Genomic DNA, 288,358 nt, shown 5'->3' with positions numbered 1-288,358 from the left:
GGATATGGGAAATGCAGGTATGTGATTAGTACTACTTATGCCCGTGCATTATGCAGGATTAGCAGCATCAAAGGGAGGGGATATGGGAAATGCAGGTATGTGATTAGTACTACGTATGCCCGTGCATTATGCAGGATTAGCAGCATCAAAGGGAGGGGATATGGGAAATGCAGGTATGTGATTAGTACTACTTATGCCCGTGCATTATGCAGGATTAGCAGCATCAAAGGGAGGGGATATGGGAAATGCAGGTATGTGATTAGTACTACGTATGCCCGTGCATTATGCAGGATTAGCAGCATCAAAGGGAGGGGATATGGGAAATGCAGGTATGTGATTAGTACTACGTATGCCCGTGCATTATGCAGGATTAGCAGCATCAAAGGGAGGGGATATGGAAAATGCAGGTATGTGATTAGTACTACGTATGCCCGTGCATTATGCAGGATTAGCAGCATCAAAGGGAGGGGATATGGAAATGCAGGTATGTGATTAGTACTACGTATGCCCGTGCATTATGCAGGATTAGCAGCATCAAAGGGAGGGGATATGGGAAATGCAGGTATGTGATTAGTACTACGTATGCCCGTGCATTATGCAGGATTAGCAGCATCAAAGGGAGGGGATATGGAAAATGCAGGTATGTGATTAGTACTACGTATGCCCGTGCATTATGCAGGATTAGCAGCATCAAAGGGAGGGGATATGGAAATGCAGGTATGTGATTAGTACTACGTATGCCCGTGCATTATGCAGGATTAGCAGCATCAAAGGGAGGGGATATGGGAAATGCAGGTATGTGATTAGTACTACGTATGCCCGTGCATTATGCAGGATTAGCAGCATCAAAGGGAGGGGATATGGAAAATGCAGGTATGTGATTAGTACTACGTATGCCCGTGCATTATGCAGGATTAGCAGCATCAAAGGGAGGGGATATGGAAATGCAGGTATGTGATTAGTACTACGTATGCCCGTGCATTATGCAGGATTAGCAGCATCAAAGGGAGGGGATATGGGAAATGCAGGTATGTGATTAGTACTACGTATGCCCGTGCATTATGCAGGATTAGCAGCATCAAAGGGAGGGGATATGGAAATGCAGGTATGTGATTAGTACTACGTATGCCCGTGCATTATGCAGGATTAGCAGCATCAAAGGGAGGGGATATGGAAATGCAGGTATGTGATTAGTACTACGTATGCCCGTGCATTATGCAGGATTAGCAGCATCAAAGGGAGGGGATATGGGAAATGCAGGTATGTGATTAGTACTACGTATGCCCGTGCATTATGCAGGATTAGCAGCATCAAAGGGAGGGGATATGGGAAATGCAGGTATGTGATTAGTACTACGTATGCCCGTGCATTATGCAGGATTAGCAGCATCAAAGGGAGGGGATATGGGAAATGCAGGTATGTGATTAGTACTACGTATGCCCGTGCATTATGCAGGATTAGCAGCATCAAAGGGAGGGGATATGGGAAATGCAGGTATGTGATTAGTACTACGTATGCCCGTGCATTATGCAGGATTAGCAGCATCAAAGGGAGGGGATATGGGAAATGCAGGTATGTGATTAGTACTACGTATGCCCGTGCATTATGCAGGATTAGCAGCATCAAAGGGAGGGGATATGGGAAATGCAGGTATGTGATTAGTACTACGTATGCCCGTGCATTATGCAGGATTAGCAGCATCAAAGGGAGGGGATATGGGAAATGCAGGTATGTGATTAGTACTACGTATGCCCGTGCATTATGCAGGATTAGCAGCATCAAAGGGAGGGGATATGGGAAATGCAGGTATGTGATTAGTACTACGTATGCCCGTGCATTATGCAGGATTAGCAGCATCAAAGGGAGGGGATATGGGAAATGCAGGTATGTGATTAGTACTACGTATGCCCGTGCATTATGCAGGATTAGCAGCATCAAAGGGAGGGGATATGGGAAATGCAGGTATGTGATTAGTACTACGTATGCCCGTGCATTATGCAGGATTAGCAGCATCAAAGGGAGGGGATATGGGAAATGCAGGTATGTGATTAGTACTACGTATGCCCGTGCATTATGCAGGATTAGCAGCATCAAAGGGAGGGGATATGGGAAATGCAGGTATGTGATTAGTACTACGTATGCCCGTGCATTATGCAGGATTAGCAGCATCAAAGGGAGGGGATATGGGAAATGCAGGTATGTGATTAGTACTACGTATGCCCGTGCATTATGCAGGATTAGCAGCATCAAAGGGAGGGGATATGGGAAATGCAGGTATGTGATTAGTACTACGTATGCCCGTGCATTATGCAGGATTAGCAGCATCAAAGGGAGGGGATATGGGAAATGCAGGTATGTGATTAGTACTACGTATGCCCGTGCATTATGCAGGATTAGCAGCATCAAAGGGAGGGGATATGGGAAATGCAGGTATGTGATTAGTACTACGTATGCCCGTGCATTATGCAGGATTAGCAGCATCAAAGGGAGGGGATATGGGAAATGCAGGTATGTGATTAGTACTACGTATGCCCGTGCATTATGCAGGATTAGCAGCATCAAAGGGAGGGGATATGGGAAATGCAGGTATGTGATTAGTACTACGTATGCCCGTGCATTATGCAGGATTAGCAGCATCAAAGGGAGGGGATATGGGAAATGCAGGTATGTGATTAGTACTACGTATGCCCGTGCATTATGCAGGATTAGCAGCATCAAAGGGAGGGGATATGGGAAATGCAGGTATGTGATTAGTACTACGTATGCCCGTGCATTATGCAGGATTAGCAGCATCAAAGGGAGGGGATATGGGAAATGCAGGTATGTGATTAGTACTACGTATGCCCGTGCATTATGCAGGATTAGCAGCATCAAAGGGAGGGGATATGGGAAATGCAGGTATGTGATTAGTACTACGTATGCCCGTGCATTATGCAGGATTAGCAGCATCAAAGGGAGGGGATATGGGAAATGCAGGTATGTGATTAGTACTACGTATGCCCGTGCATTATGCAGGATTAGCAGCATCAAAGGGAGGGGATATGGGAAATGCAGGTATGTGATTAGTACTACGTATGCCCGTGCATTATGCAGGATTAGCAGCATCAAAGGGAGGGGATATGGGAAATGCAGGTATGTGATTAGTACTACGTATGCCCGTGCATTATGCAGGATTAGCAGCATCAAAGGGAGGGGATATGGGAAATGCAGGTATGTGATTAGTACTACGTATGCCCGTGCATTATGCAGGATTAGCAGCATCAAAGGGAGGGGATATGGGAAATGCAGGTATGTGATTAGTACTACGTATGCCCGTGCATTATGCAGGATTAGCAGCATCAAAGGGAGGGGATATGGGAAATGCAGGTATGTGATTAGTACTACGTATGCCCGTGCATTATGCAGGATTAGCAGCATCAAAGGGAGGGGATATGGGAAATGCAGGTATGTGATTAGTACTACGTATGCCCGTGCATTATGCAGGATTAGCAGCATCAAAGGGAGGGGATATGGGAAATGCAGGTATGTGATTAGTACTACGTATGCCCGTGCATTATGCAGGATTAGCAGCATCAAAGGGAGGGGATATGGGAAATGCAGGTATGTGATTAGTACTACGTATGCCCGTGCATTATGCAGGATTAGCAGCATCAAAGGGAGGGGATATGGGAAATGCAGGTATGTGATTAGTACTACGTATGCCCGTGCATTATGCAGGATTAGCAGCATCAAAGGGAGGGGATATGGGAAATGCAGGTATGTGATTAGTACTACGTATGCCCGTGCATTATGCAGGATTAGCAGCATCAAAGGGAGGGGATATGGGAAATGCAGGTATGTGATTAGTACTACGTATGCCCGTGCATTATGCAGGATTAGCAGCATCAAAGGGAGGGGATCACTTTTGTTAAACTTTCCCATGACAGCATCAAGTAAATGTAGACTCAAATATAGATTTATTTAGATTTCCTGAACTATATTTTGTTCATGATATTGCCCTCAGTTTGTTTCTGCCATAAGCCTCACCAGACTTTTTTTTGAACCTATGCTGTCATTGCTTCTCCCTTGAAAAGAATTCAAATGTGTTTTTTTGTAGCTCTTACCGAATGAGATAAAGATTTGATGATATTGATTCATGAATAAATGAAATAAAATACAATGGTAATACAAATTCGAATGTTTTCAGACGCAAATTACTTTTGTGAACAAAGTTAGCCTTCATTTGAGCTCACATTTCAGAAGTCCAACATTCATTTTGTAATCATGAAATGTATGTTACGTGGTTTCTTACAATATAAAAATATTCAAAACATTTTTGTCTGGAGCAGTTATTGGAGCAACATCAAACACACTAATTCTAGATTTGAAGCTTTCGTGACTGCAAGGATTCATATTCTTAGGTTTTTTAGGTAAAGTCACGTAGGTAAAAATTTTAAATTAATAAAAATAAAATTAAAATAAAATAAAAATCACGACGTTTCGGAGGCAACACAAGCTTCCGTCTTCAGGTGGAACCGTCACAGCATGCTTGCTGTAAGTACGTGACTTTACCGAAAAAACCCAAGAACATGTAACATATATAACATATAACGACTCAGCGCTCAATTCACAAATACAAAGGGGCATCACCACGGTGACACACTCGCCTACTCATGCCACAATTATCTGGTTCAATCACCCTAGTGTATAACATTATATTTGTTGCTCTGAGTCAACATCAGCCATACGAAGAAGAGGTGTTTTAGTCATGCGGTAGCGTTGACGAAGCACTGGCCAATCCAGCATGGGTGGTACGGTCATCAACCATCTTCATGAGCCGGTGGTGAGAATTCCACATTCCTATGGTGAGATCCAGCGTGTCCATAGGATAACCACTGCCAAATCCCTGCAATGTTGTCCACATTTTATTCGCATTACAGGCATTACGGGCTGATTCAGTCCCCATCTGGGATAATTTCGATTCCCAAAACTAAATTTATCTCGGCATTATCGCTACAATTTTAATTTTAAGTTCCTGTGAAAAACCTTGGCAGTTAATTGAAATGTATGTCAAAATTAACATTCCCCACCCTTCAACTGAAAACGTATTCATTCGGAATTGTAGTACATCACACCGAAATCAAAGCGGTGATTTCTAGTGGAGAGGGAAGGGGTGTTCTTTGAAGGAAGATCACATTACGATTACTTATGAAAGGTATAACGTGCAAAAAAATGTGAGAAAAATAAAAACGTGCTTACATTGCAATGGAGGTTTGGAAATTCGATGAAAATGTTGTCGGGAATTTTTCAACCCGAAGAGCCGTACAATTTAATGAATCTCCCGCTCACAATGGAGAGTCGTGAATGTAATGTCACCCTTGAATTGGGAGGGTGGTGCTTCTTAAATCATTACAACGCACTTTAAGACATTTTGGAAAGAATATAATATTTTTATCGGCTCAAAGAGTGGTATATTAAACGATTGTAAATGTCTTAAAATATATAGTGAGTAACTGGGAAACCTAAAATTGCAATAATTAAAATGAAAACCTTACAGAAATGAAAGCGATTGTTATCACTCGGCGTTGTCAAAACATAATTTTTTTTGCATACGGAAAGAGAAACACACGGATCAGAAAACAAATAAATATAAAGATGTGTTATTAAGTAAGTGTGCTGTGGAAGGACACATCGTTAGAAGGGGTGATGACCTCGGGCTGAGACAGGTGATGGAATGGCCATCGTGGAGATGGCGCTATGAGATTCGCTCTTGTGCAAGAGTCGGATGGATTGTGGCCTCACATGACCACAGCGGATGGGCACAGCATATGGAGGCCTTGAGCCGGCACTGGACAGAGACAATGATTGCTTATAAACTATACATTTCTATATCAAACTATTACTTTTTATTTTACCAGGTAATGCCCACTGAGATATATAACTCATTTTCAGAAGCGACCTGGCCACAAATGATGGCTCAACGAAATGGCGTATCGCGTGAAAATTTATCGCAGCCAATACTCTAAACGCATGTTTCTAAATGTGGAGGGGAAACCGGAGGACCCGGAGAAAAATCCACGTGACCATGAGAAGTGAGAACATGCAAACTCCAAATATACAGGTGTCAGGGTCGGGATCGAACCCACGACCTCTTGTATATCAAGCGAGGTCGTTAACATTGAACCACCATGCCCCCCCACCCCCTGATCAGAATCAGAATCTTTATTTATCTTGGAGGAATCCGGTGAGTTATGCAGATCTTGTGTTTTTTACAGATGTTCAGTAGAGGCGGGTCAAGCAAGTCACAACAACAAACAATACAACAGCGATAGGAGTGCAAAGTAGGGAACAATGAGTTACACAAAGTCACAGCAACCTCATGTTACAAGCAACACCCATCTCATGCTGTGATGGTACAATGAAATGTGAACGTTCTGCAGAGCGATATTATACGAGGAGCATCCGTTTGAGAGATTGGCGATGATGTGATCTGCTCATGGTGCAGTGAGTGTTTGTGGGAGACAGGCATTGTCTTATCTGCGTGAATTAATGGCAACCGTTGTCAGTCAACAGCATGTAGAAATGACATCGCATCCTGAATTAAGGGAAAAAAATCATAATTATTATGCTTTTATTTTCGATATTGTTTAACATTGAGATTCCATGCATTAGGGGTCGGGGGGGGGGGTATAGTGGTAAGTGCACTGTCCTATGAACCTGGTCACCTGAGTTTGATTCTCAGCCACAGCTAACGTCAGTGGTGAGTGTTACCTTGTAAGCATGATACACAATTGTTATTTATCGCCACATGAACATTTCGATTTAAAGCTTTCGTGACTGCAGGGATTCATCTTCTTGGTTCTTTCGGTAAAGTCACGTAGAATGGAAATAATAAAATAATAAAAATAAAACATTATAAAATAATGTGAGAATTATTTTACAATGTTTTATTTTTATTATTTTATTATTTCCATTCTACGCCACATAAACAGTTGTACAAACACGAGCAGTCGCTGCATATTATTGACGCAATGGTGAATAGAAAGACAGTCTAAAGCACCTGTAGGATTCGTAGGATGTAATATTGGAGCAACAGCACTTACAGCACAAACTAGAAGTCAACTGTCAAACTTTCTCCTTGCCTTAACGAGTGTTGGGAGGCATTTGTGCTTTAGGAGGTTCTGTGGCAGTTCTTGAAAAAGCCACATTTTTCTCGCAGGGGGTGTCTTGCTAGAGTGACAACTCCTGTTGGCTTTCCAAAATAGCGGCACCCATTTTCTACCCCAGAGGTGAGAGTGTCTGAAAAGACGATAAACTGGGATTTATACTCACGTATGTACGCATGTTGAACTTATTTCACACCGTGCCTAGCTAACCGTGCTAATCGGAGGTTAGCACTCTGCCACAGTGCCACCTGGCATGTAAATGTCTACGTGGGATATCTGTCAATGGTGTCTCTTCATTCAAGTCATCCACGTGTAAAGATAGTACACGTGTGGTTTTAACGTGCTTTTCTTCCTTGACTGTAAGCCCACATAATTTACTTGGCGGAATTAGGGACTGATTGGCCAGCTCGCACCTGTAGGTAATTGGACGCTTCGAATGTCACTTGGAAAGGGCAGCCACAATCTTGGCTTAAGGCCCAATTTCAGTGTCGCAGTAAGGTGCTGGTTTAGATTTGATAATACATTTTTTTGATAACTCTTGTGTAAAAAAAAAAATTGAACACTCAACTGAAAATACTCAACTGGTTCTTAAGAACATTTTTTTAGAAGATTCCATCTTGGAATGTTTTATCAGTCTATTTACCAGAGTAACCGATCAACCAGAGTCGTTAATAAAAAAAAAACATCGTAATACCTGCTGGAGATTGACCGCAAACTCAATGCACAGGTGGACAACTTAAATGCTGTTCACTTTTAACATTCACCACTGGATATAGTAACTATGCAGTACACATGTGATGTACATAACAATAATAATAAATCCCACCCCTTGTCAATCTGCTGCTGGATGAAGGCCTCTCCAAGCCTGTCAGTCATGTTTTTCACCACACTGAGCAGCGTGGGTTGGTGAAAAAGGATGCTCAAGACCAGATCCGAAATCTCCAGCCAACCAGTACGTCACTGCTTCATATATACAGGGTGTTTCAAACAAATGGACCCGATTTGAAATCGCTATATCTCTGCAACCATGAACCGCCCATGAATGAAACTCTTACCACTTGAAAGGGCGGGGCATAGAGAGGGCGGGGCATAGAGAGGGCGGGGCATAGAGAGGGCGGGGCATAGAGAGGGCGGGGCTTAGAGAGAGTTTCAAATAATTACCGCGAGATGCCTCTCCCAGCGCACAAACAGCCCCTAGCCTCAGTCATTCGCAAGTCACACTGCCTCAACGTTGGATAGGTCACACGGGACCCCAAGACTTGGCGCTACACTCTTGGCCCCCAAGATTCCCAGACATCACACCCTGCGAGTTTTTCTTGTGGGGATACGTCAAAGACCGTGTTTTTGTGCCACCATTAGCGACTAATCTGGATGACCTCAAAAACAGAATCATGGCAGCGGTGACTTCAGTGGAAGAAGACACTTTGAGAGGCGTTTGGGACGAATTCAACTATCGTCTCGATGTTGTCCGTACAGCAGGTGGAGGGCACATAGAGTATTTATAAAATGGTTGGTAAAACTTGATAGCTCATTAAACCGTTTGTAACTTTTTGTGTCATTGTAACATGTTGCCATCGTGAAATATACTGCTTTGAAATTGGGTCCATCTGTTTGAAACACTGTATATAAACCACCTCTTAAAATACTGTGTAATGAAATGACGATTTTTATGTTTTTAATTATATCTGCCCCAAGAGTAACATCCACAATGTGGATGTTATGCAGATGTCTATCGGGCACAATAATTTTACTTTTCTCTTCGCAGAACCTCAAACTATAAACGTCATGTATCATTACATTAAAAACAACAACATAACCTGGATCTTAGTGAAGGTAGAGCAAAACAAAACCATCATCTTTCCTGGTTTCTTCTCTTTACGTTCTGATAAATGTTTGACGGAGTGCATTTGTAAATGTGAGGATGGTGGCGCAGTTGTTTTGGCACATCGTGGGCGAACGATACCTGAATCTGTCCTGGGCTCTCCCTCGTTAGCATCTCGTCTTGACCCGTGTGGTGAAGTTTGGTAAGAACAACTCCAATGGTTAACGCACCATGGGATGGGTCTATATTCAGTAGCTGATTGACAAATAGCTATTGTATCTATTATTACATATATGAGCACCTAAAATAATATGGCAACTATGCACGTACAGATATGCTATCAGATGGATAATAGGCAGCAGATCAGACCTCTCATCTTTCTTGAATAGTATGTCAAGTGCTATGGGATATATGATAGTGGGAAAAAAAATTCAAAAGCAGAATTTGACTATGCATTTTTCTATGGAATTGCCACTTTCTAGGCAGTTGTATTTTTTAAAATCATAGTATATAAGATATCAGTCTGTTACTACTTCATTCATGGCAAGTAATATGTAGGGATTGATTGGTTAATATTGAGCTTCCTCTGAAAAGTTATCAGTTGAATACATTTACAATATTACTTTAAAAAAAGGAATACATTTAAAAGCCAAGCCTGTGGGCCCATGAATTTTCTTCTTCCAAAATTCAAATATGATTTATAAAATCTAATTTAAGTCCTAATATGCCTGCCAGAAAGATATTTTTTTCACGTAAAATTAATATGATACAAGATCCTTGGCTCGTGTTAATCAATTTTAAAACTCTAATTGCTTCTCGAAGATCAAAGAAAATAATATATCCTTTTGAAATCCGTAATTGCGTTATTTATGATATGTAGGACGTATAATAATATAAAATAACTCATTGAAATTATGTTTGCACATTTTATTTATACGAAGTATGCTGAAAACATGCTTGCGATTGAATTCCTAAAATACATTGTTCATATTCAAGTCTGTCATCTTTACACTTACCATATAATACAATTTAAATGAGCCATTGATATCCCTTTGGTCCAATGACAAGTTGCACCAGCTCACTTAACTCACAATCGGGAGGTTATGGGTTCAAATCTCGGTCAGGGGCTCAGTTGGCCCATCTTTCATCTGAGCTCAATAAAACAAATACCATTCAGCGGGTAAGGTTGCCACCTATACACAATTAGTACGGATGGTATGCATTTCATATGGATCTCCTTAGCACTATTTGGACCTTTTTTGACCCCTGTAAAATGCAGTTGCGATTTGACACCATTGCCTCAAACAAACATTTCCATGGGTATACTACTTTGAAATACAACACTTACGCGTGACCTTTCGCCACTTTTTTTCCGAAATTCAAAAGTGCACTTCATTTTGTCCATACGTTAATAAAAGTATATATATATGCAATCTAGTTTATTGGCAAGTCACAAGTGGTTGTCGTTCAGAGACACCAGAAGAACGTGGATTCTTCAGCAATGGAGTTGTTACTGTGCAGGCTGGGAGATCGTTGATCTATATTCAGTCGCCGAGTTGGTGATGGTATTAGTCGAGTTTTACTCACTTAACAGGGTAGGCCACGTGGACGTTCCCATCTTCCACTTCTCTGCAGCAACGGGCTCACAGCCACTGCATGCTCACAAGAGCAATCATGCGTGTGTGTCCATACGTATTTACTTAGCACATTAGCTGTGACGGCTAAGGCTCGTTTGCATATTGGCAACACGTCCTGTTGTTCTCGTGTTTGTCTCCAGATTTTGGGTTACCCCTTAATGAATTTCACCGGTTTTTAAGATGATAAGTCACCAATGGTAACATAACCTTATACCTTACACTCAATTTTCTTTCAAACTGGATCGTCTTCATGAGAGTTATCATGCCCCCTGTTACAGACATACATATGAACAGCGAACACAACCTTAATTTGGCAAGTGTTAAACATGTACAGTAAATAGAGAATATTTGTGGTTGTTCTCAGCAACTCTAGAACTCTGCACGAATACATTTGACTTGACATGTGTTGACGTGGGCTCATATATGCAAAATACACATCAACAGTTACGGAATAGCAAATACCTAGAGTAGATTGAATTTTTTACATGAAATTAATAGAAAAAAAACACATGACAAGAAAACATAACACCTTTGGGGTTTCATTTTCCAGTCACTGCCTTTGAAATAAGCTTCCAGACCAAGAAATATGGTTGATTTCAATCATACATAATTAGCCCCCAAGTGGCATTTCATATCTGGACAAAAGACAAATGAAATCTTTGATGTGGATTTGATCGTGCAAGCGCATTTTAAAATCCGTATTCATTATAATGAGTACGCCTGTTGAATACCAAGCATATGAGACTTTACCAGTTGAAATCATATGCGGGCTATGTTTTCTTTTTTAAACACAGAGCGAGCAAAGCGAGAGTGCTGTTGTGTGCTGGAAAAGCAACGCGCACGCACGCTCATTTCATTGATGCTTGTGTACGTGCCAATGTTTTTTTTTGTAGATATTGAACTGCTTTCTTAAAGAACTGTTTGATAATAGGAGCAATGCATTCACTTTGATTCAAAGCGTGGTCTCGAGTCCACACACGAAATCCTAGAGGTCCTTAATCTCAAAAGAAGGCCACGAGGCCATGCGAGGGCATGTCTATGGAAGATATGTCGTCTTTGTGTGGACTAGAAAGAGATTTGATGAACGTCTAACGTTCGCTGGAGAGCTATCCTGCAGCGTGGCGCCAACATTGCAGATGTGTCCCAGGGAGACCCCTGCACGGCAAAAAGAAAACAACAAAAAAAACTCTCATCTCATTCGACGGGTCACAGGGAAGTCAGCTTGAAACACAATTCCGGCGTTCCGTCCGTGGATATCCCACAAAGCACGTTCGCTAACAGCCGCACGCTCTTTAAATATGCAGGAACCAGAAATGGTTGACTGCAGCAATTTGTCATTCATCTATATTATCTGCAGATGCCTTTGCATTTGCAGCATATCACTGCGACCCACGGAGGGCTTGCTGATGGGCTCTGGCATCTCAGATTCTTGCTTAGAACCCGGCAAAGGGACGGGGGACAATAAAGGCGCATTCATGTCGGGTTGAAATTAGTGCAAGCTTCGTGTGGAGACAAGCTTCGTACAGCTGCTTTTGATTTCTACAATCCTAAATCAGCAGGCGAATATTCCTCGAGCTGTCCACGTGCTCCATTTCATGTCGTGTTTTTAAAACAAAATAACAGTCCAAGTCAAGTGAAACATTTTCCGTGAACAAATGAGCAAAGGGCTGTGCTAAATTATTTCCGCGCTTCTGAGTCACTTGCGAAAATGTCGACATTACTATGGCAGAGGCCAGTCTACCCATAAGATCTTCACTGTAGACTACCTACCAAGTGATGTTTCGAGTTAACCCCCAACAAAGGGTTGAACTTGCAACCTCCCATATATCACGTGAGCCCGCTGTCAGTGGCACCTGTCCAGATACATGCATTATGATCAATCATCAGCAGCCATGTTCTATCCACTGGATAGACGATGGCATCCTCTGATCAATGTGGTCCTCTTATGCATCTCAGTTTAATTATGAGCATGTATCTCTCCATGATTGATTGTGTAGTTTTAAATGATGTCATTGTCCACATTTCTGATACATATGCCAAGGAATATATACACACATTGGACATGCTCCTCTGTAAGCACGTGGTATGTTGCATTTCATTATTAAATTACGTTTTGTAAATGCACTCTCTTCCCTCTTCATTTCATTATTGAGATCTCGGTCTGCCTTCAATAATTGCTCTAGGAAATACAGATCTGAAATGTTTTCCAGTTGCTTCCCTCTGACAATTATTTCCTTTCTTCAGCAAACTTCTTGTGTTTGTCGTACATCTCTCGTAATATATGTGCATCGAAGTAGAAATAATAATACTCCGTGAAAATACAATTACATTTTATAATAAAATCCAAGCTATTCGAGCTCACACCTCTCATTTAAATCAACAGTATGTACACGGGAATGTTGTCTGTGTAATAATTTAGTTGCTGATGGCTTGTTGTGAATAATTTATTAGGAAAATCCTCCACCACCATAATTAGGACACCTTATTTAAAATTTGTGAAGGCTTCATCGAACTGAAATGAGTAAATACCGCATAACAAGCACATTGCGGGCTAGTGCTGTTCATTCTACTTTGATTAGTAAATTATACGTCAAAAACGACGAATATTTTATGTCACAAGATTGCTTGTAAATATTTTAATACGGTACATGCCAAAATCCGCGGGAGGTTCGTGGAATCGTTTTTGATGTTCGATGGCGCATTCTTGTTGAAAACAAAACAGCGACCATTTTTTTGCAAAGTGTTGATTAATGATTCGTTTATTTTGGATTATTTATTGTAACCCACCGTCACATGGCATAGCCAATCAAATCGAGTTGTCAGGTGGATCGCATGGAGGTTCAGGTGCTAAAACGTCGGGGAGTTACCATATTTAGTTTTAAATAGTAAATGCACACCCTGCCACAATGAGCCGACATGGGGCTACGTGAAGGTGAACTCAACGTAGTTATACTCCAAAGATAACATTACACTCTAAAATACAAACCATCACCATACTAATATCTGGAAAAGGTAGGCAGATATGCCGATTGATTTGGTTTTTCAGCAAACCGGAATGTTGAAGGGCTATGGTGAAGAGCTTCACATCCCTAAATATGCCTGCAGTGTATAAACAAGGAGTCGATTTTCAACGATTTGTCCAGTCACACTTTCACAGGAATGGTTCACCCAACGCATAGCACCAACACCGCTACAGGCAGATGGCATCTCTCTTTCAATAGCGCATTTATCCTCCCCAACCCAACTTGCTAGAGGAATTGTACAGGATATGGATACTCGAACGTGATACAACTCGAAGCAATCTACAAATTGTTTTCATGGACTCGCTCAAATGTATGTTCAGGGGACCAATACTATCACCGATGAAAAAAACGAGCACAGGGTTTAAACCGCAATGGCAGAGATTCACACTTTATATATCTAAACTGAGGGCAGTATCTTCTTGGTTCTTTCGGTAAAGTCACGTAGAAGGGAAATAATAAAATAATAAAAATAAAACATAATAAAATAATTATCACGACGTTGCGGCCACAACGCAAGCAGCCGTCCTCTGCTTGCGTTGTGGCCGAAACGTCGTGAGAATTATTTTATTATGTTTTATTTTTATTATTTTATTATTTCCCTTCTACGTGACTTTACCGAAAGAACCAAGAAGATGAATCCCTGCAGTCACGAAAGCTCTAAACTGAGGGCAATATTTTAGCTTTAGCATCACAGTAACTCAATATCTTGCATTGGCTCCGAATGAATGCACATTATGATTGCAGTTGAGCGCCACTTCGCGACTGGCTTGTTGTCTTAAACCCGTTTGTGACAATCATTGCTCTTTTAAAACGAAGTTTAAAATTACCAGCAGCATAATTTAAACACATGTAATGCCTCTGTGCAGATTGCAGTATTTATTTTGTGTGTTTTTTTGCCACTCCTAACCACTTCATGAAGTCTCACGTTTCTAATATCTGTACCGACAGCCTTTTTGCCAGGGCCAAAGGTGGCGATAAATCTTGTAGCCAATGTTGATCTGCGGACTGGATTGCCAGAGGTCTGTTATTCAAGCTGTCCCGTAAAGAGCAGAGTATGATTTGTAAAAATACCATAAATGACATGTTAGCCGCACTAAAAAAATATAAATAAATGTTTAAGTTATTTCTTCTTTGGGGACTGAATGTTTCTTGAATGCAGAACATGTTTTAATAAGTGGTTTCTGCTGAAGCACAATAATTACTTCAATTTGTCTGTTTTGTTAGTACATGAAGTGTTGTCCCTTGGAGACTGCACGACTTACTACATACAGCATTCAGACTGTCAGATATGTTTCCTTAGACATCTATTGTAGGAAAAAAAAACTAGTTCAGACACTCTATTAGCTTCTGGCGGAATACATCACACAAACTAATAATTAAGGATTTATAAATGCCGATAAGAGATTCACATATATTTGCAGGGGGGGGGGGGTGGTATAGTGGAATTTGATCAAATGAGATAATGTTATTGCCAGTGAGTATATTTGTTTTGATCAATCAATATGGCATGAGATAATTTTTATATTGTTGGGAAAAATGATTTTGTGATGTAAAATTAATCTCCCTTAGACTGCCATGCTGTGTCGCAATACTGGCACAGCATATTGATATTTAGAGTGGGAAGACAATACAGAGAGCTTTAAGGTTTTCAAAGTGACACATATCACAGCTGAAGGAATTATGGCGATTGTTTGGGAATACGATTAAGGTACCAGGAAGGCGGGGCACCGTGAACCTGAAAGGTCAAAGTGTCATTGTGCTCCGGCACACAACGGGGGAGGGGGGGAGAGGGGGGCAGGGCCCTGAACCAGTACAAATTCCTGACTCCTATGGCAAGGCCCAGCACATTCATCAGGCACCCACTTCCGACTTCTGAAAATGTGGTACGCATTTTAATAAAACTGAAAGGGGATGATCGTAAGTACTGTCCAGTACTCGAGCCGTGCTGAATTTGAATGATAAATTATTATACCAGAAGTTGAATTGTTATTTCAGCACATCCATCATTTATTCTGTAACAAGAAATTATTTGGGAACTTACCATACTGTTCAGTAAAAATTATAATGTTCTTCTTGTTGGTGAAAAATGCAGTTGTGAGGGTTTAGGAAGAGGAATGAAGCTTGTGTGTACAAAGTTTGTCTTACTTTCAAACACTTGTTGACTCAAAGATCATGGATAATCTATGTATTCTATGATAAAGACATTGAGAGGAGAGGCGGTGCAGTGGTTAGCACACCGTGCCACGAACCTGGTGACCTGAGTTTGATTTCCAGCCAATGCTAACATCAGTGGTGAGTGATATTCTAATTGGTCTTGGGCCAACCTTTACCAAACTGCACTGACGAGTGTGGTGGAGCCTTTTTTATTTATGTCATGAAATATTTTTACTTGGCTAATCCCTTGAGATAGAACACCTCATTTGCAAGGATATTCAAAGTTTGGTCACAATACCCCCATGACTGACACGGTATGTCTCCACGCTGTATAACTTTATCCAGCTGTGGTCCATCATGTATTGATCAGGATGTTGAGGGAGAGTATTTCGTATGTTTCTTTTGATTCGGTATGGATTTCACCTCCGATTAACACAGTTTGGCTGCGTAGGGTACGAAAGAAGTTCAACACAGCACATTATACCCAGGTTTGGAAAGAAGGTACATCAATCAATGCCTACATGTGCGGAATGACAATTTTTAGAATAAGCCAGGAAGAGTGCAACACTCTCTATCAATTCATAGTGGAAACTTTTTATATATATACACAAGTAGAGCAAATTACATCGTGGATACAGTTAGACGCACGTGTCTCGTGTAGTAGAATAAGTATGTGACATGTCACCGTTCAGTCTTCCCAAGGCTCCATCAGCACCATGGCCCCTTCCCCTTCAAGCCTGCTAGGCCACTGCCAAAACGAACACTCCACGTTTATTTTAGCGTCGTAATTATGTAACCCCTTTCCCCATGACGTGAACTTCATGCCTCGCTTGTATCAGCCGTTTAATATAGCTCAGTTGCATATTTCACCCCGATGGTGACAAATGCTATTGTTTTTTCTTATTATAACATCCACTGACAGAATTGTGGAATTGTAACATCAGCATTGGTGGCAGTTCCAAAACGCACACGTGCTCATTTCAGCCATTCATAGAGCTGAGAGAACATTTTTAACAGGCCTACGGAGAAACTTCATATTATACAAAATATATACACGGTGCATTATTCGACAGCTTCCAGCGAGGCTGCTGCTTCCACAAGCACAACTCTTGTGGCCACTAACAGGAGTGACATTCATCACGAAATTGGCACATTGTTCCATTCTTTTCTGAAAATGCTGCTAAAATAGTGAGCTGTTATCAGTCATGCAAGTGGCAGTATATGATCGTTGTCGTCTCAGTGTTTGGCAGTAAAAGCGGCTTCGCAGTCTGTTATTTAAAATAACACATTGTACACTGATTGCTGTTGTGAAGGGGAGTAGTAGACAACATTATTTTAAAATGTGAGTAGATTAATGTGATGTTTAACTTGGAAACCAGAAGCTGCACAGTAGTAGGCTGTGCCTATTTTAAAAGCTCTACAAATTGTTTCACATATGAGAGTTGCAATACGTGGTGTCATCTGCTTGCTCCGGCTAATTTTGACACCCTAATAGCATTGTTATATTGGGAAAGAATATCACGCGAGTGCGAATTTTAAATTGCCTGCATTTATAAATCCAAGCATGCTAGGCCAGAACGATGAAACTAACTTTTATTCCTGGAAATTACTTGCTGACATTCACATCATATTCTCTTCACCTCTTGACCAAATTTAAAGGTAAATATTCTCAACGGCATGAAAAAAAAAACACTAACGAAGACACGATACCACGTAAATATTTGCAACCGTTAAAAGTGAAGTTGAATACTCATGAATAAATAAAGCAGCCGACTCTGCTGTTAATTCCGTTGTTCAGGTTTTTTTTCCAAACAATTATTTATCACCGTTTCAAAACTATATTGGAAAATAACATTGAACATTACACTAGAGGACAACTAATTAAAATTTCCCTCTGATTAAGATGACCATATTGTGTTACTTGGTCCCAGTGTGTTTATTATGGCCTTATATGCAATTAAATAAAGCACACACCAATTAATTGTATTAATGGTATAATATTTCTTTCCCAAAAAAACATTTAAAAATGCTCCCTGATTAATACCCCCACAGTAAATGACATTATAGTTCTTCACACATTACACAAATGATATATCACCGTTTTAAATGACCTTATCAAGTATTAACTAGACTTAAAGCTTTTGTGACTGCAAGAATTCATACTCTTTGGGTCTTTCGGCAAAGTCACGTATGTAGAAAATTAGTAAAAAATCACGACGTTTCGATCGCAACACAAGCAATCATCTTCAGGTGAAAAATACTCCAAGGACAGTGCATACATTATCAGAGTTATGTTTTTTGTTTGCATTATGACTGCAGGTATTGTGGTCTATGCAAACATGACTCCTCGTAAAAAAGGTGTCAGTTTAGTTGCCAGATTAAAGGGTAAAAAAACAATTATCATATTTTTTTTACTGGCAAATGAGGCACCAATGGTGTAAATTAAATATAACCATGTAATTCAATATAATTTGCATTTATCAACAAAACCATTGTTACTGGGTTTAACATTATTTAATGGATGGAAATGCACTACGGCTTTCCACGGTGCTGAACTTGGGGCTCTCTACTTTGCTAATGATATGCAAATATATTGAAGCTCCATCCTTATTTGTGAGCCCTCTGTTTAAACACCTCCCAGCCAATCAGAAGCGAGGGCAGTGCCTACAAAAATCCTGGCCGTGGCTTCTGACATTGCTACATTCGCAGACAATACGCGCCGCCTCGTGCAGTGTGTAAACGTCTCGTACTGTGGAGACAAAGGTGGCTGGGCGTGGTGCTACCCACCTTGTGTGCCGTACCACCCCATCCTTAACTGGTGTTTGCTTATAGCATTCGCTACAATAGTCTTTTAAAAGCTACATGGGGGATCTTTGTCGATTGTGTGTGTACGTGTATGTCATGCTTTTCTCCATGCTTTGGCCACTTTCATATTCCCTTTGTGAGCGTTCGTCTGTCCACTGCATTCACCACAGCAGGTAATACACACGTTAAAAACCTTCTTCTTTAGGCACATTGGGAAGTTACTTTTCATTATCGAGTTAAGTTATACCCCCTTCAAAAAATGTTTCCAATTACAGCCACTCGTTTATTCGCGACTTACAACACCACTTCAAACGAGCGATGATCAAACGGCTGTTAATGCATGGTGTGGTTCACGCTATTATTCCGTAATTCACTCGAATGCTGCATAGTGATAATTTCAAATGTATGCCATGAAAAAAGACAGCAAATCGGATCAACTATTGAGCGGCGCCGTGCATAAATAATGACAGTCGACAGAGCCCTCAGTGTCTGTTGACCAGACCGTCGCTGCACCGTCTCGTGGTGCACTTCAATCTGCTGAGCGAGAGGCGCTGATTTACGCAAATGCATTATGCACGCAGGGGGCAAATAAAAATGCCATTAGTTTGGAACCTTCCTGCACCGCTAGGCCCGAAAACACAACAACTTCCCAGAGGGGGACACAATGCACATTTAATTACTGCGAAAGCATTTGGCCCACGTCCACTCTGGCCATGTATTATCCGGTTATTGGCCATCATGTCCATATTACGTTTCATTACAAGGGAAGTTCTGTCCATCAGACGGACGTATTTTCATCAAGTAGGAATTAATTCGTCTGAGACGACGATTTAACAGATGTGGTTTGGCAGTTTAATTTATTTGTTTAATGTCTGTTATGTCTGCACCGATTTGATGAATTAAACATCTGATTTGGCAAGCAGAAGGCATTTAATACATTTAAAATCATGGTATATTTTGATAGGTACTTCATTGTTTAATGATCAAAAAGAGGATTTATCCTTTCTGGCATAGATGCAGGTGTTAAGATGTTCAAACACAAAATAGACACACATCGCAAGGTATTGGGTCTGCATCACCACACATTCTTATGGTAACGAATGCCCACAAATATGCTTTGGTAATGTATGCACTGTCCTTGACACTGATTGGCCTTGTCTCACCAGTTCTCGACCGAAGGCCACCAAAAGACGAGCAGTCGAAGGGCAATGCACAATGCTAACAGCAAAGCATTACTATCACGGGTTAAGCGGTTATATATATATATGCGAACCGTGTGCCAGTATCAATATATTAAATATATTTGCATTACACTTGTACTGTTCAGCCTTTGTTCGAGCACTGGAGAGACAAAGTCATGAATGAGGCTGTCTCTGGTTTAGGCCAATCAGTGTCAAAGACAAGGCATACATTATAATAGTATATGTGTTCGCATTCTTTGCCACAAGTTTGTGTGGTTAATGCAAACTTGATGCCTTGTAATAGGTGACTATTTGGTATTTGAACATCTTAACACCTCCTGTATGTATGCCAGAAAAAAGGATAACGTCCTTATTCAATACGCTGATACTCGCAAAAGGATCTCCAGGGTACTTTACTATTTTCTATGAACTAAAAACAATGAACTTAAAAAAATACTTTATTGTGGTTTTGTTGGTACATTTTGTATTTGAATCTCAAGGAAGAAATGTTTTCTCAATATGCATGTGTTGATGTAGTTTTGTATTGGCAACATGTGCTTTGTATTGTGTTGCTAGGAGCTTTTATTCGATGATCTTATTTTCCATTGCTTTTTTTAGTCAAAAGTCATTGTGCAACAGACACCACTTGTACAACATTCCACAAAAATGCGTGTTTAAAAAAAAAAGTCAAAGTAGTCCCCTTGCTTTCAGGTGCTTCAATTCGATCCGATTTCAATAGTCAGCCCCTGAGCCGCTGCTGGAAATGCCACATTCCTGTGGCAATACTTCGCCTCTCAATCGCAAGACCATTGGTTGACCTCCAGCTCACACTGAACACCAGACTGTGAGCGCCAAAGTGCAGCTGTGCATTTACATCACGTTAGTGTTTCCGTTTTTCTTTTTTTTATCATCAACAGCTGTACACGTGACGAAAGTTTAGTTTTTTAAGTGACGAAAGTGTTAGTTTTGTAGCATCCCGTCATTTCTGTCGTAATCCGTCGAAATGAACCTGTGCTGGAAATTCCACATTCCATTAGTTGACTTCCAGCTCACACTGAATACCAGAACGCGTACCATCAATGGGCAGCTGTGCATTTACATCACGTTAGTGCTTCCCTTGTTTTTAATCATCAACAGCTGTACATGTGACGAAAGTGTGAGTGTTGTAGCTTCTCGTCATTGCTATCGTAATTTTGATTTGAAGCTTTCGTGACTGCAGGAAGTCATACTCTTTGGTTCTTTCGGTAAAGTCACATAGACAGAAAAAAATATCATTTTAAACAAATAAATATTATTTTAAAATCAATAAATATTTTTTCCTATCTACGTGACTTTACCGAAAGAACCAAAGAGTAATTATATCGTAATCTATCGAAATCCGCCACCCCCCCACCCTCACCAATGTTTTGGCTGCAACAAAGCCCCCCCCCCCAACCCCCTTCTGCACACCCATGAGATGATGGCAGGACAACACATTCCCTCGAACCGCAATGAGACGAAGATGACGAAGCTCGGTGCGGGTCCGCTGAGGTTTCCAGCTTCGGCGATGCGCGGGGGGAGTTTAGGCGCTGATGCATAGTCGTGATTCGTCACGTGCGACCGAGCCAATCTCATCAACACAAGATAGGCCACGGGCAAAGCCTCGTGAAGCCCCCCTCACGCCTATCCGCAACGCCAACCTTTTAAAGAGACATAAACTGTGCAGGGTAGCCTCGGCCATTATTCGGCTCGGTGGTAATAGCAGCCATTGTCAGAGGTGATGATCCAGAGAACTCGGCTAAATTGCTGCACAACCAGATGCACAACATTTAACCCTCGATTTAAAGCTTTCGTGACTGCAGGGATTCATCTTCTTGGTTCTATCGGTAAAGTCACGTCGTGAGAATTATTTTATTATGTTTTATTTTTCATTTTATTACTTCCCTTCTACGTGACTTTACCGAAAGAACCAAGAAGATGAACATTTAACCCGTTCACTGGCGAAGAATGAAGCTCTCTACGCCTCCGTGCCAGAAACGTTAAGTGGCGACTCGCAATCGGAACATCCCAAGAGGAGAGTGCACTTCAACGCCTTTCAATGACAGCTGAAATGGCGCGCCACTCACTCCGGACGTGTAGCGAGGCTCACTACAACGGGATAAACTCGTCTCCCCTTGCCAGCGTGTCTTCTCGTGCAGACAGCTCGATGGGTAAAATGCTTCAATTTACTCTGATGGGGGCGGGGGCGGGCGGGGGAAATGGTAAATAAATAATTATTCTGTGCGTGCCCTTTAACGACAAGCTATACAACTTTGATCTTGACTTAAAGCTTTCGTGACTGCAGGAATTCATATTCTTTGAGTCTTTCGGTAAAGTCACGTAGATTGGTTCAAAGAAAATAACAAGCGATCGTTATTCATCCTGATGACGATCGCTTGCGTTGTGATCGAAACGTCGTAGTTTTTTCGTTATTTTCTTTGAACCATCTACGTGATTTACCGAAAGACCCAAAGAATATAAAACTTTGCTCAACAAATAGACGGGTATTTAACATCGAACGCGTGGGGGAGGAGCAGTGGTGCAGTGGTTAGTGCACCATGCTGTGAATCTGGCAACTTGAGTTGGATTCCATAGCCGTGGCATACATCTGTGGTGAGTGATATCTCAACTTGCCCTGAGCTCACCTCCCCTGGCACATTTTACCAGCCCGCACTGATCATCATCCAGCAGTAGATTGACGTAGGGCTGTACGTTATTTTATATGATCATCTACATTTTGGCCATGTGATAACTCTGCTACAGAATTCGACTAACAATTGAGAGGTTTCAAACTCTACATTACATTCACCCTCTGGGGTCAATACAAAGAAGGCCACTTTGTAGGGCGTTAACAAGGTTAATGGAGTGTTTACCACCGCAGATGATTCCACACTACTCATTGCTTATATGAACGATAAGAGATTTTCTGTAATATTAGTTATTTTAATAACTATAATTCAATCCTTGGTGGGGTAAAGTGTGGGTACTCCCATCTCTTCGAAGATGTCCGACCAGCATCCTAGAGTGGGTCTACATGATTGAGGCATCATTTCACTATTGTGACATTTTATTTCTGCTAAATCGTTTTTTGAGAATAAGTCTGCTAATTCTATCCCAACATTCAATCTGGCTTCTTCATGGAGATGGCTGAGATCCACTTTATGCCTGGATGAATAAAAGTAGGGCATGCTTGTGCTGGAGTGTCGCCCTCCGTTCATTCAACATGGCCCAACACGTGTTGCCGCCCTTTAAATGCACGCATATCAATTGCTCAGGCAGATCACTGGGAATAAAGTAGCAAAAGACATTGAAGCAAATCAATCAACCACGTTAGCAAGCAGGATTTAGGAACGGCTTCTCTACCATCGATCTAATGGTCAATGACAACTCCCAAAGTGTTGCAGACATTTTCGGTCAATGAGATGTTAAAGTTTAGGAGGTGCATGTTACATCCTCCGATGGGGCTACGTACGGTGCGAAAGAAGTTCAACATAGTGCATTCGCGAGTATAAATCTCAGTTGATCGTCTTTTCAGACGCTCTCGCCTCTGGGGTACAAAATGAGTGCCGCTATTTTGGAAAGCCAACAGGAGTTGTCACCCTAGCAAGACTCCCCCTGCGAGAAAAATGTGGAATTATCAAGAACTGCCACAGAACCTCCTTAAACACGTGTGCCTCCCAACACTTGTTAAGGTAAGGAGAAAGTTTGACATTTGACTTCGGGTTCGTGCTGTAAGTGCTGTTGCTCCAATAATACACCCTACGAGTACTAAAGGTGCTTTAGACTGCCTTTTTATTTCGATTTAAAGTTTTCGTGACTGCAGGGATTCATCTTCTTGGTTCTTTCGGTAAAGTCACGTAGAATGGAAATAATACAATAATAAATATTAAACATAATAACATAATTCTCACGTTTCGGCCACAACGCAAGCAGCCGAAGGACAGGTCTGTCGAGAAGACAGAGTCAGACTCTGTCTTTTTGACAGACCTGTTATTCACCTGAGGACGGCTGCTTGCGTTGTGGCCGAAACATCGTGAGAATGATTTTATTATGTTTTATTTTTATTATTTTATTATTTACATTCTACGTGACTTTACCGAAATAACCAAGAAGATGTCTTTTTATTCATAAATACGTACAGATCGTCCACACTGGAACCTTCACAGGGTGTCCACTCTTTAGCTATGAGGCGTAGTTTCAGTTTTGGCAACGTTTAGCTGGAGGAAGCTACATTTACCCATTGAACATGAGACCACGTCAAAGGCTGGGTGTGAAAATGGACAACGAGGTTGGGTTGCATTGAGTCGGTGGTGATAGAGAGCTGCGAGCCCCCCCCCCCCCCCCCCCAGCTAACACTTTCTCGAAGATTCTTCAAATGTTGTTTATCTCTTTGTACTTGATGACCACGCTATTATCTTGGTAACCTCCTTACAAAGGGAAAGCAACGCCGAGTGTCCTTGTTCATATTTGTATGACAGGTCAAAGAAAGGGCAGGAGTACGTTCACGCTTGTCCCGTGATTTCCAAGTACACGATACCCCGAGCATGCAAAACAAAGCGTCAATGTGAGATAAACACTGACTTTTATGTGAGGAGTCTGCTTCGGATGTTTGGGCAGATTTCTAAGCAAGTGTTTTCCTTACAAAATATTTCCATGATACTTTACATTTTAATTTGCCGTTAATTTTAGTATTGTATTGTAGTGCACTAACCTCTACACTACCACTCCCAACACTGCATAAATGCTCATGCAAATAAAATGATCCACCACAGAGCCTGTAACACTGTTATGGCAAATGCTGTTAGCGAGTAGCACCTATGAAGGCCGGCACAGCACACAAGGGGGTGGGTGGCCAGCAACCACACCCAGCCGCCTTTGTCTCCCCAGTGGCGATGTTTAGACACCGCACCAGGTACTCATTTGAGGCTAAGTAGACCTAAGGGAGGCCCAGGAACGGTTCAAATAATCGTCACCGGTGTTGGCCGTGAGCGGGAATCGAATTTAAGTCACCGGGTTCGTAGCGCAGCGTAGCGCTAACCGCTACACCACCGCTCCCCACACCACATCCACATGCATAAACACGCACACGCTGTACATGTATATAACAACAATACACTAATTGGTGATATGCAGGGCCAATACATATGCACATCTTTGTACGAACCATTTTTTCTCTCATTGCACCCTCAGCCAGTTCCCCAGGAGGCCATACCACGCAGCAAAACTGTGCCCCTTGCGTGTGTGTTATGCAAATGATATCGTAAGTTTATGTAAATGTAGTTTCTAAAGAGATGAATTCAGTGAAGGACAATGTGTATATGATCGTGAACGTCACAAACCAATGAAACGACCCCATTGTGTGCGGAGAATGGTGAACAATGAGAGGGAGAATCGCGAAGTGATGATGGTTTTTGTTCTTTCAGCGATGCGTTCATCGCTTCGCGTTGTTCAGCCATTTGATTGTGCAGATGATGATCTTAAATATTTGAAGGAAATTAAAAATATGCTCTCTAATTAGCAGCCGTTGCCACGGCAGCAATATGAATATATGTAAATGCATGCAGAATGTGTGTGTGTGTGTCTTCGCTTGCATGCAGCTGTGTGATGCTTTTTAAATCCTTTATATTAAGTTCGCTTGCTTGCGTGCTTGCTTGCTTGCTTAGGACCGTGCAAATCTTTCGGTCGTTTTTTAACCCACTTCCCGTGATCCAATCGAGCTGACATTTTGCACACAGACTCGTTGTGCGAGACAATTAATGTTCGTGAAAAATGTTTTCCTAAATTTTACACTGTTTAGGGAAAACAAATTAAATATTTAATTACCAATTGCTTAATACTGGCAGACAATCATCTGACCCATAGGTGGCAGCCATCTCAAGCCAGAGAACGAGAGGACTCTAGCCGCCACGCATATAAAGGATTTATAGTGAAAAACGTTGTTTTTACGGGTTATACTTATTTTTGTATTTGCTCTGGTTTGATAAAACATAACATTACATTTTATAAAAAAAAAACCTATAAATATAAAATATCATGCAGTAGGGATGTATTTTGTTGACAGTGTTGCTCTAACTCTGTTTAATAATCAATGAAACACCCTCCTCGACATCGATGTGCAAGCACCTCAGTGCTCAATAGCACCAATTATGTATTGTTGTTCATACGTGCAGCTGAAACAGACACCGTTGAATAATGCATTCGCCTAGGTAGTTGGGTATGTTGGGAATTTGATTACATTTTCATTCAGTGGCCCGCGGATTCTTGTGCATATTTGGACAGTCAGCAGTTGTCCGGCAACTGTTGATGAGTTTTTTTTCCGTAAATTTTCTCAAATCTCAATTGGTGGCATTGCACCAAGGCATCGGACACTTTGTGGTGTATACATTTCTACAAAAACAAATTTAATTGGTTTCTATGCTTGTGTTTTTGTTTGACCAATCAAACCCGACATCCATTTTACTCACTGACAAACTCCATAAAAAGTAACGTGGGAATAATTGCAATAAATATTGGCAAGTACCTTGGATGAGCAGCAACGGCACCAGTCAAGGCTGGCATGGCACACGAGGTGGTGGTTTCGGACTTCACCACACCTGGTTGACGTTTGTCTTCCCAGTGCCGATGGTTTAAACATCGTGAAGGTCCAGGACAAACACCGGTAATTGAATTCTAGATTTGAAGCTTTCGTGACTGCAAGGATTCATACTCTTAGTTCTTTCGGTAAAGTCACGTAGGTAAAAATTGACCACTTCACAACTCCTCCTCCCCCGCTGCCCTTCCTGGCTCCTCCCCCCCCTTAGCCACTATATAAGGTACAGATATTTTGCTGTGACGGTTTCACCTGAAGACGGAAGCTTGTGTTGATTTTTATTGTTTTATTTTTATTAATTTTAATGTCATTTTTTACCTACGTGACTTTACCGGTAATTTAACCAAATAAATCATACACAAGCCCCTTTGAAATGAACAAAAAGCAGACATAATACAGACATATCCCCTACGTATATGTAGGATGGACACACATGTAGGATGGACAACAACAGGAACATTAAAAGTGTTGTTGTTGTTCGGATAAATGGAAGGAACCGGAAGAGAATGGCTTGACGACGATGACGTCACAAGAGATTGGTGCCGGAAGAATGACGTCACTAGTCGAGCATTTTGGCACAAGGCAGAGACGAAACGTGCAGTGGACACATCCGGGCTATCTGCCCATGGATCGTGGTGACGATGATGATGATAATAGCCTAGGAGACATGGGGCAAAGATTAAGGTCACTACGCCACATGAGAGGGTGGGTGTAGGTAGCACCACACCTGGCTGCCTTGCACTTGGCGGTGCTTATGTTCGCACATTTTAAAGCTGGGTTGACCTAGGGGAAGCCCAGCACTGGCTCAGATATCACCTGCCACTGATATGTTAACTGTAGCCAAACATAAAACTCGGCAGTTGTGCAGCACAGTGCGCTAACAATTCTGCCACTTCGTCCCACAAACAAACATTCCTCAATTAACCTTAGCAAGCGCCTATGAAGACCAACATGGCACACGAGGGGGTGGTGTTGGCAGCATCATACCCAGCCACCTTTTTCTCTGCAGTAGCCATGTTTGCACACCGCACCAGGTACTAATTTAAGGCTGCGACGACCTAAGGAAGGCCAGGACCGATTTAGGAAATCGTCGCTGAAGTTGGCCGTGACCAGGAATCGAACTTAGGGCACCGGGTTTTGTAGCACAGCGTTCTGACCGCTGTGCTACCACTCCCCGCAAACGAACGCAGACGCACACTCAAATAATTTAATGGCATTTTGCTAAAGCTAGCCACATATTTTCAGCTAACTTCTATTATTGAAGGGAATTCTGTTCTGAAAATTAATTTGCGGAGATTTTTGTGGGCTTTTAGAGATGTACGTTTAAATAAGCAGTACGTGTGTCATCACCGAGCTTAAAAGGAAATACATTTCCACCATTATAGTGTAAAATGACACGCGGCTCTGCCTATAGAAATATTTCCAGCATCTCTATTGAGAGTGTAATGTATGAAAATGTAAGCTCTGGGCGCTGAATACTTAAGTAAACTGTATAATATAAAACAGTGCTATCTGATAAGTGGATTATCATTTCGTCTCTGGTATCCAAACAGTCTGGGTTTTTAATGCTGCTCTTATAATCTTTACAGGTACAACACGGTACGATATTAAGTTCCCTACATTAATTTTTAGCTATTCAACCACACACCAGCCACACTATTTTCATTGCCCCCTTAGAATTTTTCATAGCTTTAATTTTACCTCTTTCTCTCTCACTCTCTGAGGTCTCCTTCGCCATTATCCTCATTCTTGGTCCTTCCACTCCAGAAAACCTGCCTCATTCAGCTTCCAATCAATCGCGATACAATGGGAGATCACTGCCATGCTCTCAGTTATTTCGCTGCTATAAATTTCCACGTGATAGGCCACTTCGCTGAGCTATCATTTGTGATAGTCAGGTCGCTTCTGAAAAAGAGCTATTTAGTAGCTCAGTTGGCCTTATCTGGGAGTATAAAAAAAAATTTCATAATTCATGATGACGATGACGTCAGTACATTTGTGGATGAAGGCCTGCCCATTCGGTGTTGGTCACTGAGGTTTTTTTGCCCACAATCCAGTTCACTCTTTTAAAGCAAAACTGATCCCAGTGTCTGCTGTTCTCACCTGCTCAACCAAAACAAAGCATTGTTATTTACCGCCTTGGTTAGTGGAGGCTGGTGAATGGGAGAAACCCAGGATTAGCTCAAATATGACTGGATAACACCAGTGATTATTGATTGTAGAAATCATTTACAGATTTAAAAAGGAAAGTCTTGAACCTGGACTTGACAGGGACAGCCAGTCGACATTACACGGGAAGAGAATTTCAAACTATGGTAGCAGTAGAGGAGAATGAGTCATCACCTACTTGACTGGTGGCCCTGATAAAAGCCTTGCTTGCTGGAGTGGAGTCGAGTGAGGTGAGAGGGAAGAGGCGGGAGAGTGTGTGGATGGAAATAGAGTTCGATGGGAGGGGAGCGGTAGAAAAGTGTAGATGGGAGTAGAGTGCTATGAGAGGGGATAGGTAGGAGAGTGGGTGGATGGGAGTATAGTGAGATGGAAGGGGAGCGGTAGGAAAGTGTAGATGGGAGTAGAGTGCCATGAGAGGGGATAGGTAGGAGAGTGTGTGGATGGGAGTAGGGTGAGATGGGAGGGGAGAGGTAGGAGAGTGCGTGGATGGGATGAGAGTGTGTTGAGAGGGGAGAGGTGGGAGAGTGTGTTAAGGGGAGTCGAGTGAGACGAGCGGAGCATAGTTAGTGATAGCCAGTTCATTGGGACCTTGAATGCAGTGAGTGTGATCTTGCACATGATCTAGGATTGAAATCGGAGCCAGTGGGGGTGGGGGGGATTGGAGTATTGGACTGATGTGGTCTCATTTATGTTGACAAAGACAAAGTTGAACTGTGCCAGCTGCTCATGGATTTTAAGCAAGGCGCCCGCTGAAGCTGTTACTGCATTTTATAGATGAGGTGTAACCCGTAGGTTTTCTTTTTAAAAAATGATGCAGGTGACACTGTGATGGAGTGCTCATATTTAGCAGGTCATGAGTTCACTTGCTAGTGAGTTCTCAGCGTGGTCCACTTGTGTTTTTTTTTAAGTTGGAAGCGTTTCTTTGGATGGCCTGGCATCGTGATACAGGGTTGTGCAGCACTGGCTCAAGGCTGCCCACGGACGATAGCTTTACTTCATGCTCAGAGTCACTTTAACTTAAAAATAGAAAATGTTTTTAGTTACATGAGATTGGTGCAAGTTATCGATCAAGGAAAACTTTATCTTGCAAACACCCATACGCACAGCAACTCAGCCAAATGCGACCCTGTAAATGGTGACTGATTTTGATTGTCTTTTCTTGTCTCGGTTGTCTGCAGAAGACACTCTTCAACTATCGTCGTCCATAATTGTTTAACTGCAACGCAGGCCTTGCGCTGCCATTACGAAGGTAGTCACTTAAACTGCCACGGCTGATTTCAGATTGTTTTGTTCTCCAAACTTGCTGCAAATTGGAAACCTCTCTCCCCAAGGAAGCAAAGTCAATGTGTGTGTTCTCCCATTCGAGGCCCGAACACAAGATCCCAGCAGTTCGGGCTCAGTGGCTTTGACGTGGGCATTGTCCCCTTCGCATCCTTGCGGCACCCAAGCAACTCATTGGTCTGGTGAGACTTTGTAATTGCTTATTTGGGAGAGGCTTGCCAAATGTATGGCTCAACAACAGCAATAAATAAAGAAATATTCCAAGAACACCGACCGAGCGACAAGAAATCACACTCATAATGTCTCGAACAAAAGTGCCTCTTTCATTCGTGGCACTTTAACACGCCGAGGAAGGGCAATGAACTTTTGACTTGGCTGAAGGTTTTTGTTTGTTTTACTTTACGGTAATTACACGGATATTAGGATTACCGCGAAGAGCGTTTTGTGCCACCCTGAGTGGGGGGTGTGGGGGGGTATATTTCTAGTTTGGGCGGGGGGATCAAGGTAATGCCACAGATCCTACACAGTGGGCCTGGGCTCTGTGGTCTCCCACGAGTTGGCGTTGCAGGTCCCTGGCGGATGCTTCGGACTCTTTTTTGCCAACGACTTGTGCTGTAAAGCTTTTTTGTTTGTTAGAAAAGCAGAGAGTGCCTCGATCAATCACTCCTCACTAGGGGCCATGGTTACAGTAAGATCTTTACCATTCATCTTCTTGGTTCTTTCGGTAAAGTCACGTAGGAGGGAAGTAATAAAATAATAAAAATAAAACATAATAAAACAATTCTCACGACGTTTCGGCCACAACGCAAGCAGCCGTCCTCAGGTGAAAACCAGGTCCGTCGAGGCGACAGAGTCTGAATGAAACAGCACACGAGCTTGGAGCATATATATAAGCTGGGCGCATTGACAAAGGAATTTGCATATCAAAAGGAATTTAGCATATTTATGGGAAATGCCATTCCCGAGCAAAAGTAATACAGCTTGCGGAGCATTTTTATTTTCAAAATTGGTCTGACAAATGCACTGTTTCTACTATCCCTGCCAAATGGAGTGTAAAGTGAAACAGTCGAATGTCTCCTTGCAATTTACAAATCAGAATCTTTATTTATACTGGAGGAATCCGATGAGCGATCAAGCTCTTATTTTTTTACAGATGTCGAGTGGGTGGTCGTCTCTTCTGTAAGCAACCCTGAGCGAATTCCACATTCCCTTGATGGGGACTGGTGTATTCATAAGAGAACCACTGTTAACTTCACATAAAGCGGTCCTCTAATTGAATGGCTTACCTTCTGATTGTGAATTTGAGCACTGTAATCACAGGGCCTCTTGACCTTTCCTTGAGTCTACAATTGTATATTACCATAATAGAATGTAAAACAGATCATAATAATCAGATCTGACCTATCCACTTCTGATGAAGGCCTCCCCAAGTCATCACCATGTCTCACAGTCTCACGATATAACAATCCTTATAGCTCCTTTTTTTAACTCTTAGGATTTTTCGATAAAGTCACGTAGGTAAAAAATAAAATAAAAAATAAAAAAAGTAATAATAGAAATAAAACAAAATAATAAATCACGACGTTTCGGAGGCAACACAAGTCTCCGTCATCAGGTGGGACCGTCACAGCTAAAATTACTGCATCAAGTGAGGAAAGATTCTAAAAGACCAGCCCTTAAATACAAGTTAAGGGGGGAGGGGCTTAACTGAATGTGGTAACCAGGGAATGGAACGTGGGGGTGGTGGGCGGGGCTACAAGAGAAATTGGTCAACGTCGTCAAGTGCAAGAAAACAATCGGTGTACCTCGACCTAAACCGATGTTGGTTGAGAATCCAAAATACAAAAAAGCAGTACTGTTAAACGCTGGGAATGTCAACACTCGGTAAAGTAGAAAAGTACCTGTCAAATAAGATGGTACAATAACTCCTGCACGTGAGCTGATCTAATCACTCCGTCTCTGCAGTGAACATCCTGTCAGCTCCTTTGGCTGTAATACTAATCTTAGTCTTGACCACCAGCCATCACCACTTCAAGCGACATATCCTGGCCAAGCTCACTTAATTTCACAACTTGGTTTAATTATATTTTCTGTTCTCAGAACCATGTGTCCCTCTTTCTCTCTCGCACAGTGGCATTGCAATGCAATAAAACTCCCCACGATTCGTTGTGCGTCTTTCAGCTTCTGTTCCGATTTCTCTACCACTGTCCATATTTCTCATCCATATCTCTTCGTAGGTAACTTTCTTCTCTACAAATAGGGCAAACTACGTGTCTTTTTTGCAAGTGAACGCGTTATTGTGGTTGCTCTGGTGGATTCTCACGACCTGTAATTGTATGGCCAGCTGGTTCGGTGGAAGTGATCTTGAATGTTGATGAACTCCACTAGAAGTTCCTGTGCTGACCGGGTGGTCCTTAACACCGACACCAGACACTGGCCTCATCAGCAGGACGAGATGGCATTCACAGAGTCCGAAGGAATGCAATACGAATAATTATCATTGCTTGTCGCTGTGATGATTTGTGGCATAATAATTTATTTGCATCAGATTGGTAATTGTCTCATTACAGTGGATATAATAACAACGATAACATTATTTAAAACATTTACGCTTCATTGTTAGTTATATTCATAACTACGGTGCAGTGTCCATTACTTGCTTCGCTATGGACATTGTTTTACAAGTGACTGCCATCTAGCACCATGGAAGCAAGGTTGATGGACTGTGCAGATTTTATGCACCAGATGCGTGAGGCACCGAACGATGGCTTTGCGAGCCATCTGTGCGGATTTAGTTGTTGTTGTTGTTTTGAGGACGAGCCCCTTCACATAGCCATGGGTTTCTTCTGGCTACTCTTATTTTCTCTCACATGGCAAACACTCCGAAAAATAATAATCGGCCAAACATTCCAAAAAGGTCCCTCGATAAAAAAATAACATATCGGAACACAGTGAGACCTTCATGAATAAGTAAATATGACGTATCATTCATACTCTTTTGAAGAAGATAAATACGTACATATTTAAAAATGTACATTTATAAAACGTGAATTCTTCCAAGCGCTTTATGAAGCTATTTTCACCACTTCTAGCAACATTTAAATGAAAAACATTAAATATTCTTTCACAATAAGAAGGTTTCAGCAGATAACTCGTTCCATCGTAAGTTATTTTAATGAGCAAATTTATATCAGTGATACAGCTTTGATATGTACATTTTACCAGCTGGATGTGCATCAGAGGTCAGCCTGCCACATTCAGAAGCATTTTCTCAATAGATATTGGTTGACATTCTTGCATTCATGATTAGTCAACATGGAGACACAAACATACCCATATCCTAAGCGGTTAAATATCTAAAATGACAAAACAATAAGCGAAGCGGTATTGGTTACAATGCAGCGTTCAATGTTAATGCACTGCGAAAGCTTGTATTACTGCGGGTGGCAGAGAGCTCTGGACAGTTGTGTGTATGTGTGTGTGCCATGGACATGTGCAGCTGGGTGGTGTTCGGTTTCTGATGTCTGGAATTTATTTGCATTTTTTGCACTTTCGTGCAGACACTGCGGTTGAGGAAGACCATCTGACTTTTGGTGTTAAAAAATTAACCCGTAAAAACAAAGTTTTTCACTATAAATCCTTTATATGCGTGGCGGCTAGAGTCCTCTCGTCCTCTGGCTTGAGATGGCTGCCACCTATGGGTCAGATGATTGCCTGCCACCATTAAGCAATTGGTAATTAAATAAAATAAAAAAATTGCTTAAAAGTGGAAAATTTTGGAAAAAAAATTTCACGAAAAGAAATTGTCACGCACAACGAGTCTGTGTGCAAAATGTCAGCTCGATTGGATCACGGGAAGTGGGTTAATAAACGACCGAAAGATTTGCACGGTCGTAAGCGCGCAAGCAAGCAAGTGTAGTGACAGAACGGTCACTACTGTGTTGGCCCGTACGAGGGCTGGGGGCCCCAAGGGGGTGCCTGGGGGGTCACGTGCTGGAGGGATCCGGACCTTCCCAGAGGTGGGGGGAAGTGAGGCGTGGCCTGGGAAGTGAGGCGTGGCCTGGGAAGGGAGGCGTGGCCTGGGCGGAGCCGGCCACGCCAGAGAGACGAGATATAAGGGTGGTGTGAAGGCAGAGCAGGGCTGTTCCTGAGAAGAATGAAGACACCTCGTGAAGATGCCAGAAGGGAAGACCTAGAGTGAGCGGACTGCCAGCAGCCACCTGGCTGGGTCACGCTGGAGCGGCTAAAAATACAATTGTGTGTTAGCTAGTGTAGGTCGGTGGTCACCACCCTATGTGTAGAGTAAGAGTAACTGTTGAGTAAACGTTGTGTTAATTAATAAATGAGTGTTGCCTCCCAAGAAGTGTGTGCGCCTAAATTGAACCCATTACATTTGGTGTCAGAAGTTGTGGAAAAATAAATATTGCTAGGTGTTATCCTAGGGAAGTAAAATGGGCACACGAAAAACAAATACAAAACTCATCTGGACGTCTTCGTACGACGGGGATGGTGTGACGACCGTCCTTCGGACAGCCCCGGGGATTGCAGCCCCGGTGACAGAGAGAGAGAGAGATGGCGCTGCACGCGGAGCGGCGGGACTTGCATCGCACTGCTGCTTCGCCGCCATCGGGAACGGAGCGACGGAGCCGCGGCGAGAGGACACCATCGTCGCTGCGGTGGCTGGCGGGGGAGGCCCGGGCATGCGGGCCACGCGGTGGGCCCGCCATTTCGGCGGCTGGTCGGGGCGCGGTTCCCGCCAAAACGCCGTTCCCGCCATTTCGGCGGCTGGTCGGGGCGCTGTTCCCGCCAAAACACCGCTCCTGCTGCCGAAATGCCGCTCCCGCCGACATCAACGCCTGCAGAGGGGGAGTTCCAGCCTTCTGCTCGAGCGCGAGAGGTGGATGGGTTCGCAAGAGCAGGCCGTGTTCACCATCAAAGATTCTTCGGGCCGTTCCAGTGCTCCACCTTGCCGCCCTCTGCTATTCACAGTTTGCCAGGCGAGTTGTGACTTGACAAGCACCCGGCCCCAATAAAAATAATAATAATAACTTCACCCATCTTGCGTGTGCCGGGTTGCGATCGCGAGTTTTTTTTTTACTCGCTGGGTTGCGGAACGTGTTCGTCCGGTTGTGTGCGTGAGAAATTGACGCGGCAACCAGTGTTTGTTGTTAATTACGGCGTCGAGATCGGTATCTTCTGGGGGTAGTTAATGATTAATTCGTTGTTGGTGTCCCGAGCTCCGTTGATATCCTGTATGTTGCCGTGTTAATGACTCGTGTTGTTACATCGTTGTGTTGCGAAATCGCCATTGTTATTGTGTATACTGTATGGAGTTTCGCTCGTGATTGTCACTTGTAACTGTCAGAAACTTTGATCGTCATTGTTGCCAATGTACAGACCGTATGGAGCTTTGCTTGAAATTGTTAACAGAGTATTGAATGTTGGGTACTTGCTTGTGATTATTTACTATGTACGGATTGTCTGGAGTATTGATTGTGTGTGTTGCCATGTGGGGACTGGATGGTGCATTGTGCCAAATGATTGACTGTACGAACTTCGTATACTGCATATACTGTATTAATCAATTCGGCGATTCTTGGGGTTTGTGTACAGTTTTTTTCTCTCAAAATTCGAATGCCCTGAGTCCCATGGTTAATGTTGAAGGGGATTTTGAAGTGACAGGTTCGGTCTGTTTCAAACTCACTGGTTGGTTCCTGTCCGTTGTTGCACAGATGATGTCTTTTGTGCGGGAATGCTCCTTGTGTTCTACATGGATCGGGGGTGCGTTTCCGTTAATTGCCGTCAAATTGCATTGCTCTCTCCACTCGGTTGGTACAGCTGCATTGCTGCAATGCGAGTCTCGGAGATGATGTGTACGGATACGGGATGTGAGGTGTATTGTTGTGACCATTGAATATTCGGGATCGTCAAAAAAAAAAAATTGTGCGTACCTGTTCGGCATTGGATTAGTTCTGTGGGGGATCATAATTCAAATTGTATGTGTTGTGATGGTGTTAAATTGCGATGGTGACATGCTGCCAGGGATTTGGAATTGTGCTGCTGGCTGTCACTATCTTGGGGCGCAGGTCCTGACCAGGATGGCCCAGTGAGTGTTGCGTGTCTAACATGAACGTTGTGGTCCCGTCATGCTATGGCTGACGGCTTGACCTGACAGCCCGGAGATTGAAACACTCCGTGGTATGTCTAGCCTAGTGGGCCGTGCGCTCACATGGCTCGGAGAGTGTGGTCCCGTCATGCTATGGCTGACGGCTTGACCTGACAGCCCGGAGCTTGAAACACTCCGTGGTATGTCTAGCCTAGTGGGCTGTGCGCTCACATGGCTCGGAGAGTGTGGTCCCGTCATGCTATGGCTGACGGCTTGACCTGACAGCCCGGAGCTTGAAACACTCCGTGGTATGTCTAGCCTAGTGGGCTGTGCGCTCACATGGCTCGGAGAGTGTGGTCCCGTCATGCTGTGCCTGACGGCTTGACCTGACAGCCCGGAGATTGAAACACTCCGTGGCATGTCTAGCCTAGTGGGCTGTGTGCTCACATGGCTCGGAGTGTGTGGTCCCGTCATGCAATGGCTGACGGCTTGACCTGACAGCCCGGAGAGCGAGACACTCTGTGGCTTGTCTAGCCTTGTGGGCTGTGCGCTCACATGGCTCAGGGAGGGTGGTCCCGTCATGCTATGGCTGACAGCTTGACCTGACGGCTCGGAGGTTGAGACCCTCTGAGGCGCGTTGAAACAGTGGGCTGGAGATTCGTAAGGTTCGGGTGGAGTTGGCCTGTTACGTTGAGACTGTTTCCCTCAGTTGTTAGGGTGCATGTTGTGCAGTGAGTGAACGATGGGTCGTCTCAGCTCGGTCGGTACAGCTATATGCTGCGATGCGAGTCTGGGAGAGAGACTGGGTCATCTCAGCTCGGTCGGTACAGCTATATGCTGCGATGCGAGTCTTGGAGAGAGACTGGGTTAAAATCCCACCGATATGGCCGACGTGTGCTACTGGTTGTGACGCCGCGTCGGAAAGGCGGTGGGGGGGTAACATGGAAATCCCCCCCCCCGATATGGCCGACGCGTGCTACTGGTTGTGACGCCACGTCGGAAAGGCGGTGGGGTGGTAACATGGAAATTCCCCCCCCGATATGGCCGACGCGTGCTACTGGTTGTGACGCCACGTCGGAAAGGCGGGGGGGGTGCTAACGGGTGACTGTCATTGCATGCGTGATTCTAACGGTGGGGGGGCTGTGCTGTAGCGTAAGTGGGTTAGCCAGTTTTCATATATATTTGTTGTTAATTCCCCGTTTTCTATGCGGTTCCCTTTTACCCTCGTCGATTCTGTATATATTACGTGATTGTATTTCTTATCGGTCGCCGGTCATTTATTGATGTTGCTGGTTCGGAGGCACACCTTTTCGATGTTCACAGTTGTGTTACAGCCGGGGACGGCTGTGTGTTTATACAGGAGGGGGTGATGTAGTGACAGAACGGTCACTACTGTGTTGGCCCGTACGAGGGCTGGGGGCCCCAAGGGGGTGCCTGGGGGGTCACGTGCTGGAGGGATCCGGACCTTCCCAGAGGTGGGGGGAAGTGAGGCGTGGCCTGGGAAGTGAGGCGTGGCCTGGGAAGGGAGGCGTGGCCTGGGCGGAGCCGGCCACGCCAGAGAGACGAGATATAAGGGTGGTGTGAAGGCAGAGCAGGGCTGTTCCTGAGAAGAATGAAGACACCTCGTGAAGATGCCAGAAGGGAAGACCTAGAGTGAGCGGACTGCCAGCAGCCACCTGGCTGGGTCACGCTGGAGCGGCTAAAAATACAATTGTGTGTTAGCTAGTGTAGGTCGGTGGTCACCACCCTATGTGTAGAGTAAGAGTAACTGTTGAGTAAACGTTGTGTTAATTAATAAATGAGTGTTGCCTCCCAAGAAGTGTGTGCGCCTAAATTGAACCCATTACACAAGCAAGTGAACTTAATATAAAGGATTTAAAAACAAAAAAAAGTTCACTAAGTTGATGTGATGGAGAAATCTTGTTGATTAATGAAACCAACGAAGGTCCATCTCGTACAACAGTTGAGTCGATGACCAGCAGGTTGGCGCGTGGTGGGGAGAAGGTGTGGGCACTTCGACCTCTTCCAAGCCAGGTAACCAGCGTGGAAGAGTAGGCCAATGTACTCCCCCCCCCTCCGCCCCACACACACAGGGGTTCTGTAGAGCTTTCTCTCGTGGAGAACTTTCCACCAGCAAGCGTGTGAGCAAGCAATGTTAAGTGCTGCACCTTTACTATTCAATATCTTCACGTAATTTTTCAAAAAATTCTATTGGAATATTGGCATTCCAAATGTTTATTAAATAGTATTAATTGTTTAAGACCAGAAACGTTGTCGTGGCTGCAACCTTCTGGCAGTAATACGGCTGGTTTACCAGGTAAAATTGCTAATAGCACACCGTTACGTAACCAACCGATTATCAGGGTTGGCTACGTAGAGTGCGAAAGAAGTTCAACATACATCCCCCAATGGGCATTGCACGGAAGTTAATCGGATTTTATTGGCAAATAAGTTTGTTGTTCGTGTTCACGTGGGTGTGATTCTTTGGAAGGATTGATGTGCTTAAATCTCGTGCCTCATTCGTCGCAGTCACTCTCCGCAGTTTGCGTGTGCTTGACAAGCATTTCCACTACTTCTCTACTCCTGACGCAAATGTCTGGCTCGACCACCAACAAAAATGTACAATTTTAGTTCTAGATTTGAAGCTTTTGTGACTGCAAGGATTCATACTCTTAGTTTTTTTCGGTAAAGTCACGTAGGTAAAAATAAATAATAATAATAAAAATGATAGAAATAAAATTAGAAATCACGACATTTCGGAGGCAACACAAGTCATCAGGTGGGACCGTCACAGCTAAATTTACTGTATCAAGTGAGGCAAATTTCCAAGAGACAAGCTCTTAAATACAAGTTAAGGGGGAGGGGGGGGCTTGTCTCTTGGAATGTTGCCTCACTTGATACAGTAAATTTAGCTGTGAAGGTCCCACCTGATGACGGAGACTTGTGTTGCCTCCGAAACGTCGTGATTTATAAAAAAATTTCTATTATTATTTCTATCATTTTTATTTTTATTATTTCTTTTTACCTACGTGGCTTTACCGAAAAAACCTAAGAGTAACAATGTTAGTTGTTGCTCTGCAATCGACATCGGCCATGTGGTATTGTCCGTGTGCTACACAAGAACACAACGAAGCAAACACCTCGCGTGTCAAGACTGACTGCGGAAGCAATTTAAAAGTTATCGAAAGAGTAAAAAAATAATCTGAAATGTACTGAATCTTAACAAAAGTGTGTTGGGGTTTTTGTTAGTAACTACAGCATTGGATTTTATGAGGAAATTAGTTTCACATTTTTCTTGGCCTATAATAATGGCAAGCTTTTTTCAAATACTGTGGCTTCGAATAAAAACCTTGACAACAGCTGAACGGTGTGTGAGAAAACGGTGGAGATTTGCGTGCTCAGTATTACGCCGAGAGACTGAAACAAAGAGAGCAGAAACGTTGATGTCACGTTCAAGAACATACTCTTTGTCTACTTGTTTCATCACCAAAGAAAAATGTGTGTGCGTGGGCTCGTTGCCTGGTCACTCCAAGTGCCTCTTAAGAACACAATAAGGTGCATTGAAAAGCTGGCAACTGCTTATCTACTATGATGACACGGAAACAAGAATGTTGTTTACCTAGTAACGAGTCATTTCCTGCAACTTAACTCTGTTATGTTGCTGGATCTGCTCTTGGGCCAATGATGCAAATTCCACATTCCCGTGACACGGATTAATAGAATCCTTCTGTAAAGAATGCACTGCTGACTTCCAACGCAGCGGTACTCACTTTTACTAACCCAACATTTAAGGTGCGCTAATCTGACCCTTTACTGGATTTTCACTTTGAAAACTTTCAAGAGCGAGTTGCCCAATGCGAAGTACACATATGGTAGAGTGATTGTTTTCTTAGACGTCATGCAGTTTTTGAAACTATTTGGTGGCATGGTGGTTCGAGCGAGTGACCACAAATCCATCAGAAGGTTGATATTCAGGTCAGAGCATCATGCACTTCTTCATCCGTCTGTGGACAACAGAATGAGTGGCATGCTTTTTTTTGGAAATCAACAGTGATTGCCTTGTGGAATGACTGGCCCCACCATAAGAATATGGAATTTCCAACTGGCTAGGCTGAAAATATACATGGGCACTGCCTAGTGCAACAGTTTGTTGAAAACACTTTTCAAATATTTTTTACATTGTTTAAATCTGACAATTTGAAAAAAAAACCTACTGATATATCCGTAACATCTGCTATGCGGTTTAGAAATTATAAGAGTGTCAATTCTATTACTTCTCTTTGAAGTCCCAAATCGTGTTGATGTGGAGGACCGTTGCATTCGTTGCTCATTGACGGATTTAAGCGGCCACCACTCTCTCAGTGGGAGACACGCAAGGTGCCAAATTTGCCCGCAGATCGACTGCCACTCGGCCTTCATCCAAGTCCTTCGCGACGGCGGTGGCTGAGTTGAACAGCTGCTACTTGTTCATCACCCAGAGCACGTTGCCTGACAGCGTACGGGCCACGCAGCAGAGGCTGGCGCTGATGCAGAAAGAGCTCCATGAGCAGGCCATCTTGTGTCGTTACACATAAATCTTGCAGTCTGGTGGACAGGTGCTTTGTTTTTTGTTCTACTGCTCAGGGATAGGATTTCATATGCATTGCATGACATTATCAAAATAGAATACCGATTACTCCTTTATATATTGGAAAGCCCCTTGCAATATGTTGTTATTATTAATGATTTATATATATATTCATGCCAGTGCAGTATGCTTCTTGGATTTTGTTACGTGATGACATCTCTAGCAATAATGTCTCATCTCAGATTCTGAGTTGCAGGCATTTGCTAAATTTGGTTTAGACCTGCAATCCAGTTACTTGAAAACATGGTTCTCAGCTCATGCAGACACGGAGCCATCATGTACAGAGTGAAAAGGTCCTGTCTGTAAGAGACACAACAAAAAGTAGGTTCCTGACTTTCGCAGAGTTTGAGCATTTTGCAATGTGCGTGTTTTTTTCTCCACGCATTCAAGATATGAATGTGCAGCGTTCCATGCAGGACACTCCTGCTCATGAGCATTGAGGTTTTTTTCGTCGATTAATATCATCGTTGTTATTGCCCAGAGGTGGTGACAATGGCCAAGCGTTTTTTGCGAGTTACAGAGGCTCTCGGTTCGAGCCCAGCAGCCGCCCTGGCTAATGCTGCCGGGTATTAACCATAACTGCGTGCCGTCTGTCTCGCAGTGGATGTTTAAGATCCTGTGACATGATTCGAAAAAGAGTAAAGCAAGTGTACTGGAAGTAAAACCAAGTGTACTGGAAGTAAACATTACTCACAAATTAGTTAACTGGATTAAACGGCATCGCATACTTGTCCCCGACTGGCAGGCTATACTCGTCTGGTAAACATAGCGCCTCTGTGACAGCCTTGCACTATCAGAATGGCACGAATAGCAAGCGTAATAAATTGTTGTTATTAATTAACATGACCTAGTCACGTCACATGCTTGTTCAGTGACGCGTTTGTCCCTGAAGGGCCCACTATATTTACTTGCACAGTTCCCAGAATGCCAGCCACGCTCACTAGATACCAACTGTGTGTTGCCAATTGTAGAATTTGCAGGACGTCTACTATGCATTCGTCAGGACAACGATATTAAATTATAACATTTATGCACTACGTATCTATCGCTATTATTACTATGACAATGTTTCTGCGTGCATTTGTGTGAGCGAATCGGTTGGCCAGTCGATTAGACAGATGGCTTGAACGCAGTGGGTTTTCTTTTTCTCTCTCTAATGAACCTAAATTAGATTTGCTTTTGGAATCAGAAGTCAGTGAGACCAAGCTGGTAGCATAAAGTTGTTATTATTCATAATCAACGTTTTTGGGTTTAGATCGCGTTATTTATAAATGTGTCGTAACCCTCCACCACCCGACACGGCCAATCAGTAAAAAAGTGTCACGTTGACAAAAGACAAATAGTTCACTGCTTTAGCCCACCGGTGTGTTGAAGCGTGAAACCACAACATTTACAATTTTTGAGTACGACGTTTCGCTGGTAATTGCATCCAGCATCATCGGGCAATTCGCCAGAACGCGATCTAAACCCAAAAACGTTGATTATGAATAATATTGGTCGCGAAAGCCTACGTGTCATAAAGTTGTTATTGTAAACACACAACTTAATTGAAAGATAGAGAACAGGGTAGATTGTCTCAATAATAATAATAATTTACATTATTTTAAACAAGTGTGACCCCCCCCCCCTCTACTAAATAATTGAATTTCTGTGACACTAATTATCTTTGTAATAATCACAAAAAAAGATGCTTCAGGTGCAGCCCTGCATTTTTTTTTATGACACTGCTGGCAGAAGGCCCTAACCCAAAACACACTCGAGGGACCTCTCGAGATTTCAACGTCTCTAAAGTGTGAGCCTACTCACACCTACTCGCACCTACTCGCACCTACTCGCACCTACTCGCACCTACTCGCACCTACTCGCACCTACTCGCACCTACTCACACCTACTCACACCTACTCACACTTTACCCCACCACTAACGACCCGGAGACCAACCAACCTTGGTGTGCCCATTTATACTGCTGGGTGAAAAGAGACGGGGCGGGAGGACTTTTAAATCGACCTCGGAATAATTATGGGCTCAATGTGCCTTAGCATTTTACCGCCGCAGTATACTCAATGATGTCATTCAGAAATGTGTAGAAGGCTAGAGGTCACGATAGTCATAAGTGTGCCGACATTGTTATACTTTGAGTATTATAAGTTACTTTCAATATCTTGCTCTCACAGTGTATTTAGGTTGACGCTTCTTTTATGAATTGGGTCATGCATGCAGCATAGAAGTGACCCAAACGTTGTTTGAAATGTAACTGGTGTTTTCATTTGCTGAAGCTGTAAGATTCACCTCCTTTGACTTTCATCCAAAATAAATTATGAGCTCAGGTAATAATACCCCCCAAAACACATACTAAACGCTTTTACACATTTTTATTACACATAAAAGCTTGCCAGTGTCAAATCATGAATCATATATAATTAGGGTTAGCAATCCAGCAAAGTATAGCATAATTAAAATTCATACCAAGAGTAATTCAAGTTCTCACATGCAAGTTCACTTTTTTTCCTTTAAAACATTGAAAGCCAGTCGCATAGGTTTTGAAACATGACCGCTGTAACGCATGACATCAACGTTTCTTTTAAAGTCGCTTTAAGCAGTGTTCAAACACGGAAGGCATTTATTTACTGCAGAACTTACAGGAAGACACTTTGACACTCGAGGTGTCTGTCTTAATTCACTTAAAATGCACAATTTGTGTGATGCCATGCAGGCGTTTATGCAGTATTTTTTTCCGGAGCGTAGTCAAACGCATTTCAGCAATGCTCGGGACACCTTCATTCTCATCAACCATCGTCAATCCACTGCCGGATATGAAGGTCGCCCAAGGCTGTCTCACGTTTGCTCTTACGATGCAACAATCTAACGAGCACCTCATCATCATCATCATCAGTTACGACACCTCGCCATCGTCTCTGCTAGCAGTCTATTACGACGTTTTCAGCTTGCGCATGATATCAAATCCACGTGTCCCCCTGTAATTACTGACGGGTACTTCTGAACGCTTCTTTGTGTACCTTACAGCTTTCTCTTGTACATATCCACGTTTCTGCTAGAAACTGTGCTCAATGATACTACATTACAGCTTCCGAACTAGGCCTAACTTTGGAAGTCAGGAAAAATGCAAGAGAATAGTCGCATGTGCACAAGTCAACAACAACTCAAGGATGTCCCAGGCATGCGTCGTGTCGTTGTCATACTTATCTTCTTGCCTGGCCTTGCTCCTGAGGCCTGTTGGCACGTGTCGCCCCTTCCCTGTGCAGGCCCTCACATGTGACACAGGACCTCACATGTGACACATGCTGAGGCTCCACTGTCCAGGTATACATTTCGGCAGGTGGACATCTGTGAAAAAATACTGCACATTTGTGAAAAAAATAGCTTTATAGCTCATAAAATTCCTCCAGTCTAAATAAACATTATGATTCTGATAATAGCCACTGCCATAGCCAGGGGTACGGTGAATGCGATGTTCCGTGTGCGGAGATATTTTCCAAGTTGCTGCCCAAACAGATCTGTCTGATTTCGGGCCTGGGCACAATGCAACAAATCGTATTCAACCCCATTCGCACGTAGCATGCAGACGTTAGCGCAGTCAGACCCAGAGGGTCAGCCGTTTGTTTCTCTGGCACTAACAATGCAATCATTTCTCTGGCATTGACAATCATATCTCTGGCATTGACAACTAATTATCTGGCATTGACAATAATTTCTATCTTTGCCAAGTCAAAAGTTGGTGGCCACGTAAGGAAACTATGAACTCGCGCTCACCCACAGACGCGTGTGAAATTTCCACCACTGTGCAACACTGGCAACGGAGATGAGTGCTAACCGGTGCCACTTTGAGTAGGAAGCTTACTTGACCCAGTTGGTGTTCTTCTTGGTTCTTTCGGTAAAGTCACGTAGAATGGAAAAAAAACGTAATAAAATCATTCTCACGACGTTTCGGCCACAACGCAAGCAGCCGTCCTCATTATTACGTTTTTTTTTCCATTCTACGTGACTTTACCGAAAGAACCAAGAAGAATCCCTGCAATCACGAAAGCTTTAAATCAAAATCCAGTCGGTGTTCCTCTTGCTCTGGTGGATTTACTCACTGGTAGCGACCCCCCCCCCCCCTGACACTCTGCTTCTAACTTATACAAGAGATGTCAGAGCTTTTTTATTCAAGCCTGGACATGTGCCGACTCATAATTTGATTTAGCCCGGACACTGCCCCCTGTGCCCCCCCCCCCTCTACAATTCAGAAATTCCCTTAACAAATTAACTGCAGTAACTAATGCACTTTCATTGACCAACCAGAACATAGACTTTGGAGTCTTATTATCGTCAGTGTGAGGAATGTGACCTGCAGTGGAAATACCTCCACCACTTCTTACACGTCTTCTTCTTTCGTACGGCTGCTGATGTACACGCAGAGCACAACCAACGATTCATTCACACTCAGGTCGTCAAGCCAGACTACCGCATCTGGTGCAGATAAGTGTATCGCCGTGATGTCTCCTTCGTATTTTGTGGATCGGGCATTGCGTCGTGATTGGTTGTACGCTCTGTTCTAGATGAACACAGTAACGCTGGAGATTTTCTTTTCAATTTGTGCATCATGGTTTGTGCAGTGGATGCGGTTAAGGGTGGACCGTGAGTTTTGTGGAAGATGAAACCCAGGGATATTCTGCGTTGGGTCACCACCACTTGGAAAACAGAACTACGGGGGCCTGCATCACGAACCCTGTGGCGTGCGGTGAATGTGTAACTCTGGAATGAGGCTGTCTGTGGCGTGACAAGACCGTGATTGGCAGAACAAACCCCTGGTCCCTGCTATCACTCTGCACTTACCCAACCTCAAGCATTTGTTGTTGTTGTTGTTGTTGCTGCTACCACCTCTGATTGATTGATACCCATGTATTCTCACCACTTTATACGTTTCCTGTATTTGTCTGGAGTTGTTAGATTGTTTAAGCGATGCGGTATATTAATCCTAGCTGTAATCGGTTTAGTACATTTATTTTTACAAAAATAATAATTAGTATGCATCCAAATAGAATCCAAGTTTTTATGCACCTCTAATTAGCACGGTTGTCTTTGTACGGTGCGAAAGAAGTTCAACATACATACACACATACAAAATTATAAAGTTTCAGCCCTGCAGTTGCTTGCTGTTGCCACTGTTAACGAAAGGGCTTCAAGTGAGTAAACTCTAGCGCAGTGGTTCTCAGCCTGGGGTGCACGCTGCACCCCCTGAGGGTGCGAGATGCCCTTTCTGCAGGTGCCAGACACGGCCAGATTTTTTTTTGAAGGTAAATCCTCGAAACACAAATTCAGCACGGGAACTTACGTACAACGACTTTGTTTCATCAAACATTCTACAATTTTTTTTTTAACGATTGAGAATCAAATGGGGTGCAAGGCTGCAGCACAGGTTAGGAACCACTGCTCTAGAGATAATTGTGTGTGCCCTTCCACGTTGAGCATAAGTGTTGAAATGGGCAATGGAACCCACGCTTTACCCCACCACACACAACCTGCTGAGACAGATACACTGACTGTGGTGTCCCCATTTATACTGCTGGGTGTAGAAGCAGGAGGATTCTTGAAACTTGCCCCATTCTTTCAGCTGCGATCCCAGGAGATCAAAACCAGCAATCCCGTTGTGCTAACCATCATGCCATGGCAGCTCCCATTCCGATTTGTAGGGGTCAGTTTCTCAACAGGAAACGACACTGTTGATTTTCCCCAATGCACACTCTATTTATTAGTTTATTAGAGATGGTGGGCTGCGTCTAATAGCATAGCATCCTAGCATATCCACAGGGACAGAACAAAAAACAACATAGCTACGTATTGCATCGAGAATGGCCACTACTGGAATTTGGTGTTTAAAAGAAAGCCCAATACTTTCCTTTGCACTCTCCGTGCGGGCAGGTGACGTTCGCCCCGACCGCGGTGCCACGTGGGCAGCAGGCATCGCGTGCAGAGGTGCAATTAGAGAGTGCACAGCGGAATTACGGCACGGCGCTAATGAAGCGTGGTAACTCATTCATGTCCAGGCTCAGCCACCTCGCACATCCTCCGTTCCCATGGCCGAGTCACGCGGATTAAGACCGCGTCGTTCTCTTCCTGTCCAGGCTTAAGTCGACAGGAGCCCGCAACTCAGATAAGGTGCCAGTGTCGTTTCATTCAATGCGTGTATATTATTACGGTGGCCCCGCGGTGGTTGCGGCCGCCATCGCACGGCACGACGAGCCGCGCGAGCCGAGTTCGATCGCTGGCCTCGGCTAACATCGGTGACAAGTGGAAATGTGATAACAGACATGCCCCCCCACCCCCCCCCCCCCACCGTTGACCAAGCAGCACTGGTCAGCGCAACTGAAGTCAGGCCAAACAATTCCCATGGCTGGAACATCGTGTGGGGGTCTTCATGTAGCAATGTATTGGTTAAGGGCTGTAAATTATGACCTGTTTATTTTAACAAATATATTGATAAAATGGTCTTGAAGATAATCTCATTATAAAGCCATATCGTCTGCAACATTTTACTTTTTATATAGATATAAAAGTAACATGTGTTAATCTTCTTGGTTCTTTCGGTAAAGTCACGTAGAAGGGAAATAATAAAATAATTAAAATAAAACATAATAAAATTATTATCACGACGTTTCGGCCACAACGCAAGCAGCCGTCCTCAGGTGAAGAACAGGTCTGTCGGAAAGACAGCGTCTGACAGACCTGTTCTTCACCTGAGGACGGCTGCTTGCGTTGTGGCCGAAACGTCGTGAGAATTATTTTATTATGTTTTATTTTTATTATTTTATTATTTCCCTTCTACGTGACTTTACCGAAGGAACCAAGAAGATGAATCCCTGCAGTCACGAAAGCTTTAAATCGAAATTTAACATGTGTTAAGTTGTCTAGTACAACGTGGGGAGCCACCACCAAAACTGGACGCACATCCGCCCTCACTCTCTTTGTGTTCCCCGGTGCCGACTGCTGCACGGCAGTCTCGGCATCAGGTACCCACACGGAGAAATCGGACACCCGGATCAACGTCGTCCTTCAGACAATAACGGGCGAACTGAAAAGCACCTCCACTGAGTGGCTACCCATTCTGTCAAACGCCATACCAATCAAACCTCATGCGGTATGCCAGGCCATCAAACCACCTGGACAAAATCCAAGGAAGGACAAAGGCCCCCGCACCTCCGTTATCAAGGATAGCTACGTACGTTGCGAAAAAAGTTCACCATATATACAAAAGCTGCTCGACCCTCTACGAACTCGTCTGCGTTTCTGAAAACCAATCTGGGATCGCCGCGTGAGACAATCGGATGAAGCGAGGCCAACTGAAGACCGCTGGCAAACGTTATCTTGGAGTTCTGCCCAAGGTTCCTAATAACCTGACCACAATACCTTGCTGATCTTGTCAAGGAGCATAAACTATCAGTGAACTCCAGTCATCCTCGCAGTGGCTTTTGGCTGGCCATCGAACAAAGGCGGTCACTGCATCGCACGCTTTCCGACGCGCTTCTGTGGCCGTCTGGAACGCTTCTTCCTTCAGATATTAGGAAGCCACTGGAGCTATCCACTTTGAAATCTAGATTGAAAACTCATTCCTGTAGAAGTGCTTTTCGTGGCTACATACAGTGCGAAAGAAGTTCAACATACACACCAGGTAGAGTAACACTTTTTTCCTCATAATCTGCTTTCCTAAAGTCGGCCAGCCATTACTGTTAACCCTGGCGTCGAGCTCAGACTTGGTGTTCATAGTGATGCTTATCGGCCATGGAAAGTTGTGAGTGTTCTGCATTGGTCACAGTTGCATAACACACATATTTCCAGTCCTTTCATTTTCCACATTAAAGATGAGATGAGTTTGAAGCCATGGAATTTTAACTGCAGAGACCAACGTTTTTTTTTCTTAAGCCCTATTTTAAAATCAGAATTGCATACATATATGCCGTATAGATTACTGATAAACTGGAAGTTAGATTTCATCAATGATTCGATTTCTAGCCCATCCCAGCTTAATGCAGACTGCTGTTTCCAATAATATACCCTTTCGACCACAGATCTCAAGGGGCGATAATGCTTCCTATTTTCGCAGACTCTTCAGTCTGCCGAACCAACTTTACGTCACCCTCTTGCATGCCACAGTCGTCAATGACAGCTGCATATATTTCCGTACCCTTTGGTGCGGGCACATCCGACCAAACTCTAGCAGCTCAGTTTGCCATGACCACAGGATTTTTCCCCATATTATTACCTACCCCAAAGAGTGCCTATTTAAGGCACAAAAGAGGATTAGCAGGCAGCTGTAGAGAGATAATGTGCAAGAGGTAATGGACTTTAGGTGATGTCTCATACCCACACATGTCACAGTGGCATTTTGGAACATTTTGTAGGCTTGCCATATCAATTCAAGGATGTTCCTAATTGCACAGCAGCGTTGGATTTAACAGTCTCCCTCTTGCAAGCTATTGTGGGAAATGGTTGGCTATCAGCGTTGGCCTTCGCTCATTCATGCCCGCGTGTCGCTGTGTTTCCTCCATTGCGCGTGGTGAGGAATTACATTTTCTGCCATGTTCCAGCTTCTGACTTGTTAAAACATTACTTCGATTGTATTAGTGTATCTTGGCGCCAGTTGTTAGGAGTTTCGTGCTCTCGTAAAATGTTGTCGTCTCACCTGTGTTGTAGAAATCCGCAATGCCGATGTTTGAATATTGGTCCTCTGGTTTCCCTACAAAAGGGCCAGACATCTGTAGGTTTTGTATAAAATAAATCTTGAGAGTCATTGACACAATTAATTGAAACTATGACTTTTTGGTTTATCTGAAAATTGGCAAAATATCGAACTCAGACAGATTTATTTATGTCAATGGGTTAAAAAAGAGCACTTTTTTAAGGTGTAAAAATAAAATAATAAAATTGACTAAGAATTTCGTTTTAATGTTATAATTGCGATCTATTAAGATTTAAAATCATAGTATGGTACCATCAATACGAAGCGCAATGTCCCAATTAAATCCTGTATCGAGCATATTCCTTTAAAGCTTTCTGTGGCATCATTCATATTCCACCATGAGATTAGAATGCTTTCAAGCTGCGATTCCCAATGTCAAGCCGAGGGAGCAACTGCAGTGTCACCCGATCAATACATGTATGCGATGTTCTTGTATTTCAGCTATTTATATGTGAATTGAGAATATTGGATGACATGAAGAAGCTCAATTATGCTGGGCCCAAAGGCTTGTTATTTGGGTGCATCGAAAAATGCGGCTTTGTATTGGCCTCATTATCTAAGCTCGAGTGTGACATTGCATACAGCGCATGGCCATGTTTGTAAGGTTCAAGCGGACTCCTGTATTTAACTAAACAAAGCATTGCGAATAAATACAGAGGATTCTAGGTTTTGAACTCCACGTTTGGACGTGCGTGTGTGTGGTGTTATGAGTAGTTTCATGAACAGCAAACACTACTTAACAATTCTCTTACCATAAAAATGATGTCCTCTCTCATATCGTACGTCACAAAACACACTTCTGGAACGCTTTTCGTTCCGATCTGGAATGCTCTTCCTTCCGATATTTGGGAAGCCACTGGAGCGATGCACTTTGAACCTAGATTGAAAACTCATTTCTTTAGAACTGCACATTGTGTCTAGTTTGTTGTTCTTCCTCCCACACCTCCGATTAGCACGGTTGGCTACGTACGAAATAAGTTAACATGCATTCCCCTTTGCATCCCCCTCCTCTCAAACGTATTCCTCTTTCTTGGTGTTCACGGTGGAGCTGCTACGGTAAATACTCTACAAGGTGGACTGGAGTTAACTGGAATAACGGGAAGGCTCCAAAAAAAGGAATGAACACAATGAACACATAATTAAATAACATGCACCGGGCACACGGTTCACTCGCTAGTTTATCTGCACGCTGCAGGAGATAGAGTGCATGTGTGCAATAGCAATTCTAAAGGTATACACACACACACGCGCGCATTTCACTTGTCTGTTGTATGGAATGTGAGGCTGTGTTCCCTCGAATGCCACGTGCTCGAATATCTGTACGACCTTTTTCTCACTGCCATTTCCAATTGCTATGTATTTCACTGGAGCATTCATGGTATCACTCTAACCATCGCCCGTTTAAAGGTATGTTGACAGGGCTGTGACATCGGACCATATTTTCCAATGTAACTTTTTTGCAGAATCATTTACCTTGCCTAGAATCACATCATGCCTCCTACAATGCATTAGGTGGCCTCAATGCAGCAACACTATGTCTTGTCAGTCAGTGGACGTTCCTTTAAATATTTAATGTAAATATTGTATGAATAATCAAGTTCACGTAAGAGACTTTCAAATTGGAGCCAGTACTTTAGGCATATCGTGGCAGTCATATTCTGTATTTCTGGTACAACGTCACCATTATCTGCAATGATCAATCCATTGCAGGGTGAAGCCTTCCCCAAGCGGATACCATCTCTCGTGATCCTGCAAAATAACAATCTCCCTACCACCTACACACACGCTGATTTCACCACTGCATCTCGTTGATGGGCATCCTCTCAGATGCGTTCCACCAACCGGCTGCTTCATTATTCTTGACAATGACCATCGTCCCTTCGAGCATTTATTGTGAAAATTCCGTCACAGTTCCTATGATCACTGTTTCATTGGTTTCATGGCTTTATTTTGGTGATTTCGAAAAGTGTATTGGTTAGCCATGTTTGTTTGTTGTAGTACAGAGTTAGACTGATGGCCTTAATCTAAGTTGTCTTGTGGTTGTTGTTGGTTGTTTGACTTGCATCCCACTGGGATTTTTGCACACTGCGTTGGTGTACGGTGTTTTTTTCTGCAATATTTTGCTGTCTTTTCTTGGATTTTCTGTTTGCACTCAGTCACATAGTCACTTTAAGATGTTTTTTGTTCATATTTTTTTTTTGTTTGTTGCGGTTGCACCCGATTCAAGAGCCGAATGGCTCACAGGGCTATACCTAATAAATGAACTTGAACTTGAACATGTCCTGCCCAAGGCCGCTTAGTTTAAACAGTTACAGTGGTGTCGTTGGATGTGTTCATCTTTACATCTCGCAGTGCAATTCCAAGTGCACATCTTCTCCACGCTGCTTTGTGCGCTTTTCAGTTTTAGTTACATTTTCTGATCAATTCGTCACTGCAAGTATGTGCGTGTGATGAACTTATTTGCACCATACGTAGCCAACCGTGCTAATTGCAAGTGGGAAGCATCCGCTAGACACGTTTGTCTTGAGCAATATTGGTACATTGTTATTTTATTAGCAAGTGCAGCTGCTCAAACGCAACTCCAAGCCGCCCGCACCCACCTCTTAATTTCATCATTTCGAAGCCGGCGTGAGTAGGTTAAACGTTGAGTTTTATAAGGGCACCACGGGGTACCCAGCCCCTCCACACCCAACCCCACCCCTCCCACCCTTACCCAGCCCTTCCCCACCCTCCCCACCCTCCCCACCAGCCCCTCCCCACCCTCCCAACCCAGCCCCTCCCCACCAAGCCCCTCCCTGCACGACGGACGGACACAATAATCCCATGTGGGCTGGTGGAACCAGTGGGTTCCTACCAATAAAACAGTAAGTACATCATCACAAGCATGCAACTCTACTATATATTATTCCATTATTACAACATTCTATGTAAAATGGCAGCACGACTGTCTGCCATTTTTGTGAAATGGAGGTGACTTGCAGGGTACTAAGTTGTTGGTGCATGTGGGTGACCCAAATTCATCCTAATTAAATACGACAGGAATTCAATGACAGTCATATGCCCCCTTTTTTCTCTCTTTAAATTCTGACGGCGGTGCCTACTCTATGGTATGGTGTAATATTCAAGGTAATCCAATTAATTTCTTCAGATAAAATGTGCATAGTTTATATAATGAAGATCATAGCAGAGATTATAGCTGTAAAATTAAAAATTGTTATTAACCGTGACAGCACTCTTGAAAAAAAAAATAATGGAAATTTAATTTACATTTTAATAAAATCTGATAATTAAACATTAGGTTCCATAAACCCTTAAGGACACGTGATGAAGTTGTGTGTGAGATATAAATGGAAGATTTTCTCTTGGCCGTATCATTAGTGTAAAAAAAAACCCCTGAATCTTTTACCCACTGACATGATATAAAAAGAGCCCACAATGTAGACGTGACACTGTCATCAGAACTACTTGTTATTTTTGAAATCCCCCACGATAACACAGATTTGGGTCAGGTCGCGATGCAGCGTCACTACATTTGGGAAATGAAAGACAACTGGTGTATCTTCTTGGTTCTTTCGGTAAAGTCACGTAGAAGGGAAGTAATAAAATAATAAAAAATAAAACACAATAAAATAATTCTCATGACGTTTCGGCCACAACGCAAGCAGCCGTCCTCAGGTGAAAACCAGGTCTGTCGAGGCGACAGCGTCTGAATGAAACAGCACACGAGCTTGGAGCATATATATAAGCTGGGCGCCTTGACAATGGAATTTGCATATCAATACCACTGATGTACATTCCATCATATTTTTTTTTTGGGGCTAGATCGCGTGAATATAAATGTGTCGTTAAACCCGCCACCACCCGACACAGCCGTTTAGTAAGGTTTGTCACGTGAACAAAACATTAAGTGACAAACCTTACTAATTGGCTGTGTCGGGTTGTGGTGGCTTTAATGACACATTTATATTTATGTGATCTAACCCCCCAAAATATATATTATAAATACATGTTAAACTGATGTACATGTTCAACTGGTGTACACTTTGCAATTCCACACGAGACCCAACACAAAAGTACAGATCGGGAACTCGATTGTAAATTACAGCACTTTTTCTTTATTTGCATTATTAAGTAATCATTTTATGGCCATTGCTGGCTTCGTTGTGGAAGAGTAGGCCAAAGATAGCCTCCAAAAGGGGACTCTTGCTCTTTCTGGCGAAGGCCCATTCATTAGTAGTAGCATGAGCATATAATTACAGGGCTACACCTTAACCTTTACCTACATAATTACAATTAGGCTTTCTTCTACTGACACTATGCACAATAGTGTCCTGATTGTAACTGTCATACATGTATTCCATCATGTGTAGCTTGTTTCGACTTAAAAGGTATTTACTGCGTCCTAAGCACATTTAGTCACCAGCATCTTACACTTTACTGTTTTTTGAGTTGGAACAAGAACATAATTTGAAAGGATGTGTAAAAATTAGATGTGAATAAAAACCATGGATTTGAACAAACCCGTCAACTCGAAACCGAGTACGTTTATCAGCCAATCCGCCCTGGCGACATTGCTTTAGATTGCAATCTTTTAAAAAAAAAATTATTGCAACTCAACACGAGTTGGCACAATACGCCGATCGCAAAACGAGGGGGGGGGGGTGGGGGTGAGAAACTCCGTGAAGATCAACCCGATGTCGGTGCGACAGGACCCTACGAATAGATTGGAGAGTCTTTGAGTTTAAATCACAGTTGTGGGATTGACTCAGGTCATCAACTTTTAGGGAGCAATAAAATGAGCGTCACTTGTTTGGAAAGTCAGCAGCGATTTGTTCCACGAAGATACTCACCTCTGCCAGAGGGAAAATGAAATAATTTCCATCACTGGTTGAGTGCTGCCTAGGGAGCTGAGAATTATCCAATTCTGAAGCACGGATATACTTCACCTCTAACTTAACATATTCACTCAGCTTACCGAGCTCAGCATTACATCTCTACATGGAGTTGACAGACCGCAACTGATGTAAAATGTACACGCCAGCGACGTGGTATTATTGGTTAACATTTTTGTTTTGTTAAATTGGTAATTTAGAGTGACTCAAATCTGTCACGACCCTTTACGTAACTTTGTACATTCTTACACATGATTCATTTGTGCAACTTATGTACTGTTATTTTTTTGTACAAGGATATGAGGTTTTAAATGCACAGCACTATACAACATATTGTTGTAGTGTTAAACTGCTATTGTGTTGCAATCAGTTCCTTCTAGATTTGAAGCTTTCGTGACTGCAAGGATTCATACTGTTAGTTCTTTCGGTAAAGTCACGTAGGTAAAAAATGAAATTAAAATTAATAAAAAATAAAATAATAAAAATTACGACGTTTCGGAGGCAACACAAGTCTCCGTCATCAGGTGGGACCGTCACAGCCAGATTTGCTGCATCAAGTGAGTCAGTTCCGGCGAGTGTAATTTTGCGTACATGTAATTGAGCAATGGGAATTGTACTGGATTGCCACAGATGAGGCTAGCTAAGTTTGGGAATGCATGTAAGGTTATTTTTTTGGGTGTACGCATAATCTTCACTCACACATAGCAGCTACCGCAGCTGCCACAGGGCCTGTGCCCATCGGGGTAGACTGGCTGCAGTGGACACAAGGCCTGTTCATCCAGCCCTTTGGAGGGGAATTGGCTGTGAGTCACACAGATTTGTGAAACTCCCAAACCTACCGGGCTGTGAGATGACCAAGATATAACAGTGCAGCAAATATATTTCTTGATTCCTTTTGCGCTCTGAGTTGTATCATCTCATGTGCGTGCGTTTTCCCTCGGCTACTTCAGTTTTGTCCCACATGCCAAAAGGAATTGGCCAATTATCCAAATGCAAGACCCTCTTTTGCGAAGAGTCTTGAGGCTCGGTGAGGCTTTTCTGGGTAAAGAGTATTCTCACATTGAGTGGCACAAGCTTGTGAGCCGGAAGGTATGGTAAAGACGCAGGTGATATAAGTCCGCAAGTAGGAGTGACTGGAAGATATAACTGAGCTCCCATCTCGGTCACACACACACACACACACGTGCAAACACACGCAAAACTACACACGCTCATATACAATACCCTGCTTGATTTTCACTCAACGGAATTAAAATAATTCCACGTGTTACATAGTGTCACGATTATTCTCACATTCATTTTCCATTTTTTAAAGGTTTTTTTTCTTCCCCTTCTGTGTTCAACTCTTTAAATTGCACAGCCTACTCGCATTGAGCATGCAACGACATTCCAGTCGCGACACCTATTCACACAAAGCTGACTGGACAGGTATTTGTAATCGCTGCTTAAAACAGCCGACCGTCATTACCATCACGCCTATAAAAAGGATATACAAGCCCCTGGGCCTTCGCAATAGACCGTCACAAAGAAGGTGACCTCCTCCACTCTCGGAAGATATTTTTTTAAAAGGCCGTGGGTTCGCGAGGTAAGAACAAATATGCCTTTCGGCCAGGGGGGAAATAAAACTCAATTGTCTGTTGCGAGGCCACGGCTAATAATGTCCACACTAACAGTCCACGCTAAACCCAGTCTCGCCCGAGGATTGTTTTTGCGTGTCCTTCTTAGACATGTTTTAATCTTAGATATATTTGGCATTCATATTCTTAGGTTTTTTCGGTAAAGTTACGTGACTTTACCGACAAAACCTAAGAACATGAATCCTTGCAGTCACGAAAGCTTCAATTCTGGAATTAATATTTGGCATTGCTTCAAAGATAAATCGCAAATTAAAAGCCTTGAAATAGTCTACTGTCTTCGTTATTTACGCGTATAATGTTTCAAATCCAGAGTGTATAATGTTGCTGGGTGGGCCACATGGGATAGGATGAGGATGGAGATGGGTGGGGGGGGGTGTGTGAAGATGGAAAAGCATTGGTGACGATACAGTGCTGATGATTCCTAATAATTCTGACACTGGGTTGTATCATTAAGGCCTGTCGGTGGTGACCCCGACAAGAATCAAAATTTATATTTCGACCGGAGAAATCCGATGAGCTATGAAGCTCTTTATTTACAGATGTCCAGTATGGGAACTACTGTTTCATTCAGACGCTGTCGCCTCGACAGACCTGGTTTCACCTGAGGACGGTTGCTTGCGTTGTGGCCGAAACGTCGTGAGAATTATTTTATTATGTTTTATTTTTATTATTTTATTACTTCCCTTCTACGTGACTTTACCGAAAGAACCAAGAAGATGCTGAAGGTTGTTTATTTGTTTTGCATAATGCCGAACGGCTGAGTGGTTTTTTTTTTAACGCAGTTTTCTGTGTTGATTGAAACTTGAGGCGAGACGTGAGAAAGAAGGAGAGATGGGAGCCCTCTTTGCATATTGAGGCTGGGCACCATTAGGCCTTGATGTGAGGTTGGGCCCCAGGGCATGAGAACCCAGGAAGGATGAGGGCATCATACAACGTGGATTTGTAATGAAAATTATACATGTTACGACAGACGATCATGTGGTTACACAGGTAGTGAGTCACATAAGATGTGACTCTTGACCAATCATTGGGTAATATTGAACGATGCTTGAAGCAAACAATATAGTTTAAGTGGAAGAGAACGTTACTGTGGTGGTAAGGAAACGTGTACACATGTTATGCAAGGTAAACCGATATTGGGGGGGGGGGGGAGGCTGGACATAAATTACGTTTAAAATTGTGTACTACTTTTTGTCAGTCATGAATGGTCGTGTAAAGAGTGAACATGCACACGGAAGGACCACATAGCAGGCAAATCATCACACTTGGTGGCGAAATACTCGTACTCTTGACGCTGAATTTTATCTTACCAGATAGAATGCAACATAAAGCGCTCTGCCTGATTGATGATTCAGGCTTCAGTGGTTCGCTAAAACAACTCTGTCATCATTGATCTGCCCCATCGTTGTCTATTCCACTGCTCCTTTCACAGTCGTTGCGCTCAGGAATTGCATGCCTTGATTCCACGTCTGGTTTCCTGGACGCAGTCAGCATGCTTGGCCGACCCCTCTCAACCATTCGTCCTCAAGCAGCCTGACTGCATCGCGGGACATTCGCCCTTCCCTCTTGGCTCACTCAGCTCAGTGCTGCAAACTCCCTCGGTGAGTGATGCAGTGGAGCATTCTGGGCAATAAACTCTCTCTCTCTCGATATTTGTATTTTTTCATTTTTTTAAATTCCCACTCTGTGAAAGGTGCGTCTCCGCAAATTGTTCACTCACGCCGCCGCTGCTGGCGGAAGGACCTCCATTCGAGAGAGACTTGTCGAGGGGGTATTTGGCCTACTCTTCCATCCTGGCCATGCGTCTTGGAAGAGGTGAGAGTAACCCCCACTTTACAGCCACCACGTGTAACCTCCAAATGGACGAACTGTGCTGTACCCTATCGATTTAAAGCTTTCGTGACTGCAGGGATTCATCTTCTTGGTTCTTTCGGTAAAGTCACGTAGAAGGGAAGTAATAAAATAATAAAAATAAAACATCATAAAATAACAGCTGTCTCCCCGACAGACCTGGTCTTCACCTGAGGACGACTGCTTGCGCTGTGGCCGAAACGTCGTGAGAATGATTTTATTATGTTTTGTTTTTATTATTTTATTACTTCCCTTCTACGTGACTTTACCGAAAGAACCAAGAAGATGTGCTGTACCCGTTTATACTGCTGGATGGGTAGAGGCGGTTGGATTTAAGTGACTAGTCCATCATTTAACTGCCACACCCGGGACGTGGAATGGAGGCAGTGACCTCTTGGATTGCAAGTTTCAGTGTGCTACCCATCACACCGTGGCAGCATCCCCATCCTCAAATAACCTGACTCGATATAAGAATTGTGTGTGACACTCTCAATAAGCTACGCTCCTTACTTTAGCCCTCCGTTGCAGGATACTTTATCGCATATAGTGCGTGGCTTCTGCTTAGAGACTGTGAACGAAAATATAAAATATATAACTGAAAACATTGACCTTTTGGTGTTTCTGTTCCATTATTATTTTGCCTATGTGGCCAATGAAGTTAGACCTTTTTACAGGTCTCTTTGGTCCTGGAAGTTATCGGTCATGCTTTTATATTTGAACCAACAAATGTTTTAGTACGCCCAATCATATCAACGGATTAATGGAGCATGAAATCAGGAGCACTTTCAACATTTTCCCCCCCACTATCGATCCATGCAATGGCAAACTCATAAACGGCATGAGTATCTCGTGCCGTTGCTGCATGCGATACTGGTCTGGATCTCTTGCCTCCAAACCAATAATGTTGCCCTATGCCATTATTGTGCTCTTTAATGGAAACTGTAGTGTGAACAAATGTGCTGCATTTTGCCCCCCCCCCCCTATCGATTCAATTGGATCAATACTCGCCCATACGGAGCTGCAATGGCGATTTATGTTGCATTTGGCAGCTAATACAGACCTTGCTTACTGCCTCAGGAAGTTTATAACGTGACAATACAGCAAAATAACAAAATAAAGTCCTACAAAAGAACTCACGGAATTGATGTTTAATCATGCGACATACAAAAAAAATGGGCACACCCAATTGCTTTCAATTGTTGTGCTTGTGTGGTGTTTAATTAACTGCCTCCGTTTCTTTGTGTCACGTGTGTGCAACAAAAGCGTGGGGTGTTTTTTGTCATCATCATCGCGACACCATCAGTGGGATAATGTTGATCAGCAGGGTGCATTGCTAAAGATGCAATTGAGAAGGATGAATACGGATATCGGTGCTTTACGATGCCATGACAATCGATGCATGGGAGAGATTGCATTTACATTATTTAGTAGTTGTTTGTGTTGGGATGTATGTTCTGAGCTAGTAAAGGTTTTTTGGAACGCTCGGCTGGAAGCGACGATAAGGTTCCTCATCAACATCCGTTCTAAAAATACATGTTCACAGGTGCATACAAATGCAGTACATACATATACATGCTATATATATATACTAGCTGTACTACCCGGCTTCGCCCGGGACTTGGATTCACCACGGCCGGCCGCCTTTGTCTCCCCAGTGGCGACGTTCAGACACCACAACAGTTACTCGTTTGAGGCTGAGTCGACCTAGGGGAGGCCCAGGACCAGTTGAAATAATCGTCACCGGTGGTGGCCGTGAGCGGGAATCGAACTCGGGTCGCCGGGTTCGTAGCGCAGCGCGCTAACCACGATACTACAATGTGTTACGCTTCCACGTGCGCGGGTCACGTGACAGATGGACGTCACAGCTCACTTGCCGTGCAAAAAATGTATTCATTATTGAGCTCCCCCCCCCCCCCCCACCAAAAAAAACCAGGGTATTTTCATAATTTTTGCATGGTATCCAGTCTGGAAAGTACCCACATGGCAAATTTCAAGTTTGTTGCATGTCGGGAAGTACGCTAAACATTTTGAACAGACACACATATTCACAACTTTGCCTTTAATATATGTGGAGATATACCATCGGCGTATGGGTTGATGCATTCCACTTTGAGTTTGATTGCCACGCACGGTTAATTAACATCAATAGCGAATCGTATCTGAAAATGCCCTGGCCCCGCTTTACCAATCTATACTGCCCAGTGTGGTGAAGACTTTGTCAACAAACCTCTTCTTTGACCACCATGGCATGTGCGGCATTGTGATAATCCAGTAGCGGATGAACACAGGGATGCACATTATTATTATTGTAAGGTTACATCCAACCAGGTGGCCTACTGTAGCAAACCACTCAACTAATACCGGAAGGTCGAGAGTTCAAATCTCTTTTCGAGGCTGAATTTTCCCATCATTCCTTCCAGAGTCAATAAAATGAGTGGCTATCTTGTTGGAAGTCAACAGTGGTTATAAGATGAATAGTTTGCATCACGGTTCCTTTATTGTTTGAACAAAAAAATCACTTGCTGTCCACAATGGACATGGCCTACATTGTATATCACCGTGTCTCAGAATTTAGGACAGCGTTTTGGTTGTTTAAAAGACACCAGCTCCGTTGAATGGGACAGCCATGTTCTGGTGTCATAAATCGATGTCATAAATATATGCGGCGATGTAATAGCTGCAGTGTACACATGTCATCCTGTCCCGGAGCACACACAGCTCCGTGCTGCTCACTTTTGTTTGCTGTATTCTCTTCATTAAAAAACACAATTGTGTTCTCCGTACTTGAAAGCAGAAGTGTGGCGGTGCATTTTGTAGACCGCTGTATGTGTGTATGTGTGAATGACCAGATTTGTACGATCTGGCGGTAGTGCAGCGGTTAGCGTGCCGTGCTATGAATCTGGCGACCCGAGTTCGATTCTCACTTCATCGACCAAAGCCAGTGACGATTATCTCACCCAGTCATGGGCCTCTCCGAGGTCGACTCAGCCTTAAAGGAGTACCTGGTGTGATGTGTAAACATCGCCACTGGGGAGACAAAGGCGATCTGGCGTGGTGTTGGCCACCCACCCCCTCACCTTCATAGGTGCTTGCTAACAGCACTTGCCCCAACAGTCAGTTAAAGGCTATACGGGGGGCTTTTTTTAACGACCTTATTTGTATAACTTTATTATCAAAATGATTAGATCTTATATATCGCCTTTTGTACGATCTCAAGGCGCTTTATCATTGTCACTCGGTACATGTTTGGGGTGTGCCTTGCACTCCAGAGCATCTTCACATCTGGAGAATGTGGTACTGGCCTTTATCTATCATATATAAACAAATGATAAACATGTTTTACCAAACTGGCAACATAACAGTAAAGCACGCGGCACATTAACACAAGCGACGCAACAAAGCCTTAAACTGAGCTGCTCTTTCACCAGAAACAACGGGGTCTATCTCGACGCCACACTTGAGGCAGAACTCGATATGCTTAAGAGTTTCAGCACACTCTTCATAAATCACAATGCGGATGTGATCAATAGTTATTGACATTCCAAATTGGTCCTTTTAAAACATGTTACGGATGCACGACTCAATTATTCGTGCACGCACAAGATTAAAACTGAAAACTACGCCAGCCTTTGATCTAATTTCCATTGCCTCGGAGGTTACCCCAGCGAGATGTGCACCTTATGCCCTCAACAAAATCTAATTTTGGAGCATTTGTGATTTTCGAAGTTTCTTGTTATTATCGTTGTTTCGTTTACATTATAAACTCTTATCGACCACAACTGCAACAGTGCTGTTTGTGGCCTGCCGCTTGACATTGTAGGTCGTCGGGCCTTTGCTCAGCAAACGTAATTTCTAATTTTTAAAAATATCATTTTATTTCTGTAGCATTGGAGTATTGTGGCATTTGAGGAATCCAGCTATTCCGTCTCGTAGATTTAGAGGAATGGCCACACATGATGGGCTGCTTGAGAGCACAGAATTGTTCCATTTGCTATGGATGTGATTGAGAAAGTAAATCGTGGGATGTAACCTACAAAACGTTAACCACTCCTCCTTCGCTGGGGATGCGTTTAATAGCATTTGAAGCCAGCACTGCTAGTACTGGAATGTGGTGCGTAATTATATAATTTCAAGTGATTTAATCAATTGGTTTTTTACCCTTCAATCTGGCAACAAAACTGACACCTTTTTACAAGGAGTCATGTTTGCATAGACCGCAATACCTGCAGTCATAATACAAACAAAAGACATAACTCTGATAATGTGCACTGTCCTTGAAGTTGATTGGTCCACACCCGAGACAGCTTTCCTTAGAGCCTAGTCATCTGGTCCAACCCATGTGAAACTAGGCTCTAAGGAAAGCTGTCTCGGGTGTGGACCAATCAACTTCAAGGACAGTGCACATTATCAGAGTTATGTCTTTTGTTTGTATTATGACTGCAGGTATTGCGGTCTATGCAAACATGACTCCTTGTAAAAAGGTGTCAGTTTTGTTGCCAGATAGAAGGGTAAAAAACCAATTATCATATTTTTACTGGCAAATGAGGTTCCCATAGTGATTTAATCAAGTTTAGGTGGTTTAAAAGTTGGCCTGGAGACAGGCAAATGGGCAAAGTTGGTGTGTGGTAGAGGTGAGATGTATAAACGTGTTATTGCAACCTCGTAACAAATGCCATGCAAACCGAAATATCCTACGAACTCACACACGTCCCCTCTCAGAGTTATTGATTTCTCTTCCACGATGCCACCCAGTCATGTGACACTGTGAAAGAATGCTCGACTCAAATGGAAAGTAATTTGTTGAAATCCTGGCCAGGAATTGAATCAGCCCATCGTCCTCTGGTATCATTAAACAGAGTAATAATGTATGGAAGATCAGCAGCAGCAGCACTCTTATGGAGAGAACAGCCCAATTAAATTGCGATTTAAAGCTTTCGTGACTGCAGGGATTCATTTTCTTGGTTCTGTCGGTAAAGTCACGTAGAATTGAAATAATAAAATAATAAAAATAAAACATAAGAAAATAATTCTCACGACGTTTCGGCCACAACGCAAGTAGCCGTCCTCAGGTGGAGAACAGGTCTGTCGAGGAGACAGAATCAGACTCTGTCTCCTCGACAGACCTGTTCTCCACCTGAGGACGGCTACTTGCGTTGTGGCCGAAACGTCGTGAGAATTATTTTATTATGTTTTATTTTTATTATTTTATTATTTCAATTCTACGTGACTTTACCGAAAGAACCAAGAAGAAAAAACAGCCCAATTGTGGAGTTTCCACCCTGAGCTTTGGATGTCCAAAGCTCGGGGTGATACCCGACCACGGCTAACATCAGTGGCAATTGATATCTGAACCAGCAGTGGCATAACTACATAATCAGCTCAGAGGGTGCGGCAGGAGGTCAGGTGGGGCCCCAATATTTGATTTGTCTCGCACGGTCGCAACTAGGCTATTATATATCTTTCCTAATCACATCATTACGATGTAGGGGCACTCCGTCTTCGCAAAATACAACTACTACAGCTTCGTAGTACCCCTTTGCAATATAATTGATGCATATCGAATGGAATTAATTTCCCAAAACGGAGTAGTATGTGGAAGCATTTTCGTAAAAAAAGTATTTGAAATAAGTTGGTGTTATTTTACACTGTTGTTGAAAACGCATCGCATGGTGGTGGTCAAGGTGGGCCCAGCTCGTAGCTTTGGCCACCAGGGGAACGTGGGGGGGGGGGGGGGTCACCCCCTGCCTGCCCCATGCTCGTGCCACGACTGTGAACCAGCCCTGGTTCCAACCTGCGTGGTGAACTGTGGCCAAACAACTCTCATGACAAACAGAGCATGCGGGGAGGTCTTTATTTGGCAGTGAATTGACAGCTGGTTATCCATTTTTTTCATTTTTTTTTTATTAATGAAGAATAGCTGTTGCCCATCTCATTTGAGTATGACGTCATATTCAATATATGTATAAAAGATGCGACGGCTATGACTGCAATTTAAGTCATGGGTGTTTCCACTCTCAATCGAGCACTCCGCAGTGTTCGTCTCTGTGGGCAGATTAAGGCGACTGGAATACATTCCACATTACTGTCACTCCACAGGACAGACCACCGTTATCGCTTCACGTATTATTGACGCTGAAAGGGACGGTGGGCTCAGTCAAGTCCCTGACTGCGATGGGAACGTGACACATTTTTTGAGTGTTCCGTCAATGCACCCTCCTGGTCACGCCATGGCCGTTGCTCGGAGGGGGTCCACGGTTGAACTCGGTGACGCTCAGCTTAAGCGTGTTAATGTCGAATTCGCAAACCACGATGGCACTTACTCGATCCAGGCACAAGGGTTTATATAGAACTCAATAATTATTGGCAACCGACACAAGAGAGCATGCGGTACAAACTAAAATTGCCCCACGCATATGTGAACCATCCTAAACTTTTATGATCAATGAGTGTCCCTGTCCCTCACTTGCCGAGTTGTCCCCGGCTCACAGCTGATGGGCGGTATTCGGATTCGCACGCGCGCAAAAATGGAAAACAATTGTGGCTCATCCTTCGGTGGGGCAAAATACCTGAGCAAGATGCTGAATAAAACATAAGAATTACCATCGGTGCATTTAGCATGCTGTTCCTGTGCGACGGGAGGCAGGTTATGGCTCTAATGAGCGGATCGACCGATGGGTGTCAAAGAGTATCTAGAAGGCACACATTTTCAAAATAATGACCCACTGCTTCTCTTTGCCTTATTTGAAGGAACAGCTGTGTCTGGCCCATTAGGTAGTCATTATCAGCCTCTCTCAGTAGAAAAATGCGGACGAAAAATCAATAGTCCAACGTTGGGAAAGGGAGACCATCCCTGTCACTTGTAGATGGGGAAATGAACTCCTTCGCAGAGAGACTTGCAGCCAAATAACGTTGTTGACAAGGCCTTGCATACGTGTGCCTAAATAACACCTTATACATCTTAGTGATTTAACCTCTGACGTATTTGTGTGCACGTTAGACAACGTAAATCGTTCCACCATCCCGCAAGGGTCAGTGCAATGATGGCCACTCTTTCAGAGGCCAGCAGTGGTTGTATTGAGGAGAGATTTTCCCCCTGCCTATTGCAACGTGGAATTCTCCACCACTGCGTTTTGGCTACAAGCAAAGACGCTTCGGCTTTTGACACAACAGACCACGTTTTGTACGCTTCCACTTTCATATTTCTTTAGGCAATATATTGCGTGTGGAAACTTCGATTTGTCACATAATGTCTTCAGGTACGCATGGGCATTCAACTGCTGGTCGACATAAAATCTTCTAACTTGTTCAGAAAATATAGATATTTTTTATAAAGCGAAAATACGATTTTAATTACAGGTTATCACGCTTGTCCATATTGTGGTGCGTGCACTGCACGATGAACCTGGGAACATGAGCTTGATTCTCAAGCCACGACCAACATCAGTGGTGAGTGATAGCTGAACTGGTCCTGACCGTACCTTTACCCCTACCTCTGCTAACCTGCATTGACCAGTGTGGTGAAGAATGGTCAAACCACCCATGCACAGAACACAGCATTGGCTGCCCTTCATCAAGGGAATGTACATTTTAACAGTATTATTATTTGAGACTTAAGATTGGGAGTAAGTCTTTTGAAGACAATAATTTATCTACGTATCATTGGTGATGTTATTTCTCGACGTATGAGTAAATTACATTTTGGCATCTGCGTGACCCTGACTTCTGGGCAGAAAAGCTATTAAAAATTAGCATATGTACATTTGATAAGTCTAGGGCTGTCGCGCATTCTGAGATCGGCCCCTGGTTTCATTCGCAAGCATAGAAATAGGAGTTTGGCTATTCTCAGAGCTAGAAAACAACCTCCACCAATTTCCTTTCCATAGTCAGAGGCAAGAGACTTCTCGCCTTGAAATGAAAGCCGTTCACAATTTAATTGGCAACAGAGTCGATATCTCAAATAATATTTGGATTTTACTCGCTCGCACGCATTTTGGAGAAATGTGAAAGTTACTCACGGGAAATTGGATAACGCAGTTATTGTTAATAACGTTTTCCCAGGCAGTGTTTCATAGCAAATGTGGCAGAAGGTCATATCCAATTATGGAAATTGGCATAATTTTAAAGATTATTTTTTTCTCACAGCAGTGACCCCTTGGCTCATGAGCAGTGAGGTCACCTTGTGTTCTGCCGAATGCCCATGTCATGGGTTAGCAGTGCACACAGTTGAGATTTCAGCTCATATATATTACATAATGCATGATAATGAAATACATTACAGTGCATGAAATGGCCTTCAAATGCTATGCGAGCAAAATAAGTACAAAAAAATGTTTCGAGCATGCATACCTGGCAAGAAAGAATTTTACAATAAAAAGTGATTCACTTAGCATTGTAATATCCTGCTTTAAAATATGTCATTGTGTTTATTTTTTTAGATCAACTTAGAACATTTCCTGGGTGGAATTCTATGGCCAATTGAAGTTTAATATTTCCACGTTACCGTTTTTTCAAGGATATATGAACATTAGAACTGTGTGCAGTATAAATTATTGAAAACGTAACACTGTTGAGGAGCTGCTGTCGACTTTTCTGGAAGAAAAATGTTTTGGGTCAAGATGGCCCAGCTTCGGCTATAATGTTTAAGATAAAGATACAGGAAAAAAATATATTTTTTAACAGAGAGAAACGTGAAATTCAAAGACTAGTGATCAACTTGTCATCACACTTCTTGAGGACATGAAAGGATATGTAGGAGTGTGATTAATTAAATCAAATATCCATTATAAGACGTGGTGCACTTCAATTAATGCATCATGCAATGTCCCAATTAACATTTACCAGGAAATTTACGCCAATTATCGCCCTATCTTACTCACTCCATCCGAGTTAAAATGTAAGTTTGTACGCTCATAACTATTTTTATTTATTTAATGTTATTCTCATGAGGCATGTGTCTCTACTCCACCAAAGGGTTTGTTCATATGAGAGACATTCTTTTTTTTGCGAGCGACATTAATGCCATGAAATACACATGCAATTCAATCTCCCTGCGATTTCATTTGTCACAGCGGCTGGGCCCGAAAGAAGTATGCTTTCAGACCAGACACCATCCGATTGGTGGAATCAAAGTCAAGGTCATGAGGTCATCATCATGGCCAATTCTGTTCATACCAACTACACCTCACCATTGCTGCCTTGCTTCTATGAAATCCTACAGCTGTTGCATGACAATCATTCGAGGTGCAAATCACATCTTTTTGCAGGATCTCTGGCTAATCTGATATATATATAATATTGTCATACATACATTGATTTCCCCAAAGACAAATTCCTTTCTATTCACTTCTGTGAATTTGAGATATGAATAGGAAGGAAATGCCTCGGAGAAATCGGTTCCAGCCAGTCAGGGTCGGTGGCTTAGCCAGGATTGTATCCTCGTATCAGCATCTCCCCTTGCTAAGAGTCATCAAGGTGTTGCCCACATTATGCAGCGGTGCCGGGCATGTGCCCATTGAGGCATTATCAAGATGTCAACATCCGAGTCCTGTGAATGCATAAATAATAATAATAATAAGGATTATATTATTGCAATGTTTGTAAGAAAAAAAAAGCCTCACCGAGTCTCAATACTCGTGTTGGGAGATTCCATTAACGCTTGTTAAGACATATAATTGACTAAACGTATGATTAAGATTAGGAGCACGTGTTGTTGTGGCCATGTTCTCATTTGCTGCTTGTCTCCTGCTGTCTCTGCGTATCTTTGTCTGCCTTCTGTCCATGTGCGTATCTGCTTTGGTTGCGTTGTCTGCATACAGCCTCTGTCTCTCTCCATTGCCCCCTTCTCTCTTGCTCTCTTTTCTTTCACAAATGAGTTGCAAATTCACAAATCTGACGTTGAATAACGAGTCACACCTTGCTATGGAAGGCATCATTTTCGGTGTCGGAAACGAAATGCATTCGTCACAGCACACAACGCCATTGCAGTCCCTTATGGAGGAACAATGCTGTTGTTGGAAAGCCTTACCTTAATCAACGTATTCAAAATGTAAAAGTGGGCAATTGTTATTGGTGTAACTCGAGTTGCTTGCGCTGTTTCTCATTGCAAACTCAGTGGCAAAAAGAAAGTAACACGGAGGGAGTCAGCAAATCTAGAAGTAATGAGACAAACCTAGAAGCACGTGGAGATAGAGACAGAAAAAGGACAGAAGACACAGAGGCAGACCATGGAGAGAGAGACGAGGACGCAGACACATAAAAGACGAGGAGAGAGAAAGTGAGACAGGCAGGCAGACATCGAGAGAGAGACATGGTGATAGAGCCGGAGGCATGGAGCGATGCAGGGAAAGCCACAAAGAGACAGACGTAGAGTGACACATAAAATGACGGAGCGATGCGGTGTGCCACAGAAAGAGTGAGAGAGAGAGACCAAGGTTTATTGCACCATTATAATTTCATTATTTGCGTGGTGCACGTGGTACACATGTAAAATAATTGGCAAGGCACACCTATCCCTACTTAATCCTAGATTTTGTTGTTATATTTTCTATCGGTGTTTCTTTATTTAGTTATTTGCCCACTTATTCGTGTTATCTTATATTTAAATTGTGCAATCAGCATCATGTTACAGTGGTACACTGACAGTGAGCAGTGCATCACGTTATGTTCGAGAATGACTCGGCTAGGAAGATGTAATTATACATATATATGTAAAATTGACGAATAAAATCGCATAAATAGAGCTCTTTGCAGAGACAAAGAACCCCTTCCCCGTATATCCTAACAGACTTTTGGAGCAAGTGCTGTTAGCGAGCACCTATGAAGGCCTGCAACTTCACATGAGGGGGTTGGGTGGTCAGCACCATGCCCAACCGCCTTTGTCTTCCCAGTAGCAATGTTTATACACCGCACCAGGTACTCATTTGAGGCTGAGTCGACCGGTTCGGATATTCGACACTGGTGTTGACCGTGAGCGGGAATTGAACTCAGGTCACCGGGTTCGTAGTGCAGCGCACTACCCACTACACTACACTACCGCTCCCCATTACGACGCACGAACTGACACTCGCCTCTGCAAAATAACATTCTTCACATGTCAGTCAAGCCAACAATTTTAATTCTCAAATCTGGCTCGAGCTGAATTAATCGACAAACAAAATTGAACACAGTGGATCTTTTGTCCGGTCATCAGCGACCAAGCTACGACTTGCTGCTACACTTGAGATCCCAGTTTAATCACCGGTGGCTATTTGGATTCCGACCAAGGATATGTGCATTGTCAGCACCACGCCATTACGTGGTATTAGTCCCTGCGCCACCTTGGTCAACTCAAGTTGTTTCATGGGTCGAAAAAACCCGATTTTTCCAGCGCCAGGCATCGCGTTTTTTCTTTAATACAATTAAACCCGATTTTGGGGAATTCAAACCTGGTTTAATGAATACGAAACTCTGATCCAAGGCTTAGGCTGCTTCCTCGTCGGTGCTGCTATCGTACTCGGGGCCAGTCGGGCACGGGGTAGTCGTAGAATGCGGCGGGCAGGTTGGTCTTGATGAACACGAGCTTCTCCTCCACAATCGTGGGCGCCAGTGAGTTCCTGAGCTTGGAATGGATGAAGCCCATCGTTGAGAATTTGGCGAAGTGCGGTTCTGCAATTATACCAATTAAACCGGATTTCTCCCAATCTCAGATGATCGGGTTTAATATAGAAAGACAATTTAACCCGATTGTAAAAAACCCGACTGTGTCACCCTTGAGTGGTTTACATGTCGGATTGTATACATTGTATTCAATTGTAGAGTTTAGATTATAGCCATACCTTTAACATTTTTTAAACTAAAAATACACTTTTTATTTTACCAGGTAATGCCCACTGAGCTATACAGCTCTTTTTCAGAAGCGACCAGGCCACACGTGATAGCTAAACAAAGTGGCTTATCGTGTGGCAATGTACATCAGTCAAATACTCTAAACGCACGCTGATTCTAAATGTGGAGGGAAAAACCAGAGGACCCCGAGAAAAAACGAACGTGTCCACGGGGAGAGAGACACGCAAACTCCAAATATACGGGCGTCAGGGTCGGGATCGAACCCACGACTTCCTGTATACCAGGCGATGTAGTTAACATCTCCTAGCCACCGTGGCAAACATTTTCACGCGGGTGCCTTGCAAACGGCCCGAGGCTAAAGTAACATTTCCGTGGACATACAGTGCGGGGTGTACAATATTGACGTTATTTTAGACAATGCTCTTCCACAAAACCGTGGTTATAAATTAAACATAAGAGTGGAACAGGGAAGCAATATTAGTACATGTCGGTAAATGTCATATTTGAGTCAGTCAGTGCCTGCCAAGAATGTATAACATCATAGGCAATTGAAAATAAAGTGCTCTCCATAAGACAATTTACAAGCACTTAATGTCAGATTTGCGCTGCTACAATAATGTGTACGCGTTTTTGAAATGCCACTGCACGTTTTCAAGGTCTCGGAACCAACTCTATGATCTGTAGCCCTAAACAGATGAAATATTCATTCTTGTTTACCACTACAGATATTAATATCATGTGCCAACTGTAGTTGTAACAGTCAAGCAATGCAATTGTAAGAGTGCGATTCATATTCTGTAATTGCTATATAACAGGAGGGTTTTTTTCCTCTCATATGTACATTTTCTATTACGATCTTCAATTTTGGGAAAATGTTATTTTGTTAACCTCATTTTAAACACAACGTTCAGTATGAATATTTTTTGTCATAGACGATTATGCATAATTTCACTGTTTACCCACACAATGTAAATATGCAATTACTTCTGACCGTATAATTTATGGATTGTTTTTATTAGTTTCACAAATAAAGGACTTCCACCTCATTATAACAACATGACAGATGTAACTAAAACTTTTAGAATGCGCATTTCTATTCATGTATGAACGGGAGTAACACATTTCTATAAAGCAGTATTTGAAACTCCATGTTTATTAATGCGATAGTGTAGCAGCGTTTACAGTCAGTTTGCCTCTTTGAAAGTTAATTTAGTTTTTAGGACGACTGTTGTCGTTACGAATATAATTGTTTCTTATATTTATTCGGAATCCCTAAAGCACGAGTTGTAAAACACAAATGACATAACTCGTCAACAGGCAGAGCTTCATACTCTACAGGGTACATTTCTGGCCTCTAATTTAATTTAAAATACATTCATGTTTCACTGTGAACCATAATCAAATTATCTCATCTCCTGCCGAAGTTGATGCAAAAAACACCCCATGGCAATATTTATAAGAATAGGCAATTATCTGCCGGGCTCATGGCCCAAATACAATATTTTTTTTTACCAATTGCCTTTTGCATTGTTTTACTGTGACCCAGAAACCGTTGCCATTGTAACACATCACGTTGTTATTATTAATTTAAATTATATTCAAAAACTCACTGCTGATATGCAGTGCCCCAATTGTATATAACGTAAGTCTATTTTGTTTAGAATCATCAAATTTACAGGAGGTCGCAGGGGGCAAGCTAATGCCAGTGTTAAATACATGCTGCGTTTCCATGGTCATGAAAAAAAATTCCGACTCAAGCCATGCTGAGCAACTTCTTGGTCAGACCCAGCATGGCTCTTTTCCTGTCACAATGTGGCTCCTTTGACTCGCCCCCATACCTCTCCCCCACCACCCTTCCTCACGTCACCCGAAGGTAGCAATCATAATCTTAAATAACAAAAAATAACAATCAGTGGGCCGAGCTTGCCCTGATCGCCGAACACTGTCCCAATGCCAAGGAACTGGAGTGCCACCCATTCCACAAAGGAAGCATGTGCCACAAACGCCCACATGAATTATCAGCTGATGCCAGAATTCCACAAAAGTATGCATACAAAACCTAGTCGAATCGGACCTCCCTGACATTTTACTTGATTTCAAGATTGAGTTTTTTTATGATTTTAGCTTTGGTAAAGTGTAGAACGAATGTTTTAACAGATGTAATAAAGTCTAGAATTAAAAAAAAAGTATTTTTATTTGTTAAAGACAAGTAATCATTTTAAAATGTAATCGTGTTCAAAAGTATATTTGGGGAAATTACCTCTAATTGTATGAACAGATATTGCCTAATCACACAATTTTTGCCTCAAGTGGCAGTCGGCATAATATTAGAACTTAGTTCCGTCCGTACTCAAAGTAATTAATCGCGTCATTGTGGAGAATATAAATAAGTAAATAAGCAACGTCTCCTTCATATATCATCGTCTCTAACATTACAAATTTAAGTATTGCTCACACATCAGGCACACGACCTTGTGGGAGAGCCTAATTTCAGTAGCATTGATTCAAGACAAGAAAACCCGGTCACTGGTCTCAACAGGCAGTGACTCATCATCAGTCAGACTTGCTAGAATCAACTAATTCCATTACAGAAATTCAATATAATTATCCTGAGGAAACATGCTCTTTCATTTCCTGTACGGCACTTACAGGTTACTCCCAAACCAGGTAGACTTCGCAATCGGCTACCACCTCCTGTGACCTAATGACAACTAGCCGATGTGCACTACTTTGATTGTCCCCGGATATGCCACTGTTGTGTTATTTTTTTTTTTGCAATAGCCTGCAGCTGTGAAGAAGTGTTTGCAATAAAAATGCACTTAGGATGCCAATTTTAACAGATGCGAGCTGTTGACTGCCCGAAAACTCAAACCCCTGCTTTTGCTCCAATTTTCAAACTCCAGGGCACTCGTGACGCTTATCTCAGTAGCTGAAATCACTGATAATTGCCCACTTCCAGCATTCACAAATTACTTCCCATTACGGCCCCTCGCTTGACACTCGGTCAATAAAGCTATCAGTTCTACATCAATATAGCAGGCACGGAGGGACTGGAATGAAGGGCCCTACCAGACCGGCTGGTTTCCAAAAATGCTGATCTGTGACCGATTTTGCTACTGCCAAGGAATGTTTTCCTACAGCTTGTGTTTGTTTTGCTTCATTTGGTTGACACTTTAACCCTTGGTACACAGGTGAAGAAAAACATGCAGCATGGTCTGGTGTTATTTTTTTTAACTCCAAACTTTTTTCAACTTCCTCAAAGTAGAATTGTTTATGTGCTTTAAATGCTTCGTTTTCGCTATCTAGATTTGGCTGTAATGCAGATTTACTTATACGGGGTAATGTTTTAACGCACCGTAAACACGATAACAATGTGCAATTCAACATAGTTGTGCAAAGGTAGTAATTGTGTTTATGTACAATTTGGATTTGTGTAAAGTCTAATTGCAAACAAGTCTAAAAGTGCCGTAGAGCAGCCAATCGTTGCCCAATGCTGCAAAAGAAAAAAATGTATACATACACAAAAACACAGATCCCCAGTGTAGCCTTAACAGACTCATATTCTTGGGTTTTTTCGGTAAAGTCACGTAGGTAAAAAATTAAAATTAATAAAAGTAAAAAAGGAAATATTTTTTATTTTAAAATTAATAAAAGCAAAAAAAAATATTTTACTTTTATTAATTTGAATTTTTAGCTATGTGACTACCGAAAAAACCCAAGAATATGAATCCTTGCAGTCACGAAAGCTTCAAATCTAGCCTTAACAGACTGTTGGGGTAAGTGCTATGAGTGCGCACCTATGAAGGCCAGCACAGCACACAATGAAGTGGGGGGGGGGGGGGGCAACACCACACCCGGCCGCTTTTGTCTCCCTAGTGGCAATATTTACATCCCAGCTACTTATTTTAGGCTGAGTCGACCTAGGGGTGGCCCGGGACCAGGTGGCATATAATCGTCACTGGTGTTGGCCATGAGCAGGAATCGAACCTGGGTCACCCAGGTTCAGTAGCGCAGCGCGCTAACCGCTACACTACCGCTCTCCAACACTACTGCTTCCCCCATACACACACATATACACATATATAGAGCACCCATAAACACTGCGACCAAGTATATTTATAGTACATTTACACATAATTACAGCATGCATCCTCGACGGTAGTTATGTGATGTTTATTTTTGAATGATAGCAATAGCAAAGACTTTAGGGCAAGATTATTTACATGGGGATACATTTCCTTGCTTCAATTTATTAATAGAATAAAAAATAGTTACCAAATATCTCCAGTGATTTGATATATCTTATTTTACCCTCTTGAGTTTTTGAAATTGCGTTCAGAAATATAGAATTTAAACGTCATATGCTTTTTACTGGCAGGTTTGGGCGTGTTCTTTTAAACACGTTTTGATCTCATTTTACCTTCACCAAGTGTAAAAGCGTGCAAAATAGTGTAATATACAATAAATGGCATAGTAAAATGACGCAAGGCCACACAGAGCTGTGATAGTTTAGGTTTGAAGTGGAGTTTAGGCTGAGAAACCCTGAACCACAAGCCCTCACATCCAGATAAACAGCTCCACGGTTAGAAACTTTGCACCAGGATTACATTTTAGCCAGGTCTGTATGGCTCAACGACGCGGGGAAAATATTTCCTCGCCCGGCTCACCACATCCAGTATGCCTCTCGCCCATGGCTGTGGCTATTCGTCGCATGCCTACTCCAGAATGCCAGTGGCCAGGAAAATATTCGGCGAGAAATCCAAGTCCTGCTTTGCACCACGTGTCGTATTATTTTTGGCTTGCCCTGCAGCAACATTTATCACCACATGCTGAATTGTGTAATTAGATATGCCCCCCCAACCCCCCCCCCCCCAATGTTTCTTGAAAAAATAAATCTGTATTTAGTTAAGAGTAGAGGAACCCTGAAGCTGACCAGTTTATTATTATTTTTACATTGAACTACACGTACTGCAGTGTGTATGAGTTTGCAAAACTTTGCATATACTTTTCGTATTCACAAAGGTGAGCTTGCATGACAAGTTCAGAATTGATTGATAGCATCAACATTTGAAAACCTTATATATCTGACAAAGTTCTACCGCGGTATGAATTCCATAACTAAACTGCCACTGTTGTAAGTTGGTATCATTTATATCAGTCTGGCCAAGCAGAGGCCCAAGTGATGACTGTATAATGCAGTCTTTGCAGTCAGAGCCAAGAATAGTAAGTTATATTTAAATGATCACCGTCACCTTGATCAACTAATGTCCATCTACTGCTGGATAAAGGCCTCTCCACACTGTCGTCACGTGATTCCAAATTCCATCTCACCCCTGTGCAAGAACCAATGTCATTGCTTCAAGTCTGAAATCACCCTCCTCGTGGGTGCATTTCCGCTATTGGTCTGCCATCCCATCACTAATCTCGTCCATTGACCATCACCCTCCCAGCAATGTCTCCTGTCCATATCCACTTACTTTCATGAACCGGACAGATGGCTTGCATTTGTCCTTTGATTCACGTGTCTCTCTCAGTGTCATTTCAAGCACGCATTTTGACATGGCTCTTTGTACACCTTCTAGTTCTGTCTATGTTACAAATGTTTATGATACATACCTCATAATTGCTGTAGGTATCTATACATACTCCTCTTTTCTAGTTGGGTCCCTCCAACATTTCCCATTTGTTCAGCAAATTTGTTGTGCACGACTTAATTTTTGTTCTCTTAATTATGTTGAGCCACACCTTAGTCGTCTTCTTTGCTGAGTTGAGTTAGGCTAGACGACGTTCGAAAGACAGAATGATGCAATCTCCGAGCATAAGGTAAGGGGAGAAGCAATGCACTGGTCTGCGGTGAGGCAGCGGGAATACATTACGGATGTAAAAGAGTTGGTTAAATGTGCAGACAATGTCGTAGAAATCTATGGCTGCACTGACGGCAATCAGTCATTTGCGAGCACCAACTGCGACATTAGTGTAGTGACTGACTTGGAGACGCAACTTCTTGGAGGCAATTCTTTAATTAAACTCCAAGCATACTTTGTACACTTTTCTACAACACACGCCCTACACTGTTACACATCCTCTGTCTCTCGCTTATGCACAACTCTACACTGGTTGCTAGCCTACACACAACGCTAGCCATCTGACACTGACGGCGCTGAACCGAGACAGCCAACTACGTCTAGCAGCGCAATTATCAAGTGGAGACGACAGCGACGAAGGCACGAGACCACAGCGGCGATGGCGACGATCTTCAGCAGCAATGACGACTCCAAACGACAGCCTCGAGCTCCCACTCGGGGCCCTTCTTATACTGTCAGCGTGGCCTCGCTCCACCCCGGCCACGCCCCCCTTCTGGAACCTACTAGTGGGCTGTCGATGTGTCCCTTCTGGAACCTTTACCCTAGATCCCTCTCGGGTCTATCACGTGGCCTCGTGTCAGTCAGGGCTGCTACAAGCTGCAGATCCCTTTCCCTGCCAGCGACCAGCACTATGCTACGTAGTGACCAATTCTACGTCACTACATTAGTGTAGTGAGTCACTTCGGAGACACTATAAGTAAGAGGCGTACACGTTTATTCTACACTTTCCACAGGATAGGGGATAACTATATACGGGACAGGACAGCTGGCACACTGTCTGACCCAACACCGACTGAGGAGGACGAAGACTTCGTGGACGACGGGCTCCATTCCCAAACCGCAGCAGCCCCGACCCAGCGTCGGGGCCTCCCTTTTATCCTCCCCAGCATGGCCTGGCTCCGCCCTCGGCCACGCCCCCTTCTGGAATCTACCAGAAGGTTCTGGGCTCTGTCCCACGTGTCCCCTCTGTCACCTTTACCCTACATATGTGCCTATCACGTGCCCCTCTGGCATATCGGCCGCTGTATCCTCAATTCCCCTTCACTGCCAGCAACTGGCGCTACGCGCTCCAGCGGCACTCTTCACCTGCCCTGCTGGTAGACCGGGCTACTACACCCACGATCCCGTTCTCAACCAGAAACCAGCGCTACACGCCGTAGTGACCCACTCTATGTCACTACACTAGCATTAGACGAGGAAGAGACTGGAACAGCAATGATCAAATGCCTTTGGTCATGACAGGCGTCGTTTATGGAGAAGAGAAACAAAGGAAGCGACAGATATAGTGGTCGTAAAGAATCGGTGTGTTTTGAAACATTTAGGGAGGTGCGTTATACCTGGGTTTACAGCGTTCATCACAGCCAGATCTGTACTGTGAACTCTATTCCACAATGTGCCAAAAATGAAACATCTTGGGGATTCGAAATACTGCCAGTATCGTATGTATTTTTGATTTCATGGTTTAAATGAAACACTGCAGTGGGTCAATAAACAATTAGATTAAAATTATATTTCCAAATGTGTATTCTTGAAGAGAGACAGGGTGCACAGAGATGTTCATATAATTCAATAACATGGAAAGGCTTATTCATATATCTTTTGCCTTGCTTAATATTTTATTACCTTGTGCTTAATATTGACAAAAGTTTATTTTATTTTATTATGTGGCGCTCGCTGAGATGTTCTCGCAAACAAAAACAAAAGTAACATAGAAATAGGATTACATGTTCGCTTTGGACAGATATATATATTGGCATTTGCAACTCTGTACACGCAATCCATTCTCTCTGTTTTAAATATGAATGTCTTTACAAACCTTGTAACGAGTACCCGCTTCGCTCCCCACACACCCAAAGGCAGGTAAAACTCTGAGCGGAGTCACACTCGCGCAAACTCGTGCTTGCCCGAATTATCTTGGTGGAGAGCAGTGGCGCTTTGGCTTCCTCCATAAACACGTGGAGAAGGCTGCGAGAGTTGGTGCTGCCCCATAGCCCATCAATACACGGCACCCCGGTGACCCAAGACCATGCTTACATTAGCCCTCCAACGACAGGGACTCTCTCCCCCCCCTCCTACCCGACAAGCCTTAACTGCAAGCCGAGCCAATTACCTTTGGCTCCAGCTCGCCTGAAAGGGCAAGCCGAGGGAGTTTCGGGCTGCACTTAAAGCAAACCCCTAACAACGCATCTGGGGGTTCTTTGACCCTCCGAGGCTCATTACATGAGACTGCAAGTCAACCCGTGGATGGCGCGCCGCTCTGAAAGTCTAACTTTACGTGCATGGGAGTGCGCACGACGTCGAGAGCCCACTCACTCTGACGTTTAGACAATTAAGATATCAGTGGTGCACAGTCCGTGTGTATTCCCTAATTGATTCCAAATGAAATATTTAATTTGTTTTACAATGGATATTTCCACCCTCCCCCCCCTTCAATAACCAAAGCATATTCAGCTTCAACCAGGGGTTGTAACAACAGGTACTGATTCATTTATTGTTAGAATCAATTGAACCCGTGACCGTACTTATTGGGTTTAACAGCACATGAAGATGTACATTGCATGTACAATAAAAGCTCTCAGCCACACGCAAAACCACGAGTTCAGAAGAACTGCATTGTGCATTGCAAAGATATACATTGCATAAGAGGAGATACATTTCGGTCGCATGCAATGCACATCACTGTGTGCTGTTAAATCTTATTGTTTTCAAGAAAACAAATTCAAAGTATCTTATGGCCTTAATGCATCTTGGGTGGTACTCGTCGTGTTTTTTGTCTGAAGCTAGTGGTGCACATTCTACACATCCTATGGTGGGGGACCAGAGGTTGACCAACCATTTCCCAGAGGGTGACCCACCGCTTGCTTCCCATTGGATGACCCACCACTTACCATAGGGTGACCCACCGCTTACTTCCCAGAGGGTGGTACGGTACTTACTTTGCGACCGTGTAGGTTTTTCGTGGCAGAGCAGCGTAGCTCGCCGTCTTGTGTTCAGGGTGTGCCCCGTGTGTTTTTTGTTCGGCATAATGTCCCACGTTACGCGATCTCCAGTCTCCACGTGCTGGGAGCTTCTTAAGCAACAGAGGGAACGGAATTGCTGAAGAATCTCGCAGTGGAGGAAAATGCTGGACAACATGCAGTCAACCTTAAAAACACACCAGAGAGATTGTGGTATTTGCTTTGTTGACCTTACATGGGTGATGATCTAATGATGCGAGGAATTAACTCCTGACCAAGATTAAAATTTACAACCTTCCAATTCTGAATTGAGCACCCTGCTACAGCAACACACACATGGCTGTTTAGACATTTTATTTGCAATATTTTCGTGTAACTATGTATATACCGGGTGCAAGATTTACTAATTAACAGTGCATATGTTTGATGCCTGATTTAACTTGTGTTTGTTGCGATTGTGAAATGTACAGGATGCCATTACGCACGCATTTGCTTCATATATCTTCGTGTTTGTTTGAAATAAAATAAAAAACTTTGCACTTCGTTCACGTCAACATTTTTTGCCGACATTTTAAGTACAGGATGAAAAAAAAACGTTCATAATTACTTGCCAATAATTACAGTAAGTTTAAAAATACCAAAGTATGCATAATGAAACTCGGTGCTTGCATGACAAGTCCATCTATTTTTCAATCTCTGGGCCCTCCTTTTTTTAGAACAAATTTCATGCTTAGTTAGGTATATGGCATGCTCTCCCCAAAACACTTCCATACTGCCGTGGGAAGGCTTCTCTGTAATTATCTCGTGGCCGTGCATTCCAGTTGCAACCTGCCCTGTTCGTTACTCTCTCTCTCTCTTTAGATGCAAACAAGTACAAGTCGCAACGAAAGCCAACTGGCATGTAGCCTCCGTGTCTCCCATTCAGTAAAATCGCAACCGGTCTAGTTCAACTTGTATGGCTGCTTGCGTGTGTAGAAATCTATTCTCCAAACCACAAGACAGTTTTTTACAAAAAAAATATGCAGCGCACAATAATTCTAATGTTTGACAGCTTCTCTGTCAATCCACGCTGCCGAATGCAAACCTCACTAATGTGTCAGCAATTGAGGTTGTTTATGTCCATACTTCACCGCGCTTGTGTATGTCTATTGGTGGAGGGGCCTGTGCCAGACCGGTTCAGTCATCGCTCGCCACAGATGTTAGCCATGGCTGGGAATCAAACTCATCTTGCCTGGCCCCATAGAGAGGTGCGATAACCACTGTGCCACCATTTCACCCCCACAGTACAGTATGTTCTATGAAATAACTACTTGTACTGTTCCATGAAAAAAGCAAGAAGAAAAAGTGCTAATAATCGACATATTAAGGGATTTGCGTGTCTTCATATTGGCGATGATTTACATCAGGAAAAACTGGTATCTTGCAATGCCCGAGTTACCTAGTATAATGACGTGTCACAGCATAATAGCAGGCTTACATGTTCTATCCTGTTCTCACTCCTGTCCCGGTCTCTGTTCTTGATCTTTAAGATAGTTTTACAAAGATAAAGTTGTAGAACAGCTTTCGGTTGCAGTGAGTGTGACAACCTAAGAGCCACAGATACGTGATGTGCCCTTAGTGCCTTTTCGAGGGCGTTGTGACCTAGGGTATCCATGCGGGAATTTAGTTTAAATAGCTAGACACGGTGTTACGTTGGGAGTGGATTCAAGAATACAAATTGAACAGCATGGCCATTCAATGATTCCTGTAGAAAATCAACCTTCGAATGTATTGTGTGTTTCATTGCGGGGGATATTCGTCAAATAATTACTGCATATTAAACACCGATGGCCATATCTCCAATTGCTCAACAAAGCACACAATACAGATAGGTGATGCCATATAATAACTACCTCTGCATTAGATACTAGAGGGCAACCTGCCCTATGGGCGAATTCATATAAGTCATAACATTGCTCATATGCTACATCAACGTGGTCAAAAGGCAACTTAAAATTTGTTTAATGCATTGTATAAACATGCTGAAATGAATGCGCTTGCCGTGAGCTCATGCTGTGACCTCGTTGGATATGGGCAGGCTCAGCCGCTCTCACGATAGTGGTGACTCACCATAACAAGGGACCATTTTAAAATGCAGCTATTTCACCTAGACCATCGTGACCTGGTCCACAATAGCACTTAAGCTGCCTGCAAGCAGATTCTAGTTTGGGTGCGCGGAATATCACTGTCACGGCCGTGTACGCGTGGAAATGGTGTGCCGCGTTATGTGTCGATCAGTAAAAAAAACAAATATCAACGATGGTCTCTGTGCCGCTACTCAAGATGCGATTGTATGTCTATGACGATGTTCAAATAATATTTCTTTATCATGGAGTGCTATTTATATTTAGTCATGTCGCCTTTAGACTGTCATTAATTGGGACATTTATACAGGGTTTTTTTTGTCAAAATATGATTCTCCAATTAATGTATGACAATACTCTTTACAATTATGCAATAATTTAAAAGTAATTCATATTGATACCAAGCGAGTTAACATTTGCAATGCGCGGCGACCTCGTGCACGACAGCAGGGCATACACACGGTAAACATTTTGCATGCTTGTTTTATTTCTGCCAAAAAATATACGTAGAGTGAATGTGCTTAAGATAGCATATGCAATATTGCTTTTTTTCTTTAATCATATACAGTATTTGAGAAAAATATAATTACATAATTATTGAAAACAATGTTGCATAACCCTGCTTTTGGAGAAGGCTTATTTACTTCATTTGTGCAAAATACTGCCTCTTGAAATTGTTTTTGTGACTGCCATTTGAATCATGATGCAAACAGCATCATGTCTTCTTCCCTTTGGCAGTCCACATAGACCATCATAATTGGTCTCTGCAAGCTAGGGCTTAATCATTGCGTAATGATGAAAGGTGGCGGCTGTCGTCATTCTACCGGATGTGCCAATGATGAATCAGAAGCTGGGGCAGCTCAGGATGCTTCTACGATTTCCCAGCAAACCCTGGGGCCACCCAGGGAACACATCCCTTGCTTGATTGGGAGATATAAAGGGAGTTGTGTGCACATGTGACGGAGCATTTATAATCTTCGCTCGAAAATGACACTTTTGCTGCCTTCAGAATTCTACACATACCTCCACATTAATCATCCTTTTCTTTTTTTCAAAATGCTCATGGCTACACAGGATATTCTTCCTTGGCAAATGCCTTTGAGGCAGACTGCAAATACTGAGGTATTATACGATAAGCTAGAGATATGTGGATTTGGAAATGTTCCTGATTCATGATTCAGTATATATATAATATGTTATAGTCATCTGTACCGTAATAGCCTTGTGTTTATTTGATGGTACGTTCTCACCTCGTGTTGGGGCTAAGAAGGTGATTTACAGCTTCCCAGTGGAGCTGACAATTTAGGGATGCGTCAGCTTCAGTTTATTTTGGTTAAAAAGAGAAAAGCGTGGGGTGGAAGGATAACAGCCACAAGTGTGAAAATAGCAAAAGGAAGTCTAGCAATCACCAGTTGGACTACATTATAGATAAGGCAGCTATAATCTATGGTCCGATAGATAATATACGGTGTAAAAACACATCCTTAATGCAGTATATGAAGGAATATCTTACGTACCTTATCCATGTTTTTGTTTTTAAATTTGCTGTATTATTCACTGCTCATAATCACACGTTTATTGCTCGTGATTATTTCAGTCAAATATGTTGGGGGAAGGCAAGCAGTTAACCAGTATGTAGTGCTGCAAAGTTAAACATGTCAACGGTTTTATTTTTGGTTGAAAATGTACAATACAGATCACAAAGTGAATGACGGTATCTCATTTAGCCTACATATATTGTATAACTGGCTCTGTGTTCTACGGTGCAATAATTCCATATTATTTATGCATGCGCAATACATTATACTGCGTGAACTATGGGGATCATTACCAGCACTTGTCAATGCACTCACCATTGCCAAAATGTATGTTTGTGCTAAGCCTAATCCCGTACAAATCCTATATCTGCCAAAACTTACGTGACAAGCTACAAGACTGGATTTGAGTAATTTTACATATATTAAATCATTTATTACAGCACAACATTTTCGTTTTAGGATGCCCATGCGGTACAGTTTTTGTTGTTTTAGGTGACTGTTTAACACTGCTGTTTGCATTGGAGTTGCATTTGAACAGGTTTTCATCTCTAAATTGAGTGGGTGAAATAAATAGAAGTCGAATTATTGGACATTAAATTTCGCAGTTCCGCGTGGTAAATGACCAACGCATTATTTCTCAGCATTGCTGGTGTCTGCTTCGACTATGGATGCTTGTTTGAATTTTCCTTAAATTTTCACCACAACAAAGTACGTGCTGAGAAGCCGATGCCGCTACAAAAATGTTTTCGTACGAACGTGACTGCACTTTGTGAGCTTTGTTTATGGACGTTAATATATATATTACTTCATAAAATATTGTTCTTACACAAGATGCCGTCTCATTCAGCACCAGCTGCTGCCAGAACAAACTCAACTACGGAGTTTGTTGGTGCAGAATTCCACTTCACTCGTTCTATCGCCTCTCAACCCCAGCCCCTCTCTCCTGGCACTTCTGATCTTACTCCCAATTTCAACCCCTTCAACCGAATCACCCCTTCCCCAAGCCCCCACTGCTTTCCCCAAACGTACACTTCTTCGTACTGTCGCTGATGGAAAATGTTTACAGATTGTGTTTTTTTTTGTGTGAAACGGATATTTTTTTCGTGTCATGATTTGAAAACCGCTTATCGCTACAACACTGCCTTTTCCGAATGCAACCAGTCCACTCAGGCTAAACCCATTTTGCTTTAAATAGCAAAAGATAACGCCGTCACCATTCTTTTGACGAGGTATTTTGTACACAAAGATATCCATAAATTCAGACGACTGCATGTCCTCACGTTTACCTTTACCACGGAGCACACCACGCACGTGCGCGTCTATCTGAGAAATGCAATGTGAAGTGCACAGCTGCGCTCCAATTAAAACGATGCCTGCACGTTCACTTGCAGATGATGAACGTCCCTAATTCGTGTCGTTAATTTTGATCACACTCTTTGGTGCCAAAACGGAGAATGAATGAAAGAGTGGGCATGGCGAGAAAGCCATATGCGCACACTGTCAACTCAGCGTGGTAGGTGGATGGGACGAGGGGGTGTGTGTTTGTAGTTGGAATGGCTGTTGCGAAAAGCATATGCTTGCCCGCACACTTGAGCAATCATAACCTCCAATTTTCACCGACGATTTAAATATATATTATGTGCGCCCAGATGTGAGTTACAGGTTACACATCTGACAGGGGTAGTAACTTTGCATAACGCTTTTATGCTTCTGTTAAGCGTGCGTCCGCCAACGACGCGAAAATGCCACCACATCCGATGGCGGTGGTGGCTGTCGCCTCTGTCCCAAGGTCAGGTAAGGACAAGCGTTCTGATGCAATCGCTGGCGAGAGCCGGCTTGCTGAAGTCCGATGGTTCGATTCCCGCAGATGCCGCACGGACGGCGTCTTGTGAATGTTAACAAACAAACAAACCCCTGTACGTTCAATCCCGAATTGCAGAAGTGTATCTCAAAAAGTGATAAATTCGTGAGAAATTGTAATGAATAAATCGCACAAATTATTTTGTGCCAAACAGCGAGCGGAACAACCAGAAAACACATCGGAGCGCGAAACAGCACAACCACACATTTTGTTTGTACATTCGACAGCTTCGTCGTTAATCCACACTGCTGCATGAAGATCTCGCCAATGCTGTGCCAGAAATTGGGGTTGTTTTTACCATACTTCACCACACTTGTTGATGTCCATTGGTAGAGGGGGCTGCGCTGGACTGGTTCATCTTCTTGGTTCTTTCGGTAAAGTCACGTAGAATGGAAATAATAAAAGAATAAAAATAAAACATAATAAAATAATTCTCACGACGTTTCGGCCACAACGCAAGCAGCCGTCCTCAGGTGAAGGCCAGGTCTGTCGGGGAGACAGCGTCTGAATGGACTGGTTCAGTTATGGCTCGCCACAGATGTTAGCCATGGCTGGGAATGAAACTCATCTTGCCTGGCCCCATAGCGAGGTGCGCTAACCACTGCGCCACCATTTCACCCCCACAGTGCAGTATATTCTGTGCTCTATGAAATAGCTAAGAACTTCTACTCTTCCACGGCAGTCTTCGTTATTAATGCCGACATGTCACAGAAGGTTAACAATGTTCCCTTTCAAGAGGCAAAGATCGGTCACCAATCCATGTGTTGGCATAAGTTGCAAAAGAAATATCAGCGGCTGGGATGATTGTCGAGCCAATATTGGTGGAAATTCGAATTTGCGCCGTCAAACTAAGCAAGCTCAAAGTCTCTTAATGGCACCTCGTATCCTTGTTACTCAATGATTGCAAGAGAGACATTTTCACAGATGGTTTAACAATGGGTTCACTTGCAGGAAAACTACCGTTCATTTTCAGCGATGTTAATAAAGTCGATGTACTTGGTTGTTGAATTTTTATTTATCAGGCTGAATGCTTTTACACGTGACTTTTACATAGTCAGAGCATACAATTTACGAAATAATTAATACACAAATGAAAGAAAAATATAAAATAAAGAAATATGAGCATTCAGCAGGAAACTTGGTGAATGTGAGCTTTGCTAACAAATGATTTTGATTAAATTGCCTGAAGTTGAAATAATACATTTTCAAGCGCTATATTAGTCCTATGATTAAAGTTTAATAAGTACCGTATGTATAACATCCCAGCAATTTATGATCACTCTATCAGTTTTTGGACATTCTGGCATTTTGGAAATGCTCCTAAGCTCAACATAGGAACTATGTTTTTAACACTGGTTAGAATAATACTAGGTAATAGGAAAGGTGCAGCCCTGCAATTGCCTGCTCACGCCACTGCTATCAGAAGAACCTCCACTACATAGGCAGCTCTAGAGAGACGTTCTAGAGGATATGGGCCTACTTTTCCACGCTGGTCAGATGTCTTGGAACAGGTGGGAGTACCCACTCTTTACCCCACCCCACCAAACCTATCGATCGATGCACTCGAGTATACCCAATTACACTGCTGCGTGGGGAGAATTGAAGAATCTTGAATCGAACCGGCGACCCACGCTCCAGATTGTAAGTCTTGTGTGCTCACCTATTACACCACTGCCGCATCCTGACAAGACGAGTATTAATATAATGGAATACTATTGTTGGATTAAATTACATGTAATTTGGTGCTGTAACATTTTTGCCATGTCACGTGCACGCAATGACTGACTGAGAATAATGATACAGATGGCGAGTGACCTTCCACTTCACAGAGGATGGCACACTTTGGCAATGCCACGTAGCATTATTGGGCAGAAATTGCATGCAGCCATAACTGCTGTATCAATCCTCTAACACTAGCACATCGAAAACCCCTCCCCACTCTCCCCTTTAACAGTGTGTTAGACCGTACAGTAATGTATACATTTATAGAAGCCTCATGTTTCAGGCCATAGCCCCATATTTTTCCGAAGTGCAATGCGATACGACAAGCTTTAATATGCTTACGCAGCGACTGAAGCACTAACCACAAGCGCATGTAACCTTCACAATGCGCAACACAAGTTAATTGTCAAAAATAAAATAATCGTTGAACATGCCACAAGAGGGGAGAAAAAATGGTATTTGAAGAATATTTTTTTGTAAACCATCATTATTTACAGATTTCCTGCTTTAAACTCCCTGGCACTCTGAGAGGTTCTGACATTTTAGTGGCAGTCCTTTTATTCCTAATTGCCGACGAGCTAATGAAATAAAATGTCAGATCCATCAGCAATCACTTAGATCCATGTCTTATATCGTGAGTTTTTTTCCTTCACACTTCTCATTCTAATTTAAATGCTGAAGCGTTTTTTTTTTGGGTAAACATTTTTGAACAAAAAATGTCTGCAATCCAGTAACAATGAACACCAAAAAAAAACCATTAACACATTCGTCAATAACACTGCCTTAAAAGGAAACGTATAGCATAGGCGACGTTTTGGGCAAAGATCCAGCTTCATAGCACATACATGATTGTAAATTATGATGTGCTATGATCCTTTATGTGCTCTATAAAAAGGACCATTGGCCGCATGATCGCCGATCACAATTTTTCCCTTTTAAGGCCGCAGTGTTTATGCACTGAACATGTTGAGTATTACATTTCGATTTTAAGCTTTCGTGACTGCAGGGATTCATCTTCTTGGTTCTTTCGGTAAAGTCACGTAGAATGGAAATAATAAAATAATAAAAATAAAACATAATAAAATAATTCTCACTATTATACCGTGAGTTTTATTTTATTATGTTATATTTTTATTATTTAATTATTTCCATTCTACGTGTCTTTACCGAAAGAACCAAGAAGATGTTGAGTATTGCTGTGCGCTGCGCTCGAGCACGACCGCCAATGCAGCATCACCAAAATAATTGGCGACCCAGTAATTCCTGCTTGTAAAAAAACAAAAGCGGCATACGCTGAAGTACAACATTGCAAACAAAAGCCCTCTGACGTCATTCATCTGAAACGCTTATCCGTGATCCTCTCAAAGCCCAGACACACATTCTAGATTTGAAGCTTTCGTGACTGCAAGGATTCATATTCTTAGGTTTTTTCGGTATAGTCACGTAGGTAAATTTTTTTTATGAAAGTAAAATAAAATAACATAAAAAAAATACAATATTATTTTATTTTTATATTATTTTATTTATTTTTATTATATAAAATAAAATATTATTTTATTTTATTTTTATATTATTTTATTTTACTTTCACTAATTTTAATTCAAATTTTGTTTTACCTACGTGACTTTACCGAAAAAACCTAAGAACCCAGGCACACACCCAATTGGGCGGTGACATGGCCCAGTGGTGGCCCATTCGCTGCCTATTCGTGGATTCGAATATCGTGGGCAGCCCTGGTTATTACTGCCGGTGTATCAATCGTACCAATACGTGCCGTGGATGTGCAAGATCTACTGATGTCCTTGGAAACAAGAAGGCTCATTGTTTCCCGGCGTCATGGTCCAAATATATTTTCAAAAAAATTACTCAATTGAGATTACTTATTGCCAACATCGCTCCCTACTGGCAGACTGTGTACGTCTGTGAACCCCAGCGCCTTCGCGATAGCCCGTCGTTGTAAGATTGGCACAAATACAAAATGTATCCAATTATTATGACCATGATAGACTCCGCTACTATATTTAACTATGGATAATTCTAGCTCCCCTTCCAAGAGAGATCATGTATCACAATAGGTTCTTAAATGAAAGATAGCAATGAGTAAATAATTCTAGTCATTGTGCTCCACTTATCAGTTTGACACACTTTGAAGCGTAACTATTCGCATTGTTCAGTCGGTGGCTTGTACTTCGGAAAGGACAACCACCTTGCCCGTCGGTATAAGAGCTGGCGAACATCTTCTTGGTTCTTTCGGTAAAGTCACGTAGAAGGGAAGTAATGAAATAATAAAAATAAAACATATTATTATTAAAACATTATAAGATTTTATTATGTTTTATTTTAATTATTTTTATTATTTTATTATTTCCCTTCTACGTGACTTTACCGAAAGAACCAAGAAGATGAATCCCTGCAGTCACGAAAGCTTTAAATCGAAAGCTGGCGAACACTTTCCGCTTGACGCTGTTTAGATGCGCTTGGGGGTCGTGGCAGCAACAACGCGTGCTGGGTACGGAGCGGAGGAGTGTGGCCACCGTGAATGTGAATATTCCCTGCGGGTGTGCTGCGTGTTAAAATTCACGTAACGTTCTCCGCGCGGGGACACAGAATACCCGTTCAATGTGCCCCTTTATTATGATTATTATTCAACTTCAGGTGAAAGCAACGCGACGTAGGTGCTCTTGAATTTTCTTTTAAACGGATTATTCCTGAATGTTATCACGTCAATATATTCACACACAAAAAAATAGCGTTGATAAAATTCAAAGCAAGAACTAGGGCTTGTCTAATTTGATGAGGAGATGAAGGAACAAAAAAAGAACGTGAATGTTACTTTTTCTCCGTCTTAAATGAGACCCAATGTTTCCGAACCTTTGTACCTGCAGCCCAACTGTGTGTCTGTTTTTAAATGCTGCTATCTTTTGCCCAGACCATGGTTGTGTATGCCTAAGCAAGTCTGCCTGACTTTGTGCCTTTATTTATTACCCTTGTTCCTAACTGCATGTCCTATGGCAATAACACAGTGGAACTACTTAACGTCACTTCGGTTGCATGCTGCCACTGGATAATAAATCTAGACACGCGGTCATCTTCTTATTCCTAACCTTTATTATCAGCCATGATCAATCCACTGCTGGATGAAGGTCTCTATCAAGCCATTGCCAGCTCTCACAATCCAGCAATGCAGCAATACACCCAACAACGGCACACGTATGTACGTAGCCAACCGTTCTAATAACACTGGTCAACAAAAAAAACATTTTCTGGCCTGGACTTTTGCAGCTGTTTTAGACTAATTTCAGGGTGCTGATTCCAAATATGATCTCAGATTTGCTCTATCACATCATTTTTATACTATCGGCATACCCCATTTTCATTGATTTTACCCGAAATTAACTCTGTCATTTATGGTTGCAAGTTGTTGCGAGTGAGTGACTGCTTTAGTGTTAAAATACGGTGCTGTATTTTTAAGATAGTGTGTTTATAATATCATTTTATGTAGATATCCACATTTATTTAATATTTTTCTTCTGCAGTTTTTATTGAAATTGCAAAATTTGATATCTCAAAAACCTGATGTGATAGACAAAAACTGATGCCAGATTTGGAATCAACACCCCAAAATTACCTTAAAACCGTTGGAATACCTTATGCCAGAAAAAGTGTGTTGACCAGTGTAAGAGGTGGTGTGAGACACACAGAGCATGAGCTTGCGTCTACCGCAGAAGCCGTTAAAGTCTCTGCCAGGTTTTACTTCAACATTGATTTATATATATATATGTAAACCCATACAATTAAAACTAATTAAATGCGTCAATGCTCGTAGACAATCCCAATTTATATATGTATCGAGCATACAATTGTTTCCAATAACATTTGTAAACACAGTACATGTGCATGCCTGTAGGATAACTTCAAGTTTCAAGTCAAGTTCATTTATTTACTTGGGAGTAATGGGGGCTCAGGGGTTGGCACGCTGCGTTATGAACGTGGCGGCTTCAGTTGCATTCAAGGCCATGCCTAACACGAGTGGTCAGTATGTAGTATGTATGTTGAACTTCTTTCGTACGTACCAATACTCGCCCGGTGACATCTGAACTAATATTGGTCCTCGTAGTCAGCAATCCACAATGACCAGCATGGTGAAGTATGGTCAAAAAACCCATTGCTGGCGTGGTGTGGGGAGACCACATCCAGCAGTGGATTGAGAAAAGGCTGTCACTTTAGATAATACAATGACACATGTAATGTGCAAAACACCAAATAAATATTGAACAGAGTGGCCAATTGTGTGATAACACAGTGGGGTGTATTGTTGGATGTAAATATATGACTGTATTTAATACCCTGTACACAATAAATGTGTTAACACAATGCTCGCGTTGGTGCAATGCACACACTAGTGCTGTGTTGTTCGTTTGTTAGTTAGAAATTAGATTAATATGTAACTTTATTTAATAAAAGACAATCAAATGCACAATTGGTCACGCCAATGGGAAACGCAATGGACCTCTCTTATGCCGAGAGATATCTAATTGTTTAATACAATTTCTCCTGTTCCCTCTTTGTGAGCTCAATTCAACCTCTACACAGCTCTGAATTTCGTTGTTAAACATCGCTGGAGAAAAGACACTCACTCGGTACGAAATCCATGATTGGCTAATTTGTGATAATGTCTTTCAGGAGCATAATTAAAAACAGTTGCTGAGTGTCTCCTGGGTCTAATAACGTGTAAGAGCAATGAGTCAGAACTGCCGCGATCCTGGGTTTGAATTTGGGCAGCCACCCATGGCTCAGCTGAATTCTGAAATGCAAGGTGGTCCAGATGTCCGATGATCCCCGTTTAATTCTCTAAAACTTCATATTATTTTTAAGGTAAGGTTTTTTAAAATAAAATAAAAAATGCAAAGGAAAAATTATGCTAAGGGGTCAATTATTCTGCGCGTGTTTCGTTTGCTATCCTTCCCCCCCCCCATAATGGGGGGGGGGGGGGGGGCGGTCACAAGACATCTGGACCACCCTGTAAAATTACTTTGATGGTTATCAATAACTGAAAAACAACACGTTAGTTGTTTTACTTCATTGACTCTTTTCCAGTTGTGGAGAATTAGAAACGACACGCGCCACTCTTTGTGGGTCATTTGAAAGGTGTGCCCAGTGTGTGTGGATTATGAGGCCTCGTTGAATGACTTCACAAAGTATTTTCCGTGAGATCACCTTCTGGGGCTGTTCTCCGACAGGAGCGTGGCTCGTCGGTTGCCACGTGAGTTCTGAATGGAAACGTTGTCTCGCGTGCATAACCAGAGGACGATTCGCGGTTGGAATATAATTACGGAAACGAAAAGTTGCTGCAATGGAAAACCTCTGCCGACTGATTCTTCGTCCGTCGCACGGCGTCTTACAGAGATGAGCAACTGATTTAGGGAACGGCGACAGACGTTTATACATTATCGTCTAGGTTCTTTAGCCCATTAAACGGCGTCGGTCGTACGCTGGTAGATTGCTCTGGTGGTGTTGCTCATTGGTCTTGTAGGACAGCAGTTAACAATGCGTTCCGCTGTTTTTCTGTGCGGTCACAGGTGGTCTACTCAAAACTAGATTTCTGAATTTAGACGGTTTATGTTATTAAGTGTATTGCTACGTTGTTGTCTTTGTTGCTTGGCTTTCACTCTTATTATGGTAGGTTGTCTCATGTTAAAGTTATGCAAGTTCATTTAAATCAGGCCTGTATGAATATATGTATTTATTTCCACCAATAAGTAAGTCTTGCAAGGCTTGGGTCCAATTAATAAGGGTAGCCTGGAATGAAAATATTACTTTTTTAGATGTTACTCCCGTCATACAATACAATAACTCAAGTAAAACATTTACAGATTTTGCTCGTGATAAATGTTACGCTTAGTTTATTTGGCTCATATGCTGGGCCTTAAATGTTGGTCAGCTTCTGTGTCCAGAGCCTAATCAAAATCACAAATGCACCAGGCACTGACTCAGAACCGTCGGAAAAAAGACAACGCATATATAGTGTTGAAAATGACTGTAAGTTTTTGTGTAAAACACCAACATACAGAGTGGCCCAAAATTCGGGACAGATAGGATGACTATATTTATTTTAACAAATCACATAGGGCTACTTAATTAATGTTATTAAATGCTCAATCTGACTCTCATTAACATTAACGCGTGCATGAATTGGCACTTGAAATTAATTTATGACTTTTTTTAAGATTGCAGCTGCGTTGTTCAGTATATATACAAATTAATTGGATTTGTTCGTCTTTGGTCAATTTTCTTTCCATTTATAAATGGCATCTTGCAAAACAATAAGAAAAATATATATGAATGATAATAGATAAAATATTAACGAACAAAAAAATATGTTGTAATGCCAGTGTTAAAATTAATTAAATAACCCCAATGTGTCCTGATTTTGGGCCACCCTGTGCTTACACTACTCGTGAAAATGAAAATGCACGCTTTGAGGCTTTTATAAGCATGGATTTTGAGGATTGAAGCAGGCCCGTGCTTGTAGGCACCATTTCATTAGTTTCTGTGTGGGTCTCAGAAAGGTTCTTTCGGTCTCTGCTTTACATTTTTTATTTGATGAGCAAATCTTGCACGGACCAATGGGTCGATACGTTGTTTTTTGTCCAGCCCATAATAACTTCCCACCGGCTCTATGTGTCAGCTGCTGTCTGAGTTGTCACCACAAAGGGACACCGCATAAGCATGCACATCACCACGTCACGTGTGTGTGAGACACACATGAGGGCGACCACACGTACGTGTCACTTATGGCTCACACACCCTCCAAAACTCTCCCTGCCAGACTATGCCACTTTCCAGTCAATGATACCGTACTGGAGGGAAAACCGCCTCCTTCCAGTTGCTTCAAGCACAGGCGAACGTGAGTGTACGGGAGACCTCCAGAGTATTTATTACAGCAGTGGCATGAAGAAAACAGCTTTTTTTGCGGTTATTATAAATGTACATCGATATCAAGTCGGCTGCCGCTGCCACCGTGTGTTGTCTAGCACACTGGACTTGAAATCCGCAGGACGTCGGTCCGATTCGATCTCCTGGCATGGCAGTTGAAACAGTGTTTCAACGGTTCTTAAATCTCTACCCCCCCCTCACATCCTCACCTCCGATTAGCACGGTTGGTTACGCACGGTGCGAAAGAAGTTCAACACGCAGTAATGTGTCAACGAAAGTACAAAATGGGGGTCGCACGCAAAGACGTCTGGCGGTGCGCGCAAGAGTAGGCCAAATCATCCTCTGGGTGGGCCCCTCTAGAATTCCCGATAGTTGTGGAGGCTCTTCTTCTAGCAGTGACGTGAGCAAGCAATTGCAGGGCTGCACTTTGACACTGTTTTTTTACCTCCAGGGTTGATGGTCCAGATGTCTTGTGCCCCCCCCCCCCTCCGCAGTTGAATTCTTTTAAACTAAATATATTTTAAAGTAAGCTTTATTTTCAACAGAAATGTCGAATATGCAAAGAAAAAAAAAGCATGTTTGGGGTCTATTAATTGGGGGGGGGGGGGGGGGGTGGAGTGGGGTTGGGGTCACAAGACATCTGGACCGACCTCTACATCAAGCGCGGGTGATTGAGTGTAGGTAAAACAGAGAGATTTGCGCAGTCAGGGGGGCACTGCTGGGGCAGTCGTCAAAAGTGGACTCGCGCCTCGCTGCTGATTAATTGTGCGAGGAGATAAGGCTGGGTGGGAGTGGGCAGAGAGAGAGAAAGAGAGAGTGAGAACGCGACGTTGTTCTTGAAAGGCACCGAGCAAACGGCTCTCGGCAGAGAAACAGTACTGCTCTGTTCTTGACTATACACAATTGCAATCATAAACCAGTTCAACTGTTGCCAAACTATATGAAAGCAACTGCTTGTGCGCGTGTGTGTTTGTTTTAATTATTGCATTCTCCAGATTGTCAGACGCGCTTTTCCGCACCCCCCTCCCGCCCTATCCAAAAACTAATTTGGAAATAAAAAGTTGCGGGTGCGTGCATCGTACATTAAAGAGCGTCTTATCATTCGGAGAATCACGGTATTGAATAAGAGATGGGGGTGGTGGGGGATATTTCGTTTTCGAAACGAGAAAACGACTTTTTAAAAAATGTTGCAGTTTCCATCTATGCACACGAGGTGGCGTGTTCTATCACAGCAGCTAATTGTGTGCGAGCTTGCGATGAACTGATTATCATTATTACGCGGCGGCGGTGACGCTGTTGCTGATGCTGCCGTTGGTAGCGGTGCACCAACAAGCACGGAAAATAGCAACGCAGTAAACTCAACACATTCGTCAATAACAGTGTGGCCTTGAAATAAAAAAATAGGTGACCTTTTAAACAATTCGCCCTCTTTACGGCCTCCACTCTGTGCGCCCCGAGGAAGGTTGCCATTGCAATAAACTGGATCGACTGAGTTTGAAACACTACACCGTGTAATACAACCTGAGCGAGCCTTCTTATTGTGACTCGAGTTCCCCAAGAAAGCCAAACACAATCTTGGCCTTTGCGTGCGGACATTTTAAGTGATTGTTGGTGTGTAATTGGATAATTGGATGAATTAATGGATATAGTTTTTACCAAGATTACATGTAAAAAAATCTACCTTAGAAAAAAGGATGTCGTTTTCAATGAAATGTCAGTGTTTTTTTAATGTGTTTTGTCATAGCACTTTTGTTATGGCATACTTTGTTTTATTTCTTGCTCAATAGCTGCATTTCGCAGTTGATAGCTCATGGCTGATTATGGATAAGTTATATACTGTATGCCAGAGGTGGGACAAAGTCATTGTTATGCAAGTCCAAGTCGAGTCTGAAGTCATCAAATTCATGACTCGAGTCTGACTCCAGTCCAAGTCACATGACTCGAGTCCACACCTCAGAGGTGGGACAAAGTCATTGTTATGCAAGTCCAAGTCGAGTCTGAAGTCATCAAATTCATGACTCGAGTCTGACTCGAGTCCAAGTCACATGACTCGAGGCCACACCTCAGAGGTGGGACAAAGTCATTGTTATGCAAGTCCAAGTCGAGTCTGAAGTCATCAAATTCATGACTCGAGTCTGACTCGAGTCCAAGTCACATGACTCGAGTCCACACCTCTGCTGTATGCTCATATGCAATGGCTTCCTAGGGTTCATAAAATGCAGCATCGCGTTGTGAGAAGTCAACAGTACGTGTAAGTTTTTCCATGTGCGAACTGGGTCCTGTCATATGAACGTGGAATTCCCACCACTGTCTCAGGGCGGCCACCACCCACTGGTCATTTGACCAGAAGAAACACACTGTGACCTGTTTGAGTCGGGTGTCAGCGGGGTGTGATGGTGTGTGTGCCTGTCTATATACAGTGCTGTATATCCATCCAATTTTCTCTTGCAATAGCATTGTGACCAGGAGATAACCTTTGCCCTGTTGGTTGTGGGGGTGTGTGTTTCTTTATTTATTACTACTTTTTCTTTTGCATTTGGTCGTTTGACCAGGAGAGAAACTTTGACTTTTTGACCATAGCCTTGCATGAGTGGCACGTGTAGCATGGTGTTAATGGTGCTACACAACTGGCATCACGAGTTGGCTTTTTTTGGTTTGCTCTAAACAGCTCAATCCATAATCACGATGATGAGCATCTTCTATAAGCTGAACCCCCGTGGCCTCTCTGCTGGCACACAATAGCCGAAACATCGCCATTGTGGCGTCGCCACGGTGCATTGTGCCAAGCTAGACGCCACGTGGAGTGTCGAAGGCTCACAGGAAGGGGGTCGCGTGACAGACCCAGGTGCCATGACTTGACTGAGATGACTGGCAGATGTGCCACCTTTTCTGTGTTTTAGCCGCCCGGCGCTCCGCTCGTTGTTGTGAGCGTCGCTCCTCTGCTGTTGCTGGAGGGCGACTGCCTCCAACTGCCCAGTAGCGTCCGTCGCGAGCCTCCTCCACCGAGGCCGATGTTCACACCGCTGGTACCGCTCATCAGCAAGTCCAATGAACTCCGACAGTTGTTTGTACCACATCTATTCTGTCACCCGTGCCACGCCCGTCTTGCGCAGGTTAAATATAAGCTGGTTGGATATGCGGTGCAGTCACACTCCAGAACAACATACTTATCAGAAAACACGCAAAAAAAAACCCTAAACACATTTCTTTAAAAAGGAAAAAAAACTACTCTAAGTCATAAGTGAAGTTTCTGCCAATGGACCATTTTTTTCTACGTGCTTCACTACGAGGTGAAGGCCTCCCGATGCCGTGTCCGTCATTGGTCGTAGTTTTGACCATACTTCACCATGCCACGCCGGTAAAGGGTCGGTGAAGGAAGAGAGGCCGATTACCCTGTTAGACATCACGCACCACCGATGTGAGCTTGCTTCGTAGCGCAGTCCACTCACCAACGCGTCACGGATGCATCCCCGAACACTTATTTATGTTACGTCATTACGAGCGATCCAATGAATACGTTGCACTAGCCAAATATTTTAAGGGCACTCACGTTGTTTGATACCTCGTGCAAATACAATGTACAAAAGTGACGTGGTATTCCATTGTAACGACTGGCCGTGTCTGAACGCATATAGTTTGCGTGCTGTCTCGCTGTGTGTGGGGAGCGGTGGGGCAAAGCGTTAGCGCGCTGTGCCACGAAGCCGGCCACTCAAGTTCGATTCCCGCTCGCGGCCGACACCAGCAGCGATGATCTGAACCGGTCCTGGGCCTCCCCGAGGTTGACTCAGCCGCAAACGGAGTACCTGGTGCGGTGTGCAAACATCGCGACTAGGGAGACAAAGGCGGCCGGGCGTGGTGCTGGCCCACCCACCCCCTCGTGTGCCGTGCCGGCCTTCATAAGTGCTCGTAAACAGCACTTGCCCCCGCAGTATATTAATGCTATACGGGGATCTTTGTCTTTGTTTGTGTCTCTATAAATCTCGTTTTTTTTTCTCTCACTCTCTTGTAGTTTGTCCTCTGTGTATGTGGTCAACACAAAAAATATCTCTCTCTGAAGACAATCTCACGTCTTCACCCCATCTCCCACTCCCACAACCACCCACCGCCAACAGACTCCACAACACGCAACCTCTCGCCGCTTCCAGCTCCACGTAATCGATGTTCAAGTCGCAGATCCTTGCCGGGTCTTGCGGTGAACCCCAATGGGGAGTGGAAAAGGAGAGCGAAGAGGACGATGAGAGGGAGGGAGGGAGGATGAGATGGGAGGGACAGAGAGAGGGAGAGAGTGAGCGGGGGGGTGGAGAGGGAGGGAGCGAGAGAGAGAGAAGGGGGGAGGAGGAGGAGAGGGCACGAGTTGGGTGGAGAGCGAGTGGGGGTGTAGAACGCACGGCCAGTGGAGAGGGATCCCAGACAGAGCGCAGCTCAGCGCGCAGCACGCATCGCGGGGGCACACTGCTCGCCTCGCCTGGCCGCCCAAGTTTTGCGGAGGAGCAAGTTTCACGCGGGTCGAGGAACGGCGACTTGGCTTCTTCACTCGAGGAATGATAATAATACTACTACACCGGTGCGACGGATTGAACTAAGGGGGGGTTTTGTCTTCGCCCCCTTACCTCTCCACAACCCCATCGCCTCTCCCTCCCCCCCCCTTGTTGTTGTCTTTTAAATGTGGATCTGCTTCACTGGACGCTGTGGAAGAAGGCCGGTTGGTGCGGAGGGCACGGAGTGAACCAACGGGAAGACTTGGGATTTGCTTTCGCTGTTGGAGGGAGTGTTGACAGCTTGGAGTCGTTGTCCTCCTCCTGCTGCTGCTGCAGCGACAGATGCGAGGGCACATTGACTAGGGAGATCACGACACAAGAGTTCGAGTGGACCAGGGGGTCCCCCGGACCTGCGGGGCCCCAGGGGAAATGGGGGTAGGAGGCACCATGGCCCCAAGGAGTGACAGCCCAGCTGGAACGCCGCCGCCGCCGCGCACAGCTCTGCTGGCCCTCCTGCTGCTGCTGCTGCTCAAAGTGGCCTTTGTGCACGGTGAGTTGCGATGGCTAAGGAGCACTCGCACCGAGGCACGTGTCATGCGCTCTCACACACGCACACAGTGCAGGTAGCTACACGCGCCGCATGCACTTACGAAGACAAATATCATCCCCCTGTAGCTTTCAACAGACTGTTGGGGCGAGTGCTGTTTGCGAGCGCCTATGAAGGTCCACACGGCACAGGAAGGGGTGGGAGACACATCGCACTGGGCATTCGTTTGAGGCTGATTCGACCTAGGGGAGGTCCCGGGCCGGGGTTCAGACAATCGTCGCTTGTGTTGTTGGCCGTGAGCGAGAATCGAACTCGGGTCGCCGGGATCGTAGCGCAGCGCGCTAACAGCTACACTACCGCTCCCCGCACTGACCCATCACTATCCCACCCTGTGACATGCACTGACATGGGACCTGCCGTGGAGTGATGGTTAGCAGCACCACGGGAACGTGCAATCCAGAAGCCGTCGGTTCGATTCTATCTCACGGCGCGGCAGTGGTGTAAGTTTATTGGATATCCCCTCCGCGGACTCTGTTCGCGCAGCAGAAATACACGGGGGGTCCACCACGGTCGATCGGGATGTCGCTTGAGGTGGGGTGAAGTGTGGGTACGCCCACCTCTTCTAACGCGTCGACTCAACGGTGGAAGAGTAGGCCAATTGGCCCCCTGGAGTTCGCTGTGGTGGAGGCCCTTCCACCATCAGGGACGCACCTTTACATTGTACTGACACAGTACCACACACACACACTCGAGCGCAGAGCTGGTGCTGATATCATTTTCATCTCGTCATCGCGTGCACTCCCTTCCTTGTCACTCTTAACCACATTTTTGACTTAGCCGATAAGGGCATGGGAGGCCGTGGCTGCTGCTCGATCAGCTGCCTTGATTTCAGATTTCACTTCACTCGATGTGCATACTGCGCGTGATTAAACATCCTCCGTCATACTTCGCTCAGCAAGTGGTCGTAAGCTGAAGTGCACACGCGCGCACGCACACACACACACCGCACATAGGCATTCCTTTTAGCCTGCGAGGCTGCTGGGTGAAACAACACACTTACAATATGTACACACACACTCGCGCGCGCGGATCACAATGTCTGTCATGCGCACAATAGGTTACAGGTTATGTGTAAATAGAAACGGAATTGGGTTTTTTTTTGCGTTCCGGTCACCGAGATGAATTTATCGTCTCGACGTTTCGGATGACTGCCCTTGGTCAGAACACGCACGCACGCGCTTACACGCGTATTGCTACATGCATCGGGTGGGCATTGTATTTGCTAATTGGAGGGCCCTGCGAGCAAGCCATTGTGAGTTGATCCGCCTCGTTTCACAGTTTTAACTTTGAGCTCAATCACTTTCCACCCACGAGAGTCGTACATGTTACTAAGGGAGACCCGGACGAGAGCGTGCGTGTGTATTATTGTGTGTGAGTGCGCGCTTGTGTGTGTGCTCGCTAACAGCACTTTCCCCCACAGGCTATACGGGGGATCTTTGTCTTTGTGTGCGTGTTGAGCGGTAGTGTGGTGGTTAGCGCTCTGCGCTACGAACCGGGCGAAACAGATTCGATTGCCGTTCATGGCCACCACCAGTGACGAATTTGTGAATCAGTCCTAGGCCTCCCCTAGGTCGACTCAGCCTCAAACGAGTACCTGGTGCGATGTGTAAACATCGCCACTGGGGAGACAAAGGCGGCCGGGCGTGGTTGCTGCCCACCCCCCACCCTCTCGTGTGCCGTGCTGACCTTCATAGGCGCTACTCGCTAACAGCACTTGCCCCAACAGTCTGTCGAGGCTATACGGGGGGATCTTTGTCTTTTGTTTTGTGTGTGCAGGGGCAATTGGGCGTCCTCACAATTGAAACTGGTTGATGCCAATTGATTTTGTGAATTGAGCCCCGGGATCAAATTAGGCGGCATTCATGCACGTAATAATTAGAATTTAAAAACATTTTCCACTGCTGGAGGAATCCTCCCTTATGCCGTTTGGGGTCTTCCGGGGTGGGGGGGGGTTAACCATATTTCACCACACTGGTCAGTTTGGGTTGGTTCTAAAACAAAATGTGGAAGGGAATGGCCGGTTACCGATTGAAATATCAAGTAAAATGCTACCCGTGGTTCGGAATCGAACGTAGGATGGCGGCTGCGTTAATTGCGCGCGCAGCACGCTAAATCGCCACTCACTCTTCACCCAAAATTCCGTGCTGTGCACAAAACGCATGTCACGATGCGCATCGCGCGATGGAACAAAACGTGGCGCGGTTAAGGCGCACGCCTTACAGCTGCCTAAGTGTGGACACTAAAACACAGTGGCTCAAGCAACCTTCAAAAGGCGACGTCGTAATTCCGAGATAGAAAACAAATGGGCTTAATGTAAGTTTTTCGTTTCGAGAGGCAAAATCACTGATGCGGGGGAGGGAGGGAGGGAAGGGAGGTGGCGATGATGGTGGGGTTGTTTCGCAGTGACGAGAGCTCTGCGCTACGAGCCCGGCATCCGAGTTCAATTCACGGATCCGACGGCTTGACATGAGCGGCGAGTTATATTCGAACCGGTCCACTGACAGCAAACTCACCAGCCCGCCCATTTCCACCACCTTCGCCGGCTCGTCGTGGCTCTCCTCGTGAAGTATGCCCAAATAACCCCCGTGACAGACACGGCGTGGGGGAGCCATCATTTATCGGTGGATTGACAACGCGATGTGAATTAACCATTGCATTGTTGGAGTGAACAGTTCGGACTGCGATGTGCAGGGAGGGAAGGGAGAGTTACGCGCGGTGGCTTGGTCTGCCTGCTCGGGTTTGACGTATCAACAGCTACCAGCAGCACAGTCTGGCCGCTTAGCAGAATTTGCTACAGAATGACAAGTGCAGGGCGATATTACTTTGCCCTCTTACGAATTGCGTTTCTTGTGCCTTCTATTCGCCTGGTTACTGCTGGACAAGACCTCCACATCTGGCAAAAGAAGAGTGACCGTCGGTTTCACTTCACGTTGCTCTTCGCTGTTGCGCTTCTGCTTTATACCCAGCAGCTATGCAGAGTACAATTATACCGTAAGCATATACAGGCTTCGACTGTGATATAAGCATTGTTTGCGGAGGCAATTGTATTAAACATGTATGCGTGGGTGGTAAAAGTGGACGGTACTGCGTGCAACTGCTGGATGATGGCCCTCCCTTACGCTATGTCAGTCGTACTGTTGGTCATGGGGGTTGTTTGGTTTGACCATACTTCCCCACTTTGGCCAGTAGTGCGGATTGGTGAGGGTGGGGGGAAGAGGGGTGGGGGGTGTATTAGGACTCCGAGCGAGGACGGCTTCTGATATCACCTGCCACTGTGGACGACACTACAGTAACGCACTGCAGTATATAAAAAAAAACATACTGCCACGCATTGCGATAATCTAGCAAAGGACAACCATTCAGATTTGCTCGTCGAGAATGTTGATTGGGATACGAAAAGAAAACCCCAAAGGGATTGACGGAGTAATGATAATAATTCGCCAGGAACAGAAAAGTGCAATCAATGCCAATGAAGCGTCCCACTGCTGCGTGGATTTCGAGACAAATTGGCCGCACAAAGTCGTGCTATGATAACGCTAGTGCCTGCACAGGCCATTGACATGCAGTGCCACGTCTGTATACAATATATATATATAACCCCTTGCCAATCCACTGCTGGATGACAGCCTCACCACACCAAAAAAAGACAATGCATATATTATCAGAGTTTTTTTGTATTCTGACCACAAGTATATTGGCTAATGCAGACATGATTCCTTGTAAAAAGGTTTCAGTTTGGTGTTTTAACATCTCAACACCTGTTTTGTTGGCAGAAAAAAAGGGGGAAACCCTATTATCATATTTCGGGACTGGCGAAGGAGGTCCCACGGTAACGTGACATTTGTCGAGTGCCCAGAGTGTCGAGACTTGCTTCGGTCGGAGGGGGTGGATGGGGGTTTATCTTGTAGTGTTGATGCACCACGTGTGGCAGACTATTTGTTGAGCTTGTTTGCTAATTGTTGGAGCCACATGCAGCCTTGCCCAGACGTGATGTAACAGCCCAGCATTTCAAGCAGTTTTACAACGTCTCCGGCTTAACCGACCAAACAAGCACGAGCAGGGAATACAAAAAAAGCTACACGGGGACTGCCGGTGTCGTCTAGAAGACATTTGTAATCGCGCTCATCACGCAAGAGTTAAGACGCGACAATGCTAGCTTGAGTGGTTCTCTCCCATTAGCCATTCGGCATGCCATGTCAACAGCCTCAGTAAATTCAAGTCCATTCCACTGATGGGTTGTTCATGCCGCGTGTCAATTCTGGACAAACCGGTCCTGAGAACGCGTCAACACGTCAGCCGTGGCCAAGTAAAGCTCAAAATAGGACCATTATTGTCGTCTTGTAATCAGTCGTAGAGTGCTACTTTCTTATACACATTCACTCTGATTTTCTTTCCTCAAGCGTGTGTTTTTTTTACGAGCATACATTTTACTGTCCGGGATATTGAAAATGCGGGGATGAATTCGTCTTTTTAATGATTTCACGTGGCATTACGAATGTGCTCATGGTGTGCAACGTATCAGAACGGTGCTGTCTTATCTCGAACAAGCGACGGTAAGAGTTGCTTGATTAGGGAATGGCTACATCTACAAAGTGTATTTACACGTGACCTCTCTCTGGTAGAGAGGCCACTTGCAGAACAAACCAGCAGGGGCTTTCAAAGCATGTTGAAACCCAAGGCAAAATCCTCCGTCCTGCATTGCTTCAGTCCAGGCGGTGTTTAAATTCGGAGACTCCTGCCCATTTCATTTCAGAGGCATGGCTGATGAGATCCTCGGTGCAAACAATATTGAGGCTGCCACTCGTGATTCAAACCAGTTTCTCAAGTGGCGCTGAGTTGACGATCTCAGCCTCGGTCACTAATTATTGCATTCAAGAAAAAAAAACCAGCTTTATTTTGTCTTCGTTAATCTGCGATACCACTGGTGCAGTGTAATATAGCTGTTGTTGTGCGTGTGTGATGAGCTTTGCATAAAGGGGCTCCCTCTAGTGTCGAGTAAAATAGTTCGATTGAAGTGTCCGTGAAGACTGCGCTGTCATGGAAAGTGGCCATAATTTGTCAAGGGTTCTCAATAGTCTAGGAAGGCAGCGGGAGCTATATGCACTTTGACATCTCAATTGAAAGCTCATTTCTTCAGAACAGTTTTTTTTGTGTGTGTTTTAATTTGTTGTCCTTCCCCCGCACCTCCGATAAGCACGGTTGGCTACTTACAGCAATAAAATAAGTTCAACATCCATACTCTACGGAGGGAAGCCTGCAGACATATCTCCATTCTGATGGGCGTGCACGTTCTGAAAAAGGCCATGATAAAAGATATCTCATTGCCCAACTGCGATACCATTTTGTGGGCACACGCAACGAGTCAGGCCATTTGAATTATGCTTTTTGGTGGGTAAAAGTGTGGGTGCCACCAGCACTTTGAAACCGTGTTGGCGCGCGTCCGAGAGGTAGGGTACGTGTTCCCTGGAAATGAAGGGGGGTGTTTTTTTTCCACCTGCTGTGAGCATTGTGAGCACAGCTGACATTCGCCTCGATATTCACTCCGTGCGTAAACATATAGCACGTCAACACATCGCTTAAACAATACGTGTAAGTGGCTTTACCTTGAACTGTAGTGAAATTAGAGATATTTCAATGGAAATACTGTACGGAGGGGTACATTTTACACTGGAACAGGATTGGCGCAGAATGTCACCCGTGATTACAGTGTCATTCTATCCCATGTGCGTGCTCGATGCATAATTTATGCTCCAAATGATGGATACTGATGATAACATCGAAAACAACATATCCCTGTACACATCAGGATTGGTTCGCATACCAGACACGCAGACTCGTGTAACCTTACTTACTCCTCGCGCTGAATTATTTTCGTGAGTGTGATTAAACCACGCTGCCACGAAACAGAATTTGGAACATGATTATAGAGCATTTAACAGAGAGTCACACGAATTAATAGATTTTTTTTAGGAAATATGTATTCACCATGGGGAGTACCCTCCATTTATTAGATGATCCATTTCAGGATTACAATTGACCCTGACATTAACTCGACAGATGATTTAAATATTAATTCCCTTCCCCTTAAGTACTATATTCGTATTGTTATGAATAATAATCACAATAAATGCATTAAATGTCTGATGATTGTTAAATCGTGATAGCACGAGAGATGGCAACGACTTGGGGAGGTGTTCATCCAACAGTTGATTGGTCGTGGTTGATGCTAATTAAGCGCCTTGTACTGTACATGTAACATTTAGAACGAGTCTGGTCCCCAGAGATGTTCGTCAAGATCCAGAGAGAGGAAAGTCAAGGGTGCTGCAACTCATTGTTCCAATGACCTTTCGAAAATGTGTAGGTTGACTATGCGGTGGCCAGGAGATGGCGGTACAGCAATGGATTCTTGAATCCATCTGAGTGGGGCTTTGAGTATGTTAACCTGTTGAAATTACATCGCTTGGATTTTCTCAGGGCACTCCAGTTCCTTGCCCCCCCCCCACCCCCAACATGGCCAAACATTGCAATTATTGACCCTCCTGAAATTGAGTCTTGAGACTTGATGATTCTTGCCAAGATGACTCGGTGGCATTAGTACTATTATTCGATTGATATTACTCGGTGAAGTTTGTGGAGCAGGGGCACAGTTGTCAGCACAGGGCTTCTGCCACTGGTCTAGGGCATCTCGTGGAGATGAATACTGCTTCATTGCTCATTTGAGCACAGCGACTTTGACTTTTTTAATGTTTAAACAGCATTTCACCTCTGGTGAGAGTTAATATCATTTTTATTTTGTTTTCCTAGGAAGGTCTCATGAAGAATCATTCGTGTTTTTTTTATTCAGGAAGGTCCTTCTTTGGATTATTTTGCCATGGTTTTCATTGCCATTTTTTCGCACTCAAAAGTAAACCAGATTATGCAGAGAAAACCTACACACATACAAGTGGATATGACTCAACATCCTACTCAATTAGCTACGTCTACTGCCCATCTCATAGCCCTTCAGCTTTTGGGATAATACTTCCCAAATCCAGGTGCATTGGAGACATATGCCACCATGCCTACATCTATTGTAGGATCTTGCTTCATGTCGATGCTGTCGTGTGGTGTAATGGTGAGCACACTGGACATGCAATCCGGCATGTACCAGTTATATCTCCGAAATCCCAACCCCACCACCCCCCAGCCTCTCTGTCCAGCCAACAGTATAAAATGGGAACTCCACGGTGAGTTGGCCGGCAAGTTTGCCTGTGGTGGGGTAAAGTGTGAGTATTCCCAACTCTTCTTAAGGCTTTTGGCCAGCATGGAAGGGTATAAACTTAAACTATGTTTTATGTTACCAGGTAAGGGCAATTGAGCTGTATAGCTATTTTTCAGGAGCAACCTGGCCACAAATGATAGCCCAATGAAGTGGATGATGTGGACATTGCATAGCAGCCAAATACTCTCAATGTATGTTTCTAAATGTGGAGGGAAAAACCAGAGGATTCGGAGCATAATCCACGCGACCACGGGGAGAACATGCAAACTCTAAATATAGAGACATCGTCAGGGTCGGGAACGAACCCACGACCTCCTGTATGCCAGGTGAGTTAGTTAACATCATGCCACCACTAGGAACCCGGCCCCCTCTAGATGGGGCTCTAGAAAGCGCTAGACAACCACATCTAGAGGAGGCCCTTTCGTCAGCCAGCGTGTGAGCAAACAATGGCAGGGGTGGACCTTGAGCTTCACATCATGTTATTGTTATACCACAGATCGTACGAATGGTAATTTCCTTCGGAATTCCCATGCAGATGCAGAATTCGGAGCACTGCATTGAGGCTGTGCAAGCTGACTTCGTGGCAAGCATGCTAAATCCCATGCTATTAAGCAACCTAAAGAATTCCTAAATGAGCAGACAAAATGCTCATATGCTGAACTATGTTTACTCATTCATTACAGCATGGTAAAGGCTTGTGTTGCTGTAGTCCTTAAAAGAGTCCTGAGACTCGGTAAGACTATCCTGGGTAAATAATTGGCAATTTTGCGTTAACTGTGAATGCACAATTCGTACATTGTTGCTCGTGTAGGTATGCAGTCGAGATTCGCATTAGCAAGTGCACGTAGCCACGAGTAGCTTCAAAGTTCACAGCCCATGGCCCCTTGGGTTCTCATCTTGATGTTGAAGCTGTTAGGGTTGGTGATGGATTCTCTCTCTACTTGGGGTCAGATGTGCAGTCACCTCTTTCCCATCCCTGTCACCTCCCTTTGCATGCTGCTGTTTGTAGTTCGCATTACATTGGAGTGTGGCATACATTGGTTGCAGCCCATCTCGTATTTTTCTGTAACTGCAAAAGGGTATACTCAAAGTATAAAAGGGATAGTTTTCTTATCGTGCTTTATTAAGTACCAGGGTGGTGGTGAAATTGTGGTGGCAATTTAAAACAAAACGTCATTTACCATGCCGTCTTGTACACTGTTGCGTAACAATGTATTGCTATTTGGATGTACGATTGTGTTTATTAAAATAATTTTGACGAGCCACATTTAAACTTGGGTTTTAATGAAGTACTGCTGCACTTTGAGCTGCATTCTGAAATTGGAAGCTAAAGTCTTTCTTGAGAAGAAAAAAACAACTCCCTCCAAAAGCATCCTGGTCAACGCTGCTGTTCTGATGCACATCGTGTATGACCATTCATATTAGGAATGTGGTCATGAAGGCTATTTGTAATAACACTAAGGGAGGATTAAGCGACCTGTTGCAGCCATTATCTTGCTAATCTGTCATAGATGTTGAGAGCTGTATGGAAGGGAAATGTGAGCCACAGTTTTAAGGCCAAGAGCTTAACTAGGCTGGCGTACAATTAATGGATGCAATCTGATATGTGGAGGCGGTCCACACTGGTAATCAAACCTTTGGGAATGTGTTTTGGCTGCTCTGCTTTGTAACAGGGAGCATCTGCTCCTTTGTTAGTACATAAACAAACCTAGAGCAATGGAAAGGCTGGAGGTAATTGCAGGATTTCCTTAATGGGTTGTTTTTCACGTGAAAGTTTATTTATTTTCACAATTTTTTACGTAGTTCTATTGGTTGTTTTTGTGTCCGTTTTAAACAGTAAAAATGGTGTGGGCGTGTTAAGACTCGTGTGATCTTTGTAATGACGGTATTCTAATTTTCGAGTACGCCGCGGTGAATAGAGTCATTGAAATGTTTGATGCGTGGAGTGTGTTAGTGCTGCGGTTAGTGCGCTGCATTATGAAATGAATGAACCTTGTCACTTGAGAGCATTTCGCGGCCGTGACTAACATGAGTGGAGCGTCTTGCCTCACCCACCCACCCACCACCTCTTCACCAAACCCACGCTGACCGGCTCGGTGAAGCATGAGCCAAAGACCCCATGGCGGCCTCAGCTTGACGAGGTATTCATCCAACAGTGGATTGAGAAAGGGTTGTATGCGGTACACGATTGGGTTTTTTTTATTGAAGTATCCACTTTACGGTGTGATCATGTACTTAACAGGGTACATCATTTTGTGTCTGCTAAGTCGTGCAAAAAAAGATGTCTAGGAATGTTGAGACTTTTTTGGGAGGAGGGGGGAATGTATGTTTAATTAAAATCATGTAACTTGTATTTGTACCACGTACTATAGCATTTTTTGTTCCTCGACAGGCAATTAACACTGCGAACCACACTTCGCGTTGACTCCGTGGCACTTCTAAGGATTCAAATATCATCTTCTGTTAACGTTGGCTTCTCCAAGTGATCAGGAGAATGTACACATTAAGTAGCCGCATGCTTTATTCATCAGCAGACGCTGTAACCCTTCTCCCACCCCGCACCCAATCATTACGACTCTCCTTGCTATATTATCCTGTGGTCTGCCACAACTACAAAAGATCTTCATCCGAGCGCTGCTCGCTAGCTGAAACGAATACACGTTACCGACTTTTTTCTGTTATATTATCAATCACACATAGAGCACCGTAATACATTCACTTCATTAACAATGGGATATGTTTTACTCGTATACATAAATGAGCGAATACAATTTGAAGGAATGTTAAAACCTATGAAATCATTATCGAGGTTAGGGCGTGTTGGTCGGGATGAGATAGTTTAATTCCTAGTTAATTAGCAAATAAATTTCGATTTAAAGCTTTCGTGACTGCAGGGATTCATCTTCTTGGTTCATTCGGTAAAGTCACGTTGGAAGGAAAATAATAAAATAATAAAACTAAAACATAATAAAATACAATTATGTTAATTTTTATTATTTTATTATTTCCCTTCTACGTGACTTTACCGAAAGAACCAATAAGATAATTAGCAAATGTTTTTTTATGCATACATCAGTTTTTCTTCATTCTGTGTTACTATTATTACCATCGTCATACAATATTAGAAAATAAAGTTTAGCTTGCTGGCACGCACGTGCAATACAGAGAAGCGCCTTTCCACATTCGCAGTTTGGTTTCCTCTAAAGCGTCAGGCCATCGCCGCAGTTTTCAGCGCTGGGCCCTAGCGATGCTCACGCGGCATTTACGGGGAGGAGGTGGAGGAGGAGGTGGTGGACTGTTTAGACACAAAAAAATTAACCCGTAAAACTAAGTTTTTCACTATAAATCCTTTATATGCGTGGAGGCCAGAGTCCTCTCGTCCTCTGGCTTGAGATGGCTGCCACCTATGGGTCAGATGATTGCCTGCCACCATTAAGCAATTGGTGATTAAATATTATTTATTTTCCTAAAAGTGTAAAATTTTGGAAAAAAATTTCACGAAAATAAATTGTCACACACAACGAGTCTGTGTGCAAAATGTCAGCTCGATTGGATCACGGGAAGTGGGTAAAAAAACGACCGAAATATTTGCACGGTCGTAAGCGCGCAGCAAGCAGCAAGTGAACTTAATATAAAGGATTTAAAAAGCGAAGCAAACACGGCGAAAACCTTTGCTCCCGGCACGAGGATCGCCGTTGTAAATGGAAAACGTGTGCCTTCTCCTCCCAAGGAGGCCTGGGCGATGGGAATAGTTTTGTGTAACATGAATCTCGATCCTTTTTGGACTTTCATCTCCAAAGCCAGGGAAATGCTTTAATGGGGTTGTGGCACCTTATGCACTCGCACTGCTGCAATACGATATGAGTTATGTGGGTGCTCAAGATGAGGTGGAATTTGGAATAAGGTTGCCTTTTTTTTTTAAACACTGGAACCTTATGTTCTAGCCCAGCACTGTTTGCTAAGTTGCGTAGATATATGTGCATACAATAGTGTCGTATAATGTCATAGCTGGTTTCATGATACTAATACGAATAAATTGCCACCCTTTTGTCAATTTACTACTGGGTGTAGGCCTCCACACGCCTTATCGGCCATGGGGAATGTTTGACCATACTTCACCCAAATGTGTCATTAAACCCGCCACCACCCGACACAGCCAACATTAGTAAGGTTTGTCACGTAAACAAAACGTGCCAATTCGTCACTCGTACAGCGTACGGGTGTGTTGGAGGGTTGTACTCGATACGTTGTAGTCGAATTGTAAAGGTTGTGGGTTGACCCCCCAAAAAAAACTTTTTTTATGGATGGTTATTGCTGATTGGCGGATGGCGTGGTGGAGGGGAGTGGGTGAGCTGAGGAGGCACGCAGAACCGGTTCAGGTATCACTTGCCATTGATGTCAGCTGTGGTCTGGAATGGTTGCAAGGTCGTCGAGTTCCTAATGCAGTGTGCCAACCACTGTGCCACCAAGTCCACCACAGTTGGGTTTTGGGTCCAATTAATTTTGCCCTAAGTTGATCACTTGGATTGTCACAATTGTCACCGTCGCAAGCATGCAGCATTGTCCCTGAGAGTTGCGCATTTCATGGTATCAAGCGGGGCTCTTGACGCGCGTGTTACTTGATAGTTTGTTTTATTGTTGAACTTAACGTGCAAATGCACACCCACTGAGTCACGTGAGCATGTGAAAAGCGTGACATTTGGTGGAATTAGCGTGAAAATAAATTATTTACTGTTCGAACCCCAAAGGTGTGGGTTTGTGACAGTGGCAGCGTGGGGGGCCCCCATGTGGTTACAGCCATGTGTTTATGCAATGAGGTTACTCGGTGTCATTAAAGCTGCCACACCGCTGAAACTGTACCTGACCTGTGGCAAAATCAATTACTTTTATGGTTCGGTTTTATAAGTCACAAAGACAAGGTAAATGTGCAACCCTGCTCTATTATTGCTGCTCACATCACTCCTGATTCCGAAGGGACTCGACCATAGTGAGCTCTGTCGAGGCGCCCTCGGGAGGGTATCTTGGTCTACTCTTCCATGCTGGACAGATGTCTTGGAGGGGGGTGGGAGAACTCACACTCTACCCATGTCTACTGCTGGGTTTACGGAGGCGATGGGTGATGGATTTAAAAAACGTTTGCCATTGTTTCAACTGTTGCATTGGTTCGGCGGCTAGCGTGCTAACCATTACGCCATTATATTATTCATGAAGTCATATTGCCCCAAAAATGTTAGCATAAGGCAAATACATTGCTTTAAGTATTTTATTTTTTACAGCTTTATAGCATGCACAGTTGTTCCAGAAACATGCACCTCAATTTGCTTATCTCGCGTTATATGGTGGCGCTAAATAAGCTCAGCCGTTCGTGTTTATGGCACGAATACTTACGGGAAGCCTCAATTTCGATTAGCTTTTTTGCTTCAAGCTTTCATTGGACGATATCAGTTCCTATGCTTGCCTGTAAATAATTAAATGACCTGTGTACAGTCTAGTGTTTCCCTCCCCCTCCTCCTCCTCCTCCAACCTCTGCCTATTTGTTTGGTTAGAGAAGGGTTTCAAAATAAAAATAAGCCCCATCTGTTGGTGTTACTGGTTCAGTTTGTTTGGAGACGATGCAGCAGATTCTAACAACAGCATGTGGCTGGCAGCGTGACCCCCATCACCCCCTTCATCGCAGCTATGGGCCTTGCATGTCGGGAGAGGAAGGGGGCTTACATTTCAGCCATAGCTCAGACGGCTGGGCTGGAAGGGAGGAATTTCTGTAGTTAAAATTAGGTGCGGTGTTGAAGCCAGCAGGGTTTTCGATGGCATTTTTTTTCGGCCTCTTCTTGCATGGAGGTTGAGATCAACGTGTTTTTTTGCTTTGTTAAGGCAAAGCGGTTGCTTGCGCCGCTGTGACGTTGCGATTGTTTTACCATGCAACTGCTGTGATCTGATGTGATGGACTCACAGTGCGAGCACCTACTTGTTCGGTTTCGCTTCCAAATGATCAACGTTGAAAGCGCAATGCTGCTTTTGAGACTGGAACTAAGGGTTGTGATAGAGGGTAATGTGCAACACAGATGGGTGGAGTGCCTCTTCGGGTCAAACGATGGACACTATATCATTTCGCCGTGGCTCTATTACACTTGGAAACATACCGTGCGGTTCTTTGCTTTTCTCCAAATTATCTAATATTGTTCTAGCACTAAGAGTTAACGGGATTTGACGCATAAACAAAATACGAGGGATGTTGCCTTCACTTGTTAAAATGAGCTTTTTGATTTAAGTAGCGGCATTCATCAAAACAAAATGACAAAGAACATGCGTGCATTGACTAATTGGAATAAATTAAGCACACTTTTCAAAAATATCTCAAGTTGGCACTCTATAATTCCATCATTGTTCAGTGCTTGCACATATTCACGTCAAAGAAGTTGTCTAATATGGTGCTTTGTCACATTAAAATATAAGAACGTGAAAATAATTGCATGCTAAAAGGGCAGCATTATAATCTTACACACAGCACGCCCTTCTTTGCATTTAAATATTATTTGAATAACGTGAACTTTCATTTAAAATTTCTATTTGGAATTACTGGCAGGCAGAAAGGGATTTGTATTGACAGCGGTACAATATTTTCTTAATTACTGTAATGCCCAGCAAGCCTCAAAGATTTAAAACAGGCTGTTGCATTCGGGCTTCTACCCTTTGGGTGACCTCTAAGCTGGCTTGGGCTATTTGCGTTGTGGATGTCAAGTAGCTGGCCTCCTGTGTTCATGAGGTGGCGGGTACGCACACCGTGGAGTGCAGCCGTGTCTTTCTCTCGACTCTCCAATCATTCTCATCGTGTCTCTCTGTTTTATACGCTCAAGATTGCTTGGCATACGTGTGTATACTTTGCTGATAGCCTCGTGTGTTAACATGCTTTTAGTGTGTGTGTGTATACACGGTACACTTTATATGTTGGTTGGGAGCAGTAGTGTAGCAGTTATCATGTGTTGCGCAAATCCATCGACCCGAGTTCGATTCTTGCTGACAGCCAACACCAGTGGTGGTTATCTAAACCAGACCTGGGCCTTCTCTAGGTCGACTCAGCCTCAAAGGAATACCTGGTGCGATGTCAAAATATCGCCACTGGCGAGACAAAGGCGGTCGGGCGTGGTGCTGGCCACCCACCCCCTCGTGTGCCGTGCCGGCCTTCATAGGTGCTTGCTTCCAGCACTTGCCCTAAAAGTGTGTTACGTCTATACAGGGAATCTTTGTATTTGGTATATATTGAGAATTGTTGGATCGGGGCAGTTTGCACCAAGGAGTCAGTGGTCAGAATATACCACCTTTGTCCAGTCGTGCTACGGTGCAGAGTTATGACAGTTTGTGATCTGCGCCAAAGCATCCTTAAATAACACTGAGATCTTTGCAAATGTAACTAATATTATTTAATGGTCCCCATCCTTATTTGTTTCATCACAGGAGAAAAATATCCGTTCTAAACTACAAGGGTTTTCTCATTACCCAATACTGCCCTCCTGAATTAATAACAATAACACATTTCTGCGGAGGGAGCTGGTAGGAACGTTGGGTTGCTCGGTCAATGGCCAGGGTCAACGGCGGCGTGGTGTATTCCGCAAATATGCCCGACTGTGAGGGCGGGCACAAGCCGGCATGAGTAGGTTCAAGTTGAGTTTTATAAGGGCACCACGAGGTGACCAGCCCCTCCCCACCCTCCCCACCCAGCCCCTTTCTCCCCACCCAGCCCCTCCCTGCACAACGGACACAATAATCCCCTGTGGGCTGGTGTAACCAGGAGGTTCCTACCAGTATAAATACAGACTTTAGTGAGTCCCCTGCCGGATGTGTCGGTGGTGGTGGTGGGCCTTGTTTGAACCTCCTGCACTGGTGCTGATCAAAGTGGGGAGGTCATGGGGTGGACCCTGACCTCCTTCGGGTATCACTTCGTCGCTGATTTTAGTCGTGGCCTGGAATTGCACTCGGGCTGTCGTAGGTGCAGTGCGCTAACCATTGTCACCACTCCTCTCCCTCCCCACCACCACTCGTTCTATTTTACAGAGATGCGACTTGACACGAAGGTGATAAATGCGTGAAATTATCTTCTTGGTTCTTTCGGTAAAGTCACGTAGAAGGGAAATAATAAAAATAAAACATAATAAAATAATTCTCACGACGTTTCACAGCGCTGTCTTCCCGACAGACCTGTTCTTCACCTGAGGACGGCTGCTTGCGTTGTGGCCGAAACGTCGTGAGAATTATTTGATAATGTTTTATTTTTATTATTTTATTATTCCCTTACGTAGTTATTTTTATTATTTTATTATTTCCCTTCTACGTGACTTTACCGAAAGAACCAAGAAGATGAATCCCTGCAGTCACGAAAGCTTTAAATCGAAATTTAGCCGTGAAATTAGTTGGTTCTCAACTCATTTAAAACTGGCGGGGGAGGAAGGCATGGGCAAACCATACTTCAACCGCGTGTGTTACTTCCAATAAAGTTTGCTGAAATTGTGTTTGGCAAATGCTCTGCGATGCAAGTGCATTATTAAGTTGTAGCTTTGACGACGTGAACACGAGCGTGGTTGCTGGTGTGTCGTGATGGGGGTGTTCATTGCTATCGGCAGGAAGGCACTTTACTTTTCTGCCTTCCCATGGCGCGCGTTGAAATGCACTTTCCTGAAGGCACGTTGGTTGCTTCGTCTTGGTGTGTGTGTGCGTGTTCAGACGTCTGCGCTTGGGAGATCACTGATAACGTGCTCGTGGCAACGGCGGCAAAGAAGCTACACGTCGTTGTGCGGACGCCAAATTGAAAACCGAAATGTGATTCGTGAATTAAACAGTCTCACGGTGTATTAGACTAGGCGTTGTTAATAATTTACGCGTAACTTTTTTGTTTTTGCCGTATGACATCTACTGTGCGAATTGTTATTGTTACGCACATGCCCAACGGGGGGTGGGGCTGTGTTGTGAAACATCTAAAAACAATAGCGATATATAATACGTATTTTTTTATGTACGTACGTATTATGTAACAGCTAGCAATGCCCTAGACTGCAATGTTTAACCCATGCCTAGATTGCCTTGTTGATGTTGCAGGTCGTTACCTCCCAATTGTACAGGCTGGTCCAGATGTCTTGTGCCCCCAATTTAATTCTCTAAAACTTAGTATATACTTTAAGTGAGGTTCATATAAAACGGAAATGAATATGCAATGGGAAAACAAATGTTAGAGGTCAATTAATGGGGGAAGGGGAGGGCGGGTCACAAGACATCCGGACCACCATAAATAGATCAAAACCTGTCAACACGTTATCAGTGCCCTACCTTATTACAGACCAATTCGGACCTTATTGGGTCACGCCGTGCCACTTATAAATCTCAACGTTCATCCTACAAAGTCCCATCGCAAGGGAGAAACACAAACGAATCGACAAAAACATCGTTGCCCGCATTGAAACGGCTCTAACGCCGTCAGGACCCCACAACTCAATTTCCCTGTACAAGAACACAGGAGTAAGTAAGCCGTGTGGGTTGACAGCTATGAAAGATGCTGCTTTGCTTGACGTGCTCGCCAAGACACCGGCCTCACTTTCAAAAGATGCCCATTACAGTTCCTCTATTCATACGGAGTGTGTCCTTAATGAAGGTATTTGGTGTGGCGTAATAAGCTCCGATAATGGTGTTTGTCCCCCCCCCCCTTCCGCGTGTGTAGGGGCTTTCGCGGCCGTGCTAACAGCGCCGAGTTGTAAATTCGCAGGGCCGTTACAAAAACAAAACAGCGGGCGCCGGTAGTTTGTAAGCGTCTCTCCCCTCGCTTTTGTACCGAAGCACTGAAGAGACACGCATTTAATGATGGAGCAGGTACAAAGCAGGCTTCAGCGCTGGATGCATTTTTGCTTCATTAAGGGGTTAGAATTAACGTGGACCTTTTCATGTAGCACCTTCTCATTCGTCTCATCACTTGGCTAATATGAGTACAAAGACACAATGTTCATGGTGATTCATCTTTTAACAAAAAACTGTATGAAATCCTCATGCACTATATAGGGTGGCTATGTATCTGTGTGCTGTATTAGTTATTTGTTGTCCCATCTCTTAGTTTGCGTGGTATAATTTCTCCAAATGACCTAAATTCTCCCTTCCATAAAGTCCTGATGAGTTGTCACGATTCGATTCAAGAATCACTCGGTATTTTTTAATCTCATTGATAAGTTGTGTCAGCTTAAAATGCGCCTTAAGCCTAATCATTGACATACAATTTGTATACGTTTTAAATCATTGATTGTTTCGTGCATGACTCAATGAATGATGCATCATGAATCTAATGATTGGCTTCAATTGATGGATCATCGTGTGGTTACATGCCACCTAAGTGCAATGTCAGAAACAGGCCTTAGCTGCCAAATTGGTTCACCTGGTTCGGTGTTGCACTGCACGCGAGCATCCCAGAATATAATACTTTAATTGTTTCACGAAAGATGTAATCATCGTTACAGTCATCAAGCATAGCTTCGTATCAAGTGAATGGGCCTAAGCTCTGAATTAAAACATACTCTACCAAGGGGTCGCATCAACTGTGACTTTGTGAGTTCGAACCAGATGCGTGTCAACACCTCTTGATCTGAATTCCTCACTTTGAGAGGTCAGTTAAGGCTTCCCGGTGTGCAACACTGCCTTGGATTAACTCACTTTGCCCAATTTGGCACATTAAAACAGATAAAGGGCCTGATCCACCCATAGATATCCCACTAATCCTTCACTCCCTTACAGATTGTTGACTATTGTGATAGCAACGGCTCCATTGCTTCACAGAGGAGTGGTATACGATTCAATAATATGTGTATTAAGATTGGTGCGAGACTTGTAGAGGCTTTGAAATGAAATGTAGTTTTCTCTGTCATGTCTCACTATTATTCAAGTGGGGTATCTACAAATGGATCTCCCTGTATAATAAAGTAAAAGTGCCTTCATACTCGCACCCACACTGGGGTAGTTCTAATCTCCATTTGTGGCTCTGAATTGATGAGTGGAAACGCCCCTAATTCCCATGGACTAGCCATGTTGACTTACCGCAAAAAAACGACACCTTAAATGCATTGAACCACACAAGAGATGCGATTCTTTGGACCCACGCGCCAATTCCTCTGTGTACAAGTGCCTCGACCGCGAGAGAGAGCAACCGACCAATCACGTTACGTCGTTACGTTGTGGTCTTGCATTGATTTTGGTTAAATGGGGAAATGATGGTGATTGGTCGGCTGGTTTCTGGAAGCTTGAGGTTAATGTAATTCGCATTGAAACGAACAATCATAAATTGGGCTCAACCAGCAGAAGAAAAGAAAAAATTCTTACATTGCAAAAGTCACGTGTCCATTTCTTAGGTGCAGGGCTGTGTCAGTAACACAGCGAAGTTACTCATCTAATTTAGCAAACTACCAAAATGTGTTGCCGTTAAACTTATGCAATCGCTTATATTTAATCTGGCCACTGTTCATTCCTCAGCGATGAGGGTCGTGTAAATTCTGTGAATGTTGCTCCGAAAAAAGTAGCAGAGAAATTTCAAGCTGGCCTGACACCTCAAGAGGTAATGCATAACGAAGCAATGTGTCACGTCTTTCTGACATGTTTCTGATTAATTCACTGCTTGATATTGATTAACACCATCGTTATATATTCCTGGTGTCACCCTGAGGCTAGAGATTTTTTTTTTAATTTATACCCAGTTAGCACATTTTGCAGGCAGCCCTTAGCATAAAATAAATCTGTTTTTTTTTCTTGCCCGATATGACATCCAGAAAAAAATGTACAGCAACTGTGGGATTTTCATATTTCATTCGCCAAGTGTGGAAAAGTGTCATTTGCAGTCGTAGGTGCAGTAACTGCTGTGGGTCGCCGATTTCATGGTCTTCGATGAAGATAGTTATATTGTAAGATGTTTTCAGCCAAGTAATGGGTGTTCATACAAGTGGGAGGAAACCGGAGCACCCAGAGAAAACCCACGTGCGCGAGGGGGCAACGCTCTATCCCTGTACAGACAAAAACAGATGGCGATTAGTCCACTTGCGGTAGAGGCTTCTGGTGAGCGAGGAGCGTCTGTCACCTTGACGCCTATGGGAAGGGAGTTTGACAACATTTGTGGGATCCACCAAACCCTCACCTGAAAAGGACTGGATGACTGGCGCACGTAGCCACCACCATCACCTGTCTCAATCGCCGTACTTCCGCAGTAGTTTCGTGGCCTAATTTTCCCCGTGCCATTCTTGGACACAATCGTATGCACTGCTCACTGAGAGAGCTCTGAATGGATGTAGATCCCTCTCATGCTGGAGGCATGATTCAGCTCGTTGATTTGAATGAAAGAGGGGAGAAATATTGAATTGGTTTCGCCGATTATATATTCTTTCTATGAATGGAGTACAAATAGCACACTGTAAACTGTAAACTATTATAAAATTAACCGACACTTTTTTATTTTACCAGGTAAGGCCCACTGAGCTATGTAGATCTTTTTCAGAAGCGACCTGGCCACAATGATAGCTCACTGAAATGACATTTATAGCAGCCACATACTACAAACGCGTGATGTTGATTCTAAATGTAGAGGGAAAAACCGGAGGACCCGAACAAAAATCCATGCAACTCTAAATATGCAGGCGTCAGGGTCAAACCCACGACCTCCTGTATACCAGGCGAGGTAGTTACCATCTCGCCAACATACAATGTGCAGCTCATTGAAATAACCGCCCATTTAGACGCATGAGGTTAATTGCATTTTTGAATGATTGTTTAGTATTGCTGATGCCAATGTTAAATTCGACGTTTTTTTTTTACAATCGATTAATTAGTTGAATGGATTTGCCATTTCAGAACTAAAAAAACCATAAAGAACAGTGGATATCGTCCACATACAATTATTTTACTTTTGGCAAAATGCCTTTTAACCAAGGGGGATGCCGAGAAGAGGCCAGGCTACTGAGAAAAGCGGTAATGCAGCAGTCTTCTGCCAAATCTCTTTGCACACAAATCAATGGAGAATATTTTTCAATCAAATTAGGCCCTTACATAGAGTGATTCCGTTGGATCTTGCCACAAGTCGGATATGATCGCATGTTCTATTTTTTTCCCGCTTATTAAACCGGTGGCTTTAAATCCTTCAGAGTGCGATCTACTGCTGATGAGGAAATAGATAATATTGTTAATTGGTGCAACATCCTGGACAGCAAAGGGCAACGACAGGGCATTGATTTTTTTTTGGAAAAGTGCCATATAGCTGCCAATGGACGGTTTTATCCCTTTGCTCTGAGCTCACCATGTGTAGGTTTTTTTTTTCTTGGAAAGAGTGTCAAGGTCACGTGTGGCCAATATAATTAATGCAAGTTTCACGGCCCACTATGAATCATTTAGCTAATGATATTAGCCACACCTGACCAAGGCAGAGCCTGCTCGACCCGGGTTGACTCGGGTTGGTGGTATTTTTCAAGCCTCATTGAATACGTTGATGGTGGGATAGCTTTTTTTTATAAAGTTGTGCTTTGTAATGTGGCTGGACTTTTTAAGAGAATGTGTTTTGCTGTTCAACTGCCATTTAAGAAGCGACTAAATGAATCGATGAATTTTTCCAGTATCGGTCTTTTGTCATCGCCGTTTTGGAGAGTTTGAGCATTTCATGCAAGTGTTCGCTGTGCAGTTAGATTCCTTTTGCGAATAGCTGCTGTTGGGTTACCAATGTAAAATAATTGCTTTCATTCAAGACTAATGATTAATGTTTTATTTAAAAGGGAGTAAATGATCATAGATGCTGATTGAGTTAATGTGAGGATGGTAACAGCCAACACACAGAACATACTCCAGAAAACTGCTGAGTGCCACAGTATACTGTACTTCACTTTTGGCTTCAAATGTTAATCAAATATTGGTTAATTTGAAGACACAAATATTAACAGTAATCAAGTAAATTATGCTACTTCGAAAAAAAGAAAAAAAAATATGATGTCACATTGCACTTAAAATTTGGAGTAAGCAGGAATGAGAGACTGACTTAAAAAAAATTACCCTCAAAACACTGGGCACAAAGGACCTCAGTGAAAACTTGAAATTACCAAAGATATATTTATATTCTAAAATTCTACATTTTGCCTTGGTGCGTAATTATTGTAAACAAAGGTAAACGTGACTGCTGCGGTATTTCTTCACAATTTTTTAAATATATTTTTTCCTCGTCATTTTCCACGATTTTTCGATGAGCAGTCAATTTGGAATAGTGGTCTCCATGTGTAAAGTGTACGGCTTCGAAATTAAATATTTTCACCGGGACCTCTCCCGAAAAACCTCTGAAGCGGCCTTTTCATCCTTGACACACTAGTGGTCGCACTTTCCCATACACTTTACCACGAGATGGTTACACAACAGTCAAACTGATAGAAATATGTGGCTGTCAGTGCTGAATTTTTTATCCAAATTAAGTGCAAAGCCAAATTAAGTGCAAAACGATGAGGTGTTCTTGTGTACGTGTGCAGTTAATGATGAATTGGGAAGTAACCATCATCTCACTCACTCGAGATGAACCTAGTTTACGCACACGTGGCTGTCGAGATTCAAACTCAGGAGGGTCCCTTTGATGCCGGCAAAGCGCCCTGACCTCTGAGCCACCTGGATGGACACCTCTTTTTTTTGTGCAATTTGAAAGTATTTAGGTGAATAAGGGCTTGCCCCCCCCCCCCCCGCTTGTCAGTTGAGGCATACAACAGGGAGTCAAATTCTCATTTCCCAAAAGCTTAAAGCTTCTACTCCCAACTCCTTTCCCCCTGCAAGCCTAGCAGACATTGAGGAAACACAACGCTCGGAGCAAAGTGACAGAAGGATGAATTAATTAGTGTCACCTTGAAGGATTAATGTCTCCAGAGAGACATGTCCTGGCTAACAGCTGGTACTGTTTGCCACACCTACAGCACAGCCATCCAGTAAATTGGCATGATCTCACTGGGTAGTAAGGTTTGGAAGAGAGCCAAAGGTATCTGAAATCCAGCACATTTAATGGGCTTGGGGTAAAAAAAAAACTTTCTGGGTTAAAGGAAAAAAAAATCCCACGAAAGATTTTCACAAGTGTTTGCACATCTATTATACTGTTAACGTTCTAATTTAGAACAATATATTTTTCCATGTCCCTTTTTCCCCCCGGAATTTTAGTTTTTTGCACGATGGCTGAAAAATATGGTTTGCATTTTCCATTCGAGTGCTTTTTTTAGTTGGTAAAATGTTTTATGCGCTCTTGTTGTAGACAAAACTGAGTGAGCACTCATTCTCAAGGTTAAGAACGTCACATTTGTTGACTTGAATATCTGATAGACAAACCAGGCTGCGAATACCGAGGACCAAATCACCCATAATGCACCTGATTTCGTCACAACTCGCAAGCTAGGCCGAGTTTAGGCTGGAGATAGTGCTCGGAATGGTTGACCAACACGCATTAAACAGAGACTGTTGCAGAACTCAATTCTAGATTTGAAGCTTTCGTGACTGCAAGGATTCATATTCTTAGGTTTTTTCGGTAAAGTCACGTAGGTAAAACATTAAAATTAATAAAAGTAAAATAAAATAAAAAAAATAAAAAAAAAACGTCGTGATTTTTATTTTATTTTACTTTTATTAATTTTAATGTTTTACCTACGTGACTTTACCGAAAAAACCTAAGAATATGTTGCAGGACTACATAGGCAACAGAGGGATATGCAGAGAAATTCATTGTTATATTGAATTATGCTCTGGAAGCTGTGCTTGACCGTCACTAACCTGCACTGACCAGCATGGGGAAGTATGGTTAAACAACCCCCATATCCCACATGGCATGGGGCGTATATTGTGGGTTAACAATAACCACACTACCAAGCACAAACAGGTCCAAGCATGCACATTGACCATTTTAGAATTATTACAGAATAACTCTAAACCCAGTTATAATATTATTTTCACAATTATTGAAAAGATAATTGTCGATATGCACAAGGCTAACTGGATAGCAACTGAATACAGTACCCAATTCGTAGCTACACTATTGGAAGTGACAACACTTGCAGCAGATGATATGTATTCATCCGATGCATGTGCACACTTCATTTTTAATACATGACATTCAAAAACACTAAAGGAGTAATTAATTTCTGCATTCACTTTACAGATGGAGCCACAGTTTTGTAAAAAAAAAGCTTTTAGTTCAAACAAATGCAAATCATAAATTTCACATTCATGACATTAAGTCGTCTATGCTGGCATTAATAAAACATCAATGTGTGTGCAACTCTTTTTCTCAGAAACTGTGTTTGGCATAAACTTACTGGTTTCAAACAAGGATTTTATTACTTTTTACAGAGAACCATATTTTCAGTCGTCGGTCTATTCACATATTTCTTTGTAATTTATTTTAGTACAGATATATCAAAAAGTGTAATGCATTATTGTGGGAGAAATTGAGTGCAGCAGTATTCTGGTGATTGCATGCTTTGTAAAAAATGTATATATTAAAAACGATATATATATATTAGTCCCGTAACCCTGTGGCATTTCGAGCATAGTGAGAGAAAAAAATGAATAAAAAATGGAATGGGATTGTGCGTGATAAAGTAGAGCTGGGCGTCAGAATATGTGAACTGATTGATAGTGTTTGCCTAGGGTTCTATGTTCTCTTTACAATTGTCTTGGCCATATCGTTCTAATGCTATTCATTAGTGGAAATCTCTTTCTATAAAAGTTTGAAACACCAAACTGTGCCTCTGCTCATTTGGAAGTCCTGTGCGTATTGCATGAGCATTATAGATTTTCAGGATTTAAAAATAATTTATTTTATCAATTTGAGTAAATTTGCAAAAGCATTAAGAATTTAGTAGACTCTATACAGTGATTACATGCAATATCTGTTTACCTACATGCACCGGTTAGCCCATTATTTGTCAGAGTATAATGACACCACTACTGTTTTGCAGCAGGATGTTTAGTTTATTACGTTTGTTGAGCTTGCTGGCTAGGATTTGCCAAAACTTAGCCTGCCACTTTTCACCCAGGCAACTGCAGAGAACAAACTTAAGTTCTTCTAACCTAACATTACAACTAACCTGAGGACGGACGCTTGTGTTGCGCCCGAAACGTCGTGATTTATTTTATTTTATACCTACATGACTTTACCGAAAGAACCAAAGAGTATGGATTCCTGCAGTCACGAAAGCTTCAAATCAAGATTAACAATAACATATTTAAGAATCATCTTTTAAGAGGCAAACAACATTTATACTATTGAGAAGAAGAATTAAAAGAAGATTTAAAATAAAAAAAATAAAACCTCATCAAGATTCCTCATACCATCCGGGGACACTGTTTGCGTGCCCAACCAGGCTGCTGTTATTATTTAATTTAAAACATCGTGAGCATCAGCTGACCGCCGCGATTAAAATGTTTGCGATTTGAAAGTGGTAACTTGAACGTTATATTCTTGGTTCTTTCGGTAAAGTCATGTAGAAGGGAAATAATAAATTAATAAAAATTAAACATAATAAAATAAACCTGAACGTTGCTGATATTGGTGAGTCAGCAATGATTACTCTGAATATTGCTTCCTGTCATAGGAATGTGGACTTTTCACCACGGACTCATTACACAGCATGTTCAACTTTTAATGAAAAAACTATTGGCAAAGATGGCATTTTCGTGGACAAGCCAGAATGATTAGATAAATTAGGAAAATGGAAAAATCAACCCAGAAAATTGTCAAACATAGCATTCCATAATACACTTGGCAGTTGTCTCCCTTAATTAATTCATGTCATGTCTAAAGTCTCAGAATTTCAAATTATAAAGCATTTTCGCCGAAAACAAAACAACAACACAAATGAACAAGATTACGTGCCCAACGCAGTGAGAGACATTTCATATTTGCAATACAATGTGAAGTGCTGTTTGCAGTGCAATGTTATTAATTGAGATTGATCGAAGTTCCCCTTCTTGCGGTCAATAAAAGACTTCGCTCACAAAGGTCTAAATTTACATGCTAAGAGATCAGTCCGTGATCTTTAGCACACAGGTCAGGCCACACATTTGTTATGCGATGTTCGCCCATTAGCCCTTTATGTTTAAATGTTTTGTGAGCTTTAACCCATTTTCTAACTCGAGCACCCTTATTCCAACGCAGAGCCTGCATCACCGGTTGTAGTTTGACAGTTGATTTACATGCATCTGTTTTTTTCCCATTCTTTTAGGAACAGCCTTCTCGATGTATACTCGAGTGTTGATAAAAATAGTTCCATTGAAGTGACCATATTTATTTTAATTTTTACCTACGTGACTTTACCGCAAAAACCTAAGAGTATGACCATAGGACTGTGCTGTCACGAAAAGTGACCGTAATTTGTCAATTGTGTCAATAGTTTATCAGCCGCTAGGAGCGACATGCATTTTGAAATCTAAATTGAAAACGTATTTATTTCTAACTGCTTTTTGTGTTCAGTTTGTTGTCCTTCCCCCCGCACCTCCAATTAGCACGCTTGGCTATGTACGGTGCGAAAGAATTTAACGTTCAACATAATAGTATGATATGCCACATCGTGGTTAAACGGAGCCAGCTATGACATTACGCTTTCCCATGGTGGACGGTAGCTTGTCCGAAATGACACTGTTCAGCATCCACAAAAGTAAAACTATGTTCTACCAACCACCCAGCAATGATGGGATATCAATCTCAACCAGGATGTTAAATAACAACCATGTGATTACGACAGAGGCACTCGACCACAACGGCTACAATAAAATGCGTACAAGTATGGCAGTGTTGACGTTAAGGCTACATGCATATATATGTCTTTTTGGCCGTATTCTGGGCAGTGCATTATTCATTCTATGACTGTGTTGTACAATGAATCATCGGTACTGCTTAGCTCACTCATAATGAACGAGGTGTTTCCTGGTAAGTTAGAATGCCCATCAGTCAGGCAATCTGCCAAACATATACAAGCCAGGCCGCATAACACATCTCCCGCTCCTTTCTCGCCTCCCCCAACCGACCAGCCCTGCCACAGCAAACCCGCGGAGGGCCTTCAGTTCTGTCACCCTTCATCAGCACACCTGCCAAATATCACCTCCATTGAATAGAGAGCAATAGAGCGCGCGGCACGTTTGCATATCGTGTTACAGTGGGTTGGGTCGGAGCGGCTGACGAAGTTGGCGCACTGAACCCACCGGCCTCAGTTCGATTCGCTCATCTTTGTTGGTTTCCCGTGGAGCCCGTCGTGGCAATTCCACATTCCAATGGAGGGGTACCAGTTTGTCCAGAACAAATGTTCGACTCCCCACTTTGTGTCGTTTCGTTGTATTGTCACCCGGATGGATGATAAGGCTGAGTTCACACCTGACTGGGATTTGATTTACAACAGACTTCCGCAATGGGAAGAGGTGTGCTCAATCTGGAACCTCTACCTAGCCGGATGATTTTGTCATTACCTGATGCATTGTTATTATCAGTGGCTTAGCTATCAAGTGTACAGGTGGTGCAACGGGACCGGAGCCCATGGGCAGTAGAGATGGGGCGGCATTTAATTGCTCGTACAAAGGCTCCTCATGCCGTCCATGCTATGCATCTTGACACATATCCATCGAGAGTGAAACATCTCTAGACATTGTAATCTTAGGAACACAAGACTTTAGGTGATGACATTGCACTGGCCCAATATGTGCCCTGTAGTGCAGCGGTCCCCAATCTTTTTGGCACCAGGGACCGGTTTCGTGGAAGACAATTTTTTCACGGACCGGGGTGTAGGGGGGGGTCATCATTGGGTCTTTCCCCCTTTTCAAAGAAGCTCTCCAGCGACGTGTGTTTTTTACTCATTTTGGCTACTAGGGGTTAGAGCTTGTGGGGCTTACCAAAACCGTGACTGAGACAAGCGCGCAGTGCGGGAAAGAGGCGCGGACGGAAGTGGTCAATAAAAGAATGGGCTGGCCACGCGCGGACTCACCGTTCTCACCTCCTGCTGTGTGGCCCCGGGGGTTGGGGACCCCTGCTGTAGTGGACAGAAACCAGAGGTCGCAAACGGGGTTTGATTCCTTACCCGTACCCGGCCGCACCAGGGTCGCAAACAGGTACCCGTACCCTACCCGATACACGGCTACCCGTACCCGGCCGGGTATCGGGTAGGGTACTGGTACGAGTACCCGATTGCGACCTCTGGGATGAAGCCATGTTGCAGGCGCGGGTGGGTGATTCTAGAAACTTGAATTGTGAAAAGAGACAAGACGTTGGGAAATGAGTGACAAACGGTGACTCACCAGTGACTCACGGCCTACCCGTACCCGGCCGCACCAGGTTCGCAAACGGGTACCCGTACCCGTACGGGTAGCTGGGTATCGGGTAAGGTACGGGTATCGGGTACCCGGTTGCGACCTCTGACAGAAACTGGGTGATGGTAAATTACAATATCAGAGCACAAAATGGATTGAGATTGTATCCCAGGATATATTTCTGTGGTGTCAGATTTAAACGGTGGTGCTTTGTCAGCAATTATTACTTCCCTTCGCGATGAGTCCAGTGAATACAAATATCCTCGAACTGTTTAACAGACTTGTGTGAGGCATGTTAATCATATACTCCATACAAAAAAAACACATGTTTAATAATTAGCTTGCGTTTGCTTTTCTTTGCCGATTTGAATAAATAAGTGAAAGGAAGTTTTGGCTCTCCACTAGGTGGCATGACAGATCATTGATTTTAATGACAAAACTACAATGCCTTGTTGGTAACTTAATGGTTTATCGAGAAGGGAAATGAATAGCCCACATTTGACAGATGTTTATTATCACAACATTTGTTTTACATTGCCTATTGTTTACAGGTCATGTCACAATTATAAATCGTCACCTCCGCGCCGAAAAACATTACAGCGCTTTGTAAATCTTAAACTTGTTTAATAAGCCGTCGTAAGTTCCACAAACACTGGGATGTAGCTGTACACAGCACATCGCATTTTGGCGATGGTTATGTGTGTACGCAATACGTGCTTCCGTACATTCAAACACAATTCATTTCTTAATTCTGCTAAACAATATTCACCCATTGCAAAATACAACGAGTCTGCACTCGTTGTACAAACACACAACATACGGGGGTTGCATTGGTGAGTGCATGCTGTACTTTGACCGCAGTGGCCTGAGTTTGGTTTCCGGCCGCGGCTAACCTCAGCGATATCTGAACTGGACCTGGCAACCGACACTGACCAGTCCTAACATATGCGAAAAAAAAAATACATGATCAACAAAGCGTGGGGGAGTTTCTCATACGATAGCCCTGCAAATTAGTGTTTTTGTTAAACACACATGTGCACTTTTCTGCCACAGAATGGCTTACAATTGGTAATTCTTGATTTATCCAGGAAGGCCTCAATTGATCCTCAAGACTTCTCCAGGAGGCTCCTGCTTGGCATGTTTGGTCGATTCCTTCTCGAGATATATTTTTTGCGATTAGCGAGAGTACCTCGTCAAGCCCCATGCACGTGACCGAAACCTTCAAATGTGCCAACAACCCACTTGCTGTACTGCATTTTAAAGTGCATTTAGTTACCCAAGCAGGCAGGTGTCTTACGCATATGATGGCCTCTGTCGAATCCACCTAAGCCATCCCCAAAGCTTTGAATGGCACGTTTGTTCCAACAGTCCTGGCACTATCACTGTCAATGATAAATTAATTATTTGATTTAGCTGTTATTTTAGAGTATATCGTGACATTAACTTAAAAGCTAGTGTCGATATTTGCGTGCTGATCCTGTGCCCTATAAATCAATCCACTGCTGGATTGAGGTGTGGTGGGATCGAGAGGGTGAAGGGCCTGTTCGGGTATCGCTCGCCGCTGATGTTTCGCCGAAGGTGGGAATCGGGTTCAACCCACCAGGGTCATAGAAAGCACAGCGCAATCATCACTGTGCTGCTCTGCCACTCTTTTCCCAGTGTACCTGTATATGGTTGCATATTAGTGGGGAGCGGTAGTGTAGCGGTTAGCGCGCTGCGCTATGAACCCGGCGACCCGGGTTCGATTCCCACTCACGGAAAACACCAACAGTGACGATTATCTAAACCGGTCGTGGGCCTTCCGCTAGATCGACTCAGCCTCAAATGAGTACCTGGTGCGGTGTGTAAACATTGCCACTGGGGAGACAAAGGCGGTCGGGCGTGGTGCTCGTGTACTGTTGCGGCGTTCATAGGTGCTCGCTAACAGCACTTGCCCCCACAGTCTGTTAAGGCTATATGGGGGATCTTTATATTAGTACAAAATTTATACCTTTTTGAAACGTAAAATAAGTGCACGACTATAAAGTACATTTAAAACCAGTTGGAATTGCTACAGTGTGCAGTATACGGTTATTGAAAGTATACTTAAAACAGTATATATGCAGTGTTATTGGGTGTTTAAATCAATTATCCCCATAAGAAATGTTAATTTAACGATACATTCAAAAATAATGTGTTCACTCAACTTGGAATGTAACATATTTATCTACAATCATTTGCATAATGCATATAATTAGCTGCAGTTTAATGGAATTCTTAATGATGCTACACATTAAAGGCAGATAGTCATGAATAGTAATTCCCTATACTATGATATGAATAAACCTACACGCACACACACATTGGGCTAAGACATCTTATCCAACTGAGCTTGAGGCACACTTGACAGTGAAAAAACTCCATGATACAGGAACCCAACACATGGGGCAATTGTGTACAGTCTTCCCTCGTTATTCACGAATCTTGCTATCCGCGAATCGCATCTGGAACTCTTACACGAGTGAGAGATCTTGTGATGAGATAAGTCATGAGATCAAGTGATGAGATGAATGTGATGAGAGAGAATGTCGTGCGAGATGTGATATTTTTAATATGCGTAATAACTTATTTATGTATGTATTTAGTGAAGGTAATTCAATAATAAGATTTTCGTAGGCCAATGTCGCTATCCACGAAACGTACTCGTCACGAGCGTCTCCAGAACATATCCCTCGCGAATAATGAGGGAACGCCACGATTATGAACCGCGATTATTAACCACTGTTGCAGCTCCCCTTACATGGAGGCACCCACGCCCGGCTCGCAAGTCACTCACGAGGCACACCACGTGACCTCGAGTCACTCGCTAGGCACACCACGTGGCCTCAAGTCGCTCGCTAGGCACACCACGTGACCTCAAGTCGCTCGCTAGGCACACCACGTGACCTCAAGTCGCTCGCTAGGCACACCACGTGACCTCAAGTCACTCGCTAGGCACGTCACGTGACCTCAAGTCACTCGCTAGGCACGCCACGTGGCCTCGAGTCACTCACTAGGCACACCACGTGACCTCAAGTCACTCACTAGGCACACCACGTGACCTCAAGTCACTCACTAGGCACACCACGTGGCCTCAAGTTACTCGCTAGGTACACCACGTGACCTCAAGTCACTCACTAGGCACACCACGTGACCTCAAGTCACTCGCTAGGCACACCACGTGACCTCAAGTCACTCACTAGGCACACCACGTGACCTCAAGTCACTCGCTAGGCACACCACGTAACCTCAAGTCACTTGCTAGGCACACCACGTGGCCTCAAGTCACTCACTAGGCACACCACGTGACCTCAAGTCACTTGCTAGGCACACCACGTGGCCTCAAGTCACTCACTAGGCACACCACGTGACCTCAAGTCACTCGCTAGGCACACCACGTGACCTCAAGTCACTTGCTAGGCACACCACGTGGCCTCAAGTCACTCACTAGGCACACCACGTGGCCTCAAGTCACTCACTAGGTACACCACGTGACCTCGAGTCACTCACTAGGCACACCACGTGACCTCAAGTCACTCGCTAGGCACACCACGTGACCTCGAGTCACTCGCTAGGCACACCACGTGGCCTCAAGTCACTCACTAGGTACACCACGTGACCTCGAGTAACTCACTAGGCACACCACGTGACCTTCAAGTCACTCACTAGGCACACCACGTGGCCTCAAGTCACTCGCTAGGCACACCACGTGGCCTCAAGTCACTCGCTAGGCACACCACGTGGCCTCGAGTCACTCGCTAGGCACACCACGTGACCTCAAGTCACTCGCTGGGCACACCACGTGACCTCGAGTCACTCGCTAGGCACACCACGTGGCCTCAAGTCACTCACTAGGCACACCACGTGACCTCGAGTCACTCGCTAGGCACACCACGTGACCTCAAGTCACTCGCTAGGCACACCACGTGACCTCAAGTCACTCGCTAGGCACACCACGTGGCCTCGAGTCACTCGCTAGGCACACCACGTGACCTCGAGTCACTCGCTAGGCACACCACGTGGCCTCAAGTCACTCACTAGGTACACCACGTGACCTCGAGTAACTCACTAGGCACACCACGTGACCTCAAGTCACTCACTAGGCACACCACGTGGCCTCAAGTCACTCGCTAGGCACACCACGTGGCCTCGAGTCACTCGCTAGGCACACCACGTGACCTCAAGTCACTCGCTGGGCACACCACGTGACCTCGAGTCACTCGCTAGGCACACCACGTGGCCTCAAGTCACTCACTAGGCACACCACGTGACCTCGAGTCACTCGCTAGGCACACCACGTGACCTCAAGTCACTCGCTAGGCACACCACGTGACCTCAAGTCACTCGCTAGGCACACCACGTGGCCTCGAGTCACTCGCTAGGCACACCACGTGACCTCAAGTCACTCGCTAGGCACACCACGTGGCCTCGAGTCACTCGCTAGGCACACCACGTGACCTCAAGTCACTCGCTAGGCACACCACGTGGCCTCAAGTCACTCGCTACTCGCTAGGTACACCACGTGACCTCAAGTCACTCGCTAGGCACACCACGTGGCCTCGAGTCACTCGCTAGGCACACCACGTGACCTCAAGTCACTCGCTAGGCACACCACGTGACCTCGAGTCACTCGCTAGGCACACCACGTGGAGCTCACCCCCCCCCCCCCCACCAAAAGGCTCCTCCGCAGGGGCCGTTACCTCCCGGACACCCGGAGCTCATTAGGGTCTCCGTGATGCCCCCCCCCCCCGGTGTGAGTTGCCAGGATTATGTTGCTGGAAGCATCGTTTCCTGGCTCGGGCGAGGATAATGCTCGAGGGTTATTTATTTATTTATCTCTACCCCCTTCCCCCCCCGGCGCGTTTATTGCACGTAGAGTCTTGCGTAAAACGGCGCTTCGCGTGACTTTGGCGTGCGACGAAATGTGCGTGGCGTGTGTGTGTGTCTGTTACGTGGTGTGTGTGTCTGTGCGTGGTGTGTGTGTGTCTGTGCGTGGTGTGTGTGTCTGTGCGTGGCGTGTGTGTGTCTGTGCGTGGCGTGTGTGTGTGTCTGTGCGTGGCGTGTGTGTGTCTGTGCGTGGCGTGTGTGTGTGTCTGTGCGTGGCGTGTGTGTGTATGTGCGTGGCGTGTGCGTGTCTGTGCGTGGCGTGTGCGTGTCTGTGCGTGGCGTGTGTGTGTCTGTGCGTGGTGTGTGGGGAGCCATGGTGTAGTGGTTAGCGTCGCCACTAATAATTATGATTAATAGGTGCTACTCGCTAACAGCACTTTCCTCGACAGACTGTTAAGGCTATACGGGGGATCTTTGTATTTGTGTCCTCGCTTGACTAAGGGGCTTGTTTGTTCCTTGTATTAGCTCCTGTCTGCCGGATTTACTTGGCCAATCCTGCACAGGGCAAACTTGAATGTGATAAACCCTTGAGGAAGAATAATGAGATGTACTTTGTGCACTTTTTAAACACTGAAAAATTAAAATGTGTTAGTATATATTAATATCCCTCGCGCTCTCTTTGTGCGATGTGATTTCTCAAAACCATTGGTTATCATTGCCTTTCTTCCACTTAGCTCTGTCCATAATATGACTCGAGAACTTTGCATTAGCTACTGTTCAAATTGCTTGTGTAATTAAATCACCGTCTTCCCCGGCTTCTTGCACCAATCATTTTCCTAGTCATCAATATCATGAGCGGTGTGTGGTAGGGCATTGCGTGTGTTTGCTTTATTAAAGAATCTGAGTTTTGCAGCTCTTACAACTTAGTTATGATAATCCTAAGGCAACACCACAAGGAGTGCCACAGATCCTACAGCATCATTATTTAGGTTCAATATGTGGCTTAAGAATGTTTTTTTAGACAGCAACACAAGCTCTTGAAATTGTTTTAATATAGTTTTTTTCTAACCTTTCATTTGCTGTTCACTCGAATATCAGAGGTCTTAATGATATACGTTCAATTGGCTGCTTGTAAAACAATATATAGAAAAAACCTCAACGCATTTGTCAATAACACAGCCTTACCAAAAATAAATATATGATAGGCGAATTTTCCGACAATGGCCCTCTTTACACAACACACGATGAACGTGTTGTTGGACATCAGTGTAAAAGAGATTTCTAGCTCATCGGATTCCTCCAGTAAAAAAATAATATTCCGATTCTGCGTTGCGTTGTTTGCTATTTGTGTTCGTGTACCACTGCCAAAGCAGTAGTAGTTGAACTTTGTAATATTCCATTCGTAATATTACATCCATAATATTCCATTCATAATATTACATGAATAATATTATATCCATAATATTACATTCATAATATTACATCCGTAATATTGCATTCGCCCCAAGATTCAAATATACTTACAAAATTTGCATTTTTTTTCTCCAGTTTAAAACATTTCCTAAAATTCATGTCCTTGCACCTTTCTTAAGAGGCCCTCTAAAGATAATTTCACGTGAACACTTTTCCACAAATCGAGCCCCGTGCGTGCGTACGAGCAGTGTGAACAATCGTCCCGGGAACACTCGCCACACGTGCTGCCACTTGAAGTTAACGTGAAATGCGAGTGAAGGTACGACCTCGACTCTTATCAGCCAACCACTTCTACTCAAGCATACGAATTTTTGCATGCGAGGCCCGCGGAACTCTTCAATAATCCACAGTCGCGTGTTACGTAAATGGTTCTCTTGTGTTCACGCCCTATAAAACAAAAAATAGGACGGGGGACCCAGAGCCATCGTTTGCTGTGGGACATGGTTCGCGTTCATCAGTGACCCCAACGGAAACCCCCTCCGCCAAGGTCGTCATTTGCGTGAAATTTGCCGATGCGATTTTGTTACGATATTTCTCGTGAATCCCCTCGACCAAAGTGATTCCTAGCTACAGGCACGTGTCTCATCTTGACGGCTCAAGTTGTTTCTGAGCGAATCGAGCAGATGGGTAGTCCGTACACGTACCAACTCCATCAGGGCTGTTTGGCACCAAGCAATTTAAATGCTCACTGATGTGATTTGTTGGATACTGCCAGCAGAGCTTGAAAGCACCTTGGCAATGGTGAACTGAAGGCAGTCATTCCATTACCACCATGACAAGCAGAGTGCACGCAAGAGACAGACAAAGATCCCCCATGCAGCCTTAGCAGACTGTTGGGGCAAGTGCTGCTAGCGAGCACCTATGAAGGCCAGCTCGGCACACAAGGGGGTGGGTAGCCAACACCACGCCCGGCCGCCTTTGTCTCCCCAGTTTCGATGTGTTCCCGCGCCAGGTGCTCATTTGAGGCTGAGTCGACCTAGGCGAGGCCTAGGACCGGTAAAGAAAATCTTCACTGGTGTTGGCCGTGAGCGGGAATCGAACTTGGGTGGCCGGGTTCGAAGCGCAGTGCGCTAGCTGCTACCCTATCGCTCCCCACAAGGACAGACGTTCACATAAAGACAGGCACTCACACCCATGCGAGCGTGCGAGCACGCACGCTCGCACGCGGGCATCCACTCCCACTCGCGTGCGTGCGACAAGATCAGCACTTGTCAAAAAAACTATATATTTTACCCGCATTGTGGGCACACGATAACACTCGAACAGTCTAACAAAGAATATATATCTGCCCATACTGTTGGTGCATGAAGGCGCTATGGAGGAATCATTGGAAGGTGCCTATTGGCTGACATTGCATCTGGTGAAATATTTTGAGACGTAGATGTTTTCCCGGTTTACTAAAATAATGAGGGTGGAATTTAAACTATTTTTGAAACTACATTTTATTTTACCAGATAAAAGCCACTGAGCTGTATAGCCCTTTTGCATAAGCGACCTGCCCACATATAATAGCTCCATTGAATGGTTTATCATGTGGAAATTTATAGCAGCCACATACTCTAAATGCGTGTTTCTAATCTGGTGGGGAAAACCGGAGGACCCGGAGAAAATCCCCTCAACCACGAGGAGAACACGCAAACTTCAAATATACAGCAGGTGTCAGGGTCGGAACCCACAACCTCTTGTATACCAAGCGAGGTAGTTAACATCTCGCCACAGTGAAACAGTGGTTATGGCACAGCACTGCATTCGGTGACCTGAGTTGGATTCTTGGCTTCGGCTAACATCAGTGGCGAGTGATTTCTGACCTGGTCCTGGCCTCCTCTCTTCATGAACTTGCACTGAGAGGTATGGTGAAGTATGGTCATACAACCCCCCAATAACTGAAGATGGCATGGGGAGGTATTCATTTAGCAGTGGATTGGCAAGAGCTTAGAATTATGATTTATGAGTCATGATTAACACCACTTGTTTTTTCAGATAACATGACTATGTGTATGTTACTAGATCATGTTTTTGCCACGCTTATCCCATTTCACTAGTCATATGAATTATTTTTAGAAAAAGGGTTTAATAAAAGAAAGTAGTGAAAAAATAGGGCATTTATAATCTTGTTCACGTGCTTCAATGTCAAGTGTTTCCATTGTCAAATGAGCATTAGGTCAAACGCTCATTTCAGTATTACCTAATGCTAATTTATATTAGTGGCCCTAATCTAGCTGTATAAATACTAAAATACAATCCTCTGACAGGATCCAACCTCCCCATAATGCAACCTCTGTGGATACATTCCTGTAGACAGTTTTACATCCGTATCTTACAAACACAAAAATGGCGAGGCATTACTTGAAAAGCATGTTTGAGGGGAGTAAAAGGTGACTATTTTGAGAACGCTTCTACCCAAGTTGTTACTGCAAAGTCAGCTGTGGAATTTCTACAATGACCCTGATCCAGCAAGAGTGCGTCTACATTCTCTGCATATCTGGTTGTCTCCAAGGTAAATCCTGAAGCTTCCTTTCCTACCACTTTCGAGTGCTGTGTTTGTAACACAAGTTCGCTACTCTTCGACGCTAGACACAATAAAACGTCGGACGAGTGTTGCGGCTCTGTCTCTTCTTCATTGCACGCACGTACGTCGGCTCGTTGAACTTCTTTCGCGCCGCACGTAGCCGACCGTGCTAATTGGAGGTGCGGGGGGCAAGGACAACAGAGGTCGTGTCCACGCGCAGGTGCCTTCTTTAAATGCGAGCGCCGCATGCAACGCCGCGGCACATTTATCGACCGCGCGCTTAACGAACCTTTCGCGCGTTTCACTGATAATATGGCGGAGTCGCAACGGCTGCAGGAGTGAACATAATCGGAAGCGATTTGTGAGGGATAAAGATGGCAATTTTGGGAGTGCGTGTGCGGGCCACGAAATAATAGCGCTGGATTGCCCGCCGGCTGGATGGAACGTGACCTCTGCAGCTCACGTCGTTCGCAGCATTATTGGTATGTCGTCTCCAAACCGGACAGGCGAGGGTGAGCCTGCTGGGCATTGAATGCTCGAATTATGCCACAAACCAGGAGAGATTATCGTAAGGTCACAGGCTGTTTTTCTTTTTTTTTGACTTGTAAATTGTCAAGGCTCCTTTGCGTTAACAAATAAGGCATCGCTGCATTGACATTACGTGCGTATTTCACAAAATGTGCGGTGCATGTCTGTGCTCAGGCTAACTTTATGCATGCCGCGCATCCGCATCGATTGCCGTAATTGACCTGCTACTCCTACCAGGAATGTATACATCTGTGTGCAATATATTTTTTTTTATTCATATTTTCTTAATATTTCCAAAACCATAGTTCATTATTACCTCGTTCATGGTAATTTATGGGCCGTTGATTGAGGAAAGTGCTAACTTTGTAAAGTATCTGCCCATTATAATGTTTGTTTTGGTCCGGTTACTACATTTTCAAAGTGCTTTCAGGTATCAATTACATTTACTGATATATAGTGTAAAAAAACACACCAGACAATGCACATACTCAAGGAGACCTATGATGATAAGATATGATCTGGTTATTCATTTTCATTCGGTGTTACTGAGATATTAAATAGGTTTTTGCCACAAAAATTCCAGGTTTTTAGTAAAGGGTAATATGTGATATGCTTACATCCCATCATACAACTCACATCTGAAGCATCAGAAAATTTAAACTATTAAATATTTTTATTTTTATGTAATTTCATGGCAGCTAAAAGTCATTTTTCCATTAAATCATGCTTGCATCATTAATTGCTTGGTGCTAATGATATAGTATGTTACTTAAATACCAGCTAAGAAAAAAAAGCATTGTAAAACAAGGATATTTACGAGTGTTTGCGGATATCTACAAAAAGATGTGACACTCACGTCTTCCTTGAATGGGCTGTGGAGTTTAACGACGGCTGACGGTAGCATAGCTGGGACAAGTGTCCTAAAAAATAATAGGGCATTATATAGGAGCAGCCACACCAGCGATCATTGTTACAAGCATTCAATTGACCACGATGTATTTTTTTCGTTTGATCTCCAAATCAAAGTGGCGTGTATTGAAAACTTGTCGATTTACCGCAACTTGGAGAGAGGATAATTGAGTAAGGAAGCCACGGACCCATTATTGTAATGTTCTCAAAGTGGCATGTGAATTAGCAGGTTTTCAGTAGGCTTGATGCGGGCTGTAAATAATAGGCTGGGTAGTTAAGCCATCCATTGCCTTTCCCAAGAGATGCGGGCTGCCAGATGGGCTGCCTCGAACGTAACCTGTTGGTTGCTGGCTTGTCCCCGTTGCGTGTTGGCCTGGGTATCTGAGTGGCATGCAGTGCAATTCCACACGCAAGGCACGTGTGTGTGTGTGTGGGTCACCCCGCAGTATACCTTTGATGGTGGCTCACATAAATTGGCCTGGGAAGTAAATTAGCATTGCCATATGTCACCGTGACTAAAGCCTGAATGTGCGTTTTGTGAATTCAGTATTTTGGAGTGCCATGCCGACACGTGACGCAAACTTCGATTACAAATGCAAGATTCAGATGTTTTTTTTTTAAACAAGCAATGCCGTATTTTAATAGCCTGCAATAGGGTACATTTCTTTCTCAATCCACTGCTGGATGAAGGCCCCCTGCCCCACCTCCGCACACACGACGTTGGTCATGCGGAATGTTTTCTGTTTACCGTACTTTACAGAGTGGTGATGGGGGCGGTAAAAACGTGGGCCCCCGGGACCGGTTTGAATGTCCACTGGCCACTGATGTTGACCGTGGCCACGAATTCAACTCGGGTCACTGGGTTCGCAGAAACAGTGCGCGGACAAATGTACCACAGCTCCATCCCATTTTACATTTCATTTTAGAGGAGTCGTTTATTTTGTTACTTTGCGTGATGACAATATCACGAGGCTGCCAGTTCAAATCTAAAGCGGGGACTAACTCAGCCCATTATTCCGCAGGGGTTGATACAATGAGACACCACTTTTTTTGGCAAGTTAAGAAGTGGTTGTCATTTAAATAGATTGGATCACACTCCCCCCCCCCCTGATGGGCACGTGGACGTTAAAGGGAGGCTGAGATCCACCAGTTGAGATGAGCACCAATCGTTTTTTCAAGGAAAAACTGAGAATTTTGTACCATTTCAAACATTCGTATGATGAAAGTTAGTGTCAATGAAATATTTAAATTCATTAATAAAACACCAGGACGTTAAAAGGTGCCTTGTTAACATAAAATATTAGACTTTTGTTTTCAAAGACACATTTGCAAAGTATTGCACACACTTAACATCACGATACATTTTCCAAAATCCCCAAAATGCACATAATGTTCCTGTTACTTGGTATGAATGCTGCTCACAGGCAACTTTAATGAACGGGGATGGCTGGATTTTTTTTATTTTCACGTGTGATCCTTAAAAAAAAAGACCAATTGTTATTCAGTTATCAATCACCATGAAGAGAACATGCCCTACAGTGTATTTCACTTAATTACTATGAGACAATTAAGGCCGTGATGGCGTTAATGATGTCTGTAACTGCGGCAAGGGTTATTTAACAGGATTAATTATGATTGTGCAGCTAAAAATGAACTAGAAATTGAATAATTTTAATAACATGACCTGAAGATTTTTAATTGCAGTCTCTAAAAGACAGCCACACATAGCTTACGTGCAAAATATATCAAACGCTTAAGTTGAAGGACGCAAGGCATAACTTAAGTGCATTTAACATTCAGTGTAATTATAGCATAACACGTAGCAACACTCAAATATTATAGTAGACATGCTTGCAATGTCTGCCAACTGTTTCCCTTGCATGTGCGGTAGCTTCATGCCCATCTTGCTCCTGCTGCATTGCATGTGCCTGCAGCGCTCCAGTGGTTCACATGCTGCCCTATGAACCCGGCGACCCGAGTTCAATTCCTCGCCAGGCTAACGCCGGTTTCCTGGCGAGTCAGACGCCGCCACTGCACTCCTTCACCGATCCCCATTGGCCAGCATGGAGCAGAGGTCGCAAACGGCTACCCGTACCCGTACCTGGCCGGGTACGGGTAGCCGGGTATCGGGTAGGGTACGGGTATTGGGTACCCGGTTGCGACCTCTGGCGTGGAGACCAAAGACGCGGTCAAAACAACTCGCCGTGACTGACACGGAATTAGGCGACCTTCACCAAGCGGTGGACAGATCATGGCTGTTGACGATTGTAACGCTCAGCAATGGTCTGGATATTTGATCGTCTTTGCGGTCTTCCTGGCCAGCCGCTACTCCTTCCAAATGTGATGTCTCGTTTTAGAATGTGATGACTCACATTTGCAAGGAGTCAACTCGGCCTACCATTACTCCACTGTTGATAAAAAAACAACCAGTTGCGACTTTGTGACAAGTTAATAACAGTCGTTCTTATTCTTGGTTCTTTCGGTAAAGTCACGTGGAAGGGAAAAATAAAATATTTTATTATTTTAATTTTAATTTTTATTATTTTATTGTTTCCCTTCTACGTGACTTTACCGAAAGAACCTAGAATAAGAATCCCTGCAGTCACGAAAGCTTTAAATCGAAACTAGTTGTTCTATGTGAAAATTACCCCAGTCGTGGGAGTGTGGAATGTCCAGCAATGTTTCAGGACAACCAATGAATATATTGTCACCCCACCGCTTGCCAGAACAGGAGAACGCTGACTTTGGCTGCACATTTCATTCCAGTTGTTTTTGGCAAAGTCAGGATTTTAGAGGGTGTCATTTTAGAACGGCAGTGGAAGATCATCATTCAGCTGCTTCTAGTGTAGCCTTTAATTGGTCTCTCTTACTCAACAGGAGAAGGGGATGTGTGCTCCCTTGTAAATATTTCACAACTGCACAATCTATTATAAAGATGCACAGTTCTCATTTTAGTTGACGGAGAGGTTTTGTTGAATTAAGCGAACAAATGACTGTGCAAAGCACGACGTTTATTTAGTGGAGTAATTTGTGAATGGGCTGCGGCGATTAGCTTGCTACACTTGAGAAGGCGGTTTAATTCATGTGACCACCCAGTTTTTAACCCAGTATCTCAGTCTTCTGCTTCTTTCATATGGCATGAAAAAAAGCAACGGGGCTACAATTATTTGATGTTGTGAGCCATTCCCCGGCATCTGGGTGGGGTAGCTGAGTGGTGTGGTCCACTTGTTCCACCAGAGTACGCGTCTTGCATTGGGGCAGTCATCCAGTGATGTACGCCAGGTGGTTTGCACCTTTCCACATTTGCAGGTTGTGGCGAGTCCCTGCTCTACAATTTATGGAGGCAATATCCACACCTTCCACGTGTTGTTTTAGACACGGTTGAATATATCAGTGTTGCTCTGACAATGACCTTATTCCAAAGTGTATCAAGCATAACATATTTTTTGTCCATCTTCCATGCATTCTCTCCATTTTACAGACATGGATATATTGTATGGAATACATCATGACAGTAATAATAGTATTGAGTGAAGATGCCTTAGTCAATCCACGGTTGGAAGAAAGGCCTCTCCTACACTACCCATATTTCACAACACTCGTCAGTGAAAATGAAGTGAAGGAGTAAAGGGTGGGGAGGGGTTGATGCCGCATATTTCCGAAATCCAAAATTTTCTGGCCAGGGTAGAGGGCATCACACAAATCTCATGATGCTCACCTGCAAGCTTCACGGAAAATTGTTTCTCGACCCAATTGTGCAGACGTCTGGGAGTAATCCGGTCATATGCGTGGGATTTCTCTGGCCGATCTGCGGTCATCCCACATGCAAAACACTCATTAAACAGGGATTGAACGCGCATACCGATGCAGGGCCCTCCTGAAAAAATATTGAATAAGTAGTGGGAATTTTTTTAAAATCGAGTCAAAGTGTCTCCTGAATTAAGCGAGCTGTGGGATGGCGCTCATGACTATTGGTGGCCCTAAGCCAGTGCTCGAATTTTCCCACTCAGATGATGATGGGGGGGGGGGGGCGGTTGCTCCATAGGACGATCACTGTTGACTGCAAAGCACCTCTCACATTATTGGCACTAGAGGGACGAAGGACCGGGGTGACCCCTTGACGGCGTTTTGAACTTGCCTTAGATAACCCGTGATTTTGTTCTGATGGATTGTGAGTAGGTGAGAGGCTCTTGTCGACAAAGTGTAGCCGCTGCCATGCCGGGATTAGCAAGAGGCATTTCCACTGTGTGCGGGTTTTTCGTGGTTGTCCCGTGTAACTCTCCCACACATTTCCGAATTGTACCGAACACTTCGGCAAAACCCGACAACGCTCGGGAGAGCCAAAGGGTTTCCGCCGCCACTACGACCCGCTCGCTGACAAATCGAATTCTCCTCCGCGCAGGCCTGAACAAGCGGACGTTCAGCCCCTTCCACTTCACGTCGGAGCCGCGGGACACGGTGGCGGCACGGGGCTCGTCGATCGTGCTCAACTGCTCGGTGCGCACCTCGGAGGGCACCCCCCGCATCGAGTGGAAGAAGGACGGCACCTTCATCAACCTGGCGACGGACGAGCGGCGCGCCCTGCTGCCGGGCGGCTCGCTGCAGCTGCAGAACGTGCTGCACGGCAAGCACCACAAGCCGGACGAGGGCACCTACCAGTGCGTCGCCACCGTCGACTCCCTGGGCACCATCGTGAGCCGCACCGCGCGGCTCGTCGTAGCCGGTGAGAGAGAGAGTGAGAGAACGAGAGATAGTGAGAGCGAGAGAGAGCGAGAGATAGTGAGAGAGCGAGAGATAGTGAGAGAGCGAGAGAGAGCGAGAGAGCGAGAGAGAGAGCGAGAGAGCGAGTGAGCTTCATCCCCATTGCGTTGTCAATAATTTGGCAGGTACGTGAGGGTGAGCAGCGGTGGTGCAGCGGGTTAGAACCATGTTGTATGTCTGGCCATGGCCGACGTGTGCGGTGAGTTACATCTGAACCAGTCCCTGAGCCGTCCATTGCCTTCAGGAAAACCGAATTGGCTAGCATGGTGAATGTAAGCATGTAAGTTGAACTTCTGTCGCACCGTACATCGCCAACCGTGCGAATCGGAGGTGCGGAGGAAGGACGACAACAAACGAGCTTGGTCATACAACCCCAGTGATTGACACGACAGGGAAAGGCCTTCATTCAGCAGTAGTTTGACAAAAAACTGGAAACGTAATTTTTTAATCTGGGGGTGGGGGGGGGGGCAATAGCCACATGGGTCCATTTTGAGTAACCAAATGGACTAATACAGTTTGTTAATTCAGGGGGGCTTAGCCCCGTGTGTGGCATTCCCCTCTTGTCCAGAAGTTGGGGTGGAAGCTGGTCCCCTCTCGTGCCTAAGTTCACAAGCCCACACCATTGCAATTTACATAGGAGCATAATCAGAACCTCGCCAACAAGGTATTATTATTATTGTTCTTATACTGGTAGGAACCATCTGGTTCCACCAGCCCACAGGGGATTATTGTGTCTCTCCGTCTTGCATCAAAAAATGGGAGGGGAGGGTGGGGAGGGGCTGGGTGGGGAGGGGAGGGTGGGGAGGGGCTGGGTGGAGAGGGTGGGGAGGGGCTGGGTGGGGAGGGGCTGGGTGGGGAGGGTGGTGGGGGGTGGGAGGGGTGGGGCTGGGTGGGGAGGGGCTGCTCACCCCGTGGTGCCCTTATAAAACTCCATGCCGCCGTTGACCCTGGCCATTGACCGAGCAACCCAACGTTCCTACCAGCTCCCTCCGCAGGAATGTGTTCCCCAGGAGATTCTCCACTGAGCGCCATCCTACTCTCTCAGGAGGTTTTCCTGCCATGTTTCGCACTCGTTGGCAGCGAGCTTTTTTTTCTGCCACGCTCCGCGATTGTCTGTTCCACTTCTTAAGTCGCGTCTTCAAACTCACCTATTTGTGCAACAGGCTTTCTCCATTACTTAAGATTGTACGTAAAGCGCTTTGAGACCTTGTCGGTAATTGCGCTATAAAAAACTGAATTTATTATTATTATTTCTAAATATATTCAAGTTGAGTAATTTGAGGGTAAGTTTTTCAACTTTGGCAAATTTGCACCGTAAACTTAGTGTTACACTTGAACTCGGATCGTCGTATTGCGTTGCAATGTGCACACCGCTCTTCTAAACTGCGTAAAGATTTCTTTCTGTTCAAAGTGTAGCCTGAAAATTGGTGGTAGCTGAATTAGCATTCAGGTTGATATGCCTGTATAGATATATTGCAGATGATGTTTCCTATAAGCCAATTTTTCTAATAAATCCAATTATAACTGAAAATAAGTAGAATTACATGGTCGTTCACAAATGCATACCAACATTCACACGAGCTAATCTTCTGATTTCTCATTACGTCCCTTGATTAGCTCCCAATTATCCTGACTTAGCAGCAGAAGTTTTAAAGGGCAGACTAATCAACGGTATGTTGGCACTAATTTAATTAGTATTCCATAAAGTCTCAATCACACTCTTGACAGAAATGTTTGTGACCATACTCAATATATGTATTCAACGCGACAACATGAATCTCTTTATAATCAACGTTTTTGGGTTTAGATCGCGTTATTTATAAATGTGTTGTAACCCTCCACCACCCGACACGGCCAATCAGTAAAAAAGTGTCACGTTGACAAAAGACAAATAGTGACACTTTTTACTGATTGACCGTGTCGGGTGGTGGAGGGTTACGACACATTTATAAATAACTCGATCTAAACCCAAAAACGTTGATTATGAATAATATTGGTCGCGAAAGCCTACGTGTTAAACTGATGAATCTCTTTACTTTGTTTGGACAATGAGTGTTGGGTCGACGATAATAATGAGTCACTTTTGCCACGTATTTTTAGAAATGAACTCTTAATACGAGCAACAGCTGCTCAGCAGAACGTTGGGACGTAGCTTTCTTGGCGACGCCGCAGGAAAATTCCGCTTTAACGCTGACTGGAGCGCTTCCTCGTGTTTGTTTTACCTTCGATATACCAACGTTACAGCAGCAGTTTTTTTGTGACACAATAAAAATGTGTATAATATAAGTATGCTTTTTTTCTAAACGTTTTTTTTATTTGATGGATATCAAGTTTAAACCGCAGGAAATTGTGGCAATTCTGAACCCCAGTGGTAGAGCAGCTTGCAAAACAAAAAAAAGGCAAATGCTCCTCCTCAAGCCAAGATTATCCTGTTTCCTGTCCATCGTAATTGCAATCTTCCCTCAAAAGGGTAAGCGGACGTTTATTTTTTTACTTTTGTATTCATATCAATGCATGGCATCTGCATTGGACATTATAGGTGGCTCCCACTTTGATATGGGGTTTTCTCACAGCCATTCTGTGTGCAGACAAATTAAAACATTTGTTGAGCCAGAGAGTTATTGTCACAGCAATAATAGTGATATCTTGTAACCAATCTAGCGTATTATCTTTTGGCTCCTGTCTCCTCAGAATAGATGTGTTTTGTTTTCACACTTGGATTCAACAAAGCACTGCTTTTTAGCAGGTATATGTTGAGTTTCAACACGTCTTCAGAGTTCAAACTGTGCATTTTTTTCATAAAAAAAATAATGATAAAAAAATAAAGTGCATGTGTTCGCACATGGCTTAAATGTTTTCAAATATTAGTTGTGTTATATGTATGGTTTGAACTTCTTTTGTAAACGTTATGTAATGGAGGCAATTTTTATTGCTTACATACTATTTAAAGGGGTGCCGTAAAAAAAAAACTATCTATGAATGCATTTGTCTATGTTTGTGTTGCATTTTATTTTATCAGTGCAGAAAGTCTCGTGAAGCCACCTTTATTTAGTTCGCTCAGGATTGCCGGTCCACTCTGGCTTGGCACTTTCTACAACGTTTTTCGGCATTTCAAAGCAAGAAAATAAAAATGATTTAAGTGCACCGTAGAAAAAGAATACAGGGAGAGAGAAGAGAGAGTTTTAAGACAATCTAATGACAACAGGCTGCTCGACACTGAATTCACGTTTATTTGAGCGGCATAGTAAAAAAAAATGCTGTGTTTTGTTCCACTTTCAGTTTTGTTTGCTTAGCCTTATTTTGCTTATTTCAACTTGGGAGCCAAAAAAAAAATTTCCAAAGCGATGAAGCGAATGGAGAAGGCAAACACTTTTTTTCATTCTTCTGAGGGCATTGAAAGGAAAGGCACGAGTTCACTGGGACACGCGATGTTAGCACGCTTAAGGAGCACAACGAGACGAGAGGGCATTCATTATGAGCTTGGTGAGCAGCCAGTGAATCGAATACGACCTGGGTGCGTGCAAGTGTTGCTTTGGTTCAAAGGTCAAACGTGAGTGACCTAGAATGGGATGTTTGCTTTGTAATTTGTAGTATAAATGAACGATTACGTAGGCAGGGCATTGGCCCCTGATGTCTGGCTCCTTAAGTAAACTTTCTTTTTGTGGAATTCAGTCAAGGAGTGTAATAAATGAGAGAGGGTTGTCTGCGGTTGATTAATTTGAGTAAGTGGAGAGAAAAGAACGAGCATTTTTATGAAGTCCAACAGGGTGGATCTGTGACAAAGTGCTCAACTTACAATGTAAAGTCTGCAACTCGGCCCATGAATAATATTTCTTCTGGTTTAATAAAATAAGCACAACTGTGATTTATGAAAAGGAACCATTCGTCATTGTATGGAAGGTCTAAACTCATCTCGATCTGCCCTTGTTGGGCGCCACAGTGAAGAGATGTTTACTATCTTCTTGGTTCTTTCGGTAAAGTCATGTAGAATGGAAATAATAAAATAATAAAAAACAAACATGTTTTATTTTACGTAGAATGGAAATAAAAAAACTAATAAAAATAAAACATGTTTTAATAAAAAGAAAACATGTTTTATTTTTATTCTTTTATTATTTCCAATCTTCGTAAAATAAAGCATGTTTTATTTTTATTATTTTTTTATTTCCATTCTACGTGACTTTACCGAAAGAACCATGAAGATGAATCCCTGCAGTCACGAAAGCTTTAAATCGAGATGTTTACTACCTCGCTTGGTATGCAAGAGGTCGTGGGTTCAATCCCAACCCTAACGCTTGCTGTTTATTTTGAGTTTGCATGTCTTTCTCTCCCCGTGGTCGCGTGGATTTTTCTCCGGGCCCTCCGGTTTTTCCCTCCACATTTAGAAACACGCTTTTAAATTATTTGGCTGCTGTGTACATTCCCACGTGATAAGCCACTTCGTTGAGATATCATTTATGGCCAGGTCGATTCTGAAAAAAAGAGCCTTTCCTCTTAAAATAAAAAGTTTCGTTTTAAGTATCGTTGTGTTCTCTGCTTCAGCAACCAAGGCCTACTGCCAAAGTCCCCACTTGGCCATTGTTCAGTGGGAAGTCACTCTTCTTCTCTGCTGCCCCCAGCTATCCCTGCTACCAACTCCCTGCCCCTATTCAAGAATCGACTCAAGTCCTCCCCCTTACCATCTGTCTATAACGCTTTCTGCTCTTAAAAAAATAAACTCGTATATATGCACTTTATGTTGTACTGTGTGCAAGGCGTAGCTTTTGAACTGGGCTAGCAAATGTAATCATTTTCATATTTAAAAAAAAGGAAAACCAGAGGTCGTTTCTACACTCTTGTTGGGCTTTCGTTCTTTAAAACTTCTCGCCCCAATGAAAGGAGTGGGTGGCCTTGTCCACATGCAGTCATGTTGCCGTGGTACGTGTGGGGTACACTCGTTCTCCCACGTTGCTGCGTGCATCTGGAATGACCGCGTGTCCCTGCTGCAGATTACACCGGTCTGGTCGACATCAACATCTTCATGACTAACTGGATATTTCTCTGTACAGAGTTTGCATGCATGCCTAATTTTATTAAAATGTTCCACTTTTTTTTGGATAATGTTACGCTTTTAGCTGCTTTTCGCTGGCGATTGTGTCTTTGTCTCCCATTTACCTGTACCCGTCTCTCTTGTTTTGCTTTTGCATGATTTGACAATCTGTGGGTCATTGCCTGGGGTCAATAACAATTGTCAACGTATACTTACTCATTAATTTCAACCACAGTCTAATTGTAATCATTAAAATCATCTAACAATGCTGCTCTAATTGTAATTACAATTGGCCCCAAGTCTGCTGTGGGTAATGTATACACAGAATACTTGTGTTGCTCAAAAATGAACCACGAAACCTTGCTGATCTCGTAGTAGTAGGTTTTTACCCTTTTAAACTGGTACAAAACTGATACCTTTATTCAAGGCATCATGTTTGCAATAACCACAACACAAGTAGTCAAAAATGCAAACAAAAAGAAGCAACTCTGATAATGATAATAATATGCACTGTCCTTGAAGTTGATTGGTCCACACCCGAGACGGCTTTCTTTAGAGCCTAGTCCCCATTGGTGTTGGACCAGATGACACCAGAAGGCGTACAACTCAAACACAGTGCAATATCAGAGTGTTGAGAGCTCGGGGTAAGCATTTACACTATGAGATCTCTTTTACCAGTGGCAAAATATAGTAGTAGGTTTTTACCCTTTTAAACTGGTACAAAAACTGTTGATCTCGTCAAGGAGCCATCCTCGCAGCGGCTTTTGGCTGGCAATCGAACAAAGGCGGTCACCGCGTCGCACGCTTTCAGATGCGCTTCTGCGGCCGTCTGGAACGGCCTCTTCCTTCCGATATTAGGAAGCAACTGGAGCTGTGCGCTTTTAAGTCATCATTTGGATTGACAAACTCATTCTCTTAGAACCGATTTTTGTGTTTAGTTTGTCCGCCCCCCCCCCCCCCGCCGCCGCCACACCTCCGATTGCATGAGTTGGCTACGTACGGTGTGAAAGAAGTTCAACACATACACACATACATACATTGTGGTTGTCGTGCTTTGTATTGAGTTCTATTCCTTGTCATTCCGGTGGCCGAGGGCCACCACTCACAAGTGAGGCTGCCCTGGTCTCTTGGGTATCTCGTGTGGCGAAAGAATACGTGCGACAAAATGAACCGTTCTCGAGAAGCTGAACTGAACTTTGTTTTTTATCTTGCAGACCTCTCAGCTGTCTCTGATGAGGCCTGTGCTGCGTTGTAACATTGAGATCCAGGTCACCCACGCAGTTATGTCAACGATTTTTTTTTCTCTTAAGCTGGTTAAATGTATAAATAACAAACAATACTAAAATACAATAAAAAAATACGTCGGATAATTGGGGAAATGGAATGTCAGGGTAAGTGGTGGGCAGAGTTGTGCAAAAATAATGATATGTATCAGACTAATAAGTCAAATACGGTATTGTAATATCATACACAAACAGTGGAGATGCTAAATTTGGTTATGATTTTTAACAAATGAATAGAATCCATATTGTTTTCGGATCGAATCATCTGGCATTAAAATCCACTCCTGATCTGCTGTCCGGAAACAGATTCAAATGGCCGTGTAATATCCCTATTCTGCAAAACTCTATCCCCCTCGTAATCAAAACAAATGTTAGAGACTAAATAAGAATGGAGCATTTCTTCCCCTGTCAAACTGCACACTATTCGTTTCTTTCATTTTTACTTTCTGTGCAAAACTATGGTCAGAGCTTGCGGCTCACGATATGAGCGTTGTGTTATCACCCCACTCAGGCAACGACTCTCTCTCCTTCAGCTCGATAGACTGAGTACCACATTGTGAGATGTAACTCCGATGAACACTACCACAGCAATGTGTTTCTTTTACTAATGGCTAAGGGCCATGAATGCAGGAGCTATGAACAGTGCACTTTATCAAGTAGGGATGTTGACTTAACTTTAAAGGTTAGGAACATTACATTGCTTCCAAATTGGATTCGATTTCAAATTGAATGGATTGTATACCCCTCCTAATAAGCAGAACATTTCGGGGCTAATCTAACACCTTTTAGTTAAAGGAAACCTTCCGTTGTAGAATAGCACACTAATCTGGTCTCACTAAACATGCATTTTAATTGGTTACTTGTCAGTATGCACGTGTGCATATGAGTTGATTCCGTCTAGCATATTATGAGTTAATGAACGGGTGACTCATGTGAGCATGCAAATGCTACTGGTCATGTTACAGGAAACAGCAGTTGTGCCTGCGCTAAGAATAGCGCACAGCTCAGGAGCAAAGAGCCAAAGGCATTCACCATTCCTTATTTTGTTTCTCACCGATAAAAAAAAGACATTTCATTTCGATTTTTATATCTTTGTTCAGCAATGGCAAGCGTTGGATGAACATTCGATACTGTTTTGACCGACTGAAGTCGTTGAATAATAACAGATTAGAAAAAAGAAGCCGAGGACAAATTAATGAAAGAACAATGACGAAAAAATATGCCTCGGTTAAATTTGCAGCGTGCAGCTTTGATCATTTGTGTGCAATTCGAAATGGGATACTTCTACAAAATTAAACACAAAGATCCCCGTAGCCTTAACAGACTTGTAAAGAAAGTGTTGTTCGCGAGCACCTATAAAGGCTGCCACAGCACACGAGGGGGTGGGTGACCAGCACCACGCCTTGCCACCTTTGTCTCCCTCGTGGCGACGTTTACACTTCACAGCAGGGACTCATTTGAGGCCGAGGCGACCTATGGGAGGCCAAGGACCGGTTCAGATAATTGCCACCGGTGTTGGCCGTGAGCGGGAATCGAACTCGCATCCCCCGTGCTCGGAACGGCGCGCTAAGCGCTACGAAGCTGGCGCTCTCCAAACAAACGCGCGCGATTTCTTTTTTACAAAGTCGCTTCCCTAATGCTAAAAATGAATCGTCTACGAGGTGAAATGAGGACCAGGGGCAGTGCTCATATCCACTTGCGATGCCAGGCCTGCAGTGGCAATTCCACTGCATGGTGGCAGAGGCCAAAGCTGGCAGCATTTGCGTGTTAATTAAATGCATAAAACGCTTTGTGAAAGTGTGTGCGGTTCAGACTCTTGGCCTCCTCTGTCGGTGAGATGATTAGTGAAATAGCGAGAACGTGTTTTCCGCATTCAGGGGTTACCGTAGGCCAGAGAAGACACCCGCTTCGTGTGATAATTCACACACAGAGTTACCAGCAAGTTTTTCTCTGCAAAGGGAGTGAAAGGAAATCCCCAAGGTTACACTGTCGTAATTGAGGCAGGAATATACAAATTCATATTCTTAGGTTTTTTTCGGTAAAGTCACGTAGGTAAAACATCAAAATTAATAAAAATAAAATAAAATAAAGATCACGACGTTTCGGAGGCAACACAAGTCTCCGAAACGTCGTGATCTTTATTTTATTTTATTTTTATTCATTTTGATGTTTTACCTACGTGACTTTACCGAAAAAACCTAAGAATATGAATCATTGCAGTCACGAAAGCTTCAAATCTAGGGAATATACAATTAAAATATTAGACCTCAGAGATCATTTTTACGTTTGATTGAGATTTTATGCAGTTTTATTGAAAGATTTAACTTTTTTGTTTTCAAATGTAATTATCGCCTAATATCTTTTAGTCACTTTTTTTTAAGAGCAATATTGTTACATGTCACTACCGAGGTAGTAAACGTTTTCTTCATGATACCATATAACTAGGTGGCCTTCGAGTTAGGGCGCATGTGATTATTCGCGGGTTGTCAGTTCAAATACTCGCTGAGAGTTGACAAACCATCATCTCCTGCAGGTTGATAAAATTAGTACCACTTTGTGGTAGATCAATTGTTGTTCCTGTCCGGTGGCGATTGTCCCCTGTCATGATGATATGGAATTTTCATCTGCTAGATTAGGACCACCAATGAAGATTAGTAACCATCCTCAATATTCATTTGAGCCTGTAAGGCTTGAGTTGTTGTTGGTTGAAGTGAACCCAAATGCACAAATTTAGTGATGCAGCCTCAACGCTGATGATGAATACGCGCCCATTTTACTTGGTAAATATGCATCCTTTTACTTCATATTAAATGGTATGTTTCATTGTGACCGTGTAGTTTCTCCTTGTATGAATATATGCTAAGTTTGTGAATGTATTTTAGAAAATGGGCATCTGGACAAACTCACAAATTTCACAAGAAACAGTTTATTTATTTAGTACACGGAATTGCACAGATATGTGAATGGTAAAAAAAAAAATGCCATGCCGGTGGCGTTCATGAATGAAAACAATTGAGTTGGTCTTCAAAACCACATTTCCTTTCTATTCACAAGGCTTTCATTCGGCTGTGACAGTGCAAAACCCTGATAGGGTATAGAGTATTTACCAAACAAAGGTGTCTTGGTTGAAGGTGGGTGTGAGCGTCATAATTCCTTAGTGTGATTGATGAGAGGCTGGCCCAAAGAGCTCTGAGCTTGTGCGAAAAGCAAATGGAAGAGCCGTTTGTTCAGCTGTGGCGATGACTCTCAGTGACCTTTTGGTCCGGGAAATTTAATCCATTTAAATGTGTTTGCCTGCAGGCCACTGACCACTAAAACAGTTCCCGTAGTTTTCCAAAGCGTTCCTGCTTAATGACAACATTAAACTTTGGCCAGAATGTTTTAGGTTTCAGTGTGGGGGTTGTCACGTGTGCCTTAAAACATAAAGCATTTTCATTTAATAGCTTGTTAGCCATTCGTAAGGTATGTAAAAAAAAAGGATTTGTTGGATATGATCCATAACATATGAGCTCATGAACCAATGTAGGTTAAGTTGTGCTCATTAGGGGCGGCACGTAGATTGTTAAGACTCAGTAAGATATTACCTTTCTGCTTTGGTTTTGAAGGCATAGACTGCACACATTTTACACGTATTTCCTACAGAAGATGGAGGGAGCAGTATTTTGTTTTTCGTGATTCCGTGTGTGCACACTTGCGTTTGTGCATGCTGCTGTTAGTGACGATTATCTAAACCGGTCCTGGGCCTCCCCCATGTCTACTCAGCCTTAAATGAGGACCGGGTGCGGTGCGTAAACATCTCCACCAGGGAGACGAAGGCGGCCGGGTGTGGTGCTGGCCACCCACCCTGTTGCATGCCGTGCCGGCCTTCATAGGTGTTGGTTAGCAGCACCTGCCTCTTTGTACCATCTTGTTATCTGTTCTGCTCAACAGTGTCCACATGGTAGACTCGTCCCTGTGTTAGTCGAGTAGTCAGAATCTGTATTTTTCCCGGAGATATCCGATGAGCAATGATGATCTATTTTCACAGAGTAGTGATGTGGCATTTGGCTGTTTTGTTCACCGGAAAGCGACAGAAATGCGATTTTTTTTGTACCAACGCAGGACCCATGAGCATTCGTTTATTCCCTAGCGATGCACATTCGTGTTATTAGACACACCATGTGGTTTTCCCATTTTATTGACTGCGTTCCTGACAACAACAAAACAAATCGATGCTTAATGCAATTCGTAAAGAGCAGGACTTGCGAAACGGAGGTGGTCAAATGTGGAGTTGGCCCCCTTGATAATCTCATTCCCTTATTTAATTCCAAGCGACGTTCGGTCACCTCCACCGCCTTTGCCTCGTTGAGTCTTCCCATGCGGGGGAGATGGCGCCACCATACTTTGTGTGGTATTGGTGGATTGTGTGATGATGGGGGTGTGTAAGACCAGTTGGATAGAAAAGTACGTAATAGCAGAGTATTGCAGGCAGGTTGCTGCCCTACCTGTGTGAACTTGTATAGTTTTTTCATCGACTCAATTGGCCAAAATATCTCGAGGTTAATCTATCCTGACAGATTGTGGTGATTGAGCGATACTTTCCTTGGTAATTATAAGGTATACTTTACTAAAGTTGAATTTAATCGCGCAGTTTGTATTTTCATCGCCAAAGTAAGGAGACCAATTATGAAATGTGGTTGTGATTGTGTGCGTTCTTGCTGTGACGTCCGCGCAAACAAAGGTGCGAGTCAGTGGGTGACGATGATCTAATGCTGACGAGTCTAGGCGGTGTCACGATGTCACGACTTTTATGCAAGGTAACAGCATCGTTTAAAAAAAAAAGTTGCGTAAGCTTCGGTGAACTTATACAAAAATATATAACGTTTTTAACGTTCTAGAATAAGAACAACAGCTTAAATTTTCAGTTTAACACGTAGGCTTTCACGACCAATGTCATCCATAATACAGGTTTTTTGGGTTAGATCACGTAAATATATAAATGTGTCGTTAAACCCGCCACCACCCGACACAGCCAATTAGTAAGATGTGCTGTACTAGTAACGAATTGGCACGTTCTGTTTACGTGCCCAAAAAAACCTGTATTAGCTTTAATATTGCCTGAAGAAGTCCAGGCATTTGAAATGTCGAACTAGCTCCTTCCCTCCGTGGTGCTAGGAAAAGCCTTTAACTTTGCTATGGTTGCACATCCATCGTGACCCCCGCTTCCAGAGGTGACTCGATACACGCCTTCCTAATTAAGTAATAGAGTCTTTAACGCACAATTCGGAGGACAGGACCATGCATCTTTAAAGCTCTTTGGCACGAGCAGAAGGTTACGGGGATTGAACGGTCGTGTTTGTGTGAAGAGGCTCTATGGCATTCATGCCCACTACTCAGCTACAAACAAAGACAAAGATCCGCCGTATAGCCTGAACAGACTGTAGGGGCAAGTGCTGTTAGCGAGTACCTATGAAGGCCGGAATGGTATACGAGGGGATGGGTTGCCAGATCTACGCCCGACCAACTTTGTCTCCCCAGTGGCGATGTTTACACACCGCACCAGGTACTCATTTTCAGCAGAGTAGACCTAAGGGAGGCCCAGGACCTTTCAGATAATTGTCACTGGCCGTGAGCGGGAACCGAACTCGGGTCACCAGGTTGGTAGCGCACACACACTTACCAATTACCGAACACCAGGTCATGCCTGCCGCTGTAACCGCAGCTTAATAAGAGCATTCACAAAGAGTCGCATTAAGAACACGTGCTTACCTGACCTAATAAGGCAACATTAATTAATATAATTGGGCTCCTACCCTCAGCTACTCTCAAAGACATAAGGGCAGAATAGTGGCTTGTGTTTTTTTAACTAGAGCGGTTGAAATGCCTCGGTGCTCATTTAAAAAAAATGGTACCAATGTGCATTGCTAATTGGCTCTAAGTGCCATAGAGTGCTGGAAACATAGCACATTTACATAGAAAAGGGAGCATGTGGAGTTTAATAGCAATATAAAAAGGAACTTCAGCCTGGGCACCGAATGTGATTTTGCAAATGTAAAATGTTGATGTAATTTTCACAAATCTGGCTGTCGCCTGATTATGCTGGTTGTAATTACTGGCAAAACGTCGTGCTCGAATTGGAAATGCTGTGGGCTTACTCTCCAACACACTGGTGTGCTGAACTAGTAACGAATGATTATGTTTTGTTCACGTGACAACCCTTTTGAACTGGCTGTGTCGGGTGGTGGCGGGTTTAACGACACATTTATATTTACGTGATCCAACCCAAAAATTTCCGAGTTGCATGTATGAAACCTATACCGCGAAATACTATCAGACAACGTCCAGGTATAGTGATTATTTGAAATATCAGTTCTGTGGCTTTCCTGTCAACACAACAGGCTCCAAAACATCCCATGGTGTAATTGTGAATTACCTTAGCAATGCAATTTGTCGTGAACACAATTATACATTTGGACCACCTACTTTACCTCACACTGTTTCAAAACTTGTCTTAATGTATAGTCCCTACTCACTCTGTGTGTGTATTTGTCTGTGAGCTGTGATATATATTTATATATGTTAACGTGGGCATAAGAATTATCCCAGAATAGGACCTGTAAATATAGAAGCAGTCACAAATATGTTATTGGATGTTGCAATATTGCTCTTTAATGTGCAGTTCAAAATATTTTACAACTTAACAATTATCAGAAAAATGGTAAATAGTAGTCCTTGATTAGTTCAGGAAATCCTTACAGAATGTAAGAACTCTTCGTAATGGAGACCACATTTTTCATTTTATTTAAATTAACATTTTTACTGACTCTATCACTCCAAAAATGTATTTTCTACCCACACATAATGCTATTTGATTCAGTCAATGTTACACTTACGTTGTTTAAAGCAGAGTTCATTTTCGCCAACCATTAGCTTCAGAATTGACCATGTGTTCTTCAGTTAGTTGGAAATGTGTTCGTGAGGTTGAATATAGTTTGTCTATCCACTCAAGGGTTTAGGTCGGTTTTGGATTTTAATTGTCTTGGCATATCAATCATATTAAGTGGTTGTAAAATCATCAGCTATTATATATTTTTGTTAATGAGTTTCAATAATGCAATAATGTTAGAATAGGTTTAACGCGTAGGCTTTTGTGACCAATATCATTGGTGAGAATGTGAAGCCTTTTGGAACTTTGTTTTCCAAAAAATATTGAGGGTTGTGAACACAAAGTGTAGCATTGGCTGAAGCAATATATATTTTAAATTTTAGAATGAAAATGAGCAAATTTGCTAACATTGAGGATAATATGTCTCCTCTACTGAATCCTAAAACCTGAACTAGGTCACAGAAAGCCTTTTAGCGACTATAATATACTTCCAAATGCATGCACTAAATCGGATGTTGCGCTTATAAAATGGCCCCACAGTAAATCCCATCAATCTATCACGTAAATAAATGGGTCATCAGTGACCGGTGATATTTTAACCGCTCCTGGCCTCCGCTCTCTTCACCAACCTGCACTGACCAGCATGGGGAAGTATGGCCAAACATCCCCTGCAACCAACGCAGCATGGGGATATCTTTAGTGCATTGACAAAATACTACAAATTACAACAATTATAGCTCCTAAGATGCAAATGCAGTGCTCTAAAAATTGAATATATGGCATGTATGCATGCTGGACGTATTTTTCACCATTACAGTTGGCATTGAGTGGACTCAAATTAAAAATGTGAAATTTCTTCTGTCTGAAAATATACAGTGGCCAGGCGAGAACATCAATTGCGGCCATCTTGAGAACCGGTGGTGGTCAACTCAACGTGTCCAGAGTCATTCTCTTCCGTAGTAGAAGAAGAAGAAAACACCCCCCCCCCCCCCACTGTAGCTGCGTAGAGTTTCACAGTTTGCACTGTGTAGTTCTCTCTCTCTGATGAGTCTTCGGGTTCTACCGCGTGTGCTGTGCCACGATGTCACCCTGAAGAAGCTCCCACCTAGCATGTGGGGTGAAACGTCGCATGTCAAAATAAGATTCAGGAAATCCGATGAGCCTTGAAGCTCTTTTTATTTTCACAGATGTCCAGTATGGGCGGCGTACCGGACAACACGCGGTGACAACCAGAGCCGAACTATCTATTTTCTGACTTTGTTACTCGTTTCATGAACCCACAGATGGATGACACAATGAGTCCCGATCTCCAAATGAGATTTCAATGGTCATACCATATTGCCTAACGGCCAGATGTAGAGTTAGGAAAACGAATGAATAAATACGGACAATGAAATCATTGTTTCTCCGTGTCAAAGCTTACCCCTCGAGTCACTTCTTATTTGTGTGTCACAGCGAAAGGGAGACTGACTGCCTTTGCAATTATCAGATGGATGTCTGGCTCGTGGTTTTTTTGTGTTGTTATGCGCCGCACAGGTGAGATTCAGAAAATTGCCACTAATTACTGGAAATGTTGCAGTGCTCCCCCCCGCCCCCCGCAATGCTTCGGGAGTGTAGCGCTGGGATCCCCAGGGCCACTCTGTTGCCATGGTGTAGCATTTGCCATGGATAACCATGGCACCACCAGCCATTTTAAATGAGAGAGAGAGAGAGGCCCCCTTTGTTCTGCAGCTTCTGTGTTGGCGCTCGAAGGCAATTCTCTCTTTTTTTTGGGAGGAGACAGGAGTTTGACTTTTCCGGCATTGAAAGTGGGTCATTCTCTAAGTATACTGACAGCAAATCTTGTAATTAAAGTGACAGCAATTGTATTTCTTTTCTGTCGTGAATGTAAGTTACAGGTTTTTTTGATGGGAGGGGGGGGGGGGAATTATGTTTTTAAGACACGGCAAGCAATATGTTTGGAATGATGGGATTACACACCTACTATCTGCGGTGATTTCTATGGAAGTAATTTATTATGTTGAATGTTCCTCATGCATGCTCTATCTCGATTTTGTTTAAATCTCACTTTAAATGTAAATTATTCAATGGGGAATAAAAACATTTCAAAAGTAGGGAAATCAAAGCTGCTTATCACATTCAAGGAACGTTTCTATTTTAAAGTTGTTAACACTGCATGCAGACTCTTCGATAATAAGACGAAGCTTCAGTGATGGTACAATGAAAAGTAATTGGAGACTTGCTGGGTTTTAATTGCCATTGTTTTGACCGTGGTGAATATCATTATCACACTCTATTCCATTTATAGAGAGACATTCCACGATGCTGCCATGGCGTATGTGTGTTGAACTTCTTTCGCACCGTACGTAGCCAACCGTGCTAATCGGAGGTGCGTCGGAAGGACAACAAACTAAACACAAAAGGCAGTTATAAAAAAAAATTGAATCTAGATTTAAAAGTGCAAAGGTCCAGTGGCTTCCTAATATCGGAAAGGAAGACCATTCGAGACGGCCGCAGAAGCGTATCTGAAAGCGCGCGATGCGATGACCGTCTTTGTTCGATGGCCAGCCAAAAGCTGCTGCGGCGAGAATGACCGGAGTTTGCTTGATGGTTTATGCTCCTTGATGCGATCAGCAAAGGTATTGTGGTTTATTTGTGGTTCGAGCTCCTGACTCGGCCGTTGAAACAATGGGGCAAGCTTGTCAAATGGGCTTGCTCTGTTCCCCCACCAATACAAATGGGTTCACCGCAGTTTAGCCGATTGGAAGGTCACGTGTGATGGGTAAAGTCTGGGTCAAGTGTGGATTAGGCCAAATACCCTCTGGAGGGTCTCTCTTGAGCTCGTTCAAGTGGGGAGAAACTTCTCCTGCCAGCATTGGTACGGGCAAGCAATTGCACCGCTGCATTTTAACTTTTAGAGATACGTTTCACCTTGGAGAAATCTTCAGGCAGCACTGCCTGAAGTTGTACGACTACTTCAGGCGGGACTGAAGTTGTAAAGCAGAAGTGTGTGCCACGGCTATCCCAAAACGGTAGCTTGAAAGATAATTACTCGGACATCGAGCCGTGCAAACCTACATCAATACAGAGGCACGTGTGTATTTTATTAAAGCAATGGAATCCAATTGATTTGCAATCATAACCAGCAATGAAGATAATGGTGCTGGATTCTGTTCATGGTTGTTCACCCTGAAAAGTCCCCAGTCTAAATTATTTTGTGGGAGGGTCCTGCCCTGTTTTAAGGGGGGGGGGGGGGTGTTGCTACGTTGTAATCCAAATTGAGAAATTTATCAGGCACATTTTTTTAAAGCATTATGTTGTTTGGTCAATACCGCTTACTTTGCTCGATTTAACTTTGTTTTAAGTTATGGGAGGACACCAGAGAGCCAGAAACACATGCAGAACAATAGGAGATCGCATAGAAAGTCCACTTATAAAGTCCACATAGAAAGGGCACGCAGGTCGGGAAGAGAACTCAGGCTCTCCTCGCTGTGGGGCACAAGTGTGGCCACTGCGCCAGCCTGCCGCCCTGCTCACGTGACTACCCAATGCAGCTGTCACAAAGGATTAATACAGAGGACAGACTATCAGTGGCCGGACCTTGTTATTTGCCACAATAGTCCAAATTGCCATGCCTTATCATTAACAGATATGCATAAAGCGAGGATTAATATTCTGTGTACTGCAGCTGGCTATTGGGGTCAGAACATGATTATAGCGTCTTGTTGCGAGAGGGTGTATTCCTCAGGCAGGTGCTGAATTTCAATGCATTACCACTCTCAGCAGTTCAGGCTGCCGTCCCACCATCAATCACAGGCCCGCAGAGCAGGCAAAATTCATTTTGCTCGCATTTTCTCTACAAGCTGATAGGATTTGCTCTTCGAAGGTCGGCCAACCGTGGAATGATGAACTGATGACTTTGCCCGCAGCCCACACTTGCCTTAAGTTCAGCTGCAGCGCTGGGAGTTTGGCCAGCGATGCAGACCTCGCCGACAGCGGAGCTCCATCGCAATCCAGAAGATTTCACCGTTCACTTGCTCTCATATTGCTACGCGCTCAATTTTTGGTGCGCACAGGTGCCGTTGTAATTACCTTCATTTTCACGTTCCCCCAATTAGTGCGCTTTGTTCGCTTGTGAAATTAAGCGATGATTAAGACTGCACCTGTCTTTAACGGTGTGCGCTTGCACACGTTTTTTGTGTAAAACCCGGGCCGAAGGAAACTCTTGTTTGGATTGGGGCCCCAATGAGAGCTCTGCCCCCCCCCGACCCCCCCCACCGGCGGTGATGCAGGATGGATGTCAGACGGCGAATATGAAATCGTCCGCAGCATAAAACAATTGCTCAGAATGCCATTCTGTATCAATCACGCCGCCGGATCCTTTGCGTTCATTTTTCATGCCGTCGTTTAATAACATCTTCCGTGTGCTGTGCGTCACGTGCAATGAAGCTGTGAAGCTGGCCCTTAAGCGATGCTCGCTTTGTAAATGAGCATATCAATCTTCCTCCTCGTCTTCATCTCTACGCTCCTCTCCAACCACACGGGGTTCAAGAAAAGCGCTGTAAATCAGCGCTTCCAAAAAAACCCTGGTCCTTAGCCATCCACTCCAGTCCACATTCACACGTTTTACCCATTAACATCGCCGCAGGTGAAGAGCGCCTTAGCTTCATCTTCTTGGTTCTTTCGGTAAAGTCACGTAGAAGTGAAGTAATAAAATAATAAAAATAAAACATAATAAAATAATTCTCACGACGTTTCGGCCACAACGCAAGCAGCCGTCCTCAAGTGAAGAACATGTCTGTCGTGAGAATTATTTTATTGTTTTATTTTTATTATTTTATTACTTCCCTTCTACGTGACTTTACCGAAAGAACCAAGAAGATGAATCCCTGCAGTCACGAAAGCTTTAAATCGATAATTATTTTATTGTTTTATTTTTATTATTTTATTACTTCCCTTCTACGTGACTTTACCGAAAGAACCAAGAAGATGAATCCCTGCAGTCACGAAAGCTTTAAATCGCCTTAACTTCGTTTACATTTGAACGGACACTGTCGGTAAACACGACAAACTAACTCTGGAGAAGCATTTGGAGCGGAGCGTGGGAGGTTTAAATAACGTCATCGCCTACTCTTAATTTGACAACCTTTATCCTGTTGTTGAAAACTTTGGAACATGATTATAGAAGTATGGAGGCAGGGTAGCACACGTCACGAAGCAATACACGAAAAAAAAATCCTTTCTGAAAAGGTAAACATTTAAAATGTGTGTCGTACACCCTCCTCCACCCGACACAGACAATCGCTGGACTGTTGATTACTGCTTTGAGCACCCCAGTAGGTTGGAGGGGAATGCACAACACAGAACAATTAAATCCAATCGTTCGACATGGGACATCTCCTTTGCAAGGGTGTCCGTGGTGTTGAATGATGCATGTATACCGCTTGCCACCTGCTTTCCCCTTCTCCAATGTTTGTGCTGTGTTTTGGGTTCTTGAATAATAAAAAAGCCACGTATAGCAAATATGTGATGACGTGCATACGCACATTTTACATCTGTAACTTATACGGTATGCATTCATGCAGTCAAAATGTGGTACCCGTTTTATATTTACAATTACACTTACGTAGACTGTTATTATAGTCTTTTATATTGATTGGTTGAAGAAGATGTTGAACAAATGCTTCCATTGAGCATGTGGAAAGATGGATAAAAAAACAAGCCTTCTTTTAAGCCTGGTTATTATGCTAGGCCAGGATGTATTCGCAATTGTTCATTATAGATCGTATCACTACAAGCAACCTTTGCTTCCTCATTGCTGACACAATAGAGGCAGTGATTTTAGTTTGAGTCAACCCTAAGTGAGGTCTGTGCTAAGTTCAGATAAAAAAAAAAATCAATGAAGGCCTTAACTTAGGACCCAGTCTGAAATCCATGAGGTTCAAAGTTCTTGAAAAATATTTGCAGACCAAACAGTGATGCTGTATTAATCACCCTCAATTTTTACCGGTGGAACAAACTTTGTAAAGTCATAATAATGATCCAGTAATTCATGGGCCTTTGTTCATCTGCTACTAGATGTTAACCAAGGCCAGGTAACAAAATTAGGTCACTGGGTTCAAAGCACAGCAGGCGAACCACCGCTTCTCTGCGCCTCCCGAGTAAGTCATTACTACAATTGTGAGGGTACAACAATATCTTCTTGGTTCTTTCGGTAAAGTCACGTAGAAGGGAAGTAATACAATAATAAAAAATAAAACATGATAAAATAATTCTAACGACGTTTCGGCCACAACGCAAGCAGCCGTCCTCAGGTGAAGACCAGGTCTGTCGGGGAGACAGCGTCTGAATGAAACACCACCACGCTTGGAGCGTATATTTAAGCTGGGTTGAAAGAATTTGACTATCAAGAGGAATTTTATTTTATTATGTTTTATTTTTATTATTTTATTACTTCCCTTCTACGTGACTTTACCGAAAGAACCAAGAAGATGAATCCCTGCAGTCACGAAAACTTTAAATCGAAAGGTACAACAATAATTACATCATAGCCAGCAATGCAAAAGGACATTTCATTTTTCAGCGAGTAAAATATCGAAAATGAATATCGTTACATCGAGGGTGTTTTTGTTGTTGTCGCTTCTGCCGTAGAACCCTCGACAAACGAACACAATGTTGGAAGTGCAAATCACATTTTGGCTCCTCCAGCAAGACGATGATGAAATGAGTACAACCTTGTAGAACGTTGGCGGACGTTGTCCTATGGACAGACTGCCCCCCCCCAACACAATAGAAATGGGGAATTTCCAAAACTGGACGAGGGCCATCAACACTATATATTAAAACAAAGAATAGTATAGATTTTTCCTTTGAAACGTTGTCTTTGATGGGTTATATTAAGCCCATTATCTCTTTGGGTATTTGTTTTGTAAGTGTAATTATCAGCCTCGATCTTCTGTGAAGGAGAGCCATAGCCTGAAATGCCACTAATTATATATCTTTTTTTCTGTTTAACAACCGCGTTATTGACGAATGTACAGAGTTTGTTTGCTTGTGATTTGTGCTTATTGTGCCACTGCCAATGCAGTATCACCAAATAATTTTCCAAGAAAATTTGGTTAAATGTGAGAGGTAGATAGATCTTCTTGGTTCTTTCGGTAAAGTCACGTAGAATGGAAATAATGAAGTAATAAAAATAAAGCATAATTAAATTATTATTTTATTATTTTATTATGTTTTATAAATATTGTATTATGTTTTATTTTTATTATTTTATTATTTCCATTCTACGTGACTTTACCGAAAGAACCAAAAAGATGAATCCCTGCAGTCACGAACGCTTTAAATCGAAATTTAGGTAGATAGATGTTATTTATTTCAGCAGGAAGGGTCCAACGAGTTTCTCGGCTTCATTCCATTGGCGTCCTGTGATGGTATAGACCTTACAGACATTAGTTACACAAGCATGGTTACATATTGGTCGCGATACAAAACAGAGAGCATCAGTACACACTTCATTGCCAAGTTGATTGAACCAGTAGACACTGATGTGCATGGCTGCGAATGAAACTCGCCAGAGAGTGGTGGCATTGTCACAGTGTTCCAGCCACTGTGCAGCCGCTCCCTTCGCTCGTTCGCACGCGAGCACGCACACACACCCCCACATTAAAGTGTCTTTCATATGCGTTAGAGACTCTCTTAATGGGTGAAAAAGCTCTGTGGGTATGATGGCATTGGAATGTCGTCTCAGATACGCCTTCATTGTCAGATCGTAGACATGGCTTTTCATCCGACTGGACTCCCTGCTCTGACTGTATGTTTTACACTCGCCTAACCTCTAAACGCAGGGCGCAAAAAAAACACAATGATGCTTGCAAAACCTAGGTCCTTTATTCAAGTACCTGAAAGAATAACACGAGGGAAGCTCAGACTTTGATCACCCGTGCCTAAAGTGGAAGCTCCTCGCCGTTTAAAACTGCCAGGGGATACGCGCCACGCGATTCCCGGCGGCGCGTTATGCCCTACGGTGTAGAACGTGACCCACGGTGTAGAACGTGACCACGGTGTAGAACGTGACCCACGGTGTAGAACGTGACCCACGGTGTAGAACGTGACCCACGGTGTAGAACGTGACCACGGTGTAGAACGTGACCCACGGTGTAGATCGTGCCCACGGTGTAGATCGTGACCCATGGTGTAGAACGTGACCATGGTGTAGAACGTGACCACGGTGTAGAACGTGACCACGGTGTAGAACGTGACCCACGGTGTAGAACGTGACCCACGGTGTAGATCGTGACCCACGGTGTAGATCGTGACCCATGGTGTAGACCTACGGTGTAGAACGTGACCTATGGTGCATGACGTGCTGCTGGATTCAATGCCGCAGCTGAGGCTGTTTAAACTCCCACATATCCACCCCATCTCCAACTCTGGTGTTTTTTTGTTGTTGCTAAAGCTATGCTTTATTTCGAAATGACTGTTTAATATAGCTATGCGGCCAGGCATTTAAAATATGTTTACATTGTCATTTAATGGAATAGTTTTTTTTTCTGCAATGTTAACGAAAAAAAGAAAATGCCCGTGTGTTTTTGGAGATTGTTGCTTTTCATCTTTCTTATTTTCAGTGGACACTTTAATGGCTTCAGTCGTTTGCGTATATTATAAGGGGGAAAACTCAATTCTTAAGGTAGCATTTTCATTATAAACCAGAAAACCCTTCCAACTAACCTTCATCCTTGGGAGGCTGAAAAGGTCTGTAGTCGTGTCAACACTTTCTATCGGGGCGTGTCGTCTTGGATGCCCTCTTACTTGCACTGGGAAACAAAACTGCTCATTTACGTTCGTGGCACGGTAACCCGACCGGCTTGCGGCCGAGAGAAGCGGCGGCTTATTTTGAAAGCCCACCGCTTGTTTACGACGCGGCGAGCCATGGTAACTTTTGCCCGTCTCGTCTCGGCAGACGTAGCTTGCCCTTTTGTTAGATGACGCAGTCTCGGCGAGGAGACCCGCGGGGCGATTGCGGTGAGGTTGGGTGGTGCGTCTTCGTCGTCGTCACCGCAGCGGCGCAGGCTCGGGCACGCAACAAGGCCGAGGGGTTTTACGGGCCCACTGGGGCAGGACGGGACACGGAATTGGTTTACAACTCTCTGCCCGTGCAATTATATAACTATTTAAAATCACAAAGAAACCCTTCTCCGCTCAAACTTGCTTGAGAGAGTGCTCGCATCGTTTGGTTGACCTGAGCCAGCAGCGCGGATTCCTGCACTCTCACGGTGGGAGCCCTGATATTGTCTGATCTTGAAAGCTAAGGAGAGTTAATCCTGGATAATGCTTGGATGAGCGACCTTCATGCATAACGCTGGTTGCTATTGGCTGCTGTGGGGCTACGCTGTACGCAGCCGATGGAACTATCTAAAAATGCATTGTTGTCCTGTACTGTGCTTCCATGTATATGCTGCCCACTTTCACCAACCTGCTCTGACCAGAATGTGGAGTTTGGTCAAATAACCACCAATACGTTTACGGTGGGGATTGACAAAAAGGATGGATATCTACAGGGTGGGAGCTAGTTTCTTACCAGATGCCACCGCTGTTGACTTATCACAAAGTGATATTCTATTTTAAGACCATGGAGGGTTGATGTTTTGAGTTTATGATCTTCCAATTATGAGCAATTATGAGCTCTGGCACCGGATAATTTAACAGCTTTAATAATGCATAACTGCAATGTGGAAAAATATTGCGTGCCACGCGTTTGCCACTTGGATAATATATGACGACAACATAGATCCACGGTGGTTACGCTGTCGATGGGTTGTTGGTGAGTGGAGTGCTGGTATAGAGCTTATCCCAACTCCCACTGTAAAATTTCAAGTTTCATATGAACACATTTTTATATGCGTAGGCGTATATACACAGCTGTCGATGTCGCTGTTTGCTGATATGAATGCATCGTGTTTACTCGAGGCGTGCGCACGCACACCGCACACACGTGACCCCACACAGGCATATGCGAAGGCGAGTGCGCCGCGGTTTCGCCTGGCAGGCTGCAGGAAAAAGTGGTGCTGTCCAGCACCTCTTAGGACTGGCACCGTGCTGTGGCCGGTACTCAGAGCCGTCCCTGGGGTACAGGGCGAATCGGGGCGATTGCCCCGGGCCCCGCGCTTTGGGGGAGGCTCCGCGCTTTGATGTCACCATGTCAGATATAATACTTTGATTTGTCCCAGGCCCCGCACCCCCCTATGGACGGCCCTGCCAGTACTGCACCCTGCTGCTTTTGTCTCACTACTGCTGATGCTCTAAAAGTATACCTCGTATCCGATTTGAGGATGCATTGACTCAGTGGAGGTCTAGGAAGTGGACGGATACAATGTGCCACTAATGTGGCACCCAGGAGCACTGAGTTCAGGCTTTTGTCCATAGAGTGTCTGTGCTCGTCTTCCCTTTGGTACGGTTTGTGCTTTGTGCCGGGCTCTCTTTAAAAAAGTGAAAAACACATCTACGAGAGAGAACCTAGGGTAACCCGTACTGAATAGGGGGAGAACTTAACAAACTCGAACAGAAAGGCGCCCCGACTCAGCAATCGAACCCAGACCTGGCCACGAGCCTCGGGTGTTACCACCGCGCTGCCACCACCCTGCAGCCCCCAACGGTCAAGTGCCCTTGCCTTGTCGTGTTCAGTTTGTTGTCCTTCCCCGCACTTTTGATTAGCACGGCTGGCCACGTGCTGTGCGAAAGAAAAAGTTCTCGACATATGCACACACAGTCAATCCGTTCCACTCCCAACCCCTGCCGCTGCCGCCCTCGCGACCGCAGGAGTTCCCCGCGTCACGGTGCAGCCCGAGCCGATGTCGGCGCACGTGGGCGATGCCGCTGTCCTCTCCTGCGAGGTCGGGGGCGAGCCGATGCCCGGCGTGCGGTGGCAGAAGGACCGGGCGAACCTGACGCTCGACGGGCGCCGGCTGGCGCTTCTGGCCGGCGGGGCGCTGCTGGTGGAGCACGTGGAGGCGGGCGACGCCGGCGTGTACCGCTGCGTGGCCGAAAACATCGCCAGCTCGCGGGCCAGCGACGAGGCCGAACTCGAGGTCCTAGCCGGTACGTCGCCCACCGCCCCCCCAGCGTTGTCGCCATTCCAGATGCCTAAGCCCAAGGCCTGCTGTGTTCGTGCCGCTTATGGTAAAGATAAAAGTCAAAGGTGCGGCCTTGAAATGTCTCGCTCACACCACTGCTGGCGGGAAAGGGCCTCCACTCGAGCGAGCTCTAGTGAAGGCCTCTAGAGAGTATTTTTGCCTACTCTTCCATGCTGGTCAGGCGTCTTGGAAGGGGTGGTAGTACCCAAAGTTTATCCTGCCATACGCAACCTGCCAGTCGACTAACTGTGGTGTACGGGTTCGTACTGCTGGGTCCACAGAGACGCTGGGGATTTAAGAAACCCGGCCATTGTTTCAATTGCCGTGCCCGGTAGATGGAATTAAACCACTAACCTGTGGGATTGCAAGTCCAGTGTGCTAACTAACCATGACACCACGGCATACTCCCCCCCCTGCTGACCACGGAGGTGGTATCATCTATGTCAGGGGTGCCGCCGCTAACAATGTTTTCTATTCTGGCGTCCGTACGGCAAGAATAGAAACGTAGGAATAGAAACGCTGTGACCTTCGCATGAAAAGCACGGGCGAGTGTGGCGTTCCATGGGACACAAATTGGGACATTTCATGGGAAGGAGAGTCTCCCGCATTACCAGAGTCGAGGAGACCTACATGCAAACACATTTCCTGGAATGACAGCTGCAAACTGACAAATACCAGGAGTTTCAATGTCCTGGGAAGATTTACACATTTCCGAGAAGATCTACTTCTGATCAAACCTAGTGTCGTGCACTCCGATTGGCACCTCCGATCAGCACGGTTGGCTACGTACGGCGCGAAAGATGTTCAACATACGCACATTCATTTTCATTTTTTTTCAGTTTCATTTAGTTGGTATAGCCCTGTGAGCCATTCGGCTCTTGAATCGGGTGCAACCGCAACAAACAAAAACATGAACATGAAACATCTTACATACGTCCTGTGAGTGCAAAGGGGCGTCATTATTTGTGGGTGTTCTCCAGGCTTTCCAGTTTTTTTTTTTTTTGCCCCTGTTACACATCTGAGACGCTCAAATTTGGGATAAACAAATTGAGGGCCACATCGCAAATGCCTGCCACGGGAAGATGACATTGAGGTGAGCGCTGTCACTTTGAATGGACACTGAAATTTGGAGACACTGACTTTTTTCAAATTGTCTTCTTATGATTGAAACCAGTTCACTTTGGTCACTATCATTAAGTGGCAGAACACGAGGGGGGGGGGGTCATAATCTAATTGTATGCAGATAATGTTTCTAGGATTGTGATGACTGAGGCAGAAATTACTGTCTTGGAGACTTCCAGTGTCAAGTGTAGGAGATTAAATTGCTTGTATAACACACACACCAATAATCTGCATGCATCTTGCGATAATTCAAATAACAACGGGCAACCCAATATCACCATCGCGGAAAAAAATCTCGAGCATCCACTTCTGTATTGACACTTCACCGTGGTACTTTCACCTCAGCTATCCCTGTTTTATTCCAATCCAACTCGCATACCACATGTTCTCTTATTTGATTACTTTGCCATTTCTCCTTGGCTGTCTTCTCCCTCTGTGCTGTCAGTCTGTCACTGAAGTTGTCTCTTACTTGTCATCATGTCTAATTACATTTCTTGTCCAGTCCCAACTTGGTCATTCATAACAGTTAGTAAAGATGTCTGTTGTCTCCTCATAATATTAAGGTTACTTTTTTTTCTTCAATCAATAATTTGCACGTGTTTAGCTCTTGTGGTATTTTAGACAAGCATTTGTATATATTCTAACACACATCCTCCTGTACAAAGTAGTAGTGTAAACCTTGAAAGTCCCCCAGGTGTAGTAATTTGCCGTGCAACAAAGCAGATGTTCACACGTTGTGAATTATGGTGGTGGGGTAAAGTGTGGTTGCTCCCACCCCGTTCAAGGTGTTTGGCCAGCGTGGAAGAGTAGGCCCATTGTCCTCTAGAACAGGGGTCCCCAACCCCTGGGTCGTGGACTGGTACCGGTCCGCGGCCTGTTAGGAACCAGGCCGCACAGCAGGAGGTGAGCGGTGAGTCCGCGCGTGGCTCGCCCCCATTGTTTTATTTACCACTTCCCTCCGCGCCTCTTTCCCGCACCGCGCACTTGTCTCAGCCACAGTTTTGGTGAGCCCACAAGCTCTAGCCCCTAGCCACAATGAGTACAAAACAAACGTCGTTGGAGAGCTTCTTTGAAAAGGGGGAAAGACCCAATGATGAACGCCCCCCCCCCCCCCGGTCCGTGAAAAAATTGTCTTCCACGAAACCGGTCCCTGGTGCCAAAAAGGTTGGGGACCGCTGCTTTAGAACATCTCTCGAGGGCTGCCTATCATGGAGGTTCTTCTGATAGCGGTGGTATGAGCAAGCAATTGCAGGGCTGCACCTTCACCCTCGCAAGACTGATGCTCATCGCACGCCGCCCCGGCTCAGAATGAACGCTCTGCTTTGTTTACAATCGCAGGAGTGCGAGCGTGGTGCATCTTGCGCACTTCCCATCATTGGACCGCTAACACACGGCAACCCGCGCCTTCGTGGGTGCGTCGCCAGCGTGAGAACCCCGACGCGCTAATCCCGCGTTCGCATTCTTTGTAACTCCCCGAGCCGTCTTTAAAGTTTGGTGAAACGCACCTGTCGGACCGTTTTGTTTAATTCAATCTCAAAGCCCGCGTCATACAATTTACATTTTAATTATGCATTTCCCATTGCCGAGGAGTCTCGGGGGATCGTACACCGCTGCTGGGTGATTTTGTCGCTGTTGAGTTTGTGGGGGAAGACACAACGGCTTATTCTCTCCTGGTCTTTTCGTGGCTCTCCTCCCCTCCCTGCATCGGGCAGAATAATTTGTCTCAAATGCGCCGTTCCGCAGGAAAATGTATCAGGCAGCCGTGGCATTACATTGTGATTCCCTCCACCTGCGTGTGTACTGTTCAGTTAATCAGCGCTCCACGTGGGCGTATAGGCCAGGGGAATGGTGTAGTGGTACCCGAGTTCGATTCCTACTCACGGCCGCTCATATCCGAACTAGTCCTAGGCCTCTCCTAGGTCCACTCTGCCTTCATTGAGTGTCCGGCGCAGTGCATAAACATTGGCACTGGAAAGACAAAGGTGGTCGGGCGTGGGCATGGCCACCCCGACCCCCTCGTGCACTGTGCCCACCTTCACGTGTTCGCTAAAAGCACTTGACCAAACTGCGTGTGTAGCCTGTACGGGGAACCTTTGTCTCTCTCTTGGAGCAGTGGCACAGTGGTCATTGCACTGCAGAAGAAGCTGGCAATATGAATTAAATTCCAGGCCATGGATAACATCAGTGTCGAGTGGTAATTTACCTGTCACCAGTGCTATGTTGTTCATCTTCGTTTTTAATGATCGCTCGGTGCAATGTGTGAACAGCAGCACTGGGGAAGACAAAGGCAGCCAGGCGTAGTGCCTGTCCCACCGTCTACACAGGCATTAATAGATCATCTCTGGCCACACTCGCCCATGCAGTCTTTAAGAGTAAACAAGGGGTCATTCTCTTTGTGTGTGTGCAGTTGAGTGTGGTTGTTGGTCACATGACCCATTCATGTGCAATGTCACGTTTGATGGGTGCTAGCTAATGGCACTTGCCCCAGCAGGGCTAAAGAGGAGGGAGAATTATTTTATTATGTTTTATTTTTTATTATTTTATTATTTCTAGTGAGAATTATTTGATAATGTTGTATTTTTATTATTTTATTATTTCCAGTGAGAATTATTTTATTGTTTTATTTTTATTATTTTATTTTTTCCAGTGAGACTAATTTAATTATCTTTTATTTGTATTATTTCCAGTGAGAATTATTTTCTTATGTTTTTTTTATTATTTTATTATTTCCAGTGAGAATAATTTTATTATGTTTTATTTTTATTATTTTATTATTTCCATTCTACGTGACTTTACCGAAAGAACCAAGAAGAGGAGGGAACTTTGTTTTGCGTGCGTAAGCGTCGTGGTTAGCACACTGCTCTGCCCGACCTGGCAACTCAATGCAATTCCTGGCTAATGGACGTGGTGGGCTGGGCCTCGCCTAGGTCAACTCAGCCTAATATAAGCACCTTGTGCAGTGCATGGTGCCAAATACATCACCCCCACGTGTACCCTGCTGGCCTTAATAGGAACTCACTAACAGCACTTGACTTGATGGTTTATTTTGCGTAAATGTACAGCACGGGGAACTCATGAATAACAAAGCGTCGTCACGATTCTTGCCGCCTGGCTTTCATCCCGCGCCTGTTTGCTGTGCGTAAAAACACACGTGTTTTAAAGATAAAAGTGTGTTTACATTACCATCGTTTTTAAATCCCTGTAGCAACTATGTCTTTTTCTCCTTCTTCGGAAAAAACCCCTTAATCTATCATTCATGACAAATTCCAGAGAGCATTGAATAAAAAAAACACATTGACATGTTTTCACGACGACGTACCAAGCACATGCAGAGCAGACTTGCGGAAGCACGTGACTTGGTACTTAACAAGCGATTGGGCAGTTACACCAACACTGGGAGCTTGTGTTGGACATGAATCACTCTGCGTAGCATGGCCAAACTTAAATCCAGGACACTGCTTGAATTTGAAATTGCCTCCTATCGTCTCGTTTCCCAAGTTCTTATAGCATTGCTTGTTTGAAGAGTTACGTTAACACTTACCTTTTACTCCTTCATGAGCGCTGTTTGTTTCTGGCTGCTTGGCATTTTTGGGCCTTAATGCCCCTGTTCAGCAAGCGTGAAAGACTTGCCCACTTAGTGTTCAATTGTTGCAACAGATACATAAAGTGGTAGATGTCCTGCATCGATTGATATAAAATGAATGAGGTACAACATCATTGTGGGCATGATCATAGCAGTACAGTAGCACCGGCTAACTACACCGTTGATTCCTCATTATAGGTACACTTAGTACACAATTGTTATTCAAATAATACTGGTGATGATGATGGTTGTGGTGGTAATGTGGTGTTGGATTATAGGATTATCTGGTCCGGTGGCTCAGCTGTAGAGTGATCATTTCACAATTTGAAAGGTTGTGACTTTAAATCCTGAATGGGGGTTTACGTGTCTCATCATCGCTTTGGAATCATTTACAATTGGCACCAATTTGTGGAGGAAGTCAACGGCTGTTATCCTATTGGCATTCGACTCACCGTAGAAATGGGAAATTTCCATCACTGCCTACTACGGTACCTAAGAAGGCCCCTCATGAACCTGGAAACTGCCGGCTAAAAAGGCTCTCGGCACCCCAGGCCTGGCTGCTACAAAGTTGCTTGACACGACATGGACAGATTTTTTTATGACATGACATGTGACCGCATCTGGTGATGGTGTCCCCTGGAAATCACTGTTCCCAGCGAATGCTATTGCAGGTTTACAGCTCAACATAAAAACTCCGTATGCACTCAGCCGGGCGGGGGAGAGAGGGGGTGACGACGCTCCCACGGTGGCTTTGGCGGTTGCCTGTGCCGCACGTGACGTGGGGAACCCTCGTGAAATGTCGCTGTGCGCGTGTGTGTGCGGCGTGCAGAGTCGAGCGTCCCGCGGAAGCCCGTGTTTCTGCGCCACGCCAGCGACGTGACGGTGCGGGCGGGATTGAGCGCCACCCTGGACTGCGCCGTCAGCGGCCACCCGCGTCCCAGCTTGCGCTGGCTCAAGGAAGGTCACCCCGTCCGGGAAAGGTAGCAAGCGCGCTCCTCGGAGCCACGCCGTCTCGCGGTTCGCCGATCGCGGTGCACGCGTGATAGTGGCCCGAGGGGGGGGGGGGGGGGCGGGGCGGCACGGTGGTTATGAGTGCGTGACTCGCAATAAAGTCCCGGTTGAGGTTTGGCTTGCTCTGTCATCCCTGCTCGGCAGTTGTTTTTGAATGAGTGGCCCTTTCTCGAGAGTTGACAGAGGTTGTCTTGTCCACTGGGCGCCACGGTGGCTAGGAGATGTTAACTACCTCGCCTGGTATACAGGAAGCCGTGGGTTTGATCCCGACCCTTGCGACTGTATATTTGGACTTTGGTGTCTTTCCCCGTGGTCGCGTGGATTTTTCTGCGGGTCCTCCAGTTTTTCCCTCCAGATTAAGAATCAACATGTTTTTAAGAGCGTTTGGCTGCTATAAATTTCCACGTGATGAGCCACTTCCCTGAGCTATCATTTGTGGTGGTCAGGTCGCTTCTGAAATAGAGCTATGTATCTCAGTGGGCCTCAGCCGGTAAAATAAAAATAGTTTAGTTTAGATTGGTAACACGAATGTTTTTTTCACAGGCGGTGCTACTGATTTCTTCCCTAATTATCGCTCACTTTGAGTGTTTCCTATATTCTCCGAAGGACGGGTTTTCTCCAGATACTCCTGTTTCCTCTACCCTAAAGAATACTCCTTCATGCAATTGGCCAAACATCCGAATGCAGCACCCTGCTGAAAAACAGTTGTGAGGCTCAGTCAGGCTTTCCTCAAATTAAACAAAGGGAATTATTTGTATTATGTTAACAGGAAGATGCTTTGACTTTATTAATAAATATGCTTGCTTACATCTTCATTTCTATTCTAATTAGATTTAATTAACAGCATTCAATTCGTTTTAAGTGTTTAGTTTTACTCTGCTGAAAATCGTATTTGCGCCACAGAGCGTTTAATGCATGGCGCTTGGCTATAACATTGGGCTGCTTATGCAAGTGAAACCAATGCAGGGGTTGTGATGTGTTACAAATGCCACGAGGGTACACCAATTCAGAAGGTGGTTAAATGACACTTTATTCTGGCAATTGCACAAACCTAGTGAATATCAATCTTGATTTGAAGCTTTCGTGGCTGCAGCAATCCATACTCTTCGGTTCTTTCGGTAAAGTCACGTAGGTAGAAAAATAAATGATAAATCACGACGTTTCGATCGTAACACAAGCAATCGTCATCAGGTGGAAAGATACAGCAGTAGAACTGAATATAATTTGTTCGTATCAATTACTGTACACATGATTAATGAGGCAGCAGATTCCAACATTTGCATCCTTTATTGACGCCTGCTAAAACCCAACAATACGTTTTTATTTTATTCACAAAGGCGGTTGCTGCGATTGATGAATCTCACAGGAAACAGAGAAGTGTACATCGCGCTGTCGAATTCGAGCCACATATACACAGTAGCGAAAGCGAAATTACGATTGGCATATTTGTCAAGGGGGCTTTTTCACTCCAGCTGATTTAAAAAATGACCTTAGTTGTAGACAAAACTGATTTTTTTTCCCATAAAGAACGCTGACGGCAGGTGCTACAAAGTGTCACTGTAATTGCGTTAAAGTGGCCTGTGGGTGACGGTGATTGCAATTGAAAAATTGTTACAGACATTGAGAAATTATTTCGTTATATTTTTTTGGGAATAAGCTATTGGTTATATTTTCACGAATGCTATACCCCCCCCACCACCACCACCAGTGTGAGCGGCTGATAACGTATTCTGGACAGCCTGGACTATCTAAAGAATCCGCAATCAATGCTGACTCTTCATAATAAAGATTTTTTGGGTAAGATCGCGTAAGTATGTGTCGTAACCCACCACCACTCAACGCAGCCTGTAAGCTTTTTCACGTAACAAAAGGTACCAATTACTTACTGCTTCAGCCCACTGGTGTGTTGGAGAGTAAATATACTCTTTTTCTTCTTCCTAGCGTTGTTCCCGCTGTGGCGCAGGGTCCGATTTTCGGCATTGTCTTCTCCATTTGGCTCGGAGAGTAAATATACAACATTTACAATTTGAGTACGACGTTTCGCTGGTAATTACATCCAGCATCATTGGCGATTTGCCAGAAACGTCGTATTCAAATTGTAAATGTTGTGTATTTTCTCTCCAACACACCGGTGGGCTGAAGTAGTGACTAGTTGGCACCTTTTGTTACGTGACAAAGCTTACTGGCTGTGTCGAGTGGTGGTGGCGGGTTACGACACATTTATACCTACGCGATCTAACCCAAAAAACCTAGATTATGAATAATATCGATCGCAAAAACCTACGTGTTAAAATGCTCACTCTTTTTCATGCATCTTGGACATCATCTATCTGATACGATCAAATGACCCAGAATGTGCTCAGTCCTTCCAGATCTTGGAAGCTGAGCAGCGTTGAACCTGGTTAGCTCTTGGAGGGGAAATTCGGGTATTTAATCCTTGGGCTCTGAGGTTTTATTATCATTCGGGACTGCATGGTTGAATGTAACTTCATCGTGTGTGGGTCATGCTGTTTGTGAGGCTGGCACGGTTGCTTTGTTTAGCTTACGAGTTACCACCCATATTTATTTAGAATTTACGTCATTTTATTCAGAAGCTGCTCGACTTATTTTTACAGTCGCTTGAGCCGCTTTGACTGTTATTTACTTAAATTTCATGATATTTATCCTTCACCTGCTCAAACAGTTGTCTTACTTAACCAAGCACGCAGAATCCATAAAACATATTAACTAAGCATTCGGAAAACGTCTAAAAATAAGCTCCAGTGTACTGTGCATGTTATCTTAAATCTGTGGTCAAGTTGATGTTTACAATATGCCTCTTCTTATCTGCAACTTCTTATCCTATTACCCGCCACTCCTATGATCCACGCGAGCTGTTGGGGTCTTCAAAATCTCCCATTATTCGTGGTCCTATTCATCCTATTCATTATATCCCAGTGCAATATGGGGGCAAGCAAGGGAATTGCGTGGTGTGTATTAGAGTATATAGATATTCAGTTATTTAAATGACGGGGAAATACGTTCGGCATCATTTCTCCGAGTGTACCCGACGCACCAACTTTGGGAATGTGTCGGCAATCTATTTGTCTCGAAAGACGTGGCCGAAAAGAACTAGCTGTTGATGTACGCGTCCCGAATGACAGCACCCGCACACAAAGCACTTTAACTCCATTAGGTGAAATGAAAAGCCCGAAGCTCCGGGGGCTTGGCGAAATAAATATTGAATTTTTGCATTAGCTAATGCTGTTGGGTCATGCATGCCTGCTTGGGGAATACCGAACAGAAAATTGTCAATTTTTTTTACCTCTCAACTGTCATTATTGTTCACGTATTCAAAACGCTGTTACCGCTCATGTCAACAAGGGTTAATTGCATGTGTTAATGCAATGCGAGTACTTTCCGATAAACAGGTGTGCTGAACCCGTGAATAATTGGCACGTTTTTGTTTAGGTGACAAACCTTACCAATTAGCTGTGTCGGGTGGTGGCGGGTTTAACGACAGGGACTGATGAATCCATGCGATGAGTCGAGAGAGATACGAAGCTATCAATCCCGAACCAGGATTTGAATTTATACCAACTGTTAATCAAGCACACTAACTAGAGCGCCATGCAGCTTGTTAATTTATAACTTTCAATATTCTTATTCTGCTATGCCATTGCTGTGAGAACCTTCATACACCCACTCATTTGAGTGATTATAATCCCTCTTATTCAACTTCATGTCATCCAGGTTTACGTCTGGGTATATTATACCCTGTTAAAAGTGACATCTTGGTATAAAACCATCAATGAGATTAATCGTACAAAATTGAAGGCCATCTACACAATAATGTCCCCATTACTCATTTTAAAGACTCATAAATGAGTTCGTTCGCATTTTTCATCTTTGCTTAGCACAATTTTCACATACCGTACGGTACTGTAGCACTAAAATATTTACAAACGAATAAATATGGTTATGTTAATCAACTTTTACTTGATACAAGAACAGCCTTATGTTTGCATTATTTAATGCTCCATGCCTTTTGCTGCATCTTCACAGTATTATTCTTACCCCCTGTTGATACATTTTAGTCTCTATCACAGGGGATAATCGCTAAGTATTTTCCACTGAAGATGTACGTATGTAACCGTGTCCCAATCTCCCTCGTCCACACGCCATCGACAGTTACAAGGCTGGTGGTGTGGAGCGGAATCTCTTGTGCTGTGTGTTGCGACTTTGTGAAAATCCAATCACTCGCACAAGTGGCGCTTGCAACTGTCGGGATGGAAACGTTCACATTTTAGCCTCGAGCAAAACAGGGGAGAGAGTCTGCAGCGCCGGGAAGGCAGTGCGACCGCGCACGAAAGGAACACGCTCTTGGACGCTGGTCGTGATCATCAGCCATTGTCTATCCGCTGCTGAATGAAGGCCTCTCCACACCGCCATCTCTCACAGTCCAGTGCCGGCTCCCATTCATCTCACTCGTACACATGGTGGCCTGCGATGTTAACCACCTCGCCTGGAGTTCTTGTGTTCGATCCCGACCCTGACGGTTCTACACTCCACATTTAGAATCAACATGCGTTTAGAGTATCTGGCTGCTGTAAATGTCCACGTGATAAGCCACTTTGTTGAGCTATGATTTGTGGCCAGATCGATTCAGAACAATAGCTATTGAGTTAGTCAATAGTTAATTGGTTTTCACTCCTGCACATGAATTGATCTCATCGCTCCTTCATTCCACAGCGGTCGTCCGCTTGAACGTACTCTGTCCACTGGCTCCCGTTCCATCACCGGTCTCATCCAGCGGCCATCCACCCTGGCTAGCAATGTGTCCTGCCTGGATTCTACTCTGATTCTGTGTAAATGCCAAAGGATCAACAAGAGAGCCAAACTATAGCAAATTTCCGAAAGACCTTCCGAGCAGCGGTAGGAAATACCCCAAGCTATTCTGAATGGCTCCTTTATTTACTTTCCTGTTAGGAACACGCTCGTGCCGTGAGAAGTCTTCGTTCGCTAACAGTTCTCGTGAATTGTTTCTTTTTGCAGTTCCGGCAGGGTGACCATGCTGCCGAATGGACAGCTGAGGTTTTCCGAGGCCGCTGTGGAAGACTCGGGGATTTACCAGTGTGTGGTGACCGGTGAAAATGAGACCCTCAAAGCTCATGCCGAGCTCTCCGTACAGAGTAAGGAACGCGCGCCGGTCAAATTAAGACGAACGCTTCATGTGCCATGGAATAAGTTGGCCGACTGAGATTTTGGATTATTCCTTCGATGAATCCTTTTCTGGGGCTGCTGCCTGACACGACGTGTGTGTTGTGATGTTTGCGAGGGCTAAATCGGATTAATTTCGCTTGTGCCTGTAACAGATGCGGTACATTGTTTAGAAAATTTTCAGATCAAAGGAAGGTGGTAGATTTCAAATTTCAAATACTTAATTATCCTCTTTCCAGATTTGATTGTTTATATGCATGCCACCAGCAGACTTTTGAAACTAATAATTACAGCCAATGAGTTCTATTAAAATGGCTAGTGCCTCCATGCTGCATTGTGCACTGAAGAAGAACTCAAATCCATTGGTGTCACTTAGCCAACGATAGAAATACCACATTCTTATTCCAAAGAGCCAGTCTATCCACATATCAAAGAATGCTGAATTGCCATGGTACGGTATAATTTTACTAACCCCACACTGGGATTTCAACTCTCAACCTTCTAACAGCACTACTCAAAACCAGATTTCACCAGCAGTGACATTAACCAATGGCTTCTTATACATATATGGTACAACAGACATTTGTATTATGAAACATACGTTTATACAAGCGGACACTGGCACATTCCTATTTTAATTTTTTCCTTAACATCTATTTTCACGAGAGCTATTTTTGTTGGCAATTTTACCTATGGAGGCTGGACCTACCCATGCATCTTCTAAATGACTATTGGAGGCCGTGTATAGCTGGGGGCCTCCTTTTCAACCATGCCAGAATCTCCGTTATTTCCAAGTCTCAAGCCCTGGGGCTGAGAATCGAAAAAAATATAAATTGTATCCTGAGGGCAGAAGTGTGTCCATGACCAAAGATTCTGATGCCTCTCAAACTCAGTCAATGATTGAGTGTAATGCAAAGTAAAAACATTGTCCGACTCGATTCATACGCTGCTCTAAAAATAGCGAAATGAGACGGACGTGGCTGAGGAGCGCAAAATAATGTTTCAGTTCACTGGGAAGATCTCTCTCTCTCTCTTATTCGGGAATTGCGACATCATGGGGCTTTGTGGGTGAGAGGAAAGGACACGTGTGCGAAGGCGTTTTGATCTTTTGCGGTAGCATCAAAATATAACTGGCAATTGTGAAGTAGAAAAAGTAGAAAGAAGTCAAATTGAGAAGGTTGTCATCATAAGTGGCATTGGAAATGGGAATATGATGTGCTTAACCAATTTGTCTTGTTTTAACGTCAATGTTTTCATTTGGTGCACACCTTTAAGCAGAGGCAATGCGAAGTACAACATATTTGTCCAATCCAAGTACAGCAGTAAGAGCAGGTATTTCCCATTCTTTGAAAATATTTCATCTCCACAGGCCTCCCACAGACGATGCCAGTGGGCAGGCGAGGCTAATCCTGACATACGAGGAGTATTTCTTTCAGAATAATTAATGAATAAGAGTAATGCCGCAGATGCGTAATGGGCTAGGCATGACCTGATGGCGCGTAGGAATACGCAACAGATGTGCAGCACTCCGGGTGGTTGAGGCAAACCCGCAGCTGGTTGCAAAGTGGTTTCGCAGAGTGTGGTCCCATCAAGATTCAAATCCAACACCGATGCAGCAGCACACAGAGAGTGCTTTTGCCATTTGTTATCGCGCAACATATAAACGACTAATTAGTAACAAAAATAATGTTTTGTTAAGTGTAAAAAAAAACATTTGTAGATGTATTAGGAAGCCACTGGAGCTATGCACTTTCACATCGTCTAGATTGACTGCTTTTTGTGGTTAGTTTGTTGTCCTTCCACCTCACCTCCGATTAGCACGGTTGGCTACGTACGGTGCAAAAGAAGTTCAACATGCATCCATGAAAACACTCAAATGGGCGACAGGGTGGACGGGCTGACTGGGAACCGCTACACCGCTCTTAAGGCGTGTGTTTCGCGAAACAACGTAGCGAAATGAAATTGTAAGATGTTAAAATAAATCGGTTTCCAGCCTGCACTTTCACGTCATTGCTTGCCCAATATAATGACCGGTTTTGGCGTTTGTTAAAATAGCGTGACAACGGAGTAAAAAATAAAAATAAAAATCGGGCCATGCACTCAAGTAAACAAAACACAAATTTTAATTTGGAGGCACAGACCTTGGGAGGCATTTAACGTGTTTCAGCAGACTCCGTCGACCGGTCTGAGGGGCTTATCGAAGGATTATGTGGTAAATTAACTCTGAGGCATGGAGGCAAGTCCACATTATTTCGCCATCTGCTATACAATAGAGAACAGTGTATGTACATACACACAAACGTGATGTTATAATCAACCACTAATTTGTCAGATATTTCCATTCTATTGTGAACATGACACTATGTGAAGCGTCGCTGAATAAAGACACCCGCAGTGGTCGTCGTGTGGAGAGTATGGAAAGGATGCCATGGTAATGTGGAGTTTCCACCACTGTCTGAGGGCAGCCAACAGGGATGAGAGCAGGGAGACTTTGTAATCTTTGACCTGACCTTGGTCAAAGTGAATTGGACTGCGGTCCTAAGTGGTCGACAACAGAGGAGATGTGCAGCAAAATCGATTGTCGTATTGTACTGTACTACTATGCTCCCACTTCTGTGCTCCCCACCTTCACCAACCCGTCAATAATTATCGGGGTGGTGAAGTATGGTCAAATGACCCCCATTACGCGCGTGATGTACAGATGATGTGTACGTTGCGAAAGAAGTTCATCATACGTATGTACATGCCTTCATGCAGCAGTGTATTAATAAAATAATAAAAGGCTGCGCTTGAACATGAGCCTCACCGTACAGCTTGCGTGTACCTAAGCCGCCCACTCGCTGAATTGTGGATTTGCTGCTACCACGATTAGTTTTTTGAGCGATCTATTCTTGATTCTTGCGTATGGCAATGAGAGCCACGTAAATCCCCCCAGTCTTTTGCAGCAATTCACATGAGTTTATTATTGGCCACGATCTCACGGGGGGGGGGGGGGGGGGGGGTGGTGAGGTATTCTCACAGGTAAATTTATCCTTCGTGTGAGCGCCTTGCGATCGCTGGGGAAGAAAGAGTTGGCCACTTAAAGTGGCAGGCAGCTGAGTGTGTGTGGAAGGGTGTGGAGGGGGGGCGTCTAATTCCATGACCTAATAGCACTCGCACCACTGAGAATGTTTGGTCACCCACATTGAGTTGTACCCAACTCAATGTGGGATTTGCAAAGGACCCCATTGTCTTTTGCTCTCCAGGTCACGGGTATGCAGGTATACACTGGAAATGCACAACGCCATTTCGTTGAGCTATTGTTTGTGGCCAGATCACTTCTGAACAAGAGCTATATAGCTCAGTGGGCCGTACCTGGTAAAAATATATGATCTAGTTAAATCATTACTTATTAGTTTTCTCTTGGAAGTCCTGAGCCAGAGCTGGAAGTTCCATACTCCTATGCTGAATATCAACCAACCTACATCGCATCAACAATGGTGATGCATTTCCACAATTGCGAGTACTCATTGTATCGACCACAGACAAGTGATGACCTAATTCGTTGCACGACCAAGATTTTAACTTGCAACGTTTAACCCATGCACCTCGCCGCACTCTCGTGGCAGCGTCTACTGCGGAGCCCGGTGGGATTAACGAGCAATTAACATTCTGCAAATAACTTTAGATTACTTTTCTCTGGTCACGCCCCGCGCTTACATAGGCCTGCGGTTGTTTTCCTTAACCGGAAATTTGCAACGTCAACAGAAACAAAATGCGGCATGTTTACGCACTTTAAAAGTGTACTGGCAAAAGAAGGCCATTTGAACAGTTGGTAATTCGTAATGATCCTCGCCAAGTCGGATTGTTTACGGTAATGTGGAGAAGGGAGCAATGTTACCTGGTGCACACCAGCCATTAAACAGATGTGAATGCCTAAGGTAGGCAGGCCTTGTGAGCCCACCAGCACAACAGGTTGTGTAATCCGTTGGGAAACCCATGACATTTATAGGTATTGTGCCTCGGGGGGTAGGGGTCGAGAGAGGAGGGGGGGGAGCGTCTGAATTAAAATAGAATTGCGTTTAACCCTTCCCTTCCTTCACAAATAATCCAGCCAGGTGGCTCAGGGATAGAGCAAGTGGCTCGCAATCCTGGCTGGGGTGTTGACTCAGAATCAGAATCTCTTATTCATCCTGGAGGAGTTCACGCCAGCCACTCCTCTGAGGTCGATAACATACGCACCTACCATTTTTTTGGGAAGTCACAAGTGGTTGTTCCGTGCGTGAACTCACCCCCCACCAAAGCAATGTGGAATGTCCACGACTGACTCAGGGCTGTTAATAGTAGATGTGCCAGAAGTAGCTGTGGCCTCACTTCCTTCTCGATTGGTCTCAATGTGGTGTCCTTGCGATCGACAATGCACTAAAGTCGTCTACTGGAAAATGTGTGTTGTGCTCTTCTTGATGTTTCGCCGATGTTTGGTTACCTAATTAGACACATATATTTTCTGTTGAGGTTTAACCTAATCTGGTATTTCATGTTCTCTTGTCTTTTTTTGTCTGGTGTTATCTCACTGCAGCAGTATCAAAGGCCATTGAAACTAATTGAATGAAATACATTGCTATGTAATATGCAGTGCAATTAATTTTACTTTTTTTTATTTATGGGCATCACAAGGATAGGGTTCATTTCACATATTGCTGAATCGTTATTTCCACGGTATTTTTTTGTAAAACGGTCAGATGTCTTCACATGGCTCACAGCATTGCTCAGAGTTATGTGTATATTGCATATATATGCAAGGTTGGGGCGTGGTACCAATTTGTTTGCAAATTGCTCCTACTCGTGGGCAAGGTTGTCCTTTAAAACATTTCAAACCTTCGCTCGTGAAGAAAATTCAAAGCCAAACTGCTGACCGACATGCGCACCTGCAGCAGTATAACGTCCCCATTTAGTGACATCAACATCGACTGCACTGTTTACACGAATGACATTTGTCTCTCTCACCTGTTGCAAGCGCCAGATTAAAACCGAATAAACAGTAATAGGTCAGCGGCGAGTGCCACAAACGCTGCCTTAAGGCGGCCTGGGCAGGCGGCTTGCTGTGAGTGCCCGCAGGGCAGTGCGAGAATAAAAACACAGAGTAATTGCACATTAACCGTGCCACAGCCAGGGGTGTCGGCATCGAGGGAGGAAAGCCGCGCTGGGGGCATTGCGCATTCGCGGGGAAAACAGTGGCCAGCTAGGCTGGGGCTTGTGATGGCTTTGTGTCCCTGGGCTTGTGGGCAGCGTCCAATTCCCGCCGGGGTTAGGCACTGAACAAATTACTCTGTGCCTACAGGAAGGATTTCCTTAGCCACCTGCTCCTGCCGGCAACGGAGAATGCTCGCTCATGCTCGATCGAGGGAAGAAGCGCGTGCGTGCCAAATGGCATTGTGGTCATGCAATCAGTCCACTAGCTTGTTTCATTGTAGATTTTCCTACGGTATAATGTTTTAAAGTGTTGTTCTGCTTTTGAAACGATTAGCTTCCTTGTTTATTTTTGGTTTTCGTGCCATTTAATCGCCCCGTTTCCGTGCGTGCGCTTTATTTTGCGTACGCCGCTTTCACTCACGCGCACCCACCGTTCGATTTTCACCGTTTATATTACATATCCCAGGGTCTCCCTCGCAAAACAAAAAGGGAGACGATTCCGATGGGCTATCGCGTGCTTCTAAATTAACGCCATTGATTGATTAATTGATCTCCGTAGACACTCCGGCCCGGAAGGCCGATTAACGGTTTCCATTGAACACCGCCGTGGTCTTCAATACTGCGTGCACAAGCGCTTCCTCGCGGGCCGTTCTGCTGGTACCGTCCTCGTCCAATGTTGCGATTGATCCACCCTTCCGTGGTGGCTCCTTACAACCCATTTGCCCTTACTTGGCTTCAGTACTACCTCTAGTGACCTTGATGGAGTTACCCAGCGCTCCTCCTGTCCGCCGTGCCCTCTGGCCGTCTCCATCGAATACGAGGGAGGCGTTGCAGGGATGCACTACGCTGCTCCCGACGCGGTAATCTGTGTTGACCCACCTGAAAGGGAAATTGTCGGCGATGCTTTGCATCTGAAACGGCCAAACGAAAGAAGAAGAAGAGGAAGAGGGAAGATGATTGGTTTAATTTTCGCCTCACGGTTTACACTTCATATCTCTTTCATCAATTCGTTTCATCTCTTATATACATAGCATCCTGCGATGAGGTTGTATCCGCATTCTTTCTGCTAATTATACTTTAATAATAGTTAATAATATTCAGCTCTTTGTCAGTTGACTGTTGGATTAAGGCCTTCCCACGCCATGCCAGTCATAGAGGGTTTGTTTGACCGTACTTGACCATGCAGGTCAGTGCGAGTTCACCAAGTTGGGGCTCACAACCAGTTCAGATATCGCTTGCTGCGGCAGTTGGCCGTGACCGGGAAACTCACTAAGGTCATTGGGTTCACGCCGCACGAACCACTGCGTCAATGCTCTTCCATTCATGCTGTACCTCTGTGTAATCGTGAAAATGTATCAACCAGTGGATGATAGGTTCCATAAAGACACCATTACAGAGTGAATAGAGAGAATATTCATTCAGAATTACATCCAATTTGCAAAACATATGACCGGTCCTCGTATTTATGCATGCTCATGATAAAATGCTGTTGTGTTTTTTTTCAACTCAAACCATGCATATGAGCCGAAAGGAATTGTATTTCACTGTGTACACCATGGACGATCAATTCTCGTAACATAAGTGACACTATTTTGACGTGCATAATCTCGTGCTGAAATCTTCATGGGACTTAACTCTGGTCCCTGACAGCTCATCAAGAGGCACATTTACTTGTAGCTCGCATTCCTAGGTTTCTGGGAAATAAAAAAAATGATAACAAACCGGATATTGTTGCTATGCTTATGCTTAAAATTAGTTTGTATGCAGAGAATAAAGAAAAAAACAGCAATGTTTCCTTTACAAACATTGCAAGCTCCCGGCTATGATCACAAACACGGACACTCGCGAAGAGAACCGAACAAAAGATCAAAATGGGACTCATTGAAGCGTAGCAGAGATGCACGCTCGATTTACACTGACTGACATAGAGAGGAACACATGGATCGGGCATCTAATGCAAATCAGTGCCATCATACTGACAGCAAAACGAATCGGTCTTGGACAGGATACATCACTAGAAGGGGTAGGTGGCTAATGGCTAAGCGATGGAATGGCAGTCGAAAGAGAGACACATGCCCCTGAGAGGGTGACCACCACGGAAATGGAGCGATGAGATGTATTCCTGCGCTGGAGTGAGATGGACTGTAGAGCTGGTGGAGCCATGAGGGATGGTGATGACCTGGCGAGACATTTATGTAGCAGTGGATAGACCATGGATGCTGATGGCGATGATGATGACAAAGTAAAGAAACAGCTTGCATCTCGGGCAGAAGTAGAATCAATAGCCTCACTAGAAATGCAACTTAAAAATTAAATGTGGCTACAACATAAAACAATGCAATTATCTGTTGATTCTACAGCCACATAAACATAAATGATTGCGGTATTTATCTTCAGGGTTTATTTTTTATTTTTAACCCATCCACCGTCGGTATTATCCTCGGCTGTCTCAGCAGATTATATAGACACGTGGTGCAGTTTAAATCAGCAAGTCAAGTGTAAAATCACTGTACAACAGATGGGCAGTTCATTTGGAGGTTTATCAGCAATAATAATGGATGTAATTTGCTTCACGGGAAAACATAAATAACTTACAACAAACGTGCTTTTTTTTATTCATGTGATAATTGCATGCGCTTAGACGAAATTATAAAGTCATCTGGAGTGGCAGTCCAGCATAAGACTGCAAGTTGCTTCCATGTGGAGGCAAACAGGCTGCAATAATGATAGCGCCGTGGTTTAATGCCTCGGGTACTTAATTTCGTCAGCGCGCGTGTTTACTCTAGCCTGAGAAGATTTTCAGCAGATGTCTGCGGCAAATTACAAAGGTCACGTGCAAGAATGTTTATTGCGCAGACATACCGGATTGGCCTTTATATGCATGTTGCAGCGGGCCGGCAGAGTGCTCGATTTACTTCCCAAATTTCAATACCGTATTTATAGCCTTTTATCAATCCATTGCTTGGGTAAAGACCAAAGCGTGCCACGTCTGTCGTGGTGGGTAGTTGTTTGACCGTTCTTCACTTTGATGGTCAGCTCAGGTGGGGTGGTTGAACCATGGCCAGATACGCAACTCAACGCTCTGGGTCGCAGCTCTTCCTTCCGATGTTTGGACACCACTCGAGCTATGGCACTTTTAAATCTCGATTGAAATTGTAATTTCTTTAGAGCTGCTTTTCGTTGTTTAGTTTTGTTGTCCTTCCCCCCACACCTCCGATGAGCATGGTTGGCCACGTGCGGTGCGAAAGAAGTTGAACATACACACATTGTGCATGCCTCTACTACTACTGCACTCCTCTTTTTGTTCATCCATAAATAGCTTTCCACAATAGAGGTGTTTTGGGTTAGATCGCGTACATATATTAATGTCTCGTTAAAACCCGTCACCATCCGACACAGCCAACTAATAAGGGTTGTCACGTAAACAGAATGTGGCCAATTCGTCAATGGTACAGCACACCGGTGTGTTGGAGAGCCAAGCCACAACATTTACAAACCGAGTACTCAGTTGTGGCTTGGCTTTCCAACACACCGGCGTGCTGTACTAGTGATGAATTAGCAAGTTCTGTTTACGTGACAACCCTTACTAGTTGGCTGTGTCGAGTGATGGTGGGTTAAACGACACATTTATATATTTACGCGATCTAACCCAAAACACCTCTTACGTATGATATTGGTCGCGAAAGCCTACGTGTTAAACATAAATACCTAACATTTGCGTTTTAGCTTTGAACCGATTCCAGTGTGTTTTAAACTCATTGTCGCAAGAAGAGGAAGGTGTCACTAAAGAAACGTCAAAGAGCTACATTAAAGAATAAAGAAATGTTGGGTCGCGCGAATGAATTGGCTTGAACAAGATGAGCAGATCTTCTTGGTTCTTTCGGTAAAGTCACGTAGAAGGGAAATAATAAAATAATAAAAATAAAACATAATAAAATAATTCTCACGACGTTTCGGCCACAACGCAAGCAGCCGTCCTCAGGTGAAGAACAGGTCTGTCGGAAAGACAGCTTCTGAATGACCTGTTCTTCACCTGAGGACGGCTGCTTGCGTTGTGGCCGAAACGTCGTGAGAATTATTTTATGTTTTATTTTAATTATTTTATTTTTTCCCTTCTACGTGACTTTACCGAAAGAACCAAGTAGATGAATCCCTGCAGTCACGAAAGCTTTAAATCTAATAGATGAGCAGAACTTTGCTTTGCAAGTGAGAGCCCTCTAGCATTCTCTGTCCACACCTCGCTCTCCCAGTCCACCACTGCGGGAAAGCTTAGCCCGAAGCTTCGCACGGAAGCCCCAGCGCAATGCTTCTCGCTATTCATTATGTCGCTTACGACTGCTGTTTTTGAGGGCACACAATAATAAAACAGGCTCCTCGTCATCCCGCGAGCTCATTGTCACCTTCATTGCTATTTATTCGAGTTGTGCTTTAGAGGCTGCCTGGATTCAGAAAAATAAAAACGATAATAATGCAGTGAAGCAATTTTGCACGTCTTTGTTAGCATTCGGATTTTAATACATATTGTGAATGCTTCGTTTTGGCTTTGTTATCGATTGTTTGATATGTGCGCTATGAATTAATTATTATTGTTTTGCTTCGCAACGGCCTCAGTGTGCATGCGTCTTGCTCGCCTTCAAAATTGATTGCTACCCCCTTGTTCTAATTCATATTTCCACCCCTTTGATATGTTGACCGCTGTGGAATATCTATTTATATGCGAACTATTGCAAATTTTTCTTTGGCAAGCCTTTGGTAACGACAACATTTGGAAACTAAATGACATATAGTTTGTTTTATTTAAATAAACCCCAAATATACAACGTTGTGAAAGTTTTTATAATCTTAATAAGTGATACGTGGGTGTGTGGTTTTTTGCAATAACCAAAAACACCCGCAGCATGAAGTTTCTCATTTGTGAGATACTTTCAAATTGAGCAGATAATGTGTTATTAAAAGTAAGCCACTCTTAGCATCAATTCGATGTCACTGTCATATCATGAATATGAATTTGGGACAACCTCATCTTGACTGGCTGGTGGGATTATATATATTAGAATGTTAATATATATTGTTTTAGTATGTTCTCTGTGTGCTTTGGCTCTCGTTTATGCACAGAATCTTGCATTCCAGTGGTAGAAATTGAAGTTTATTTTTAATGCTATTTTACATCCAGTGCACCTACTGTGCACGTTGTGTCATTTGGTTCAGGATTTTTGTTGTTGTTACACAGTCACGACATTACAGATGTTGTTTGTTTTTAAAGAGCATTGAAGCGTCTGCCCTCACTCGCATGAAATACCTTGACCCAATTTACACATGCAAAGCACCATCCACGGCATTTAATCGCTTTGCGAAATTACCCATATACAAAAATGATTCCACTTGGAACGATTATTTACAGCCTACTCAATGTTTCTATTATTTTGAGTGCAATGGCATTAACACAAAGATGTACACATATATAAAGGGCGCCCCTCCCCATATAGTCTGCATAGGCTGTTGGGGCAAGTGCTTTTAGAGGGCACCTACCAAACTCGGCACCTACCAGGTTCTATTTTAAGGCTAAGTCGACCTAGGGGAGGCGCGGGACCAGTTCGCATATTTGCCACTGACATTGGCTGTTAGTGGGAATTAAACTCAGGTCTTTGGGTTTGTCGCCCAGGGCACTAACCACGACACCGCAGCTCTCCAGGGAAGCATGAATACACACAACGACAAGCATGTACACATGCATGTGCATGCCACAGCAGTAAACAATCTCTGCCGCACATGTAAAGCACATTGGAGGAAGTATTGGCACAGAAGGCCACGTCTGTCACGAGGGCATATTCTACTTTTAATTTAAATTCATAATTTTCTCTAGCCCTTTAATGTTTGCTCAAGTACAATATTTGCCAACGAATTAAAAATAATATATATTTATACCGGGCCTGAGTTTTTTTTTGCCAGCTCACGCTTGCCCAGGAGGGAGGAGCAGAATACACATTGGCGATGTTTATCTAAAAGCTTGATGTGTTTGAGGTTGCGGGGCCTTTGGGTTGCAGAGGGGAGCCTGTGTACCAGCCAAAAACACAGTGTGTTCATAAATATGTGCATGTGATGGCAACCCGTTGATTCGTCCGTTGTGTTATACTCCGTGGATGGTGGGAGGGGGGGGTGGCATGCGACGGTGTTTGCGGTGAGAAGTGGTGTAGCGGTTAGCGCTACGCTGCGCTACGAAATCCGGTGACCCGAGTTCGATTCCCGCTCATGGCCAACACCGGTGACGATCATCTGCACCGGTCCTGGGCCTCCCCCTAGGTCGACTCGGCCTCAAATTAGTACCTCGTGCGGTGTGTAGTAAACATCGCGACTGGGAAGACAAAGGCGGCCGGACGTGGCGCCGGCCACGCACCCCCTCCGTGTGCCGTGCTGGACTTCACCCAGTGCGCGCTAGCGGCACTTGCCCCAAGTCTTTTAAGGCTACACGGGGGATCTTTGTCTTTGCAGTGCTTCTGCCGCGCTATTTTTCTCGTGAACCGTGCCACCTCCCTACCCCCGTGGCCTTCTTTCATTAATTCTCAGAGGTCTGTCATCTAAAATATGTGTATTCGCAGGGACATATTGCATTGGGAATTACTGCTGGAAACATATCCACAAGGGAAGAATTGGTAGAGAAAGCATGGGTAGTCTTGCACGTGACATTGCTGTGTAAGGTATCAATTTGTTTGCAAAACCTTTTTATGTAATGTGTGTCCTAACCAATATACAATTATTTCTACGTGGACATATGTTTAGCTTAGTTCCTGTTCGTTGAGGTTTATTTAAGTGATGGCTACAGTATCCCACTGCGATGCAGTGACCTCTGCATATCATGTATACTGTAATGGTATTTTCCTCTATGTAATGTTATTTTTTATCTTTTGATTGCGCTAAAACTAACAGTAACTCTAACCATAAGGCCAAAATATGGATACAATGTGATGCTTTGTTGATCACTTTAATACAGTTATATGAGCATTAGTGGTGCTTACTTCCAATATATCACTATGCAAGTGATGCATTCATAATAGAGTTTTTTTTGGGTTAGATCGTGTAAATATATAAATTTGTCGTTAAACCCGTCCACCAGCCGACACAGCCAACTAGTAAGGGTTGTCACGTAAACAGAACGTGCCAATTCGTCACTAGTACAACACATTGGTGTGTTGGAGAGCCCAGCCACAACATTTATGTCTCCAACACACCGGTGTGCTGTACTAGTGAGGAATTGGCAAGTTCTGTTTACGTGACAACCCTTAATAGTTGGCTGTGTTGGGTGGTGGCGGGTTTTAACGACACATTTACATATTTACAAAAAAAAAACCTCTATTGTGGATGATATTGGTCGTGAAAGCCTACGTGTTAAAGTGATGCACTGTCACATTTCAATTGGGTTGCATGAAAGAGAACAACAAAATATGGTGGAATTACAATTTACAGTTGGGACAAACTTTGGCAGGATGCTTGACTAAAATGCTGAGCGTTCCAAGTTAAAATCCTGGTTGTGGTCGTCGTATCTGATTATCCCGCTGGTGGTCGATTTAATGAGTACTCGTATAGAGAGACATAAGCAGTTGTCCTAAGAATCGACAGACACGTCTTCATCATTGGAAAATGGAATTTCCACCACACTGGTCTTGGACCGCCGGCAGAGATAAGTTTCGTTATATTGCTCAGTTGAATTATCCAAGGAGATAATTTGACGTCGACTTCTGAGAACGCGAATGAAGTTTGGTTAAGACGCAATGCACCTTGGCGGCCTTACTGACTTGTGCTTGCGTGTAGATGGCCCGGTCTCATCACACGATGGTGCCCACTCACGTGATGCTCGTCTGCCTCTCGAATGTGCGCCGCCAAGCAACGCTCCGGGATAGTCTACGTTTCTGGGAATTTTTTACGTGTTCAGATGTGAATTGCCTCCGACGCGTGAATTTTCACGGAAAGTAAAATGCACGGCGATTTTGCCGCAGGGATCGAGCGCGTTCGCTGTACAGCAACAACTGACGTGTCAGCGAAGGCGCTGATGCACCACGTTGTCCTTGGGACCCATGAGTGGGCATTCGGTTAATGCCTACCGCCAAGCAACAGTGTGCAGTTTATCGTTTCTTCTGTCATAAAAAAATATATTTTTTGTCAAATGAATGGAACGTTTCTGAACGATTCTCACTGTGAAATGGACAATGCGTTTGCTGAGAGAAGCCCTCCCCCCGCCCCCCCTCCATGACGAACAACGACCGATCTGTATGGCCGCCCCCCTCTCTCTCCCTCTCCCCCTGTCGTTGCAGCCGCTCCGGTGTTTGCGAAGCGCCCGAGGGACACGCTCGCCTACGAGGGCATGGACGTGGTGCTGGCGTGCAGCGTGACCGGCCACCCCGTGCCCACCGTCAAGTGGGTGAAGAATGGAGACATTGTTATCCCGAGTGACTACTTCCAGATTGTGGTACGAATCTCTCTGGCCCCTTCCTTTATTCCCTTCCATCTCTCTCGCCTTCTTCCGGCGAGTAAGATTTGTTGCGATGCTCGTCGAGTGAATGGGTCGATTCTTAACGGGGAAGACAAAGAACTTGTTGTGAAAGTAATTTCTTCCAGTTTTCTTTTTGTTACCCCTGCTCTGATTTTAATTATGAATAACCATTTTTGTTTGTTTTAGAATACGAACCCCATGCATTTACTGCCTTCATTTGTAGACCGTTTTGTATGCAGTAAGGGAAGCTTCTCACAGTTCGGTAGTTTTAATCAATAGTCCACTGGCTGGGTGACGGCTGTATTTTTTTTGTTAGAAATATAATTCAATTTGCTTAAACCCCTTAAGCTCCAATTCCATGAAGTATGGTAACAATTTGATCTTCCAAGGCAAGAAATCTTTTTTTTTCATTCATCTCAAAAGATAACCTTGTTTTGATGTTACAAAATACTTTTTGGTAAACGATCGATGCAGGTACATTGTATTTTGCTATATGTGGCACAGGATAGGTCAGGATCTCCAAAGACATTTTTCTGTCAACTGTAAAATGGAAACGTGGCATTTTTATTTTATTTAAAAGTAACACATTTCACTCATATCACCACATTTAAGAAACTGGCCACATGCCATTGTTAAAGCATGAATTCACGTAAAAGAATGGATCGCTGTAATTACCGTACCCTCCAAGAGAATGTCATTAGGGCCTTGATATTGTGAACTTAAAGCCATTCGGTTAATTATTTACAGAGACAGCAGTTCTACTGTACCTTTAACATTGTTAGGGGCTGTAATTTAATTGTGTTGAATGTGTGTAATGTTCTGAGCCATTTGTCAATCTTGACGTAATTGGTTTATCACACGGCACCATCAGTAGAACATTGCAATGAGCTTCATGGGTAAATTAACGATTAACAGCTTATTATTCACACTCACTATCATTGATTTCTTTCACTATTTATACACTCGGTAGCCATTTAAAGTGTGCTTAAAAATGATTTAGCAAATGATTCCTGTAGGCCATGGGATATTGCAAATTCCAAAGAGGTTTATTAGCCTCGGTCTCATTTCGTTTATGGTTTCCTATAGTTATATTTCATGTCACCGTAGTTATGTATAAATCTCACCATCGGATTATGGTTACTCATTTAATAATTATAAAACATACCCACAAAGTAAATATTTTTTAAATGTTTCTGAGGATTGGGCTTTTCGAAAATTGCCATGAATTTGGACCAATTTGTTGGTGATGTCATCTCAGTAAAACACATGTAGCGATTTTAAATAAAGCTTTAATAAAACTATCCTTGTTATGAAATATTGACGCAATTTCTGGAATGCAAGTGTTTGCGTTTATTAACTTTTCTCTTACACAGTGAATATAATAGTTAACAGTGCACAAGCGCTGCGACTTGCGTTCATTTTGTGTAGAGTTTATTTTTTTGGGGTCAAAATATCTAATAATGGAATTAATAAAGTTATACAAATCGGCTATGTTTGAAAACAGGCTAACAAAATGCCTTATAACAACCATCATTAACAGCGTGGTGTATCACGGAAAAATACCCAGTCGCCAACATGTTAATGCAAAGGCCCTTTATCGAGAGAAAGACATTGAGGCCACTCATAATAATAATTTCGTATCTCTGCTCTGATTAAAGACCGTTTCTTTAAAATGTTACACACAGCTCTTTGTCAATCCACCACTATGCCCTGTCAGTCATGGGGGGGGGGGTGGGGTTGTTTCACCATACTTCACCACCATCCACGTTGATCTGTGCGGGTTGGTGAAGGGGGGGGGGGTGGGGGAGGCCTAAACTAGCTCGTATATCACGCTGTACTGATGTTAGCCACGTCTGGCAATCAAACTCGGGCGACCTGATTTCACCACCGCTTCCACACGTTTTCTCTCATGGGGCAGCGTTAACGGTTGACAGGGAGAGGTGATTTCGGTTTACGAGTGTCGACCACTGGCAATCTTTCCAATTATCTTCAGAATCTGCATCTTTAATTAGACTAGAGGAATCCGATGAGCTGTCAAGCTCTTTTTCATAGATGTCCAGTATTTCGATTTAAAGCTTTCGTGACTGCAGGGATTAATCTTCTTGGTTCTTTCGGTAAAGTCACGTAGAATGGAAATAATAAAATAATAAAACAAAACTTAATAAAATAATTCTCACGACGTTTCGGCCACAATGCAAGCAGCCGTCCTCAGGTGAAGACCAGGTCTGTCGGGGAGACAGCGTCTGAATGCTGTCTCCCCGACAGCTGCTTGCGTTGTGGCCGAAATGTCGTGAGAATTATTTTATTATGTTTTATTTTTATTATTTTATTATTTCCCTTCTACGTGACTTTACCAAAACAACCAAGAAGAAGATGTCCGGTAGTTTCATGGACGTCCGGTACAACGGCTACAAAATGTACGTCTTCCACATTTTATTTTTCCATGATAAAAATTGATGTCGTGAGCATGATTCTGTCTCGTATGGTGTATATTGCTCATGTAGTGTTAATGGCAATGAGCAATGAATTACATTATCTTTTCAAAACCTAGGAAAGTCAGCAGGAATGGCGTTAACTTAGAACAAAACTGCTGCTACAGTGCATGCATCGGCATTGGGTTTATAATTAAAGGTCAGTTTTTTTTAGATTATGGTGACTTATGAATTGGATTGTGTTCTTCATGAGTAGAAATTAGTTCGTTATTCACTATTCAGAATTTTATTCCATCTATTTCCATTGATTCACATGCAGTTTCCATATTTTGCATTAATATTGTTGACTACTGGATTGTACCTCGCAATGTTCATGCGTACAATACATTTAAAATGTCCAACAACAAATTACTATTGTAATAATATTCTGTGTCCACAACAGCCCAATATACGCACACTCACATCTTGTAAGTTTGTTTTTCGCAGTCATATAAATTTCTTAGAATAGTGCTTTCTATAACTCGAACGTGCTAAAGAATACATTTTACCCCGTAAACATCCGTTAGCAAGTGTATACATTTTTCCCGTCCACCATTTGCTATTCATTACCTACGCCGGCACCCAAACTTGCTGCGTAGAGCGCACCCCTCTGCAACGCGTCTCTGAACCCATTTGTGACGCTTTCAATTCGCAGGACGATCACAACCTCAAAATCCTGGGGCTGGTGAGATCAGACGAGGGCATTTATCAGTGCATTGCCGAGAGCGAGGCCGGAAATGCCCAGTCAAGTGCGCAGCTTCTCGTGCTGGAGAGAGGTGAGTCACGGCGGGTCCCCGTGCCGTATTGGGTGCAGCGGCGTAACATCTTCACATCTTTTTAAATCCTTTATATTAAGTTAACTTGCTTGCTTGTTTGCGCGCTTACGACCGTGCAAATCTTTCGGTCGTTTTTTAACCCACTTCCCGTGATCCAATCGAGCTGACATTTTGCACACAGACTCGTTGTGCGTGACAATTTATTTTCGTGAAATTTTTTTTCCAAAATTTTACACTTTTTAGGAATTTTTTTTTTATATTTAATTACCAATTGCTTAATGGTGGCAGGCAATCATCTGACCCATAGGTGGCAGCCATTTCAAGCCAGAGGACGAGAGGACTCTAGCCGCCCGTTTCAAATACCAATGTGATAAAAATGAAACTATTACTCAAGAAAAACAGAAATGAATAATAAAATAAAACCGATGCCACGTATATAAATGATTTATAGTGAAAAACTTTGCTTTTACGGGTTAATTTTTTATATTTGACTTGAACTGAGCCGATCTCTGAGCTGGGCTCTACGCCTCAACGTCGCTACCTTCGGGCAGGTGACAATTGTGCGCGTTGCAAATGAGCATTATTGTTATTATTAGGTGGGATTTTTTTTGGCGAGCAGACGTTGAAATTGTCAAGTGCTGTTCGTGCGACTTCGTCGGATGGATAATAAAAAACGAGTAAAGCAAACTTACGCCGTGCGACTGGAGAGGCGCGTGTGACCTTGTGAATTCACCCAAGGTCAAATGCATCACCCCCCTCCCCGTGAGCAGGACAGGTGTGGTACAATTATGGTTTAGCAATTTACAAGCACAGGCAGCAGTTACAATTGAGCACTTCGCATAACATCACAACTGCACATTACAGGCCATCGCGGGGGGTGGTTTTATGAGATGCGCATTGTTTAAATGTTCGTGTTTTACATTCGTAGGCTTGCTCATCTTTCCTTGAGATAATATTCGGGGAGGGGAGGAGTGAAGTTCGTTATGCAGCAATTGTCAATTTCTAAAGGGATTTTTATTTGTAAGAGGGATGTTTGTGTTAAAATCGCTGAAATAGAAACAATGTTCATCAATTGTAATCGAACGTACGTCATTATCGCATCATAGTAGAGTAAGCTGACGACTACACCTCTACTCACCCCACACATGTACAAAGATACCCTGTACAGCTGGCATTGTGTAAAGGCCAGCAAGGTGTGGCCAGAACCACACTTAGTTGCCATCTCTCCCCAGTGTGAATGTTTACGCACTGCAGTATGGTATTCAAGTAAGTCTGAATTGACTTGGAGGAGGCCCAGGACTTGTCCAGATGTCACTCGCCACCAATATTGGCCATGGCCAGGTATTGAACTCGGGTTACTGGGTGCATAGCGCAGTCCGCTAACAACTGCACCCTCTGCTCCTCACTTGCCTCCACACGTACAATCATGGCCACACGAACATATGCACGTGCATGGATACACACGAGAACACCATTCAGATAACAGTTGCGTATCGGGTAATATCGAAATTCCCTGAAAAATCGCTTGCAGTAGCATACTTTATTTCATTCCACGCACTAGGCAAAACTTTGGCATGCTTGCAAAACATCTACGAAGGGGTTAAACATTCTCCTCTTTGCTTCTGACATATGCGTGCATGCAAGCATGTACGCACCTTGTTGACGTGCTTGGAATGTTCGTTGCAGGGATGGAGTTTGGGTTGGCCATTAGCGTCCATCGTGGCAGTTGTTTTTCGCGGGACGTATCTGTCAGCACCGCCCGCCGCGTGGGCGATGGGGGGGGGGGGCATCACCTGGTGTCATCTTGATGCCTCTGACCCTTTCCTCATCCTCCTCCTACCTCTGCCTCCATTTCCCCCCCCCCACCTTCCCCCCACTGCTCCCTCCTCCCCCCCTCCTCCTCAACTGCCCAGCCCAGTAATGCTGTGGGCCCTATGTGTCAGTGCGTTGATCAAACATCCGAAGGGATTGGTATCGGCCTGGGATTGGTATCGGCCTGGGTTTGACGTCCACGGCCATTGGCGCCGCGATGACAGCTGCGGCTCGAGAGAGCCGGGATGTTTTTTTTCTCTCTCTCTCTCTCCACGGGGTGTGGTGATCCCGTGCGCGCGCAAGATTCTGCATTCCGTTTCACTTTAAGATATTTCTTTTCGGCTGCATGAACTCTCAACAAAGAGGCAGTTAATGGCTTCTGGTTAAAAAAAACAAGAAAGGGCATTATTGCGAAATCAACGCGCACATTTTCTCCGAGGCCGTCACGGGGGTGATTTGTTTGGGCTCATTGAATTTTCTTGTTAAGAATTCTCGCCATGAGAATGATATAAATATTGTTTAGAAACCTTAATTTGTTTTCGCAAAGACACGCCCCCCCCCTCTCTTTCAGCTCGACGTGGAACGCACTATTTCTAAATTAGAGGCACTTCTCTCACTGCACACATATTGGGAAATAAAACACGACTTCAATTGAAGTCTGCAACTGCAATATGCGGCAGTGTGCTGAAAAATATTGCTTTAAATAAATAATCGCTGATTTGGATGATCTTTAATTGTATAACATGATGAAATTCTTTACTGGGCACATCGCTGAATGTAAGCAAAGTGTGTGATAAGTCTTAAGTGATGCACAGAATCTTTGCTGTTATTGCAGCCATTTTTTACAGCTTATCGGTGGCATGTTCCATTGTTCCATTGTTACGTGTGCAATTGTTCCTTGCACGACGAAGCTGCTAATATTTAGACTGAAAGTGGACCCTCTTATACAATTTTAATGCTCACATTCAATATAACGTAGCAGCATCGTGTAACATTGAAAACAAAAAAGCGCCACAATATTCAACAACACTGTGGCCTTAAAGACAAAGATATATGTTAAGCACCACGGTGGCGAGATGCTCACTACATCTCCTGGTATACAGGAGGTAGTGGGTTCGATGCAGACCCTGATGCCTGCTGTATATTTGGTGTTTGCGTTTCTCTCTCCCCGTGGTCGCTTGGATTTTTTTTGTCCCCACTCCTCCGTTTTTTTTCCCCTCCACATTTAGAATCACCAACACGCATTGAAGAGTATTTGGCTGCTAACAAAAATTCCACAAGATAAGCAACTTCGTTGAGCTATCATTTATGGCCCAGTCACTTCTGAAAAAAGAGCTCTAGAACTCAGTAGGCCTTACCTGATGAAATAAAAAATAGTAGATTTTATTAATCGGCGACGTTATTGGGCAATGGTCCTTCACAGCACACAGAGCAGCCAGAGAGGTTGAGGATGCAACCATTGGATAGCTGATGTTTAGCTTGAGCTCTTTTCACGAATGTTACATTCCTTGTAGTATTTTTTATTCTTTTTCATTACATTGACCTCATTGTTTTATATACATTCTGTATTATCAAGACGCTGCAATTTCATTTCCTAAAAGCAGGGTTTATTTTCTATCCCCCCATTCTGGTTAAGAGAGCTCGGTCTTTTGCTCTGTCCACAAACTGCCACTGGAAAAAGAAAAAATCACAAAGACTCCTCCACCTGGCCAATGTTTATTAAAGGAATAACTAATGGGCACACGCATGGAGGGGACAAACAAAATATAGAAGGCCTTAAAAAGAAGGCGCAGAGATTAAAACGTAGTAATGCGATGCCTCCAGCATGGTAGGTATAACGAGCGCGCGTGTGTGTGTGTGTTGCTGTAGTCGTATGTTCTCACATGTGCGACGGATAAATGTGGCAGCTGTTTTACATTAAAGGGAAGCCCCGTTCACTCATTTTGGCTAATTAGGCTCAACTCTGCTTAATGCGACGGACGTGTGTGTGAATCTGTACTGCGGACTTAAATTGTAATTATTATTTTCTTACCAAAATTACCCCGACCCTCGGCTCTTATATGTTTTGGGGTGTGCGGGCGGGGGGGGGGGGTATTCCAGTGGTAATATCGCTTCTTTTTTGGACCTCTTGTCGAAATATTATAGCATTAATTCACCATTTATAGAAGCAAAGTATTGCACTCTTCTTACCGATTTTTAGATTGAACAAGGGATGTTCAATTTGATTTATCAAACCTTAACTGAAATGCTACCTTTATGAACCCTGTATTTGTGATGAAGAATGCCAGATGCTGAATTGTCATGTGGCTTCCAATTGTGGCACCTTCGGGGTGTGTGATTTTCGGGAATTGGAATGAAAAGCGAAAGCGAATTGGTCACGTCTCAATGCGAGCTTCTATCAAAGCAAGCAAGGCGCATTCAGCCAATCAGCGCCACCAATTCACACAATCAGGGGAACAGTGGAACAGTAGGCGGAGTTGCGATGGCAATTGATAAGAGCAATTTTTGAAATGAGACGGCGCTTAGGACTTGACAATGGTTTAATTACATCACTGGATCTTTTGCCAGTCCCAAAATATGATAATAGGTTTTTTCCCCTTCTTTCTGGCAACAAAACAGGTGTTGAGATGCTAAAACACCAAACTGAAACCTTTTACAAGGAATCGGTGGATCCTTCGACCCATCGATCAGAGTGCAACATGTAAAAGGAGAATGGTGAAATGTCGAACGAGATGTTTGAGTTGGCAGATTTTACAGCATTCAGAATATCCAGTGTAAATCACATGAACAATATGCTAGTTCCTAACACACTCCACTACATGAATATAAATGTTTATAACCTCTGCCGATATACACGATAACAAACATTGTTATATGGCATATACCACTGAGTAGCATTTTCTGGCACGTAATGCCATACTGTTGTGGTGCACCAAATAGCTTAGTTAATGTCTACTGTTTACATTTTCGCGAAACCATTTATGAAACACAATTATGTGTTTCTAATAATAAAATAATAAAGTTTACTTCATTGAGTTATTGAGTTGAACCCTGTAGATAAATAATACAAGCATCACATTTAGCGTGGAAACATTTTAATTATTGTACCAATACTCGTGTAGGAAGGAAAGCTAAACACCGGTGAGCATTTGTTTTTCTTGTGAACAACATTTGAGAATGCCAATCGCGACCACTCAAAAGCTTTCTGACAACCTGAAGGTGCTTGGGCTCAGAGTAGCAAATGCAAAACATACTTTATTCTTTTTGGGACTCTACACTGTACAGTAGTGCGGCAAGGGAAAAGCCCTCACTATTTATCAAGTGAGTGTCCCATTATGGGTCTGAGAACCTAAAATAAAAGAAATCATTTATCTAGCCCTATCCCTGCCCTGACTATGTGAACTGTATCCTTGTTGTGTGTCGCACACTGACCAAAGATGTCGCAGGGCAACATTGAGCTTTACCTGCTCGTCTCTGCTCAGTGACACATTGCCTTTCACTTGCGCCTTGTGACAGTGCGCATTTTGTTAACGTGCTGGTGTATAACAAACCATCGCTCCTTGTAACATGGCCAGAAATGACGGCATTACTTTATCCTATTTTCTTCTCTTGCTTCCTGCAATCAGTCATTTCATTGTGGCAATCGTTGTTGAACATTTCCGTGTTATCGCAAATTCTGCTGGTGGTTTTTATACGCACGATCTTGATTTTTTTTTCTCACTCCTCCATTTGGTTTTCTCAAAGTCACTGGCAAGGGCAATGTTTGTGCTCGGGTCATGCTCTGAGAATCAATTTGCGGAAGTGGGTGGGTACCCATTTTCCAGTCAATTGCTTCCAATCAGCAGGGAGCCTTTTCCCGAATTGTTCTCTGAAGGGCTCAGGTTTTACACCTGCTGCAATGAAAAGATGTTGTACGCACTCTGCGAGTTTTCCAAGAAGCTCACAAAGCCTCCACCCCCCCGCCCGCAGTTTGCGGGTTTTTGTTAAGTTTGCGGCTGCATTAAGTCAAATAATTAGCATTCTCCCTGTGTGTGCTGCAAGCAAAACGAAGCCTCGTGGTCTTATAGAATTAAGGTCATGTAAATGTTTCTCATTAATATGTCATTGGCAGCCACATAAAGATTACACCCAGGCATTTTGTAAACAATTATTTGCCGTATATTTTTTTGAGCGTTAACTTAGTTTTTTTTACTGCGGATCAAAACATTTCTCAATTTTTTATGAAATATAATTGGTGCTGTGGTGAATTTACCAATGCCTCTGAATCGCTGGTTACAAGGCAGAGGTTTCATATTACTGCGCGGATCAAAAAAAATTCTAAATTTTTTTAATGAAATATAATTGGTGCTGTGGTGAATTTACTCATGCCTCAGGATCGCCGGTTGCAAGGGGGAGGTTTCCTATTACTGCGCCGGGTGCTATCGTTGGCTTTTGCTTGTTTACGCCTTCGCCTGTTGCCATGGCAACTTTGGCTCCCTGTTTATTTGCAACGAAATGAGGCATGGATTACCGGAGGCCTGCTATGGCTTCAGGTGAGATCCGGGGAAGCTGCGGGTATGACCTTTTGTTTTCCGCACCAGTGGTGTGTCTGACCTGAGCCTTGCCATCTGTCACATTCGAATTTCTTTTGCTCTGGGATTAATGACCATGAAGGAGTATGGGTAGGCACATGTAAGCAATTAAAATGCATCTTGATAATTTTATCTCCTCCTTATCCCCCAGTTAATTGTTAGGGAAGCTGGAGTCACCCTGACCGGTTATTATTCGTTAGAGCTATCTATCTCACTGTGTATGTGCCATCTTAATGTTGTTGTAATGTCCGTAGTTTTGTACTATATTTCAGTCTGTGTTTGTGGATGGGTCCATCAAGGTCTGTCTGTTATTCCCTCTTATTTATCCATCACGTATGAGTCCCAAATGTTTACATTCTGTCAGGGTTTTTATTTTAATGTTTTGCCTTTTCTGTGCTTGTATGTGATGCATTTTGTTTGTCTTGTAGAGTATCATGTAAAATAGGGAAGCATTCTGTGATACTTCAGCGGACACTAGGAGCTGCTCATGTGTGTTAGGTCTTCAAGGCCCGCGGTGGAATATCCACATTATTAACCCTTTCCTGTTCTGATAACGTATGTGTACGTCATCACATATAATACCGGAAGAAAAAACGGAAGAAAAACTAAAATAAATACCGTTATTGGTACCTCGGCGTGTGGCTCAGTTTGGCGCCAGCTGTCATTGAGTGCAGTTCTCTGTGGTGAGTACAATGTATTTTAAAACAATGGTGCTATGCCTCTCTAAATGCAATTAACGCTGAGCCACTTGGCGTTCCGAGATTCAGAGGTGAACGGGACACCCTCCCTGCAACTTTCAGATGTCTCGGAATGGAAAAGGGTTAAGCGATGGACCAGTATTATAGAACTACTATGGTTGACTTTCACAAAATGGTACAGTACTCATTTTATGAACACCCAAAGGGCTGAAGAAACTGAGTTAGGGTTTGAAATGAAGCCCCTTTCGCATGTGAAATGGGTACTCTGGCATAGCACCACTCAGCCGGATAATATTAATAGATAACGTTGTACTTAAATTAATAAGCAAATTAATGTTTTTTGTACAATCATCGGCAATGGCAGTTGCACTGCTGCAATGAAGGCATCCCCAGGCCATGACCAAGCTCCTTGTCTTACGATGCAACAATCCAACTAACACCTGCACTCGAGCTGATTTCATCGCTCCATCTCCGTGGTAGTCATTCTTTTCTGGCGTGTTCCTTCCTTTAGCTACCAATTCGCCAATAGTCTTGGCCACCGACCGTCATTCATGGTGGTCCTGACAGGGGAATGATTATATTATTATTATCCCTTCTTGAGACGCGTCCTGTCCTCACTCACAATACCAAATTGAAAATGATGATAATCGTGAATCTATAGCTGAATGAAGATCCATCTGTGTTATTGTCTTTGAGCCGACTCATCCGTAGCACATCTCATTTGTTGATATTCTCTTTGTTGTTCTGTTTTGTCCTTTTGCGTGTGGGCCCTCTCCCTGGTGCCATGCCAACTCTAGGTTGTGCCTTCGTTTCATGCTGTCAGTTGTCACCCCTTCTAGAGACATCACTTGCCCAAGTCAATAAGATTCGTGTATATCATAGTGAACATTTTAATTATAATTCTGCTTTTCAATCATATTCTTGTTTGCAGTATGCTGAAATTCACTACTTTATTTTGGATTTTTCGAAATAAGAACATCTGGTTACGGGACGATTACATAAATATAATACAGTAACATATATAAATGTAATACAATGATATAGGGGTAATCTAGGGCTCCCCCTAGTGGAGATGCTTCTGCCAGCGGTGGCAGGAGACACTAACTACAGGGCTGCATCTTTGAAATTTTACCTGTTACAATACAACTTGGGTATTCCAACAATAATTTCGCGTATGGTGAACAAAATTCCACAGTGATCTCATATTTCCGAGGCTATGAGCTCCATCGTGTAACTCGAATGCTCGTTGAACTCTGTTCGAACCGACTTCGCATATTGTTGGATTATTTATATCAATGGATCATATCAGTATCCAGTGTTTTTTTGTGTGGGTGCATTTTTTGCGCCATGTATTATGCATCAGTTATTAAATGCGCTTCCATTCACTTGGGGTCATATGAAACATTCATTGAAATGGTGGGCAGATTTTTGCCGTGAAAATCAAAATGACAGCCGCTGGGTTTTTTTTTTCTTTTTCTACGGAGCCAATGACTTAGAAAAAAAACAATCCTGCTGTCAGGGTATGGAGGTGAAAATCGTAATACCACATACTCGCCACAATTGTGCCCTAACAATGTATCCATCTTCTTGTGACTACTACTACGACTACTGCTACCTCGGTGAACTGGGACTTGGAAAAGATGCTTCAGTGTCACTTATAAGGTCATGAACCTTTTCCTCAGGTTTGTGTTAGATGCAGGTTTGTAACCTCATGGCGATTTAGCCCTGTGACCTGAGTGAAATTCCCGACCAGGGCAGCGAAGGGTGATCTCTGAATTTATTCTGGGCCTTTTCTTCACCAGCCTGAAATAACCAGGGTGGTGAAGTATGGTCACACATCCCTTAAGACTCGTAGAGTGTATGGAGACTCATCCAGCAATGGATTGACACACACTTTTAAATAATATTTTGTATATACTGACAGTATACATGTGTATATTAAATACGACAATTAAACTGCCCAGTGGTTGTGCAAGATTGTGAGCGTTTTGTGGGCGGAATCCCAATACAGAACATTGTCGTATCGTGTTGTCTGCTGCACTCGTGATGTTTTTTTTCCCCACCAGACATTTAGTAGGTAGGCCCTTGTGCCTCAATGCTGCAGATTTAATTCGAAATTCACACTGCAAGCAGCTGTCTTCCTGCAGGACCAAACGTTAATCTGCGCATCTCAGCTTTCGAGCTCGCTTCTGTCTTTCCTGTCTCATACCGGCTAACCCCTACGAAAGAGGCTTGTCAACTCTGGCGTCGCTTTCCATAGTCTAGTTCTCTTTGTTTCTGGCCACTTGGATCCTTGTCAAGGTGGTGGGGGCCGAGGGGGCTGGTGGTGGGGGGGGCGAGGGGGTGACTCTGCGTCGTGATAACAGCATCGACCTTTGGTAAAAATGTCACTCGGCACATTTTGGCATACAAATGAAAAACGCAGATTGATCGTGTAATTGTTCAACCAAGGCGGACGTGTGCCCGTACACACGGACAATGGAGTGCTGTTCAAACAGCGGATGAGTTGGCAGTAAAAGTGCAGATGCCGTGCTCGTTCGCTGAGCGAAGAGGCATCACCAAGAACCTGATGCCCCTCCGCGCCTTGTTCTTGTTGTGAAATGTCATTGTCCACCTGTCAGTAGAATCCATTACTTTTGAACTTGAGAAAAAAAGGTAGCGCCGACGGTATTTTGGCGCATGTTAAATCAGCTCTGCTGTTTTGTCTGTGAGTCTGCACGGCCAGGTTTTTTTTTTATTACCGAGAATTATGTTTTATCTTTATTTATAAAAATATTTTTATTCTTTTTTACCGATTCTGGAGGCATGGGTAAATGCCATTGCAGGCACACATATTGAGTTGGCATGTACATCGTACGACGGGCAAAACCATTTGGAGCTTGATTCTCAGAACCGCCGTTGTCATTTTTCACGCTAAAGTCATCGCACCGACTGTTATCCGAACATTGTCCACCGCTTTGCGAACCAGTTCTGGGACCCGCTCGCTAACCCACACTGACCAGAGTGGTTGAAGTAAAAAGAAAACCCAGTGGTGGACATGACAAAGGGGAGGCCTTCATCCAGCAATAGATTGACAAAGAGCTGTAAATGATAACTTATTATATGTGAAATGCACACCTAAGTATAACTGAGCATAGCAGATGTTACATGTAGTGTTTTAATAACTAAACGCTGCTAGTTGATTAACTTTGAACACACGGCGGTATATTCATGATGTTCCCCTTCATGTTTCAAACCTTGGTGATTTGATTTAGATGTAAAGCGTTTGTTTACATGTCATTACATATTCACTACATACGTGTAAGTTGATACCCTGGACACCCTTGCAAACGAGATGTTCCATCTCAAGCTATTTTCCAGGTGAAATATATAAATGTATCAAGCAAAAAGTTATTACCCTTCACGATGTCATCAATTGTTTAAAAACTTAACCACCTAACAGGTTCAAAAGGTAGCAACTAGTCAATCATAACTGATGATCACAAACGGCTGAATTACATTTTTGTTTAACATTCAAAAGTCCTGGTGTGCTCACACTATTCACGGCAGGGCTCTGCCTATGGGACCGGGACTAATAAATGCATCAATCTCTAACCCCAATGTTTGCAGCGCTGATCCTTTCCCGCGTTGTCCACGAGCAAACTGCCTCGCTTTCGCCGAGGTCAAGCATACAGACGTGTAAAGCATCTGCCGTGTACGCATTTAAAGCGCCGAGGCTTGGGGGCGATTGTTTGAACTTTCTCTCGTGGCGTGCAACGCTATGGTGGACCTACATCATGCTGATCTTTATTAACCGTTCACTTGAGTCCCACCATGGCATATCCTTGCGGAGGCACTTAGTTGGACCTTTATATATATAAGTTTTTCAATCAAACTGTATCCTGGCAGTTTGTTTAGTGCCCCGTGTTATTTTTTAGTCAGTGGTACAGCCCAATAAGTCCTGTTTATGAGACCCCTGGCCCATGCCATGCGGTGCAGCACGGCAGGACACTGTAACAAGGTTTTCTACAAATATGTAAATTGGTCCCAACCCTTAGCAGCTGAGACCTGCTGGATGTCTGCTTTCCCGGCCCAATTTTCCTGGAGCCCGCATTGATGTAAAGCCCTTTGGAGAGACATTCGCCAGCAAAAACCTGATGCCCGTAACCCGAGCTGGTGGCTAGGCGGTCGGTCGCGTGCCTGATTGGAGTTTCCAGCCGTTTTCTGGAAATGCAAATGCGTTTGTTTAAATTATTCTAACCAGAATGCATATTTGATTAATCGTGTTTCAGGGGGGAGGGTGGAAACGTGATTGTTTTTGCTACCAAGTAACAATATCCTGTGCAGTGTAACAGTTTTGTGTCGATATGAACATCGTTTTGTTTAGGCATATCTTCAGATCATCAATGCATTCATTCTATGTTGTCATTCTATTGTTAATCATTTTATGAGTTTATTCCGCTTTTTTTGTACGTTGTCAAATCCATGCTAACGGAATTACATCCATAACGCGGGCTTCTCCAATACGTTGTAAAAACGGGCTCCTTCATGATTCATGCCATCCTGCAGTGTCTAAGCACCTTTGGATCCAAACGCCAAATTACGCCGATGCTTTAGATTTTGTGCCATTTGGACTTCGAGGCCTGTGCTGTAATTCCGTTACTGCCGAATTTACCATTGGTCTTGCCATCTTTGTTTTCCCCGCTCCTCGCCTCCGATTAAGCACGGCTGGCTACGTACGGTGCGGCGAAATAAGTTAATCATGCAAACATCTCACTTTTATTTCGTCATCGTGTTTTACAGTTTCATTTATTTTTTGTTCCTCATACTTTTTCGTTTGTGTGTTTTGTTTTTGTTTTCTTCACCCCATCCACACCCCCCACCCCCCACCACCTCTTCATCCCCTCAACTCGCACCCCTCCTGCTCACCTCCCCCAACGCTGCCCACTCCCGGTGCCACCCCTCCGTCGTCGCATCACCGTCCCGACGCGCGCGCCGCCCCCCCCCCCGCCGCCCCCCAACGTCGCCAGACGACATCGGCCACTCCGTGTCTCCCAACCCGTCGTCCCACCCCCCGTCTGTGACCGGTGCCGCCGCGAACGACCGCCACCGCACAGCGAGCGGCGGGGAGGCCCCTCTGCCGTCGGCGCCCCGCGACGTCGTGGCCGCCCTGGTGTCAACGCGCTTCGTCAAGCTCATGTGGCGAGCGCCCGCCGATCCGCAGGGAGACATCTTGGGCTACACCGTCTTCTACGCCAAGGAGAAGGCCAACAGGTCAGCGCATGATGGAGAAAGGGGGGGGGGGTGCCCCCTCACCCTGTTGGATGACGAGGGCTGGAATGGTTTTTGGCGGTCACCGTGAATTGTCACGCGACTCGCAAGTCGGCGGTGGTTTTTCCGAGGGTTGGAATTGGCACTTTAGTGTGCCGATGACACCAGATGCCAGAGACCAGTCCACGTGCTCTGAGTGGCTCGATATGTTATTTTTCCATTATCCCAATTCAGATGTGGGGTTCATGGAATATACTGGCATTCATGTGCTGCTTGTGGTAGATCACTTGTAGGTTTGTTATCTGTCTTAGAGCAGCAACTGATAATTGATAGTGAGGAAAACATGTCACGGGCTGTTTATGAATAGCTGATCTGCAAATGCCTCCTCACCGATGTATGAGCTAAATCAAAGTCAAACTGTCCCAATATTTAACTGAGCATTGGAGAGTGTTTACTTATATTGGTATCCCTGAGCTATCGGTAGAAAATAATCAATTTTCTCACGCTAGAACCAGTTTTTCTTCACAGCACAACCACTGCTGATTTTCCACGAAGTTGGTAATTGTGTTATTGACCCCAACGAGGCACGAGGTATTCCACTGACCAGGATTACTACTGGAAACATTCTGATTGGTGGGTAGGTGTATGCTCGACCAGACCAGATAGACAGGGTAGGAGGTAGACATGTTTAGGTGGGGAGTATTTACTATGCATTGTTTTTCAATCCACTTTAAGTACCTAGGATGAGCGCATCTATTAATTAAGATAATCTACTATAAGTTAGAATGTTGCCTTCGTAAATTGGATTGAATAAGTGTTTGTTACTAAAGAGCAGTGCGAGAGAAACATACTTCTTTGTAACATAACCTGGATAAAAGTCAATCAACATTTAATTATAATTTGGTGACAAGTGATATCGCGGTCCTACAAGTGACAGCGCACATATCACTTATTGGAGTAAGTGGTGTTCATTGTTCTGATAATTTTGGTTAAATTCAGCAACTACATATAATTCACATTGTACTTAGATCATCATTATAATTTATTACAAACTAATTAAATGTAACTAATTACCAGCACTAATGTTGGTTTGATTGGGCACACATAAAACCTTAATTGGTTCAATGTCGAATCATACTTGCTTGTCAGCTTGAGTGTTATTATGAACGTGGACATTTGAATAATGAATGTGTTTGCCCAAAATGCACTACTCCAGGAATTAATTGTAGTACAGGTGAATCTTTCAAATGGTCCACATTTGCCAAATTTGAGAAATTAACCACAAATTACTCAGCAATCATCACCCGCTACTGCAAGAACCTGGCAGGACACCTCCTGAAAAATAGTCGTGAGACTCAGTGAGGCCTTCCTGGGTACACAAGCATAATACAACATAACTGCGAAAACTAAAATTTATTTTATTTGACCAGGTAAGGCCCACTGGACTATATGTAGTTCTTTTTCAGAAGTGACCTGGCCACAAATTAAGTGGCTTATTACGTGAAAATGTATAACAGCCACGCACTCTAAGCTCATGTTGATTCTAAAAAAAATGCTCATCTTTTCACAATGGCCCTGGCGCTTTTGAGGGAACCATCCCCTTATACTAGTTCTTCCACTTAGTGGGTTTTAAGTGCCAATTATTCTACCAGCGTTTGATGCAACAGCCTTTGACCGACCAACGCCACAGGATAGATTGGCTCTCACCTGAGGAAGTAAACATTCCCGACCGCTGACACAGGCCTGCCAAGAGAGAATCGCGCCCACCTTTGTGCTCTTTAAGCACAGGGAACACTTTGACTTGACGTGATTACAATGGCAGATTGACACGTGCCAACAGAGAATACATACACTGAAGCCTCTGTGGAGCACATCCAATGTCTTATTCAATAAACACCTCTTCCCTGTCCTGTAGAGAGCCCAGTTCAGCCGTGAAGGCAAGTGCACGGATTCTATCCGTCTTGCAATGCGGTGTGTCGCCAGTGGCAAGCACAGCCAAATCAAGTGAAAACATTCACCAAATCATCTTCAATTATAGTCATCTTCAATAAAAAATATTCTGCCACCACCATAACTTTGGTAGCACCGATGCATTTGTTCAATGTGATTTTATCAAATATATATTTATCCTCAACCCACAACTTTCCACTTCATTACCTCTTCTTTATAAAGCCATTTTAATGTCCCTCCGTGGAAGAGTTGAACGTTTAATGCCACCTCAAAGGTATGGGCAATTTGTGAGGTCACTGCCACTTCCTGCTGGTTATGCAGAGTATTAACCTACGCACAATACATGCAGTTGAATTGTTAATGTATCGTGGATTTTGGATTTCCCCTTTACTCTCATGGGCTAGGGAATTAATGCTGAGGCTCTCCTGCAAAATACTTTAAGTAAGCATGTTTTGCATTGCTAATTTTAATGCGATGCATTTTTCGTACAAATTAGTCACAAAGTGTGTCCATCAAACAAATACTCGCTGGTGCATACCTCCATTGGTGATCGTGAACCAGTGATGGAAACTCCACATTACTATGGTGGGGGGGGGGAGGCAGGGGGGGGGGACAGTGTCTTAATGGCGCAATGACTGTGGATTTCCACAAAGTGGTACTGATTTTTTTTTGTCGAAAAATAATGGATAATATGACGAGTCGTTCCTCAAACAAAATGTGAGCGCATACTTCGGACTGTGAGTCGGTCAGTTCACCAGTGGCAGCTGCTCAGAACATACGTGTAACATATACAGTGGTACTGCATCGTTGCCATTGGTCATCCAGCAGTGGATTGATCGTGGCTTATGATGGTTTTATCCTTGTCAAAAATAACCAGTTATAGAGATGTACATAAAACTTGATTTGAAGCTTCCGTGACTGCAGGAATTACTCTTTGGTTCTTTCGGTAAAGTCACGTAGAAATAAAATAAAATAAATAATAGAATACGACGTTTAGATTGCAACACAAGCAACCGTCATCAGGTATGAATGAATGAGAAAACAAGTGGAGTGGGAAGCACGTGGGGAGCACGTGGAAGCAAAATAACACTTAGTACCCAGAAACAAAAATTGTGTAACATAGTGTAATCAATCTTTGGTGTACGTATTAAATAAATATCTTGGTAACTTTCAACTAGTGTTCATGGAAAATGCACTACATTTGCATTTAAATTATTTTGAAGACATTGGAAGCTCGTTAATTTTTAAACCAAGTATGTGAAATAAATTTAATTAGTTTTGAAATGATGTCCCAGGGACTTGGTAGTGCCAACATGCCCACAGAAGATCTGAAAAGAATCATATATATTCGTTAGCTTTTGGGAAATACAATTTAAATCACTTTTTTATTTTCTAGTTGTACAATTTAAAATGAGATTTGCAAATAGATTTTATTCTTACCTTAGCATTTTCTGCAGAGTTTAAAAGTTATGTTTTACTCTTACAGGAACACTTAAGTGGTTCGTAATACTCACTGCATGTTAAATATTACCTACAAAGTCATCAAATTGTGGTCTGCAACTGCGAAGAAGCCATTATATTTTCACAATTAAATTTAACACATCGTACTTTTTTTCTTAGTTCTTTCGGTAAAGTCACGTAGAAGGGAAGTAATAAAATAATAAAAATAAAACATAATAAAATAAAATAATTCTCACGACGTTTCGGCTACAACGCAAGCAGCCGTCTTCAGGTGAAGACTGAGACAATGCCAAGCTAGGAGCTTATATATAAGCTGCGTTGGAGGTGGAGGAAAGAGCGCCTTAACAAAAGAATGTGCATATGAAGAGGAATTTAGCATATTCATGGAAAATGCGTAGGAGGTGGGCGGGGGGGTTTCAAAGTCATATTATGCCCATGCATTATGCAGGATCAACAGCACCAAGGGGGGGTGCAGGGATTAGCAGTAACAAAGGAAAGGAATGTTAATGATATGTAGCTGCAGTTACTCAACCACCACGTAGAAAACTAAAGTATAAACTACATAAAAAACTAAAGTATAAATAGCATAGCACCATCAGTATACTTACTATACTCTACACTAAGCTGAGTTACTAACAGCAAGTAATACATTACAATTCTACGTCGTAAAAATTATATAATATGCTTCCATCTAAACTTTATTCTATTGCATCACACGAGCATATACCGTACTATATACTGCCAACATTAAATTATATACTGTATTGCTGTAAACCAACCTATATCTTATACATTTAATATAACACTATGTATTATTCTACCCACCCTAATGTTAGGGTGGGTAGAATAATACATAGTGTTATATTAAATGTATAAGATATAGGTTGGTTTACAGCAATACAGTATATAATTTAATGTTGGCAGTATATAGTACGGTATATGCTCGTGTGATGCAATAGAATAAAGTTTAGATGGAAGCATATTATATAATTTTTACGACGTAGAATTGTAATGTATTACTTGCTGTTAGTAACTCAGCTTAGTGTAGAGTATAGTAAGTATACTGATGGTGCTATGCTATTTATACTTTAGTTTTTTATGTAGTTTATACTTTAGTTTTCTACGTGGTGGTTGAGTAACTGCAGCTACATATCATTAACATTCCTTTCCTTTGTTACTGCTAATCCCTGCACCCCCCCTTGGTGCTGTTGATCCTGCATAATGCATGGGCATAATATGACTTTGAAACCCCCCCGCCCACCTCCTACGCATTTTCCATGAATATGCTAAATTCCTCTTCATATGCACATTCTTTTGTTAAGGCGCTCTTTCCTCCACCTCCAACGCAGCTTATATATAAGCTCCTAGCTTGGCATTGTCTCATTCTTCACCTGAAGACGGCTGCTTGCGTTGTAGCCGAAACGTCGTGAGAATTATTTTATTTTATTATGTTTTATTTTTATTATTTTATTACTTCCCTTCTACGTGACTTTACCGAAAGAACTAAGAAGATGAATCCCTGCAGTCACGAAAGCTTTAAATCGAAAAATTACATCGTACTTTCAATACAAAACCAATCTTGGTTGAATATTTAGACTTAGTGGGTGAGCAAAAGAAAAACTATATCGCATGAGTTGTGGTATATTTATTGATACCACTGCTCATGGTCACGGTAGACCATTATGCTTGTCGTTCAGCTTTACAGAATGCCCAGTCCAAGCGGATCTTTATGTGCAAATGGTCTCCGTGTCATTTACAGCCAACTTAACATTAGCCGCTCTTCTGATGAGTGGAAGAGAAAGCGATTACATACCTTCATCATGGTGGCCAGCCAGTTACGAGAATGATAGTGGCTTTCGTTGAGCTTTGTTTCCAGGGGTGCGTGCACATCTTCATCGTAATCTTGCTTGGTTTTCATGTGCAAATTCGCTCTTTGAGACCACGTGTCCAATTGCATGCTAGAATTGTGCAGGAACAACATTCAAAATGTCATGAAATAGCCTCTGGCATTGAAATGTTGGACCTTTTTTTTTTTTAGCTGACAAATTGTGGGGTAAAAAAACACATGTAAATTCTGCTTTGTTATAAGAAAGGATTGAACTTCCTGCCATTGTGCGCTCGAATGTTGTTGAATGTGAAGTTGTTATGCTTGTCTTATTACCGCAGTTGCTTCCACGAGGTATCAAATTATGCTGTGCAAATGCGTTCGTGGATTTTTCCTTTCCAATGATCATTGCAAATGTTTGCATGCCTTGGGCGGTGGTCATTGTGTAATGCAAATGCTGATATGCTCGAATGTGTTGTGTTTTTCAAGACATGATTTATTTTCGGTACAACATTTCTTTTATATATATATGTTTTTCTCCCCAATCTATTACAATTGTCCTATTGTTGTCATTTTGTGCAATGATGCATGCATTCGGTTATCTGTCAGATCAGTGCAGTGCATGCTGTGTGTCAGACATGTCCATAAAAAAAATCCTGCAAATGCTCAACATTGCTCTTTATGTACAAACGCCTCTCACGTGAGTTTTTACTTTAATCGTGATTTACAACACGTACTCTCCCAAATCAAGTGAAAGTGATTTTCTGCTCAAATAGCCATTGGTGGACATTCCACATTACTATGTCGCGGGTGTGTGCATCCATAGGATAACCGCTGTTGACTTTCGCAAAATGTGGCGCTCATTTAAGTGACCCCGGAGGGATGATGGGCCAGGTAAACTGCCAACCAGGATTTGAAATTGCAAACTTCCAACTGCAAGCCGCTCGCTCTCCTATTGAGCCACGTGTGACTGGAAATACACAAATCAAAATGCATTGATCTTAAGTAAGAACGAAGTATATTTAAAACATCTGTTTGCACTCTACTCAAACTTTTAACAATGATTATTATAAAAAAAATTAACCTCAGGTTTTTGCCTACCTTTGGTTCTGCCAAATCATGTACACGTAGCATGGTGCACATCTGTTCACACTTTTTTTCAAAAGAAATCCAACAGGTGCAAATTGAACCTCGGCTGACTTCATTAAAGTGCCCGAGCAAAGTTGTGCCAAATCCCGCCCAAAGGAGTCCCGCCGCATACGGTGGCAACCAACTGGTAACAGCGCCAATGACCGGGGGTCGTGACCTCTCTCCCTAGGGAACGAGCGGTGAACACCACCAAGCCAGGGGACCTGCAGGTCACCGTCGTCGACCTCCACCCCGAGGCGGAGTATTCCTTCCGCGTCATGGCCCTCAGCAGGCACGGTCTGGGAGAGAGCTCCCAGACGATCAGGGTGGCCACACAGGCTGAAGGTCGGTCCCCACGGCGAGCGGCCGGTCCGCTCGGTCGACGGAGAGGAGGGGTGCTTGATGAGACGCGACCCAAACTAAAACAGCTCCCCACCTCTGCCGTTACCTCTGACGTGTGAACGGGTTTTATTCTTCTGTGAGCAGGTGTTCAGCAGCAAACACGACCCGTAAAGAGCTCAACAGCCATATATTTCAGTGATTTTAACCTTGCTACGCAGTATCCGCAAACGAAAGCTGTTAATAACGTCACATCTGTGCATTTGTATACTCTCTTGAAATCTCTCGTTTTTTTGTTGTTGCACCGGATTTTCAAGGTGCTGTCCCTCATGTTACGTAAATACGGTGGCTGTCTCTCTGCGCTCAGAAGTGCTTTTGCACACTCCCATCTTTTTTCTGTCAAAAGGAAATGTTCTCGACTTAATTTTACGAGTTGTTTTGGCTTTTGCTGTAGCACTGATGTCTCTCCGGTCTCTTCACGGTTATGTTAAGTTGGTCCATGATTAAGGTGTTTTGCTTGGCCCAGAAAGATAATTTCCAAGTTGGAGCACTTGCCCAGCAACTGTGCATGGTGGTACATGCACGTTGTGTCAAGCATTATAGAATCTCGATTTGTTACTGTCTTTTCTAAAAGCCCTTGAAGGTAATGGGTCACATTTTTATAAAACACTTACACCTAATGGGGTGGTGAGAGTGGTGGCACAGTGGTTAGCACACTGCGCTATGAACCCGGTGACCCGAGTCCGATTTTCGTCCACGGCTAACATCAGTGGTGAGCAACATCTGAACCATTCCGGTGCATGTGCCCCCTTATCCCACCCACAATGACCAGTTTGGTTAAGTATGGTCAAGCAACCCCCAAAACCGACGCGGTTTTGAGAGGTTTTTACCCAGCAGCAGTGTTATTTCTCTTACACGATTGCATTCGAAAACATAATGGATTATTATCATCTACACTACTTTGAAAATTGCCTCCCTTTGTTTGCAGGCAGTGAAAAATAGGAAAAAATTTGATATAGAAATGAACTTTGGGTCCACTAAACTGAATTATTTGTGCCATTGCTGCTGCTGCTATGATTATGCTGTAATTTACTCACAAACGAGCTCACAGTCTTTCCTCCTGGAGACTCTAATGCCATGCTCGCTGGATGTGTTTCATTTGCACGTGTTCCAGGCCAATGTGTCCGCGGTTGATGGATGAATCTTGACAGGCAATGCCAATTCTAAAACTGTGAAATGAGATTCTCTGAAATGGGTTTTCAGTGGTATCCAACATTGGCCATCTTCAGAGTTTAAATTAAAGGTACCTAGTGTTGAAATAGTATTTTAATAAGCAGAAGCAGGGTACAATCCGATTATCTTGCTAAGTGAGAAGGGGAGGGAGAAAATTGGCTGATTATCTCAGCTGATAAGGTGGCAAGAAGACCCACTGTTCAAATTGCCTGTCCTTGGCAAACTGGATTCTCTAGCACATGTGGGAACAGCCTACAGAATATGCTATCATCAAATCTGCTGCTCCTCCTATACCTGCTTAATTGACCTCCCTTACCACACCAAAAAAAAATTCAGTTTATAGATCATGCTCCTATTTTATGCTCGGTGGGAATAATAAATTGTGTTTCCAAAATCTTGCTAATATTTGCTTTTGCTGTGGGGATGGAGTTTGAAGCCGTTTTTATGTAAGTGTGCCCCGATTAGGGTTCTGAAATCTGCCGCCCTTTCCTGCCCACCAGCAGTGTACATGGTGTCACCGCCACAGTTAGTCTATGAGAAGGCCACGTGTGTCGGGGTTAAATGTTGGCACTCGCACCTCTTTCCGGCGGGTCATTCTTGTTAAAACCACCGTAACGGCTGAATATTTGATAATTGTTTTTTTACCCTTTTATCTGGCAACAAAACTGACACCTTTTATACAAGGAGTCATGTTTGCATAGACCACAATACCTGCAGTCATAATGCAAACAAAAAACATAACTCTGATAATGTATGCACTGTCCTTGAAGTTTTTGCGCCTTTTGGCATCATCTGGTCCAACCCATGTGAGACTAGGCTCTAAGGAAAGCTGTCTCGGGTGTGGACCAATCAACTTCAAGGACAGTGCATACATTATCAGAGTTATGTTTTTTGTTTGCATTATGACTGCAGGTATTGTGGTCTATGCAAACATGACTCCTTGTAAAAAAGGTGTCAGTTTTGTTGCCAGATTAAAGGGTAAAAAACCAATTATCATATTTTTTACTGGCAAATGAGGTTCCAATGGCTGAATATTTCTTACCCACGTAAATATGTATAATAATAAAATCTTCGAAAATGACAGGTCAAAAATGGAAGAGTAGGCCAAATTCTCTCCAGAGCAGCTTTTCAGAGCATTTCCTAAATAGTGTATATCATCATTCAAGAATCGATGTTTATGAACTTTATACGCTATTTACCCTAAATATGTATGTATTTACTTTTGTTTGTTGTTCTAGTTTTTGATTTCTGTGATATTTTTGCATTGGAAAACACATCGCAAATAAAAAATGAGACTTATTTACGCAACTGTGCATAGCATCACAAGGACTTGTTTATATATATAATACAAAAGTAAAAACATTTTTGACACTGCAAGCAGAATCTTTTGTGGGATTTTGCGATAAATTTTATAATTCAGAAAGATGAATCTGGCTGTTTGCTCTTCCTGTTTTCTTTTATTTTGTTAAACCAGTGCAAGTGCCGGGGCCGGCTATGAATCTGGAAGCCGAAGTCACCTCTGCTACCTCCATCACTCTGAGCTGGGACATGCCCATCTCAGGAAATGGCCCGATCCTCAACTATCGCCTTTACTACATGGAGCGGAGCCCGGGCGTGGATGGGGAGCAGGTGAGAGAATCAAGCAAGAACCACATTAGGACGACATTACTGGCAGGCTCCACCAGGACACGTGGCAGGCTGACAGCCCCCCTACCCTCCATTGGCCCCACCCACTTCTACATAGACACGCCCACTCATTCACTAGCCCCACCAATAGGGAGTGGCCTCACACTTTCTCACATTGGCCCTGCCCACTGCTCATATGCCACGCCCATTCCTACACCAACCCCCACCCACTGCTCAGGCAACCCCCAGTTCATGAGTGCACAGCGTAAGGCCAGTTGGTCAACTTTTAATACAACATTGCTAACAAATTGCTAAATTATTATTCCTAAGATTAATTCATAATGACGACGATAATGATGCAATTAAGCAGCTTCATCAATTACGGCAATATAATTCCACCCCCTTTTGAAGACATTTGCAATGTACGATAATGTGATGTTAAATCAAAGACTGCAATGCGCAAAGTCTCTTTCCACGTGAAAGCGATCCATGGATCTCTCATTAACGACGCACTGGACCAGAGTCAATGATGTTCTGCTGGATTTGTAGGCACATGCAGTTGGGTCTGGCGGTTGTTAAGCCCCCCCCGAATAGATTTCTCTCTCGCTGCACTCATAACCATTGGAAATCCCGAGTAATCATCAACTTTATTAAACGTTTTCTATTCAGTTGGACACTACATGGAAATGAAATGGGTTATCTGAATAACAGCCTTACCATATTTCATTCTCTCGGACGCGACGTTATTGCTTTCTATTTAGCGATTCTTCCGCACGAGCGTAGGATTTTGTGTGCGACTGCACAAGTGTAGTGGGTTAGCTTTATCAAGCATCCTCGTCTATCATCAGTCACTTGTGAAAGAACATCAATTGCCATTCATTAATAAGGCTGAGAGAACATTAAGACTCAAATGCCTGTCCATTGCACTTTAGCGATAGTATCGCCTTTGGCCGAGATGGGATTTGTTGTTGTTGAGAGAAGTGAGCTCCAGCGCCTCGGCGTTACGTACAGTAGTCATCACCGGGACGGATCCCGGTATGCAACCCCTTTACACCACTTCCAACACGCCCCCCCCCCCCCCCCCCCCCCCCGTAAGCTTTATTTGAGATCCCAGGTGGCTACACCATTGGGATGGGAGGTGGTGTTGACACGGGGAGCGGGCTGCGCGGGAGCAGGAGGTCGCTAAGCAGATAATGCCAACTCCGCCCAATGGTCCGGCAAACAGCTTCACAACCGCCCTGACGTGAAGCCAAATTTGAGATCTGCTGCCGTAAGCGCATGCTCCCCTCAGAAGATGGGGTCACTGCCTCCCCGAAGACCTTCCCTACCCCCCCGCCACCCCCGCCCCCCACTTCCCTCCCGCGTGTGATTAACAGCCCCATCGACGAGTGCTTACTTTATCCGCTGGTGCTCCGAGTCTAAAGACGCTGAGGTTCAACCTCCTGCGAGGTGTGCGACAGCGTCTCTGTGGTGTCGCGTAAGCGTCATCGACCCTGTCACCACGTCTGGCTCGGACACTGTTGATATTCGAAGGCATCAAGCGGAGCCAGTTCTGCTCGTTAATCTCCGGTCACCGCCCAACTTATCAAATTACGCGGAGCGCGTGCTCACGCGCGGAACGATGATGGTGCGATCGTTAGGTTCGGAAACGTGACGATACATTGCGGGTGTCAAAGATCGCGAGGACAGCTTTTGTTGGCAACCGACAGTGTGTGGGTGCGAATGCCGTGTAGGCGTAGTGTGTATGTGGTTGTTGGGGGGTTTTTTTCATTCGGGTGCATTTGGGAATTGAACAAAAAAAACAATTTGGTCCCTTTATTGATAGGCTGCGTGAAGGTTAACAAGATTTTCAGCAAATTCCTTCTTTTTCATCACGAAGGCAGACATGGCTGTCAGCTCATTTATCAATCTCCCCTTGTAGCTCTAAGGGATGTTCCCTCCCTTCCGATAAACTTCCCAGACCAGCCCAGATTGACTTACCTTAAAACACAGAGCCATCAAATCGGGTTCCAAATAAATTGAACCTGCCCTTGCTGACTCTCTGTGCTCTGACCTTCCACAGCGTTGTCAGCACTGTCCAAGCCAATGCATTAACCTCTTCTGTGGCTACGACCTGGCCAAGTAATCTATTGTAACTGGTGTTTATTAATAAGGCACACGATTAGGCATTTGTTTTCCTCCCCAGGTGTACACTGCTAAAATAAGTGTTTGAATTAGTGCTTTATTTTTTATTGCTTTCATTCGTTGTGACCGCATAATTTCAATAAGAAGTGCGGGAGTAGCTATTTACAAATATATATATAATATTTATAAGCAACAGTGGCGTTCTTTTAATTTGAAATATATTGAACAGCGAGCCTCATTCCACCAATTACTCATGGTGCTGGGGCTTTGTTTAAGTTTGGCTGAATCAAATGAAACTGCTGCGCTCTTGCCCATTTCCCATAACGTGTAGCAGCCAGCGACAGTGAGCGCTGGAGGAGAGGGACGCAGATGATAGGAGATGACGAGTGACAGAAGGAATCGGCCAGGCGCGTAAATCATATCGGGGAATCAAGAGATGAAATCCAGAGGGTGCAGTACCTTAGAAGGACAGTGATGAAAGCAGCAGGGAAAGAAAGACGAGACAGCAAGAGGTCACAAACATGATCGCGCATGTAGTTAATGAATTAGTAGATGACCGTCAATGAAGAGGAAAGCTCTCTGTGAAGCTGATTCTATTTAATCGTGCTTTTATAGATGCGCTTTCAATATCAAGTGGGACTTCTTGCTCATTGGTGAACGAAAAAATCAAAATGCTAAATAGATGAAACCCACGGCTTTAATGGCTTATTAAACACTAGCACTGGCGAAGCCACCGCTTCTTCGGCAGCATTCCGGACCGTCCGGCACCGCTCGCCGAAAGATGAACTTGTCACCGGTGCCTGGCGGCGTTGTGACTCTCCGTTGTCGCCCGCACCGCCACCTGGCAGGAGGTGGACGTGGGCGGCCAGTCGTACAGCATGCACGGCCTCAAGAAGCACACGGAGTACGGCTTCCGCGTGGTCGCCGTCAACCGGCACGGCCCGGGAGCCTCCACCGAGGACGTGGTGGCGCGGACCTACTCGGACGGTACGCCTGCCAGCCTCTCTGCCCACTCGGCAGCACCTGTGCAAACCCGTTCGTTCGTTCGTTTGTTCATTCACAGATAATTGTCTCGATTTAAAGCTTTCGTGACTGCAGAGATTCATCTTCTTGGTTCTTTCGGTAAAGTCACGTAGAAGGGAAGTAATAAAATAATAAAAATAAAACATAATAAATATACGCTCCAAGCTTGGCGGTGATTCATTCTTCGCCTGAGGACGGCTGCTTGCGTTGTGGCCCGAAACGTCTTGAGAATTATTATATTATGTTTTATTTTTATTATTTTATTACTTCCCTTCTACGTGACTTTACCGAAAGAACTAAGAAGAAGAAAATTATCTGTTCATTGACTCTATATCAGCTCGGCAATTGCCTGCACCCATTCGTTGACAAATTAAGAAATCCATAAGTTCATCGATTCATTCCTTCACGCAATTTATTTCTTCCCTCGCGTTACATCTGCCACTTAGTACCGTGTAGTGGACCGATCAATTGAGGATCCCATTTAGGCGTGGCCGATGGGCCCGTGACGTGGAGAGGGCACAGAGCAAGGCCAGCGCATGAAGGGAGCTTCAGCGCCAATTTCCTCAAATGAGTCTTGGGCATTGGTAGGGGGGGCATTCATGTCCATAACCAATCTGAGCTAGAGTAGGACATTCTAAAGCAGGACCAGTCTATCTGTGAGACAATCATTGTTGATTTCCCATGAAGTGATACACCTGGGCGGGTGATGGACAGAGTTTTTATTGCAATTGAGACTTCTGATTGTGAGCAGTAATCTACACTCACAGCGGCCGCAGGCTGGGAATGATTTTATAAAAATAAGTTGCAAAGAATCCTAAACAGAACCCTGCTGGAAAAAGTTTTGAAACTGAACTGAGGGTCTCTGATTGAAAATCACCAATGTAGATAAATACCACGGCACACTCTATTGAGCAAACATATCTTCATTATTAAAAACAGAAAAACTTGATTTTGCATGTGGCAGAAACTGAGAATACCTCAAGAAATTGAGGGAAAAGCATGAACAAAAATCTGGTCTGGCAGGTGATTATGCTGCAATTTCTCCAATAATCATACAATAAATCGATAGTAAGAGGTGTCTGTTGACAATGGTCATGATGAGAATAGCTGGGAAATGACAGTCTATTAAAGAACAAATATGAAGATATAGGCAGGTAGTTGGTTTCAGTTGGGAGGATTGTTTGTTAGGATTGTTTGTTTCCATATGCTTTTTATGAAAGGGAATTATTTCCCTCCTATACCTCCCTGGGAACCAAGAGACGTGTTTATTGCAGCCTGCCTCGGTAAATTCACCTAACGAAAGCTTGTAATAAAAAGTTAATTTGTAAACAGTGGAGCGTATCAGCCTCGTGTAACCCCGTAGAATACTAAATAATTCAAGTTGATTAGATCCCAATCCAAATTATTTCCTTAATGGTTATAATGGCATTCCAGTAAGTATTTTGACTCTCTGCAGCCTAGGCAATTTTTGCTCAATCAATTCCATAAAGCATGCTGCGAGTTTATTGTCTCTGAGGCCGATGGTATCTAATAGTGTGCAGGTTGTGATGAAGGGTTCTTCGTTAAAGTATCATTCGACTGACTGACACTGTAAAATATATATTTTTGACACGAAATAAAACGCAGATCTCAGTGTTTCAGCTGACTGACCTTCAGCAAGATACATACGTTCACATTTGTGTTTCGGGAAGGCTGTTATCAGCAAACAAGAGACATTCATGTAACCTGGAGGAATGAATGATTACATGAGTTGTGCCAATCACTGGTAGCTCACCTGGGCGGGCAATTAAAGTTACAAACTGAGATTCATATTCTTATTTTTGATCATTTATTTTATTTTATTATTTCTTAACCTGAGTGAGCACACTGGCAGTATATAATATAGACTCATTCTGGTTCTTTCAGTAATACGTTTTTAAAAAAAAATTATTACTGAAATTATGAAAAAAATATATATTTTACTGACAGAACCAGAATGAGTCGACATTAGAAACTGCCAGTGCACTCACTCAGATTAAGAACCAGGCTACAGTCTACATTATAGACTGTCAGTACAGTCACCAAAATTAATAACCAGGCTACAGTCCACATTATAGATTGCCAGTACACTCACTCCGATTAAGAACCAGGCTACAGTCTACATTTGTGTTTTTTTGTTTTTATTATTTTTATTTAATTTTCATGATTTTTTCCCCACTTTATTTTTTATTATTCTTTTTCTTTTTACGTGACTTTACCAAAAGAACCAAAGAATATGAATTCCTGCTGTCACGAAAGTTTTAAGTCAAAATTACACACAGAGACTAGAGCTCGATTGTCCACAGTAAACGTTACATACACAGGGGCCTGGGGCTAGAGCAGTAATGCAGTGGATAGGGCAGTGCCTCTGAACCTAGCGACCTGAATTTGATTCCCAGTCCATGCAACAAGGGGGGGGGGGGGGGATATGGTCAAGCAACCCCCGATCAAGACACCATTGAGGGGGCCTTCATCCAGCATTGAATTGACGATGGGATGTAAATTATTGCATCAAAATGATATCAGGCTGCATGGCATCAGAGTTAGAATGCTCAGCTTGCAATTAATTGACAGGCTTCAAGTTTAAATCGCCCTTTTGGGGTAAACGCGTAAACTCAACAGCCCTCCGGAGTTAATGAGATCAGCATTCATTTGGTGTGAAGTGAACCAGCGTTCATTCTACGAAGAGGCTGGCCCCCCACCATAGCAATGTGTGACTTCTTCATATTTGTTCTTTAATAGACTGTCAGTTCCTGGCTATTCTCATCATGACCATTGTCAAGAGACACCTCTTACTATCGATTTGATGTATGCTTATCGGAGAAATTGTGGCATAATCACCTGCCAGACCAGATTTCTGTTCATGCTTTTCCCTCAATTTCTTGAGGTATTCTCAGTTGCAGCCACATGCAAAAATCAAGTTTTTCTGGCTCCGCACTGTCAGCGGACACGAGGAGGAAGCTCACTGTTGCTCATTTCATCGGCGAGACTCTGACTTCCATCAAATATGCAGTTGCAAACAGACCATTCAATTTTCCCAGCCAATATATATTCATATTCATGTTAAGAACGTAGAAAGATAGGAATAGGGGGGTGGGGCAGTTTGGTCCATGTAGCTCACGTTGGCCGTGACACATTGCTCCGTTGTCTGATCTCTGGACTGAACATTGCACTACATCGCACTACCACACTGGTTTAAATATCTTATTTCTTTAAATACTTTATTTAAATAATATTTTACATTTTAAAAATTCTTGACTATTGTTTATTTTAAGTTTGTTACATTTTTGATTATTTATCTTGTGTTGATCGCCGATTGTTTATTGTTTATTTATGTCTGTTAATTGTGATTAATTTTTTAATTGCTTGGTTGCACCGTGGGACCAAGAGAGAGGACTGTAATTTCATCTGTGTTGTATGTCATGCATGTAACACACTTGACAATAAAGTGACTTTAACTGCATTTGCCTGTGATGCTGCTGCTGCTGCTGCCTTGCACCCTCTCGTACGTCAGCTCTTGAGTCGGCTAACTTCATGTTATTTTGCAGTTCCCAGCGCTCCACCTTCCAACGTGACCATAGAAGTTCTCAATTCAAAGGTGGGATTCGTTGCTTCCGTCAACGATGCTCCTTGTGTATAACCGTCGACGTCACCCCTGTGAAGGCATTTCCGTGTTTGTGTATTGAAACGTAGCTGACCTCCTTTTGGAAATATCGCAGCTTATTTAACTCGCCGCGTATAACTCTTTTGACGTCCATCCCAATCGCATAGTCCATTTGCCAATTGCTGTGCATCGCAGCACCGCAGCCTTTACCACTTTCATTACCTTGGTCGGTCGGCGCTATTAATTATATTTTTTTCTCTCTCCCGTCTTTGAGTCATGTCGTGGTCGCGTGCCGTTCACCGCCCTTTGTGGACGTGTTAACAGTGCTCTTTTGATTCCACCCCTTGTTGAATGTAGACTATTATAGTGCGCTGGCTTCCTCCACCGCAAGGGACGCAGAACGGGCCCATAACCGGCTACAAAATCCGTCACAAGAAGGGCTTCCGGCGCGGAGAAACGGAAAACACAGAGGGAAACCAACTCTGGCATCAGCTTTCAGGTGTGCTCTAGGGCCGCTCGCTGGTCTCACCACTCTTATTAAGCCACTGGGAATGAATCCAGATTAAAATGCAAAGCTAAAAAAAAAACTCAACGTATGAGCGTGATTAATGGGAAGAGGGTGGAGTGTGGTGGTGCAGTGGCTCATGCACCGTGCTCTGAATCTAGTGACCTGGGTCCAGTGTATGTCCTGTATGTTGAACTTATTTCCCACCATACGTAGACAATCGCGCTAATCGGAGGTGTGGGGGAAGGATAACGAACTAAATACAAAAAGCAGTTCTAAACAAATTAGTTTTCAATCTACAATGCGTGGCCACGGCTGACATCGGCGATTAGTCGTATCTGAACTGGTGTTTGGCGACTCCCTTCACCAAGTGGCACAAGCCAGCGTGGTGACGTGTGGTGAATAACCCATGCTCTATTGGGATTCCTTTATTCAGAGAGTGGATTGACAGAGGGGCTGTACGTTTAAATAATGTTACAAGAACGCGTAATGTTATAAATTTTCGGTCAAGGCAAATGCTCGCCCAGCTCCACCAAGCACTCGTGCTGCGCCTATCTCCTGTGGGATCTCAGAGCTGTGTTGGTTGAAATTCTACGATCCCATGGTGAGGGCCGGTCCCTTATAAGACAATTACCGTTGACTTCCAAATAAGTGGTGTGCGTTTTATCTACCCATGATAGATACTGAGTTTACGCGACAGTCAACTTTGCATTCGCCTGTTTAGTTTTCTGCCAGAGCACCACAAAGAATACATGAAAATTGATGCCGATATCGTTGTATATACATGAGTAATGTCACGTGTGTTATAACTTATTATAGAATTAATACTTGGTTCAATTGTGTTCTAACGTTCATCCGAGGGTCAAAGCCGAACGTACAGCGATTGTGGTGGGTAAATATATTTTAAGTTGGAACGAAGGCATTGCCTGTCACCGAAGTGGCTGGAGCAGCACCTCATTTACAGCCACTGCTGGGCAAGTTGATGCATCTCTCTCCCTGCCTGTCTAGGTCTTGAAAAGGGCTCGGAGTACAGCTTCAGGGTGGCAGCAATGAACATTAATGGGACGGGTCCGTCCTCTGAATGGGTTTCGGCGGAGACCTTTGAAGACGACTTGGATGGTGAGTCACACTTTCACGCCTATGCAGCCCTGGCGGATGCCGGATTCGCGGGTGTTTGTGGGTAAAGTGCGGCGGACGACTGCGGGGGGTGGCGCCGGTCGCAGCCGCGTCGCCAAGAATAATAAAGGGCAGCAGGACGGTATTCTTAAGCAACGGATGCGAAGCGCGTGAATCTCCCGCGTGTGTGTGTATATATCGGGATGGCTTCATCCTTCATCTTCTGTCACCTGGACGAGGGGGGAGGAGGTGGGACCTAAGTAATATTCCCTTTTGGGTTGAGCTGCAGCATCCTCGCCGTTTTGATTTCTCATTACTTACTAAGCGCTCCACCGAGCGCGACGTTACCGACACCCACGTGGACTTACCTCTGTGGGGGTTGCGTGTAATTGTTGCCGAAAGTGAGATCATACTTAGAAGAGGCATAGTCACGGGCATCAATTCTATGTAACATTTCGAATTAAGCATTACCTCAATGTGACATGTACACTGTAATCTATCGCATCGCCGCTAATGGATTGTGAAATCTGTAAGGGGTTTACTCATTTTTTTATTTTTATTTTTTTTTTTTTTATTATTATTTTTATATCTACGTGACTTTACCGAAATAACTAAAGAATATGGGTCTACTCACTATTGTAATCGTCGACAATTTTTGCCTTTGGTGTTTAACGGGGGGATATACGGTTTGCTTGGGGAGCTCGGCTGCTGCCGACTTTCCTTTTGTGCGCCCCGCGGTAAACGGTTAACACATTAAACTGTAAAAAAAGAAGTCTTGAGTCATGGCCCCCTGGGTCCACGGGGATCATTTGGGGCTCCACAAAAGCCTGAAAGGGGTCTGCTGAGTGTCAAGGGGTTTGCAAGGACACAGGGGAGGCGTCTGTGATTGAGTCTTAGAAACCAGCGAAGCCCGTTCCTCTCTGCCACGTGTCACCCCCCCCCCCCCTTCACCACACGTGCCTGGGTAGACGCCTTCATAGCGTCCACAAGAGTGGTGCTGCTGCTCGTCTGTCATACGGCACTCTGGAAGGAGGGTTGGTGCGTCGCGCAGGGATTATCGTGTGCTGTGAAAAGTCAGATCTCCTACGCTTTGAGGTGGCCAGGAGGGGACATGCCAGTTCTTGTTTTTCTGGTGTGCCCCCGGGCTGCGGAATTCACTTCCAATGGACAATCAAACGATTCGCTCAACTCCTCTCGGTTTATTCAAATCCCACCTTAAGAAGCACTTCTTTTTTTAAGGGAGTTTTTGTTTATATCTCGTGAATAATTTGTTATGGAGATGGATTTGATTGGTGCACATCTGCACTCATTTTTTAATCCTTACAACCATGCAAATCTTTCGGTCGTATTTTAACCCACTTCCCGTGATCCAATCGAGCTGACATTTTGCACACAGACTCGTTGTGCGTGACAATTTATTTTCGTGAAAATGTTTTTTCCGTAACTTTACACTTTTTAAGAAAAAAATATATATTTAATTACCAATTGCTTAATGGTGGCAGGCAATCATCTGACCCATAGGTGGCAGCCATCTCAAGCCAGAGGACGAGAGGACTCTAGCCGCCACGCATATAAAGGATTTATAGTGAAAAACTTTGTTTTTACGGGTTAATTTTTTTTTTGCTGTGTAGAGTGCCTTGTGACCTCCAGGTGAAAGGTGCTTCAGAAGCAGTAATTATTATTACCGAAGAAAAATCCACATTACCCATCTGTGTGGACTTTTGAGTGGGATTCTCGTGAATGGTTTTCTCCAGGGTCTCCGGCTGCATTGAAAATATGCAAAATAATTTAACAACAATAAAAAATATATATATTTACAATGCAGGACCCTCCTAAATGAATCTCATCTTACCTGCATAACTTAATAGCTCATGTTACAAATATATGTATTAAAATTTCAATGCAGATCAGGAGATTTGGAATCATTAGGCCCAATATAAAATGTATTGAACTTCGGTCATAAATAGAGAGATAGATTATATTTATTTCAGCGGGAAGGGCCCAATGAGCTGCTAGCCCCTGATTCATGGCCCTCCTGTAACAGTACAGGTGTTGTATAGTACATAACTAAGTTACGATCGTGGACGCAGGAGAGATTCACAAAAGGTTCATTCTGTGAATGAAGTAAACCTCTCCTTTGCATTGTTGCTTGACTGTTAGCCACTTGGCAGGTTCACCAATTTCAAACATGCTTATGGTAGCGACAAGAATGTTGTCATAAAACTGCTATGTGGCTGAACCCATCCCCCCCCCCCCTCCCTCCCAATATGCACATGGATTGTTACAATGATTGTGAAATGTTTGAGTGAGGTTGATGCCCAATTTGTGGAAGCTCTGCATGACATTCTCTCCTCTCTCTCTGCGGCGAGTTGTTTGGCTTCACGGCGTTGCCCTCTCCTCTGCCCCACCGCCGCTCACCGCCGCTCACCGCCGTTGTTTTTTATTTTTGCGCAGAATCGCGCGTGCCCGACCAGCCCAGCTCGCTGCACGTTCGGCCACTCACCACCAGCATCGTGGTGAGCTGGACGCCTCCGGCCAGCCACGGCGTCATGGTGCGGGGTTACCTCATCGGCTACGGTGTAGGAAGCCCCTACGCAGAGACCATCCGCGTCGACACCAAGCAGCGCTACTACGCCATCGACAACCTCGGTGGGTTACGACGGGAGTCGCGGTCGCTGGCAGAAGGGGAGGAAGTGATGGTGCGGTGGCATCACCACACTCATGCCGTGACGACATAGGTAGAGGTTTGACCTTGATGGCTAACCTTGATGACGTGATGCCAAGAGGACAATTGAAATAAGTTGAGGCAAAGACAGAATAATAAGGTAAATAAGGTTGACAAATCTTGGAAAATCTAAATATGTTATCTTAAATAGAAATTCACTCTTGTCATAGCACTGTGGAATTTCCATCACTGGCTCAGAGCCACTAGCAGGGATGAGCGCTTCACTGAGGAGAAAGTTTGTTGTGTTTTAATGGCGAGCAATTGAAGTAACGCCAGACGTAGCTGTCTGGTTGTCATCTCTCAGGACTGTTCCATGATAAAATGTAATACTGCCGGCAGGGGGAATATTCCATCAAAGATATTTCACCTCCACGGCCTTGTTAACACCATTTCAATCAAGCGAATGCTCGTCTTTCTCTACAAGAAATGAGAACATGTTCACGACTGCACTGGCTTTACCACTTCCCTTACCCTATAAAGTGATTTATTTATTGATTTTATTTACTAGTTTTTGTTGCCCTCATTCTTCATACCACGAAATATTTATTTACAAGAGAATGCGGTTCTGGTCTTCTATTTGTATTAATTTCGTACTTATTAATGCCATATCTGTAGTATATTAACCTATATACAGTAAAGCCTTGGATTGCGAGTAACTTGGTCTGCGAGTGTTTTTAAAGACGAGCAATTTTTTTAATAAATATTAATTTGATAAACGAGCGAGGTCTTGCAATACGAGTGGTACGTGTATACGCTGTGTCTGCCGAGCGTCACGTGATCACAACTGATATACGAGTGCTTTGGATTACAAACACGCTTCCGGAACGAATTATGCTCGCAATCAAAGGGTTTAACTGTATATTAATTTCTACCTATTAATGTCCATTTCTGTAGTATATTAACCTATGAAGAAAATGCAACTTAAAATAAAATGCTATTTGGAGTCCTCACTGTTTCGTGATAAATTACCCCGAGCCAGTGAGCGTGCCCTGTACTTTTTGTGGGTTTTAGTTTTTATAACTTTAAACTTTACACTTCACAGGTTTCTACGATTCTGCTGCATAACGCTTGGTTTTGCTACGTTTCGCTCCGCATGCCGGGAGCTTTTTCCGGAATGTATTGTTTGTATGTTTGTATATTGAACTTCTTTGACACCGTACGTAGCCAACCAAGCTAAACGGAGGTCGGAGGTGTGGGGCAGTTGGAAGGACAACAAACTAACGCACAAAAAGGTTCCAACTGCCGAAACGTTTCTTGAAGATGTTCCGAGCGCGTAGAGCGAAACGTTAAACGTCGTGCTGAACGAAAACACACGTCAGGATGTTCCAAATGTGATTGATTTTGTTGATTGCCTCTCAGTTGAACACGTTTAGGAGGCTTTCGCGACCAAGATCATCCATAATACTGTTTTTTTTTTGGGTTAGATCGCGTAAAAATATAAATGTGTCGTTAACTGTGATTAAAAAAAAAGCTTTTTATGGATTGATTGTCTGTGTTGACGGTATGTCCTATCTAGATATGAAGTTTTCGTGACTGCAGGGATCCATACTCTTTGGTTCTTTCAGTAAAGTCACGTAGGTATCAAATAAAATAAATTAAATCACGACGTTTCGATTGCAACACAAGCAATCTCATCAGGTGGGAAAACCACAGCAATAAAATATTGTCATAGTCAAAGTGAAAAGCGTCTTACTGCTGAAGCAGGCGTGTTAAAGTGATAATCTCTGTTGACAGCCCTGACCGAGCGTGGGAACATTCCACATTGCTGTCGTAGAGATTCAGCATCGCCATGTGATGACAATGCAGTGGTATTTACTCATCAACCCTCAAGGATGACACAGGATGAGTGGACTTGATTGGAATTTAAACACTGCAACCTTGTGAGTTGCTTGCTATGAGTACACAATGGAGAGATAGAAGGTGAAATGTAAAAAATAACACCCCACAAATTTTACTTTAAGATCAGCAACATGATTCTCTAACGATGATACTAATCATTGAAACTATATTTTTAAAAAAATATATAAGGTTGTACACCTGGAATATAATTGGAATGGGTATTATTCATGCCAGTCGTCGACTGAACCAGATTTAGAAAACAGTAGGTGGTTACAAATATAATTGCGTGCAAAAATAATATCTGGAATTTGAAACAATCACAGCTACAGGAGAGAGAGACGAGAATCATTGCTAAAAGGTAGCGTTTGTTTTTTTCTCCCGAAGTTGTTTAATAAAAATACTTAAATAGTTAAAAAAACCTCATTTATCGTTAGTTACTTATCTACCTCGAAGAGGCCATCCTGAGTGGAATCACCTTAAACTTCCTCGGTTAAATTTTGATTTAAAGCTTTCGTGACTGCAGGGATTCATATTCTTGGTTCTTTCGGTAAAGTCACGCAGAAGAGAAATAATAAAATAACATCACCTGATGATGATTGCTTGTGTTGCAGTCGAAACGTGGTGAGAATTTGTATTGTTTTGTATTATATTATTTTATTATTTCTCTTCTGCGTGACTTTACCGAAAGAACCAAGAATATTAATTTCTTGGTTCAGTTCTGTGCCAAGGGAGAGATGCAATGACATTTACGTTCGAGACGAGTGACTTGGCATGTTGTTCATTTTCAGATGGCGCACGCGATATTGTAGCCTGCATGTAAATGTGGCCTCGGATTTTGTTCAAATCCACGTCGCGTTCGCTGAATGCAAATGAAGGTTCACGTGTCACTTATAGGACTTGACGTGTCTGATGGTATCGTAGGCGCACCAGCCCAACGCAAACCCATCAGGCCAGGTGTTACGCCACATCCCATTTGTTTTGCCCGCTTTAAGCGTGCGCCAATTCGAAGTGGAGGAGCGCACAAACTCCGAGCGCAACTTGGAACACAATAGGTTCTTGTGCGCCATGCACGTCTGTCAAGAACGATAGACGCGATGGCAGATGCCATTCGATTTATTCATTGAAGTTTTCATTTGCCCAATGCTTGGAGCGTTGCTTGTAAAAAATTGCTTGCCCCCCTGACTTACGATATTACACCGTGTAATGTCATTCTTACTTAAAAAGACTGGCAGAGTACCTACGGTCAATGAAGGTTTTTTTTTTACATCCACCGTACAATACATTTCTTGCCGCGTATATTTCATGTTGGAGTATTCCTGTACAGCCATTGTTAGGCTTAGTCTCTTACGCTCACTTGAATATAGTCCACTGTGTCATGAAGACAGATCTTTGTGTTTTGCATGGGTATGCACGTACGTTTGTGTGTGTGCACGTGTGTCTGTGCATGGGGAGCGGTCATGTAATGGTTGATGTACTGCGCTACTAACCCAGCAAGTTCAATTCCCACTCATGGCCAGCATCAGTGAAAAATACCTGAACTGCTCCTGAACATCCCCTAGGACCTAGGTCAACTCAACCTCAAATGAGTGTCTACTACAGTCTGTAAACATCAGCTCTGGGGAAACAGAAGCAGCCGAGTGTGGTGCTGGCCACCCACCACCCTCTCCCGTGTGTCATGCCAACCTTCGTAGTCTTTAGCTAACAGCACTTGCCCCAACAGCCTGAAAAGGTTATGGGGGGGTGGGGTCTTTGTCTGCGTGTGAGCGAGAGAGATGGAGTAGTGGCACAGTGGCTGGCACACCGCGCTAAGATTTGGACAGCCGGGATTCCATTACCGTCCACGCACAAATGTGCCTCCCCTCGTGCTCAGTTGCAGCCTTACGTGTGCGTCCCTTACTACCCGGCTCCGTGCGCCAGCATCGGCAGGATTGTACTTCTATAGCCAAGACGTTCTTCCCCGCCCCCCCCCACACCCCCTTCGGTCAGAACGTGGTACGCTTCGCGAAAAAAATAGTTTGGCAAATCTTCTTGGTTCTTTCGGTAAAGTCAAGTAGAAGGGAAATAATAAAATAATACAAATAAAACATAACAAAATAAATGTTTAACTTTTATTATTTTATTATTTCCCTTCTACGTGACTTTACCGAAAGAACCAAGAAGATGAATCCCTGCAGTCACGAAAGCTTTAAATCGAAATGTTTGGCAAATATTTGCGCTACACCTCGGCGATGGTGCGCCGATGCTGTCAGGCCGGATCTCGGGAGGATCGGCTGCGTCATCCGGCTGCGTAGCAGCTGCAGGGAGGTCTGCCAGGAGGTGGGGAACTAATAGGTTTGGCGGCGCTGCGCGGTGCCGTGTTCTCCAACAACGGCTTTGGCCGCGATGACGCCTCGGGTCTTGACGTCAATGACGATCGATCGCTTTTTTTTTTCTGAATCTTAAAACCCTTCCCGTTGCTCTACGTTTGCAGAACCAAATCACCAGTACGTCATCTCTCTGCGGGCTTTTAACCAAATGGGGCAGGGCGTGCCGCTGTACGAGAGCGCGACCACTCGTGCCGTCACAGGTGAGCGCCGCCGCCGCCGTTGTTGGCAGTGTGTCGGCCCACGCGATGTTTACCCCCTGGCGAGCGAATGCCAAATTTTCGAGGAGAATTATGAGCTGGAGGATCCCGTTTTCAAAAGCACGCTAATGATTCGCTTTGCATCATTGACATTTGCTGCAGGAAATGGTATTAAATAGTTGCAGGGGTTGGTTTGTTTTGATCCAGAAATTTCTACGTGTAATTGCAGTTTTAATAAAATGTCGGAATGGTATTAGTTTTAATCATCGTAAAATAACGTCTCTTAGTGAAATGTCAGATTTGCAGTGGTCTTTTGCACAGTTTTTTGGTCATGCGGAATAATTAATTTTGACCTTTTGCATCAATTGTATGTGGCGGGGGAGGGGTATAACATGTACACTCTTTCAAACGACTAATGATTTCTCTGCTTCTTGTTTCTTCTCATTGTTCTCATGAACCATCACATTTCAAACCCCCCCATCCCCGTTCTTTTTTAAAACATCGTATTTATTTACGTTATTTGCATTCGTGCCGTTTAACTCTCTCCATGAATTCCACACGTGTTTTGTTTATTTCATGTTTCGTTGCGTTTCACATGGTGTGACTTTGGGTTTGATTTAAATCACTCACACGCAGACCCTGAAGATCCTGCGGAGGATGACCTGTTTGACCTTTTCGTGGACCCTTTCACGGCAGTCCCAGATCTCCCCACTCCCATGCTGCCCCCCGTGGGGGTTCAGGCCTTCGTCATCTCCCACGACACCATCAGGGTCACGTGGGCAGACAACACTCTGGCCAAGAACCAGCGCATCCCAGACGCGCGCCACTACACCATCCGTTGGAAGACATACTTCTCCACCACAGCCAAATACAAGGTGCCTCCCCGCCCCCACCTCCCTCCCTCCCTCCTTCCACAGAGATGTCATATTTGCATCATTGCCAGGGAAAAATACACGTGGCTTAAAATGGGTTTCTCCGCCACCACTTTCATTAACTGTCCAATACAATAGATGTTAAATTTCGATTTAAAGCTTTCGTGACTGCAGGGATCCATCTTCTTGGTTCTTTCGGTAAAGTCACGTAGAAGGGAAGTAATACAATAATAAAAATAAAACATAATAAAAAAACGTCGTGAGAATGATTTTATTATGTTTTATTTTTATTATTTTATTACTTCCTTCTACGTGACTTTACCGAAAGAACGAAGAAGACAATAGATGTTGCTTTTTATATAGGGCTGCGTGTACAGAAAGTCCCAGATTTTCTGACGGAATTATAATGCAGGGGCAGGAGGAAGAGGCAGTGGCAGTCTTACACAGTGGCCGACCTCTCCGCCATGGGAATGTGGAAACCCCACCACTTAATCGTGGTTGCCATGGAAGATAAGAAAGGCTGTTGGCGCTATTACGTTCCTGCCAAATCTCGCACAACATTCATTGTGCTCAGAGTCTATCGAGCAGTAGCTACTCGTAGCATTTTTTTCAATATTTATTTAGTTGTAATTTACTCAAATCAAAAACGTATCTGAATTGGCGGACATAAAATGATGAACTTAGCATCGTCAACCAAGCCCAGAGTTGTGGTAGCAGTTGCCCCAGGAGTCAATATTGCCTGAATGGAGAATCGTTACCACTTTTGTACGTGTATGTGGTTGTTTAATGTGTAATATGTGTTCCATTCTGTGTATGCTATTGTGCATTAGTTCGTTGAATCACTGATGCGTTGACAATTTTAAGTCTGGATACTTTAAAAGTTTCAAGATTTATCAAATGAAGTGCACTATTTTTAAGGACTTTTAAATGAGCCTGAGTCTCATAATTATACGAGGATGTGCCATCAGAAAATGAGCTCCTGGGGTTGTAATTTAAGAAAAAGAATGCATAATCTTCCCCCAATTTCATTTAAATGTATGTAAATTTAGTTGTAAATTATTCATGCATTCAACTTGCATAATCCACAGTTTCCACAAAAGCCAAAACTCTATACATTTGGTCCTTCACAATTATACGATGCCCGGGGCTCAAACGAAGTCATAGGAATACATTTAATAACATTAATTCAGTACTTGTATATGTACAAAAATATAGGAATGGGGTGGAAGGGGGTGGGTGGGTGGGGGGTGGAGAGGGCAGGACAACGCTACTTTAGATTTCTTTCTTTGGCGCATGCTGAAGCGTGTTCACACATAAATCATGGATGCCATCTGACGCGTTGGGGGGGGGGGGGGGTGCTTCGTGTGCGATGTGCGTACGCCTAGCATCGTTTGCGAGTTTTCTGCGACTCATGGCGAGGGGGGCGGTCCCCTTGGCATTTTTTTGTTTGCTTTTAAACACGTTTTCAATTACTGCACCTCGATTATTTAATCTCCATTGCTCGCCCAGTGGCTTTCGAAACGGGTAATAACACATGCAGAATGCCAGGGCGCTTGGGAAATCTTTTGCTCGAATAGATTCAACGCCCTTCCATCAAAGTCAAGAGTTGTCCCCGTGCTCAAACAAGCGTTTAATTTGCCGGACTTATAGTCTTGGTAGAAATTTCATATTCGTTCGCTTCTCAGTCCGCTTGTCCTGGTGATGGTCACGGTGGCAGCATGTTGAGTAGGGTGGCCCACTATACACTACACTATACACTACTACACTATACACTACACTATACACTACAACTATACACTACTACACTATACACTACACTATACACTACATTATACACTACACTATACACTACAACTATACACTACACTATACACTACACTATACACTACACTATACACTACAACTATACACTACACTATACACTACACTATACACTACAACTATACACTACACTATACACTACACTATACACTACTATACACTACACTATACACTACAACTATACACTACACTATACACTACACTATACACTACAACTATACACTACACTATACACTACAACTATACACTACACTATACACTACACTATACACTACACTATACACTACAACTATACACTACACTATACACTACACTATACACTACAACTATACACTACACTATACACTACACTATACACTACAACTATACACTACACTATACACTACAATATTGTACACCGACTCTAGCTCTTCCTGGGTAATTCCCAGACGTTCCCAGGACAGCCGAGCGACAGTCCCGCCACCGTGTCCTGGGCCGGCCCCGGGGTCTTCGCCCAGTTTCATATTTGTGTGATATATCAATATGACTCTTGATGTCCTCATTCTATACTTTTTTTACTTACAAATTTCGACCCTGGAGGAATGGTGGGACTGTGAGTCACCGTGGCACCTGGCTGTATCTGAATGCTAGTCATATTCTATCTGAATACTTATCATGTCACTTATCGTAATACTTATCATAATATTGGAATGATTGGTTTGGAGAAGTGGGAGCCACAGTGGTTAACAGCACTGTGCTATAGACCCAACAACCCGAATTCGATACCTGGCCATGGCTAACATCCCTGGTGAATTATATTACTGGACATTTTGGAGCATTGGACATCTTCAAAGCTCATCGGATTCCTCCAGTATAAATCAAGATTATTACTATTATGGTATCTACACTGGTCCTGCCTCCATCACCACCTTCACCAACCCACACTGATTGGCATGGTGAAGTACGGTCGAACAACCACCACAACCCACGTGGCGTGGAAGGCCTTCATTCAGCCGTTGATAGAAAGCAATTGCTGAGAATTATTATTAATGATCATTGGGGATGATTCCTTGCAATCCAGAGGTTGCCTGCTCGATCACAGATAGTTGATCGGCAGGTCACACATGATGGGGTAAAGTGTGGGAGCTCCCACACCTCTTACAAGATGTCTGGCCAGGGTGAAAGAGTAGGCCAAAATATCCTCAACAGGGGGCGGGGGGGGCTTTTTTGAGCCCCATCTCGCTATGGCCCATCCATCAGCGATGGCACCCACAAACAGTTGCAGGTTCTGCGTATTTACCTTTCTCTATAATAGAGGTTTTTTTGGGGGGGTTAGATCGCGTAACTCTAAATGTGTCATTAAACCTATTTATGTTTACGCGATCTAACCTAAAAACGTCTATTATGCAATATATTGATCGCGAAAGCATATGACTACTACGTGTTAAACTTACTACTGCTACATTAAACTTACTTCTACGTTAAGCTTACTACTACGTTAAACATACTACTACTTGTTAAACTTACCTCTGTTAAACTTCTTTACCTTGATAATTGGTTCTTTACCCTTCTATCTGGCAACAAAACTGACGCCTTTTTGCAAGGAGTCATGTTTGCATTGACCGCAATACCTGCAGTCATAAATACAAACAAAAGACATAACTCTGATAATGTGCACTGTCCTTGAAGTTGATTGGTCCACACCCGAGACAGCTTTCCTTCGAGCCTAGTCTCATATGGGTTGGACCAGATGATGCCAAAAGGCGCACAACTCAAGGACAATGCACCATCAGAGTATGAGAGCTCGGGGCAAGCATCTACACTATGGGGACCTCATTTGCCAGTAAAAATATGATAATTGGTTCTTTACCCTTCTATCTGGCAACAAAACTGACACCTTTTTGCAAGGAGTCATGTTTGCATAGACCGCAATACCTGCAGTCATAAATACAAACAAAAGACATAACTCTGATAATGTGCACTGTCCTTGAAGTTGATTGGTCCACACCCGAGACAGCTTTCCTTCGAGCCTAGTCTCATATGGGTTGGACCAGATGACGCCAAAAGGCGCACAACTCAAGGACAATGCACCATCAGAGTATGAGAGCTCGGGGCAAGCATCTACACTATGGGGACCTCATTTGCCAGTAAAAATATGATAATTGGTTCTTTACCCTTCTATCTGTTTTGTTGCCAGATAGAAGGGTAAAGAACCAATTATCATATTTTTACTGGCAAATGAGGTCCCCATAGTGTTCTTTACCTTCGTTAAACTTACCTTCGTCTGTTTTTGAGCTGATCGTCATTGTCGCCTGATCGCGCAGACGGCGAACTCCACGACATTCACGTACCTGGTGAGCAGCCTCAAGCCCAGCACGCTGTACGAGTTCTCCGTCATGGTCACCAAGGGACGCCGCTCCAGCACCTGGAGCATGACGGCACAGGGCACCACAATGGAGGCGGGTACGTGTCGAAGCTTGCGCTCCTCCAACTGCGTCCTCCGTGCATACGTCCGTCAACGGTGGCGAGATGTTAACTACCTCGCCTGGTATGCAGGAGGTCGTGGGTTCGATCCCGACCCTGACGCCTGCTGCTGTATATTTGGAGTTTGCATGTCTCTCTCCCCATGGTCGCGTGGATTTTTCTCTGGGTCCTCTGGCATTTCCCTCGACATTTAGAATCAATGTGCGTTTAGAGTATTTGGCTGCTGTGAATGTCCACGTGATAAGCCACTTTGTTGAGCTATCATTTGTGATTGCCAGGTCGCTTCTGACAAAGAGCTACATAGTTCAGTGGGCCCTACCTGGTAAAATAAATAAAATTTCTAGTTTTAACTTAGGTCAAAATACCAGTCACAGCCTGCAATGTGCGAGGAGGCCTGAGTACAGCGGCGGTTTTGATGGATTGATCAATGGACGTAACGCATCCCTGTCCATCTATCAAGGCGTGTGGATGTAGCCTGTTGAGAACGAGAGACACTGGGGAAAAGAAATTCCAACAAAAAAAATCAAATTTTACCAGCAGTGGCTCTCAAGGACACGGAGTTTTAAAGTCGTGGCGGCGTGTGTTGCTGAGAGTCCTTTTCTATGAACCTTGCCGATTGGGTTTGTGCTCATTTTACGCTTGTCGTGTTCAGCCGCAGTGCAGTGCACGTGTTTCCATTGCGCAGAGAGGGAGTCTGTCACGTAACTCTGTGTTCATGCAGAACACTGCCACACAACTGCAGAGTACATTGGGGATTCATAGAGCATCTTAATGTAATTGCACCGTGCTAATGAGAGCTCTAGAGCGGCTGTTGGGTGACAGATGCTGTGTGTGAGTGTGTTTTGCGGAGTGGCGTCGTTATCTTTAGCACTACTGCATTACAACAACCCAAGTTTAATTACTATATACGCTTACCATTGGTGAACGCTATTTGAAACTGATGTAGGTCTCTCTTTAGATTGATTAGGCCTGAAATGAATAACTGATATGTCATCGCCAATTCCTTTAATGCCACTGCCATCGTCATCAGATCTGATCAATCCACTCCAGAATCAAGGCCTCCCGAACCCATTGCCATCTTTTATGGTATCGCGATCCAACATTTCATCTAGCTCCTGAATTCCATCACTCCATCTCCCCGGCGGTCTTCCTCTAGCATTCCGTCCCTTGGCCGCCATTCATTTCTCTTGATCTTCTCACATCATCCCTTCTAATAACGTGCCCTGCCCAAGCCCACTTGCACGTTGACCCTTTCCCGTTCCGAAACGTCTGCAAGTTGCAGGGTGGGTGTCCCGTTCACTTCTGAATCTCGGAATGAGCAAGCGGTATAGCGGAACTTTTATTCAGAGAGGCGTAGCGCCGTTGTTTTTAAAGACATTATGCTCACCGCAGAGAACTGTAGCAACACGACCGCACTCTACGGTAGCTGGCGCCAAACTGTGCCACACGCCCTCCCGCATGGACATGTGGAAGCCCCGGTTATTTTATTTAAGTTTTTCTACTAGTTTCGCTGCGTACATGTACGTCATCAGAACGGGAACATGTTAATAGGTTGTCGCTAGCAGCATTTGCACTGACAGTCTGTATTGTAAAGCGGCATGTTCGCCGTAGCCGTGTGTATTTTTTTCTCCGGGTCCTCCGGTTTTTCCCTCCACATTTTGAATCAACGTGCATTTATATTATTTGGCTGCCATACATTTTCACGCGATGATCAGCCACTTCGTTGAGCTATCATTTGTGGCCTGGTTGCTTCTGAAAAAAAGCGATGTAGCTCAGGCGGGCCCTACCTGGTAAAATCCCCAAAAAAAGTTAAACTAAAATATGTGCCAGGGGAGTTATTAATTTCACATCGAGACGCCTGTTATTCTGGATTTCGTTTGGGATATTGCTTAATTAAAAGGACACCGTCAAGACAACATTAAACTGGGCAAAGTGATTGCAGTGCTCTTGGTGGGAAATAAATAAAATGTCAGGTGTGAAAGGAAAACATTCGTCATTTGATTCACAGCCTTTCGCGTTGATGACTTCAAAATTGAAACCCATAATTTATAAACTTCCCCGTGGAAGGCGATTGTCTCCGCTCGTGTAATGTATTGAGAATGGCAGATCTCTCTGGGCAGCGTTATGGAAACTTAAACTTAATAATACAATCAGGAACTGAGTGACATGGAGATATATAGTGAGGTGGGATTTTTTTCTCTTCCCGCTCATGAATAAATTCAATGGTAATTTTTTTCATCTCATTAAAACAAACAAACAAAAACTGTCTTTTAATGGGATATTTATAATAAATGGTTTTGGTTTTTGTTGATACACAGAAATGGATACTTATATAAATTCCCATTCTCGTAGCCCTTCAGCCTTTTACGAACGGTTGAGGTCAGTGCTCTTGGCAATCAACTACTAAGGCTGGCACGGCACGCTCGTGGTAGTGTGACCAGCCCCATGCCTCGGTCAACTTTTGTCTCCTCATTGCTGATGCTTACACCAAATTTAAGGCTGAGTTGACCTCGTAGAAGGCTCAGTACAGGATCATATACCGCTTTCAACTGATATGTATCGGTTTAATAAATTGCAGCACGAACACAACAACAGCTGCTGCCATTCACCTGTAAGTGGGGACAATGTCACCACAGTGCATGTGCCAGGCTAGGTGCACTTTGAGGCCACATGCAACATACAGATTGTTTTGTAAGTTGTTAGATGTTTCAATTGGTTCACACACCGACCCGCTTTATTTTTATTCCTCTTCTTCCTGAAGCTGTCTCCAAAGGAGAGAGGGGAGTGAAGTCACTTTGACCATCTGATTTTCTAAGCTTATTTTCATCGAACAGACGTATACATGTTTGCACTTGATGTTACTCTGTGGACCGTGACAAAAATAACGGAGGCACTCACCCTGAACATTCACTGCCTGCTCATGCAACCAACACTGGCACGTTACACACAGACACACACACAAAATTAGCAATGCAGATTGCCCCGAAAGCAGGCGGCTTGCTTAGAAACAGCTCTGAAGACGCCCATAACTGTCGCGGCCCACTTAAGGCACTTTCAGAAATCGAAGGCAGTAGTATAAATCCCCGGACGCGGTACGCAAATTTTTCGTTAATCAATTTCTCTGTTGACCTTTGTTCCCAACACGCATTTCGCAATCGATTTCGACTGATCGCCCGCCCGCGCATTGCAGGCCCGCCGCCGCTTTGCGCAAGTGACTTCAGGAGGTCGCCGATTCTCGCGTCCGCCGTTACACTCGTGTTCACGGCCGCCCGCTCGGTTACTCCTGAGGCAATTGTTATCGGGTTGTTTTCGTGTTTTGGTTTTTACCTAGTTTCAGCCCCACGCAGTTAAAAGCTCATAAAAGCGGAGCGCCGCCTTTAATATGGCTTGTAGCAAGCCATCCCTCGGGTGTTCGTTTGCTGCTTGAGGGGACCCCACCGCTCGCTGAGAGAGCAAATGTGTTGTTGCAAGTGGCACGCATTGTCGCGTTGCTCTTGTCAGATGGTCAAAGGCAGCTAACAGTTCAAATCGGTGCTCGTTGATGTCACCACACCTTTGCAAGAACCTTCTGCATTATGACCGATTTTGCGGTTATATTCTTTGGGTCTTTCGGTAAAGTCACTTAGAACATTTTTTTTTTACCAAAAACTACGACGTTTCGATCGCGGCACAAGCAATCGTCATCCGTTTTTTTCCCTCCTGATGACGATTGCTTGTGTTGCGATCGAAACGTCGTAGTTTTTTTGTAAAAAAAAAAAATGTTCCACGTGACTTTACCAAAAGACCCAAATAATATGAATTCCTGCACCGAAAGCTTTAAGTCAAGATTTTACGTTGCTTCCACATTTAACATCTGACCACCAAAATTTGCGATCACGAGTGTTCCGCCATCTGGCCCCTTGGGCCTCCTTCCCCTTTTGGGTCCTACTTGGTGACGGTCCCTCCTCTATCCTGCACACGTGCATCATCCAATAAAACCTCCTCTCGTATGTATGCTGAACGTCTTTCGTACCGTACGTAGCCAACCGTGCTAATCGTCTGCAATGATTTACTGCAACAATGCTTTTCTGTAACATTATATTGCTTACCTTATCCTGCCTCATCTTCCCATGGAATTCTTGGCGTAACCCAGGCCATACGCTTATTGTAAACGTTCCGATTCCTCTTATATGGCAACACAGGCGTTACACCTGCCTCTAACACTCATCGTTTAATGCTAAAGTTGATATTTAAAATGGTCCCAAAGTGTAGTCTTACCAATGTGAAACCCCACCTTACATAATTTTCCAAGTAGTTTTTTTCAATGCAGATGGCCATTGTGCAGTTCATACCGCCAGTTTATTTATTTGTTTGTTTCAAAATACATTTGTAAGAAGTTGGAATTTAAAGCGCAAAAGGGAAAAACGCGCGCCAGTGTGAGAATAGTCACCACCAAAGCACTGTGCTGCACGAAGCCTTGGAGAAAATAGCAAAAGTAATTGGTTTGTGTTAATTTAAAAACACAGAATGTGTTCCTTCTAAAAAACACATGAGAAACCGATTAATCACAGACCGACTGCTAATTAAAAGTTACTTTCACAAAACTACTCACGGAGCGTAGATTTCATTGTTACAGAATGTTGTGGGCGGCAGTTTATTAGCTTCGTGCCATTTTGCCAGCACAGTTACGTGAATACGCTCACGAGAGTCGGTCTCAACGTAAAGTTTTTTGGCCATGTATGAATTCCCCGAAGCAATTTAGAATGTGACAAGCAGCATGAACACACATTGTTATATTTTCCCTCCATAATGCAATTGCATCTCGAGAGCTGTTCCATCGTGTCTACTTTCAAAGTTAAAGCCATTGTCTGAGGTTACATTTATTTTGTAAATGCGGTCTTACTTCCGTTTTTGATATTAGAGCTGTTATTTTTTTCCCTCATGAAAGCACGTGAACATTTTAAAGTGGTCGTTTTCTTGACAGCCATACTTTGCAAGATGGATGTAGTGAGCAAAGCGGTGTTGCAATGGTCCCCTGTTATGTGCACACTTATGTTGTGATTTCAGCGACTTGCGTGCATTCTGGTGCGTTTAGAAATGGGAGCGGAACGATATGAATCATTGCCCGATTCACAACACGCAGCATTGCAGAATGCCAGGTGGCGGATCGACGAAGCAGCACTTAAGTTGCTTCGTTACGGTACAGCTGCCCTTTTATCTCATCAAAGGACGTGAAACAAATACATTTAAAGACCCACGTGTTGCCTCACAAAGGCGTCGACCCAGGGGGGTGGTCTGGCACAGACGCAAGCTCATTTCCCGGTGTGCGTTTTTCAATGTTTACGCTTTTGCTGCTCTCATTTCAGTGCCTTCGTCCGCTCCAAAGGATCTCACGGTCATCAGCAAAGAGGGAAAACCTCGGACCGTCATCGTGAACTGGCAGCCCCCGGTCGAAGCCAATGGCAAAATCACAGGTAAAGCCACTCCTTCGCGAGGCCTGCGCGCACCGGGTAGCCTTCGCCCGCATGTGTTCGGCGTTAAAGAGGGGATGTGGTCTCGCATCGGATGTGCGCCCCGCATGAGCCGCGCGGCGAGTGACGAACAGGCCGTCGCAGTTTCCTTCACGGTCACGGGGGCTTTACTGTGCTGCGGGCGAGATCGTATTTCGTAGCTCGTTGAACAACAAGTTGCGTGACGCGGACAGAAATGGTGTTTGAAACGAGCGCGTTGCACCTCTGCTGCGCACGCGTGTTCCGCAGGTTTTGTGGGTCTCACGTGAAGTGGATGCTGTGTTTTCCCCCGTGAATTGCTGAACAAAAAGGAGTCGAGTGGCATCCACTTGCCTGTTAGCGTCGTTCTCCTTGAAATGCCCGCCATGTGTCAACGTTCACGCGTTTCTGCGCAGAAGTGAAAGCTTGCACGCAAGATGAACGGTCTCCTAAACATATTTTGAACGTGTTTGTCTTTGGACAGTGCTTATCGACAGCCGTGAACCATAATTACAAGTGAATCAACTTCATTGACTTTTTCGGTAGTACAATATTTGCTAGTCGTTACAGCCGCTTCATTGGCTGTCTTTCCATTGCTGTTAAACATCATTGGATGAAAATACTTCCATATTGTGGAAATTAATATAATATTAGACCACCTAATGCACGCGGGGTGCAGCAGTAGCGCAAATGCCACGACGAATCTGGCGACCTGAGTTGGATTCCCAGCCACAGCTAGCATCAGTGAAAAGCGATATCTGACCTGGTGCAAGGGAGGACCCCCACACTGACTGACCATAATGGAGAAGTATGGTCAAACAACCTCCACGACTGACACGGCATTGGGGAGGCATTCTTCCAGCAGCTGTTTGTCAAAGAGCCGTGCGTTATTACACGTAAATAATATGTATGGCTGTTGCACAAATTTACAATTCTCAGAGTCACAGCCGTTGCAAAACATCAAAATAAATGCAGTCACACGTGTTTTCCAAAGGATATTGGTATTTCACATTAATATAGCTATGGAAAATGTAAATAATAATAATGCTTTCCCGTGGGATATGCGATTTATTGCACGTAGCAAAGCAGAATCATACACGTGATATAAACACATTTGTGTGTATGAACATATCCAATTTGTACGCGACAAAAGCACAGCCGTTGTTGGTGGGGCTTCGTGCCACGGATAGACAGGAAGCCAGTGTGGCAAGCCAGCAGATATATGTCCTTGATGTCCCACGTTGGAAAAGACTTAGCCTCGAGGAGTATTCATTAAAGCACGAACACTCTTACATTTTGCTGGCGGGGGGTGGGGTGGGGCTTAACTCGGACCGGTATATGCTTAGGAGAAATGCGAAACACACGTTGCCTTTTATGAATAATAAAATGCATCGACTTGAATTATATTACTGAGAAAAACTAATTACGATAAATCAATACGGTGTACATACACGTTTGTTTCAAAAGGTTCGTTTGGGTGTGTGTATTTGTGAGTGTTGGGTTCAGTGGTGGCGCAGTGGTTGGTCCACTGCTTTCCCATCGCCCTGACATGGAGTCCATTCTCAACCATGCCCATCTTCAGTTGTAAGAACGATATCAGTATTTGTTACGTACTTACCAAGTGGTAGGCTGCTGAATTTCGATCCCTTTCACCGCATACCAATTTTCATAACGTAAGTTGTGCAATCATAAATCATTTGTATAAAGTAGGTACGATTACTTTCGAAATTTGTAATACCATAAAAAGTGTAAAAAATGCATCTGCCTACTGCTTAAATTGGTAGGTTTGCAAGTATTTAACACGTACTCATTTCAGGCTGCGTTGACGTAGAGGCAAGTGCCCAGTGCAGGCTCAGACAGATAATACTTACTGCTGGTGATGCACATGGTTGAGAATGGAATCCAGATGATACATTGTGCAGCACCGGGAGAACAAATGCATCTGGGCACGATGCTGGCATCACCACCCAACCCCCCCATTCCTTGTGCCATGCCAGGCTTAGTAGGTCGGTGTTCATGGCACTTGCCCCAACGGAATGAAGGGCTTGAACGGAGAGGTGGCATGTTTGTGTTTTGCGTGTTTTGTGTGGGACAGGATATATCATCTACTATACGACAGATGCCACAGCTGAGCTGCATGACTGGGTCGTGGAGCCTGTGGTGGGGGACCGTCTGTCCCACCAAGTGCAGGAGCTCACGCTGGACACGGGATACTACTTCAAGATCCAGGCTCGTAACGCCAAGGGCATGGGCCCGCTCTCCGATGCGGTGTCATTCCGCACGCCCAAGGGTGCGTACCCCACACTCCCTGTGCCATGCATAGCATGAGGATAAGAATTTGTATGAATAGGGCTCTTAAATGCTTCTAGGTGGTGTAACGGTTTGCAAGCCTGAATCGCAAGCCCAGAGGTTGCTGGTTCAATCTTCGCCGGCCATAGCGTTTTAAAAAATTGGGAAAGTTTTTTTTTTTTTAAATCATCCCCCCGCCTCTGTCCACGCAGCAGTGTAAATGTGTGTGGTGGGGTAAAGTGTGGGAACTCCCACCTCTTCCAAGATGCCTGGCCAGCATGGGAGAGTAGAGCAACATGCACTCTAGCGGGCCTCTCTAGAGCTCCCACGAGTGGCGGCCCTTCCGCCTGCGGTGGCGTTAGCAAGCGATTGCAGGGCTGCACCTTTACCTTTTCACATGAAGGCCTCGTTATTACAAAGCCCCTTACCTGGGGGCGCACACCTGCGTGTTCCAGCTATGCAGCATCTAAAGTGGCTGCAGGCGTACGGTGAAACAACTGCATGCGAGATACGAATTTGAAATAGATTCCTCCTCGCGACAGTATTCTGTGCCGTGTGTTGTGAGTGTAAGGACCTATTTTAATTGTTCATGACAACAATGCGTGTGCGTGTTGTTTCATTACTTCAGCATGAGCCCTCTGGCTTCTATCATCACTGATGCACGAGAGAAAGATATCGTGAAGAAAAGAGCATTAAAACCAACAAGTCCCCTAAGCAAAGGCATAATTCCTTTTCTCCACACAATGCTAGCATAGTTCTGTTTTCTCACTTGCCTTTTGTTCTTGGCCAAATAGTAGGAGATATAACCTGAGCTTATTTGTGCTGTTCTCAATCTAATTTGGAACAATGATACCAGGTCTATAGTTTGCACTTTACAATAATGTATTCATTTTATTTATGAGAAAAAAAAAGTCCCATTGATGCATGCACGTAAAGCATGCATGCACACATTTCTTTTTTATAACCTATTCAAAGGGAATATTGAAGGTGTAGGTATTGCCGAGTGGAATTTCACAATGTCTCCTTCATCAAATCTGCAATCGACGGTGCGCGTGTTCATCGGCTGCCTTGGGCTCATGGTGCAAATTAAACATTCTGCAGGACATGGGACAACGACTGTTTACTTCCCACAAAGTGGTAATTGTTTTCTCGGCCCTGGAGGGGTCATGGGCTGAATTAGAATTTGTACTTGCAACCTTCAGATTGTAAGTTTGGTGTTCTCAGCCGCGGCATAACCTGCCCAAACATGGAAGCAAATTGCCGAGCGTAAAACCGATGCACGCGTATTCTCATTTGAAATTATCCTGCGAGCGTAATTTGCCTGACAACGGGACAATTTTTTTGGCCATGGCCGATTTGTATAGTTACCGACTCTTATTCACAGGCCGTGGCAGACCAAACGGAGCGCACACTATTTTGCGTTCGTCCCATCGCGCGTGATTGGTGGCGCTTTCGGCTGAAGTTATGTTCCCGCCTCCGCTTCATCCAGCTTTGCCTTGGGGGCAAAAATAGTGATTTATTGCCCGCGCAGAGAACCAGTGCTTTGGGGGGGAGATAACACTGTATTTCATTCATACATTCCATTCATTTTGGCGGTGCGTTCATTTATTTAGCTGGGATGCGCAGCCGAGATGTGGAATCTCATTTAATATTGTGGCCCCAGTCTGCGTAACAGGGTCACATCCCATTACAGATTAGATGAGCGGGTGCGTTGCGGAAGGTCTGCTGGTTAACCGGGCTTTGTAAAACGAGGCATCGGATAGCTCGCAAATATTTGTAAACGGACGACAGTGGCCACGGTAAATCCAGCGTCCTTAGTGTTTCGACCTTGGTCCAGTGGATTGCTTGCCCGCCGACGAGCTGAAAGCTTCGCCGAAATTTATTTGAGTCTCGCCTGCTCTTTTACACCACGCTCGAAAAGCATTCCAGGCAGCCATTTCCTCTCGACCCCAGAGTGAGAAAATTTATGTGTTCAGGTTTTTTTTTTTAAGCCTTGAAAGGAAGCTGACCAAACACACTTAAACGTAACACCACCTATTTCCAACCATCCCGGATGTACGGCAGACGGCTTGCAAGCAAGAACGAGTTGAACTTCTTTTGAGTGTCAATGGGGGCACATCATCTGCAGAAAGCTTTCTGTTCGCAAATGGTCGATTGTGGGGTATACAACATTCGCTGACAACCAGCTGTGATCATTTAAACGGATCTAACAGCTATGAGTGGCGTAGGTTGTTGGCATGTTCAGTGTCGTAAATGGGTATATGAACGAGTGATTTGTGTTAATTATCCAATGGCTATGCATTGCTACTGCATCTATAATATGTCAGCAGCTGGAAAAGACATCTTCATGGCTCTGGAATGGCTAATGTGGCGAACCTAAGTAACGCAGAGCTGTGATTGGCTTTTGCGGAGGCAAATCATCTCATTTCACCGAATTCATTTCCATGTAAGCTGCTCAATTATAGCTTGTGTGTTTCCAGCCATCAAACATCATCCAGCATAAATACATAATAAATGTTCAGCACATTCAGTTTGAAGGCATTGTTTTGTTTGACGTGCGGAAGTACGTCAAAAAGCATCCTTGCATTCATGCGTTTCAATCAAATGCTGAACCCCCGAGCAAGTCATTAAAACATCTTAATATATAGAGGACTGCAGAGCAATTGTTGGTGCCGGCTCACCGCCTGGGAGCCTTTGCGGCGTGTCTGTTGCCCCTCGTTGATTGTGAGATGCAATTTGCATAACGACACTATCTAAAACTAATAATGAGATAAAAAAAAACATCTACCGTTAGAACGGCACGAAGCTGAATTCTTATTATCGGTTTACATTTCATGAAAACTGCCTCAGTAATGCAGTCCAGGGTGTTGTCTCAAGCTACGAAACATGATTAATGCTGTGGTGCTACTTTACGTTGGGGGAATCTGATGTTGTAATTGCCTGAAAAAAAAACAAGTGTCGATAACAGTGTGCTTACTGAAAAACAGTTAGGAGTTGGGGGAGGGGGGTAAATCTGGACTTTTGTATTTTTATTGCGCAGTTTGGGTTTTATGTTACGCACAATGCTCGTGCAACGCAGAGAGTTTTTGCTGCAGGCCACTTCCCAAAGACACATTGATTTCTTTCAGGACCAACAAAATTCACTCGGTTAGGGAATGAGTAACAACGCTGCTGCTGCCAGACTCGATTCCAAGAGGGAAAACTTGCCATGAAAATTTCAGGAAAGTGCTACTAGATAGGGCATACTTTTATATTCAATAATAGAGCCTATGTACATGTGAAATGCTGTATATACTACAGTTTGAAGGACTGTTTTTCGAATGTTGATTATTTTTCTCCATATGATTGTAATTCCAAGTATGTACGTACAATGAACTTCTTTCGCACCGTACATAGCCGACCGTGCTAATCGGAGGTGCGGGAGGAGGACAACACGCTAAACACAAAAAGCAGTTCCAAAGAATTTAGTTTTCATTTAAAATACACTTGGCTGTGTGGTTCTGGCCACCCACCCCTTCGTGTGCCGTACCGGCCTTCATCGGTGCTCGCTAACAGCACTTGCTCCTACAGTCTGTTCAGGCTATACGGTGGCGGCGAGGGAGTCTTTGTCTTCATGTGCTAGCTGGCTGACACTTCCTTTCGTGGAGCCACACTACTCTGTTTCACTTGTAAACTTTTTTGTGACTTTTCCTTTGTCTAGCGCGGTGTTTGTGTGTCACTCCCTGGGAATTGCCGGGCATTTTCTGGAATGTTTTTGCCTGTGAGGTTGTTGTTGTTCTCTTCATGCATCAGCAAATACTTAAAGTTACATACGTGCATTTTTATGGCTTCCACGTTGTATGTTTTTTTTTTTGCAAAGGCTTCTACCAATGCCAATTATAATACCACCGACAGGCAGTATTCAAACCCGTTTTAAATATTTGTTTGCGACATTTGCAGCTTTGTCGCTCGTGGCTTAATCGTTCTTGTTACCGTTTGACCCACGGGTCATTTTCTCTCTCCCGTACTTGATGAAACTCTGACATAATCCTTAAGTAAACCTCATCACTTACCAAGGCATTACTCATTTAAGAAAACATGAATGCCCTAAGCTGCTTTGTTTGGATTCCTCCAATTTCAAAAGCTCGCGAGTTGCCAGAGTGCAAAATTAATCAGTTTCTCTGGCTAACACTCTTCCTGTTCTTGCCCCTTTTCCCTCCCCTCTGTCTGCTGCTGCTGCTGTCTACTGCTGTCCACCCTTCCTGTTGGCACCAGTTTCCACCACTGCTGCAAAAGGGGCAGTTGGAGAGGGAGGCTCCTGGCCTGGCAACCCCTTTGACAGGGCCAGTTTCAATGGTAACGATGACACATCTGCAGTTTCCCGCAGGAGTAATCGTTTGTGTGTGTGTATGTGTGTGGGTGTATTCAGGGAGTGGTAGTATAGAGGTTAGCGCACTGCGCTATGAACTCGGCGACCCGAGTTCGATTCCCGCTCACGGCCAACACCGGTGACGATTATCTGAACCGGTCCTGGGCCTCCTCCCCTAAGTGGACTCAGCCTCAAATGAGTAGCTGATGCAAGTGTGTAAACATCGCCACTGGGGAGACAAAGGCGGCCGGGCGTGGTGATGGCCACCCACCCCCTCGTGTGCCGTTGCCTGCCTTCAGAGATGCTCGCTAACAGCACTTGCCCCAACAGTCTGTTACAGGCTATATGGGCAGGGGGACCTTTGTCTTCGTGTGTTATACGGGGAATATGTGAGTGTCTGAGACACTGCTATACACCTGACTTCGATTGCAGGTTCTGGGCTTCGCTTAGGTCGACTTGGCCTTACATGATCACCGGGTGCAGTGTGCAAACATCAGCACTGGGGAGACAAAGGTGGTCTTCGACATAAGCTGGCGAACAGCACTTGCCTGAGGCAGCCTGAAAAGGCCGTATCGGGGGGATCTTTTTGTGCGCGTGTGTGGGAGAGAGACTGAACGATGGCGCAGTGACGAGTGTACTGCGCTACAAGTCTGGGATTTTGTTCGTGTTCCTGTATAACACCACGCACGAGTCTAATAAGCATCTAATCAACATGTGGAGCGGTGTGTGAACATCACAACTCTGTGTGCTTGGGGCTCGACCACAGCACTGTGCCAGCCTTACAAGGCCATCACTAACTGCCCTCACCCCAGCAGTACGACCAATGTATGTTTTATTTATGCACATGTACTCATGTGTACATGGATCTATGCGCCTGTGTTCATGTTGGTGTGTATATACGTGTGCGCATCAGCTTCATGAGTGTGTGTTTCAACAGCTATGCATCACAGTTATTGCATTAGGTCAGTCCCATTAATTCCACAGATATGCTTTGTAACGCAAAATAATGTTCTTAACGGGCCTCATTCATTCTTCGTAACTGTCTATATGTGTATATTCTTATCATGGAACATTTTTTAATTGCCAGGAAACTAATATTTCTAACCGCGAAAGAACATTGGGTAATCTTCTTAAAAGAATATGACGAAAGGGTAGTCCTTTTTAGAAAGTATTTCTACCATTTTGGTGCTGTCCAATTTATTCACAATGACATTTCAGTATATGGTTGCCAGCTCGCTGTAGAGCGTGCCACGAACATTGATACAGGCAACACGCAGCATCGCTCACCGCAGTGAAAAGCTGGCTTTACAGGGATTTATATGCAGAGCAAAAGTATATAACACGGCGGAAGTTCGTTTTTCTGAGCAGTCGTAGTTGCAATCCGAAGTTGTTGGGATGGCGCAGGGCTCTCTGAATAGCTGCCGTGACAGCTTGCGATGATCCTCAAAGCATCGAGTCGGGCGGAGACTGTTCTCTGCGAGAGAGAGAGGCCCCTTTGTGGAATGCGGTTGCGTGGGTGATCGGGTGTCCTGCAGACGCCCCGACGGGACAGATCCCGCCTCCGCAGGGCGCCCGCGGCTCCGCGCTGGACAACAACCTCCTCATCATCATCGTCGTGACGGTGGGCGGGGTGACCGTCATCGCCGTCATCGTGCTGGCCGTCGTGTGCACGCGTCGCTCTGCCGCCACACAGAAGAAGTGAGCGCGGGGGGCGAGGGGTGTGCGGGAGTGGGGGGGGGGCATCACCCAGCGTCACTCCGTCGCTTAAATGACCAGCAGCGTCACCACCACTGACCTCCCTCCCCCCGGCCGTTCGCGTAATACGGCCGGTTTGTGCGCCAACCCGAAGCCTGCGCCCGTACCGCTCAAATCGGGCAGATGCTGCCGTGGTGCCAGGATTAGCGCGCTTGACTTGCGATGCAGAGGTCACCGGTTCGATTCAGTCTCTTGCGGCGCGGAATTCGAAAGGATGTCACGAGATTTAATTCACAGCCCGCTTCAGTCCACCCAGCGTTATGAATGGGTCCTCCATGGTGAGTCGGTCGGCACGCCTTGTGTGGTGGGGTGAAGCCTGGTTACCTCCCACCGCTTCCAAGGTGTTGGGCCAGCATGGAAGAGTAGGACAAACACTCCCTCTTGAGGGGCGATTCTAGAGCTCTCTCTAGTGGAGGCCCTTCCACCAGCAGTGGCGTCATGTAATTGTTTGGGCTGCTACTTAACCCTTTCATCAATGTCACACGTATACATTTTTTCAACTGTGTATATTTAGTTTTTTACCCTTCTATCTGGCAACAAAACTGACACCTTTTTTTTGCAAGGAGTCATGTTTGCATAAACCACAATACCTGCAGCCATAATGCAAACAAAAAACCTAACTCTGATAACATATGCACTGTCCTTGAAGTTGATTGGTCTCGGGTGTGGACCAGTTTTTGTTGCCAGATAGAAGGGTAAAAAACCAATAATCATATTTTTTACTGGCAAATGAGGTTCCAATGGTGTGTGTATATTTATACACAAGCAGAGTGATATCATAATTTTTCATTCATTTTAATCAATCAGTGTTGGGCTGTATCATGCTGGATGTGAGTTAATGGTCCTCAGCCAATGTGTGCGGTGTAAATTCGATATTCCTTCGCCAGTCAGGAAGGAGTGAATGGACAACCACTGTCGACTTTCCGCAAAGTGGTACTTAAGTTATGACCGTGAAGAGATGAGTAATTGACATTGTGGCAAAGTGACCATGTCACAATTGACCAGGCGTGTACACTCACACGTGCACAAGGAAACATTCATCTGTATCATTTTTTTTCCAACTGCGTGTATATTTAGACATAGGCACATTGATATCATAATTGCTAATTCACTGCACTAATATTGTAGCAAGCGCCTTTTGATTCCCGCCTATGCACAACACTGCTGGAAATGAGCGTTTGAACCTGGCCACTTCCTCCCCTGGGTCAGCTTGGCCCTAACATTCACCAAGGTCTCGGTGTGGCCAAATTAGCATTGGAGACAGAGTCAGCCGGTCATGCGTGGTGCCCCTCCCCAACTGCCACCTAATTTCACGTGGCGTTCTTATTGAACGGTCGCGAGCAACACTTGACCCAGCGGTCTGTCAGTGCGAGTGGAGCGTTGCTATCTTTGTGAGGTGCACATTTAATAAAACTAATAATAACAATTCATCATTAGACCTCTTTTTGCCAGTACCAAAATATAATAATAGGTTTTTTCCCCTTTTTTTCTGGCAACAAAACTGAAACCTTTTTACGAGGATCCATGTCTGCATTAACCACAATACTTGCAGTCAAAATGCTAACAAAAAACATACTATGATAATATATGCATTGTCCTTGAAACTGATTGGTCCACACCAAGGAATGGCTTGCTTTTGAGCCTCGACCCAATTGGTGTTCGACCAGAGGACGCCAATAACAATTCATTGGCATTGGAGCCATTCTTGTAGCGCACGGGTATCACATAGGTTGCCATGTGTCACACAGCCGGTCGGGGCCAATGTTGTTTTCCCCAATTAAGTTGTGGGTCGTTTAATACAATTTGGAAACTAATAGACCGTAACGCCAACACACGCGGCCTATTATTTTAATTTAATGTAAAACGTCGCAGGATCTTTAATACCCACTGTGAAGTGTATTTGTGGGTTAACACACCTGCAGTATGAACCATGACGGACGCTCCGACGATCGTAACAGGCGGCAAAATGCGCTCCCGCTCGACCGAGTCACCCCTATATACACACACATATATATGTACACACGCACACATATACATGCACATATATAGTGTGTGATGGCTAGCAAGACTGAGTATGAACAAAGCAGCCCGCGCTTTGACTCTCTGAGCCATGCAAAACCCCCCACAGCGACGGTCGGTTTTTTTCGCGTGCGCCTCCCAACAGGAAAAGGTCGGCGCACAAGCCCAACAATGGCTCGGGCAAACGCAAAGGCAACCCCAAAGACCTGAAGCCTCCGGACCTGTGGATCCACCATGAGACGGTGGCTCTCAAGCCAATGGACAAGTCGCCGGGACCCGACAGTGCCTTGGCGGACACGCCGATGACGCACGGCTCCCACGAGATCGAGGGCTACGGTAACCGTGAGCGCGGCGCCTAATTGGCTCCGAACATTGGGATGTAAACTGGCAGCAAATGCATCCAAGAAGAGTGTTCCCGTGATGCTGCACTCTGTTGTTGCTAAAGCCATTGTTTTGAGAATTCTGAGCATTTGGAATCGACGTTTAATTTGTGGCTGTGCAGCAGTCTCCTGATTGGTTATTTGTGGTGGTCTATATGACCAGATATATTTCAGTATTAAATAGAGCAATCTAGTTGGTCATGAAATGTATTTGTGTAATGAGCTATCCCCTTCATGAACCACCTCCTCCACGCTCTATATTTTGCAGTTGTGTGTTCTGCAGCAGCATGCAAGCACGCATACACGCAAAACATGTCTCCCCCCCCCCCCCTCCCCAAGTGAAAGTAAAAATGTTTTATAAAACCCATCGGGTGCCCCAAGGTGCTCCAGAAGTGCATAATCTCAGCAGCACTCGACAAACATGTTACTGGCAATGCCAGGCCCCACCAGAATCTGCTGGTGAAATGCTGTGTGTGTGACCAGCGTGGCACAGTAGGGGGGTACAGCTTTGGTGGTGCATCTGCCAGTGATCTCAGTCAGCCAATCCATTGCACCCGCTGGGTCTGTCCCGTGACTTCCTGTCAGCGAACCTTCCACACTTTACGTGGCCTCAAAGTGCACCTGGCCTGGCACAGGCGCCGTGGTGACAACACCGTCACTTAGTGGCGAATGGCGGGTATTGGTATTGGACCAGCGTGGTGAAGTATGGTTGCGTACGATCAACAACTCCCTGTCACTACCGTGGGCAGGCCTTCATCCAGCATGACAAAAGGCTTGTTATTAAAACTTCATGCACATTATCTAATTGATTTAACCACTTTAAGATGAAGTGACAATTAACAAGCAGCTTCTTCATTAATTTGTAGCATCAGAGAAAGAATGGAAAGAAAAGGAGGTAGTTCAGTGGTTGCAGTCACAGGCAAGGAGCACTATAGGAATTTGTCAACCACTGCCCGAGTTTATAGACTGGTAAGGCAATTCTTAACTAGCCCACGTTTGTCCATTCACACGCGTGTTTACGCACCTATGTACTTAGCAATCTTAGCTAAAATGCCAGTGAACTGAGTTATTTGTTGCAAACAACACACAATGTGCACCCATTGTGTGTGTGTGCTTGGCAAGGGCCTCGCGAATTCCAACTAGACCTTAAGCGAATAGCGTGCCGGTTAACCGTCCTGAGTCAACACCCCATGCAGGAGGGCACAAAGGCGGGCGCGGGTGCGGTGCTGGTCACACCAGCTCGTTGTGTTCTTGCCAGCCATAATTCAGGATCGCTACTAACAACGACGCTTAATTCAACAGTCCAGCCAGCTCCAAAAGGGTTGAGACATTAATCCGACACTGTGTGAACAAAGCCTCTACATGTTTGTGTGTGCGCGCACGCGAGCTACTCTGATGTTTTTTTTTTTACGTGACCAAGGCACGGCATACGTGCTTGGCAGTTTACTAACATGCCAATAATTTGTTCATGCTCGTGTGTATGTGCACATAAGCGCACGCATGTGCACGCATACACACGCACATGCACGCACACAAAATCACAAACGCTCACCGCTGTCAAAACAAATGGGGCGCGTAACGGCTCCCACTTTTTCAACGTGCTTACGTCGACGGACGCGAACCCATTTCATCTCTGCATGCGAAATGAACGGCGAAACATTTTCATTGCCCGGTGCATTTCACTGCATTATCCTATTTTGTGGTTCCCGCATTTTTTAGGCCGAGAATCCGAAGACGGGATGTCGACTATGGAACGCTCTATAGCGGCGCGCCACGCCATGCGACCGAAGATCGTGATTCCTGGAGAGTCTCAGTCACAACGTAGGCGGCAATCATTTAATCGCTGCCCTGGGCTTGACATCTTATATCTGCAGATTACATAGAAATCAATATTGAAGCATTTGCCCTACTATTATCCTTTGTTAGAATGATGTATAGCCGCCCTTGGGCTCTTTATACGTTCATTGTAAACTGCAGGTTGGAATTTTCATTTACGCTATTTGTCTTTTAAGAGCAGGTGCACACATAATACTTTATAATACCAGCTGTCATATTTAGTTTGTACGTCGTATGTTTTCCTGAGTTATCGAGTTGTTTTTTTGTTTGTTTCATATTTTTTTCTTCACATTCACATACTGTGTGTGCTGTTGTTCAACTGGCTACATGTAACATTTCATTGACATGCTGTTTGTTTTGTGTTTTTTTTTTGTCCTGTCGCTTTTTTCCTTTTTATTTACCATCATCGCTTTAACCCCCCCCAACTCCCACTCCACCTGTCCTCCTGCTCGCCTCGACTCCCTGCCCCTTAACTGTCACACTCCCCCCCACTCACCGCCACCTTAACTCCTTGGACGTTCAATAAAGTGTTGGCAACAGCCTCCCGCCACCATAACCCGGCAAAGAATCACCCGTCCTACCTCTCCCTCCCCCGGCCGCCACCACCGCACCACCACCACCACCATCACCACCACCACCACCAGCTCTCCCCGCTGCCCCCTGCGCCCTCTCCGCCCCCCTTAACCGGCACCCCCTCGCCCTCCTGTAGCTTCCCAGGCCCCCCGGCATACGACGTGTGCATTGTGGGTCTCCCGGGGGCAGGTGGCGGCAGGGCTTCTGCCAGGGGTACGTTGCGAGCGGTCTCCCGCTGTGCCGATGCCGATTGCGTGGTGGTGGCGGGCGGGAGGGCGTGTAACCGCGGGCCGCGTGTGTCTGGTTTGCCGTGTGCCAGAGGAGTTTGGTGGCGGCGTGCGGTCAGCCGCTAATGCATGACATCGGTGTTTCTCAACTCCAGTCCGCGTGACCCACCAGCACAGCTTGAATGTGTTTTCGGGTTGCACGTGCGCGTCGTTCGGCTTGGCGAATTGACGTGCGATCGTTTCTGTCCACATGCAAACGAGGCCGCTACGCACTGCACACACCTGATGGTTGGTTAATCGCGGGAAGCTGCAGCAATGGGGGTCGCAAGGAACTGGAGTTGAGAAACCCCGCGTGAGATGGCTGGTTTAGCATGACAAAATTAACCGTTGCGGTGTATAAAAACACGACTGAGTCAACTGTACGGGTTGGTGGTTGTCATGTGGGTAGGCTGATTCCCATGATAGGAATGTGGATTTTCTCCCACTGGCTCCAGGCTGCCATTGTAAACGAGCATTTCCTTGTGAGCAATAGACAAGGGAGATGGGTTTTTTGTTTCCTGTACGTTAGTGTATATGTGAATGCTCTCAATACATTACACGCTCACGAAGGAGTAGTTGGGCGAGCTGTGCATGGAATTCTGAATCATGATGCACATTGCGAGTGACAATAGATTTCTGGAGCTTGGCTTGGGCCCTCCCTTAGGTGGACTGAATGCAAAATGTAACACCGATTGCAGCACAATCATAGTTAGCACTGTGATGACGAAGTCATTGGTGCTGGCTACACAGCAGCCACGTGTGGTTGCTGTGAGAGCATTCATAGTAATAGGTGATCGCTAACAAACAGCACATGTTGTGCCAACAGTCACCAAGGCTAAATTAGTGAGCCACATCTTATTAGATATATACTTATTTTAATCGGCTAAACATATTCATAATCAACGTGTTTGGGTTTAGATCGCGTTATTTATAAATGTGTCGTAACCCTCCACCACCCGACACGGCCAATCAGTAAAAAAGTGTCACGTTGACAAAAGACAAATAGTTCACTGCTTTAGCCCACCGGTGTGTTGAAGCGTGAAACCACAACATTTACAATTTGAGTACGACGTTTCGCTGGTAATTGCATCCAGCATCATCGGGCAATTCGGCGAATTGTCAACGTGACACTTTTTTACTGATTGGCCGTGTCGGGTGGTGGAGGATTACGACACATTTATAAATAACGCGATCTAAACCCAAAAACGTTGATTATGAATAATATTGGTCGCGAAAGCCTACGTGTTAAACGGCTAAACATAAAAATAAATGCACATAAATGAAGCCTCAAGTCAATTCACACTTAATTTCCAGTTGAGCCCTCATTTCCATCTGCTACAAAAATGTTGCAGGGTAAATGCAGATTACTTTGCCCTGGTACCCGGCACACCCTTACGCGACGATCAATCAGTTTGGCTTCATCGTTAAACCAGAAGACCGGAGGAGTTGCTGCCTCATAATAGGTTCATAAAACGGCCTGCATTGTATACAAATTGTGAAGTCGACATTTTATTGAGTCCCCTTTTATAAGACACGAACATCATTAAAGCTCTTAATACAGCAATTAATTTGTTTTCATGAAAAGGATTGATACGCTATCGCAGCAGTACTGTCAAAAACATTCTGTACTCCGCAATCATAACGTACACATCTTTTCCACGTGAAATTATTTTTATCAATATATGTATTTTCTGAGTTCGCAATAGCCTACTCGCGATTTGCCCGAATAAATATTTAAATCGTCTTGGTAATTTCGTTACATTAATATATATATCACGCAACATCGGCGATAAATATGATTAAACCCTACGTTATGCAAAGGTTAAAGGCGTCACTGTAACTTTTACTGCAAATTCTGTCTATTTTTCGACACCCAATCTGTGCCGCAAAGTCATAAATTTTGTTAAGCGTGGCGCTAAAATGGCCATCCCATAAATTCCAGACACCCAAGATTTTAAAACTGCTTGTCCAAATTAATAAACGCCGCACTCAAACAGCCTCAATTAACATACAAGTTGGGAATATTTGTCTTTCACAACCTTTTCTGGGGTATATCTTGTTAATAAAACAAAATTGGTTCGACCTGTGCTATATGTTAACGCCACATTATGCTCGTTTGATGCTTGCTCAAAGATTGTTGATTTGTTGCGGCTTGCTTTCGAGCTCGCATGCTGAAATAATGCATTTAATTAATATGGTTGTAGCATTAAGATAAAGACATTGTGTGTGTAAACTCATTGCACACGGGTATTTTGAAACTGGTGGAAAAGTGATAATGCAGTGTTTTATGGGCTACTGCGCAAAATATACAATTTTGTATCTAATATATGTTGAACTTCTTTTGCACCGTACATAGCCAACCAAGCTAATATCTAAGCCTCTTATAGGTTGACCCATCGGAGGTGCCTTGCTGACATTGATAGTTGCTCAGGAGTAACATATGCCCTAACAATCTAAACGGTTACATTTTCGTTTCATCAGAATAATTTAATAAATCCAAAAACACACAGAGCCTCACGTGAAACTAAAACTCCCTCAATCAAATCATGGCTGCCTGTGGCCAGCTGTCATTGATTATTTATTTGGCCCACGCTGTAACACATGTATATATATTTAATGGATGAAATAGCAATGATACATTAGGATCTACGGATGAAATGCGCCTTATAAATATAAATTTTTATTATTCAGAAACACACTTTTTTTTTCTACGGCAGCTGACAGCAGTGGTGGGTGTCCTCTTATTATATCAGCTGGAGGCAGACAGATACCAGCACAGCAGCAGCAGCAGCGTCGGCGTGCGTGGTGCCGAGCGATCTTCTGACGGCTTTGTTCCTCCACCCCCCCGCCCCTTTGCCACAGACTCACTGCAGCAGTCGCCAAGCGGAGAAATGGCCCCAGGTCCCGTGCCGGGCCTGGGCGAGAGCGACGGTTGTCCGACGGCCGGACCGGCGGCTGCCGCCGGTCCGGCCGTCGCGTCGGTGGTGGCGGACGACGATCCGCCGGGCCGGCACCTTCCCACGGCGCACGTGCGGCCCTCCCAGCCGCTCACCAGCTTCGCCGTGCCTGTTGTGCCCGCCCACCCGTCCGTCGATGGCGCCGCTGCCGTGGGCAGCGTGGGCCCGCTGCACCCGCAAGGTCTCGTCCGGTTTAATTTTTTTTTACGTTTTTTTATGTTGTTGGAAACCATAAAAAACATTCTTCTCTCTCTCCTTAACAGTTTTTTTTTATGCCAGTCGCGCTACGCGTGCACGTTGAACTTCTTTCGTGGCGTACGTAGCCAACCCGAGCTGATCCGAGGTGTGGATAAAGGACCACAAACTAAACACAAAAAGCAGTTCTAAAGTCGTTGATTTTCAATCTATATTTAAATTGCATAGCTCCAGTGGCTTTCTAATATCGAAAGGAAGAGCATTCCAGACGGCCGCAGGAGCGTCATGTCATGAGATCAACTAACTGCTCGTTCGCACCTCTCGCCGAGCGGCGCAAACCTTTGTGTTGGAAAATGGCTCACGGAAGTGGATATCATAGAGCTTCCTGTGAGGTTCCCTCAACTGACCCATGGTCCACACTGTAGAGGAGGACAGTGCTTTTCAACCGCTCTGCATGTGAGAGTAATGACAGCTAGACTGATAGTTGACCTCTCAAAGCTGGAATGAAGCGCAGAGCAAAATTTAAAGTAAATTTTTTTCGTGCAGTCTTTTGTGACCAGACTGTGACCAAACAACTCGCTTCACTGACAAGTTGGTTAAATCAAAAGGTGCCGACTTGGATTCGAACCCAGCGTCACTCAAGTGCCAGCTCAGCGCTTTGACCCTCCGAGTCACCCAGCCAACTTTTCTTGTTTTTGTAAATGTTCATCCAGAGTCATATTCCTGTTCTGCTGTAGCCATCGTGTGGCATGACACCCAAGGAATGTCCACGTGGAAGGCTCAGAGAGAGCTTCACAGCAGCATCACTTCTTTGTCAGAGCGAAGCAACCGGAGAGATAGCTTAACAAATATTTCCTCTCAATCCACTTCAATAAACTCCTCATGCAGTAAGCGGCGGCACAGAAATTATATGGCCTTCGGGAAGTATTCGTTTTTTTTTTTATCAAACCAATATTGAAGCTTCAGAGCTGGAATATGCAGGATTAAGTAAAACATTACTTTTAATATAAGTGTGTGTGTGTGTGTGCATTCATTGGTGACTAGGCTGATACCATCGACTCGCTCATGCTTGAGAACTTGAATTAATCCTGTTCGGCTGTCTAGATTTTAATCCATGATCTCGGTGGTTGCTGGCTCAGTGTTCTGACATAACCATTCGCCCAATGAGTCACCCAGGTAACTAAAGCTCAAGTGAAATGCGAATTACTTTGTTTGATTATAAAGTGGTGGCATATGTCAGCAATTGAGCACCTCAGACGTGCGGTTGGGTGCATTATGCAGAGTGCCATGTATGACGCCTGCGGTGGGAAATAGATTGCAGTACAGAAAGTAGGTCGCTGACATGCCTCAGTGGATTCTTGAACTTAATTCCCTAATTTTACGTGGGTTTAATCTTGACTCCGCCGAGGTCAGAATTTCCGTCGTAAATAAAGTCACTGACAAAGCTCAGTTCAACACGTAGGATGCTTTCACGACCAGCATTATCCATAATATAGGTTTTTTTTGGGTTGGATTGCGTAAATATAAACGTGTCGTTAAACCTCGCCACCACCCAACACGGCCACTTAGTGAGGTTTGTCACGTAAACAAAACGTGTCAATTCGTTACTAGTTCAGCACACCGGTGTGTTGGAGAGTTAACCCACAACATTTACAATTTGAGTACGACCTTTCGCCAGTAATCACAACCAGCATCATCCGGCGACAGCTGTTGCCATTGTAGTGCAGGACAAATTTACGTGGATAATGGTTAATTTATTAAATCAATCCAAGAAGCATACTTTTCGTGGTGGCTTAACGCATGTATCCGTGTTCTATTTGTGTAAAAAAAATTTGCTCACGTATTATGCTTCAGCTAAGATAATTTTGCCTAAACTGCTTATTTACATTTTGTTAAATTGTTTATACAAAGATGAAAAGCTTAAAATTAAGTGTTTCTCTGCTAATCTATCTTCATTGGCAGCCCTAAACCCATGGTAAAAAAAAAACAAATTGAAATTCATATGGTGAGTGTTGGTGTCTTCCTAGGATAGTCATTGTTATTACTCTCCCGCCATAGCGCAACAAAATATAATGGAACACAACTAAGAATGTGGATTTAGACTCGGCAGGATGCACAGGCAGAATAATACAATAAGGCATTTCATGGCATCTTGTTTTATCTTACTCTTTCATGTTTTATCTCCCCGTTTGTTGAGCTAAAGAAAACTGCGCGCGAAAGTATCGCTAAAGGACATTCGGTGATGCCCTAACCATAACATTGTACGGGGGAAAAAATCCCGCTTATGGGATCCAGGCATATTCATACTAATGATATGTCAAAGCCCCGAGAACATTTCTTGCTTCAACTAAACCTTGAGTAGTCCTATAAGTTCCAGCAGACGACTGGCTCGGTGCCAGAACCAAAGAGCATCGCGAAGATAGCGCAGATATCAGATACTCCGGTTTAATCGCCAATCTGACAGTGCTGTGGGGGCGGGTGAATAGAGCTTTGAGAATGGAAGGCGATTTGACTGACAGCTCTTGTAGCACGGTGACAGGCAGCGTTGATGCTTTTAGCGGCATGCTGTGTGCTCTTAAAAAGCCAATTTCTGTATGAAAGGTGGGGGCAAGATTGGATTGTTACGTACTGCGGTTTGCTAAAAAGGGATTTGATGGCCTATCGGTAACGCGCGGGCACAAATCCCAAAAGTGTGACCAAGACAGATCGGGAAAGATTTCCATTACAGTGGAACAAGTAATGGTGCAGAGTGGGCGACAAGTGTTGCGTGTTCCAAATCTCTGGTTGGATGTAGTGAAGCGGACTCGGTTTGTTTGAGCGTGAGATCGCCGCTACGATATTTTTTCCGCGTTTCCCTTTTTTCACGTTGCAAACGCGCTCGCACACTACCCGCGGGTCTCGCTTTTGTGCAAAAAGGTTAATGCATTCCCTATCTGATACAATTAGAGCATCTTTATACAGCAAATATGAATAGTACCGTTTTGTATGACCCATCACTTGGTAATATTTTAAAATACTTGATACTAAAATGCTTTGACTTTTTCACCTATAGCTTGAAAGAATATACAAAACAATGGCTCTTCAAATCATTTGACTTTATAACCTTTCTAAATTTCTTTTCACCAATTTTTTTTTGCACAAGTCACACTTTCTACCGTAATGAATTCCTTAGTGTTGAAATGACACGTGTTAATTACATGCTGCCGAGGGCTAAGGTTTCAGAAGAGTCGAGGCATCTTGGTAATTGCTCGCCTAATTGCCTTGTCAACCTTGTTCTGGTGTTCCCAACGGTGCCAACAACCAGTTGTGTCGAGTCCTTTACTCTCGGCCTGCAGATTCGCAACCAATGGAGAATCTGGAATGGTGTTTTCGCAACAGTTGAAACGCATTGTGGTGCCGAGATGGGCATTAGCAACGGGGAAGAGATGGTCCTGGGATATACGAGCCTCTGGAGCCCACGTGAATGCATTTCCCAACTTGCTCAGCCTGCATCTCCTGAAATAGGCCTGATCTCATCAAATCTCAGATGATAAGCAGGGTTAAAACCTGGTTGATACTTGGAATGGGTAATATGTGGATGGATGATTGCATTGCCAGGTGTTGTAGGCATGAGCCATTCTGCTCTAGCACTCACCCCATATGTACAGGGTGGCCCAAAGCCAGGATACATTATTATATTTATTTTAACAAATGTTCACACTCAATTTCTCTAACATTAATGCATGCATACATTCGCTAATGAGATTAATGAACAGGTGTACAGGTCCAATCTTTGAACATTCATCAATTACGTTCCGTCAATTTCGAAAATTTTCCTTCCTTGTTTTTTGACGTCGTCCGAAAGGGAAGAAGAAAAATAATAGATGTTCACAATGATAATCAATAAACATATTAACGTCACGAATATGCAATTAAAATGTTGTAATGCCGGTGTTATAATGAATGAAATAACCCTTTGCGTCCTGACCTTTGGACCACCCTGTAGATGAGGAAAGGTTGCAATGCCCATTGCTTGGTTATAGCAGCGTTTATTCACTTGCCTGTGAATACAGAAGAGGGGGGCTGGGATGGCACAGCCTTCAGGAGAGGGGGGGGCACCCTACCTCGAGTGCTAGGCGGATGCCTATTTGTCACCCGATGACTCTTCACTTTGTGTTTTTATTTTTAAGGCCCCAAAGTGTAATCCACGAATGTGTTGGAGCTGGGTTTTTTTCTTCTTCTAGATTTGAAGCTTTCGTGACTGCAATTATTCATACTCTTCGGTTTTTTCGGTAAAGTCACGTAGGTAAAAATAAATAATAAAAATAAAAATAATAGAAATAATAATAGAAATAAAATGATAAATCACGACGCTTCGGAGGCATCACTTGATACAGTAAATCTAGCTGTGACGGTCCCACCTGATGACGGAGACTTGTGTTGCCTCCGAAACGTAATTTAGAATTTTATTTCTATCATTATTTCTATTATTTTTATTATTCATTTTACCTACGTGACTTTACCTGAAAAAACCTAAGAGGAGCTGTTTTTGTTTGTTTGTTAATAGTCCTCATGAAGGGCAACTTGGTCTGATTGACAAAGTGGTTGACCGTTGAATTGATTATTTGCCGATTTGTCAATAGTGCAGGAAACCAAATGCGAGGCACTATTTTGTTGGGCGGGATGCTCCAGGGGAAGGAGCACGTTTTTTTTGTTCGTGTTCTCCTCTGCCCTATCGCTTTCGTATCGAGTGAGCAGGTGTGTTCATTGATCCACGTGCGTGCGTGTGTCACCGCTGACTCGACATGCTTCTACGACGAACGTGTTTGCATCAACGCCGCCCTCGTGGTCATAGCTTCACCCCAACCGCCACTCGCATTAACATTTTCAAACCCACACCATCCTCCACCTGCCCCCCCCCCCGTTCCCCTTTGAATGTTGAAATTATTTTGCACCGTGCATAGCCAACCGCGCTAAGTCGGATGTGCGGGTGAAGGACAACAAACTAAACACAAAAAGGAGTTCTAAAGAAATGAGTTTTCAATCTAGATTTGAGAGTGCATAGCTACAGAAGCTTCCAAATGTTTCCCTCTACCTCTGTTATCCCTCTAGCTACAGCCTCCCCCGCCCTACATATTCCTCCACGTTTTCTTATGTATCTCGTGATTCTGCATTAATAGCCAGCAATGCAATCCGATATTCACATTACATAGTCAACAAGTCTAAACATGACCTTTTCAATGAATACGTAACTACATATTTTTAAAAATAAATTGTCACGATCCATTTTTTTCTGGTCCAATCCGTATCATTTTATTTGCCAACCAATTAAATGAATGTTCAACTCCGTAAAATAATCTTGAAGACCAAAGTCAATACTCCACTGCTTGGCAGTCCATGTTCTCTGCTGGTAGACTTAAGTAGGTGATTCAAATCCCACAGTCTTATGACAGGAATTACTCTTTCCACCGTTGAATTGCCATGATATTGTACTCACTTTACTCATCCCAAGGGGATGATGAGCTGGGTCTATCCCTAGCTGGGATATTAGCTCACAACACTCTGATTGTGAAGAAAGTGCTTTTCCACACATTCCTCCTGAGTTGATTGATGTAACATTTGTAACTTATGGGTGGATTCAACGCTCAGAGACAGAGTGGTTTTAATGAATACCAGCGAAATGGATCCAGTGCACGCAATTGAGCTGGTCTTGTATAGACTGTAGCCTATATCGGCTGAGGCATGTCAAAATGTGCCTTAACTAAAATGCATGGCTGTAGTAACTGATCAATAAAAACAAATGCTATATTTAGAACGTGTTGTGTTCCCGCCTGGGGTGCAATATTTCTCTATGTCAAAGGAAAGCTGTTTATAAATGATGCTTTGAAGATATATATATATCAAATACAGTTCTTAAAATGAACATCACAGCGACAAGGCTGACATGGAAAATGTAAACATTTTAATACGATTTAAAATCCAATCGTGCTTGACCAACAAATATAAACATTTCATTTTGGCTGTGTTGCTTCACATTTGACATACTCGCCCAGAAGTCTTCATATCAAATGTTTACACTCGGCGTGTGTGCGTGTGTGTGTGCTCTTGCATGTGTCGGCCTTCATAGGTGCTCGCTAGTAGCACTTGCACCAACTGTCTGTTAAGGCTACACGGGCCATCTACGTCTTGTCGGGCATGTGTGTGCATTCATTTCACGCGATCCGCATTTGGCCGTCGCTAGAAAGGTCCCACACACGTGCAAGAGCAGCTCCCTCCGTGGCTGGTCGTGACGAATTTGAGACGTTAAAATAAAATCGGAATCAAACGGTGCTCCTGTTGGGAAGGTGATGCGTGTTTCTTGTTAGCGGGGGGAGGGGGGTGCGGTGGGAGATCAGCAGTGCGTTGCAGAAAAGGGTGGCAGCAATATAAATATTCTCTGGGTGGCAGAGCAGAAAGAAACCTTTGAGATCACGGGATGCACGTTGGCCAAAGTCAAAGTGGAAATTCCACATTCCTATGGTGGAAAAAGTCCCTTCATCGGACAGATGCTGTGAGACCGCGAGCCCAGTGCCATTGCCGGTTGTTTGCCCAGGAAGTCTTCAAGGCTCTCTATCCATGCGCTTGAGATGCTTGGCCAATGCCATTGCTGAGTTTCTGGGCACGTGTGGGAGGAAACTGGAGAACCTGTAGAAAACCCATACCTCAAGGTGACACCCCGAGCATTGCCATATCCTGGCCTACTCGCAGCCCAACACCTACATGGCCTGTCAAGCCCTGGTGGCCCCTCATCCAAATACGAACCAGGCTCAACACTTGCTTCGCGTATGCGAGCCGACGAGTTTTGGCGCATGTAAGGCGATTCGGTGACAGGCTTTGGTAAGTCATTTTATCGACCGCAAAGTCATGATGGACCGATTCGACTCACCTAGCTGAGATTTGAACTCGCGCACTTCAGATTGTGAGCGTGGGGCGGGGTGGAAACTCTCAGCGCAGTGGCACCTGGCCCCGACAATTTTATAATTATTATTTTTTTTGCTGTTTTTACAACAATGCCCTCATGCCTCCCAGGTGGTCCTCAGCTGCTTCCAGCCAGGACGGCTTCGGTGGGCACATTGGGACGTACCCGCGCCCCGCTGCCTGTCACCATGCCCAGCGCCCCTGACGCCCCCGTGGAACCCAGCCACCATCCCTTCGAGGACACGGAGAGCGTGAGTTTGAAATAAATGTTGTGCTGCGACCAGCATGCGGGGCGGCGGCGGCGGCAGCGGCTTCTTTGAGTCGCTCGGCAAAACTGCCAGCGCTCAAAGGCCCATGACGGTCGCAGGTGGCAAAGGTAATGGTAGCGGCGGGGTCACAGTGCTTGGCTATGCATGAGCTGTAATGTTTTGTGAAGAAAAATTCACGTGTACATTATCTTTAAATTATTATTATCATTCCTCCCAGCCACTTGCCAATCCTTTCAATAGGGTGAACCCATCTGTGACCCCCCGCCGAAAAAAATGTCCCCTGTCATCGCTGATAACTAATTTAAATATAAAGTTATTAGCTTACATCTAGTCAGTTTAAATGCAAATGTCCTAAATGGTTATTTGCGTGTAATATAAATTTGAAATTTAAACACACCGTGGCGAGGAACCAAAATTGTTTTATGTTTGCTGACATACATTAATGTCAATTCAATTTGTGATTCAATGCTGAGAAATATAATACTTTATTTCAGCATTTTTCAATTTTTTTTTTATTATATTCCTTTGGCTGAAAGTGCATAAATGTTGTTGGTTATTGTCTGGTGTCAAAAATCCTGTTACTGTCAGTGTAGAGTAGATCACATTTTGTTAAAATGTGTTTAAGGCTCACAGCCTCTTTGCTTTGTCTCACTTAAGCATTCTTCATAAGCTCCAGATTCCCTACATTCATTATGATTATTGTATCATTACCCTCCACTGCAAAATGACTTGCTATCGACTACCTGCCAGTCCTATATTTAAGCCATCACCATAATTGGGCAGTCTTGAATTTGGAATTGTGATTTTACCATTTCGGTCACAAGTTTGCAATTTAACCATACATCACACAGTCGAGTTTTAAATACGTTGTTTCTGAAGCCTCTAACCATGTCTCCTTTTATCCTTCCTATCCTCTCTCTTTTAACGCCATTTTGTGTTCACCAAATCCTCCTTTACGATTGTTATTTTTGTTGTCTGGCATTTTTGCTACGTTTCCTTTTTTCACGCCCTCCCTGTCCTTCTGTGTGTCTCTCTCGCTGTGGTGACGGGTGCGGTGTGGCGGCCTAGCAGGCTTTGTGAGGCCCGGCTCAAGGGTTTCCCTCTCCTCAAAACAAAAAAAAAGCTCACACCTTCACGCTGACGGCAATTCCCCTTCCCGCAGACCTTCGGGCAAGACGACGAGGAGCTGAGTGCTGAGATGGCAAACCTGGAAGGGCTGATGAAGGACCTCAATGCTATCACATCCTCAGGAATCTGAACAGCCATTGGCCCAGAGGAGAAATTACAAAATTGAACTCGAATGAAAAGCATCTGGACAAGTAAGAGACACACAAATGGCGGTGTCGGTGTAATTGCTAGCAAACACTGCAGCGTTTTGCAAGCCATCAACCCGTGATTTCAATGCCTCTGGTGTGCCAAGTTCATCGCTGACTGATGGATGATTAATGCGGTTTTTCGCAACCCATTTTTGAAAGCTTGCTTTGAAGCAATGATTGAGAACTTCAAGCTGTACCTTTAAAGACTTTTTCGAGCTCTGAAGTGTCATCAAAGCTGGGAGACATCAATGCGGTGGACATGCCCCTTGCAAGGGAATCGATGTGGATTGTTACATCCTCTACAACGCCACTTTGTGGAAAAGCACCTTTGCAATCCTCGACTTAAAATCGGCAAAACTGAACACTTCTCTTGAAGGAGAAGAGTGAGAAGACAATTAGAAAAATAAATGTGGGTTAGGGAGAAAGCAAAACAATACAATTCTCTTTGCAAAGAAGCGCATTTTAAAAGTAAATATTTTGTTGTATGCGTATTTTAACTTTTATGTCTTCTTGGAGCCTGTAGATAGCTATTGTGTTAGTCTGTTGACATGTACATACTGGCAATATGGTGTCTTTATGTTACGTACAGTACAATCACGTATTTTTTTGCGAAAAATCTGGTACCTTTTTTGATAATGGGTGCAACCGTGGATGTTCACGAAAGGGACATCAATACCACTGAAGGGGTTCGAAGGGAGGAGGAGGGTGGTGGGAGTGGTGGGGGTGGGGAGTGGGAGGAAGGTTCTGGATTAACGATTAAAGTCCAACCATCAAAGAAGACATGGGCTGGCAGCGACCTGGAATTTCAATCAATAACGAGCTGCACCTGGGACTTGCTCACAAGCCCCCTGAACCTCATTTCAGTCTGTCCAGCGATGCCATTTCTTGGAATAATGGAAAATAAATATTATTGTTGTTTTTTTTAAGATGGGAGAATGAGAGTGGGTATATTTATTTATCTCCCCCCTCAATCGCCATAAGCGGAGAGATGTGTTTGCATTATTACAGAACGCAATAGGGCCACACACACACGTGGTAGGCAACATCTTAACAGCACAAACGGTTACAATGGGAGTGTTTTAGGGCAGCTGCGCTGTTGTGACTACCAATTGTGCCAACTTTTTAAGAGTTTTCACTGTTTGCATCTGTTTGCATCTGTTCAGGCTCGCATTCATTGTAGACGGTGAGACACGTTTATAATGCGTCACTCAAAGGGTTCACAAAACACCTCCCATTCGGCCTCCCCCCGGTACACGGTGATTCACACTTGCAGTGTTGGCCATGGCTGTACGCAAGACACATGGCAGCTGGTCACTGCCAACATAACGCTTGTAAGAATATGGCACAAAATGGGATTAACAAATGCTGCGTGTTATTTTGATTCGTACACATGAACGATTTGTTGTTATTATCATCATCGTTATTTTACCTCCTGTATTACCACGCCGGTTAGTCGATTCGTCGTGATGTGGAGAGCTTTTTTTTCCCGTAGACGCTTTGCAAAAGGCCAGTTCAAGATTTGCCATCTGGCGCAACTGTTAATAAACCGAGCCTTGGTGATCGCTGCTGCAGAAATTGTATCTGTTAAGCCCCTGTGCATGGCGAGATGCGCGTGTTGATGACGGGTGGCACGTCATTTTTTGTCTCGCGATGAAGTTGCCATGGGTGCTCGTCGTCCGCAAAGACAGTTGAAACGTTGATCAGCAATGCCATATCTGCCTGGCGGTTACATCGTCACGCATGGTGATGCTTGCCGGTCAAAGCACTCGACTCTGAAACGAACATGAACCAATGCTGATTGATATGGGTGGAGTACAGAGAGAGAGAGAGAGCCCAAAGGCCCCATTCTTTTACGCACGAAAAAGGCAGCAGCTTTGGTGGTAATAATTTGGGGATGTTGACAAAACAGTTTATGAAGGACAGAGACGACAGTGTTGAATTGCTATGCAGTTCAGGCCTGGATAATAATAAAAAAACCACTGAGCTTTATTTATGGATGTTATGTTACTTAGCTCTAAATTAAATACTTGAATAATTGTACATTGTCAAAGGTGTACAAAGTGGTAAAAATGTTTCCATTGTAAACAGCGTTTTCTCGGACAAAATGGGAAACTTACTTTTCCTATATTTGACCCAGGCCGAAAAAAAGGTACTAACTTTTCAGCACAATAATGAATACAAGTCTGCGTGTTATTAGTATCAATATACTGTTGTAGAGTATGCTGGCTAATCAAGTCATTTGGTACATTTTCCACATTCTTATGGACAATGATGTATTTTAAACCAATCATTTGCATATATACCATCACTTACAACCATTGCTCTTTTCTATGAAGGCTGTTTAACCCTGCCATGACTAGTACTTTATCCACTTAAATATTTCACTTTTTGACCGAGCGTCTGTTAAATTTGCCACTGTAGCTATCGTCTGCTTTTAATATGTGGCATTCTTAAAAACATCGATCACGTCGAATGAACATCCGCATTTAGCTGACTGATTTTTTGAAAGTTGATGCCCTAGCTTTTTTTCAGAATTACACGGTTGTTAATATCAAGTGTTCAATGATAAATATATATTTTTTAGTCGTCTGCATTTATTCTCTCAATTTTGAGGTTCATATTGCTAAGTGCTACGTTTGGTACCGTTTTGCTTTGGAGTATACTTTTGAGTGTGTGACAAGTGGCTCTTACCGTTTCTGAAACTGTTAACATTTAGACCCTTAAAGACGCTCATTGTGATACAAATGAATAAAACTGCTGTCTTATATAGAATGCGGTACCGCTTCTTACTTTTTCGACGGGAGAAGAATTCTGTTACGAGGGGACTGCATCACTTTTACACACGGTGCAACAGAGAAGATTTGGAACTGATGCACGTATGAGTTAATATGACACCAACAACATTGTCTGTGTCACCACAATGTACTGTTATACCACGTGTATCTTCACACTATAAGAAGGTCAAGGTGCAGCCCTGCAATTGCTTGCTCAAGCCACTGCTGGCTGGTAGCAGGGCCTCTGCGAGTGGGAGCTCAAGAGTACCCCAAAAGTTGACACTTTGATCTAATCTTCCAACACTGGAAGAAGCACCTATACCATTACACTATGCTAACGATCTTGACTTAAAGCTTTCGTGACTGCAGGAATTCATATTCTTTGGGTCTTTCGGTCTTTCGGTAAAGCCAGGTAGGTAGAAAAATAAAAAAATATCACGACGTTTCGATCGCAACACAAGCAATCGTCAGCAGGTGAAAAAATATATGGCGTCGTGATATTAATATGCTGCCTATATCATCACACTATGCCACCTAATAATATTACGTCGTTTGTCTCCGGTTTTTACCTCCAAATGTATAAATATGCGTTTAGAAGATTTGTTTGTTACAAATTTCCACGTGATAAGCCACTTCGTTGAGCTATCAATTGTGGCCAAGTTGTTTCTGCAAAAGAGCTATACCGCTCAAGTGGGTCTTGCCTGGTAAAATAAAAAAATTGTTTAGTTTTCATGTATTGTCCAACATACCGATGTGGGACCTTCTTGATAATGAAATTCTGAATAAATTAATGGCATTTATCAAATATGAGTGTAATCTATAAGACAACCACATTTGCCTTCCCATAAAACTCTTTATTTTTATCAACCCCCAAAGGGACGTTGGGCTGAACTCTAACCACAGCTCCACCCAACCCACATATTCTCGGCAGATGTCGCAACCGAGTACCCGATACCCGTACCCTACCCGATACCCGGCTACCCGTACCCGGCCGGGTACAGGTAGCCGTTTGCGACCCTGGTGCGGCCGGGTACGGGTAGGCCGTGAGTCACTGGTGAGTAACCGTTTGTCACTCATTTCGGGTAGGGTACGGGTAGGGAACGGTTACCCGTACCCGGTCGGGTACGGGTACCCATTTGCGACCCTGGTGCGGCCGGGTACGGGTACGGGTAAGGAATCAAAACCCGTTTGCGACCTCTGATTCTCGGTCGGAGTTTCTCAACGGAGGTGCTCGCGGCCCAGCCCACAGCACAGCTGTCTGTGATTTACCAACAACCATCCGGTGCGTGCAGCGTGCAGGGTCCAGTGTGCACGTTGGTAATGAAGCAAAATGTGGACAGGCGCGGATGGGTCGCGAGGACCGGAGGTGTTGGAGCACCTCCGCTGTAGATGACCCGTGAATAAATGCGTGGCCGCGCAGTGTCCTGGCATACGGAGAGAGTGGTGGTGGCGGCGGCGGCACGTGTCCATTGGATGCGTGAACCACCCTGGGAAATGCTTTATTCTCCGGGCATAAGATCTGCAACGCGTGGGGAACGCGCGTGCCCCCCCCCCACCCCAGTGCGCGCCGTTTAGCGCTGCGGTGATGCAGGTGCGTACCCCCCCCCACCCCCCGCTGTGTATTGTTGCCTTGAGTTGTCCGGCGTGTTTCCCTTTTCCCGAGGCAGGCGCTCGGCATTAAATATGAAGGTGCAAAGAGGGGTGAGTAAGAGGACAGTCGGGTGAATGGGCGCTAAAGTGGGGGGGGGGGGGGGGGGGAAAGAGCTCTCTTTCACAGCTCTCTCCCTCTCTCTCTCTTCACCTTCAACCGTGTTCTCACTCAATGTCGTCCTCCTGCAGGATTTTTGTTGTTGTTTCAGAGTACCCAAGACGAGACAATACACCACAACACCGCCGCGTGCGTTTCCATTCACATCCAATTACAGGCAATGAATCCCTTTGTTCAGGCAGGCGGACGTATGTGACTTTCAACCGTTCATTTCTTTTAGTCAAATTCACTTTAACCTTTAAAATGTCATCGTCAAGAGCCGTGAACGTGCCACTGCTGTATGACGGACATCCCCAAGCCGTCGCCACGTATGTGTATATACATATATATGTATGTTGAACTTCTTTGTCACCGTACGTGACCAACCGTGCCATCGGTCTTGCGATGCAACTATCCATGCAGCTCCTTCACACGAGCCGAGCTCTTCAGTCCTTTCCCATGATGGGTGCCCTCTCAAGTCGATTACCTCCTTGAGTCAGCTACAACATCATTAGTCTCTCGACCCCGAGCCATATTCCCTTTTAGTGACTTGTTCTCTCTGAGCCCACTCACTTTTATTAACAGTCAATATGATGTCCTAAGTTGAAAGCAGGACTTTAAAAGCATGCGATGTAGGATCCCGGCTAAAAGCTTCAATTAGGGACACTGTGGGAATAAACTTAGAGGGTTCAGAAGAGGCATTCGTAAATGTACCCATTAGGTTCAGGGCGATAATCATCGTTGCAGGTAAACACGTCTCGCGTTCTAAAGCATTGCACATTTTTGGTTTGTTTTGAATTGACAAAGTCCAGTGAGGTCTGCTACTGTATTATTTTAAGTTCATTAAACTGTTTCGACTTGTGTTCTGCCAGACAAATCCCTAGCTTCATACCAAATTATTTCGATTTAAAGCTTTCGTGACTGCAGGGATTCATCTTCTTGGTTCTTTCGGTAAAGTCACGTAGAAGGGAAGTAATAACATAATGAAAATAAAACATAATAAAATATATGCTCCAAGCATGGTGCTGTTTCATTCAGATGCTGTCGCCTCGACAGACCTGGTTTTCACCTGAGGACGGCTGCTTGCGTTGTGGCCGAAACGTCGTGAGAATTATTTTATTACGTTAAATTTTTATTATTTTATTACTTCCCTTCTACGGACTTTACCGAAAGAACCAAGAAGACCAAATTATTCACCATTGTTTGTAAATGTTTCATTATCGACGGTTATCAGATACGGTATAAACCAGATTATTTCGGTATACGATATATAAATTCTGTATTGTATTTGTGTTTGTAATAGGTGCACTGTTACAGCATTTAGTATGAATTTGAAACTAATCTTATTCATGTCAGAACAATGCAGCGACTGTTGGATTGAGAAGACATCACATTGTAAGTCGAATTACAGCCATGCTATCCACTGCTGGATTAGGGTCTTCCCTACGCTGTGCTATCGCCCATGGATGTTATTTGACCATACTCCACCGCAGTGGCCAGTGTGCATAGGTCAGGGCGGGGGACCAAGACGCAGTAGCATAGGAGGATAGCGCAAGAACAGCAAGTGAATGTTTCTGCACTGCCCTCTGCTACGTTGAAAATACGTGGAAATCAATAAATGGTCTATATACAGCATTTGTAACGTACAAATGTAATCGTCGCCGTTTACATTAGCACAACATAACAACTCAAATGAAAGTGCAATAACGTTGTAGACTACTTCGGTATCACATTGCAATCAACAATTCTCATCGAAGATGAGGTCTTTTGTTTTCACGGATTTCCATTGGATTTTAAAGGCGAGCCCCTTCTTCATCGTGGCATCGTCTTCGCTGCGCGCGCTCTGCTATCGGTGGCTGTCCACGCGTGCACGATGCTGAAGGCGGTGGACGCGTTTGCGGCAAAGCCGATCTCCCTCGCCTCCACTCGTCGCTTCGCACCGTCCTCGCTGGGACCAGCTCCACGGGGTCCACGTGTCATCACCTTCGGCCGCAGCCGCGCGTACACGCATTGTGACCTCGCGAGCACACACATTGTCACTCGCACGAAAATCCAAATTATGACATCATTGGTTGCCGGTGAACAGAGGGGGGGAAAAACCCTCCCGGGGACGTTTTACCGTCTGAGTAAAAAATCAGCCTGCCTTTTGAACCTCGAATATTATATTCACACGAGCTCAAACTCACCGCTAAGCTGTGTGATGTTGAGAACTATACACGTTACATGTTGACACTGCGTGGTCTACATAATTGGTAACTTTGAGGGCTTAGTATTCGTGAGCTTGATAACCTGAAGTTATCACTGGATTAACCAGAGGCAGGGCTACCGAACAAGTTGCGTCGTCAACTCGATTTTGATTCCTACCCATAGCTAACATAAATGGTGAGTGATAGTGGTGGTACATCTGTGCTCGGCAGTTGAACCCAAATACGCATGTTCACCCACTTCGCTCACCCACTCCACTCACCCACTTCACTCACCCACTTCACTCACCCACTTCACTCACACACTTCACTCACCCGTACTTGACCAGCGTCATGACATTTGGTCAAACGATCAACACGGCACGAGGAGGTCCTCATCCAGAAACGGATTTCCAAAGGGGTTAACATTGTTGATATAATTAATGTATTTGTAATACAGAATACAATTGTCGGATAGAGCAAAACATGTAGCACCTATTGAAGAAAACAAACTTTTACGTGTGCGTGCGTGTGTGTGTTTTATTCTGGCACAAAAAAAATGTAAGCCTGGAGGCTGCAGCATTTAAAGGCACTTCCTTAGCTCGGCATTGCCTCAAGCCAGCGAGAGCTCAGATGCACGGCTCCCCCCTAGTTCATTGTGAATTATCCATTGTTGGCGTAAATATTGCGCAGGTGAGTCATTTGTCTCCACTCTTATGACAGCTCGGCCTGGTTGATGTGCACAGGCTGCAATAAGTTCAAGTGGCACGTGCTTAAATGTAATTGTGGCTCCCCAGGCCACTACACCTTTATCACTGGGATTTTCGCCGTGAAAGGAGGAAATGAATTACACCGTTGCGCTCATGACACCATTTTGCTAACCGATAACTGGGAAAAGCACTTACACTGCAGGGCCATTGTGATCTGCCAATTTGTCACTGACAGATCTAATTACATTGGCCAGACTTTAATCCTTTATCGTAATTGGGGGGTTTGAATTTGCAAAAGCGACTGACGATAACCTTCCTGTTAAAAGGATTCATCAAATATACATGAAACGCAATGCAACAAAAAAAATCCGGGGCAGAGACAAGGTGATGGATGGAGCCAAATCTGCGCAGTGCATTTTGCTCATTGCATTGCCATTGTGTGGTGGGGAATTATGCGAAGAGAGGCAACCCTAAGTAGTCCGTTACAAATAGAGATAACCTTTGCGGTGAAGTGACTTTCTGAGCAGGTCATGGGGCTTCAGTAAATGTCAATACTTGTATTAATAAGCAGTTGCATGTGTTGCTTTGTTTAATTGATAATCGTTTGTGGCCATAGTCTTGGTGAAAGAGGGGTGGTGGCCACCGAGACCTTACCATTTCATTGGAGACCCCATTTTTGTAACCTCTATTGGCTTTTGAGCTCTTATGGATGATGTTTTTTTATTCCTGCCACTTTCTCTTGGTGTCTCCTAATTGCTTTAATTTTAGCCTGTGTCCTTGCTGGCAGATTGCATGACAACTCAGGCAACCTCAACAGTATGCGGGCCAGTATATCTAAAAGCCTCTTGTGCATCTCTGTTTAAAAGATTTTGAAAACGTAAAAATAATCAAAGTGTCTCCCAGTTCAAGCAAGTGAGTGGCAGTGTTCGTATGCACTGGAATTTCCTAGAGTAATGCGAGAAATTCCACATTGCTATGGCAGTGACTACGCTTTATCACGCAGCAACCACTGTCGAATTGCCACAAAGTGGTACTTGTGGTTTTTTTGTATCAACCCCTGAGATGAGGAATTGCCCAGTCAAAGCAAATCTCTCGCTCAAGCAACCATGGGGTGGTTCTCTCCTCCATCAGCTGTTCCCAGCCAGCGGCGGGCACTTGCCATTCCGATGGCAGGGCCCCATCACTCCATGGGACAACCGCTGCCAAGATGTAATGCTTTGACGTTGTCGCCCTTTGAACAAGAGCAACATAGCGCAATGGGCTTCACTCGGGTAATACACTTCTGAGTCTATAAGCTAACATAAATTGGTTTGCATTTTAATGGCCCCAAAGGCAACATGGGTTCAGTTTTGATTTAAAGCTTTCGTGACTGCAGGAGTATGGGTTCAGTTTTGACCCTTAATTGGGATTTCAAATTACAACATTCCAGCTGTGAGTAAAATGTTGGAACCACACTGCTACCTCTTGTTTTAACATCCATATACGTGCAACATACATGTGTGCATGGCACACAGTGGAGTGTACACAAACACGTACACATGATACGTTGAGAATTAATATAACGTGACATTAAAATGTTGGTTACCCCCATCTAAGTGACAAGATTCATGTCTTGCCGAGTGGTTTCACAATTTTAAAGAATGCCATCGTCTGGTGTCTGTTTATGCCCTTAAAAACCAAGTAAAAAAAAAACGAAATCAATCAAGTGGAAGTCTTTCAAAGGTGCACATTCGCTGGGGCTCTCGAAAAAAATTGTAGGATCACATATCAAAGAGAGAGATTTAGAAGAGCCGCCTTCTTGAGATCACCTGGGCCCAGCCGTGTCAACACAAACCCCTCAGGCTTGCAACAATAATGCAGCCATTTAGCACTCGGGTTCCATTTGAAATGTCTAAAGAGCATAAAGCCCTGCTCAGCTGCTCCTAATGGCCGAGAGTGTGGACATGCTACAGTTAATCAATGCGCTGCGCTGCGATTAATAAATACATGGGGGGGCTCAGTCAAGGGAGTCTATACGAAGCTGTGGTGAAAAATGGGAGAGTAGACATCTCTCGTGGGTCCCGCGGACAGGCGGTGCCTCCTGGAGGTGTAGGAAGCATGAATGTGGCAGGCGACTTGAAGCGATATTTCATAATGTGCTGAAGACAGTTTACGAGGGCACTATTCTTAACGTTTGAACGCACAGTGCACGATTCGTCTGTTCGGGCACTGCTGTGGACCTCTTGTCTCACGATCGGCTCATCATTCCCTTGAGGTTGATAAAAACAAAATAATGACTCCTTTGAAGGAATTCAACGGTGTTTGGCCTCTGGAAAGACCGACACCCCACTCCCCCACCATGGAAACGTGGAATTTCCACCACCGGCTTAGGGCCATCAATGAACTTCCGGTTAGTACGTTATCCCCTGCTCATTTTGCACATTGCTTCATTGGGCAGCGGATTGTAAAATATGATTTAAATGACGGCACGAACATACAAAGGCCCCCCATTTAGCCTCACATACTCTAGGGTCAAGTGCTGTTAGCAAGAAGCACAGTTGTGCACAGGTGGGTGGTGTAGCTTACGTCACGGCCCAGCTGCGTTTGTCTCTCAAGTGCTGAAGTTTACAGCCCCCATTAGGTCGAGCCAAGCCAGGGAAATCCCAGGACAGGTTCAGATATCACTTGCCACCGATGTTGACCGTGGCTGGGAACTTGGTTACTCGGTGCACTAACCACTGCGCCACGCATACGCGCACACACATGCGCGTGGACACGTGTACGCAACAGCCATTGTGCATCACGACTTTGATAGTGATGTCACCGCAGCACTTGTGCCAGGCTACGTGCAATTTTGAAGCCAGTTACTGGTAGCATGTGACTTTGTCAGACGAGATCTGTGGGTTGCTGCACTGGGGCGACTGACCAATGTCACTAAACCATGTTCGTTATTCGTGAGCTTCGCTTCACACACGTACACAAAACAACGCACACACGCGCAAATACGTGATGCATCGTAAGTCGTCAAGAACAACAATTTGCAAGCCCCTTGCATGGTATTTGCCCGTACAGAAAATGTTCACTAAAGTGCACGTCGTTATATTTTCAGGCGACCGCGTGAAAAAGGTGTCCATTGTTCCCTAACCTGAGCTTTGGTGGATTCGCCAAGTGAGCGTATATCACGGCGAGCGGAGAGCCTCCGCTGGGGCCTGCCAAGTGGAGGAGGGCAATGCTGTTGCCATGTGGGGCAGGGCCATATAGAATTATGCCGCGTCGCACCCCACGCAAAACGAATTACTCCAAATCTTTGTCCCCCCCCCCCACACACCTGCGCGTCTCCGTAGCGCCTAACGGCACGGGTAATGGCGTGACATTCAACTCGGTGCGTTTCGCTTTGCAGGGAGGGTGATGGGGAGAAATTCCATATGGGGTACACACACCTGCGCATCAATGATGAATCGGAAGCCAAAGATGTCGTTTTTATCATCATACTTTAAAAGTGGAAAAACGTGAGGTGCATTTTTATGGAAATAAACTGATTTAGAAGAGATTTTGGGTCAGATTGTCTGAGTTAAATGTGTGTCATGCATCCTCCTCCACCCAACAAACATGCCAACTTAGTCCAGCACACCGGTGTGCGGGAGAGGAATGCACATCGCTCGCATCAAAGCATTGGTTTCCGAAAATCTAAAAGCGTTAAGTTAATGAGAATAAAATTGCAATAGAATCAAATCTTTCCTATTTACACAAACTATACAAGTCTATTATTTATTTTCTTTTATTTCTACGTGACTTTACCGAAAGAACCAAAGATTAATTCCTGCAGTCACGAAAGCTTCAAATCAAGTAGTTTCGATTTAAAGCTTTCGTGACTGCAGGGATTCATCTTCTTGGTTCTTTCGGTAAAGTTACGTAGAAGGGAAATAATAAAATAATCAAAATTAAAACATAATAAAATAATATAATAATTAAAAAAATCCCTTCTACGTGACTTTACCGAAAGAACCAAGAAGACAAGTGTAGTTGTTTTTGTTTGTTTCTGAAAACAAGTGTCTGCATTTTGTTGAGCTCTGTGAACTCTGGTGCACACAATGCATCAGCTAACCAAACGGCTCCGTGGCACGAGATTCCAATCCTGCAGGGATCGCCTCTCCGTGTGGCATTAAAAGCCTTCGGCGATTAAGAGCCTGCAGAGCCGGTGGGGCTCCTGCGAACGAGCGTTTTGCTTCGCCTGAAACGGCAACGCCACCAAACGGAAGCACACATAATAATTACTTCCTCTTGTTTCCTCAGCACGCTTTTATTTTGACATTATTTCTTTGTGAATATTTTTTTTCCCTTGCAAAACGTGTCCATCAGTCAACGTAACTGACAACTTTCGCAAAATTGAGTGTATATCTCCGCGTGATTGATGGCCTCGGCCTCCATTCCGAAGACACCCATTCATCTTTATAGCGGCGCAGGGCCTCATTTGTGTTGGCTTCTCTCCTGCCCTGCCTCCAGTGCAGCCCCCTTCCCTTTCTTTGCTCCTACAGGAGCCACCGGACGCTGACACCGCCGCTATCAATTTGCGCCTCCCCAATAACCAAATGACACGGAATCTTGGTTCTATTTGGGCTCCCGTTAGTTATCGCACCGATGCAATAGATAAGACAGCATCTCCTTTGTGCGTCCGACGCGAAATGCCTTTAAAATTGCTCTGCCAACGGGGCAGCGCAGTCCGTTACAGCTGTTTGTCATTGACATGACCTCATCTTTGCATATTTTATTTTAAGCCACTAATGGCACATAGACGCTGATGTCTCTGCACTATCCTGTAATATAATGAACTAAGACCCAGCGAAGCACAACGGGAAAATGTATGCAGGCAATTACACGCCTAGCATGGTATTGTTACTCATGTCCCATTGACAGAGCCGTTTTTGTGTTTTGCACCTATTCGTAGCAGCAGCAGCAGCAAAAAAATCCCGCGAGGGTTCATCCGTGCATTTTCCTTCTGAGGAATCTGAGCCCCGAATGTTTATCAGTTCCACCGGGAAGTTGCTGAGTGCGTGAGAATTAATGCGAACGGTGCAAGTGACAATGCAAGTGAGAATTCACATCTGAGCTTTCTATATTTTTTCTTTGTTATTTACTCAAATATTTTGGCATGTCAAAAATCAATAGTTTATTTTCATGTTTTGTTCCCAATACGTGAATATTTCAAACCTCAACGCACTGCACTGCGCTAAGGTTTTCAAAGAAGGGAAAACGTGGGCGATGTTTGAAGAAAACTGGGATGAATTAGTCATTAGAAAGAAGAATATGTTCCATGGAAAGCTTGTATACAAATGTGTTCACTGTATGTATGTGTGTATGTTAAACGTCGCGCCGTACGTAGCCAGCCGTGCTAATCGGAGGTATTGCAGTATTTAAATGTAATATCCAGGCTCTTCGTGCCATCATCTGGTTTTCAAAAAATTAGTCAAATTTGCCAGTGAACATGTGTGTGTAGGTAGAGGTCTCCGGTGTGTTTCCGGGTTGTACCGCACGATGCTCGGCAGGATGTCTGGCGTTTCTCTCCACATCCCGGAATATTCTTGAGGAAATGTTTCGGCACAACCCCGAAACACATCGCAGAGATTTAGCGGAAATGTTTGGGTCACCGAGGCTCATGTCATTTTCTAAACAAGCAAAATGAATGTACATACCATCATATATATTGTAAAAGATCAGACTTTATTTCTTCTTTAAGTAACAACCATACACAGCACAAAGCCCCCAGAGGACACTTGGCAATGATTGAGCTCTGGTAAGTAGTAAAAAGCAAATTGTACAAAGCAATCGGTATTGCTTGATACGGCAATATGATTTGTCCTCTGATGGTAATCCCTCAACATACTGACCAGCCCTGACCTTGCTTTGGCGTCTGAGATCTGATGAGATCAAGCTGCGCCACGGCATGTCCGAGACATTAGTGTTTAAACGATAAGCATATGGAGTCATTCACTGCGTACATTTTGAAGGTTGCGCTGCGCGGTTCTCCGATGTGGCGTGTTGGTATGGCACAATGTCCAACGTTTCGCACCACGTCCTGCATCCCGTAAGAACCGTGCGGAAGCAGCATGCAACAACCATTGACTTCGTGTAACTCTTATTGGCCGTAGAATTGCTTATCTGCACTGCCATTACGCAATTCCTGTGTTATTTCGACTCTGGTTAAAAATAATGCAATTGATAGGCCTTGTTTTTGTGCATCTCTCTGACAGCTATAGCATTTACCCCTCGAAACCAACTTTTTACCATCGTCGTGCTAGATATTGCATTATTTAGTTGTTATCATTATTATGGGTATTCTTACGTTACTATGACACCATTTTTAATGTTTTGTACAATTGAATTTAATCAAAACATATAAAAAATACCCCATCACATTGCTGTAGGGTGAATAAACAATCTCAAAGTAACATGTCGCCTTTAAATCTCAACGCGCTACCCCGCTAGTGTTCAGAAGCGGTACTTTTTTCCCTGAAAATTGTCATTTTACTTGCGCCTCTCGGGCCAATTTGTCATTACACTGACTCCATTGATGGTTCCATTCGCATGAAGGTTGTGAGGTTGCCGCTTTCTCTTATCCTTTCTAGATTTGAAGCTTTCGTGACTGCAAGGATTCATATTCTTAGGTTTTTTCGGTAAAGTCACGTAGGTAAAACATTAAAATTAAGCAAAAGTAAAATAAAATAAAAATCACGACGTTTCGGAGGCAACACATGAACTTTTCCAGTGTTTTTCCTCAACAAAAAAAGAATCGCCTCACGCGGTAATTAACTGTCACACCGATTAAATGAATCGGTGGGGTAAGTGCAGCGAGATGAGAAAGGGAGACGGAGGCAGGGTTGAGCCTACTGAGGACTTCAAGGAAAGTGAGTGTGATCGTGAAATTGACCCGGGCATTCGATTGAGAGTTGTTTATAAACTTCACCAAACAGAACGTGGGGAAAACAAACGGCCATGGAGTGGGGATGACAAAGAGGTAATTTTTCAACTAGACTGTTCCCCATGAAATGATGTGGATTCATTTACAGATATGTCTCTGGTGCTTTGAGATCATCAGTGAGAAAGATGTCTCTGGTGTGTGCGATGGTGCTACACTGCAGTGCTTGAAGGGTTTTCTCATGAAGGCTTCCAGCAATTCAGCAACGCTCATTCAACAGTGAATTGTGGTTGTAAGGCTGGCCTGTCACTCTCACCACCATAGGGTTGTGGACAGAGCGTGGTTTTGCTAAATATCTCTGCGATCTTTGGTTCAAAATGAGCCGTGGTTAGTTGGACAACCAGATAATGCGAACAATGGTATTTATTTATCTGGGCAATCCTAAGAGAATGTTAGTGTAGTCCTGTATCTCATCATTCCATTAGGATGTTTCACCGAATGCATTTACATTGCAATTAAATAACAATAGCACGCATTGTGTATAGATGATTTCACTCAAACATCTCAACGCGCTGTACAATTAAACACAAAATAGAATTACAAACGCAAGGCAATAATCACCGTCACAAGATTGGAGGCTGGAGGAATCATTTAAAGATAAATTAATAGAAAAAACACTTTAATCAAAAAGGCTGCTGTAAAAAAATGAAGAAATATTCCAAAAATAATCCGAACAGAACACTGTTCAGCGCCATCCACATCTTATTTAGGAAATTCAAGACGTTCTTATTAAGACGAGGAAGGAGGTGTAAGATGCCATTACCAACCATTTCAGCATAGTAAATGAAGTACTGCACAGTACAAAAATTGTGCATATGCCAACTAGGATTTTCAAAGCGATAAACAAAATGTCCTTATCTATTTGGAAGAATTCAGGTGAACCATGCACTTGAATGCCACACTCATCCATATGCTTTATCAGGGCGCTCTCGTTCGTTCTCCCATTCCCTGTTGCTCTCATTCCATCTCTCATTCACTCCTCATTCTCTCTCTCGCTCTCTCATTCTCTATCTCGCTCTCTCGTGTCGTTGTTTTATATTCATGTTAGAAACAGACGCAAACTCGTTGCAAAGAATCGGCCTCGGTTTGGTTTAAGGATCAGCCTTCCACCTCTGCTCCATGTGCAGTACACATTTTGTTTGTGATGTTAAAAATTAAATATCAAATTGACAAGAATATAGTGATTTTCTTCATTAACGCATTGCATGATGGTTTCACGCGTAAACTGTGAATGATATGTACACATGCTAATTAAGAGTTACTTAACAATTTTCATTTTGCCAGACATCCCCCATTAACCATGGAGCTTTTTTTTTTTTTTTTTACCGGAGTCTTTGACATACGGCAAGAATCTGTTTGAATGTCTGACACATGCAGGAGGATAACACCGACTAATATAAAGAACATATATCAGCATCCTCCTTGCTATGCTGTCTCATTCTCACCACAACAGCCCAGAAGAGGAGTCCTCGTGCATGACGAAGTCTTCGGTGTGATCCGCTGTCACCACACTGCTACGAAGCACTCTCTTACAGACGATGCAACGGTTAGAAACGTAACCTCCCGGTAATCATTGCAGACGATGAAAGTGTGATGTCACGCGATGGTTGTGGGTTTTGAATGCATCGCAATCATGATTATCAACGATCATCAGTAGCAGCAGAAGTACACGACTTGCTACTCTTGTTATTTTATCTCTTGTAAAGTAACAAAAAAGCTTTCTGAAATGTGGTTTATTTTGAATCCTCATGAACAATCCCAACATTGGCAGTCAATTAATTGGTGTAGTGCTTTGTTTGCACGCAATGAATATTTTATTATATATATGACTACTATAATAATGTAGCGCAGACTCACGCTATGCCCAGTTCAGTATCACACGATCACATTCCGGTCATTGTTAAGGTGCTCAAAGCAGAAAGCCTTGTTGAACGCTGTTGAAATTATAATTCACATCACGCAAGGTAATGACACACCAATTGAACGATGGCGCTGTTTTAAAGCAAAAGTTGGGGGTGCGTCTCATGATCCCGTTTTGTGACTTCAAACCTGGAACCTCGAGTAGACGGACACGTTTACAATTGCAAGTTTGCAATTGCACTCGGGGTTCCAATATACGTCGCCACTCAGTGCGTTGAATGGACTTCAGCAAGTGACTCGAGAGAAAGTATTGTGAGTGCGAAACGGCACGCAAACGTATTACATAAAACAAATAGACAGCTGTCGTTGACAATTGTCTTCTCTTAATCCTGTACTCGGATCACTAAAAGTAATCCGTTTTTTTACGTCATAAAATGCCCTGATAATAATATATATTGTGAGGCGGTTTTTGTTGTTGTTGTATTCTCTGGGATTTCAAGATTATTCGAGCGAAAGAATGGCATTAATAGGAGCGCACATTTTAAAGTTAGCATCGTTTTAAATGGACCGTATCATCAGTCTGCGGTATTCGTTACTCCCACCTCTTCAATGACGCTTTTTTTATTATTACATATTCTGAACTTATTCCGTCATCTAGATGCAACTCGATGTGTATTTGTTTCACCGAAAATCCCGTGTAGCCAGTTACCCAGCTAGCTTTTTTGTGGCAAGCACGAACAACAGAGTTTATTATCGGGGTGGAGAGGAGCCCACCAGCGGCCAGCCATTCAACTCGAGGCATAGATTGTGTTTAATAGCAGTATGTAGCGGAGACACGGAGCGGAGGTCTTGCCCACGTATGCTTTTATTGGAACTGCAACAGTGCTGAGACTCGTGGCGTTGTGCACCATTTTGCAAGACGCTGCAATGTTATCGCTGTATTTCATACCGGGTAATTACCATAGACTCATAGATCTCACAGTCGCTGCAATGGGAATGTAAATTTTGCCCAGGCCGTATTTACACCTAGACAGTTTTGTTGTTATTCAAAAAGACCCAAAATTCAGGTGTGTCGTCTTTCCATTCCAGTGCATGATTTAATCCGGAGAATATGGTATTAATGAAAATCATACGTTCAAGAATCCTGTGATTTGTTAAAATCCCACAAAAAAATCTAATTGAAATAAAACTCAACGTATAAGCTACGGTAGACGAGCAGAGGTAAACGAAATCTCACAACCTTGATAATTAACGCTGTCTTAGACGAAATAAAATAAAGATAATACACATTTGGCCATATACCACCTTGGTCTTACTTAGCCCATCATCACACACTTGGGTCAATAAAATAGGTATCACTTTTGTGGAAAGTCAACAGTGCTTGTGGTTTGGAAAGACGGATCTATGAATATGGGCCACTATTGGAGACACTTTGATTTGACTTCCACATATATCGGAAATTTACACACTGTACATGGGCCATTGCATGTGTTGAGGTGTAAATGATGACTCGGAGGCAGATCTTCATGTAAGGGCATGCGCCGGTTATTTATCCAGGGTTTTAGACAAATTCCCCAGAGGTAAGGGTCATTCACAAGGTCCCTCACACGAACCTTATCTCCGTCTGTTCTAAGCTCGGCAAGCTCCGGTCTCTCTCCCTCGAGTCGGATCGGGGAATCGGCCAACACCACCGACCGGGGGGAGAGCAGCACCTCCTATGACTACCTCCGGCGTCTCTCTCGACTCCCTCTCAGCTCTACCCCTGGCTCGCTCTTCAACCATCCACCATCCCGGGCTCCCACAGTGACCACGCGTACGTCACGGGGTCCCCCTTAAGTACCTAGAGGAGACATGACGTCATGCGCCCCGCCCAGCGCGCATGACGTCCCATCCCAATATTACTCCTCTACACATGTACAGGTGTGCAGCTATTGCTCTAATGTTAGCCATCTCATGCAGGAGAAGGGCAGAGCTGCTGTATAGATGGGTGCTGTGTCTATGCACATTCACTTTCTTTGGAGACCCCCTAAAAAGTGTACCACCATTTCCCATGAATGCTGCCTTCATAACTACTGGGACACACAAGTCTACTAACATATTCTCTGACTGATAAGATGTTTCTGGAAGCAAGATGCACCCCAATAAAGAGATGCACATCTGGTCACACGGAAACACCGGTGTGATTGTAAAACGTCCTGGACTGCCAACTTTTCATTTTAAAACACAGGAGGTGGGGGAGGGAGAAGCGCATCTTATAACCCAAAGAATTCGGTATGTACTTGATGTAATATTTCTGTTATAAGACACGGCCAGTGCTGATGGTGGTGAGTTTTATTATCTTGCAACGCAAGAATAAAGTATGCACATATTCTTAGGTTTTTTCGGTAAAGTCACGTATGAATCCTTGCAGTCACGAAAGCTTCAAATCTAAAGTATACACAGATGCAACTTGCCTCTATGCCTGCAGGACCACTAAAGGTCTCGCAGAATCTCCGTCGCAGAATTCCCTTTTCCGATGACGATGTGCATCGAGTGGAACACAGCTGTTCCTCGCCGCTGTAGCCGCATGCTGCGTCTTTGCTCGCGCCGTTCCATTTGTTCATTTGCGACTTCTGCTCCATTCCGTGAGCGGGTTCGAGGCGTCAGCTGTCAGCTGGGCTGAGAGGGGCGGGCAGTGATTGAGCTTTAACAGCCGCCTCTGTGGATGACCCACACCGCAACCCACCCTCTTGTCACATCCATTTCCCAATTTACTACTTTTAAAATGGATTTTGTTCCATTAGACATCGGTAGGCAGACACTGTTATTTAAGTTGCACTTTTCCCCCGTTCCTTTCACCAAATTGCAATAGTTTCCGGTATATTATTCTGTTCATGAGCTATACTTACGTTTTATATATAAAGCTGTCTATCTAATGCGTCCATATTTATAAAGATTCCCTCATTTGTCCTGAGAGATTGGAGAGCAATATGCTGTCAACAATCGCCTATTTAGACCAGCATGGCAAATTACCGGGTTGAGTCCACCAAGAGGGAGCCCACAGCAGGTTCTGGTACCACTTTCTACTGTGCGTGGCGAGGCATCAAACCTATAGCTTGCCAAGATTGTGTGCCACTTTTGGTCACTGCTGCTAATTATCTTAAAGTTTATGTGTACGCACACACACATATAGATCCCTGCTTAGCCGACTCGCGGGCCACGTGCTTGCAGCGAGCAAATCTCACCTTCATTCAGCGACAAAGGTCCTTCATATAGCCTTGAACAGTCTGTAAGGGCAAGTGCTTTTAGTGAGCCCCCGTGAAGGCTGGAACGGCACACGAGGGGGGGGGGGTGGTGAAACAAGCACCACGCCCGGCCGCCTTTGTATCCCCAGTGCTGATGATTTACACACCGCAACAAATACCGATTTCAGGAAAAATCGATCTAAGCAAAGTTTGGGACCGGTTCAAATGTTCCCTCACCGATGTTAGCCATGTTTAGAGTCTGATCCTGGGATTGTGGTGGAGTGGGCAAAGCCAATCTACGCCACCGCCGTCACCACACGCACGCAAAGACAAATATCCCCCGTATAGCCTTATATCCCCCGTATAGCCTTAACAGACTGTTGTGGCAAGGGCTGTTAGCTTGCACAACCATCACACACACACACACACGAGCTCATCACGTTCTCGAGGGGGAACAAAGAAAAACCCTACAACTCTTCAAATGAGAAAACGTCAAACCTATTTTGTGCAGACGCGTGAAAGTGTCCTGATTTGAAATAAAGGACAGAGAGAAAGAAAAAAACAACAGGGTTGAGCGTGACATCTGATATGTGCAGAATATGGCAATTGGTGCACCTATTTCCATACCATAATCAGCATGCCGGTCAAGGAAGTGGAGTGTCCAATTTGGGTTCCGTGTTAGCAATCAGCCCCCGGGTTTACTGCAGCTGTGGCCAATTATTGATTTACACCAGACTGTGTTGACAGCGGGCTGGTAATGACTCCGTGATTGTTCCCGCACAATCAATGTGGGTGGCATTTTCCAGGAGGGACGTCGTAAAGGTGACGGAGAAAAGGAGGGCACGCAGCCACCACGGATGATGAGCCAGCTCGCGCGCGCGCGCGCGCGTACCCAATACCAATACACGCCACTCGCCACTAAGTGACGGTGATGTCACCGCGGCGCCTGTGCCAGGCCAGGTGCACATTTGAGACCACGTGAAGTGTCGAAGGTTCGCTGACAGGAAGTCACGGGACAGACCCAGCAGGTGCCGTGGGGTTGGCTGACTCAGATGACTGGCAGATGCGCCAGCTGTGTCCCCTATTGTATCGGTAGCACGTACCCCCCTCCCCCGCCCCCACACAGGCACTAATCTGCATGGCTGGGTGTCACCCTGGTCATTGCGCTCAAAGCAAACGCTCGCTGCTTGTGTGTTAATAATGGATTATGGGTTTTAAAAAATAATAATTCGCGCGCGTTATTTATTCAGACCCGTGTGGATTGAGCAGGCGTATTGCGAGAACATTCGTGTATAATGCACAATATATCAGTGCGTGAGCTGACTAACATATACACGCGTGGGGGTGGCGCTATTGTGAGTGTCCGTGCGCGCGGTTATGGAAACTGATCAACCCACGTTCGTTCTTACTCTGCTCCCTCTCCCCCTCGGTAAGTTTGCAGAACCGCCTCTGGATGAAGAAAGATGTCTGAAACGGTCCAGGGCCTCCTCCTCTTGCTTGCTTGCTTGCGCGCTTACGACCGTGCGAATCTTTCGGTCGTTTTTTAACCCACTTCCCGTGATCCAATCGAGCTGACATTTTGCACACAGACTCGTTGTGCGTGACAATTTAGTTTAGTGAAAAAAAATGTGCAAAATTTTACACTGTTTAGGATTTTTTTTTATTTAATTACCAATTGCTTTATGGTGGCAGGCAATCATCTGACCCATAGGTGGCAGCCATCTCGAGCCAGAGGACGAGAGGACTTTAGCCGCCACGCATATAAAGGATTTATAGTGAAAAACTTTGTTTTTACGGGTTATACTTGTTCCAACTGACACTGACCGGCATGTTTAAAGTATGGGATAAAGCAGGGATGGGGAACCTTGTTTCTACCAAGGGCCATTTGGATATTTATAACATCATTCGCGGGCCATACAAAATTATCAACTTAAAAATGAGCCCGTTATATTTGGTCAAACATTTAATGAACTCACCCGTAATGTGATGGATGGAACTGCTTCTCTTTGGCGAGGCGTGTGATGTTAGCTGGTGTTGATGATGCTACTCGCAACTGCTTTTCCAGGTTTGCTCCTAGATTTATTAAATTTCGAGTCCCGCCTGCAGTTGCCTTGGCAGGGCCGGACCAAATGATTTCGCGGGCCTTATACGGCCCGCGGGCCGGACGTTCCCCACCCCTGGTCTAAAGTATGGTCTAACACTTCCAATGAAGGAAGTGTGTGTGTGTGTGCAATTACTCTTCATATTTTTTGGGTCTTTCGGTAAAGTCACGTAGATAGGTTCAAAGAAAATAACAAAAAAACTACGACTTTTTTTTCTTCGGATGACGACGTCATAGTTTTTTGTTATTTTCTTTGAACCTATCTACGTGACTTTACCGAAAAACCCAAAAAATATGAAACCCGGCAGTCACGAAAGCTTTAAGTCAAGATTTAATGACGCTTTATCTGATGCAGCAAAGGCTCGCAGAACGCTGAGGCTGTTTTTTCAGGAGGGACCTCCATTGAAGTGTTTTTTTTTTCTACAAATTCCACGAATGAGCATTTGATGATAACACAATAACATGACAGACTTCCCGTCTATCCACTGCTGGACGAAGGCCGCTTGACGCCTTGGCAATCACGAGGTTTGTTTCACCGTACTTCACCATGCTGGTCACTGTGTTAGCCGTAGCTATAAATATAATATAGGGCACCGCATTCAGAGCGCTGTGCTTAATCATAGTTTAGTCACAATTTAACGTAATTAAATACACACTATAACTGACCTCCTTATTTCTAGTAATTCGATCATTACAAAAAAGTACCATAAAAATCTCATCTGGTGTTAAGGCTGTTTTCAGGATTGTCTTACACTGAGATGTTTGGCCAATTATTTAATCCTGTATTTTTTTTTTCGCGTGAGATGAAACCAAATACCGAGATAGAATCAACAAATAGCCAGATCGCTCACGAACCTACACACAGCGCTTCCTTCTGCTGTCCAACTCAGCAAGAACCCAAAGGTTCGGAGTCTAATGCTCGTGACGCGTCATCCACTCGCATGCCTTCACCATGCAGGATTGTGCATGCGTGCGCCATATGGACAACACCCACCACGCCTGTTCTCTTCCATAATATGGCTGATGGCAGCTTGAGAGCTGATCGGTGATGTTCCGACTTGATCTTGTTACAGCTCCAACGCACCGATATAAACGCACGGGGGAGTTTGTAAACTTTCCCTTACCACAACGACCTAATGCGTCTACACACTGCATGCATATTTACACGACAGAGTCTGCTTATCGGAAATCGCACCATCACAGTTTATTCACCTTATCGTGACTTTGCAGCGTAAAAAAAGACAATTATGTACTTTGACACCGTAAACAATTACTGTAAAAAACTTGTCACGGAGAATTTGAAATCTCCTTAAGGCATATCGCTGCATGGCTG

The 288,358-nt window shown here is 44.0% G+C and overlaps 1 protein-coding gene across 17 annotated transcripts; it reads left to right on the top strand.

Moving 5' to 3' along the window:
• Positions 1–96,842: 96,842 nt before the first annotated feature.
• On the top strand, positions 96,843–268,246 carry NEO1 (neogenin 1). 17 transcript variants are annotated; one of them, XM_061553828.1, is made up of 29 exons: positions 96,843–97,526; positions 139,815–140,135; positions 164,169–164,447; positions 170,017–170,167; positions 175,233–175,369; positions 188,876–189,030; positions 192,181–192,301; positions 204,392–204,635; positions 211,187–211,341; positions 214,043–214,197; positions 217,167–217,305; positions 220,908–220,957; positions 221,321–221,462; positions 222,477–222,587; positions 225,039–225,233; positions 229,619–229,714; positions 230,348–230,586; positions 234,708–234,846; positions 240,213–240,320; positions 242,431–242,625; positions 246,879–246,959; positions 248,508–248,670; positions 250,892–251,082; positions 252,846–252,947; positions 253,491–253,748; positions 256,664–256,727; positions 256,766–256,939; positions 264,001–264,140; positions 265,321–268,246. In XM_061553828.1, the coding sequence occupies exons 1-28, from the start codon at positions 97,406–97,408 to the stop codon at positions 264,092–264,094; spliced, it is 4,380 nt and encodes a 1,459-aa protein (XP_061409812.1). In that variant the 5' UTR covers positions 96,843–97,405; the 3' UTR covers positions 264,095–264,140; positions 265,321–268,246. The 17 variants fall into 17 exon arrangements, with proteins under 17 accessions (XP_061409812.1, XP_061409811.1, XP_061409806.1 ...); XM_061553827.1 differs by having other exon boundaries at positions 256,664–256,733; positions 256,772–256,939; XM_061553822.1 differs by having other exon boundaries at positions 256,664–256,740; positions 256,771–256,939.
• Positions 268,247–288,358: the final 20,112 nt, after the last annotated feature.

The sequence above is a fragment of the Lethenteron reissneri genome, chromosome 18 (genome assembly GCF_015708825.2).
Source record: "Lethenteron reissneri isolate LAM-NWPU_2019-01 chromosome 18, ASM1570882v1, whole genome shotgun sequence".
Taxonomy (NCBI): Eukaryota; Metazoa; Chordata; class Hyperoartia; order Petromyzontiformes; family Petromyzontidae; genus Lethenteron; species Lethenteron reissneri.
The sequence above is the reverse complement of the archived record's forward strand: the minus strand, read 5'-3'. Positions and strand labels throughout refer to the sequence as shown.

Excerpts from the sequence above, each read along its gene's own strand:
- NEO1 (XM_061553821.1), top strand. The coding sequence starts at position 97,406 with ATGGGGGTAGGAGGCACCATGGCCCCAAGGAGTGACAGCCCAGCTGGA. Across the intron at positions 251,083-252,845 it reads CCACGAGATCGAGGGCTACG|GCCGAGAATCCGAAGACGGG; the intron begins GTAACCGTGAGC and ends CGCATTTTTTAG. Across the intron at positions 253,749-256,663 it reads CGGCAGGGCTTCTGCCAGGG|ACTCACTGCAGCAGTCGCCA; the intron begins GTACGTTGCGAG and ends CCTTTGCCACAG.